We start from the raw sequence: 263,336 nt of genomic DNA on the forward strand, positions 1-263,336 counted from the left end.
TTTTTCTAAAAATTTCGACTTTTCTCTCAACATTTCGACTTTTCTCTCGACATTTCGACTTTTTTCTCGACATTTCGACTTTTTTCTTAAGATTGTACTTCAACATTAATCTCAACATTTCGACTTTTTTCTCAAAATTTCGACTTTTCTCTCCAAATTTTGACTTTTTTCTCGACATTTCGACTTTTTTTTTGAAGTGCATAATGAAAAAAAAAAATCTCCCCCAGTTATAACTAATAATGCAGCATGTGTTGCCTTCATTCTAAGGCTGATACAAGACTTTTCATTTTTTGTGGCTCCATACATATTTGTTTTTTGTGTTTTTGGTCCAAATGGCTCTTTCAACATTTTGGGTTGCCGACCCCTGATCTAGACCATATAACACAGCTGTTTTCACCACTGTAAATCTTCTCTTTCATTTTTACTGCTACCTATTCTCATGTCAAACATCCCTACTGACACTTTTATCTCCACCCTTCGTCCACTCTACACAAATTAATGAATTTGAATTCAGATTCACATTCACAAGTCAGTCTCATGTGTATTTATTTTCTGCACATTCTGAACGTTTTGGTCACATTTGTTAAAGTTATGTTCATAGTGCAGATTCAAGTACAGGCTGCATTAAAACTGAGTAACCACAAACAGACATCGGTGTGAAGACAAATGTGTTTAGACCTCTGCAGTTGAGTTCCGGTTTTTAACCTACATAAAAACTGTGGCCAGTGATCACATATTCAGTCTCTTTCAGGATGTTGCTGAGCATCTACTTCTGCCTGCTGGTCTTTGGTCTCAACTCTCATGTCACTGCGGGTGAGAACACATATGTTTGCTGTGATATATTTGTGACTTTGTAAGTTAGTTTGAAACACAATTTTGCAAACGACATGACGATGTTGTGATTTCTGTTTTGTGTCACTTTCAAAATCGTTGCCATCTGTGGATTATTTTACAATGTTTTGGATAAAGTGGTCGAATATAGTGAAATGGTTTGTTATGCTTTACAATCAGTCAAAAATTTTCAGAACAAAACAAAACAGGCAAGAAATGGTATTCATTAAAATTCCCTTTGAATGTATTTATTGAAACATACTTATACAATAACATACTGTATTACAACTGCATTGTGTCAGCTTGTGCTTACTTTTTAAAGGGTCAGTGTGAATCTGAACTCTGAGAACTAATTCTGCAAATATTTTTTTTTTCAGATGTAATTCGTCAAGCAGTTCATGAAAAAGGGCAGATCACTTTACGTTGTTCCTCTGTGAAAGGTGAAGTTACATGGAGCAGAGAGAAGGATGGAAGACAAGAGAAAATAGTGACAACTGATGGTGACAATGATATAAAACACATTAAACAGTCAAATTTTATTTATAGTACACAAGGAGACAAGTCATTGGTCATTTCCGGGATTACTGTCTCAGACTCTGGAAGATACTTCTGTAATTATGAAACAGCCGTGGAGCTGACAGTGATCCCATCAGGTAATATCACACTTTATCAAATACTATTTTCAAAAGAGTTCTTCTTTGGTAACAAGTTAATCTTCTTACACTGAAAAATAATTTCTTTAGTGAAATATTGAAATCTGAATTCTGTACGAGGATTGTTTTTTTGGGTGAAACTGGAGTCCAGCTTCTCTGTCTTTGCTGTTTGAGATAAACGGCTTCATTTACTTCTCTTCTGAGCCATCTGTCCTTTCTGTCTAAAACATTTACTTTACTGACCTAAAAAGAGTCCCTCATGTTTGAGATGCAGGTGAACCGCTCAATCTTGACTAGATGGGCTGCTCCTCCATGTGTCGTGTATTTTTGGAGTTGTTTTGGTTTGTAAAGGCCCGTTCACTCCTGCATTGGTCATTTCCGGGATTGTGTTTTTTTTCTTTCGTTGAACCAGTTTTTATCTGAGGCTGATGTTACGTTTGTAGTGCACCAGGATGTTGGGTTTATACAGTAGAAGATCCTTCCTAGTCTCTCAGACACTCCTGCTTCACATTGAACGACAACATTTTGGCATGTTTTCTCTCTCTGTTTAGTCCCGTGGTACATGTTTCTTGTGCTTGTTCTCCTTTTTCACTTTTTCTCTGTGTTAGTATGCATATTCTCAGCTCGATGATAGAAATTTCTGATAACCGTTTGCGTTCAGTGGGTGTTTTATTAGGACATCACAGGCTTAAGTGCAAGAATAATCAGAACACAGGATATGGGAAACACACACAGAAAGTCCCTGCAGCTTCAGTCTCCTCAGTAGCTGCTCTGCTGCTTGTCAGTGTGGCCTGATCTGTTCAGACTGCGTTACTGCCATTTCACCTTGGGCTGTCTCCCACTTTTAGATCAATTAAAATATCACAAAAATACCTAATTTTAGCAAGTTAATTCCCTCAGTAAACATAGAGCCGCCATAGACCTACGTTTGTATTCATTATAATCAGTACTCGAGTTGTAAAAAGAAATCAGGGGGGATGGAGGATTTTATCATATGGGGACAGATAATTTGTGCTGATTACAAATAATATAATATATTACAAATAATAGCACTGACCAAAACACCTGCAGAAATACTGCAGGAATGACATAGCAGCAGTTAAATGCAGCCTTCTGTAAGCTTTAAATATCCACTGGGCTTACATCAAATACATCAAAACACAACAATAAAAAACAGTTTTCTAAACTTATCAATGACTCTGTCCTTCACAGGATAAGTAAAATGGATCACTGCAAAAACTCACAATCTTAACAAGAATATTTGTCTTATTTCAAGTTAAAATGTCTCATTTTAGTAAAAAAAAATCTCATTACACTTAAAACAAGACTCATCACTGGAAAAAACAACAATTTTCACCTGTTTCAAGTAGATTTTCACTTGAAATAAGAAAAATCTGCCAGTGGAACAATATTTTTTTGCTTGTAATGAGAAGATAAATCTTAGAAAGATTTTTCTACTTATTTAAAGTGAAAATTTACTTGAAACAGGTGAAAATTGTCAAATAAGTTATTTTTCTGGTGATGACTCTAAATGTTGAAATAGCAGTAAAACCACATTCATTGATGAAATGACATAAGGGATGGAAAGGAGGGATGGCAGTTTTACAGGGGGGATGATTTTGACCGTTTTTATTTCAGGGGGGGATGCCGTCCCCCCTCATCCCCCCTCATCCCCCCTCATCCCCCCTCAACTCCAGTACTGATTATAGTTATTTTTCCCTAGGAACAATCATAGAGAATGTTACAGAGGGCAGCAGCATCTCTCTGAGATGTCCTCGTGATTATGGAGGATCACATGTTCCAGAAAGGAGAAGAGGACTGAACGCAGGAAGGTTTGATGTTTCTACTGAGGACAAGACCCTGACCATAAGAAATGTGAAGCCTAAAGACTCTGGACTGTACTACTGCGATGGAAAACCAGATCTATACGTGAATGTGAGCAAGAGATCTGACAGAGGTGAGCGATGAGACACCAGGACAAATGCAGCTCACATACATATAGAGACAGATTCTACTTTCATTTCTGTTTATCCAACATCAAACAACCACATCATTGTAAGAAAGGAAACAAAATAAAATGTATTATCTTTGCTGTCTAGAACGGAAGCAAAAACCACATACAAGCTGAAACATAATGCGCCTGAAACAAGACGTCTGATTTCATATCAGTGCAAATGCTGTTCCAGCTATTCATTCTCTCTGGGTGGACGTTGTTTAAACATCGTCTTTGTGACTTTATTTTCTTCACCAGCCCTCTGTGAACATCTGAACTAACATATCTTTTGACAAATTAAACACTGATTTTGCCAAAGGGGACTAAAATCAAAATGACAAGGTCAAAATTAGCACTTTAGATTTAAGAATCCCACTATAGGCTACTTACTATACTATAGTTGTTTTGCATCTCAGAACAGATGATCCCAAAAGTGCCTCTGTCTTCTTTGTATCTTTGTGTAACTTTAAATCAAATATCAAATGTAGAAACTCTTTTATATAAACTTGAATTTCTCATGTGAAACTAAAAACTCCAGAATCATTTGTCCTTCATCCCTGTGGACTTTAGGCCCAATATTTAAAGTCTAATTTCCCCGTCTGGTTCAGAAAAATATTCAGTTCAAGCAACTTTTAATTGTCATGTAAAAAGTCATGTAAAAAGTTTGCAATAGATTTAAATTCCATGTATTTTTGTTCATCACACAGGAAAAAAGAGCACTGTAGCAACAACTACAATGACAGTACCAAGTACAGTCCAGACCAAAGAAACAACCCTTTCAACCGTGACGACGGTTTCAACACCAAAGCCAAGCACAGGTATGACAACAAACAAAAGGATGTTCAAGTAATTTAACCAATTTACATGTGATATTATTATGTTTACTTCAAAGGTCACCAAGGTGGTTAAGAAAACAAATCTCCTGGAGTTTCTTAAAGGGATTGTGACATGAAAAACACATTTTTCTTGATTTTTTGTGTTTTGTTGGGTGTCTTGACATCAATTACACCCAAAAAACAACGAACTTTTAACATTCAGTGTATTGTGTGCTTTCTGGGATTTTCCGCATAACTATGCAAAAACGGCGCATGTGGTTTGGTGGCGGATCGTTACGTATAAACCCGCTAAATCACCGCCCCCTCCACCCAGCTCCCTGTCTCCTCTCCTCTCAAGCGCACCATAAAGACTGATTTATGGTTCCGCGTTACACCGACGCAGAGCCTACGGCGTAGGGTTACGTAGCGACGCGCACCGTACGCTGAACCCTACGGCGTAGGCTCTGCGTCGATTTAACGCGGAACCATAAATGAGGCTTAACACGGAGCTGTTTAGAGCCTGTTTTGTTCTAATCACCGGAGGAAAACTGCTAAGAAGACCCGCGGCCACTGACTGGACTTAAGATAAGGGGACAGTGCTGCTTGCATGCCTTTATTTTTATGATTGTTTGCTGTGGACTACTTCTCCGTGCTGCTTTTCCGTGCATGCTTCGCCTGTCGCTCCCGGCTTAACTCTCCAACGCCGCTGTGAGCGTATGGGTTGGTTGGAGGAGGTTTGGAGGAGGAGCGGGGCAATGATTGACAGGAAAGGGAGAAAAGGAAGCATTTTTCACAGCGCAAAAAAACACTGTAATAAAAAGCCAGGAATAGAGTACTAGAGTGAAGTTTTTCTTGTTACACTCTTTTAGACACATTTGAGGGATATTGGCCAAGACTTTTAATAGTGTTAAAAGCATGTTAAAAATTATGTCACAATACCTTTAAGGCTTTGGATGTTGTGGGGCTGTCTTGACACACGTGTACAACATCACAGAGATATCTGCAACAGTCCCTCTGTTGAACCTTGGATTCAATTGGAATCATGTGGTATTCATCCTGCTTGTATAACAGTGGATCAGCTCTACACCCTCAGTAGGGTCCTAAAGGGGCATGGGAGTTTGCCCAACCAGTCTACATGTACTTTGTGGACCTGGAGAGCACGTTTCCCCCTTTACCATGGGGAGTCCATAGTGCCGGTTGTAAGTCTGACTCATTTCCAGTGAGGGTTGGACTCCGCCATAGCTTCCCATTTGTCAGATTTTGTTCTTTACCTTCATGGGCAGAATGTCTAAGTTCGGCTGAGTGGAGAATGGAGGGGGTCTGATTGGTCCATATTTGATAGTTCCTACATTCTGCCATAACTTTTGAATGGTTTGACATAAAGAGTTGTGGGTGGCGTCATCTGACTCGGTTTTGAGTCCTTGACTTTTATTGGTGAAAATTGCATGCGTGAGGGCCCGTTCATCGCTGCTTGCAGCTTTAATATTGTTATTGTTATCTGGCTGGAAAACGACCTTTTCAATGATTTTCCCCAAAGATGGCAGATTTGATATTGGCCTATTACTAAGTGTTGTAGCATCCAGATTAGATTTTTTTAGAAGAGGTTTTAATACTGCAGTTTTCAAGGCCTGGGGAAACTGGCCTGTTTGAAGAGAAATATTTATTATCTGCAATACATCCGGAGCTATGCAGTTAAAAACTGTTTTAAAAAGGTTTGAAGGCAGAATATCAAGCATGTTGTGGGCTTGGGACTGAACAAAAACATATGAACATATTGTAACTAATAAGACAAACTTAACTGTCCTTTAAATGTAAACTGACTTTTCCCTGTTTTTCATAAGTAGCATAGAAATAATTAGTAGGATAAGTATGTATAAGTAGGAAATAAAACTGGAACACAATAGTGATGTAAACTTTGAAAACTACATACTGACAAGTATGTTGTCCTGTGCATCAAGTTAATGGTGTTGTTATTGTAATTATCTATTTTTCATGTTTGTCTCATCATCACTTTTTTAGGGCATCTTTACGATCTTGTTATTGGTGTGCGATCAGTAATAGTGTTAATGATGGGAATCACCCTGATGTTCATCATCTACTTCTCCTGCAGATACAAAAGTAAACTTCAAGGTGAGTACTGTAAATAAATCCCAGGCTGAACATCATATGTATCTCTTGAACAGTCTTTATATATTTATATAAATATTTATAAAGGAACTGAATTAAATTAGTTTTAATGATCCTAAAGGAAAGTTGTCTGATTGGACTAAATGGGGATGTTATCAGGAGAGTCTGTAAAGCCTGTAAACTGAAGTCTGTTTAATTTAGTTTAATGTACTGAAATATTTTATCTTATTTTTTTTTCAGAAAATGTCAGACAATGTCATGATTATGAAGAGACTGAGATGGCAGACCTGGCAGAACCTTAGCAGCAGGGCCGCCGCAAGGGGTGTACGAACCGTACGACCGCACGGGGCCTCGCGCCCCAAGGGGCCTCGCGCTATGGGCCGTTTTTTTTTTTTTTTTTTTTTTTTTCCCTTATAAATATCAACAGTCACGTTCCATTTCAGACCTAAATGTGTACTAATCTGTGCATATCAATAAATATATGTGCAATGATGCGCGTGTCTGTTGTTCAATACAACTGATCAGACCAAGCGCAGACACAAGGTGCTCTGATCCAGACGGGTGGAGTGTGGAACAAACTGTCACACAATGTCAAGAGAACGAGACGGATTCAGGAAATTTCCTTCAGGAGATGAAAAAAGAAAAAAACTAAAGAAAATGGAAGAGTTTAATGCCTCTCTGAAAGGCTTGTTTGATAAATTTGTTACAAAAGTCACCGATCCGACCGGGTGTCAAGCAGCCGTGGGGCCCCGTGTCGAGGCAAGAGATGATGATGAGGCAGGGGAAGGTATCCAGTATTTTGATAATTGGAGAGTTAAAATTGCGCATATAGACACCCGATCCGACCCGAAAAACCCCCAATTTTTTTTTTTCCTATGTGACGGTGTGAATTGTTCCAGGTTACTGAAGAATTCATGTTATATGACCCTGATGCTCATTTCTTTTTGCAGTTAAACACCTGAAGACACCGATTTGTAACACGGCCCTGTTGTGTTTACCTTTAAGGTTTTATTTATTTTTCGGTGTAATTTTGTATTATCAGGTGAGTTAGGTCCCATATGTTTGGGCTATTGCCAGAATCAGTACTGCAGTATCAGATACTAACTATTAGTATTAAGTCATTGATCTTTTCTTTTTTTTTTTTGCATCAGTTGATCTAAGCTTTATTAGCCTTCAGACAAATTAAGAGTGATTTATAAATGTCAACTACAATTTTCTCCAGATCAGGGAGACAACATGCGGTCAAAAGGAAACTGCATACTCTTCCCCGTATTCCCCACTTGTTTTCTTGGAGCATACGGGAGAAACAGTGCAGGTGTTTATAAAAAGCTTTTCTAGACACTTCCAACATGAGAAATATGTGGTTGTGTGCCATAGAAACGTTTATATGGGCACCAAATCGTACATTTTATTCACTTGTGATTATATTAGGCAACAGAATACCTTCATTTTCCTCCCTGACTCCCATCCATATCCTCATCAGCTGTTTTACTGCTCTCTTTTCTTAACGAACCAACTGCATTTTAATACTCTGCTTGATCAATTTAGCTCCCTCTAAATTTGTGGTGCACCCTCGTCACAATCAATAACACGATGGTCTCCCTCTGTGTGGCTGAAGCAGAGAAGGCCATGAAGGGAATATCTGACACAAAGTAATTACAGTTTGTTGCTACATTTATCATTTGGTGCCTTCTTTGAAATAAAAATTGCTAAAATATTCCAAAATATTCTGAAAATCACTAAATGTAAAGGGCAACGGAATAACCTGCTTATAACTGTGTGTTAGTAAGATGTGCTTGCATTAACACAGGAGGGGCTGCTGTGATGTCATGCGACGGAGAAAGGCGTTGAGGGCTGAAAATAATTCCTGCATGAAAAAAAATCCATCATGAATAATCCAAAATAAAATTGTTTAAGTGGTTCTCCAAATATTGTTGTGCCGACTGCTCAAGTATTAACACTTTGTGGGAACTGGTGTACTAGTGAAGTTAAAGATACGGGATCATAAGCCTGTACAGTATGTTTAGCGTTAATTAGCACCAGAAGCCATCAGTGTAGACAAAAATAGACAGAATTTGAATAACCAAGGCGGGCATGCAAAGGCTGCGTGGACGAGCATTAAGTCATTGATCTTACTGCAGCAAATCCGTAGTAGACCATTTATCCAAACTACAGTATGAAATCATATACAGGGTAGTTCTTGATCAGCTTGATCAGTAAAGCAACATGCAACTGCACCTTTACAAAGGGACATTCCTGTGTGGAGTTTGCATGGTCACCTTGTATTTCAGGTAGTCCAGTTTCCTCCCACAGTCCAAAAACATGTTTATTAGAAAAATAACACACATAATAAGAATGCAATAAGAAAAACAGGTAGATGTCTTCATTAAAAATATATAATTTGTTTTAAAATATTGTTACCTGTGGAGCAAATTTAAGCTCCATGTGCAGTTGATTCCAGCAGAGGGCAGCATAATTACTGAAAACCAATCTCACTGTCTGGTCTGAGCTCGTACCACCAGCTGACCAGTCTCTGCAGAAGTCCAGGTTCTTATTCAGTACACATATGTCTGCGTTCCTCATTCACACATATAAATTGTTTAAAAAATCCTGATATCCTCTCCACTAGGCCATACATGATGTCCTGTTGTTCCAGTTGTCCACTTCTCATCAGCATGTCATGATTCTGCAACATCTCATGCAGCTGCATTTTCATTGGCTTATATTTAAATAGCTACAAACTCAGAACAACAAGGAGTTAATCTACATGAAGAAATCCAACAATTCAGCAATCAGATGTGATGTGTGCATAGCAACTTGTGATGCTTGGTGACGGTTCATTAAAACGCCTGTTACCTGAAAGTGAAAGTGGGTAGAAATAAAAAGCATTAAATGAAGGTCATCTTCATAACCTCCCTTTGAGGATTAATAGAACGTTACATTTTTAATAAAGGAACTATACATTGAGGAATTGTTATATTTCACATGGATTACTAGGGCCTTTTCACCTAATCTTCAAGTTACACAGAATTAGTTTTTCACACCAGCATGAACACGCCTGCTCTCATTTCATGTTGTTTTAACCTTCATAAGTAAAGCTGCTTCCTCTTGGCTCAGTCTCAGTTTCTTCGACTTTATTTGGCAAAACAGAAAACCTGCTGAACTAGTACCAGCTTCTAGTCCAGATGAACTATTCTGCCTTTGACCTAGTTTGGATAGAAATCAGAGAAATAAAATATTTTTGCCTTAAAACAAATAACACTTCAAAACACTTGTCAATTTGAGTGAATGAGTTTAAACACAGCGTGTTCTTTTTATAACTTGTTTGTTAAAGGAAATACCGGAATATGTGACAGCAGTTCACAATTTATAATCTTGTTTTTGAGAGTTTTTTAGAGACAGATGATGTCTAGGAAGAAGCTTTAAAAGACGAGTCATATAAGAAGTTCAAAAGATAACTTTAGGCAACTTATTCTGGACTAAATATACAAAAAACTGTTGATACAATATCAAATGCTGGAAACAAAAATGCTCTTTTTGAAATAGAACAAGCAATCACATGAAGACAGATATATTTTAATAGTACAATTCAGACAAAAACGTATTTTTCTCTCTGAATATCATTTCATCAATATAAAGGATAAATACAGTACCTGTTCTCTTTGCTTTTTCAGATTATTCACAGGGATTTTTAAACTGATCTACAGTATAAGTAGTTTTGCTTCATACATTTTGGTGCAGTATTACATTTAAAATCATCTTGAAGTTTAATCAACACCAGTTCATTGAGTTTTTTACCCTTCTCCTTTTTTTCAATACCTGTTTTATTCCATCCTGGGTGACAGAGGCTTCCTGGAGCTGATCTCCGTTTTAGTGTCCGAGAGGTGCAGTTCCCTCTGGACAGGTGACCAGCGTATCTCATGGCCGTTCCTCTGATCAATAAATCTTATAAAAGCGACGATGATGATGACGATGGCAACAATAAGAACAGTAGTTACAGCTGTGATGATGACGGTGCTCATCTCAGAGAAGGTTCCTGCTCAGAAAAAAAAAAAGTAAGGAAACCAGGATAGCCCAGATTTTAATACACTGTTCAATTTCACATCCTTTAACTATGTTCAACAAAGTAAACCAGATATTATTGACTTTTAACTTTTTCTGCTCTCCTACCTTAGTTATCTACCTCAAATACACTGAAAAAAATACATCTAAGCCAGGGGTCGGCAACCCAAAATGTTGAAAGAGCCATATTGGAACAAAAACACAAAAAATAAATATGTCTGGAGCAAAAAAAGAAAAAGAAAAAAAGTCTTGTATGTATAAGCCTTAGAATGAAGGCAAATGGCGAAAGCCAAAATGTCAAGAAAAAAGTCGAAATGTCGAGAAAAAAGTCGAAATGTTGAGATTAAAAAGGAAAGGAAAAAGGAAGAAAAAAGGAAAAAAAGGGGAAAAAAGAAGAAAAAAAGAGAAAAAAAGGAAAAAAGAAAAAAAAGAAGAAAAAATAAAAAAAAGGTCAAACGTTTTTGAAAAAGCTCCAGGAGCCACTAGGGCGGCGCTAAAGAGCCGAATCCGGCTCTAGAGCCGCGGGTTGCCGACCCCTGATCTAAGCACATGTAAATATAACATATTCAAATCTGTGATATTAACAATTAAAAATGAAGTTAAATTATGTTAAAACCAAGGTATCAAAGAATATTTTTGTTTTGAACAAAGTGAAACATGTTTTAGATTACAAGACAATGCGAATTTTGTATTGCTCACTTATTTTGCCTTATTTTAGTTATTGTGTCGAAGTTTGGGAGAATACATACACAACAAATATCAAGCCTTTGTTTATTTTACAGAAGAGAGCAGTACGGATCATACATAAAAAGCAGGCAAGAGAACACACCAATGGACTTTTTATCAATGCAGGATTAATTAAACTTAAAGATATTATTGAGTTACAGACTTTATTGGTTATGTTCAAGGCAAAATATTGCCTGAAAATATACGTTTTTTTGTGTTTAGTTCAGAAGATAAGAACCATAGAAGGAAATTTGATTTTAAACATCCGTTTGCACGCACCACTTTAAAACAAATGTGTATTTCAGTATGTGGTGCAAAATTATGGAACTCCTTAACAACTGATTTCAAGGATTGCAAAAATATTCAACAGTTCAAGAAATTGTATAAAGACCACACAATTAGACAATATGAATTTAACGGGTAAAATATATTTTGTTGTTTTTGTTTTTATATTGTTGGTGAGTTAGTGTGTATGTTTTCTTATTTTTTTGTTTTGTTTTTTTTCATTATTTCTTTTTTTGGTATTATATAAGTAGTGACTGTTGAACAGACGGACAGACCATCTTCATATGAATTGTTTTATTTTTTTTTGAGAAAGGGGCTTGGTATATAAGGCTTTCTTCTTCTTGCCCCTTTTCCATCGTGGAATGGAACATATGTGAACTATTTCCATGATATGGAATAAATAAAAATGAAATGAAATGAAATGAAATGAAAGTTTGTTGCTTTACATGAATCAGTGGCGTAGCCAGAAAAGAGACTTTGGGTGTGCACCAGCAAAGCCTGGGTGTGCCAAATTTTTTTTCAACAAAACTAGACGTTACACCTCCACAAACATTCAAAAGCATGTATATCCAACATTATTAACAGTGCAAAACATATCCACATGTTGTGTGTGCTCTCAATATATAATACGTATAATAATATATATAATATAATAATAAGTAATATAATAACCACACTTTATGCATGTCCTAAAAAAAAACATCACAAAAACATAACCACACACACACATAGCTACCCAATGAAGCAAACATAGTGAAATATAACACTCATGCACTCAGAGCCATAACGTATCCACATTACGCATGATCAACAAAGCTACTTAACCAGAGGCAGAACACAACTATTTGGCTTAAGGTTGGCCTGATGGTTTTATTATAAAATAATAAAATAAAATAATATAATTTTCCCAAAAGGACAGGTTGGTCAGCAGAAATTCAAACCATACTGGGCATCTAGGTTTTTGTGCAACAAGCATTTTTAATAGCTTTGAATAAATTGCAAATCTTGCTTATGCAATCTTTCCATATAAATCATATTTAGATATTAATCACTTAGTAGCCTACCAAGTGGCTCTTCCTACACTTCCACTTAATATTAGACCAACCTGTTGGCTTCCCCTGCCTGTCCTGATTCTTTCTCTCTCTTCCTCTCTTCTTTTTTTCTACCTCTCCATAAAGTTACCGTCAATCCAAAACACTCGCGCTGCTGCGCGTGCTCGCGCGTGATCGACGTCGTCGATTTAACGCGGAACCATAATTTAGGTTTAACAGTCCAGCTGCCGCGACACATCGCCTGACGGGATGCAAAAATAAGATTTCTTTATTTTGAATTATTTTGAACATCATGATTACATACTAATAGCGTAGATTAGCCTAGATTTAGAATACTTAGAAGACTATACCAAAAAAAAAAAAAAATGCATCAAATTTTTTGGGTGTGCCAGCTGTCTCTTTGGGTGGCACTGGCACACCCTGGCACACCCGTGGCTACGCCACTGACATGAATACATCTAGTTTTGAACTTAATCTGCATTTGTTCAAAAAACAAGACATTGTGCATTTTTTCCTTAACAGCAGTATTTATGTAATCCCAGACAATCTTTTCCTTTACACACAAACAACAAGCAACGATCTTGTTCTATTTACTTTTCCTTTAACAATTTTAATCTATTGGGCAGATTGACCAACGTTTAGATGAAACATGCTTTATTTGTTTTAGTAGAAACCACAGTAAAAAATATCTTGCTTGATCTACTTTAAAAAAATTAAGGCAACTTTTTCGCATGAGATTTTTATGTAGATCAAGAAAGACTTTGTATAAACTACTTCATTTTTAGTATGTACAAAATTAATTTGCAAGTAAAGTCAACTTAATTTTGGCAAATGAAGTGAACTTAATTTTGAAAATAAAGTCAACGTAATTTTTGCAAGTAAAGTCAAGTCATAAGTCACTTAACACAATTAAGTTGACTGTACTTGCAAAATGTATTATTTACATACAAAAAATTAAGTAGTTTATACAAAGACTAGTCTTTCTTGATCGACATAATAATCTCATGCAAAAAGTTGACTTATTTTATGACTTTTTTTAAGTAGATCAAGCACAATATTTTTATCAGTGTAGGAGCATTTTTCATCTACCTTATAGAAACTGTACATGAGCAAGTCAAAACAAGCCATATTTACTTCTTAACTGGAGCTGTGCAAGCTGTTTCAATAGTATTAACATTAAACAGCCTGTTAGGGCCCTGGATAACTCAGTGGGCTGAGCTATCCATTTACATTTACAGAAGCTCGTGCCCTCATGCAGGCATGCAGGTTCCAGTCCTGGCCTGTCACTCTCCCCTATGTGTCCGTTTCTCCACTCTATACCCATTTCCTGTCAACCTACTTTTAAACAAAACCCAGCCTGTTAAAGGAAGGTTCCAAACTATGTTAACTTCAAATAATGGTGACTGTTTGAGATTCAAAAAAAATCTGTAAGTGTATTTTGGAGGAGTCCATGATGCTCTAAGCCTAAGGCATTGTCTCCCAACCTGGGGTCCGGGCCCCCCTGGGGGGACGCCAGAGATCTCTGGGGGTACGCAAAACTTTGTCTGCTTTGAAATTATGCAGTTGTAAAAATTATATTTGCGAATGAGTCATTCTTAAGACATTGTTAGGAATAATTTATGAATGTCTTGAATATGTTTTGTGTTTTTTATACACTGGTGACAAACACAGGACATTATTTCATTCCTTATTATTATATCATTACTCAACATTTAATTTACTCCGACAGGTTGTTAAAGGAAAAATGTTAAAAAAAATTTGGTCTCATATTAAAAGAGACATTTTTCAGAAATATTTTTATGTCCTTTTATGTCCTTTTGTGCGTATTTTATACATTGGTGACATTGGAGAAAAACAAAGTCATATGTATACATAGTAAACCAAAGAGAAATGTATAAAAAAAAAACATAATTAATGTTAATTTTTTCAATTAAAGACTCTTTTGGTGCTAGTACGTACGGGTCGCGGGGCCTGGCTGTTCTTAGACACAAGTAGGGGGGGAACAAGGAAAAAAGGTTGGGAACCACTGCTCTAAGGAAATGCACATATACATTTTATGGTGAAAAATGAAGGATAAAGTGTTTAGAAAACTTTTTTTCACATTACTCCGAATATTTCTGCTTATTTTGCTCTGTCTCTCTCTCTCTCAGTTCAGTCACCATCACTAAACTCCCAAACTTCTGGATGACAAAATGACATTCAGAAGTGAACCTTCTTTTCGTTGCTTTCATTACCTGTTAAAGCTTTCCTCCGGTTGCTCTTGATCACATCTTTGTCCAGTTTCATGATAATGACATTTGGGACACCAGACAGCTGGAACACACAGTCGTATCTCATCCAGTCTTCAGATGGGACTGATGAAACGTCCAGGTCAACAATCATCTGGAAGGATTCATCCTGGTTGGGAAGGATGTCTCCATGCTTCACACCTTCATGGATCTGCTCTCCATCTCTCCTCCAGAACATGTCAGCCCTGTCAGGGTAGAAACCTGTAGCGTGGCAGGTGACTGGGGAGGAAGAATTCTCCTGGAGAAGAGATGCAGACGGGAGATCTGGAGACGGGGAAATCAGCCCAAACTGACATTAACCCAGTCTCGAGGAAAACATTCTGGCATTTTACATTTTTTGGAGTTCAGACATACAGGACTGTCTCAGAAAATTAGAATATTGTGATTTTCTGTAATGCAATTACAAAAACGTCATACATTCTGGATTCATTACAAATCAACTGAAATATTGCAAGCCTTTTATTATTTTAATATTGCTGATCATGGTTACAGTTTAAGAAAACTCAAATATTCTATCTCAAAAAATGTGAATATTCTGGGAATCTTAATATTTAACTGTAAGCCATAATCAGCAATATTAAAATAATAAAAGGCTTGCAATATTTCAGTTGATTTGTAATGAATCCAGAATGTATGACATTTTTGTTTTTTTTAATTGCATTACAGAAAATAAAGAACTTTATCACAATATTCAAATTTTCTGAGACAGTCCTGTATGTGGATTGACTTTCATTCAAGAGATTTAAACAGGCTGCTTTGCAGCATCATGTTAAAAAACGTTGTAAAATAAAAAAGAAAAACAGCAGTTGAACTTTGATTTCGAAGGAAAAGATAGGTTGCAGTAGCTCCAAAGCTTCTCTGAGGAAGAAATCATACACCATACCAATCACTACCCACAATCACAAACATAAGACTATGTAAATACCTGACAATAACTGATCAATAATGATAATAATAATTCAGCAAATGAGTAAAAGAGATGAGAGGAGGTCAGACATGAACGGGCCCTCGCACTCACGCCCCCCCCCCCCCCCGGTTCCCCCCCCATTCCTAGGTCAATAATACTATAAAAAGTGCCTTTGCTGTTCACATAAAACTCAATTTATCATCATAAGTATATCAGAAATGACATCATCCATTACACACCACCGTTCAATTTACACCAATGAAGGTTAAGGACTCTAAACCGAGTCCGATGACACCACCCACAACTCTTTATGTCAAACCATTCAAAAGTTATGGCAGAAAGTAGGAACTATCAAATATGGACCAATCAGATGAAGGGGGGTCGCGCTTTTTGGTATCTATCGTCGCCACGGTAACGCTTTTGAAAGAGAAAAGTAATGCGCGTCGTCGCAGGATGGAGACGCACATTTTGATGTATAACACACCTGGGTACACGTTACAGTTTGGGCCGTATTAACGGCCGAAGAAATGGCATAAATTGCGCCAAAATGACACGATTAATTCAAAATGGCCGACTTCCTGTTCGGTTTCGGCCATGGCGCCAAGAGACTTTTCTTTAAGTTGCGACATGATACAGGTGTGTACCGATTTTCGTGCATGTAGGTCAACCGTATTGTGGAACTTGAGGCACAAAGTTTTCTAGGGGGAGCTGTTGAGCCATTAGGCCACGCCCATTAATGCAAACCATTAAATATCAAATTTTTCGACAGTCCTGGCTTGGTGCAAAATTTGGTGACTTTTGGGGCACGTTTAGGGGGAAAAAAGGCCCTTATTTCGTCAGAAGAAGGAAAATAACGGAAAAAAGAAAATCCCACAGATACATTATGGCCTTTGCACTGTCAGTGTTTGGGCCCTATTAAGTAACAGGAATTAGAGAAGATGACGCCAGCTGAAAAAGTTACCTTTTCTATTCAGATAGCTCTTCCCATAAGTCAAAGACTTATTCAACCACGTGGAGCAAAGTCCTGTGACGATGTTCTTCCAAAACTTGTTACGGACTTCGTTTCCATCCCACTCCTGTTTAACGGTTTCAGCCTCTGGTACCAAAGTGATCCACGTCTCCGTCTTCACGTCAAACGCAATGAAGTCTTCACCGTTGTTACCATACCGTACATAACCTTCAAACGTATTAGTTTCATCATCCTGTTCACAGTGGATGATCTGCTGGATGATGTGAGCACCTGGGAGGGACAGAAAGTCGGTTAGTAGAATAATAGGGCACATCTTGTGTGAGATGTAAACATCATCAATGGAGTTTTACTGATCTAAACAATTTTAATGAAAGGACTAAGAACTAAACCAAGAAAAAGCAGTTTGTCTATTTTAACATACCTTCTGTTTTGCTTGTGTGCTGATTATAACTCTCAGTTTCAGCCTTGAACATGTCCTTGCATTCCCTGCACTCCCAAATTAACCTATCCCAATCTTTTCTATTTTCTCCGATCATTTCTCTCATCCAGTTGTGTGTAACTTTTGCTGTTGTCATGTCATTGTTGAGGTAAAATGTTATAACTCCCTGAACGATTTCTGTCACGACATATTCATGCACATTTGGGAATCCAGAAGATATTAAACGATCAAACTCCAGGTAGTATTTCACTGCGGGACAAGCAGAATGTTCATGATTCAGACATGTTTTTACTTTAATAACATTCAGCGAATAATTCAAGAAAAACATAAAAATAAATACATGAAAAATATTTTCACTTGCCCCACCCTCATAGCGTGGCAGACTATTGTTTTTGTATTTTACTGTTTTCATTTGCTCTTCAATATCATCCTTCAGATCAACTTTTTCACAATTTCTGCCATTTCCTCTATATGATGAAAAGATCCTTGAAATTATTTGGTACATCAGCTGTTTCTAGCCAAAAGACTTGAGAGCTGAGGTTGAGAGCTGACGCAGGAACAAATACATGTGATCTTTTGATAAGCTTAAAAAATTAACCTCAGTAAAAATGATAAAGTAAATGAATGAGAGTTAGTAGAGAATCTTACCTGGACATGCAGGCTGACAGAAGAGCAGAATCATTACTGTCTTCATTGTGATCAGACAGATGGAGTGAAGTTGAAAAACTGAGCTGAAGAGTCTGTTTGACACGTTTGTTCAGGAAATAGATGTTTCCTGGTTAAATTCTTATTTTGTGAGCAATGGAGGCGTGTTCAAACTTGACCGACATCCAATGGATGCATCTTTAAAAATTCTGCTTGACCTGAATATATTTTCACTTCACAGATTAGATGAAGGATGAATTTCACTCAGACTAATAACATCATTGCTGAAAAAAGTATAATCCACTATAGTTTTCCAGGTGTAAATAATCCTGTTTGTGCTGCTCCTCCAAATCTCTACAGTCCATTTTAAACCTCATGCTGCAACATAGTATGTAAACTGCTGCTATGAATTCAGGTATAATCAGTACTCGAGTTGTAAAAAAGAATCAGGGGGGGTGGTGGATTTTATCATATGGGAACAGATAATTTGTGCTGATTACAAATAATATAATATATTACAAATAATAGCAGTGACCAAAACACCTGCAGAAATACTGCAGGAATGACATAGCAGCAGTTAAATGCAGCCTTCTGTAAGCTTTAAATATCCACTGGGCTTACATCAAATACATCAAAACACAACAATAAAAAACACTTTTCTGAACTTATCAATATGACTCTGTCCTTCACAGGATAAGTAAAATGGATCACTGCAAAAACTCAAAATATTAACAAGAATATTTGTCTTATGTCTAGTTAAAACTTCTCATTTTAGTAAAAAAATCTCATTACACTTAAAACAAGACTCATCACTGGAAAAAACAACAATTTTCACCTGTTTCCAGTAGATTTTCACTTGAAATAAGTAGAAAAATCTGCCAGTGGAACAAGATTTATTTGCTTGTAATGAGAAGATAAATCTTGTCCCACTGTCAGATTTCACATTTTTCTGGTGATGACTCTAAATGTTGAAATAGCAGTAAAACCACATTCATTGATGAAATGACATAAGGGATGGAAAGGGGGGATGATTTTGACCGTTTTTATTTCAACTCGACTACTGGGTATAATGCAAAACTGCAATTAATTATCCTGCTCTCTGTCTTCACATCAACCACATAAAGCTTAAATTGATGAACAGATACTTTATCAATCCCAAAGGAAACTTAGGAAATTCACATGCACCGCCCGGGAATCGAACCCGGGTCACAAGAATGGGAATCTTGCATGATACCACTACACCAGCGGTGCCTCACGTTCACAGTCCTTTACTGCTAAACAGCTTGATTTTAGACTTTTAAACACTATTCTGGGATGTGGGGCTGCAGCTTTTTCGTAAACCAGCCTCTAGTAAGATAGTAAGATGACCTCTGCCTTATTTAAAATAAAATCAGTGCTTGACACAACTACTGTGTCTTTTTTTTTCATTTTGCAAAAAAAAATAGAATAATCAGTAGAAAACGATATAGAGATCCAACAAATCCATTATTCCTTCACTTACAATTGGTGAAATTTCATGAATTAGTAGATTATAGTATTCTGCAAATTATGTTTAAATTCCATAAAAAAACTTTATCAATCAACATTCAGAAAAGATTTGAAAAAAGAGAAAGCAAGTATAACTTAAAAGAAGAAAGAAAACAAGATTCAGGACTAAATTGATGGAACGTTGTGTTTCTGTGAAAGGAATCAGTTTATGGAACAATCTGAATAAAGAAAACAAAGAATCCAAATCAAACATTACATTCAAAAGAACAATTAAAGCCTGTATGTTAAGTAAATATAATGAAATATGTTAGTTAAGTTTGATTGAAATACCCATAGCCGGCGGTAATTTTATTTTATTTTAGTTTTTTATTTACTTAGTTGTTGTTTTTTAAATTTTTAATTTATGTTATTTGTGAATTTATTTCTTGGAAAAAGATTCTTCTTCTTTCTGCTCCCTTTTCATTCACAATTTATGAACATTTGTGTTTGTATTTGTATTGAATTGTTTGTTTTATTTTTGGAATGAAATAAAGAATAAAATGAAAATGAAATGAAAATAACAAGATAACAGGCAACCGCGTACTAATGTATGGATGAACCTTAATAAGTGTCATATATTATACCAGCAAAAAGAGCTTTGCCTGTGAAGTCTAGGTGGTTTTACTCACTCTCCAACTATGTCTTGTTGTCTTGTCTCCTTCTCATTTCTCTTTTGAGGATGTTTTCATTTAATGTTTTACTGTAACTTGAGGTTATGGATTTCTTTTCTTTTCTTTTCCATTTTTTTCTTTTCATGCGCTATTGACCGCCGTCAGAGTTGGACTTTGTTGCGTGCATAGTTAGTTTCAGTTTCACGTATCAGTGAGTTAAGTTTGGATGACAGCTACCATCATTATGCATTCATGTGTCACAGTGCGGTCAAGGATTTGTTCAAATGTCTGGATCATTTTGTTCAAGCTGTTTAAGTTTATTCACGTCTCTTTCGACAAAAGCTAATTGGCTTTGCATTTAAGCAGCTGAAATCCAAAGCAAACCAACTCACTTGAAAAATAATTGGATAATTATTATTGATAACTACTGAAGATGAATAAATGTGATTGTTACTTTAAAAACAATGTGTGGATAAACACATAACTTCAAAAAGGCAATAGTAAGTGAAGGGCAGCACCAGTTCCCAGGGTATTCTGTGACAGCCGGCACAAACGTGCAAGTAAAAGATTAGTCGTTTCTGTCTCAATGTCCAAAAAAACATACTAGACTTGCTTTAATTTTCCATTCATATGCACAATATTTTTCAAGATATTAGGATTTTCACAAGAAATTAAAATCTCTTTTAGTTTGATGGGGACCGTCATGTCTAAAAATGCAGACATGGTCATCACAAGAATTATCTGTGACAATGTTACTTAGAGTCAAAGGCAGAATGATGTAAATTGTACAATTTCTTTTTAGGACTTTTGTTTAATCTTTTGTTCAGCTCTCACTCCAGTTTCTTTGGCAACTTTAATTTAACAAGAAAATATATCCCAACAATGTGGCATATGGATTTAAATAAGGTTATTCATGTGGTCAGAGTTTGAGTTGCATCTTTAAAATTCTAGAGTAGCTGATAATTAAAATATCTGAAAAAAAATATTTGGCTTTTCAGACTTGAGGATGCAAAGTTTTACTGTAACAAAAAGGTACAATTTAGCTTTGACCTTAGAATGAAAAGGCTTTTCTATATTTTATTTTCATATATTGTATGTCATGAACAGATCAGAATGGAGAATTGGCTTGATTTCAAGTCAATTTAAGTTTATTCAAATAGCATTTTTTTAAATAACTAATGTTCAGAGTTTTACAGCCAAATATCAACAACATTAGAATAAATGCACATAAGAACACAGCAAAGTAATAAAGTATTTACCAGATGTCATTGTTCAGTTTGAATTATAGATCAATAACAAGAGAGATGTCATGAGTAAAGACATTTGTAGTTTATTTTGTAGCGGTATTCTGCTCCAGAGAATAGGAGCAGCTATTGAAGGAACATGAATAACATCAAACGAATACAGCAGTGCCAAAAAAAACTTAAAAGCAATCAGTACAATCTTAAAATCTATCTTGAAAATGAAAATGAAGGCAGTGGAGAGATGCCAATAGTAACATGCTTACACTTTCTGGTCCCAACGGCCTTTGAGACTGCACACGCTAAACAAAAGAGCCATATCAATTGGTCTCATAAGGAAAATGTTTCTAAGCTTTCATAAACAGTTTCGGTTCACTAAAGGAGTATCTGTACCTGCAAATGCTCAACTCGCCTCCTGTAACAGCCTACAGAGCTACTCAGTGTAAATAGCTAAAAAGTATGTGTGAAATATACAGGACTGTCTCAGAAAATTAGAATATTGTGATAAAGTCCTTTATTTTCTGTAATGCAAAAATGTCATACATTCTGCATTCAGCTGTAAGCCATAATCAGCAATATTAAAATAATAAAATGCTTGCAATATTTCAGTTGATTTGTAATGAACCAGAATGTATGACATTTTTGTTTTTTTTAATTGCATTACAGAAAATAAAGAACTTTATCACAATATTCTAATTTTCTGAGACAGTCCTGTATATTTCTCTATATGTCAGAACGACTGCAGTTACTTCAGGTCTTGAGGGTGTTTCCAGGGGTCCGTTTCACAAGGCAGGTTTAGTGAAAACTCTGAGTCTGTTAACCCTGAAATGAGGGAAACTCTTTTTTTTTCCGTTTCACAAAGGGAGGTAACTCAAACCAGAGAAAGAGGAGTAACTCTAGCCCGTTTCACAAAGAGAGGTAACTTAAGCTCTCGGTCAGTTACCGTAGTAACAGACGCTCTGAATCTAACCTGGTCGGGACCAGGTTTATCTCAATGAACCTGGAGTTTTTCTGCGTCTCCGCCTCTTTCCACCCGATACCCACGTTGTCATTCCATTGAATAGGCGCATTATCAATGATATCATGCCATATCTTTAGGCCAGTAGGCCACCTACTGGCCTACCAGTATGTTCGGTAGATTGATATCACCCATTTTTAAGGCTGACATAATGTTATTGTATGTGCTGTCACGTGACCGGTCATAGGTCCAAACATGGCCGACATTATGATTGTATTCTTTATGATTTATTAATACTTTTAACAAAGTTTCGACAGTTAAACCTTTTTCGCGGAAATTAAATGCATTTTCTTAACATTTCCAGCAAGAATTTGACATTGTTTTTTCTATATAGAAGGCCTAAATATTTTATGTAGTTAATATGGACCTCAAGCCAATAAGCTTATATGGGCTTAAATCCTCTGAGCAGACCTTGAATTGAAAGATGTTATTTTATTTTATTTTATTTTATTTTTTGCAAACGGTTACAGTACAATTAAATAGATGAAAGAAGCAAATTATTCAACCCAGTCTCACAGGAAAACGTGGTACAGGCTACGTTGGTCCACATTGCAAAACGTGGCCAATGTTACGATTTGCCCTCCTAAAACGTGAGATGTGAACGCGTTCCGTGGCCCATTCATTTTAATAGGTTTCGTTAGGTTTCGTTTCTGTCACGTGACTTTCAAGTTTTCGGCTGTGGAGGAAAAATAAAATTGCTGTCATTTCTTTGATTCTCGGTCTAAATTGCAATATTTTAAGATAGTTTCGCCATGAAAAGCAGATTTTATCATATTCATAGCAAGAAATATATTTCGGTTATTTTACTCTCATTTAATGGATCTTATTGACGGAAATGTATGAACCATGTGCTTGTTTTACTTCCTTTGAGTAATAAAACCACCAATTATCTTGCATGGCCCCGTTATTAAAATATATGCCAGGCCCAGTGCTTAATTTGTAAAGTGGGAGGTCCCGGAGCGCAGACGATGAGTGGCTCCGGTGCGAGAGAAAAAAAACACACACACACACACTGTTGAACTGTCCGTTTTGACGTTAACGGCGATTTTCACAATGATATCTGCAACATTTCTTAAGGCAGAAGCACCGCTGTATCCTTGTTAATTACACAACATTAGTGGGTTAATTTCCTGCACACCAATTTTCATGTTTTTCCCTTCGATTGTGAGAAAAAAAAGAGTTGTTTTACGCTGAGAGCATCATGCCAGCCAATCAGAATCCTGGAAAAAACATCAACAAATGACACGTGTAACTTCCAGGCTGATTTATGGTTCCGCGTTACAACAACGCAGAGCCTACGGCGGAAGTGATACTAGTAGCTGATTGGCCAATATGTGATCATCATCATCATCATCATCATCATCATCATCATCATCCTTATCATCATCTTTATCATCACCTTCATCGCCTTCATCACCTTCATCATCATCATCACCACCATCATCATCATCATCATCATCATCACCTTCATCATCATCATCATCATCACCTCCATCACCTTCATCATCATCATCACCATCATCTTCATCATCATCACCACCATCACCTTCTTCATCATCATCATCACATTCATCCTCATCATCCTCATCATCATCACCATCATCATCATCACCATCACCATCATCATCATCATCATCAGTCAAGTCAAATTGCACGCGCGAGGTCCCGTTCATCGCTGCTTGCAGCTTTAATTTATATATAACTATTTTAACATTTCTAAACACAAAAACACAAAAGTGTCCTTGATAATTCAATAATACAATAGGTTCATGTTAAGGACATCCGTTTTAATTAGTTCTTCTTCGATTATGAGATGTTATTAATGCTCAGTAGACACAGGAGGTTTGTTATGTATTGTTATGAGGCCTATTTCGTGTCTATTTTTGAACAGTTCACCAACGCTTTGAGCTAGGAAGCTGAAATTCTAGACTCTGTATCAGGAGGTGACTCTCATCCACTGTGCGGATTTTCAGATCTGTGTGACCTTCGGAAGTGTCAAAGGTCACCGCGTCTGTTGCTTTTCGGCCTGCTAAGACTATTTCGTGTCTTTTTTTGCATAGTTCACTAACGCTTTGAGCTAGGAAGCTGAAATTCTAGACTCTGTATCAGGAGGTGACTCTCATCCACTGTGCGGATTTTCAGATCTGTGTGACCTTCGGAAGTGTCAAAGGTCACCGCGTCTGTTGCTTTTCGGCCTGCTAAGACCATTTCGTGTCTTTTTTTGCATAGTTCACTAACGCTTTGAGCTAGGAAGCTGAAATTCTAGACTCTGTATCAGGAGGTGACTCTCATCCACTGTGCCGAGGTCCAGACCCATGCGACCTTCGGAAGTGCCAAAGGTCACCGTGTGTGGTGCCTTTTTCGGGCCTTTTTTGTGTGTTTTTTGAATAATTCACGCTTTGAGCTGGGAAACTGATTTTTGACTATGTTGCAATGCAGAAGGCTCTTTGCTAGGATCTTTTGGTCCCGTGGCTGTACGACTTCCACAGAGCTAGCTGGCATTGCAGAGGGTTTACAGAGTTGAAACTTGGCAAGCCCAATTTAGGTCTTTAGCTAGGAGTCTGAATTTTGTATATGTTGTTTGGGGACATCCCATGATCAGACAGACATTAGTTTGGTGCAGATCAGACCTGTACTTTTCGATGGGCGGGGCTTTGAAAGGTCACCTTTTCCAACATTCGAACGGACACCGTTGCCACAATATTTGACCAAACCAAGTAAAACTTGACCTGTGGCCTCCATATGGGGCTTAAATTGGGCTTGCCAAGTCTCAACTCTGTAAACCCTCTGCAATGCCAACTAGCTCTGTGGAAGTCGTACAGCCACGAGACCAAAATATCCTAGCAAAGGGCCTTCTGCATTGCAACATACCGTATTTTCGCGACCATAAGGCGCACATTTTTTATTTATTTTTTTTTAAATGTCCCGGGCGCCTTAAGAAACAGTGCGCCGTGTCTATTACCTGAATTACGGTAATGTAAGGCCGCCCACAATGAGAACGGTAAAGGGAGAAGGGGGCGGGTGAAGCACCCGTGAGTTGCGACGTGAATGAGACCATCCACTGAGCTGTTTAATGCGAAAACAGATGATGAAGACTTTTAAGGATTTGCTTGATGTGTAAAGTGAAATAAAATACAACCAAACTAAGTTTTGCTCCCGCTCTATAAGCACACTTGTGTGTGTGTGTTCTGCAGCGCGTGTGTTTTGCATGTCGGAACCGAGGATGGACCTGCCGTGTGTTTGCGGGGTCCGATCGCCGCATCCCCGGGGCAAATCCGGCTGAAATGCCGGTGCTCTTTCCCCGGGAGCCCCTACTACCAGTGCAGGCGGGCTCCTCCGGTCCCGGCTGGTCGGAACCGGTCACTTTCCCCGGTTAAAGCCGCGGTGATGGGCGCTGCTGCAGCCCGACTTCCTGGTTCCCAAAGCGGTCCGATCGACCTGGTTCCTGGCCGCTTTGCGAGCAGAGATTTCTGGGGTACGTCTCAGGTCTGATCAGCTTCACTCTCCGAGATTTTGAGCCAAATCTGTCGGTTACAAACCCGGTACCGGATCCCGACATGCGCGTGTGTGTGTGTGTGTTCGCGGCGCGACACACACACATTCTTATTTATGTGGTGCTTGCCTGGCGCAGCTGAATTAGCGGAGCGGAGCTCCTGTCGGATACAACCCGGTACCAGCGGGGGGGGGGACGCGGGACGCGGGACCAGCGCGGGGGGGGCGGACCGGGACCCGGGACCCGGGACGCGGGACCCGGGACGCGGGACGCGGGACCCGGTCCAGCGCGGGGGGGGCGGAGCGGGACCCGGGATCCGGGACCCGGGACCCGGGTCCTGTCGGATACAACCCGGTACCAGCGGGGGGGGGGACGCGGGACGCGGGACCAGCGCGGGGGGGGCGGACCGGGACCCGGGACGCGGGACCCGGTCCAGCGCGGGGGGTGCGGAGCGGGACCCGGGACCCGGGACGCGGCCATGTTTGGACCTATGACCGGTCACTTTGACAGCACATACAATAACATTGTGATATCAATCTACCGAACATACTGGTAAAGATATGGCATGATATCATTGATAATGCGCCTATTCAATGGAATGACAACGTGGGTATCGGGTGCTCTTTCAGAGCCGCACGCACATTTGATTTCCTCATTCATTCAGTCAGCAGGCGAGTTTTGGTGAAGTTCTGCCGTCTGTCATTAAAAACAGAGTCAGTATTTATATTAGAAGTCCATTGTCACGAACACGGCATGTCCTTTTGATGAAGACACAATTGATGAAGGTGCAGAATTAATGCGCAGAGAATTAAATATTCGTCGGGAGATGTTATCAGACCACGTAATACATGTACATTATACATAGTCTCATTACAGGCAAAGCAATATATGTTAATCCTTTATTTGTTATAATTTTGATGATTGAATTGTTTAATGATTTCATAATATATTCTAATTTTTTTGAGATTTTTTATTTGGGGTTTTCATAAACTGTGAGCCATAATCATTAAAATTATAACAAATAAAGGCTTGAAATATCTCACTTTGCTTGTAGTGGGAAATAATATTTGTTTCACCTTAAGTTGAATTTACTACGAATGAAGTTTTGCAATATATTCAAATGTTCCGACCTCCACCTGTATATTATTACATGAATAAATAAGAGCATAATACAGGGGTCTCCAACTCCGGTCCTAGAGAGACCTATCCAGCATGTTTTAGGTGTCTCCCTGCATAAACACACCTGATTCTAATCAAGGGTCGTCATTAACTTGTCATCAAGGTCCGGACAGTTCTGTTGCTGACACAGCTCCTTGTATCATGGTGTGCTGAAGCAGGGAAAGATCTAAAACATGCTGGATAGGTGCTCTCCAGGACCAGGGTTGGAGAACCCTGGCATAATATGTGTCTGTATGGGTTCAATACGGAACGCAACTTTTAATTCCCAATTACGGAACAATTCCGTATTTCAAGGGACGGGTGGCAAGCCTATTATAATAAACCTGTCCAAGCCATCAAGGAGTTCCACAGGATTGCAGGTGAATGATGTAGAGATCTGTTAAATTAATTTTATATTATATTCTGTGCTGCGGTGTTACTCTTTTTTCGAAAAACATGTTCACCATATGCACGCATTAAAATCTCTAATTCCAATTCGGGTGAAAAAGGACACGGCGTGAAGTATGTGGATCTTCAGATGCAATTTTGTAAATTGAAATGTTAAATAAAAAAAAAAAAAAAAAAAAAAAGTAGGTGGATATTTTGTTGTCGCCGGTTGCCATGGTGGCTCGTCGAATCGGGGCTCAATTGATGCTGGCTTTTGATAGTTGTGGCGCATCCGCTTAACTCCAGGTGAAACTACTTAGAGTTGAGTAAATTAACTCAAATCCGCTGTTCTGGAACCGAAAACTCAGAGTTTCCGATCTCAGAGTAGATCAACTAAGAGTTCAGGATTAGACTCAGAGTTTGTTGAACCTGCTTTGTGAAACGGACCCCAGGTCGTAGTGGTTATCTGCAGTATACAAAGACAAATAAACAAACAATATATTAGTACACGCCTCACAATAAACACAGGGATCCACCGGTAGATCCAAAATCAAACAATTCCTCAAAATGGCCAAAAGATGGCGCTCCAGGCTGGATAATTACAACAGTGCCACTTCACAGTTTTTTACGATTGAATAAACACTAAAATCTAAAGTTTTGCCCAATTATCAAAACCTTACACTTAAGGAGCAAAACTCGGCCCCAGATTTGCACCACTGTAAGCACAATGAGTCCATTCACACTTTGTGCAAAACAATACAGTGATTTGAAACACTAACACACACGTCTATGCATTAGACACAGAAGTATATCAAGATGTCACTTCCTTGCACTTCTAAAGCACTAACTGCCAAATTACCACACCTATGAGCCAGTTGATTGAACACTGCCATCAGGTGTGCAAACACAAGATTGCTTAATTGTAGACACACCAATCAGGTTTAAGCACTATAAAAATGCAGCAGGTGATTTCACCAAACTTAACCAAAATGGAAGGAAGAGGAAGAGGAAGAGTGAGGATGAGAGGGGGAATCGGAGAAGGAGGAGAAGGAGGCAGAGGCCGTGCCAGAGGCCGAGGTAGAGGAAGAGGAAGAGGAAGATTTCAAGCAGGAAGAGGTGAAGCTGAAAGGAGAAGAGGTCCAACTTTAAGCAATGAAATTCGTGCAACTCTTGTGGACCATGTTGTGAACCATGGATTGACGCTGAGGGAGGCTGGACTGAGAGTCCAGCCAAATCTCAGCAGATTCACCGTGGCATCTGTCATAAGGGCATTCAGACTGGAAAACAGGTAAAAAAATTACCCGTTTACAGCTTCTTACTGTATGCACCCCATATCAGCACTTTTGATACCCCTTCCTGTGACATTTTACAGTAGGTTACATGTATTTAGTTTTTATATAGGATTGAGGGTTGAGTACAACGAGGAGGAAGGGCTCCCATTTTCACACCACTGCAGGAGAGGGAGATTGTGAATATGGTTTTGGCAAATAATGCCATCAGGCTTGATGAAATCCAGGCCAAAATTATTGAAGACCAAATTATCTTTCAGAATGTGAATCTGGTCTCTCTGTCCACCATAGCTCGTATCCTGAAGGCACATCAGGTACGAATGAAACAGATCTACCGAGTGCCTTTTGAGAGGAACTCAGAGAGGGTCAAACAGCTGCGCCATGAGTATGTGGAAGTATGTATTGTTCACTTTAGCACTCTGATGTTGCATACTGCACACATAACCTTTTTTTTACATGTAAATGTACTGTACACTAAATCTATGCTGAACTATACAATCTTGTCTTTCACTGTATTTTAGAGAGTTTTACAAATGGATGCTGAGGCCATTCAGCATGAGTTCATCTACATAGACGAGGCGGGGTTCAACCTCGCAAAGGTCAGAAGGAGGGGAAGAAATGTAATTGGCCAGAGGGCAATTATTAGTGTCCCGGGGCAACGTGGGGGTAACATCACCTTTTACGCAGCAATCACCCAGAATTGGGTCCTCCACCGCCATGCCAACATGGGTCCGTATAAAACACCTCACATCCTTACATTTTTGGACAGAGTATACAACCTCACAATCATAAATAACATGCAGATCCAATACATTGTCACCTGGGACAATGTTTCATTCCACCGCTCTGCACTGGTTCAGAACTGGTTTACGCAGCACCCACATTACACAGTCCTTTTCCTGCCACCATATTCTCCATTTCTTAACCCAATTGAAGAATTTTTCTCTGCATGGCGGTGGAAGGTTTACGATCTGCCCCCCTGGCTCGGGGAGCCCTCATTCAGGCCATGGAGGAGGCCTGTGACCAGATTGAGGCCACAGCCATACAGGGGTGGATACGGCATGCACGGCGATTCTTTCCCCGCTGTCTTGCGAATGAGGATATCGCCTGTGATGTGGATGAAATTTTCTGGCCAGATCCAGCAAGGAGAACGGACCAACAGTAGCAATTTATGTGCCGTGTTTTCTTTTTTTTTGTTTTTTTTTTGTACAGGATAAAATGTTATGTTCATGAAAACTGGGAAATGCTTTTTTTTTTTCGCCATGTTGGCTTGAGTATATGGAAAAAAAAAAATAACATTGTCAACAGCATTAGTCTCGTCTCCTGTGTGGTGTCTACAGTAATGCATACAAGTGTGTTTAGCGTTCACTGGGCCCGATTTACTAAGATCCTAAATAAAGAGTACTAAATTGCGTGTGCACTGAAAAAGTTTGCGCATGCTGTTGTTGTGTGTTTTGCGGGTGATCAACTAAGATTGCGTGCGCAATTGATAACAGGTGCAAACTGCAGTATTTAAATGAGGTGTTGCGTGTCTTACGGTTTGCGGCGCAAACTTTGTGCCATGGAGAGTCTGGATGGAAAGCACAGTCACAAGCTCAAAATGAAATTTGACGCGGTGGAGTTAGAAATATTAGTGGAAGAGGCAAATAAACACATTCATGAACCACAGCCAAGAAATTTAAACATTACCAAAAGAAATGCAATATCGGAGAAAATCTGCGATAGAATAAATGCAGTTATAAGACAAAAAGAACGGCAGATGAGGTTAAAACAGAGTCGGCGGCAGAACAGATCTAATTGGGGGGCACATAATAACCAGCGATGTAAATGCTTACAGTTTTTTTCGATTGCTTACACACTAAAATTAAAAGTAGTACACTGTTAGCAAAACCTTACACTCAAGAAGCAAAACATCACCCCATATTTGCACAACTATAAGCACGGTGTCAACCTCACACTTGTTGCAAAACTCTACACACAGTGATTTGCAAAACACTAAACACACTAAACGTACATTACACACAAAAATCTATCAAGAAGTCACTTCCTTGCAATACCAAAGCACTGACTGTCAAATTAGCACACCGTCCAACCAATTGGTTCAACACAGTCATCAGGTGTGTAAAAACTCGTTTGCTTAATTGTAGACACACCAATCAGGTGTGTCTTCACTATAAAAAGCATGCATCCTACAGTAAAAAAAAAACATATTCAAATGAAGCAAATTTATCGAGTGCCTTTCGAGCGCAATTCCGAAAGGGTGAAACAACTGTGGCATGATTATGCAGAAGTATTCACTTTAGCAGTGTGATCTTGCATACTGTCTCATCTTTTACTGTACTGTAATACGTATACTAGAGCTACACTGAACTACACAATCTTGCCACTGACACCGTTTTTCAGAGAATTTTATAAATGGATGGAGAGGAGATCTAGCATGAGTTCATTTATGTAGATGAGGCTGGGTTCAACCTGACGAGAACACGAAAGAGGGGAAGAAACATCATTGGCCACAGGGCTATAGTCAATGTCCCAGGGCAACGTGGGGGTAATATAAAACTCTGGAGGAAGAGGAGGAAGAGGAATCAACAGAGGAGGAGGCCATGCTGGAGGTAGAGGAAGAGGAAGACAAGAAGGTGCTCAAAGAGGACCGAATCTGTCAAATGAGATCCGAGCAACACTGGTTGACCACGTTGTCAACCACGGCCTGACGCTGAGGGAGGCTGGACTGCGAGTACAGCCAAATCTAAGCCGATATACAGTGGCAAGTGTGATAAGAACATTTCGACTGGAAAATAGGTATTGTAAAAATTACATCATATCAAAAACATCTGCACGGTTTCAGTAACTGCTTACAGTACTGTATTCTGCACTATCAGCATTTCTGTTACCTTTTACTGTACTACTGTATTGTATACTGTTTTGTTTTCTACACAGGATTGAGGGTCGGGAACGACAAGGGGGAAGGCCTCCCATGTTCACAGAACAGCAAGAGAGGGAGATAGTGAACATGGTTTTGGCCAACAATGCTATCACACTCAATCAGCTCCAAGCTAACATTGTCAATAATCACGGCAGTTTCAACGATATCCATCAGGTCTCAACATCAACACTGGCACGCATCCTAAAAAAAAACCATATTCAAATGAAGCAAATTTATCGAGTGCCTTTCGAGCGCAATTCCGAAAGGGTGAAACGACTGCGGCATGATTATGCAGAGGTATGTATTCACTTTAGCAGTGTAATCTTGCATACTGTCTCATCATCTTTTACTGTAATATGTATACTAGATCTACACTGAACTGTGACACTGTTTTTCAGAGAGTTTTACAAATGGATGGAGAGGAGACCCAGCATGAGTTCATTTATGTGGATGAGGCTGGTTTCAACCTGACGAAAACACGAAGGAGGGGAAGAAACATCATATAGCCACAGGGCTATAGTCAATGTCCCAGGGCAACGTGGGGGTAATATAACACTCTGTGCAGCCATTACACAGAATGGGGTCCTCCACCGCCATGCCCATATAGGCCCTTACTGTGGTATTATTGTATGTTGATTACCAATATGGTTTATTTCTATGGGAGTTCTTGAGACATGTTATCATGAGGGGGCGCTGTGGCGCCAGGCTGTATTTGTATTCACTGAGTTGGCTGCCGAAGAAGAGTTTAATAAACAGAGTTCTTACTGCACAGTTGGTCTGGAGATAATTACTGCTTCAATGCTGGTTTAAGAACACAACATGGTGTCAGAAGTGAACAAGTAACAAGCAGAGGTCCACCTGGAAGGGAAAAGAGGAGTTTGGTGAGCAAGGCAAATGAGTGACGGAGAAGACGAGCACAGTGGGGAAGGAGCTAGCAGGATGGCTAACACACCCAGCGCGACGTTCAGCATTCAGCCACCAGAGCCCTTCGACTTTTCCAAGCCGCACGAGTGGACAAAATGGATAAGGCGATTTGAAAGATTTCGTCAAGCAAGTAACTTATCTGCAAGTTCTGAAGAAAACCAAGTGAATAATTTGATTTACTGTATGGGAGACGAAGCAGATGATGTTCTGAGAGGCTTGAAGCTTAGTGATGCAGACCAGCACCAGTACACTAAAGTAAGAGATGGCTTCCAGTCATTCTTCATAGTGAAAAAGAACATTGTATATGAACGTGCGCGTTTTAATATGCGTAAGCAGGAACCAAATGAGACTGTCGATGCATTCGTCACTGCTCTGTATGCATTAGCAGAGCACTGCAATTATGGGACATTGCATGATGAGCTGATCAGAGACAGGATTGTGGTTGGACTGTCTGACACACGACTCTCAGAACGCATGCAGATGGAAAAAGACTTGGACTTGGAAAAAGCCATTTACATTGCAAGGCAATCAGAGGAAATCAAAAAGCAGCAAAACACACTGAGATGTGAAGCCAGTGGTGTAAAACAGATGGATGTGTGCTCTGTGGATAGAGTATTTAAAGGCAGACAGCAAAAGGAAAAGCTAAAATTCAACAAGTTTAAATATAATGAAGCAAAGACACGCAGCAGTCAGAGCAGAAACCAAAAAGGCTCCCAGTGCTACAAATGTGGTGGCACACCTCACCCAAAACACGAGTGCCCTGCCAATGAGGCTAAATGCCATTCCTGTGGGAAAAAGGGTCACTACCAGCGTGTGTGCCGTGCAGGAAAAGCTGTACACGGTATAGAGGAAGAGGAGGAAAGTTTCTTTCTGGGCTCTGTGACGTCAGATGTCAATACATGGACTGCTGACATAGACATAATGGACAAAAATATCACGTTTAAACTTGATACTGGAGCAGATGTCACCGCTGTGTCACAGACAGAATTTAACAACCTCTTTTCTAACACACAGCAGCCTGATCTCCAAAGGCCAGAAAAACCTTTGTTTGGCCCAGGATGGATTCCTCTGGATGTGTCGGGGTTCGCCAGACTGATGTTAAAGAAAGGAGCCAAGCAGACCATGGAGAAGGTCTATGTGGTCAAAAACCTGAGCATGCCTTTGCTTGGGTTGCCAGCCATTAAAGCCCTTAGCTTGCTCATCTGTGTCGACAGTATAGACATGGAAACTGTCAAGACAACGTACCCTAAGCTGTGCAGCGGGCTAGGCAGGCTGCAACAACCTTACACCATCAAGCTCAAGCCAGATGCTGTGCCGTATTCTGTAAAAACCCCCAGGAGGATTCCATTACCTCTGGTGGGCGAAGTTAAAAAAGAGCTCCAGCGCATGGAAGCTCTGGGCGTTATCAGCCGGGTAGAGGAGCCGACAGACTGGTGTGCCGGCATGGTGGTCGTGCCCAAAAAGGACAGTAAAAAGGTGCGGTTATGTGTGGATCTGACCGGCCTAAATGAGTATGTGTGCCGTGAAAAGTACATTCTGCCATCAGTGGAACAGAGCCTGGGAACGCTTACTGGAGCTCAAGTGTTCAGCAAATTGGATGCCAACATGGGGTTCTGGCAGATTCCACTAACAGAGGAATCAGCCAAATACACTACTTTCATAACACCCTTCGGGCGGTTCCACTTTAACCGTCTTCCATTTGGCATCGCCTCTGCGCCTGAACATTTCCAGTGCAGGATGGCGGAAATCACAGAGGGGCTCGAAGGTGTAGTCTGCCACATCGATGATCTGTTGGTGTGGGGGCGGGACCAGGAAGTGCATGACGCTCGACTTCATGCCGTGCTACAAAGACTGGAAAAAGCAGGCATCACACTGAATGTGGACAAGTGTGAACTCTCCAAGAGCGAGGTCGTCTTCCTGGGCCATATCATCACAACTGCAGGCATCCGCCCTGACCCAAGAAAGACAGAGGCCATCACAGACATGACAGAGCCCACAAATGTGAGTGAGTTAAGGAGTTTTCTCGGTATGGTCAACCAGCTGGGAAAGTTTATTCCCCAGTTGGCGGAAAAAGATAAACCACTCCGTGACCTCCTCTCTAAGAAAAACTGCTGGGTCTGGGATGTAGACCAGGCAGCAGCATTTGCAGCGCTAAAGAAAGCTCTATCCTCTCCACCTGTGCTAGCCATGTACGACCCAGGCAGAGACACCAAAGTATCTGCTGATGCATCATCATATGGCTTGGGGGGCGTTCTTCTCCAGAGGTGGGAGGAAGAATGGAAGCCCGTGGCTTATGCATCTCGGTCGCTCACTCCAACCGAGCAACGATACGCACAGGTAGCGAAGGAGGCCCTGGGCCTCACATGGGCCTGTGAACGGTTCCGGGATTTCCTCATAGGAAAGCATTTTTTACTGGAAACCGATCATAAACCCCTTCTCAGCCTGCTTGGAGCCCAAGCATTGGATCTCTTGCCACCGAGAATACAGCGTTTCAGGATGAGGCTGATGCGCTACTCATACTCCATCGAGCATGTACCAGGAAAGTCACTGTGGACAGCAGACACACTGTCACGCTCACCTGTGAAATCATGCATGTCCAATGATGAGCAGGAGCTGATGGAGAGCACCAACATTTATGTGGACTGTGTTATTGAAAGTCTACCCGTCAGCTCATCATACATAGAAATCCTGAAAGAGCAGCTAAAGGCCGACAGTGTCTGCGCACGCATCATGACACTGTGCACAGAAGGATGGCCAGCACATGCAACACGGGAACCAGTGCTGAAAAACTACTGGCCAGAGCGAGCTACACTCACGGTGAAGGACGGCTTACTGCTGAAAGACACACGGCTCGTTATACCTTCAGCAATGAGGAATGACATTCTCGCTAAGTTACATGAGGGACACCTTGGTGTAGTGAAGTGTAAAGCACGCGCACGTCAGTCGGTGTGGTGGCCGGGACTCAGCCAGCAAGTAAATGAAATGGTGCTCAACTGCAGGACATGCATACAGGAGCGACATAATCCCAAAGAGCCACTTATGCCGTCAGAGTGCCCTGAAAGACCATGGCAAAAGTTGGGGACAGACCTGTTTGTTCTGGGGAGTAAAACATACTTACTTGTTGTCGATTACTTTTCCAGATATGTGGAGATTGCATACTTATCTTGCACCAGGTCCACTGACATCATCGTTCATTTGAAGCCAATCTTCGCTCGCCATGGCATCCCAGAGGTCCTGATGTCGGATAACGGGCCGCAGTTTTCTGGGCAAGTTTTCACTTCTTTTGCAACTTTATATGGTTTCAGGCACATCACAAGCAGCCCGGGATTTCCGCAGAGTAATGGAGAAGCAGAACGGGCGGTCCAGACTGTGAAAAATCTCCTGAAGAAATCAGCAGACCCCTATCTGGCTCTACTCTCTTATAGGGCCACACCTCTCCAGAGTGGGTACAGTCCGGCTCAGCTCCTCATGGGCCGACGTCTTCGCACTACGGTGCCGACTCTTCCCTCTCAGCTGGATCCTGCACTGCCTGACAGTGTCACGTTCACCAGGAAAGAAAAGGAGAAAGAGTTGGCAGATGCTGGAAACTACAACAGGCGTCACCGTGCCCAAGCCCTTAGTGACTTGTCACCAGGACAGCAGGTATGGGTAACCAACGCGAAGTTATCTGGAACTGTACTCCAGCACCACACTACTCCGAGGTCATACTTGGTGGGTTTACCACAGGGGGTGGTGAGACGAAACCGTCAGCACCTAATACCTCTACACTCACCTACACAAAACAGAGGTTCATCACCGCCGCAGCAGATGCCAGAGTCATCTCCAACACAGGCATCCGGGTCACCTGCTATGTTACCCCAAGTCTCACCTGCAGGGACTCCTACTCCCAGAACTAGGTCTGGGAGAGCCATCGTTAAACCTAGTAGGCTTAATTTGTAAACTGACATGCACAGAAAATATAAAACCTGAAATAAGAATATATTGAGAAAAAAAGAAACCTCTATTTTATTGTATGTTATGGACATTTATGTTACTGTTATTTTGGGTAGTTTTGAGCACTTTAAGTTAATGCTGGAGAATGTAAGAAACAGTAATTGTTTGATTACATTAGATTGAATAACCACTACAAAGTCTATGTTTACAGGTTCTTCTGTTCAAGATTTAGACAGGAACAGACCTTTCTTCAAAAGAGGCAGAATAATCCTCTAAGGTCTGATGAGACAAAGGTAGTCTATCCTTTGTTCTCTAGAAAGGGGAGATGTGGTATTATTGTATGTTGATTACCAATATGGTTTATTTCTATGGGAGTTCTTGAGACATGTTACCATGAGGGGGCGCTGTGGCGCCAGGCTGTATTTGTATTCACGGAGTTGGCTGCCGAAGAAGAGTTTAATAAACAGAGTTCTTACTGCACAGTTGGTCTGGAGATAATTACTGCTTCAATGCTGGTTTAAGAACACAACACTTACAACACAGCACTCATACTTGCATTGTTGGACCAATTGCACAACATAACAGCAGCAAATCAAATCGATAACATGCAATACATTGTTGTCTGGGACAATGTGTCTTTCCACCGCTCTGCTCTGGTTCAGAACTGGTTTCAACAACATCCACATTTCACCGTCCTATATCTTCCACCATACTCTCCATTCCTCAACCCTATAGAAGAGTTTTTCTCGGCATGGCGGTGGAAAGTATATGATCTCCGTCTCCAGGCTGAAGTAGCCCTCATCCAAGCCATGGAGGAAGCCTGTGACCAGATGGAGGTACCAGCAATGCAAGGATGGATTCGTCATTCAAGATGTTTCTTTCCAAGGTGTCTTGCTAATGACAACATTGCCTGCGACGTTGATGAAATTCTCTGGCCAGATCCAGCTAGGAGAAGAGACAACATCTAGTGTTTTTTTTGTTTTTTTGTTTTTTTACACACTAACTTGCAATATGTAAAGTTGTTTTGGGCGTGTTGAGAAATAAATTATTTTCTTCAGTCTGCAACATTGGTCTTGTGTAGTGTTTGGTGAATTTACATTATATTTGTACTTTGTTGATAGTGGCCTACTCTAATCATAGGGAAGTAGAAGTGCTTAAAGTGTTTTAGGTTTATCACAGCAGAGTTTAACTCGTGCAAACAGAGTATAGTAATGTGAAACGTGTGTGTTTCATATGGTAACAAAGTGTGGTTTTTAAAAAGAAGTGTATAGTTTTTACAAGCGTGTTTAATTTTGCAAAGGATCTGTAGTGTTTTGCTAATTTGGTGTGTGGTTGTGCTAATTGTGTGTAGTGTTTTGAAAACACGGGCCCTGTTTTGAAAATCATGCTTAAGCAATCCGAAAAAACTGTAAATACAGACGCAATCACAATACGCGCAATTACTTTCAGGCTTGGTAAATCTCATTGCGTGTGGTAAATTACCCTATTTGCATTTTCCCCTCCCAGTATTTAGCGCGTTCTGGCAGGTACGCCACATATTGATTATTCATCAGGGCAAAAGTACTACAGTTTTTCACAATTGTTTAAACACATTTATTGGACATTACACAATGTGCACAACCTGAAACTCATGTTTCAGGTGGCTGAACCAGTCCTGCTGAACTCCAAGCACATTTACTGCTCTAGACTCAAATTCCCATTCCATACCACACATTTCTCACAACACTACACACAATTCCCAATATCCTGCACACTCTTCCTGAATTCCCTCTCTTGCTGATCACACAGAACACACAGTCAGTCACATTTCTAAACTCCAAAGGCTGTTGTGCAACATGCAATCAGCAATTTGCCATTGAATTCATATTCATTGATGAAGCGGGGTTCACCCTTGTAAAAAGAAGGCACCGAGGGAGGAATATCATCGGCCAGCGTGCCTTCACAGAGATCCCTGGCCAACAATGTGTGCTGCCATCAATTTGATTAATTTGATTTGATATGTTTACAGTATTTGGTCACGTTATAGAAGTCAGTAGTCAATACAAAGTATATATATATATATACATATATATATATATATATATATATATATATATATATATATATATATATATATATATATATATATATATATATATATATATATATATATATATATGTGTGTGTACATATACATACATATATATATATATGAGAGAAAGAAAGAAACAAAGTAAATAAATAAGAAAAATAAATAAATGTTGCTCAAACTGGCAATCTGGACTCAATCACCACGGCGTCCTCCATCACCATGCCACCCTTGGCCCCTACAACACTGCACTTCTTCTAGCTCCTACTCATACTGTAAAATATTACGTATTTGTTGTTACAGTAAAGAATTGTGTGCTGTTTTCTATTTGAGTAGCCTACACATAAGAATACTATATGGGGATATATTCCATCCAACAGCTGAAGGTGTAACACTGAACATACAAGTGCATGATTCTACTGAGGCATTCATTCATTCATATAGTGTTTTCCATTCATACTATAGTGTCTTCCATTTTGCACATCAGTGTTCAGTGGGTGCTTAGAAATGTCTACTCAAATGATGTATGTGTTTGGCATTTGAGAAGGAAGTACCATTTAGTGAAGAGTTAACACTGTTTTGAGGGTAGAGTGTGCTTTTGCAAGAGAAGTGTAGGATTTTGCATTTTGTGTGTGAGTTTTGTAATTTGTGTTTAGAGTTTTGAGAAAGTGAGGTAGTCTATCAGGAAATGTGTTTACAGTTTTTTTCGATTGCTTACGCACTAAAATTAAAAGTAGTACACTATTAGCAAAACCTTACACTCAAGAAGCAAAACATCAGCCCATATTTGCACAGCTATAAGCACATTGTCAACCTCACACTTGTTGCAAAACTCTACACACAGTGATTTTCAAAACACTAAACACACTAAACGTACATTAGACACAAAAATCTATCATAAAGTCACTTCTTTGCAATACCAAAGCACTGACTGTCAAATTAGCACACCGTCCAACCAGTTGGTTCAACACAGTCATCAGGTGTGCAAACACTTGTTTGCTTAAATGTAGACACACCAATCAGGTGTATCTACACTATAGAAAGCAGCAGGTGAGCTCATTGGTCTCCAAGCACAAGAGTCAGAGAAAGACTACAGTTTTTCTCGATTGCTTTGACACATTTTGCACATCATGGGTCAACTTTATCTAATGCTCACACCTTCTTTGCACAGCAAGAGTCCTCTCTGGCGAATCGGTTACTGTAACTATTTCTCATTTCTTTCACACAATTTTCTTTGACTTTTACTGTAATACACTTTTCAAAACAGTTACTGTAACACACTTCTCACAAAGAGACACAAAACATAACTGATTTACCATTGGCAACACATTGCAGACACCTCGTAGCAGCCAATTGGAACTGCTCTCTCAATTCTAAAAAAATATCAGCACCTGTGTGAACTTTCTTTGCAAAACAAAGCAAGTAGTCCTGAACCTATCAAAGAGGTCAATAGCTTGAAGTTGACACCAAGCATAGATCGAGGAGGACGTGGACGAGGACATGTGGCCTGATCGTCAGGCCCGTGTCGACAATGCGTAATTTTCCTGTATTTTTATTTTTTTCATATTTACAGGGTTTCATTTGATTGTGTTTCATTTACAGTACTTTCTTAGAGAATTGACCTTTGTTGTACTGCATATTGAACCCTGTCATTTTGATTGCTTACAGTATGTGCATATGACAAGTACTGCAATAAATATTTTTCTGTCAGAATCTTGACATTTTGTACACAGTAGAACAAATGTAAATCAATGGTGTTGACAGGAACTTCAGCAATACAAAAACAGATCTACAATATTTTACTGTATACACATTTTCTGATTTTACTGTAAATACTCTGTGACAGTATATTTCTAAGTTATATAACTAAGTTAGAGTGCTCAATACAAAACCCAAATTGTAGTATGTTGTCAGTTGTAAAATAGTCAATACTATGAGGGTGTTGAACAAAAGTTGATATTCATAGCTGTGGTTTCAATGTTGTTATCCATCGTTACAGTAAATAAATGAGAAAACACACATGTTCAATTGAGAAAAAATTCTAGGTTTTGATGGAAAAGTTTGGTTTTGATGGATGTGTGACAAGTTTTGAGAAAGTGGTGTCATTCTGCAAACATCATAAAGTGTTTTGGTTATTTCAGCTTCTGTTAAGGGCTTTGTGTGAGCTGTTTTGAAAAAGTAAACTGTGAATGGAAAAATGGGCCAAAACGATCAAGAAAAACTGTATATTTGTACTTTGTTGATAGTAGCCTACTCTAATCATAGGGACGTAGAAGTGCTAAAAGTGTTTTAGGTTTATCACAGCAGAGTGTTACTCGTGCAAACAGAGTATAGTAATGTGAAACGTGTTTGTTTCATATGGTAACAAAGTGTGGTTTTTAAAAAGAAGTGTACAGTTTTTACAAGCGTGTTTAATTTTGCAAAGGATCTGTAGTGTTTTGCTAATTTGGTGTGTTGTTGTGCTAATTGTGTGTAGTGTTTTGAAACCACGGGCCCTGTTTTGAAAATCATGCTTAGGCAATCAAGAAAAACTGTAAACAATTGTGAAAAACTGTAAATGAATTGCGTGTGCTATTTGGCGCATTTGAGAGGCGCAGTCCTCTTTGCACGCTGTTAGTAGATCAGCTGGCACTTTGGTTTGCGGGTGCTGTCAAGTTTGCACACGTTTTTACACACGCAAACGTTTAGTAAATCGGGCCCACTGTGTATTGTTTTGCAAAAAGTGTGAGCAGACATTGTGTTTACAGATGTGCAAATCCGAGCGATGTTTTGCAAATTCACTGTGTGCTTCACCCATACTACTCTATGCACTTAGAAGCAGAATTAGCCGAAAGTGTTTAAGGTTTTCAACAGCAGAGTGTAACTGGTGCAAACAGAGTTAAGTCATATGCAACGTGTGTGTTTCATATGGTAAAAAAATATGGTTTTGATAAGTTAGTGTATAGTTTTTACAAGAGTGGTTCATTTTGCAAAGGAGCTAAGGTGTTTTGCTAATTGGGTATGTGGTTGTGCTATTCGTGTGTTGGGTTTTGCTAAACAAAACAAAACAATCAAAATTGTGTTTATTCAATCCTAAAAAAAAGGTAAGAGGTTCTCTGAAGCTAAACTATGTTTCTCTACATTCTTGACAGAAACTGTTCCTGTGAGTTTGAAAAGTGTGTGTGTGTGTGTGTGTGTGTGTGTGTGTGTGTGTGTGTGTGTGTGTGTGTGTGTGTGTGTGTGTGTGTGTGTGTGTGTGTGTGTGTGTGTGTGTGTGTGTGTGTGTGTGTGTGTGTGTTCAGTGAAGTGTATCAGTCAGTTCAGTTTCAGTTCAGTCTGACTGAGGGAGGTTTTTGTACGACTGTTTTTCACTGTGTGAACGACCTCTGACTGTTGATCCTGTGATAACTCTGACAGTAATAAACTGCTGCATCTTCAGTCTGAACTCCACTGATGGTCAGAGTGAAGTCAGAGTTTGATCCACCATCTGTAAAACGACTTGGTGTTCCTGATACTCGACTACCAACATAATAAAAGAGCAGTTTAGGAATTCCTCCATTTCTCTGTTGGTACCAGGCTAACAAGTAGTCAGAGCCATCATAGTAAGCATCTTGACTGGTTTTACATGTGATGGTGACGGAGCCTCCCAGAGCAGAAGTCACTGATCCAGGCTGAGTCACTGTGACCTGACCTCTGGACTCTGAGGAAACAGAGACACAAACAGAAAACAGCTTCATGGTTTTGTCAGCTTCATTTCAGAGGGACAGATGTTCATAGAGGAGAGGAGTTGGATTCTCTGGACTTTACCTGTGAAGCAGCAGCAGAGGAGAGTCCAGATGAGGACGCAGATCAGAGTCATGTTTTTGATGAGGAGGATTTCTGTGTCTTCTGTTGTCATGAAGGACAGCTGTCAGTCATCCAGAGTTCAAGTGTCAGGACTATAAACTCTCCCAGATCACTGGAGCGTGGTGCTGCTGATGCAAAGTGCTTCTATGGAAATGTTCCCACTGACTCCAGCAGAGACTTCATAACTCTGATAATGATGTGGGGAGTGGTAGCCTAGTGGTTACAGAAGTGGACTGGAGTCTGGAGGACCAGGTTCAAGCCCCCAGAATGCAACCCACGTCAACCACCCTGGGCCCCTGAGCAAGGCCCTCAACCCCAACCGCTCCCCGGGCGCCGTTCATATGGCAGACCACTGCTCTCTAGTCTCTAGAGATGGGTTAAATGCAGAGACCAGTTTTGTGTGTGAGCGCCGCGTGAGTGGCAGCTCGTTACAGCAGCTCCTGCTCACCTTTGAGCTTTTTCTCCTTTTTTTCTCCTTTAATTTTGTAATCTTGTTATTTTTTGTAAGTGTGTATATATTATTTATTACTCTGCACCATGGAGACCAAAACAGCAGTCTTGATCTCAACTTCTTCACTACTTTTTTCGCCGTTTACGCCCGTGTCCGGGGGTCCCGCAAGCAGTCCTATTGTTTACAGCAGGGATCAGCTGCTGGCGCTCCGCAACACCGCGCTGCTGCCGCCACGGGAGAGACCCGACGTCCCCCCCGAGATCAAGAGGAGGAGACGGGGATGCCGTGCCGGAGCTCAGCGCCGCATCAGGAGGAGGAAGTACAGACCTGTTCTCCCGTCTGTTTTAATGGGGAATGTAAGATCTCTCCCTAACAAGATGGATGAGCTGGCGGCGCTGAGCCGGCATCAGCGGGAATACAGGGAATGCAGCGTAATGGTTTACTCAGAAACCTGGCTCACTGCGGCGATCCAGGACACGGTGGTGGAGCTGGACGGATTTAAGTTGGTGCGGGCGGATCGGACGAGAGAGAGCGGAAAGAGGAAAGGAGGGGGCTTGGCGGTGTTTGTGAATGAAAAGTGGTGCAAACCCGGGCACATCACCGTTAAAGAACAACACTGCGACAGGGACATTGAGCTGCTGGCCGTTAGTATGAGGCCGTACTATCTGCCGCGGGAATTTACGCATGTTATCATGATGGCTGCATATATTCCCCCTTCTGCTAATGGTGATGCAGCATGTGATGTCCTGAACTCAGTCACCAGCAGGCTGCAGACACAGCACCCGCAGGCTCTCTTTCTGATCTCTGGGGACTTTAATCACGTATCTCTGTCCTCCACTCTGCCAACTTTCACCCAATATGTAAAATGTTGCACCCGGGACAATAAAATTCTGGACCTTTTTTATGCCAACACCAAGGAGGCATACACCTCATCACCTTTCCCCCCGCTGGGCAGATCCGACCACAACTTGGTTAATCTCCAGCCTGTGTACAGACCCCTGGTGCACAGGGAACCAGCTGTCTCCCGCACAGTGACGAGATGGTCCAGCCAAGCTGAAGAAGCTTTGCAGGACTGCTTTAACACTACTGTGTGGGAGGAACTCTGTGACTCTCATGGGGACGACATTGATGGTCTCACTGACTGTATCACAGACTACATTAACTTCTGTGTGGAAAACACCGTACCCACCAGGACGGTAAGGTGTTTTTCCAACAACAAACCCTGGATTAATCCTGGCATAAAGGCCCTCCTGAAGGAGAAGAAGCGGGCCTTTAGATCAGGTAATAAAGAGGAGCTGAGGACTGCTCAGAAGGAACTAAGAAGGAGAATCAGGGAGGGGAAGAACTGCTACAGGAAAAAGATGGAGGAACAACTGCAGCAAAAGAACATCAAAGGAGTCTGGAAAGGCTTGAAAACCATCTCTGGTCACAAGAAGAAACCAGACTCCCAGGCTGGGGGGGATCAACAGTGGGTGAACGATCTAAATTTGTTTTTCAATAGATTTGATCAGTCTTCTCCCCCTCCCCCAACCCAGCTCACACTGCTGCAACCCCTTTCATCTGCTTCTACAGGACACCCCCCCTCCCCCTCCTCCTCCTCCTTCAGTTCAACAACAGCCCCCCCACTGTCATCGACACCTTCACCTTCACCTCCAGCTCCACCCCCACCCCCACCCCCACCTCCACTCCCAAAACAACAAAGCTCATCCCACAGCCGACCCCCCACTGTTCCTACTCTCTGCTCTACCCCCCCACCCCCCTCCACTACCTCTGATACACCCCCCCCCTGCTCCAGCTTGTCCCTCACAACCCTCCAGGTGAGAAATCAACTCAGGAAGATGAACGCGAGGAAGGCTGCGGGTCCAGACGGCATCAGCTCCAGGCTCCTGAAGTCCTGTGCAGACCAGCTGTGCGGGATTGTTGGACACATGTTCAACCTGAGCCTGAGGCTGGGGAGGGTACCACCACTATGGAAGACATCCTGTGTGGTACCTGTTCCCAAGAACCCGCACCCCAAGGACCTCAGCAGCTTCAGGCCGGTGGCTCTGACATCCCACCTGATGAAGGCCCTGGAGCGGCTGCTCCTCCGACATCTCCGCCCCATGGTGAGCCCAGCGATGGACCCACTACAGTTTGCTTACCAACCTGGCATTGGGGTGGATGATGCCGTCATCTTCATGTTACATCGTGCCCTGTCTCACCTGGAGAAACCTGGGAGCACTGTGAGGATCATGTTCTTTGATTTCTCCAGTGCGTTCAATACCATCCAGCCGGCACTTCTGGGAGACAAGCTGGAGAATGCAGGGGTTGACAGTCACCTCACATCCTGGATTCTGGACTACCTCACCAACCGTCCACAGTATGTGAGGACACGGGACCACACATCGGACCTGGTCGTCTGCAGTGTGGGGGCCCCGCAGGGAACGGTCCTGGCGCCGTTCCTCTTCACTCTCTACACTGCTGACTTCTCCTACAACTCCCCAACCTGTCACCTTCAAAAGTTCTCTGATGACTCTGCTATCGTCGGCCTCATCACTGATGAAGACGATAGCGAGTACAGAGAACTGTCCCAGGACTTTGTGGACTGGTGCCTGCAGAACCACCTCCAGATCAACGCGGGGAAAACCAAAGAACTGGTGGTGGATTTCCGCAGGTGTAATAAATCCCCCCCGACACCGGTGAACATCCAGGGAAAGGACATTGAGATGGTGACATCTTATAAGTACCTGGGTGTTCACCTCAACAATAAACTGGACTGGACTACTAATTCCTCTGCACTCCATAAAAAAGGCCAGAGCAGACTCTATCTGCTCAGGAGACTGAGGGCCTTTGGTGTGGAGGAAACACTCCTAAAAACATTCTACGACACTGTGGTGGCATCAGCCATTTTTTACGGAGTGGTCTGCTGGGGCAGCAACATCACAGCTGCAGACAGAAGGAGGCTGGACAAAACAATCAAAAGGGCCGGCTCTGTCGTGGGTTGCTCTCTGGATACAGTACAGGTGGTGGGAGAGAGGAGGATGATGGCTAAGCTGTCATCCATGATGGAGAAGGACTCCCACCCCATGAAGGACACCTTCAGAGCGCTGGAGAGCTCCTTCAGCGACAGGCTCCTTCACCCTAGGTGTGTGAAGGAGCGCTACAGAAGGTCCTTCCTCCCTGCAGCTGTGAGACTACACAACCAGCACTGCTCACAGTAGACCACAAACAAAAATGTGCAATACCATTCTCTGGTATTGTAAATATCCTGTAATATCATCTGTAAATATCCATCTGTTTTTCTTTTTGTATACTAGTATTTTTTATTTTATTACTATTTTATTCTCCTTCTTATTTTTATTATTATTATTATTGTATATACTGTTTATAGTGTTTTTCTATTATTATTACTATTGTATATACTGTTTATAGTGTTTTTCTATTATTATTATTATTGTGTGATATTGATGCCTCTTGTGTTTTGCACTATCCACTTTGCTGCTGTAATCTGGAAATTTCCCCTCTGGGGGACTATTAAAGGATTTCTTATCTTATCTTATCTTATCTTATGATGATGTTCATCAATAGATCAATAGGTTCACACTATCAAGAAGGTATCAAGTTTGAAAACATCATTATGAACAAATTTGATGCAGATAAACTCTTCAGGACATTTTTATTTTAATATCTGTTAATTTCTTGGAAGTAGAAAAGATTGGGAGTAGAGATCCATCCATCATCCATCCATCCATCCATCCATCCATCCATCTGGAGGGATCAGCTGAAGTCTACAGTATTCCAGTTCTGTTCAGGTCAAAGGTCGTACTCCCTGAATTGGTCACCAGTTCTTTGTCTACTTTGTCTCTAAAGTGTCCTGTGTGACATCTACTATAAACTTCATATAAATCACATGAAAGAAATCCAACTGATAGTTGAGTTTTAGTTTGTTGGACATAAGAATATGGAGTTTCTACAAGTCACAAACTTTGGGAAGTTTTTCAAGAAAGGTGTTTGTTTCTGTCAAAAGAAAGATTAGATTTCATTTAAAAAATGTTACATAGAAAAATAAAAATGAGCTTGGATATGTGCTACATGTCTAAATACATATTTGAGGTATTGGCTGTTGATTAGAAAAAAATGACATGATTTGTAGAGTTTGTTTGTTTCAGAATCAGAGAGCGTGTCTCTCTGCAGTCAGAGGTTTTTGTACGACGGTTTCATCAGTTTGTATCACTGTGGTTCCCGTTTGGTGGAGGAACCAGACTGGATGTTGGAAGTAAGTTCAAACTATATTTAAATATAAACGAATATTGTTACTTACCTTAAACATTTCTTCTATAGACTCTTGAAACCTTATGTTTATTTTTATTAACAGTAGTTTTAGTTTGAGGTATCTACAGTATTATTAATTTAATATCATGTAGTCTAAGTCAGAAGTCGAGTTAAGAAATTTAGTAAAATCTTCTTGTGGAATTACATTTTTAAACTATTTAATGTTCAGATGAAACAAATTTAATTGTTTCTCTAAAAGTTATCAGATGTCACACATAAAAGTTGTTCAGTGATAACTTAAAATTCAGAATTCATGCCCAGATTCAGGATAAAATTGACGATCAAAATGTTCAAATCCTGTGATCTCTTTTTCTTTCTGTTTTTTTTAATTTCATTTTCTCTTTGCTTTGTTTTCTGATAAAAACTTTTATGATAAGTTGGAGGTTGTAGACTGAGGTTTTGGTACTATTTTAATTTGTCATATTTCAGTTGAAACATGATCACGATTCTCTGTGCTGATCTGCATGAGAGGTTTCTGAAAGGAAGTGAAACAATGTGTTTCTGAGTGACTGATGGAGCAGAAAACATCTGACAGAAACTTGTTCCAGTTCCAAACTCACCTCTCAGTTACGGTGTCCCAGTGTGTGTTGTTGGCGGTTCCTGTCCTCTAACCTGAGTGGTGTCTCCTAGGTGATGTCCGCCCCTCCCTGACAGTCCTGTCCAGTGGGGAGCTGCAGCAGGGGACGGCCACACTCATGTGTCTGGCCAACAAGGGCTTCCCCTCCGACTGGAGTCTGTCCTGGAAGGTGGACGGCAGCAGCAGCAGCAGCAGCTGGGAGGAGAGCAGGAGCCCCGGGGTGCTGCAGGAGGACGGCCACTACAGCTGGAGCAGCACCCTGAGACTCCCTGCAGACCAGTGGACCAAGGTGCTCTCTGTGACCTGTGAGGCCACCCAGGGCTCCCAGACTCCAGTCTCAGAGACCCTGAGGAGAGACCAGTGCTCCCAGTCCTGACCTGACTCCCTGGGACTCTCAACCTGCTTTTACTCTTCTACTTCTCTCTCTCTCTGTTTCTTTTTCTCCTGAAATGTTTCAACAGTTATGTTTTCTTTCTTGTTGCATTGATGATGGCTTTAAACAATAAACTCATTATCAAGGTTATTTATGGTCATTGTGGTGATTTCAGTCCAGTACTTTAAATGAAATCCATAGTTATCACTTATGTGTTGGTAAATATATAAATACCCATAAAGTAATAAGATTTACATTGTATCATACCTGAAAAACTGTTAAAGAAAGAAATCCTGAGCTCAGACACTGCAGTTTATTAAATTAAAGGAGCCGTCTGTAAGAAATGGCCAAAACTGGTACTGCAGTCACTTTCAAAATATTGTTGAGCGGCGTGTACCCTCCCCCTCCTCCCCCCGACCAGAGGTTGCCAGGTAGGCTGCAGAATGCAGCAGGAACGTAGGCTGCCATGGCTGCCATAATTAGAGCCGAGCTGGCAACCCGGATGCCGAAACAATACTGACTTGGTGATTGGGAGATAGGTGGAGGGTGGAGCTTCAGAAACAATACTGACTTGGTGATTGGGAGATAGGTGGAGGGTGGAGCTTCAGAAACAATACTGACTTGGTGATTGGGAGATAGGTGGAGGGTGGAGCTTCAGAAACAATACTGACTTGGTGATTGGGAGATAGGTGGAGGGTGGAGCTTCAGGCCAAAACAAAAAATGACAACATAAACATCAGTTGAGGGCTGCAACTCCTCTTTTTAAACTGGAATATCCTGGCTTGAATGCTGTTGTCAGTGACATAAGTATTTGAAATGAACATGATTTTTAAATGTCTGTTGACATATCGGGGTCATTTTATGATTAGTTTTATTATTGCTCTTACATACAGCTCCTTTAAATCAAATTAATTGGAAAAACAAGATAATAATTTACATTCAGCCATGACGGAGGTAAGTTCATCCAATGTTCATTATAGATCAGATTAATTGTTTTTTTTATACATACACCTCTCTGATGTTGTGACATATTTCAAATAAAATCTGTTGTCCTTGAAAGTTGATCTTCTTGAGCATGAACCCCAAAATTGGAGATAATAGTCTGAATCAGTTGTGTTTTTGTCATAAGTGATGACAAATTCCGATGGAATGTTTTCATGGGAAACATAAGTTTCCTAAGTCTTCTCCAAAAAAGACTTTTATGACTCTGTGAGAAGGTGAACATGTCCACTTGTCCCTTTCATGAACTCCTGGACTTCTATTTTAGCAATGTGTGCTGGTCACTGTCACAATAAATATCAATATAAAAGGCTGCAGCCAAATCTGACCAAATTCACACGCTTCACAGACATAGCTGCTAAAATAATCAGTCTCCCCACAACCAACCTTACAGAACTAAATCACAAGTTTCTCACACCTAGCCATAGTCCAAGACATCAGTCAGCCACTGGACCAACGTATCAGCCCAGTACCCTCAGGGTGCAGGTTCAGACTCTTCAGTTCAGGAGGGCTGGGCTGGGAAGAGCCTGATCCCTGCAGCCACAACTGCCCTGAACAGCAGGCCCCGCTCATCTGTCTGCCCGCTTTTCTGCTCTCATTTAAGTTGTCTTTGATCTTATGTACCGTATTTTCACGACCATTCGGCGCACCGTGTGGAAAGGCGCACCCTCAGTTTTGTGTGTAATTTTTGGATTTAAAACACACATACGGTGCACCAACTGAAAAGGCGCCGTCTACAGGCACGGAGCGCGCACACACACGCGCCACAAAACACACACGCGCGTTGCAGAACACACACACACGCGCCGCAAAACACACACACGCGCCGCAAAACACACACACACGCGCCACAAAACACACACACACGCGCCGCAAAACACACACACACGCGCCGCAAAACACACACGCGCGCTGCAGAACACACACACACAAGCACACACGTGTGCTTATTTAAAAATAGAGCGGGAGCAAAACTTAGTTTGATTGTATTTTATTTCAGTTTTTACATTAATCAAACCCTTCAAAGTCCTCATCCTCTGTTTCAGCATTAAAGAGCTCTGCTAATTCATCTGTGCCAGTCCCAATTTCCTCGCTGTCAGAGTCACTTTCCGTGCCGCGCGGCGCCTCGGAAATGCTGGCTTTTGCAAATGCCCGAACAACAGTCCCAGCAGACACGTTAGCCCGCGCATGATGTGTGAAAAAAACCACCGGGTCGCCGCACATAGACCTGCCTCAGCCACTCGATCATCATGCCTTCATCCATCCAGCCCTTTAATTTGCCTTTATAATGACTCCGGCTGGAAAAGTCTCTTTAGGCAAAGTTTTTCTTTTAAAATCACCATACAGTTTCTGTCCATCAGCGTGGCAGCCAAGCACAACAGTAAATGACGACTTTTCATACCCCGTTGTGCGGATCCCCACCGCGCTGTTCCCATCTTCTCCGCCGCGCCGGACGGTCCCCGTCCTCTCCACCGCACTAGCGTACGGCGTAGGGTACGGCGGCGACACGCACCCCTGTCCTCTCCACCGTGTGATTCACCGGGATGTCGAACGTGAGCGGCACATCGTCCATGTTGGCGATGTGTCTGGGCTGGATGTGTTTGTCGGTGATGTGTTGGCTGCAGAATGAGCGGAAGCTCTCCATCTTTTCCATATAATCTGCCGGGCGCTGCTGCTGCACCGTGAAGCGAAAGCACCAAGACGGACCTCCATGAAAATGTTAAATTTTCATTTCTTCCGCCAGCGCTACTGCCTTCAGTCGAATGATGGCCGTTGAAAGGCTCCTTCCACCCGCTCTGTGCTTCACACCCCCCAAGGACCTCCATTAACTTTATAGCTTTTTATTGTAAAAAACAAGAATGTTGTTCTGAAGTTACTAAATGATGTCACTTTTATTGTAAAGGATTAATGTGTTTCCATAATGGCATTATCTGAATATCAACAGTTCAACATTTTTAATGTAATGTCTGTATATGTGTGTGTGTGTGTGTGTGTGTGTGTGTGTGTGTGTGTGTGTGTGTGTGTGTGTGTGTGTGTGTGTGTGTGTGTGTGTGTGTGTGTGTGTGTGTGTGTGTGTGTGTGTGTGTGTTCAGTGAAGTGTATCAGTCTGTTCAGTTTCTGTTCAGTCTGACTGAGGGAGGTTTTTGTACGACTGTTTTTCACTGTGTGAACGAAGACTGACTGTTGATGTAGTGATAACTCTGACAGTAATAAACTGCTGCATCTTCAGTCTGAACTCCACTGATGGTCAGAGTGAAGTCAGACTTTGATCCACTGCCTGTAAAACGACTTGGTGTTCCTGATTGTCTGGTGGTAGCATAATAAATGATCAGTTTAGGAGTTCCTCCATGTCTCTGTTGGTACCAGGCTAAACAGTGATTACCGTTCCAGTAAACATTCTGACTGGTTTTACATGTGATGGTGACGGAGCCTCCCAGAGCAGAAGTCACTGATCCAGGCTGAGTCACTGTGACCTGACCTCTGGACTCTGAGGAAACAGAGACACAAACAGAAAACAGCTTCATGGTTTTGTCAGCTTCATTTCAGAGGGACAGATGTTCATAGAGGAGAGGAGTTGGATTCTCTGGACTTTACCTGTGAAGCAGCAGCAGAGGAGAGTCCAGATGAGGACGCAGATCAGAGTCATGTTTTTGATGAGGAGGATTTCTGTGTCTTCTGTTGTCATGAAGGACAGCTGTCAGTCATCCAGAGTTCAAGTGTCAGGACTATAAACTCTCCCAGATCACTGGAGCGTGGTGCTGCTGATGCAAAGTGCTTCTATGGAAATGTTCCCACTGACTCCAGCAGAGACTTCATAACTCTGATGATGATGATGATGATGATGATGATGATGATGTTCATCAATAGATCAATAGGTTCACACTATCAAGAAGGTATCAAGTTTTACAACAATATTAGAAACTAATATGATGCAGATTAACTCTTCAGGACATTTTTATTTTAATATCTGTTAATTTCTTGGGAGTAGAAAAGATTGGGAGTAGAGATCCATCCATCCATCCATCCATCCATCCATCCATCCATCCATCCATCCATCCATCCATCCATCCATCCATCCATCCATCCATCCATCCATCCATCCATCCATCCATCCATCCATCTGGTCTCAGATCAGCTGAACTCTACAGTATTCCAGTTCTGTTCAGGTCAAAGGTCGTACTCCCTGAATTGGTCACCAGTTCTCAAAAGAAGTTACTTTTTTTTATATTTATGATTCTTTTCACCACCTCTGTGTCACAGTAAATAGATTTCTTCTCCTCATGCATAAATCCCTGAGAATATCATTGCAACTAAACATTTTCATTATGTAATTGTCAGTTTGTTTACTTTATCTCTAAAGTGTCCTGCGTGACATCTACTATAAACTTCATATAAATCACATGAATGAAATCCAACTGATATTTTAGTTTTACCTTGTTGCACATAAGAATATGGAGTTTTTACGAGTCACAAACTTTGGGGAGTTTTTCCCAAAAAAGTGTTTATTTCTGTCAAAAGAAAAAGGTTTGATTACGGTAAAGAAAATTGGACATAAAAAAATAAAATGAGTTTGGATCTGTGCTACATGTATAACTCCATATTTGTTATATTAGGTGTTGAATAGAAAAAAATGACATGTTTTGTAGAGTTTGTTTGTTTCAGAGTCAGAGAGCGTGTCTCTCTGCAGTCAGAGGTTTTTGTACGACGGTCTCATCAGTTTGTATCACTGTGGTGGACTTTTGGTGGAGGAACCAGACTGGAAGTTAACTGTAAGTATTTATGATTCATTTAATGACCTCAAGTCTTTTTCTTTTTCTATCTTATATTATAAAAATAGATTTTATTAAAACATTCAACAATACAGTTGTATTTGACAGGATTGCAGTAATTTTTGAAGAGGAGACATTTACATTTTGAGACACTTGAAAGACTTCTTCAGTTCATCATTTTGTTTGTAGGAAACACTTGAATTATTTTCTCTATCAAGTTTGAAAAAAATGTTTCTAAGAAAAAATTTGAATTTAATTTAGTCATATTAGCTCTATCTAGACTTCAGTGTTAAATCTGAACAGGACGTTTCTCAGTTTCATTGATTTGATGAGTTTGATATGTAGTTCATCGGTTAACAGTATTTATATTTAAGGGAGAAATGCTCTTAACACCATTTAAATAATTATTAACGTTAATTAGCTATCAGAGACACATTGAAATAGTGAGTCATGTTGTCGGTGTCACTGAGAACTTTGTAGGACTTTTCTAATGTGAACTCTGAGAACTCTTGATGAAAACAATTGAAAATGAACACAGAAGAACTTTGAATGAACAACATCCTTCATTTTCAAAACAACAAGGTTCCACATTACTTTATGTCGGGGTTGATTGTGTGTAATCTCTTGTTAGTGATGTTGTTCAGAAAATAAGACAAACCCTGTTTATTCAACTCAAAATATTTTTCATTCTACATTAGGCTTTTTAGTATATATATAATGAATATTGCTACGTTAAAAGTGCAAAGACGTTCTTGTTTTAATTATTCCTGCCACTGTAGAAATATATTTGATAAAATGAAAAACACATTGTCACATTTTGTACACAAAGTATTTTTTTAAATGAAGTATGGTAGTAGTAGAAGTATGTCGATATATTAGGTACATTTTGAGAAATGTACTAAAAAGAAACCACAAAAACATGAAAATATCTGAAGAATGAAATGTTCTTACAGTTTTATCTTTAGTTCTGAAACCTGTCTGTTGCTGTGGTTCAGCAGTGATGCTTGTCTGTTACCACGGTTACACACATAAGAGAGGGAAGTGAAACACTGAGGTGGATTTTTCATCTTAACTGTATCATTTCTTCTACTCTGCAGTGGGCCGAGTCCCCCCCTCCCTGACAGTCCTGTCCAGTGGGGAGCTGCAGCAGGGGACGGCCACACTCATGTGTCTGGCCAACAAGGGCTTCCCCTCAGACTGGAGTCTGTCCTGGAAGGTGGACGGCAGCAGCAGCAGCAGCAGCTGGGAGGAGAGCAGGAGCCCCGGGGTGCTGCAGGAGGACGGCCACTACAGCTGGAGCAGCACCCTGAGACTCCCTGCAGACCAGTGGACCAAGGTGCTCTCTGTGACCTGTGAGGCCACCCAGGGCTCCCAGACTCCAGTCTCAGAGACCCTGAGGAGAGACCAGTGCTCCCAGTCCTGACCTGACTCCCTGGGACTCTCAACCTGCTTTTAGTCTAACACTTCTCTCTTTCTCTGTTTCTTTTTCTCCTGAAATGTTTCAACAGTTATGTTTTCCTTCTTGTTGCATTGGTGATGGTTTTAAACAATAAACTCATTAACAAGGTTATTTATGGTCATTGTGGTGATTTCAGTCCAGAACTTTACATGAAATCCATAGTTATCACTTATATGTTGGTACAATAAATGTATAAATACCCATAAAGTAATAACATTTAGATTGTATCATACCTGAAAAACTGCTAAAGAAAGAAACTCTGAGCTCATATACTGCAGTTTATTATATCTTAATACAATTAATTGGAAAAACAAGATCGTAATTTACATTCAGCCATGACGGAGGTAAGTTCATCCAATGTTCATTTTAGATCAGATGAATAGTTTTTATATCCATACACCTCTCTGATGTCTTGACATATTTCAAGTAAAATCATTTGTCCTTGAAAGTTGATCTTCTTGAGCATAAACCCCAAAATTGGAGACAATAATCTGAATCAGTTGTGTCTTTGTCATAAATGAAGACAAATTCTGATGAAATGTTTTCATGGGAAAAAAAAGTTTCCTAATTCTTCTACAAAAAATACTTTTATGACTCTGTGAGAAGGTGAACATGTCCACTTCTCCCCTTCATGAACTCCTGGACTTCTATTTCATCAATGTGTGCTGGTCACTGTCATGGTTGGGATTCTGTTTTCAGTTTTGTCAACATGGTGTTGTATTAAAGACTTTTCATCCTCCATCTTTCATGTGTCATGTGTCCATAAACCGGTTTGTACAGTTAGTTACCTTGATACCTTCTCTGTGTTTGTCTCTTGTCCACGTCCCATTACGGATGTGTCTCCACAGTGGGACAGGGTTTTTATATTTTTCCCACTAGTGGAGGGGCCAAGACACGAGGTGGAACAGGGGAAGTTGTGGAGCTAATTCTTGCTAATTTAGTGTCATTTTTCATGTTGGGGATTCTCCTGGTTTGTATTATTTAGGTTTGGAGTAATCATAGGGAATTGTATTAGGTTGTCTTATTTTGCTGAAGCGCTTTATTTGGTTACGTCTGTTTGTTGGTAGAATATAAAGGAGAAAAGATGTTTTCTGAACTGCAAACCATCTTTCTGTCATTTATTTTTCCACCTGGAACTCAAAGTCCACGTTCCAGCTAGTGGACGGGGCAGCTTGGTATCTCACACACTCTTTCACCATTCAGGTAAAAAAATTAGAAAAAAGAAATGTTGAAATCATAAAATAAAGTAAGGTAAAGTAAAATAAACATAGTAAGAAGCCGTAATCATTAATATATTGATGGAAATGTATTATTTATCTGTGTGTGTGTGTGTGTGTGTGTGTGTGTGTGTGTGTGTGTGTGTGTGTGTGTGCGCGCGTGTGTGTGTGTGTGTGCGTGCGTGTGTGTGTGTGTGTGTGCGTGTGTGTGTTCAGTGAAGTGTATCAGTTCAGTTTCTGTTCAGTCTGACTGAGGGAGGTTTTTGTACGACTGTTTTTCACTGTGTGAACACGTCTTTGCTGTTGATGTGGTGATAACTCTGACAGTAATAAACTGCTGCATCTTCAGCCTGAACTCCACTGATGGTCAGAGTGAAGTCAGAGTTTGATCCACCATCTGTAAAACGACTTGGTGTTCCTGATACTCGACTACCAACATAATAAAAGAGCAGTTTAGGAGTTCCTCCATCTCTCTGTTGGTACCAGGCTAAACGGTTGGAGCTATAAACATCCTGACTGGTTTTACATCTGATGGTGACGGAGCCTCCCAGAGCAGAAGTCACTGATCCAGGCTGAGTCACTGTGACCTGACCTCTGGACTCTGAGGAAACAGAGACACAAACAGAAAACAGCTTCATGGTTTTGTCAGCTTCATTTCAGAGGGACAGATGTTCATAGAGGAGAGGAGTTGGATTCTCTGGACTTTACCTGTGAAGCAGCAGCAGAGGAGAGTCCAGATGAGGACGCAGATCAGAGTCATGTTTTTGATGAGGAGGATTTCTGTGTCTTCTGTTGTCATGAAGGACAGCTGTCAGTCATCCAGAGTTCAAGTGTCAGGACTATAAACTCTCCCAGATCACTGGAGCGTGGTGCTGCTGATGCAAAGTGCTTCTATGGAAATGTTCCCACTGACTCCAGCAGAGACTTAATAACTCTGATGATGATGATGATCATCAATAGATCAATAGGTTCACACTATCAAGAAGGTATAAAGTTTTACAACATATGTTTAAACAAATTTGATACAGATTAACTCTTCAGAATGTTTTCTTTTATTATCTGTTAATTTCTTGGGAGTAGGAAAGGTTGCTGACTCAGCATTTATACAATGAAGCCATTTTAGAAAATGGCTAAACTTTTTCTGCTGCAGGAGGTTATAATATTTGATGCATAGGTGTGAAATGTTCAGATTTCAATTTTACAGTTTTAAATCGACAAGAGTGTCATTATCATATTTCCCTCCTGGACAAACTAAGTAATTTGCTCTAAATTGTCGACCCGTAAACCTCCTAGCGGGATTTTTGCATTAACTCAAGCTCAGGTTAATGTACAGTTCATAAATTGCCTTTGTGTATTGTCACAAACCGGGCCAGTCAGTGACAAAAAGGGAGTCCACACAAGGAGTATCAATTCAAAAAAAAATTAATTTTATTAATAAATCATTCAAGTAAAAAATAAATCAAAGTAAACCAAAAAGTACCTGTAGGTTTAAATGTAGGGTGTCAGTCATGTATGCTGTGTGTGGGTGAATGAAGTATACTGAGTGCAAGTGTATACGCAGGAGGAAAGAATACTTAGTTCCCCATGGCAGGTGGAAACCCAGAACCAAGTCCAGGTCTGGGAGCAGCAAGAGACACAGCAGGACTAGAGAGTTAGTAATACACTGGCTCACAAAAACACAGGTGAGACCAATTGGGCTGAGGACCTGCCCACAACTTCCATCCAGGAAGCAGAATGGCCAATTAGTATGGATATATATATATATATATATATATATATATATATATATATATATATATATATATATATATATATATATATATATATATATATATATATATATATATATATATATATATATATATGTTGCTACCTTCCATCCATCCATTTGGTCTCAGCTGAAGTCTACAGTATTCCAGTTCTGTTCAGGTCAAAGGTCGTACTCCCTGAATAGTTCACAAGTTCTCAAAAGAAGTCATATTTTTTCATATTTATGATTCTTTTCACCATCTCTGTGTCACATTAAATAGATTTATTCTCCTCATGCATAAATTCCTGAGAATATCATTGCAACTAAACACTTTTATTACGTAACTGGACTGTTCAGTTTGTCTACTTTGTCTCTAAAGTGTCCTGCGTGACATCTACTATAGACTTCATATAAATGCCATTGATTATTTGAGTTCTACCTTGTTGCAAAAAAGAATATGGAGTTTTTACAAGTCACAAACTTTGGGAAGTTTTTCAATAAAAGTGTTATTTTCTGTCAAAAGTAAAAGGAAATTTAATTTAAAAAAATGTTGCATCGAAAAATAAAAATGAGTTTGGATCTGTGCTACATGTATAAATACATATTTGTGGTATTGGCTGTTGATTAGAAAAAAATGACATGTTTTGTAGAGTTTGTTTGTTTCAGAGTCAGAGAGCGTGTCTCTCTGCAGTCAGAGGTTTTTGTACGACGGTTTCATCAGTTTGTATCACTGTGGTACACGTTTGGTGGAGGAACCAGACTGGATGTTGGAAGTAAGTTCAAACTGTGTTTAAATTTAAAGAAATATTGTTACTTACCTTCAACATTTCTTCTTTACACTGTTGAAACCTTAAGTTTATCTATTTTAACAGTAGTTTTAGTTTCAGGTATCTACTGTATTGTTTATTTAATATCATGTAGTCTAAGTCAGAAGTCGAGTTGAGATATTCAGTAAAATATTGTTGTGGAATTACATTTTTCAAATATTTAGTGTTCAGAAAATATTTAATTGTTTCTCTAAAAGTTATCAGATGTCAAACATAAGAGTTGTTCAGTGATAACTTGAAATTCAGACTTCTTGCACAGATTCAGGATCAAATTGACTGATGAAAATGTTTAAAAACTGTGATCTCTTTTTCTTTCAGTTTTGTTTCACTTCATTTTATCGTTGCTTAGTTTTCTGATAAAAACCTTTATGATACGTTTGGAGGTTGTAGAGTGAGGTTTTTGTACTATTTTAATTTGTCACATTTCAGCTGAAACATGATCATGATTCTCTGTGCTGATCTGCATGAGAGGTTTCTGAAAGGAAGTGAAACAATGTGTTTCTGAGTGACTGATGGAGCAGAAAACATCTGACAGAAACTTCTTCCAGTTCCAAACTCACCTCTCAGTTACGGTGTCCCAGTGTGTGTTGTTGGTGGTTCCTGTCCTCTAACCTGAGTGGTGTCTCCTAGGTGATGTCCGTCCCTCCCTGACAGTCCTGTCCAGTGGGGAGCTGCAGCAGGGGGCGGCCACACTCATGTGTCTGGCCAACAAGGGCTTCCCCTCAGACTGGAGTCTGTCCTGGAAGGTGGACGGCAGCAGCAGCAGCAGCAGCTGGGAGGAGAGCAGGAGCCCCGGGGTGCTGCAGGAGGACGGCCACTACAGCTGGAGCAGCACCCTGAGACTCCCTGCAGACCAGTGGACCAAGGCGCTCTCTGTGACCTGTGAGGCCACCCAGGGCTCCCAGACTCCAGTCTCAGAGACCCTGAGGAGAGACCAGTGCTCCCAGTCCTGACCTGACTCCCTGGGACTCTCAACCTGCTTTTACTCTTCTACTTCTCTCTCTCTCTGTTTCTTTTTCTCCTGAAATGTTTCAACAGTTATGTGTTCCTTCTTGTTGCATTGATGATGGTTTTAAACAATAAACTCATTATCAAGGTTATTTATGGTCATTGTGGTGATTTCAGTCCAGAACTTTACATGAAATCCAGAGTTATCACTTATGTGTTGGTACAATAAATATAAAAATACCCATGAAGTAATAAGTTTTATATTGTATCATACCTGAAAAACTGCTTAATAAAGAAATCCTGAGCTCATATACTGGAGTTTATTAAATTAAATCCAATTAATTGGAAAAACAAGATTATAATTTACATTCAGCCATGACGGAGGTAAGTTCATCCAACGTTCATTTTAGATCAGATGAATAGTTTTTATATCCATACACCTCTCTGATGTCTTGACATATTTCAAATAAAATCTGTTGTCCTTGAAAGTTGATTTTCTTGAGCATGAACCCCAAATTTGGAGACAATAGTCTGAATCAGTTGTGTCTTTGTCATAAATAAAGACAAATTCTGATTAAATGTTTTCTTTAGGTTGTCTTATTTTGATGAAGCGCTTTATTTGGTTACGTCTGTTTGTTGGTAGAATATAAAGGAGAAAAGTTATTTTCTGAACTGCAAAACCATCTTTCTGTCATTTATTTTTCCACCTGGAACTCAAAGTCCACGTTCCAGCTAGTGGACGGGGCAGCTTGGTATCTCACACACTCTTTCACCATTCAGGTAAAAAAAAGAAGAAAAAAGAAATGTTGGAATCATAAAATAAAGTAAGGTAAAGTAAGAAGCCGTAATCAGTTAATATATTGATGGAAATTTATTATTTGTGTGTGTGTGTGTGTGTGTGTGTGTGTGTGTGTGTGTGTGTGTGTGTGTGTGTGTGTGTGTGTGTGTGTGTGTGTGTGCGTGCGTGCGTGCGTGGGTGTGTGTGTGCGTGTGTGTGTTCAGTGAAGTGTATCAGTTCAGTTTCTGTTCAGTCTGACTGAGGGAGGTTTTTGTACGACTGTTTTTCACTGTGTGAACACGTCTTTGCTGTTGATGTGGTGATAACTCTGACAGTAATAAACTGCTGCATCTTCAGCCAGAACTCCACTGATGGTCAAAGTGAAGTCAGACTTTGATCCACCATCTGTAAAACGACTTGGTGTTCCTGATACTCGACTACCAACATAATAAAAGAGCAGTTTAGGAGTTCCTCCATCTCTCTGTTGGTACCAGGCTAAATAGTTGGAGTTATAAACATTCTGACTGGTTTTACATCTGATGGTGACGGAGCCTCCCAGAGCAGGAGTCACTGATCCAGGCTGAGTCACTGTGACCTGACCTCTGGACTCTGAGGAAACAGAGACACAAACAGAAAACAGCTTCATGGTTTTGTCAGCTTCATTTCAGAGGGACAGATGTTCATAGAGGAGAGGAGTTGGATTCTCTGGACTTTACCTGTGAAGCAGCAGCAGAGGAGAGTCCAGATGAGGACGCAGATCAGAGTCATGTTTTTGATGAGGAGGATTTCTGTGTCTTCTGTTGTCATGAAGGACAGCTGTCAGTCATCCAGAGTTCAAGTGTCAGGACTATAAACTCTCCCAGATCACTGGAGCGTGGTGCTGCTGATGCAAAGTGCTTCTATGGAAATGTTCCCACTGACTCCAGCAGAGACTTCATAACTCTCATGATGATGATGATGATGATGATGATGATGATGATGATGATGATGATGATGATGATGATGATGATGATGATGATGATGTTCATCAATAGATCAATAGGTTCACACTATCAAGAAGGTATAAAGTTTTACAACATATGTTTAAATAAATTTGATACAGATTAACTCTTCAGAATGTTTTCTTTTATTATCTGTTAATTTCTTGGGAGTAGGAAAGATTGCTGACTCAGCATTTATACAATGAAGCCATTTTTGAAAAAGATGATTAAACTTTTCTCTGCTGCAGGAGGTTATAATATTTGATGCATAGTTCTAAGATTATTAAGGAAACGGTTCTGAATGAATTTGTAACCTTCTGTGCTGAAATGGTCAGATTTCAATTATCTGACATTTTTAAATCCACAATAGTCATTATCTTATTTCCCTCCTGGACAAACAGGAGTAATTTGCTCTAAATTTTGTCGACCTCTAAAAGTCATGAAATAAAATGATAAGAAAAGAGGTAAAATAATAGAAAGCACAAATTGTTAAAATGTAAGGGCAGTAAAGTACAGCAGGTAAACAGTGATTTGGGATGCCTCAATTCCCGGGCCTCTAACCCAGCTCTATCCGTACACCCGTCGATGCTACGGTGGAGTCGCCACACTCAGACTTTTCTGTTTCTTTTTTTTTTTTTTCCTTACCTTGTATGCACACATATTAATGGTTAATACCATGCTGGTAAGAACCTAAGGCATATATATATGTGCATTGTTACTATATTTAATATATGTACATATATATACGCATACATACGCATACACATACATATATATACACATACAAACCCCAATTTTTTTATTTCTTTTTGGGTGGGGGGGGGGGGGGGGGGTGACAACCGCTGCTAATCCAGGATGCGAGAACACACATGGAGGCGCACGTCGAGCACTGGAAATCTGCAACAAAACAAAAAAAAAAAACAGAACAGACACAAAACCGGCACGGAACCGGCAGAAACACGAACAGCAACCATCCCAAGTCTCGAGTCTCGAGATCCAATCACAATCTGAACCCGGAACCCAGGCCACCAGAAACCCCACAGAGGGCGAGAAGAGGGCGGGATGAAACCCACCCCCAGCAAGCCCCCCCCCCGCCTCTGGCGGTGGCCGAGGGGACCCGCGGGCGGGGCTCCCATGACTCCGGGAAGAGACAGCCAGGGATCCCACGGTGGCGGACCGCTACCCAGGCAAACCCCGGCCACCCGGTCCGGGCCGGACATGAGGCCAGGAGGCCCTCACCCCCCAGGCCAACGACCCCCACCGGGCGAGGGGCCAGCCTGCCCGGAGAGACAGAACCACCCCGGCCGCCGACGCAGGCAGGGGCACCCGCCCCCACGAAAGTGGCCCTCCAGGACCAGAGGGGCTGCAGAGGCAGCGGGGGGGACCGGAGACGAGCCGGAGAGAGGGAACCCCCCAACAGGGCGAGACCCGCGCGGGCCCGACAACGGAGAGCCCCAGACCCAGGCATCCCTTTCATCCATCCATTCACCCACCCTATTCCTATAATAGTTGTTTCTATACGGTCAAAACGTACAAAGACTGGGTCAAATACAGTATTAGAAAGTAAAGTAGTAGTAGTAGTACGTTTTAATATAGTGTATACTTTTGTTGTTTCCATCCATCCATCCATCCATCCATCCATCCATCCATCCATCCATCCATCCATCCATCCATCCATCCATCCATCCATCCATCCATCCATCCATCCATCCATCCATCCATCCATCCACCTGGTCTCAGGGATCAGCTGAAGTCTACAGTATTCCAGTTCTGTTCAGGTCAAAGGTCGTACTCCCTGAATAGGTCACCAGTTCTCAAAAGAAGTCATATTTTTTATATTTATGATTCTTTTCACCACCTCTGTGTCACAGTAAATAGATTTCTTCTCCTCATGCATAAATCCCTCACATGAAAATCACGTGAATGAAATCCAACTGATATTTGAGTTTTAGTTTGTTGCACAAATAGGAGTATGGAGTTTCTACAAGTGACAAACTTTGGGACGTTTTTCAAGAAAAGTGTTTGTTTCTGTCAAAAGAAAAATAAGTTTTCAATTAAAAAAATGTGACATAGAAAATAAGAATGAGCTTCGATATGTGCTTCATGTATAAATAGATATTTGTGGTATTAGCTGTTGAATAGAAAAAAATGACATGTTTCATAGAGTTTGTTTGTTTCAGAGTCAGAGAGCGTGTCTCTGCAGTCAGAGGTTTTTGTACGACGGTTTCATCAGTTTGTATCACTGTGGTGGACTTTTGGTGGAGGAACCAGACTGGGTGTTGGAAGTAAGTTTATATTAAAATAATGCTTTATTTCAGGACATAGTTTTATTCTCCTTTTGTCTCTTCTTTCAAGGAGCTGTTATGTGTCCTTCTGCTAGGTTTTGTTTTTGGAGACTTTTTTTACTTTATTAAGATATACAGATTTTATTCTATATAGGACTTTAGAAAGAAATCTCACATATCATGATGGTCTAAAGGGACTAAAGTGTTTGTTTCATTTGTTGTAATTTATTCAATATCATAGTTTGTAGCTTTAGTTGAGTGTAGCAGAGTCAGAGAGCGTGTCTCTCTGCAGTCAGAGGTTTTTGTACGACGGTTTCATCAGTTTGTATTACTGTGGTACACGTTTGGTGGAGGAACCAGACTGGATGTTGGAAGTAAGTTCAAACTGTGTTTAAATATAAAGGAATATTGTTACTTACCTTCAACATTTCTTCTTTAAACTGTTGAAACCTTATGTTTATCTATTTTAACAGTAGTTTTAGTATAAGGTATCTATTGTTTATTTGATATCATGTAGTCTAAGTTAGAAGTCGAGTTAAGATATTCAGTAAAATCTTCCTGTGGAATTACATTTTTAAACTATTTAATGTCGAGAAAAGATGAAATGTAATTGTTTCTCTAAAAGTTATCAGATGTCAAACATAAGAGTTGTTCAGTGATAACTTGAAATTCAGACTTCATGCACAGATTCAGGGTAAAATTGACAGATCAAAATGTTTAAAACTTGTGATCTCTTTTTCTGTCAGTTTTGTTTCACTTAATTTTATTGTTGCTTAGTTTTCTGATAAAAACTTTTATGGTAAGTTGGAGGTTGTAGACTGAGGTTTTTGTACTATTTTAATTTGTCATATTTCAGTTGAAACATGATCATGATTCTCTGTGCTGATCTGCATGAGAGGTTTCTGAAAGGAAGTGAAACAATGTGTTTCTGAGTGACTGATGGAGCAGAAAACATCTGACAGAAACTTCTTCCAGTTCCAAACTCACCTCTCAGTTACGGTGTCCCAGTGTGTGTTGTTGGTGGTTCCTGTCCTCTAACCTGAGTGGTGTCTCCTAGGTGATGTCCGTCCCTCCCTGACAGTCCTGTCCAGTGGGGAGCTGCAGCAGGGGACGGCCACACTCATGTGTCTGGCCAACAAGGGCTTCCCCTCAGACTGGAGTCTGTCCTGGAAGGTGGACGGCAGCAGCAGCAGCAGCAGCTGGGAGGAGAGCAGGAGCCCCGGGGTGCTGCAGGAGGACGGCCACTACAGCTGGAGCAGCACCCTGAGACTCCCTGCAGACCAGTGGACCAAGGTGCTCTCTGTGACCTGTGAGGCCACCCAGGGCTGCCAGACTCCAGTCTCAGAGACCCTGAGGAGAGACCAGTGCTCCCAGTCCTGACCTGACTCCCTGGGACTCTCAACCTGCTTTTACTCTTCTACTTCTCTCTCTCTCTGTTTCTTTTTCTCCTGAAATGTTTCAACAGTTATGTTTTCCTTCTTGTTGTATTGATGATGGCTTTAAACAATAAACTCATTCACAAGGTTATTTATGGTCATTGTGCTGATTTCAGTCCAGTACTTTACATGAAATCCATAGTTATCACTTATGTGATGTTACAATAAATATATAAATACCCTTAAAGTAACAACATTTAGATTGAATCATTCCTGAAAAACTGCTAAAGAAAGAAATCCTGAGTTCATATACTGCAGTTCATTATATCTTATACAATTAATTGGAAAAGCAAGATCATAATTTACATTCAGCCATGACGGAGGTAAGTTCATCCAACGTTCATTATAGATCAGATGAATCGTTTTTATATCCATACACCTCTCTGATGTCTTGACATATTTCAAGTAAAATCATTTGTCCTTGAAAGTTGATTTTCTTGAGCATAAACCCCAAAATTGGAGACAATAATCTGAATCAGTTGTGTCTTTGTCATAAATGATGTCACATTCTGATGAAATGTTTTCATGGGAATCATAAGTTTCCTAAGTCTTCTCCAAAAAAGACTTTTATGACTCTGTGAGAAGGTGAACATGTCCACTTCTCCCCTTCATGAACTCCTGGACTTCTATTTCATCAATGTGTGCTGGTCACTGTCATGGTTGGGATTCTGTTTTCAGTTTTGTCAACATGGTGTTGTATTAAAGACTTTTCATCCTCCATCTTTCATGTGTCATGTGTCCATAAACCGGTTTGTACAGTTAGTTACCTTGATACCTTCTCTGTGTTTGTCTCTTGTCCACGTCCCATTACGGATGTGTCTCCACAGTGGGACAGGGTTTTTATATTATTCCCACTAGTGGAGGGGCCAAGACACGAGGTGGAACAGGGGAAGTTGTGGAGCTAATTCTTGCTAATTTAGTGTCATTTTGCACGTTGGGGATTTTCCTGGTTTGTAATATTTAGGTTTGGAGTAATCATAGGGAATTGTATTAGGTTGTCTTATTTTGCTGAAGCGCTTTATTTGGTTACGTCTGTTTGTTGGTAGAATATAAAGGAGAAAATATGTTTTCTGAACTGCAAACCATCTTTCTGTCATTTATTTTTCCACCTGGAACTCAAAGGCCACGTTCCAGCTAGTGGACGGGGCAGCTTGGTATCTCACACACTCTTTCACCATTCAGGTAAAAAAAAGAAGAAAAAAGAAACGTTGGAATCATAAAATAAAGTATAGGTAAAGTAAGAAGCCGTAATCAGTTAATATATTGATGGAAATGTATTATTTATGTGTGTGTGTGTGTGTGTGTGTGTGTGTGCGTGTGTGTGTGTGTGTGTGTGTGTGTGTGTGTGTGTGTGTGTGTGTGTGTGTGTGTGTGTGTGTGTGTGTGTGTGTGTGTGTGTGTGTGTGTGTGTGTGTGTGTGTTCAGTGAAGTGTATCAGTTCAGTTTCTGTTCAGTCTGACTGAGGGAGGTTTTTGTACGACTGTTTTTCACTGTGTGAACACGTCTTTGCTGTTGATGTGGTGATAACTCTGACAGTAATAAACTGCTGCATCTTCAGCCTGAACTCCACTGATGGTCAGAGTGAAGTCAGAGTTTGATCCACCATCTGTAAAACGACTTGGTGTTCCTGATACTCGACTACCAACATAATAAAAGAGCAGTTTAGGAGTTCCTCCATCTCTCTGTTGGTACCAGGCTAAATAGTTGGAGTTATAAACATCCTGACTGGTTTTACAGCTGATGGTGACGGAGCCTCCCAGAGCAGAAGTCACTGATCCAGGCTGATTCACTGTGACCTGACCTCTGGACTCTGAGGATACAGAGACACAAACAGAAAACAGATTCATGGTTTTGTCAGCTTCATTTCAGAGGGACAGATGTTCATAGAGGAGAGGAGTTGGATTCTCTGGACTTTACCTGTGAAGCAGCAGCAGAGGAGAGTCCAGATGAGGACGCAGATCAGAGTCATGTTTTTGATGAGGAGGATTTCTGTGTCTTCTGTTGTCATAAAGGACAGCTGTCAGTCATCCAGAGTTCAAGTGTCAGGACTATAAACTCTCCCAGATCACTGGAGCGTGGTGCTGCTGATGCAAAGTGCTTCTATGGAAATGTTCCCACTGACTCCAGCAGAGACTTCATAACTCTGATGATGATGATGATCATCAATAGATCAATAGGTTCACAATATCAAGAAGGTGTAAAGTTTTACAACATGTGTTTAAACAAATTTGATACAGATGAACTCATCAGAATGTTTTCTTTTATTATCTGTTAATTTCTTGAGAGTAGGAAATATTGCTGACTCAGCATTTATACAATAAAAAATGATGATTAAACTTTTCTCTGCTGCAGGAGGTTATAATATTTGGAGCGTGGTGCTGCTGATGCAAAGTGCTTCTATGGAAATGTTCCCACTGACTCCAGCAGAGACTTGTTATATCTCTTTTTTGTTCATTATTTCTGATTTTGAGACTGAATCATCTATCAATTCTGTGAATTAGAATATGTCTGTAGTCAATAATTCAAGTTTGGGGATTTTCTTGTGTATAGAATTTGCCTAAAACCTTTTTTTAGTATTTAACTTGAACACAAATTCACAAATAACATGCGTTTATGTGTAATGGGGAGATGCTACTAGACTCTGAGATTACTTTGTGAATAAAATCCATTTAGCTGTCCTGGACAGCTATCATTAGTCACATTTTTAAGACTTTCAAGTCCTGCAGTGGCAGCTTAAAACTTCATTCTGCGCTTATAGAACTTTCCTTACATTTCAGACGTACAGATATTCAGATTTACAAAAGTAAAATGTTCTCTGATAAAGGATTGAGCAACCAGTCTCAGACAACAAATATCCATCCACCCAGCATTTTGAATTCCTTCTATCAGAACTCTCTCCCTCTTATCAGAGAGGTTACCACACCAGAGCAACACAGCCCACATCTGGATCTGGAAAATGCTGCAGTGTTTTTTTAAGTCGTGTAATTGTCAATCTGTAAACATACGGACACAAAGCCACACTGGTCATTCGTGTACAAGACATGTGTCTGTGCTGCCTGCTCACTGAGACCAGTGTGCTCACCAAGCACTAAACTCCACCTGGTGGTGACTGTTAGGAACTACAAACAATGGCCGGGTTTCCCAGATCCAACCTCTCTTAAGGATTTAAGAAGGTTCCAAAGAAGGTTTGAACTAAGAGACAACCCTAAGATACGGGTGTTTCCCAGATTACTTCTTAACACCGTCCTTTAGTTTCGCTCTTTCAGACGCTCTTTGGAGCAGCTGTCCGGTTCTGAAACCAAATCAATCGATGCCAGGCAAATCGATCACCGATCACTATCAGCGCATTTTCACATGCAGCACTGCTGCCTAACGCACTAATTCACTGCTGCCTGTGCGTTATAATAAAAAATTAAGATGATAAATATAATTCAATGACCCTTTTTCATCCAAACGGTGCGTTACTCCGTTATTTCTGGCTACAGTGAGGCTTTTTTTCCCCACACGCTGAAACCGGGAGGAAACGGGGTGGGCGTATGTGTGCGTTCAAAAACATGAGCCAAGAGAAGGCGAGTTTCGCAAATCGCAACGTGGAATTACAGCAATCCCTGGTTTTTCGCAGGGGTTATGTTCCAAAAAGAACCTGTGATAAGTGAAATTCTTTTTACAATTATAGAGGGCTTCTAATTGCGGAGATCATCCCCGCCACGCACGTATTCCACTGCTCTTCTGATGCTGCATCCCGACTCTGCAGCGTCTTTTTCTCCTAAAGCCGCGGTGTAGCTGTGTTTTTTCAAGAGAAGAAAATAGTTATGGGTCGTTGTCTTCGCTCTTTTTTCTTCTGGGCAAAAAGATTCTTTAATATAAACCGACACCATTGATTATATTTGAGACTGTAATGAACGATTCATCAAAGGCCGTTCTTCAGCTGCTGCTTCCCTGTCATCACATAGGTGCGCTTGGGCAGGAGGATCGGTGTGACGGCTGCCTGACAGCCCGGTCCGACAGCACATCCAGGGGACTGAAGTGCTGACGCACGAATGCGTTCATAAAAACAGTTCTGCTTCGCGCACGGTGACGCGGTTGATTTGCAGCGAGAATATGCTGTATAGCAGCCAAATTATCAAATAAATGATATTCATGATGATCGTTTTATTTGTGCGTAATGCTTAAAGTATATACAGGAACACACTTGTTATTCCTTATTTTTCTTTTTTTTCCCCCTTTGCTGTCACCAATAAATGCTAAACAATATAAATCTAAAGTATAAAATAGATAAAAATTTGTGCGGGGTGCATTGTTTTAATATCTCATTGCTTGGTGTGATATTGATTTGCCTGACGCGGCTGGATCTGTGAGTCTTTGTTCACTAAGATGGTTGTAAAGACTGGGTCAGCAGCATCTTTCATTTCCTTCTTAATGAAAGAGATACTTAAGCTAAGAGCGACTCTGGGAAACGCGATTTTCTTTCACAGGCTCCTTAAGAAGGTTTGAAAGAAGTCTTTCGCTGTTAAGAACTACTTAACTGATCTGGGAAACCCGGCCAATTACAGTTTCCCTGAAGCAATGCACTGAATCTGTGGAGAATAAATGCACATGACTGAGCAGCAATCCTAAGAGCACTGAGAAATAAATATACAGGAAGTGTTTTACAGTTTAAACTATTAGAACTGAAGATGTAACTTCTGTTCAAGCATTAATGACTCCTAAAGAATTATATTTCTTTTTTAGAAAACGGATCCGGTACTCGTTGTGAACTGAGGGATCCCTTTTACCACTGAAGTACATGAACAAGACTATTTCAACTGATACTGACAGTAATGATTATGACGTGTTGGTCACCTTTAGTTTGGTTACTTGATAGTCTGAACAACCCTGCAGCGGAAGGTCACACGCCTCATTTCACCACCTTACTGATGTATGAAAATAAGAGTCTGGGTTCTCTCCACGAAACCAATGAGGCAACAATATCGGTTTTACATAATTACATTAGGATTTCTTAAATCACCTACAGAAACCAAGCAGGAGCATCAATAATGTCCATGGGTCAGTTTGGCTGGGTAATTAATTCATTATTATTACAGTGTCAGAATCCAGAATAAACATTGTTTATATCTCATTTGCTCTGTTACCAACCATTTAAATCAATATTGAGTGCAATGGTGTTCTTTACATCTTACATATTGATTTATTGAGAATAATTCACACATTTTCTTAAAAAAAAATCAATGTTAAAACTTTTCTTTTATACATTAATTTTCCATTGGAGTTACCTGCATATAAAATACATTAGATCTACATGACATTAGTTTGGTTTCAAGCACAAACCCTGATTCTTCTCTGAGGCTCCTAAACCAGCTTTCCAGTATAAACCTGCATGTTCAGTTCAGAGGTGTTTCCATAACTTGCTCCCCAGATGTTTATTCAGTTTTTAGCTTGTTTAGAAGACATATACTACCCCCTGGGGGGCGGTGGGTGGGGCCGCGGGGCCCTGTCCCTAGCCGGTGGGGGCCTTGGGGGTCTATGGGGGGGGTTGCCTCATGGCGGTGGGGGGGGTGGCTGGGGAGGGCTCGGGCGGGGGGCTGTGGCTTGGGCGTCTCCGGGCCTCCCGGGGGGGGCTGGGCCGTGGACGTGGGGGTCCCACTCGGAGGGCCCGGCCCTGCCTGGGTGGGGGGTGGCTGTCTGCGCTGGGGGGGCATTGCTGCCTTGGTCCTCCGTCGCTGGGCGGGGGCCAAGTGCCCCTGCGGATGTGGGGACTCCGTGACCCTTGGGTTGTCCGCCGGCGTGGCCTCGGGAGGGGGTGGGGCCGGGTCCGGGGATCGGGCCTCCCCTGACCGGGGGGTGCACTGGCGGGCGCGGCGGCGGGGTGGCACCATTCCCAGGTGTCTATGTCTTATGTTGTCAGTATGAATGGGAGGATGTTGGACCGTTTCCCCCTCCGTCTGGGGGCTCCGGCGGCGCCGGGGGCGCCCGTGGAGGTACGGTGGGGCCCTGGCCCGGCTCAGAGGGCCGGCCCCCGTCTACTGGATGGCCGGTGGGGGGACGCGGGTGTCTTATCAGGGCCGGCTTTGCTGGTCCTGCTTCCTGGCTTCGGCCTCCGCTCCCCCTCCTTCCCCCCCTACACGATTCATACGCACATAGGCGAAGGGCGGGGGGTCCGGGTCGTGGGGGGCACTGTCCCGCGTGGCCCGGCACTCCCCGCCTCACGGTTTTAACAGCAAAATAGACACTGCACATTCAACACTTAATAAATACATTTGACAAGGACACGTAGTTCGGGAGGGGGGGGGTCGGTGTCAATCGATACTTGGCCCTCCCCCTCCCTGTTTTTATGGCATTAATCACATGCACTCAACACCAGGGGCGGGAGGGGGTCCCACATCACCCGCGTTCCCTCACCGGCCTGGGATAGGTGGGTCGGGTTACCCGGGCCTGGCGGGGCTCGCCGTGCAGCCTGGGGTGCCTTCTGGCGGTGCTGGACCCCCCCGGGGAGGGGGAAACGGTGCGTGATTGTGTGTCTGTGTCGGTGAGAATGCGGTATGGAAGGGTCCTGCCATGGAGGATTTGAGGCTCCATCGGCAGGACATCAAAACTTAATAATTTATCAATATTATATTATACAAAGATGGTTATTATTATTATTATTATTATTATTATTATTATTATTATTATTATTATTATTATTATTATTAGTATTATTATTATGTATAGTATATCATATTATTATTATTAGTATAGATATCGGATAGTTGAATGGATGAATGAATGGGATGCCTGGGTCTGGGGCCCTCCGTTGTCGGGCCTGCACGGGTGTCGCCTTGTTGGGGGGTTCCCTCTCTCCGGGCCCGTCTCCGGTCCCCCCCGCTGCCTCTGCGGCGGGGCACCCCTCTTGTCTTGGAGGGCCACTTTCGTGGGGGGCGGGTGCGCCTGCCCGCGTCGGCGGCCGGGGCGGCTCTGTCTCTCCGGGCAGGCTGGCCCCCTGCCGGGTGGGGGTCGTTGGCCTGAAGGGTGAGGGCCTCCTGGCCGCATGTCCGGCCCGGACCGGGTGGCCGGGGATTGCCTGGGTCGCGGTCCGCCGCCGCGGGATCCCTGGCTTCTTCTTCCCGCACCGTGGGGGCCCCTCGGCCGCCGGGGGGGGGGGCCTCGCAGGCGGTGGGTTGCCTCCCTCCTACTTCTCCCCTCTGTGGGGTTGCCGGTGGCCTGGGTTCCGGGCTCTTCCGTGTCGGCCTCTGGTCTCGCGGGTGGCGGGGTTGCTCCCCCCCCTCCCCCACTATAGATACACTTCAGGTGGAGCTTTGTTTGGTTTATTACACACACACACACACACACACACACACACACACACACACACACACACACACACACACACACACACACACACACACACACACACACACACACATATATAGTCACTTAGTCACACGCATACACACACACAAAAAAAAAAGAAGACATATGCCACCAGCCTTTCACATACTGGTACATTGTAAATGTAACCTGGGTGACAGAGTGGAAACTGTTCTATCTTCTTGTCCCACACTGTCCCGTTACCTTGTCTTCCTCCCATCTGATAACCTGATTATTAACTGGGATTACTTTGGAGAAAGTATATAAAGTCTCCCCAAACATTGTGGAAACAGGCTCTGTATCCCCCGACCTCGCTGCTGATTCACCCCTTAACTTCAGCCAGGTTCAGGACCCCCTTATGTGCATGTAAATGTATTTCATCCGGATCCAGAAACTTCTCCCCCAAAACTCTCCTGGGGCCTCATTTATAAAGCTTGCATGCGCACAAAACATGGCTTGAAAGACGCGCACACCACCTTCTACTCAAAGGTTGAGATCTAAAAAAAAAAAACGTACCGAAAAATGTGTGTATCCCTACGGCAACCCTGACCCTCCCGTAGGAACTGTCTTAAGATATGGGGAACTGGTGACGCAGGCGGTGAGGTGGTGAAATGAAGCCAGATTCATGTCATGCTGTTAATGTCATCACATATCAGACTTATAATATAATAGTGCTGATCGTGTCCTTCTGTGTTTGAAGCCCAGCGTCAGTCAGGACTCTGGTGCTCCTGCTGCTGCAGCCGCGGTGCAGGACACGCCGGGAACCTCCTCGTCACTCACCGCTTCCAACCGTAGAGTGACTGAGGACAGAACAAAATAGTGCCGGGCCACTCTACGGAGCCCCTAAAGGGACACAGATTTTTTTATATTTATAATGACTTTTACACACGCGTGAAACCTTTACGCGTACGCGTAAAGTCTAAATTATGGTTCCGCGTTAAAACGACGCAGAGCCTACGCCATAGGTACGCGGTGACGTGCACCTACGCCGTAGGCTCTGCGTTGGTGTAACACGGAACCATAATTCAGCCTTAAATGTTTCACGCATGCATGTAAAACTCATTATATATATAAAAAAAATCTGTGTCCCTTTAGGGGCTCCGTACCTCTTGGCCTCCACCTTCAAATCACACCACTTTGCGTTTAGCGCAGCAACAACGTGCTGCCACTCACTCGGTTTATTTTATACTATTTATATACTATTTATACTATAATATTTATACTGTGTCCACCAAATAATGTCGTTTTCCTGGCCTCCACCTCATCCACAACATCTTGATCTCAGTCTCCGTGAAATTTAGTGGCACGGTGGCTCGACACGTCTCATTCATCCTGACGCGCAGCAGAAACAGGCAGCAGGAAGCCGCTGCGCATGCTCAGCAGGCTCATTTATATGCAAATACAGTTATCATGTACTTTGCTTTGCCCATTCATGGTATGAAGTGGGCATGTACAGGCCTGGATATGAGGCGAATTCACATGCGCAACCTTCCAGCTGAACTGGGATTTATAAAGTGAACATTGCGTGCAAGTGTGCGTGCACACGGTTTTATAAATCCAGATTTTTTTGTGCGCACTACATTTTCGGCTTTTGGGCGCACGTACACTATTAGTATGAATCCTACGCACTCTTTTAAAAATGAGGCCCCTGGTCATTTGAAGAATGGTTTTCTGTATTGAGTTGGGCATGACTGACGAATCGGACTCAACGTGTGTCAAACAAGTCACTTCCATCGCAGTGGGTCCTGGCACGGTCTCTCTACTGATCTCTATTTGAGGATGAAAACCACTGTGATCCTGAATTTATTGATGTGAACGACTTGCTTAGAGGATTATAAACAGCAGTTTTATTAATTTGGTTCATAATCTAATGAATCCACAATGAATGTGTTTTGATAATGATTACACCTAAAATGTTTACATGAAGACATTTTAGAGTCTTCGTTTTGCAGTCAACACTTACTGTAAAACGATTGAGGTTTTTGTTTTTATAACACTTCTCGAGTACGTATGCGTGTGTGTGTGTGTGTGTGTGTGTGTGTGTGTGTGTGTGTGTGTGTGTGTGTGTGTGTGTGTGTGTGTGTGTGTGTGTGTGTGTGTTCAGTGAAGTGTATCAGTCAGTTCAGTTTCTGTTCAGTCTGACTGAGGGAGGTTTTTGTACGACTGTTTTTCACTGTGTGAACAACCACTGACTGTTGATGTTGAATTCACCCTGACAGTAATAAACTGCTGCATCTTCAGCCTGAACTCCACTGATGGTCAAAGTGAAGTCAGAGTTTGATCCACCATCTGTAAAACGACTTGGTGTTCCTGATACTCGACTACCAACATAATAAAAGAGCAGTTTAGGAGTTCCTCCATCTCTCTGTTGATACCAGGATAGATCAGTTCCACCATCTACTCTGTGACTGGTTTTACATGTGATGGTGACGGAGCCTCCCAGAGCAGAAGTCACTGATCCAGGCTGAGTCACTGTGACCTGACCTCTGGACTCTGAGGAAACAGAGACACAAACAGAAAACAGATTCATGGTTTTGTCAGCTTCATTTCAGAGGGACAGATGTTCATAGAGGAGAGGAGTTGGATTCTCTGGACTTTACCTGTGAAGCAGCAGCAGAGGAGAGTCCAGATGAAGACGCAGATCAGAGTCATGTTTTTGATGAGGAGGATTTCTGTGTCTTCTGTTGTCATGAAGGACAGCTGTCAGTCATCCAGAGTTCAAGTGTCAGGACTATAAACTCTCCCAGATCACTGGAGCGTGGTGCTGCTGATGCAAAGTGCTTCTATGGAAATGTTCCCACTGACTCCAGCAGAGACTTCATAACTCTGATGATGATGATGATGATCATCAATAGATCAATAGGTTCACACTATCAAGAAGGTATCAAGTTTTACAACATATCTTTAAACAAATTTGATACAGATTAACTCTTCAGAATGTTTTCTTTTATTATCTGTTAATTTCTTGGGAGTAGGAAAGGTTGCTGACTCAGCATTCATACAATGAAGCCATTTTAGAAAATGGCTAAACTTTTTCTGCTGCAGGAGGTTATAATATTTGATGCATAGGTGTGAAATGTTCAGATTTCATTTTTACAGTTTTAAATCAACAAGAGTGTCATTATTATATTTCTCTCCTGGACAAACAGAGTAATTTGCTCTAAATTGTCGACCCGTAAACCTCCTAGCCGGATTTTTGCATTAACTCAAGCTCATGTTAATGTACAGTTCATAAATTGCCTTTGTGTATTGTCACAAACCGGGCCAGTCGGTGACAAAAAGGGAGTCCACACATTGAGTATCAATTCAAAAAAAAATTAATTTTATTAATAAATCATTAAAGTAAAAAATTAAATCAAAGTAAACCAAAAAGTACCTGTAGGTTTAAATGTAGGGTGTCAGTCATGTATGCTGTGTGTGGGTGAATGAAGTAAACTGAGTGCAAGTGTTGTACGCAGGAGGAAAGAATACTTAGTTCCCCATGGCAGGTGGAAACCCAGAACCAAGTCCAGGTCTGGGAGCAGCAAGAGACACAGCAGGACTAGAGAGTTAGTAATACACTGGCTCACAAAAACACAGGTGAGACCAATTGGGCTGAGGACCTGCCCACAACTTCCACCCAGGAAGCAGAATGGCCAATTAGTAGGGAGATATATATATATATATATATATATATATATATATATATATATATATATATATATATATATATATATATATATATATATATATATATATATATATATGTTGCTACCTTCCATCCATCCATTTGGTCTCAGCTGAAGTCTACAGTATTCCAGTTCTGTTCAGGTCAAAGGTCGTACTCCCTGAATAGTTCACAAGTTCTCAAAAGAAGTCATATCTTTTCATATTTATGATTCTTTTCACCATCTCTGTGTCACAGTAAATAGATTTATTCTCCTCATGCATAAATTCCTGAGAATATCATTGCAACTAAACACTTTTATTACGTAACTGGACTGTTCAGTTTGTCTACTTTGTCTCTAAAGTGTCCTGCGTGACATCTACTATAAACTTCATATAAATGCCATTGATTATTTGAGTTTTACCTTGTTGCAAAAAAGAATCTGGAGTTTTTACAAGTCACAAACTTTGGGAAGTTTTTCAATAAAAGTGTTATTTTCTGTCAAAAGTAAAAGGAAATTTAATTTAAAAAAATGTTGCATCGAAAAATAAAAATGAGTTTGGATCTGTGCTACATGTATAAATACATATTTGTGGTATTGGCTGTTGATTAGAAAAAAATGACATGTTTTGTAGAGTTTGTTTGTTTCAGAGTCAGAGAGCGTGTCTCTCTGCAGTCAGAGGTTTTTGTACGACGGTTTCATGAGTTTGTATCACTGTGGTACACGTTTGGTGGAGGAACCAGACTGGATGTTGGAAGTAAGTTCAAACTGTGTTTAAATTTAAAGAAATATTGTTACTTACCTTCAACATTTCTTCTTTACACTGTTGAAACCTTATGTTTATCTATTTTAACAGTAGTTTTAGTTTCAGGTATCTACTGTATCGTTTATTTAATATCATGTAGTCTAAGTCAGAAGTCGAGTTGAGATATTCAGTAAAATATTGTTGTGGAATTACATTTTTCAAATATTTAGTGTTCAGAAAATATTTAATTGTTTCTCTAAAAGTTATCAGATGTCCAACATAAGAGTTGTTCAGTGATAACTTGAAATTCAGACTTCTTGCACAGATTCAGGATCAAATTGACTGATGAAAATGTTTAAAACCTGTGATCTCTTTTTCTTTCAGTTTTGTTTCACTTCATTTTATCGTTGCTTAGTTTTCTGATAAAAACTTTTATGATAAGTTTGGAGGTTGTAGAGTGAGGTTTTTGTACTATTTTAATTTGTCACATTTCAGCTGAAACATGATCATGATTCTCTGTGCTGATCTGCATGAGAGGTTTCTGAAAGGAAGTGAAACCATGTGTTTCTGAGTGACTGATGGAGCAGAAAACATCTGACAGAAACTTCTTCCAGTTCAAAACTCACCTCTCAGTTACGGTGTCCCAGTGTGTGTTGTTGGTGGTTCCTGTCCTCTAACCTGAGTGGTGTCTCCTAGGTGATGTCCGTCCCTCCCTGACAGTCCTGTCCAGTGGGGAGCTGCAGCAGGGGACGGCCACACTCATGTGTCTGGCCAACAAGGGCTTCCCCTCAGACTGGAGTCTGTCCTGGAAGGTGGACGGCAGCAGCAGCAGCAGCAGCTGGGAGGAGAGCAGGAGCCCCGGGGTGCTGCAGGAGGACGGCCACTACAGCTGGAGCAGCACCCTGAGACTCCCTGCAGACCAGTGGACCAAGGCGCTCTCTGTGACCTGTGAGGCCACCCAGGGCTCCCAGACTCCAGTCTCAGAGACCCTGAGGAGAGACCAGTGCTCCCAGTCCTGACCTGACTCCCTGGGACTCTCAACCTGCTTTTACTCTTCTACTTCTCTCTCTCTCTGTTTCTTTTTCTCCTGAAATGTTTCAACAGTTATGTGTTCCTTCTTGTTGTATTGATGATGGCTTTAAACAATAAACTCATTAACAAGGTTATTTATGGTCATTGTGGTGATTTCAGTCCAGTACTTTACATGAAATCCATAGTTATCACTTATGTGTTGATACAATAAATGTATAAATACCCATAAAGTAATGAGATTTAGATTGTATCATACCTGAAAAACTGCTAAAGAAAGAAATCCTGAACTCATGTACTGTAGTTTATTATATCTAATACAATTAATTAGAAAAACAAGATGTGACGGGCCAGACTAAGAGCGGTTCACAAAAGCCAATCATGAGGAAAAATAAATCGAGCACCGTAACGTCGCCCGGATCGGCGTCACCGGGGCCCCTCCCTGGAGCCAAGCCTGGGGTTGGGGCTCGTAGGCGAGCGCCTGGTGGCCGGGTCTTTGCCCGTGGGACCCGGCCAGGCTCAGCCCGAAACGGCGACGTGGGCCCGCCTTCCTGTAGGCCCACCACCCGCAGGAAGGACCGTGAGAGCCCGGTGCAATGTGGACTGGGTAGCAGTCATGGAGGGGTGCCTCGACGACCCAATCCCTGGACCAAAACCCTCGCAGTGGGGACATGGAATGTCACCTCGCTGGGAGGCAAGGAGCCGGACCTTGTGCGTGAGGTTGAGACATACCGACTAGAGATAGTCGGGCTCACCTCCACACATAGCTTGGGCTCTGGAACCCAGTTCCTTGAAAGGGGCTGGACCCTCCACTACTCTGGAGTTGCCGGTGTGGGCTTGGTTATAGAGACAGAGAGTGGGGACTTGGGGACGTGCTCATCCATCACCCAAGCCGAGGTCACTGAGGTGGTTCATAAGCTCATCAGTGGCAGGGCACCGGGGGTGGATGAGATTCGCCCTGAGTACCTCAAGTCTCTGGATGTCGTAGGGCTGTCTTGGTTGACACACCTCTGCGACATTGCATGGAGGAAGGGGACAGTACCGCTGGAGTGGCAAACCGGGGTGGTGGTCCCTCTTTTTAAAAAGGGGGACCGGAGAGTGTGTTCCAACTACAGGGGGATCACACTTCTCAGCCTCCCCGGGAAAGTCTACACCAGGGTACTGGAGAGGAGATTACGGCCGATAGTTGGACCTCGGATTCAGGAGGAACAATGCGGTTTTCGTCCCGGTCGCGGAACACTGGACCAGCTCTACACCCTCCGCAGGGTGCTCGAGGGTTTATGGGAATTTGCCCAACCAGTCTACATGTGTTTTGTGGATCTGGAGAAGGCATTTGACCGTGTCCCTCGTGACATTCTATGGGGGGTGCTCGGTGAGTATGGAGTCCGGGGCCCTCTATTAAGGGCTGTCCGGTCTCTGTATGATCGGAGCAGGAGTCTGGTTCCTATTGCCGGCAGTAGGTCAGACTTGTTCCCGGTGCATGTTGGACTCCGGCAGGGCTGCCCTTTGTCACCGGTCCTGTTCATAATTTTTATGGACAGGATTTCTAGGCGCAGTCAGGGGCCAGAGGGGATCCGGATTAGGAACCTCAGGATTTAATCTCTGCTTTTTGCGGATGATGTTGTCCTGTTGGTTTCATCGGACCGGGACCTTCAGCATGTGCAGTTATGCGGGAACGCCTCGGACTCCCCTCGGAAGAGCTGGAGGAAGTGTCTGGGGTGAAGGAAGTCTGGGCATCTCTGCTGAGGCTGCTGCCACCGCGACCCGGGAACGGATAAAGCGTCGGACGATGGATGGATGGATGGAAAAAAACAAGATCATAATTGACATTCAGCCATGACGGAGGTAAGTTAATCCAACGTTCATTTTAGATCAGATTAATTATTCTTATATCCACACACCTCTCTGATGTTTTGACATATTTCAGATAAAATCTGTTGTCCTTGAAAGTTGATTTTCTTGAGCATGAATAGTCTGAATCAATTGTGTCTTTGTCATAAATGATGACAAATTCTCATTAAATGTTTTCATGGGAATCATAAGTTTCCTAATTCTTCTCCAAAAAAGACTTTTATGACTCTGTGAAAAGGTGAAAATGTCCACTTCTCCCCTTCATGAACTCCTGGACTTCTATTTCATCAATGTGTGCTGGTCACTGTCATGGTTGGGATTCTGTTTTCAGTTTTGTCAACATGGTGTTGTATTAAAGACTTTTCATCCCCCATCTTGCATGCGTCATGTGTCCCTAAACCGGTTTGTACAGTTAGTTACCTTGATACCTTCTCTGTGTTTGTCTCTTGTCCACGTCCCATTACGGATGTGTCTCCACAGTGGGACAGGGTTTTTATATTATTCCCACTAGTGGAGGGGACAAGACACGAGGTGTAACAGGGGAAGTTGTGGAGCTAATTCGTACTAATTTAATGTCATTTTGAATGTTGGAGATTCTCCTGGTTTGTATTATTTAGGTTTGGAGTAATCATAGGGAATTGTATTAGGTTGTCTTATTTTGATGAGGCGCTATAATTGGTTATGTCTGTTTGTTGGTAGAATATAAACGAGAAAATATGTTTTTTGAACTGTAAACTATCTTTCTGTCATTTATTTTTCCACCTGGAACTCAAAGGCCACATTCCAGCTAGTGGGCGGGGCAGCTTGGTATCTCACAGACTCTTTCACCATTCAAGTAAAAAAAGAAATGTTGGAATCATAAAATAAAGTAAAGTAGAGTTATATAAAGATAGTAGAAGCTGTATTCATTCATATATTAATGAAAATATATTGTGTGTGTGTGTGTGTGTGTGTGTGTGTGTGTGTGTGTGTGTGTGTGTGTGTGTGTGTGTGTGTGTGTGTGTGTGTGTGTGTGTGTGTGTGTGTGTGTGTTGGTTAAGCGGTTTATGGGGTCATTTTATCGGACTGGGCACTCACATAGGAAGGACACCTGAGCATTATGAGGACACCCCCCATGTCCCCATAATTCAAACTATTTAGCAGCATCCAGGAAGCCGCAATTTACCTTCTCCCGCTTTTTCGAGACATGTCCCCACAACGCGAAAATCGGACTTTTTGGTGTGTGATACACAAAGTCATACACACAGGTTTTTTTTTGGCGCACTTGTGTAACTAAACACATTGATTGACACATGATACACAAAATCGCCACCATTCATTGGCTGAGGGCTTCTTGGGCCGTTCTGCTCTGTGATTGGCTGCTTCCGAAATCAATCTGGCGGGTTCTGCTAATGGGTTGTATATACTTGCCGTTCAGAATGCGTACGCGCGACGCAGGATACGTGTGACGTCACGTCACGCGTACCCTGCGTATCCTGCGTTCATTTGACGCGTCGACGTGCACGTTCTCAAAAAGACACTGAACGCGTGAGCGACCTGCAGTTCTCGCTCTGGCCGCTAGTATCGCTGTTCCCGGTCTGATCCCAGCTGGCACTGCTGCTCTCCCCTGGAGAAAGTTCCCCATGCAGGTTAACTTCCCCTCAGGGTTTCCGTTGTCCGGTAAAATATGCCGAAGTCCGGTATTTTAAAATCTCTCCGGTCAAAATGTCCAGTGAAAATACTCACTGGTGCTGCGGGACTAGAGTCCCCGGGAGTACCGCGGATGGCGAGCCCCGGCGGACCCCCGGAGGAGCTCCGGCGGACCCCCGGCGGAGCTCTGGCCGACCCCCGGCGGAGCTCCGGCGGACCCCCAGCGGAGCTCCGGCGGACCCCCGGCGGACCCCCGGCGGAGCTCCGGCGGACCCCCGGCGGAGCTCCGGCCGACCAGGGGTCGGCCGAGGTACGCGCCGAACCTCGGTGCCGGGAGGAAGCGGAGCCGGGAGCCAGGAGTCAATTGACGGGACTTATTTTATTTTAAATACTCTGTTTTTCAATAAAAATACTATTGAATGACTTGCAAATGAATGAATGAATGAATGAATGAATGAATGAATGACTTGGAATCATATTAGGAACAATAAACCAGATGGAATGTCTATTTGTAAGGAAAGATTGTAACTATTTCAGTTTCAAGACATCATTCATAATATTGAAATCGATCACATTCAACATCATCATAGTTTTTTACCATGTTAATCTTTCTTATATATTGACATCTACTTCTCCATATGAACTTAAAATTAACTGGATTTATTGTTTCGTCATTCTTGTTGAGATGGGTAAGGAGAATGCCGGATAAATTAGTCTGGAAAGACTATCCATTTTTGATAATAAGCAATAATAATAAGATTAGATAAAATAGTCCTTTATTACTCCCTCAACGGGGAAACTCACAGACACACACAGGGAAGGGGGTAAAAAAGTAATAATAAATAAGTAATAAAAATGAATAAAGAGTAATAATAATAATAATAATAATGCTGTGGTTTTATATAGCTCCTTCAAGGCACCCAGAGCTTTACAGAGATCATTATTCATTCATACACATCTGCTGCCATATCGCGCCAAACGGCCCCTCCGACCACCACCAACATTCATACACACTCAAACACATTCACACGATGTTATAATCTCCTACATCATCCAATATTGTCCTGTAAACTTGTTCGTTTTTCTAATCTCCTACCGCTGCTGCTGCTACTACTTCTGCTACTTAATATAAGTAGCTTTTCCAACTGTTGCTCTGCTTACTGCCCCCTATCGGTCACCATCGGTATGACGGGCTCTCGTCGTGTGGTACGCGAGGTACGCAGGGAGACGAACAGACACGTACGCAGGATACGCAGGCACCAACGTAGAGTATATTCCCGCCTTCGACGAGATGATTCCTGCACTTGTGAAGACGCACTTGGAGAGGTAGGTTTGAAGCCTGTTTGAAGCTTATTTACTGGGTTTTAAGTTATTTTATTGTAGATTTGCTGCTTTTACAAGTCTTGCTTTCCGTTTTCTTTCTCTTCTACCGTACTGACGACCTTAAACATCGACTGTAACGGCTCATCTTTTTGGTCAAATTGGCTCGTTAAGGTGCATGTGAAACGTGGCATTTAAATTACGTGGGCTTGGAATCGGGCCTGAAATGTAAAACCTTATTTTACTATAATCCCTGTAACCGAAAATCAATGACCTGCTCAGCCCTGACTAGCAGAGAGGACCACGCTAATTGGCTGGTTGCAGAAGCAGAGTATTATAATTAATTATTATATTTTATTATGAATTACGAGAGGCTTTAGCACCGTAGGGTTCGGCGTAGCCTACGGGGTAGGGTGCGCGTCGACGCAGAACCATAAATCAGCCTTTACGTGCCAGTTATCCACTAATACGCAGTCTTAGTTTTACTGAAGAGTTTAAAGCAGTGTTTCTCAACCCTGGTCCTCGTGGCCCCTGTCCTGCGTGTTTTAGATGTTTCCCTGTACCAACACACCTGATTCTAATTAAAGGTCCTAATTAGCTTGTCACCAAGGTCTGCACAGCTCTGTTGATGATGCAGGTACTTTTATCACGATGTGCTGAAGCACAGTAACATCTAAAACATGCAGGACAGTGGGCCTCGAGGACCAGGGTTGAGAAACACTGGAAAGGAAAGGGATATCTGACCTTGAAATATAGTTAAACTTAACATGAATGCCAAACTCGAGCTGTCATAATTATTACAGCTTATTTTAGATTGTATATTAATGCTTTGTCATTACTACAGAAGAGATGACTGAGAAGCAGAAAAGAAGAAGAAGGGCTCCTGAGCAATTAGCAGTAGACTTTGTTAATATGAGAGAGGATCAGTCCTTCCTAGAGGGGAGGTTCATTAACGAGTATAAAGGTATGTTCTTCATCCAGTGTACTAATGTTTGTGTCTATCTACTAGTTTTTCCTTTTGGCCCTCAGGGAACACTGTCCTGCATGATGTAGATGTTTGCCTGCTCCAACACACCTGATTCAAATTATCAGCTTGTTATCAGGCCACTTCAGAGCTTGATGAGGCTGATTCATTTGTTTGGAGCAGGGTAACATCTAAAACATGCAGGACAGGGCTACCTGAAGACCAGGTTTGGAAAACCACTGTTCTAGTGTAGTAGTTATTAAAGGTCAATGGTTGATTTTTTTTATTATGATTTTCCCCAAACATCAAAAATCTATGGCAACCAAAAAATTGTAAGACAGCCCCTAAAACCATAATTGCTTTCTTCATCCAAGTCTTCTGAAGCCACCACATGCAGTTGACTTGCTAATGTGTCACTAACACTTTGTTTTAAATCTAACTCCTCACTGTTGCAAGTTAAACTCGTGCAACAATCAGCAAATTATGTGGGGAAACTGCATGCATTTAGCTCTTCTTGCAATGTTCAGGAGTTGGATTAAGAACACAATGTGAGTTACGTCTTTCAAGTCAACCTCAAATGTGGCTTTAGGAGAGCTGGATGAAGTTACACAAATAATCTAGAGACATTTTAAGGTTAATTTATGGGCTGTTTTATTACTTTTTATGTCCGACTGCCACCTATCTGCTGCATTTTCCAGACACATTTGTTAATTTGATATCTCTTTCGAAAGACAGCCATAAATGAGGTGGGTTACTTAACACATAGTGGAACTAATGTTAATGTCTTTTTTTTTTGTCAGGGAGAGGTGTATTTACAAGTGAGCACATCCAGCCCGGAGGTTTTGTGGTGGAGTATCGTGGGATTTTGGCTCAGAGTCAAAATACAGATGACAAAGAAAACAAATATATATTTGATTTCATTTGGAATGGGAAGCGGTATTGGTAAGTAACCTGCTTGGACATTCACTAAAATTACCAAAAAGAGTGTTGCTTGTCTCAAGAGGTTGCATATTTGAACTTATAAAAGCCTGGGTTAAATTAATTAATCTTGAATTTTACTAAATTAAGGTTCACATGAAGTGTCTTGTGCATACATGAATCCATTATTTTGAATAATCTTAATTGTGACATGCCTGCTATATTGTGTCCCAGTGGTGCACAGACTTGGAAAAAATCTCACCATATGTCATGTGTTAAGAATTGGCCATATCACCTCCACACGCAACATGCCATCTAACTCTTTGTGGTTACCAAATCTGACCTGCTCTGTCTCGATAAGCTGCACTGCAATCTCCCAGTCAAGACCTGACTCTTTAATCCATAGCTCAGTGACTTTCAGTTGCAGTCTTTTGACTGCAGTATCACTTTTAAGAACATAACCTCAAACCAACTTTTCTTGTCTGTTTATCTCACAGCCTCAATGGCTCAAAAGAAGATGGCAGTCTGGGACGACTAGTCAATGAAGATCATGTACATCCGAACTGCAGAGCAAAAAGACTGATGGTGCAAGGGAGACCACACCTCTGCCTATTTGCTGTCAAAGCAATTTCTCCAGGAGAGGAGATAACGTACAGTTATGGGGAATCTGGTGATTGGCCATGGCGCTCAATGGTGAGTTAAAGAGGACATGTTTTCATTAATTAGCTAAAAAGCAGCCTCTCAGCTGCCGTGGCAAGTGGAGCCAGACTCCTCTGCCGATCTCCATCTCCAGGCTCTTTGGCTGTGTAGAGTCCAGTAGTCCAGTGCAGCTGGTACTATGCAGTGGACATGTGTCACTAGTGATAACGTTGTTGGACAAGAGATGAGACAACACTACATCTCCTCTGTGCAATTTCAGACTCCATGTGAAGCTCCATGTGACCTGCAGGCCAATGAAACTGATCCAGATTTAGAAAAGGTAAGTAGTGTTTTTTATCATCAATTACTTGTCACTACATTAGAAATGCTATTGATCAGTCACATCTTTATTCTGCTGAATACTGATGGACAGTTTGTGGAATGAAGGAGAATTGTTTCTCCATAATAGAGTCTCTGATTTGTTCCTGTCATTGACTCGTAAACAGGAATCATCAGGGGGAACTGATGAACAGCTGCCAGGAGTCAGTACCAGTCCTGCAGTACTAAAGGATGACACTGTAAGTTCACTGAGCTCTTGTGAAGTCATGCTCTTACATCCAATCATAATTCTGTTTTTGGATAATCATATCATCACACACTGTTGAATGTTGTTAATTGAGCAGAGGACTACGAGGACACAGTGTCCTGTGTGGACAGGAATAAATGTGTTGATCAGGCAGCAAACTGAGGTGTGTGTTTAGATGTTCACGTGACACATCTGAATTATGGGGACACCTTTTCTGACAAGTTCCCCTCCCCCACCTAGATTTTTTACACATAATGGGCTTTCATGTAGATCAAGCTGAAAACTGTTGTGTGTGTGTGTCCAATATTCAATGGATACACCTGTGAGGACACCTGAATTGTGAGGACCTGCCGTAGCCTCTACTACATTTCTTCACATATTAGGGTGTTCACATTGGTCATATGTTTTTATGAAAGACTAGGTTAGAGTTCCTATGATCATAGACAACCTGCAACAGACATGGAACATACAGTACTTTTCCTGCACCTTCAGAGCTATGACATATATTATAAATGGCCAGTGACAGTATAACCTATCAGTCTGATCTAAAATGTTTAATAAACAGGTCACTGTTGCTATGACGAGCAACTAACGCAAGAGCCGCACCATCATCAGACAGCTTTCAGAATAGTATTTGGTACCATAGACTGTCATGCTCTTACATCCAATCATAATTCTGTTTTTGGATCATATGACAGTGCTCAGAAGTCCACACACTGTTGAATGTTAATTATACAGCAAGTCGTCCCAACCAAGCAATCTGATTGGTCCACAAGATTGGTCCTCAAATCCATGATGACGGCACAACTTAGTCACCAGTTAAAATCACTCCACCTATTTATTTGATCCCTTCTTTTGCTAGGTCATTACTAGGATTTGGATTATTTGCTGGAGTGGTGAACTATGTTCAGTTACACATGTGGCTCTATGATGTGACTGATTTTTTCTATATTAGGATTCTGTGGTCACAGAAAACCTGAAACTAGAGTTTACACAATCAGGTTTTTTTGGGCTGATCACTGAATGTGACGGGGCTCCTACGTTACAGTGATGTAACTGTGATGTGATGTAAACAGGATTAATGTAAACAAGGCGTAACTCTCCCCGACACATGTACACACCAGCAACTGCTGAACATTTAAATACTGCGATGACATCATTGATCGGATTGGTTTAATAAGACATTACAACCAATAATACAAATTGCATTAAATGCCAAATATCAGCTGCTTCCGATCTGGCTGATCAGATCAGTGTAAACCCCACCTGCAATAGTAATTGAACATGAAATACTTTACTGCGCCACAAATTCAATGTAGTCTTCTGTTAAAGCCATGAAATTTTGTTGTCTATGTTGATATAACTCACCTTTTGAGGTGTAAATTATTCAATTCAAACATTTGAATTTTTTACATCAAGTATTACATTATGGACATGATCTTATCCATATATTCTTGTGCATATTTACAATCTTCTTAAAATTTGTAAAGTGTCTTCTTATTTGTAACTATTATTTACTATTGGTTTTTCAGTGTCAGCATAGACTTGTTAGTGCAGTTCTGAGTGCATTGGACAACTGTCCGGATTGCAGTGGACCTGTCTCCAGTTTGAGATGGCTGGGTTTCACATGCAAATGTTGGTATTTACCTTACTCAAATGCATTTTTAGTAGTCGTAACAAACATATCGGCACAACTTTCTAACTGTTATTTTCATTGCATTTAGTGTGTTCAAGAACATGGCACAAATCCTGCTTTCTCAGGGCGTATCCATCACAGGTATGGTCATTGTCTTTTATACTATTTTAACTGACTTATAATATTTCAGTGAACGATTATTTTGGTTTAACATGAAGCTTTTGTTTCCCCTGCACAGGATGTTGTTCCAGATGAACATGTCTCTGACTCTGAAATTAGTGATGCCTCCTCTGTCTACATACCTGAAAGCTGTGATGAATCCAACTCAACTCATGAATCCAACCAATCAAGATGATGATGATGATCCCATACCTGTTCAACCCTGCTCTGGTGATGAATCCAACTCAGAACAAGATGACGATGATCCCATACCTGTTCAACCCTGCTCTCGTGATGAATCCAACTCAGATCAAGATGATGACGATGATCCCATACCTGTTCAACCCTGCTCTCGTGATGAATCCAACTCAGATCAAGATGATGACGATGATCCCATACCTGTTCAACCCTGCTCTCGTGATGAATCCAACTACACTTCCACTACAAGCAATACCCAGACGCCTTCAACAGGAACAGCTGTATCTTCAGCAACTGAAATCTCAGCAGCCCAAGAAGTTGGGAGAAATTATTGCTACATTTGTCACATGCCACAGTCAAAAATAGCTCGTCACTTTAAAAAACACGAGAAAGAAGACCCTGACATTGCCGAGGCATTGTCACTCCCCAAGAATTCTAAACAAAGGAAAAGGTTGCTCGAGAAGCTGCGAAACAGAGGAAATTATGAACATAATCAAGAGGTCATGAAAAATCATGATGGACCACTGAAGGTAAAGAGAAGACCGAGAAAATCAAAAAGGTCTGTGAATACCAAAATGTATGTACATTGTGCATATTGCAAAGGACTTTTTTTCCGCAGAGAGCTGTGGCGACACGCACGAAGATGTCCATCAAAGACAGTCACAGAATCTGAAGCCAGTATCAATAGTAAAGTCTTGGCTTTGGCTGACGTCGCAGAGTCAACCAACTCCCAAGTAATTTCCACAGGTGTGTGGAAAGTCCTTGGAAAAATGAGAGAAGATAACATAGGCTCTGTTGTATGGAGTGATTTTCTCATACTGCAACTGGCAACTGTACAATAAGCATGGGAGTGATTCGACAAAATTCGAGTACATCAGAACGAAAGCTCGGGAAATGGGCAGACTTCTCTTGACCTTGAGAGAGAAGTATTCTTTATATAGCTTCGAAGATGCTATAAAACCCCACAATTTCTACAAAATCGTTGAAGCTGTTAAAAGAGTTGCTGGATATGACGACGACAAGCACTCGTATTCGACCCCAAGTCTTGCACTGAAATTAGGACATTCACTGAAGAAAATTGGAGACATTATTCTCTGCAGGGCCATCTCAGCAGAGGACAAATACAATCAAGGCAGCGGAGCGTTTCACAAAACTCTGCACAAAAGAATGGAGTGGACAAGTGTCCCACACGGCTCTTTCTACTCTGAGCAAGTCCAAGTTCAACAAACCAGCCACGATACCATTCACTGAGGACGTTCAACTTCTGCACAAGTACTTGGAGGGGAAATCTGTTGCTGCCATTGAAGACCTAAAAAAGCACCAGTCTCCTCAGGCATAGACAGAACTGGCTCGGGTGACACTCACTCAGATCATCCTGTTTAACAGACGCCGCGCAGGAGAAGTCTCCAAAATGATGCTCGAGTCGTTCCAGAAGAGAGATCAAACTGAACTTCACAGTGACCTAGCTGCCAGTCTGTCGCCCTTTGAGCAAAAGTTAGCTTGACATTTCAGCAGGGTCGAAATTATGGGAAAAAGAGGGAGGAAGGTTGCCATATTATTAAACCCTGAGGTTGTCAATGCAGCAATGCTTATTGCAGAAGAGAGAGAAACGTGTAAAGTTCACACGGACAACCCTTTCCTGTTCGGACGGCCACAGTGCCCCCCCACGAGCTACTACAGAGGACAGGACTGCATCAGAGCATATGCACTAATGTGTGGTGCCAAGAACCCTGAAAATTTGAGGTCCACACATCTCTGTAAACACATCGCCACATCGTCCCAAATCCTAAACCTGAAAAATAATGAGCTGGACCAACTTGCAAACTTTTTAGGCCATGACATACGGGTCCACAGAGACTTCTACCGTCTGCCAGAGGCTACCATAGAAGTGGCAAAAATAACAAAGCTGCTCCTAGCAATGGAGAAGGGAACTCTCGGACAATTTCAGGGAAAGACTCTTGATGAAATTGAGATTGAAGGTATGTGGTGGTAACACAATTAATACAAATAACTTATTTATTTCAGGAACAGGATAAACTTGGCAACGTTGCAATAGTTAGATGTAATATTTGATAGTTGGGAATATGTAAATACAGTGCAAAACTAAATATGGCACACTGTTTTAGTAAATTACACACCAACCAACTTGCAACAACAATATTGATTTCTTGCGTCAACCATGCTTTTCTTCAGATGAAATGGATGTAGATCTGGATGCTGACCAGGATAATGGAGATGATGGAGGCATTGGCGATGATGGAGACAACGAGACCACTCAAGGTGGGGATGATGAAAGCATTGGAGACAATGAAGGTGATGGAAAAGGTGAAGGTAATGGAGATGCAGAAGATGGGGACAGCGAGTCAGATTGTGCCCTTGAAGGTATGTGTTGAATATCCTCTGGTATATGTTGATGTATTCAATTCAATTTCAATTCAATTTTATTTATATAGCGTCTAATACAACAGATGTTGTCTCTAGACGCTTTCCAGAGATCCAGAACATAAACCCCCGAGCAATTATTACATAAACAATGGCAGGTAAAAACTCCCATAGTGGGAGAAAAGCCTTAAGCCAAACAGTGGCAAGAAAAACTCCCCTTTAGGAGGGAAGAAACCTTGAGCAGGACCAGGCTCATAAGGGGGGACCCTCCTGCCGAAGGCCAGACTGGGGGAGTCGGGTACGTCAGCAGCACACAGAAGTCATGTGGAAGCAGCAACGGGATGACCGGAGGGGGGGGTGCGTCAGCAGCACACAGCAGACATCCACATAGGCAGGTGGAAGCAGCAACGGGATGACCGGGGATGGGGGGGGGGGCCGGGACCGCAGGCCAGAATGCAGCTCCCGAGGCTCCGGCCAGTCTGATTACTTATCTTCAAGCTGAAGATGCCGAAGACTTTTATTCTTGGTCAGCCAGGAATATTTCTGTTTGCAAGCTCACTCATACCACTGGCCTATCATTATCGTCAGCACTGTTGAATAGAGACAAATTCCATCATTGTGATAAAACACTTATCATTTTACCTTATAAAATGCCAGCAATTTATCTGTCCTGCACTGAGCTACTTTTTATTAATAGTTTGTTTACGTAATACACAGACGAGTGTAGTGTTCATAAACAAGGGGTGTGTGTGTGTGTGTGCGTGTGTTCAGTGAAGTGTATCAGTCAGTTCAGTTTCTGTTCAGTCTGACTGAGGGAGGTTTTTGTACGACTGTTTTTCACTGTGTGAACACATCACCACCGTTAATGTTGTGAAGACTCTCACAGTAATAAACTGCTGCATCTTCAGCCTGAACTCCACTGATGGTCAGAGTGAAGTCAGAGTTTGATCCAGAATCTGTAAAACGACTTGGTGTTCCTGATACTCGACTGCCAACATAATAAAAGAGCAGTTTAGGAGTTCCTCCATCTCTCTGTTGGTACCAGGCTAAACGGTTGTAATTAGAAACATTCTGACTGGTTTTACAGCTGATGGTGACGGAGCCTCCCAGAGCAGAAGTCACTGATCCAGGCTGAGTCACTGTGACCTGACCTCTGGACTCTGAGGAAACAGAGACGAAAACAGCTTCATGGTTTTGTCAGCTTCATTTCAGAGGGACAGATGTTCATAGAGGAGAGGAGTTGGATTCTCTGGACTTTACCTGTGAAGCAGCAGCAGAGGAGAGTCCAGATGAGGACGCAGATCAGAGTCATGTTTTTGATGAGGAGGATTTCTGTGTCTTCTGTTGTCATGAAGGACAGCTATCAGTCATCCAGAGTTCAAGTGTCAGGACTATAAACTCTCCCAGATCACTGGAGCGTGGTGCTGCTGATGCAAAGTGCTTCTATGGAAATGTTCCCACTGACTCCAGCAGAGACTTCATAACTCTGATGATGATGATGATGATCATCAATAGATCCATATGTGTACTGGCTTGTTTGATAAATACATTTTCAAGACAGTTGCTTAAGGTTTTCTTTTAAAGACATATTTTTTTAAATATATGTTCTGTTAGGACCACAGGTCTCTGTCGGAGCTTATCACAGCTCCATTCAGGCAAAAGTCAGTAAACTTTCCACAATGGATCATTGACTCTCCAGTTTGTTCCTGTAATCGGACTTAGAAAATAAAGTAACACAGTTTATCGCGTCAATGTTTTCTCTATGACATCTGTTTTGAACTTCATACTGTACGTAAATCAAGTCAATCAAATTCAACTGCTATTTCATTCTTACTTTCTTATAAATTATAATACGGAGTTGCTAAAAGTAACAAACCTTGAAGTTATTCCCCTAAAATTCGGTAATTTTTTATGCATAGTGTTCTACTGTTTCTCCAGATTCCAAAGTCTAATATTTCTTTCAAAAGTAAAAGATGATTTAAGTTAAAAAATGTAAAATCAAAGTAAGCATAAATATGTGATACACCAACACTTTCAGGTTTTGTATTAGCTTATGAATGCAGAGTAAGATGACATGATTTGTAGTTTGTTTGTTTCAGAGTCAGAGAGCGTGTCTCTCTGCAGTCAGAGGTTTTTGTACGACGGTTTCATCAGTTTGTATCACTGTGGTGGACTTTTGGTGGAGGAACCAGACTGGAAGTTAACTGTAAGTATTTATGATTCATTTAATGACCTCAAGTCTTTTTCTGTTTCTATCTTACTATATAAAATAGATGTTACTAAAACATTCAACGATACAGTTGTATTTGACAGGATTGCAGTAATTTTTGAAGAGGAGACATTTACATTTTGAGACACTTGAAAGACTTCTTCAGTTCATCATTTTGTTTGTAGGAAATAAATGTATTTTCTTTATCAAGTTTGAAAAAAATGTTTATGTGACAAAATTTGAATCGAACTTAGTCATGTTAACTATATCTAAACTTCAGTGTTAAATCTGAACATGAAGTTTCTGAGTTTCATTGATTTGATGAGTTTGATATGTAGTTCAGTGGGTAACAGTATTTATATTTAATGGAGAAATGCTCTTAAGACAATTTAAATAATTATTAACATTAATTAGCTATCAGACAGACGTTTAAATAGTGAGACATGTTGTCTGTGTCACGGAGGATTTTGTAGGACTTTTCACATGTGAACTCTGAGTTTTGATGACAACGATTGAAAATGAACACAGAAGAACTTTGAATGAACAACATCCTTCATTTTCAGAACAACAAGGTTCCACATGACTTTATGTTGGGGTTGATTGTGTGTAATCTGTTGTTAGAGATGTTGCTCAGAAAATAAGACAAACCCTGTTTAAACAACTCAAAATATTTTTCATTCTACATTAGGCTTTTTAGTACATATGTAATGAATATTGCTACGTTAAAAGTGCAAAGACGTTCTTGTTTTAATTATTCCTGCCACTGTAGAAAGATATTTGATAAAATGAAAAACACATTGTCACATTTTGTACACAAAGTATTTTTTTAAATTCAGCTTTTAAAAGTATGTCGATATTTTAAGTACATTTTGAGAAATGTACTAAAAATAAACCACAAAAACGTGAAAATATTTGAAGAATGAAATGTTCTTACAGTTTTATCTTTAGTTCTGAAACCTGTCTGTTGCTGTGGTTCAGCAGTGATGCTTGTCTGTTACCACGGTTACTCACATAAGAGAAGGAAGTGAAACACTGAGGTGGATTTTTCATCTTAACTGTATCATTTCTTCTCCTCTGCAGTGGGCCGAGTCCCCCCCTCCCTGACAGTCCTGTCCAGTGGGGAGCTGCAGCAGGGGACGGCCACACTCATGTGTCTGGCCAACAAGGGCTTCCCCTCAGACTGGAGTCTGTCCTGGAAGGTGGACGGCAGCAGCAGCAGCAGCAGCAGCTGGGAGGAGAGCAGGAGCCCCGGGGTGCTGCAGGAGGACGGCCACTACAGCTGGAGCAGCACCCTGAGACTCCCTGCAGACCAGTGGACCAAGGTGCTCTCTGTGACCTGTGAGGCCACCCAGGGCTCCCAGACTCCAGTCTCAGAGACCCTGAGGAGAGACCAGTGCTCCCAGTCCTGACCTGACTCCCTGGACTCTCAACCTGCTTTTACTCTTCTACTTCTCTCTCTCTCTGTTTCTTTTTCTCCTGAAATGTTTCAACAGTTATGTTTTCCTTCTTGTTGCATTGATGATGGTTTTAAACAATAAACTCATTAACAAGGTTATTTATGGTCATTGTGGTGATTTCAGTCCAGTACTTTACATGAAATCCATAGTTATCACTTATGTGTTGGTAAATATATAAATACCCATAAAGTAATAAGATTTACATTGTATCATACCTGAAAAACTGCTAAAGAAAGAATCCTGAGCTCATATACTGCAGTTTATTATATCTTATAAAATTAATTGGAAAAACAAGATTATAATTTACATTCATCCATGACGGAGGTAAGTTCATCCATCGTTCATTTTAGATCAGATGAATAGTTTTTATCTCCAATAACCTCTCTGATGTCTTGACATATTTTAAATAAAATCTGTTGTCCTTGAAAGTTGATCTTCTTGAGCATGAACCCCAAAATTGGAGACAATAGTCTGAATCAGTTGTGTCTTTGTCATAAATGATGACAAATTCTGATGAAATGTTTTCATGGGAATCATAAGTTTCCTAATTCTTCTCCAAAAAAGACTTTTATGACTCTGTGAGAAGGTGAACATGTCCACTTCTCCCCTTCATGAACTCCTGGACTTCTATTTCATCAATGTGTGCTGGTCACTGTCATGGTTGGGATTCTGTTTTCAGTTTTGTCAACATGGTGTTGTATTAAAGACTTTTCATCCTCCATCTTTCATGTGTCATGTGTCCATAAACCGGTTTGTACAGTTAGTTACCTTGATACCTTCTCTGTGTTTGTCTCTTGTCCACGTCCCATTACGGATGTGTCTCCACAGTGGGACAGGGTTTTTATATTATTCCCACTAGTGGAGGGGCCAAGACACGAGGTGTAACAGGGGAAGTTGTGGAGCTAATTCTTGCTAATGTAGTGTCATTTTGCACGTTGGGGATTCTCCTGGTTTGTATTATTTAAGTTTGGAGTAATCATAGGGAATTGTATTAGGTTGTCTTATTTTGCTGAAGCGCTTTATTTGGTTACGTCTGTTTGTTGGTAGAATATAAAGGAGAAAAGATGTTTTCTGAACTGCAAACCATCTTTCTGTCATTTATTTTTCCACCTGGAACTCAAAGGCCACGTTCCAGCTAGTGGGCGGGGCAGCTTGGTATCTCACACACTCTTTCACCATTCAGGTAAAAAAATTAGAAAAAAGAAATGTTGGAATCATAAAATAAAGTAAGGTAAAGTAAAATAAAGATAGTAAGAAGCCGTAATCATTAATATATTGATGGAAATGTATTATTTATCTGTGTGTGTGTGTGTGTGTGTGTGTGTGTGTGTGTGTGTGTGTGTGTGTGTGTGTGTGTGTGTGCGTGCGTGCGTGCGTGGGTGTGTGTGTGTGTGTGTGTGTGTTCAGTGAAGTGTATCAGTTCAGTTTCAGTTCAGTCTGACTGAGGGAGGTTTTTGTACGACTGTTTTTCACTGTGTGAACACGTCTTTGCTGTTGATGTAGTGATAACCCTGACAGTAATAAACTGCTGCATCTTCAGCCTGAACTCCACTGATGGTCAGAGTGAAGTCAGAGTTTGATCCACCATCTGTAAAACGACTTGGTGTTCCTGATACTCGACTACCAACATAATAAAAGAGCAGTTTAGGAGTTCCTCCATCTCTCTGTTGGTACCAGGCTAAATAGTTGTTGTTATAAACATTCTGGCTGGTTTTGCAGCTGATGGTGACGGAGCCTCCCAGAGCAGAAGTCACTGATCCAGGCTGAGTCACTGTGACCTGACCTCTGGACTCTGAGGAAACAGAGACACAAACAGAAAACAGCTTCATGGTTTTGTCAGCTTCATTTCAGAGGGACAGATGTTCATAGAGGAGAGGAGTTGGATTCTCTGGACTTTACCTGTGAAGCAGCAGCAGAGGAGAGTCCAGATGAGGACGCAGATCAGAGACATGTTTTTGATGAGGAGGATTTCTGTGTCTTCTGTTGTCATAAAGGACAGCTGTCAGTCATCCAGAGTTCAAGTGTCAGGACTATAAACTCTCCCAGATCACTGGAGCGTGGTGCTGCTGATGCAAAGTGGAAATATGGAAATGTTCCCACTGACTCCAGCAGAGACTTGTTATCTCTCTATTTGTGAATTATTTCTGATTTTGAGACTGAATCATCTATCAATTCTTTGAATTAAAATATGTCTTTAGTCAATGATTAAATTTTGGGGATTTTCCTGCGTATAGAATATGCCTAAAACCTTTTTTTAGTATTTAAATTGAACACAAATTCACAAATAACACCCTGCTCTCTGTTCTTCCCAAAAAGAACATGTACAACCTACAATTATTACAGAATTCAGCCTCACGCGTGCTGACGAGGACCAGAGGGCGGGAGCACATTACACCTGTTTTAAAATCGCTGCATTGGCTCCCCGTGCGCTTCAGGATCGATTTTAAGGTTCTTTTACTAGTTTTTAAGTGTCTTAATGGTCTTGGGCCTTCTTATTTGTCTGCACTACTTTTACCCTATCAACCCTCACGGACCCTGAGGTCCTCCGGTGCTGGCCTTTTAACCGTACCAAAAGTTAGAACCAGGACACACAGGGGGGCGGCATTCAGTTATTATGGTCCCCGATTGTGGAACAACCTCCCGGAGAACTTCAGGGGAACCTCAGGAGAACCTCAGGGCCGCAGAGACTGTTGATGTTTTTAAAAAGAGGCTCAAGACCCATCTCTTTAATCAGGCTTTAAACTGACTCATTTAACTCTTTTAAATTTTTTATGCTCACCCCTATTTTTATTGGATCTTACTACTGTTTTATATTAATCATTAGTTTATCCTGTCTATGTGTGTAACTTGGTTGAATTGTGGTGTGCCTGTGTCTGTCTGTGTGTGTGCGGGAGGGGGCAGGGCATTAATATGTTTTATGTTTATTTGTTTTATGTAAAGCACTTTGTGTTGCATTTTATGTATGAAAGGTGCTTTATAAATAAAGTTTGACTTGATTTGATTTTAATAACCTGTGTTGATGTGTAATGAGGAGATGCTACTAGACTCTGAGATTACTTTGTGAATAAAATCCATTTAGCTGTCCTGGGAAGTTATCATTAGTCACATTTTTAATACTTTCAAGTCCTGCAGTGGCAGCTTAAAACTTCATTCTGCACTTAAATAACTTTCCTTACATTTCAGAAGTACAGATGTTAAGATTTACAAAAGTAAAATGTGCTATGAAAAAGGATTGAGCCACCAATCTCAGACAACAAATATCCATCCAACATTTTGAATTCCTGCTATCAGAAATCTCTCCCTCTTATCAGAGAGGTTTCCACACCAGAGCAACACAGCCCACATCTTGATCTGGAAAATGCTGTGTTTTTTTAAGTCGTGTAATTGTCAATCTGTAAACATACGGGCACAAAGCCACACTGGTCACTCGTGAACAGGACACGTGTCTGTGCTGCCTGCTCACTGAGACCAGTGTGCTCACCAAGCACTAAACTCCACCTGGTGGTGACTGTTAGGAACTACAAACAATTACAGTTTCCCTGAAGCAATGCACTGAATCTGTGGAGAATAAATGCACATGACTGAGCAGCAATCCTAAGAACACTGAGAAATAAATATACAGGAAGTGTTTTAAACTGTAAACAATTAGAACTGAAGATGCATTTTCTGTTCAAGCATGAATGACTCTAAAACAATTATATTTCTGTTTTAGAAAACAGAGCCGGTACTCGTTGGAAATGAGGGATCCCTTTTACTACTGAAGTACATGAACAAGACTATTTCAACTGATACTGATAGTAATGATTATGAAGTGTTGATCACCTTTAGTTTGGTTACTTGATAGTCTGAACAATCCTGCAGCGGAAGGTCACACGCCTCATTTCACCACCTTACTGATGTATGAAAATAAGAGTCTGGGTTCTCTCCACGAAACCAATGAGGCAACAATATCAGTTTTACATAATTACATTAGGATTTCTTAAATCACCTACAGAAACCAAGCAGGAGCGTTCAGCTGGAAACGAGTCAGATATAAAGTAAACACAGACCTAAAGTGGTTGAAGTTAGCACCCATGTTAACCTTTCTGTTATGTTTTTAGGATCATCAATAATGTCCATGGGTCAGTTTGGCTGGGTAATTAATTAATTATTATTAAAGTGTCAGAAACCAAAAAAAAAAATCCAAATAAATATTGTTTCTATCTCATTTACTCCATTACCAACCATTTAAATCAATATTTAGTGTAATGGTGTTCTTTACATCTTACAGATTGACTTATTGAGAATAATTCACAAATTAAAAAAAAAAAATCCATGTTAAAACTTTTTTTTTCTTATACATTCATTTTCCATTGGAGTTACCTGCATATAAAATACATTAGATCTACATGAAATTAGTTTTCTTTCAAGCACGAACCTCGTACCCTGATTCTTCTCTGAGGCTCCTAAACCAGTTGTCCAGTATAAACCTGCATGTTCAGTTCAGTTGCGTTTCCATAACTTGCTCCCCAGATGTTTATTCAGTTTTTAGCTGGTTTAGAAGACATATACTACCTACAGGGGGGGTGGCCTCTGAATGCCACCAGCCTTTCACATACTGGTACATTGTAAATGTAACCTGGGTGACAGAGTAGTGGAAACTGCTCTATCTTCTTGTCCCACTCTGTCCCGTTACCTTGTCTTCCTCCCATCTGATAACCTGATCATTAACTGGGATTACTTTGGAGAAAGTATAAAAAGTCTCCCCAAAGAAACAAACAAGTCACTTCCATCCCAGTGGGTCCTGGCACGGTCTCTCTACTGATCTCTATTTGGGGATGAAAACCACTGGGATTCTGAATCTATTGATGTGAACGACTTGCTTAGAGGATTATAAACAGCAGTTTCTTCATTTGGTTCATAATCTAATTAATCCACAATGAATATGTTTTGATAATGATTACAGCTAAAATGTTTACATAAAGACATTTTAGAGTCTTAGTTTTGCAGTCGAGGAAATTCTGGAGGACCGTTCGGCGCCTCAGAAGGGGGAAGCAGTACTCTGCCGGCACCATTTATGGTGCTGGTGGGGAGCTGTTGACCTCGACTGGGGACATTGTCGGACGGTGGAAGGAATACTTTGAGGATCTCCTTAACCCGACTGACATGCCTTCCACTGAGGAAGCAGAGGGTTGGGGCTCGGAGGCGTGCTCATCCATCACCCAAGCCGAGGTCACCGAGGTGGTTCGTAAGCTCCTCGGTGGCCGGGCACCGGGGGTGGATGAGATTCGCCCTGAGTACCTCAAGTCTCTGGATGTCGTAGGGCTGTCTTGGCTGACACGCCTCTGCGACATTGCATGGAGGAAGGGGACAGTACCGCTGGGGTGGCAAACCGGGGTGGTGGTCCCTCTGTTTAAAAAGGGGGACCGGAGAGTGTGTTCCAACTACAGGGGGATCACACTTCTCAGCCTCCCGGGGAAAGTCTACGCCAGGGTACTGGAGAGGAGAATACGGCCGATAGTCGAACCTCGGATTCAGGAGGAACAATGCGGTTTTCGTCCCGGTCGTGGAACACTGGACCAGCTCTATACCCTCCGCAGGGTGCTCGAGGGTTCATGGGAATTTGCCCAACCAGTCTACATGTGTTTTGTGGATCTGGAGAAGGCATTTGACCGTGTCCCTCGTGCCATTCTGTGGGGGGTGCTGAGTGAGTATGGAGTCCGGGGCCCTCTACTAAGGGCTGTCCGGTCTCTGTATGATCGAAGCAGGAGTCTGGTTCGCATTGCCGGCAGTAAGTCAGACTTGTTCCCGGTGCATGTTGGACTCCAGCAGGGCTGCCCTTTGTCACCGGTCCTGTTCATAATTTTTATGGACAGGATTTCTAGGCGTAGCCAGGGGCCGGAGGGGATCCGGTTTGGGAACCTCAGGATTTCATCTCTGCTTTTTGCAGATGATGTTGTCCTGTTGGCTTCATCAGACCGGGACCTCCAGCATGTGCTGGGGCGGTTTGCGGCCGAGTGCGACGCGGCAGGGATGAGAATCAGCACCTCCAAGACCGAGGCCATGGTTCTCGACCGGAAAAGGGTGGCATGCCTTCTCCGGGTGGGTGGAGAAGTCCTGCCTCAGGTGGAGGAGTTCAAGTATCTCGGGATCTTGTTCACGAGTGAGGGAACAATGGAGCGTGAGATTGACAGGCGGATCGGTGCAGCGTCCGCAGTAATGCGGTCGATGTACTGGACCGTCGTGGTGAAGAGGGAGCTGAGTCGAAAGGCGAAGCTCTCGATTTACCGGTCAATCTACGCCCCTACCCTCACCTATGGTCATGAACTTTGGGTAGTGACAGAAAGGACAAGATCGCGGATACAAGCGGCCGAGATGAGTTTCCTCCGCAGGATGGCTGGACGCTCCCTTAGAGATAGGGTGAGGAGTTCGGTCACCCGGGAGGAGCTCGGAGTCGAGCCGCTACTCCTCCACATTGAGAGGAGTCAGCTGAGGTGGCTTGGGCATCTGTACCGGATCCTCCTGGATCCTCCCTAGGGAGGTGTTCCAGGCATGTCCCACCGGGAGGAGACCCCGGGGAAGACCCAGGACACGCTGGAGAGACTATGTCTCTCGGCTGGCCTGGGAACGCCTCGGACTCCCCCCGGAAGAGCTGGAGGAAGTGTCTGGGGTGAGGGAAGTCTGGGCATCCCTGCTGAGGCTGCTGCCCCCGCGACCCGGGAACGGATAAAGCGGGAGAAGATGAGTGAGTGAGTGAGTTTTGCAGTCAACACTTAAGACCATTATTTGTTTGTTTTTTATAACTCTTCTCAAGTGCGCGTGTGTGTGTGTGTGTGTGTGTGTGTGTGTGTGTGTGTGTGTGTGTGTGTGTGTGTGTGTGTGTGTGTGTGTGTGTGTGTGTGTGTGTGTGTGTGTGTGTGTTCAGTGAAGTGTATCAGTCAGTTCAGTTTCTGTTCAGTCTGACTGAGGGAGGTTTTTGTACGACTGTTTTTCACTGTGTGAACACATTCTGACTGTTGATGACATGAAGACTCTGACAGTAATAAACTGCTGCATCTTCAGCCTGAACTCCACTGATGGTCAGACTGAAGTCAGAGTTTGATCCACTGCCTGTAAAACGACTTGGTGTTCCTGATTGTCTGGTGCTAGTATAATAAATGAGCAGTTTAGGAGTTCCTCCATCTCTCTGTTGGTACCAGGCTAAACAGTTGGAGTAAATATTGTGACTGGTTTTACAGCTGATGGTGACGGAGCCTCCCAGAGCAGAAGTCACTGATCCAGGCTGAGTCACTGTGACCTGACCTCTGGACTCTGAGGAAACAGAGACACAAACAGAAAACAGCTTCATGCTTTTGTCAGCTTCATTTCAGAGGGACAGATGTTCATAGAGGAGAGGAGTTGGATTCTCTGGACTTTACCTGTGAAGCAGCAGCAGAGGAGAGTCCAGATGAGGACGCAGATCAGAGTCATGTTTTTGATGAGGAGGATTTCTGTCTTCTGTTGTCATGAAGGACAGCTGTCAGTCATCCAGAGTTCAAGTGTCAGGACTATAAACTCTCCCAGATCACTGGAGCGTGGTGCTTCTGATGCAAAGTGCTTCTATGGAAATGTTCCCACTGACTCCAGCAGAGACTTCATAACTCTGATGATGATGATGTTCATCAATAGATCAATAGGTTCACAATATCAAGAAGGTATCAAGTTTTACAATATATTTTTAAATAAATTTGATACAGATTAACTCTTCAGAATGTTTTCTTTTATCTGTTAATTTCTTGGGAGTAGGAAAGATTGCTGACTCAGCATTTATACAATGAAGCTATTTTTGAAAAAGATGAGTAAACTTGTCTCTGCTGCAGGAGGTTATAATATTTGGGGGGGGTGACAACCGCTGCTAATCCAGGACGCGAGAACACACATGGAGGCGCACGTCGAGCACTGGAAATCTGCAACAAAAAAAAAAAAAAAACAGAACAGACACAAAACCGGCACGGAACCGGCAGAAACACGAACAGCAACCATCCCAAGTCTCGAGTCTCGAGATCCAATCACAATCTGAACCCGGAACCCAGGCCACCAGAAACCCCACAGAGGGCGAGAAGAGGGCGGGATGAAAGCCACCCCCAGCGAGCCCCCCCCCGCCTGCGGCGGTGGCCGAGGGGACCCGCGGGCGGGGCTCCCATGACTCCGGGAAGAGACAGCCAGGGATCCCACGGCGGCGGACCGCTACCCAGGCAAACCCCGGCCACGCGGTCCGGGCCGGACATGAGGCCAGGAGGCCCTCACCCCCCAGGCCAACGACCCCCACCGGGGGTGGGGCCAGCCTGCCCGGAGAGACAGAGCCACCCCGGCCGCCGACGCAGGCAGGGGCACCCGCCCCCACGAAAGTGGCCCTCCAGGACCAGAGGGGCTGCAGAGGCAGCGGGGGGGACCGGAGACGGGCCGGAGAGAGGGAACCCCCCAACAGGGCGAGACCTGCGCGGGCCCGACAACGGAGAGCCCCAGACCCAGGCATCCCTTTCATCCATCCATTCACCCACCCGATTCCTATAATAGTTGTTTCTATACGGTCAAAACGTACAAAGACCGGGTCAAATACAGTATTAGAAAGTAAAGTAGTAGTAGTAGTACGTTTTAATATACTTTTGTTGTTTCCATCCATCCATCCATCCATCCATCCATCCATCCATCCATCCATCCATCCATCCATCCATCCATCCATCCATCCATCCATCCATCTGGTCTCAGGGATCAGCTAAAGTCTACAGTATTCCAGTTCTGTTCAGGTCAAAGGTCGTACTCCCTGAATAGGTCACCAGTTCTCAAAAGAAGTCATATTTTTTATATTTATGATTCTTTTCACCACCTCTGTGTCACAGTAAATAGATTTCTTCTCCTCATGCATAAATCCCTCACATGAAAATCACGTGAATGAAATCCAACTGATATTTGAGTTTTAGTTTGTTGCACACATAGGAGTATGGAGTTTCTACAAGTCACAAACTTTGGGACGGTTTTCAAGAAAAGTGTTTGTTTCTGTCAAAAGAAAAATAAGTTTTCAATTAAAAAAAAGTGACATAGAAAATAAGAATGAGCTTCGATATGTGCTACATGTATAAATACATATTTGTGGTATTAGCTGTTGAATAGAAAAAAATGACATGTTTTATAGAGTTTGTTTGTTTCAGAGTCAGAGAGCGTGTCTCTCTGCAGTCAGAGGTTTTTGTACGACGGTTTCATCAGTTTGTATCACTGTGGTGGACTTTTGGTGGAGGAACCAGACTGGATGTTGGAAGTAAGTTCATATTAAAATAATGCTTTATTTCAGGACATAGTTTTATTCTCCTTTTGTCTCTTCTTTCAAGGAGCTGTTATGTGTCCTTCTGCTAGGTTTTGTTTTTGAAGACTTTTTTACTTTATTAAGATATACAGATTTTATTCTATATAGGACTTTAGAAAGAAATCTCACATATCATGATGGTCTAAAGGGACTAAAGTGTTTGTTTCATTTGTTGTAATTTATTCAATATCAGAGTTTGTAGCTTTAGTTGAGTGTAGCAGAGTCAGAGAGCGTGTCTCTCTGCAGTCAGAGGTTTTTGTACGACGGTTTCATCAGTTTGTATCACTGTGGTACACGTTTGGTGGAGGAACCAGACTGGATGTTGGAAGTAAGTTCAAACTGTGTTTAAATATAAAGGAATATTGTTACTTATCTTCAACATTTCTTCTTTAAACTGTTGAAACCTTATGTTCATCTATTTTAACAGTAGTTTTAGTATAAGGTATCTATTGTTTATTTGATATCATGTAGTCTAAGTCAGAAGTCGACTTAAGATATTCAGTAAAATCTTCCTGTGGAATTACATTTTTAAACTATTTAATGTCGAGAAAAGATGAAATGTAATTGTTTCTCTAAAAGTTATCAGATGTCAAACATAAGAGTTGTTCAGTGATAACTTGAATTTCAGATTTCATGCACAAATACAGGGTAAAATTGACAGATCAAAATGTTTAAAAACTGTGATCTCTTTTTCTGTCAGTTTTGTTTCACTTCATTTTATTGTTGCTTAGTTTTCTGATAAAAACTTTTATGGTAAGTTGGAGGTTGTAGACTGAGGTTTTGGTACTACTTTAATTTGTCATATTTCAGTTGAAACATGATCATGATTCTCTGTGCTGATCTGCATGAGAGGTTTCTGAAAGGAAGTGAAACAATGTGTTTCTGAGTGACTGATGGAGCAGAAAACATCTGACAGAAACTTCTTCCAGTTCAAAACTCAGCTCTCAGTTACGGTGTCCCAGTGTGTGTTGTTGGTGGTTCCTGTCCTCTAACCTGAGTGGTGTCTCCTAGGTGATGTCCGTCCCTCCCTGACAGTCCTGTCCAGTGGGGAGCTGCAGCAGGGGACGGCCACACTCATGTGTCTGGCCAACAAGGGCTTCCCCTCAGACTGGAGTCTGTCCTGGAAGGTGGACGGCAGCAGCAGCAGCAGCAGCTGGGAGGAGAGCAGGAGCCCCGGGGTGCTGCAGGAGGACGGCCACTACAGCTGGAGCAGCACCCTGAGACTCCCTGCAGACCAGTGGACCAAGGTGCTCTCTGTGACCTGTGAGGCCACCCAGGGCTCCCAGACTCCAGTCTCAGAGACCCTGAGGAGAGACCAGTTCTCCCAGTCCTGACCTGACTCCCTGGGACTCTCAACCTGCTTTTAGTCTAACACTTCTCTCTTTCTCTGTTTCTTTTTCTCCTGAAATGTTTCAACAGTTATGTGTTCCTTCTTGTTGCGTTGATGATGGCTTAAACAATAAATTCATTAACAAGGTTATTTATGGTCATTGTGGTGATTTCAGTCCAGAACTTTACATTAGATCCATAGTTATCACTTATGTATTGGTACAATAAATACAAAAATACCCATAAAGTAATAACATTTAGATTGAATCATACCTGAAAAACTGCTAAATAAAGAAATCCTGAGTTCATAGACTGCAGTTTATTATATCTAATACAATTAATTGGAAAAGCAAAATCAAAATTTACATTCAGCCATGACAGAGGTAAGTTCAGCCAACGTTCATTATAGATCAGATTAATAGTTTTTATATCCATACACCTCTTTGATGTCTTGACATATTTCAAGTAAAATCATTTGTCCTTGAAAGTTGATCTTCTTGAGCATAAACCCCAAAATTGGAGACAATAGTCTGAATCAGTTGTGTCTTTGTCATAAATGATGTCACATTTTGATGAAATGTTTTCATGGGAATCATAAGTTTCCTAATTCTTCTCCAAAAAAGACTTTCATGACTCTGTGAGAAGGTGAACATGTCCACTTCTCCCCTTCATGAACTCCTGGACTTCTATTTCATCAATGTGTGCTGGTCACTGTCATGGTTGGGATTCTGTTTTCAGTTTTGTCAACATGGTGTTGTATTAAAGACTTTTCATCCTCCATCTTTCATGTGTCATGTGTCCATAAACCGGTTTGTACAGTTAGTTACCTTGATACCTTCTCTGTGTTTGTCTCTTGTCCACGTCCCATTACGGATGTGTCTCCACAGTGGGACAGGGTTTTTATATTATTCCCACTAGTGGAGGGGCCAAGACACGAGGTGGAACAGGGGAAGTTGTGGAGCTAATTCGTACTAATTTATTGTCATTTTTCATGTTGGGGATTCTCCTGGTTTGTATTATTTAGGTTTGGAGTAATCATAGGGAATTGTATTAGGTTGTCTTATTTTGATGAAGCGCTTTATTTGGTTATGTCTGTTTGTTGGTAGAATATAAAGGAGAAAAGTTATTTTCTGAACTGCAAAACCATCTTTCTGTCATTTATTTTTCCACCTGGAACTCAAAGTCCACGTTCCAGCTAGTGGGCGGGGCAGCTTGGTATCTCACACACTCTTTCACCATCAGGTAAAAAAATAAGAAAAAAGAAATGTTGGAATCATAAAATAAAGTATAGGTAAAGTAAGAAGCCGTAATCAGTTAATATATTGATGGAAATTTATTATTTATGTGTGTGTGTGTGTGTGTGTGTGTGTGTGTGTGTGTGTGTGTGTGTGTGTGTGTGTGTGTGTGTGTGTGTTCAGTGAAGTGTATCAGTTCAGTTTCTGTTCAGTCTGACTGAGGGAGGTTTTTGTACGACTGTTTTTCACTGTGTGAACACGTCTTTGCTGTTGATGTGGTGATAACTCTGACAGTGATAAACTGCTGCATCTTCAGCCTGAACTCCACTGATGGTCAGAGTGAAGTCAGAGTTTGATCCACCATCTGTAAAACGACTTGGTGTTCCTGATGCTCGACTACCAACATAATAAAAGAGCAGTTTAGGAGTTCCTCCATCTCTCTGTTGGTACCAGGATAAATATTTGGACCCATAAACATCCTGACTGGTTTTACAGGTGATGGTGACGGAGCCTCCCAGAGCAGAAGTCACTGATCCAGGCTGAGTCACTGTGACCTGACCTCTGGACTCTGAGGAAACAGAGACACAAACAGAAAACAGCTTCATGGTTTTGTCAGCTTCATTTCAGAGGGACAGATGTTCATTGAGGAGAGGAGTTGGATTCTCTGGACTTTACCTGTGAAGCAGCAGCAGAGGAGAGTCCAGATGAGGACGCAGATCAGAGTCATGTTTTTGATGAGGAGGATTTCTGTGTCTTCTGTTGTCATGAAGGACAGCTGTCAGTCATCCAGAGTTCAAGTGTCAGGACTATAAACTCTCCCAGATCACTGGAGCGTGGTGCTGCTGATGCAAAGTGCTTCTATGGAAATGTTCCCACTGACTCCAGCAGAGACTTCATAACTCTGGTGATGATGATGTTCATCAATAGATCAATAGGTTCACACTATCAAGAAGGTATAAAGTTTTACAACATATGTTTAAATAAATTTGATACAGATTAACTCTTCAGAATGTTTTCTTTTATTATCTGTTAATTTCTTTGGAGTAGGAAAGATTGCTGACTCAGCATTTATACAATGAAGCCATTTTTGAAAAAGATGATTAAACTTTTCTCTGCTGCAGGAGGTTATAATATTTGATGCATAGTTCTAAGATTATTAAGGAAACGGTTCTGAATGAATTTGTAACCTTCTGTGCTGAAATGGTCAGATTTCAATTATCTGACATTTTTAAATCCACAATAGTCATTATCTTATTTCCCTCCTGGACAAACAGGAGTAATTTGCTCTAAATTTTGTTGACCTCTAAAAGTCATGAAATAAAATGATAAGAAAAGAGGTAAAATAATAGAAAGCACAAATTGTTAAAATGTAAGGGCAGTAGAGTACAGCAGGTAAACAGTGATTTGGGATGCCTCAATTCCCGGGCCTCTAACCCAGCTTTATCCGTACACCCGTGGATGCTACGGTGGAGTTGCCACACTCAGACTTTTCTGTTTTTTCCCTTTGTTAATTTCTTATTTTCTTATGCTACTTGAGCCGGTCTGGAGATATGGCACGCTATGTCCCGAGTACCAGACCCTGCCAACCTAGGGCATAATCCTTTGGCTGGAGACACTCAAGTTATAGATCTGTGATCAGGGTGCAGATTGATTACTTCACTTTCTCACCTAGCTAGTGCCGGAAAACTTTTCTTCCACCTGCGCTCCGTGCATTCATTCCCCATGTGTCAGTGATTTTGGATGCCTCAATTCCCAGGCCTCTAACCCAGCTTTATCCGTACACCTGTCGATGCGACGGTGGAGTCGCCACACTCAGACTTTTCTGTTTCTTTTTTTTTTTTTTTCCTTACCTTGTCTGCACACATATTAATGGTTAATACCATGCTGGTAAGAACCTAAGGCATATATATGTGCATTGTTACTATATTTAATATATGTACATATATATATACGCATACATACACACACATACATATATATACACATACAAACCCCAATTTTTTTATTTCTTTTTGGGTGGGGGGGGGGGTGACAACCGCTGCTAATCCAGGATGCGAGAACACACATGGAGGCGCACGTCGAGCACTGGAAATCTGCAACAAAACAAAAAAAAAAAACAGAACAGACACAAAACCGGCACGGAACCGGCAGAAACACGAACAGCAACCATCCCAAGTCTCGAGTCTCGAGATCCAATCACATTCTGAACCCGGAACCCAGGCCACCAGAAACCCCACAGAGGGCGAGAAGAGGGCGGGATGAAACCCACCCCCAGTGAGCACCCCCCCGCCTCTGGCGGTGGCCGAGGGGACCCGCGGGCGGGGCTCCCATGACTCCGGGAAGAGACAGCCAGGGATCCCACGGTGGCGGACCGCTACCCAGGCAAACCCCGGCCACCCGGTCCGGGCCGGACATGAGGCCAGGAGGCCCTCACCCCCCAGGCCAACGACCCCCACCGGGCGAGGGGCCAGCTTGCCCGGAGAGACAGAGCCACCCCGGCCGCCGACGCAGGCAGGTGCACCCGCCCCCACGAAAGTGGCCCTCCAGGACCAGAGGGGCTGCAGAGGCAGCGGGGGGGACCGGAGACGAGCCGGAGAGAGGGAACCCCCCAACAGGGCGAGACCCGCGCGGGCCCGACAACGGAGAGCCCCAGACCCAGGCATCCCTTTCATCCATCCATTCACCCACCCTATTCCTATAATAGTTGTTTCTATACGGTCAAAACGTACAAAGACCGGGTCAAATACAGTATTAGAAAGTAAAGTAGTAGTAGTAGTACGTTTTAATATAGTGTATACTTTTGTTGTTTCCATCCATCCATCCATCCATCCATCCATCCATCCATCCATCCATCCACCTGGTCTCAGGGATCAGCTAAAGTCTACAGTATTCCAGTTCTGTTCAGGTCAAAGGTCGTACTCCCTGAATAGGTCACCAGTTCTCAAAAGAAGTCATATTTTTTATATTTATGATTCTTTTCACCACCTCTGTGTCACAGTAAATAGATTTCTTCTCCTCATGCATAAATCCCTCACATGAAAATCACGTGAATGAAATCCAACTGATATTTGAGTTTTAGTTTGTTGCACAAATAGGAGTATGGAGTTTCTACAAGTGACAAACTTTGGGACGTTTTTCAAGAAAAGTGTTTGTTTCTGTCAAAAGAAAAATAAGTTTTCAATTAAAAAAATGTGACATAGAAAATAAGAATGAGCTTCGATATGTGCTACATGTATAAATAGATATTTGTGGTATTAGCTGTTGAATAGAAAAAAATGACATGTTTCATAGAGTTTGTTTGTTTCAGAGTCAGAGAGCGTGTCTCTCTGCAGTCAGAGGTTTTTGTACGACGGTTTCATCCGTTTGTATCACTGTGGTGGACTTTTGGTGGAGGAACCAGACTGGATGTTGGAAGTAAGTTCATTTTGTTACAAACCTGGCTCACAGTTTGCAACAAAAGAGTCTCCACACACAATTCAAGGTACAAAAAAGATGATTTATTTAACTAAATATACTCCCAAATGAAAGTAAAGTATGTTGTCATGTTGTGAGTGTATGCAGTGAGTGTGTGTAGGTGTACATGTGTGTAAAACAGAATAAACAACCAAAGCAAACCCAAATTACACCATGTTGGCCATGTGGCTGTCAGCTGCTCAATCAAGGAGAGAGTGAGCAGGCTGACAACTGAGCCTTTTATAATAGTGAGACCACACCCTCAGGTGTGGCCAATAAGGTTGGACGGCCGCCCTCTTCAGCCACAAGGACAGGAACTGCTGTGAAGATACACAAATTAGTAAGGCCGTCACACCCCCACCCATATAAATGAGGCCCCAAGGTGGTCTCAAAACAAAATAATACAAACAATACACAGGAACATTTCAATAGTTCTCTCATCCACTTCCAAACTGCTCACCCAACCCACACCCACTCAGCAACTCTGGTACCTGGAGAAGCAAATTAAGAGCAGGAAGGAGAGAAGAACAGTGCAGAGCAAAAAGGGACAACTGGTAAAATGCATTATGCAGGCAACGCACGAGACAATGCATCAGCCACAACATTTTCGGAACCTTTAATGTGGCGTATGTCAAGGTTGAATGGCTGCAAGAACAAACACCAGCGCATCAGTCGTTGATTTGGGTTTTGTAGGGAATGCAAGAATGTCAAGGGATTGTGGTCTGTATAAACTACTAGAGTTTTGCCTCCACCCACATAAACCTCAAAGTGCTGTAGAGCCCAAATGAGAGCCAGTGCCTCCTTTTCTACAATAGAGTAGTTCAACTGATGAGAATTGAATTTCCTTGAGAAAAAGCTTACTGGATGGTCAATGCTATCAGAACCTGTCTGTAAAAGTGCAGCTCCAGCACCCACATTGCTAGCATCCACCTGCAGCGTAAAAGGTTCATCCAGGCGGGGAGCTGCCAAGACAGGGGCAGAGGAGATCAGATTTTTGACATGTTCAAAAGCACACTGACATTGATGGGTCCAATCAAACTTGACCTTTGAACTCAAAAGATTAGTCAAAGGTGCAACCACTGTGGAGAAGTTTCTACAAAACCCTCTGTAGTAACCTACCATGCCAAGAAAGCGCATCAGCTCCTTCTTGGTGGAGGGAGTAGGAAACTGGTCGATGGCAAGGACTTTTGCTCTAAGAGGTCGGACCTGCCCCTGACCAACCACCTTCCCCAAATAGGTGATTGTACCTCGAGCAAACTCACATTTGGCCAGATTTATTGTAAGATTGGCCCATACCAGGCGGTCAAAGAAAGCTCTGATGCGTTCTACATGCTCACTCCATGTGTCACTATAGATCACTACATCATCTAAATATACTGCACATCCCTCCAACCCGGCTACAACTTTATTCATTAACCGTTGAAAAGTTGCTGGGGCGTTCCGCAACCCAAATGGCATGACGGTATAAGAATAAAGTCCTGAGGGAGTTATAAATGCAGCAATGTCTTGAGCACGCTTTGACAGTGGCACTTGCCAGTAGCCCTTTAAGAGATCAAACTTACTGACAAATTTTGCTGTGCCCACTTGATCGACACAATCCTCCATGCGAGGAAGTGGGTAGGAGTCTGGCTTGGTAATTTTATTGACTTTTCGAAAATCTGTGCATGGTCTAAATGTTTGATCTGGCTTACTAACCAGCACACATGGGGAAGCCCAACTAGAAGAAGATGGCTCTGCAATGTTATTCTCCATCATATACTTCACCTCCACCTCCAGCTGAGCACGTTTTTCTTGAGAAACCCGGTAAAACCTCTGGCGAATCGGCTCAGCATCCCCCAAGTCAATATCATGCTCTATGAGGTTAGTTCGGGAAGGATTGTCTGAGAATAAAGATGGAAATGACAAAATGAGGTTAGACAACTCTTTCACTTGAAAGTCAGGCAAATGTCCCATCAACTTATTCAAGTTACTCAAGGACTCTGAATTCTTGAGCCTGCCTTGCATCACACAGTCATCTGGATCATTGATTGCTTCTTCCTCTCCCAAGAAAGAAGAGTTCACAGAACCTACTGAGGCCGCCCATGCCACTGGCCTCATTTCCCCCCCACTGGAACGAGGAAAATAGGGTTTAAGCATGTTAACATGGCACAACTGTGTAGTCTTTCGCCTGTCAGGAGTAGATATCAAGTAATTCAAGTCTGAAACCTGCCTCACCACAGAATAAGGACCTGAAAACCTTGCCTGGAAAGGAGAACCCACTACTGGGAGATTTGCCAGAACCTGATCTCCTGGACAAAACACATGCACCTCGGCCCGGCGATCATACAAACTCTTCATTTTTCCTTGAGCCTTTTCCAGATTCGTTTTTGCCATTTTTCCAGCTTCATACAAACGTCTTTTAAACCCATCCACATACTCCACCATAGTTGGAGGAGGGGGAGGCGTTCTCCAATCATCCTGCAAGACCGCTAAAGGGCCACGAACAGAATGACCGAACACAAGATCATTTGGGCTAAAACCCGTACTCTCCTGAGTAACATCACGAGCAGCTAGCATTAACCATGGTAGCCCTTCCTCCCAGTCCCGACCAAGCTCAGTGCAATAAGAGCGCAAAAGTGATTTGAGTGTTTGGTGAAAGCGCTCAATAGCTCCCTGGCTTTCTGGGTGATAGGCAGTGGACTGGGCATGTTTAACACCAAGCTTGCTTAACATGTCTGCAAACAGTCCTGATGTAAAATTTGTCCCCTGATCACTTTGAACCACTTTGGGAATGCCAAACACAGAAATGAACTGAGTCAGAGCCTTTATTATGGACCTCGCCGTTATGTTGCGCAATGGAAAAGCAGCTGGATATCTGGTTGTCTGACACATTACCGTGAACAGATATAAGCTACCAGATTTAGACTTAGGCAGTGGGCCCACACAGTCGATCAACAAATGCTCAAAAGGCTGACTAGCTACTGTTATAGGTTTCAAAGGAGCGGGTTTTATGGACTGATTTGGTTTTCCTGTGAGCTGACATGTATGACAAGTTTTAATGTAGGTCGAAATATCTTTCTTCAACCTAGGCCAATAAAAGTACCTGAAAACTTTGTCATAAGTCTTTTTAACCCCAACATGCCCAGCTAACATGTCATGAGCAGTTCTCAAAATACCATCCCTCAGCTTAGTGGGAACCACAATCTGAAAAATAGCATCACCAACAAACTTCTCACCCTGGGGCAACCATTTTCTCACCAACATGCCCTCATCAAGGAAGTATCCATGAGCCACACTCCCCATCTCTTCCGCTGGACGCACCTGCTGAAACAGCTCTGATAAAACAGGATCCCCCTGCTGCTCCTGTATTAAATTAGCACGGGACACAGAAAAAGGGAAGGCAGGTAAAGGAAACTGAACATTTTTAGCAATTTTATGCACTCCGACTTCCTTCTGTGCTTGAGCCCTAGTGACAGCACATGCTGAGAAAACATGCTGCAGGTCTCTGCACTCAACCTGGTCCACCAAAGGAGAGCAAGTTACCACTGGTGAGGGAGAGGCCCCTGGGAATGGACCGTCAACCAGATCGTTACCCAGAATCACCTGCACACCCTGAACTGGCAGGGCAGGACGCACTGCCAAAGCTACTTCCCCCTTAACCTGATCTGAAAAGAGCACTACCTTATGCAATGGTGCAGGGAACACAGACAACCCCATATCCCTGACCAAAATCGAATCACCAGTGTCAGTGGCTGATGTAAAAGACAACACAGATGCCACTATGAAGGAGTCTAAAGCACCAGAGTCTCGCAAAATTTTGACAGGAACTTTTTTATCACTCCCTACCAAAGAGACAAACCCATCACTGACGTGCTTGTGATAACCAGGATCAATTTCATCACTGTTAGCCTGACCAGAGTCTTCTGTAGAAGAAGCAACAGATTCCTCAAGAGGAAACAGAGTCTCGGACAAAGAATGAGCAGCTAATGTTGACGGCTTGGTAAACTGCTGAACAGCAGCGATAGCCGCAGCCCTCTCCCTCAATATGTTTTCTGTCAACCGTACCGGAACGGCTAAGGCTGCAGGTTTAACCTGGCGATTTCCTGGCTGGGACTTTTTCTTAGCCTTCAGGACAGGACAGTCAGCTTTCCAATGACCTTTTCCTAAACAGTAGTTACAAGTTTGACCTGAATCCAACTTGCTACCAGCATTTCCCGTCTTGAAAGGAAGAGAATCACTCCCGGTACCTTTTTGATGACCAACAACATTATCCCTCCGTCCATAGTCCCAACGTACTTTATGAATCAGGGCATATTCATCAGCTATGACAGCAGCTTTAGCCAAAGTCTTAGCCTTCTTCTCACTCAAATAAATAGCCAGGCGCTCAGGAAGCGTTTCTTTAAACTGTTCTAGCAACAGTAGTTCACTCAACTGTTCAAAATTCTGAGCATCAGAGGCCAGTCTCCAACGACCAAAAAGGGTAGACAATTCACGTGCAAACTCTACATAAGTCTCTCTCTCATGCTTTCTTGCACTCCTAAATTTCTGTCGATAAGCCTCAGGCACCAATTCATATGCTTTTAAGACTGCCATTTTAACCTTGAGATAGTTAACACTGTCTGATAAAGGTAAAGCAGAATAAGCCTCCTGGGCTTTACCAGTCAATACACACTGTAACAGGAGGGTCTGCTCAGAATCACTCCACTTCCTGTTCTTGGCCAACCTCTCAAAGAGCAAGAAGAATGTATCTGGATCCTTCTCTGAAAATTTGGGCACCAACCGCAAAGAACCAGAGACATCAAAGGTCAGAGAGGTACCTGCCACAGGTTCTCCCTTCCCAACTGCTATGGGATCAAGAATCTTCCCCTCCTTGATTAAGTCCAGCTTGTAACGCTCAAACTCCTGACGCTCTCTCGCCTGCTGCAGCTCAGCTTCACGTAACCTCATAGTATATTTGAACTTCTCCATCTCTACAGCCTGAGTATCCTTCTCTAATTTATGCTGCAAAGTCAACAGTTCTTTTTTCTGTTCAAAAGTTAAAGGCACCCCAATCCCAGCTATAGGCCTCACAAACTTTTGCGACAGCTCTGGCTCAACCTCAGGAGAAATGTCCCCGGCCAACTGGGTGTCACTACCTTCAATTTCAGAAGACAAAACCCCAAACTGAACCAAACCATCCTTTAGTGCACACAAAATGTTAGCTTTACGCCCCTGACTGGGGATTTCAACACCAAAATGCTCTGCCACCTTTAACAAACGATCCTTGGTGTAAGTCTCCAGCAGACTTTCACTAGGATTCTGCAAAAAATCCTCGATCGCAGACATAATTGGAACAACAGCTGACCCACAAAAACCAAGTACTTACACCTGACACTCTAGGCTAACCTGACAAACTGACTACAAATGTTTACTACCAACCCGATATGACAGTCAAAATGTGGAACAACCTTCCCCCTGGCTACCTACCTAACCCGAAAACTAACTATCTGTCTCAACCCTAGTCTTCATGCAAATAGCGCTGGTGGGAGATTTAAACACTTAGCCCAATGACCCGGCCAGGTAACCATTAAAATGGCGACCTACCTAGTCAGTCATGGATGTGTACCCGAAGCACAAGGCTGTGGCCATACTAATGCACAAAAACAACAAACTAAAATAACAAACTAAAACAAAAAAACAACGAATCCACGAATGGATATCGTTCTGATACCTATCGGGGAAGTAGTTCCACTGACAAGGCTGTTTTATTCACACCGGATCAGAAGCAAACAACAAAAATGAGGCAGGTTAACTATTATCTACAGGTGTAACCAACTGAGCCTGAAATCCAATTCACACTAAATCACCACATATGTACCCTTTAAATATGTGAGACTCCTCCAAAACCAATGCTTCAATTTAAGCAACTGCTACAAAATTCAATCAGCAATCACTGTCTCTTACTCACCAAAGTGGACGAGCCCCCATTTGTTACAAACCTGGCTCACAGTTTGCAACAAAAGAGTCTCCACACACAATTCAAGGTACAAAAAAGATGATTTATTTAACTAAATATACTCCCAAATGAAAGTAAAGTATGTTGTCATGTTGTGAGTGTATGCAGTGAGTGTGTGTAGGTGTACATGTGTGTAAAACAGAATAAACAACCAAAGCAAACCCAAATTACACCATGTTGGCCATGTGGCTGTCAGCTGCTCAATCAAGGAGAGAGTGAGCAGGCTGACAACTGAGCCTTTTATAATAGTGAGACCACACCCTCAGGTGTGGCCAATAAGGTTGGACGGCCGCCCTCTTCAGCCACAAGGACAGGAACTGCTGTGAAGATACACAAATTAGTAAGGCCGTCACAATATTAAAATAATGCTTTATTTCAGGACATAGTTTTATTCTCCTTTTGTCTCTTCTTTCAAGGAGCTGTTATGTGTCCTTCTGCTAGGTTTTGTTTTTGGAGACTTTTTTACTTTATTAAGATATACAGATTTTATTCTATATAGGACTTTAGAAAGAAATCTCACATATCATGATGGTCTAAAGGGACTAAAGTGTTTGTTTCATTTGTTGTAATTTATTCAATATCAGAGTTTGTAGCTTTAGTTGAGTGTAGCAGAGTCAGAGAGCGTGTCTCTCTGCAGTCAGAGGTTTTTGTACGACGGTCTCATCAGTTTGTATCACTGTGGTACACGTTTGGTGGAGGAACCAGACTGGATGTTGGAAGTAAGTTCAAACTGTGTTTAAATATAAAGAAATATTGTTACTTACCTTCAACATTTCTTCTGTAGACTGTTGAAACCTTATGTTTATCTATTTTAAAAGTAGTTTTAGTATAAGGTATCTATTGTTTATTTGATATCATGTAGTCTAAGTTAGAAGTCGAGTTAAGATATTCAGTAAAATATTCTTTTGGAATTACATTTTTCAAATATTTAGTGTTCAAAAAATATTTAATTGTTTCTCTAAAAGTTATCAGATGTCAAACATAAGAGTTGTTCAGTGATAACTTGATATTCAGAATTCATGCACAGATTCAGGATAAAATTGACAGATCAAAATGTTTAAAACCTGTGATCTCTTTTTCTTTCAGTTTTGTTTCACTTCATTTAATTGTTTCTTAGTTTTCTGATTAAAACTTTTCTGATAAGTTTGGAGGTTGTAGGCTGAGGTTTTGGTTTTGGTTAATTTGTCACATTTCAGCTGAAACATGATCATGATTCTCTGTGCTGATCTGCATGAGAGATTTCTGAAAGGAAGTGAAACGATGTGTTTCTGAGTGACTGATGGAGCAGAAAACATCTGACAGAAACTTGTTCCAGTTCAAAACTCACCTCTCAGTTACGGTGTCCCAGTGTGTGTTGTTGGTGGTTCCTGTCCTCTAACCTGAGTGGTGTCTCCTAGGTGATGTCCGTCCCTCCCTGACAGTCCTGTCCAGTGGGGAGCTGCAGCAGGGGACGGCCACACTCATGTGTCTGGCCAACAAGGGCTTCCCCTCAGACTGGAGTCTGTCCTGGAAGGTGGACGGCAGCAGCAGCAGCAGCAGCTGGGAGGAGAGCAGGAGCCCCGGGGTGCTGCAGGAGGACGGCCACTACAGCTGGAGCAGCACCCTGAGACTCCCTGCAGACCAGTGGACCAAGGTGCTCTCTGTGACCTGTGAGGCCACCCAGGGCTCCCAGACTCCAGTCTCAGAGACCCTGAGGAGAGACCAGTGCTCCCAGTCCTGACCTGACTCCCTGGGACTCTCAACCTGCTTTTACTCTTCTACTTCTCTCTCTCTCTGTTTCTTTTTCTCCTGAAATGTTTCAACAGTTAAGTTTTCCTTCTTGTTGCATTGGTGATGGTTTTAAACAATAAACTCATTAACAAGGTTATTTATGGTCATTGTGATGATTTCAGTCCAGTACTTTACATGTAATCCATAGTTTTTACTTATGTGTTGGTACAATAATTATAAAAATACCCATAAAGTAATAACATTTACATTGTATCATACCTGAAAAACTGCTAAAGAAAGTAATACTTAGCTCATATACTGCAGTTTATTAAATTAAATCCAATTATTGGGAAAAACAAGATTATAATTTACATTCAGCCATGATGGAGGTAAATTAATCCAACGTTCATTTCAGATCAGATGAATAGTTTTTATATCCATACACCTCTCTGATGTCTTGACATATTTCAAATAAAATCTGTTGTCCTTGAAAGTTGATTTTCTTGAGCATGAACCCCAAAATTGGAGACAATAGTCTGAATCAGTTGTGTCTTTTTCATAAATAAAGACAAATTATGATTAAATGTTTTCATGGGAATCATAAGTTTCCTAATTCTTCTCCAAAAAAGACTTTTATGACTCTGTGAGAAGGTGAACATGTCCACTTCTCCCCTTCATGAACTCCTGGACTTCTATTTCATCAATGTGTGCTTGTCACTGTCATGGTTGGGATTCTGTTTTCAGTTTTGTCAACATGGTGTTGTATTAAAGACTTTTCATCCTCCATCTTTCATGTGTCATGTGTCCATAAACCGGTTTGTACAGTTAGTTATCTTGATACCTTCTCTGTGTTTGTCTCTTGTCCACGTCCCATTACGGATGTGTCTCCACAGTGGGACAGGGTTTTTATATTATTCCCACTAGTGGAGGGGCCAAGACACGAGGTGGAACAGGGGACGTTGTGGAGCTAATTCAGACTAATTTATTGTTATTTTTCACGTTGGGGATTCTCCTGGTTTGTATTACAGTTTTTTCTGAAAGCTTAGGCGCTAATTATGTTCTTGTAGCACAATTTCTAAAACAATTAACACACATAGCAAAACCACTCACTGAGTTAGCCAAACTAAAAGCACAAATACTGCTTTGCACTCAGTTTGTAATTTTGTAACACACACTTTACAAAACTGTAGGCACAATTCACTGCTTACACTCAATTGCCAAATTTCCAAAACACTCCTAGCAAAATTATACACATGTATGGCTATTATTTACACTATTTTGCCAACTGTCTGGCACACTTTCATATGTGAAAACAATTTTAGAGAATTAGTTCACTTTGCAATCAGCGTAAGCACTATGAATAAGCCACAGGTAAGCGGTCTGTGTGGAGTACAATGGAAGGAGCAAGAAGAGTAAGAATCAGAGGAGTTGGAGGAAGAGGACGTGGAGGTGAAGGAGTTGGAGGAAGAGGACGTGGAGGTGAAGAAGCGAGAGGTTTAGAGGAAGCTAGAGGAAGAGGACAAGGAGCAGCAAGAGGAGGACGAGGAGGGGGAAGAGGAAGGGCCAGAGCAGACCTGATATGTCATCATATGGGACAATGTTAGTTTCCATAGGGCTGCTTTGGTCCGCAACTGGTTTACTGATCACCCACTCTTCATGGCACTCAACCTCCCCCCATACTCTCCATTCTTACTGTAAATCCGATTGAAGAGTTCTTTTCTGCCCGGCGCTGGAAAGCCCACGACCACCTTCCCCATCAACATGCAGTCCTTTTACAAGCAATGGAGGAGGCATGTGGAGATATTGAGCAGGCATCATGTCAGGCCTGGATACGGCATGCAAGGAGGTATTTTCCCCGGTGCCTTGGACTGGAGGACATCGCATGCCATGTGGATGAGATTTTGTAGCCGGACCCAGAGAGACGGCATGATGTAGGCTGATTGTCTTTTTTTTGTGAATGTATTATTTTGTGTTCTGTGCTGTGTCTTTGTTTGACGAGTGTGAATAAACACCAATACTTGAAGTTTGGATCCCTGTGTGTTTACAGAACTATGACAAAAGTATGACCTCAAACTGACCTAGCCACCTTGTGCACAGAAAAAGAAAAAAGCCAGATGTGTTTTGTATTCATACCATCAGTGTGTAGTTGGCACATTATGTGCTTAGTAAATGATGCCATGTGTTTACTGTCTGATATGAAAACACCATTTTTACTAAGGTGTGTAGAGTTAATCAAACTGTGTTTGCTTTTGCAAGAGAACTATAAAGTTTTGATAATTTGGTGAAAGGTTTTCTCATTTGTGAGTAGAGTTTAGCAAAAATAGCCAATGTTGCAAAAAATGTACTTAAGGATTCAGAAAAAACTGTATTTAGGTTTGGAGTAATCATAGGGAATTGTCTTAGGTTGGGTTAGGGTTAGGGTTGTCTTATTTTGCAGAAGCGCTATATTTAGTTACATCTGTTTGTTTGTAGAATATAAATGAGAAAAGCTTTTTTCTGAACTGAAAACCATCTTTCTGTCATTTATTTTTCAACCTGGAACTCAAAGGCCACGTTCCAGCTAGTGGGCGGGGCAGCTTGGTATCTCACACTCTTTCACCATTCAGGTAAAAAAAAGAAGAAAGAAACGTTGGAATCATAAAATAGTAAAGTAAAGTAAAATAAAGATTGTAAGAAGCTGTAATCATTAATATATTGATGAAAATGTATTATTTGTGTGTGTGTGTGTGTGTGTGTGTGTGTGTGTGTGTGTGTGTGTGTGTGTGTGTGTGTGTGTGTGTGTGTGTGTGTGTGTGTGTGTGTGTGTGTGTGTGTGTGTGTGTGTGTGTGTGTGTGTGTGTGTGTGTTCAGTGAAGTGTATCAGTCAGTTCAGTTTCAGTTCAGTCTGACTGAGGGAGGTTTTTGTACGACTGTTTTTCACTGTGTGAACACATTACCACTGTGATAACTCTGACAGTAATAAACTGCTGCATCTTCAGCCTGAACTCCACTGATGGTCAGACTGAAGTCAGAATATGATCCACTGCCTGTAAAACGACTTGGTGTTCCTGATTGTCTGGTGCTAGTATAATAAATGAGCAGTTTAGGAGTTCCTCCATCTCTCTGTTGGTACCAGGCTAAAAGGTTGGAGTAAATATTCTGACTGGTTTTACAGCTGATGGTGACGGAGCCTCCCAGAGCAGAAGTCACTGATCCAGGCTGAGTCACTGTGTACTGACCTCTGGACTCTGAGGAAACAGAGACACAAACAGAAAACAGCTTCATGGTTTTGTCAGCTTCATTTCAGAGGGACAGATGTTCATAGAGGAGAGGAGTTGGATTCTCTGGACTTTACCTGTGAAGCAGCAGCAGAGGAGAGTCCAGATGAGGACGCAGATCAGAGTCATGTTTTTGATGAGGAGGATTTCTGTGTCTTCTGTTGTCATGAAGGACAGCTGTCAGTCATCCAGAGTTCAAGTGTCAGGACTATAAACTCTCCCAGATCACTGGAGCGTGGTGCTGCTGATGCAAAGTGCTTCTATGGAAATGTTCCCACTGACTCCAACAGAGACTTGTTATCTCTCTTTTTGTGAATTATTTCTGATTTTGAGACTGGATCATCTATCAATTCTTTGAATTAAAATATGTCTTTAGTCAATAATTAAATTTTGGGGATTTTCCTGTGTATAGAATATGCCTAAAACCTTTTTTTAGTATTTAAATTGAACACAAATTCACAAATAACACCCTGCTCTCTGTTCTTCCCAAAAAGAACATGTATAACCTACAACTATCACAGAATTCAGCCTCACGCGTGCTGACGAGGACCAGAGGGCGGGAGCACATTACACCTGTTTTAAAATCGCTGCATTGGCTCCCCGTGTGCTTCAGGATCGATTTTAAGGTTCTTTTACTAGTTTTTAAGTGTCTTAATGGTCTTGGGCCTTCTTATTTGTCTGCACTACTTTTACCCTATCGACCCTCACGGACCCTGAGGTCCTCCGGTGCTGGCCTTTTAACCATACCAAAAGTTAGAACTAGGACACACGGGGAGGCGGCATTCAGTTTTTATGGTCCCCGATTGTGGAACAACCTCCCGGAGAACTTCAGGGGAACCTCAGGAGAACCTCAGGGCCGCAGAGACTGTTGATGTTTTTAAAAAGAGGCTCAAGACCCATCTCTTTACAGTTTTTTCTGAATCCTTAAGTACATTTTTTGCAACATTGGCTATTTTTGCTAAACTCTACACACAAATGAGAAAACCTTTCACCAAATTATCAAAACTTTATAGTTCTCTTGCAAAATCAAACACAGTTTGATTAACTCTACACACCTTAGTAAAAATGGTGTTTTCATATCAGACAGTAAACACATGCCATCATTTACTAAGCACATAATGTGCCAACTACACACTGATGGTATGAATACAAAACACATCTGGCTTTTTTCTTTTTCTGTGCACAAGGTAGGCTAGGTCAGTTTGAGGTCATACTTTTGTCATAGTTCTGTAAACACACAGGGATCCAAACTTCAAGTATTGGTGTTTATTCACACTCGTCAAAACAAAGACACAGCACAGAACACAAAATAATAAATTCACAAAAAAAAGACAATCAGCCTACATCATGTCGTCTCTCTGGGTCCGGCTACAAAATCTCATCCACATGGCATGCGATGTCCTCCAGTCCAAGGCACCGGGGAAAATACCTCCTTGCATGCCGTATCCAGGCCTGACATGATGCCTGCTCAATATCTCCACATGCCTCCTCCATTGCTTGTAAAAGGGCTGCGTGTTGATGGGGAAGGCGGTCGTGGACTTTCCAGCGCCAGGCAGAAAAGAACTCTTCAATCGGATTTACAGTAAGAATGGAGAGTATGGGGGGAGGTTGAGTGCCATGAAGAGTGGGTGATCAGTAAACCAGTTGCGGACCAAAGCAGCCCTATGGAAACTAACATTGTCCCATATGATGACATATCGGGTCTGCTCTGGCCCTTCCTCTTCCCCCTCCTCGTCCTCCTCTTGCTGCTCCTTGTCCTCTTCCTCTAACTTCCTCTAAACCTCTTGCTTCTTCACCTCCACGTCCTCTTCCTCGGCCTCCTCTGATTCTTACTCTTCTTGCTCCTTCCATTGTACTCCACACAGACAGCTTACCTGTGGCTTATTTATAGTGCTTAGGCTGATTGCAAAGTGAACTAATTCTCTAAAATTGTTTTCACATGTGAAAGTGTGCCAGACAGTTGGCAAAATAGTGTAAATAATAGCCATACATGTGTATAATTTTGCTAGGAGTGTTTTGGAAATTTGGCAATTGAGTGTAAGCAGTGAATTGTGCCTACAGTTTTGAAAAGTGTGTGTTACAAAATTACAAACTGAGTGCAAAGCAGTATTTGTGCTTTTAATTTCGCTAACTCAGTGAGTGGTTTTGCTATGTGTGTTAATAGTTTTAGAAATTGTGCTACAAGAACATAATTAGCGCCTAAGCTTTCAGAAAAAACTGTAATCAGGCTTTAAACTGACTCATTTAACTCTTTTAAATTTTTTATGCTCACCCCTATTTTTATTGGATCTTACTACTGTTTTATATTAATCATTAGTTTATCCTGTTTTATCATATTTTATTTTCATTGTCTAATCTCAATGTTTTATCTAAATGTTTTAGTCGTTATTTATGGTCTATTTTATACATTCTACTGTCTTATTCTTTTAGACATAATTTAAGGATTTTATGTTATGTTATACTTTTTTACACTCTTTTAGTGTATTTTATCTTGCTTTCTTGTAGCTTTTATCTCCAGTGTTTCCTCATGGGGAGCCTCCATGCTGGGAGTGACTCTGGCCTGCAGGGGGTCGTCCTGGGGGTGGTTCTGGCCTGGATGGTTGTGGAGCTCTGCACCACGGCTTCACCGCTGTGGTGCGGACTCCTCTATCCATCCGGGCCGGGATGGGGACGGCTCCCTGTTACCGTTTCCTCACCTGGATCCCCTGTGCTTAACCATGTCTACACAGTGTGTCTGTGTGTGTAACTTGGTTGAATTGTGGTGTGCCTGTGTCTGTCTGTGTGTGTGCGGGAGGGGGCAGGGCATTAATATGTTTTATGTTTATTTGTTTTATGTAAAGCACTTTGTGTTGCATTTTATGTATGAAAGGTGCTTTATAAATAAAGTTTGACTTGATTTGATTTTAATAACCTGTGTTGATGTGTAATGAGGAGATGCTACTAGACTCTGAGATTACTTTGTGAATAAAATCCATTTAGCTGTCCTGGGAAGTTATCATTAGTCACATTTTTAATACTTTCAAGTCCTGCAGTGGCAGCTTAAAACTTAATTCTGCACTTAAATAACTTTCCTTACATTTCAGAAGTACAGATGTTAAGATTTACAAAAGTAAAATGTGCTATGAAAAAGGATTGAGCCACCAATCTCAGACAACAAATATCCATCCAACATTTTGAATTCCTGCTATCAGAAATCTCTCCCTCTTATCAGAGAGGTTTCCACACCAGAGCAACACAGCCCACATCTTGATCTGGAAAATGCTGTGTTTTTTTAAGTCGTGTAATTGTCAATCTGTAAACATACGGGCACAAAGCCACACTGGTCACTCGTGAACAGGACACGTGTCTGTGCTGCCTGCTCACTGAGACCAGTGTGCTCACCAAGCACTAAACTCTACCTGGTGGTGACTGTTAGGAACTACAAACAATTACAGTTTCCCTGAAGCAATGCACTGAATCTGTGGAGAATAAATGCACATGACTGAGCAGCAATCCTAAGAACACTGAGAAATAAATATACAGGAAGTGTTTTAAACTGTAAACAATTAGAACTGAAGATGCATTTTCTGTTCAAGCATGAATGACTCTAAAACAATTATATTTCTGTTTTAGAAAACAGAGCCGGTACTCGTTGGAAATGAGGGATCCCTTTTACTACTGAAGTACATGAACAAGACTATTTCAACTGATACTGATAGTAATGATTATGAAGTGTTGATCACCTTTAGTTTGGTTACTTGATAGTCTGAACAATCCTGCAGCGGAAGGTCACGCGCTTCATTTCACCACCTTACTGATGTATGAAAATAAGAGTCTGGGTTCTCTCCACGAAACCAATGAGGCAACAATATCAGTTTTACATAATTACATTAGGATTTCTTAAATCACCTACAGAAACCAAGCAGGAGCGTTCAGCTGGAAACGAGTCAGATATAAAGTAAACACAGACCTAAAGTGGTTGAAGTTAGCACCCATGTTAACCTTTCTGTTATGTTTTTAGGATCATCAATAATGTCCATGGGTCAGTTTGGCTGGGTAATTAATTAATTATTATTAAAGTGTCAGAAACCAAAAAAAAAAATCCAAATAAATATTGTTTCTATCTCATTTACTCCATTACCAACCATTTAAATCAATATTTAGTGTAATGGTGTTCTTTACATCTTACAGATTGACTTATTGAGAATAATTCACCAATTAAAAAAAAAAAATCCATGTTAAAACTTTTTTTTTCTTATACATTCATTTTCCATTGGAGTTACCTGCATATAAAATACATTAGATCTACATGAAATTAGTTTTCTTTCAAGCACGAACCTCGTACCCTGATTCTTCTCTGAGGCTCCTAAACCAGTTGTCCAGTATAAACCTGCATGTTCAGTTCAGTTGCGTTTCCATAACTTGCTCCCCAGATGTTTATTCAGTTTTTAGCTGGTTTAGAAGACATATACTACCTACAGGGGGGGTGGCCTCTGAATGCCACCAGCCTTTCACATACTGGTACATTGTAAATGTAACCTGGGTGACAGAGTAGTGGAAACTGCTCTATCTTCTTGTCCCACTCTGTCCCGTTACCTTGTCTTCCTCCCATCTGATAACCTGATCATTAACTGGGATTACTTTGGAGAAAGTATAAAAAGTCTCCCCAAAGAAACAAACAAGTCACTTCCATCCCAGTGGGTCCTGGCACGGTCTCTCTACTGATCTCTATTTGGGGATGAAAACCACTGGGATTCTGAATCTATTGATGTGAACGACTTGCTTAGAGGATTATAAACAGCAGTTTCTTCATTTGGTTCATAATCTAATTAATCCACAATGAATATGTTTTGATAATGATTACAGCTAAAATGTTTACATAAAGACATTTTAGAGTCTTAGTTTTGCAGTCGAGGAAATTCTGGAGGACCGTTCGGCGCCTCAGAAGGGGGAAGCAGTACTCTGCCGGCACCATTTATGGTGCTGGTGGGGAGCTGTTGACCTCGACTGGGGACATTGTCGGACGGTGGAAGGAATACTTTGAGGATCTCCTTAACCCGACTGACATGCCTTCCACTGAGGAAGCAGAGGGTTGGGGCTCGGAGGCGTGCTCATCCATCACCCAAGCCGAGGTCACCGAGGTGGTTCGTAAGCTCCTCGGTGGCCGGGCACCGGGGGTGGATGAGATTCGCCCTGAGTACCTCAAGTCTCTGGATGTCGTAGGGCTGTCTTGGCTGACACGCCTCTGCGACATTGCATGGAGGAAGGGGACAGTACCGCTGGGGTGGCAAACCGGGGTGGTGGTCCCTCTGTTTAAAAAGGGGGACCGGAGAGTGTGTTCCAACTACAGGGGGATCACACTTCTCAGCCTCCCGGGGAAAGTCTACGCCAGGGTACTGGAGAGGAGAATACGGCCGATAGTCGAACCTCGGATTCAGGAGGAACAATGCGGTTTTCGTCCCGGTCGTGGAACACTGGACCAGCTCTATACCCTCCGCAGGGTGCTCGAGGGTTCATGGGAATTTGCCCAACCAGTCTACATGTGTTTTGTGGATCTGGAGAAGGCATTTGACCGTGTCCCTCGTGCCATTCTGTGGGGGGTGCTGAGTGAGTATGGAGTCCGGGGCCCTCTACTAAGGGCTGTCCGGTCTCTGTATGATCGAAGCAGGAGTCTGGTTCGCATTGCCGGCAGTAAGTCAGACTTGTTCCCGGTGCATGTTGGACTCCGGCAGGGCTGCCCTTTGTCACCGGTCCTGTTCATAATTTTTATGGACAGGATTTCTAGGCGTAGCCAGGGGCCGGAGGGGATCCGGTTTGGGAACCTCAGGATTTCATCTCTGCTTTTTGCAGATGATGTTGTCCTGTTGGCTTCATCAGACCGGGACCTCCAGCATGTGCTGGGGCGGTTTGCGGCCGAGTGCGACGCGGCAGGGATGAGAATCAGCACCTCCAAGACCGAGGCCATGGTTCTCGACCGGAAAAGGGTGGCATGCCTTCTCCGGGTGGGTGGAGAAGTCCTGCCTCAGGTGGAGGAGTTCAAGTATCTCGGGATCTTGTTCACGAGTGAGGGAACAATGGAGCGTGAGATTGACAGGCGGATCGGTGCAGCGTCCGCAGTAATGCGGTCGATGTACTGGACCGTCGTGGTGAAGAGGGAGCTGAGTCGAAAGGCGAAGCTCTCGATTTACCGGTCAATCTACGCCCCTACCCTCACCTATGGTCATGAACTTTGGGTAGTGACCGAAAGGACAAGATCGCGGATACAAGCGGCCGAGATGAGTTTCCTCCGCAGGGTGGCTGGACGCTCCCTTAGAGATAGGGTGAGGAGTTCGGTCACCCGGGAGGAGCTCGGAGTCGAGCCGCTACTCCTCCACATTGAGAGGAGTGAGCTGAGGTGGCTTGGGCATCTGTACCGGATCCTCCTGGATCCTCCCTAGGGAGGTGTTCCAGGCATGTCCCACCGGGAGGAGACCCCGGGGAAGACCCAGGACACGCTGGAGAGACTATGTCTCTCGGCTGGCCTGGGAACGCCTCGGACTCCCCCCGGAAGAGCTGGAGGAAGTGTCTGGGGTGAGGGAAGTCTGGGCATCCCTGCTGAGGCTGCTGCCCCCGCGACCCGGTAACGGATAAAGCGGGAGAAGATGAGTGAGTGAGTGAGTTTTGCAGTCAACACTTAAGACCATTATTTGTTTGTTTTTTATAACTCTTCTCAAGTGCGTGTGTGTGTGTGTGTGTGTGTGTGTGTGTGTGTGTGTGTGTGTGTGTGTGTGTGTGTGTGTGTGTGTGTTCAGTGAAGTGTATCAGTCAGTTCAGTTTCTGTTCAGTCTGACTGAGGGAGGTTTTTGGACTGTTTTTCACTGTGTGAACACATTCTGACTGTTGATGACATGAAGACTCTGACAGTAATAAACTGCTGCATCTTCAGCCTGAACTCCACTGATGGTCAGACTGAAGTCAGAGTTTGATCCACTGCCTGTAAAACGACTTGGTGTTCCTGATTGTCTGGTGCTAGTATAATAAATGAGCAGTTTAGGAGTTCCTCCATCTCTCTGTTGGTACCAGGCTAAACAGTTGGAGTAAATATTGTGACTGGTTTTACAGCTGATGGTGACGGAGCCTCCCAGAGCAGAAGTCACTGATCCAGGCTGAGTCACTGTGACCTGACCTCTGGACTCTGAGGAAACAGAGACACAAACAGAAAACAGCTTCATGGTTTTGTCAGCTTCATTTCAGAGGGACAGATGTTCATAGAGGAGAGGAGTTGGATTCTCTGGACTTTACCTGTGAAGCAGCAGCAGAGGAGAGTCCAGATGAGGACGCAGATCAGAGTCATGTTTTTGATGAGGAGGATTTCTGTGTCTTCTGTTGTCATGAAGGACAGCTGTCAGTCATCCAGAGTTCAAGTGTCAGGACTATAAACTCTCCCAGATCACTGGAGCGTGGTGCTGCTGATGCAAAGTGCTTCTATGGAAATGTTCCCACTGACTCCAGCAGAGACTTCATAACTCTGATGATGATGATGTTCATCAATAGATCAATAGGTTCACAATATCAAGAAGGTATCAAGTTTTACAATATATTTTTAAATAAATTTGATACAGATTAACTCTTCAGAATGTTTTCTTTTATCTGTTAATTTCTTGGGAGTAGGAAAGATTGCTGACTCAGCATTTATACAATTAAGCTATTTTTGAAAAAGATGAGTAAACTTGTCTCTGCTGCAGGAGGTTATAATATTTGATGCATAGTTCTAAGATGATTAAGGAAACGGTTCTGAATTAATTTGAAACCTTCCGTGCTGAAATTTTCAGATTTCAATTATCTGACATTTTTAAATCCACAATAGTGTCATTATCTTATTTCCCTCCTGGACAAACAGGAGTAATTTGCTCTAAATTATGTCGCCCCATAAAAGTCCTGAAATAAAATGATAAGAAAAGAGGTAAAATAATAGAAAGCACAAATTGTTAAAAAGTAAGGGCAGTAAAGTCCAGCAGGTAAACAGTGATTTTGGATGCCTCAATTCCCGGGCCTCTAACCCAGCTTTATCCGTCCACCCGTCGATGCTACGGTGGAGTTGCCACACTCAGACTTTTCTGTTTTTTCCCTTTGTTAATTTCTTATTTTCTTATGCTACTTGAGCCGGTCTGGAGATATGGCACGCTATGTCCCGAGTACCAGACCCTGCCAACCTAGGGCGTAATCCTTTGGCTGGAGACACTCAAGTTATAGATCTGTGATCAGGGTGCAGATTGATTACTTCACTTTCTCACCTAGCTAGTGCCGGAAAACTTTTCTTCCACCTGCGCTCCGTGCATTCATTCCCCATGTGTCAGTGATTTTGGATGCCTCAATTCCCAGGCCTCTAACCCAGCTTTATCCGTACACCCGTCGATGCTACGGTGGAGTCGCCACACTCAGACTTTTCTGTTTCTTTTTTTTTTTTTTCCTTACCTTGTCTGCACACATATTAATGGTTAATACCATGCTGGTAAGAACCTAAGGCATATATATGTGCATTGTTACTATATTTAATACATGTACATATATATACGCATACATACGCATACACATACATACAGTATATATACACATACAAACCCCAATTTTTTTATTTCTTTTTGGGTGGGGGGCAGAAACACGAACAGCAACCATCCCAAGTCTCGAGTCTCGAGATCCAATCACAATCTGAACCCGGAACCCAGGCCACCAGAAACCCCACAGAGGGCGAGAAGAGGGCGGGATGAAAGCCACCCCCAGCGAGCCCCCCCCGCCTGCGGCGGTGGCCGAGGGGACCCGCGGGCGGGGCTCCCATGACTCCGGGAAGAGACAGCCAGGGATCCCACGGTGGCGGACCGCTACCCAGGCAAACCCCGGCCACCCGGTCCGGGCCGGACATGAGGCCAGGAGGCCCTCACCCCCCAGGCCAACGACCCCCACCGGGGGTGGGGCCAGCCTGCCCGGAGAGACAGAGCCACCCCGGCCGCCGACGCAGGCAGGGGCACCCGCCCCCACGAAAGTGGCCCTCCAGGACCAGAGGGGCTGCAGAGGCAGCGGGGGGGACCGGAGACGGGCCGGAGAGAGGGAACCCCCCAACAGGGCGAGACCTGCGCGGGCCCGACAACGGAGAGCCCCAGACCCAGGCATCCCTTTCATCCATCCATTCACCCACCCGATTCCTATAATAGTTGTTTCTATACGGTCAAAACGTACAAAGACCGGGTCAAATACAGTATTAGAAAGTAAAGTAGTAGTAGTAGTACGTTTTAATATACTTTTGTTGTTTCCATCCATCCATCCATCCATCCATCCATCCATCCATCCATCCATCCATCCATCCATCCATCCATCCATCCATCCATCCATCCATCCATCCATCCATCCATCCATCCATCCATCCATCCATCTGGTCTCAGGGATCAGCTAAAGTCTACAGTATTCCAGTTCTGTTCAGGTCAAAGGTCGTACTCCCTGAATAGGTCACCAGTTCTCAAAAGAAGTCATATTTTTTATATTTATGATTCTTTTCACCACCTCTGTGTCACAGTAAATAGATTTCTTCTCCTCATGCATAAATCCCTCACATGAAAATCACGTGAATGAAATCCAACTGATATTTGAGTTTTAGTTTGTTGCACACATAGGAGTATGGAGTTTCTACAAGTCACAAACTTTGGGACGGTTTTCAAGAAAAGTGTTTGTTTCTGTCAAAAGAAAAATAAGTTTTCAATTAAAAAAAAGTGACATAGAAAATAAGAATGAGCTTCGATATGTGCTACATGTATAAATACATATTTGTTATATTAGCTGTTGAATAGAAAAAAATGACATGTTTTATAGAGTTTGTTTGTTTCAGAGTCAGAGAGCGTGTCTCTCTGCAGTCAGAGGTTTTTGTACGACGGTTTCATCAGTTTGTATCACTGTGGTGGACTTTTGGTGGAGGAACCAGACTGGATGTTGGAAGTAAGTTCATATTAAAATAATGCTTTATTTCAGGACATAGTTTTATTCTCCTTTTGTCTCTTCTTTCAAGGAGCTGTTATGTGTCCTGCTAGGTTTTGTTTTTGAAGACTTTTTTACTTTATTAAGATATACAGATTTTATTCTATATAGGACTTTAGAAAGAAATCTCACATATCATGTTGGTCTAAAGGGACTAAAGTGTTTGTTTCATTTGTTGTAATTTATTCAATATCAGAGTTTGTAGCTTTAGTTGAGTGTAGCAGAGTCAGAGAGCGTGTCTCTCTGCAGTCAGAGGTTTTTGTACGACGGTTTCATCAGTTTGTATCACTGTGGTTCACGTTTGGTGGAGGAACCAGACTGGATGTTGGAAGTAAGTTCAAACTGTGTTTAAATATAAAGGAATATTCTTACTTATCTTCAACATTTCTTCTTTAAACTGTTGAAACCTTATGTTCATCTATTTTAACAGTAGTTTTAGTATAAGGTATCTATTGTTTATTTGATATCATGTAGTCTAAGTCAGAAGTCGACTTAAGATATTCAGTAAAATCTTCCTGTGGAATTACATTTTTAAACTATTTAATGTCGAGAAAAGATGAAATGTAATTGTTTCTCTAAAAGTTATCAGATGTCAAACATAAGAGTTGTTCAGTGATAACTTGAATTTCAGATTTCATGCACAAATACAGGGTAAAATTGACAGATCAAAATGTTTAAAAACTGTGATCTCTTTTTCTGTCAGTTTTGTTTCACTTCATTTTATTGTTGCTTAGTTTTCTGATAAAAACCTTTATGATAAGTTGGAGGTTGTAGACTGAGGTTTTTGTACTATTTTAATTTGTCACATTTCAGCTGAAACATGATCATGATTCTCTGTGCTGATCTGCATGAGAGGTTTCTGAAAGGAAGTGAAACAATGTGTTTCTGAGTGACTGATGGAGCAGAAAACATCTGACAGAAACTTCTTCCAGTTCCAAACTCACCTCTCAGTTACGGTGTCCCAGTGTGTGTTGTTGGTGGTTCCTGTCCTCTAACCTGAGTGGTGTCTCCTAGGTGATGTCCGTCCCTCCCTGACAGTCCTGTCCAGTGGGGAGCTGCAGCAGGGGACGGCCACACTCATGTGTCTGGCCAACAAGGGCTTCCCCTCAGACTGGAGTCTGTCCTGGAAGGTGGACGGCAGCAGCAGCAGCAGCAGCTGGGAGGAGAGCAGGAGCCCCGGGGTGCTGCAGGAGGACGGCCACTACAGCTGGAGCAGCACCCTGAGACTCCCTGCAGACCAGTGGACCAAGGTGCTCTCTGTGACCTGTGAGGCCACCCAGGGCTCCCAGACTCCAGTCTCAGAGACCCTGAGGAGAGACCAGTGCTCCCAGTCCTGACCTGACTCCCTGGGACTCTCAACCTGCTTTTACTCTTCTACTTCTCTCTCTCTCTGTTTCTTTTTCTCCTGAAATGTTTCAACAGTTATGTTTTCCTTCTTGTTGCATTGATGATGGCTTTAAACAATAAACTCATTAACAAGGTTATGTATGGTCATTGTGGTGATTTCAGTCCAGTACTTTACATGAAATCCATAGTTTTCACTTATGTGTTGGTACAATAAATATAAAAATATCCATAAAGTAATAAGATTTACATTGTATCATACCTAAAAAACTGCTAAAGAAAGTAATACTTAGCTCATATACTGCAGTTTATTAAATTAAATCCAATTATTGGGAAAAACAAGATTATAATTTACATTCAGCCATGATGGAGGTAAGTTAATCCAACGTTCATTATGGATCAGATGAATAGTTTTTATATCCATACACCTCTCTGATGTCTTGACATATTTCAAATAAAATCTGTTGTTCTTGAAAGTTGATTTTCTTGAGCATAAACCCCAAAATTGGAGACAATAGTCTGAATCAGTTGTGTCTTTGTCATAAATGAAGACAAATTATGATTAAATGTTTTCATGGGAATCATAAGTTTCCTAAATCTTCTCCAAAAAAGACTTTTATGACTCTGTGAGAAGGTGAACATGTCCACTTCTCCCCTTCATGAACTCCTGGACTTCTATTTCATCAATGTGTGCTGGTCACTGTCATGGTTGGGATTCTGTTTTCAGTTTTGTCAACATGGTGTTGTATTAAAGACTTTTCATCCTCCATCTTTCATGTGTCATGTCCATAAACCGGTTTGTACAGTTAGTTACCTTGATACCTTCTCTGTGTTTGTCTCTTGTCCACGTCCCATTACGGATGTGTCTCCACAGTGGGACAGGGTTTTTATATTATTCCCACTAGTGGAGGGGCCAAGACACGAGGTGGAACAGGGGAAGTTGTGGAGCTAATTTGTACTAATTTATTGTCATTTTTCATGTTGGGGATTCTCCTGGTTTGTATTATTTAGGTTTGGAGTAATCATAGTGTGGCAGGTCGGGTGTTGCTCTGCTCCACCCCCTCCCACTCAATCAGCATCACAGGTGCTTGATTGTTAATCAGCATCACCTGTTAAGTACTGCGCTCCTGCAGGTCTCATCCTCTCTCTGGCATTGACCTGGAAAGGACCTGTGTCGGCTTGCTCCAGTTTGGCGTGCTCTGTTAGCTTGGTCTTGGCATGATTAGTGTGTGGTTGTTCACAAGGTAAGTGTAGGTGTCAACGTTATGCAACGTGTGGCACATTCTGGTGTAACAACCGCCGTGATTATGTTCTCAGTGTTGGCCGTGTCAGTTGGGTTGCAGCTGGAGGAAGTGTGGTGTCCCCTCTCTCTGCTGTTTTGCAGACTGGGACTGGATCTAGAGTGTTAAAGCTCTCTTTATCGGTACGCATGCTCTTTTTTTATTCATCTCTGTTGGCTAGTAGCCCTGTGCTAACAGCTTTTGCCCTCTGCTCTGTCCTGCTGTAGCTGTGGAATCTGCAGAAGTTTTCTCTCCTCCTGCGCTCCTAGGATCCACTGCACAGCTTATTGCTGACCATCACAGCCATCCAAGTCAAACCTCCGCGGCCTCCAGCCTTGGTGCGGCCGCTCCGTTTTCGCTCCGTTTTCGCTCCGTTTTCACTCAGTTTTCACTCTGACTTCCACGCTATTTTAATTCTGGTTGCGGCTCTCCACGCATCAGACGGAAGCCCCACCGCAATTGTTGTGTTTCTTTGTTTGTTGGTTTATTTCTTTTTGTTTATTTTTGGCTAATTATTAATTTGCTTTCTGGTTCCTCCTTGGGCCAGCTGTTTAGAGCATTTTTCTTTGTTTATTTATTTTCTTTTTTTTTGAGTCACATCTGGTTATGTTTAGTTTTTGGTTACATGTCTGATTTTGTTATTTAGCTATGGGTTGCCACCCATAGCTGAGTTACTATTTAAGTATTTCTGTTTACCTTAAAACAATTACTTTGTATTCTTTATGTTGGTCTGCATGTGGGTGTGAATGTTGTGAGAGTGTTTTAGAATAGTCCATTTTAAACATTTGTATAATCCAACCCTTGAGTGTCACTTCCCCTAATTTTGTTTCTTTTCCCCCTGGACAGGAGCTGGGTAGTGCGTGGCAGACTCCCTGGTGGTGGTCCCCATCTCACATCCTTTAAGTTGCTGTGGCACGTGGTGGTTTGGTTTGTAGTGTTGTGTGTTTTAAGTTTCTTTAATCTGTCCGCCTCCCTGAGTTTGGCCCTGCTCCCCTTTTTTTGTTTATTTTCCCCTTAAACTACTGGTTTTAGCAGACACTCGGGTTGAAAAGAACATGTTCATTTTAAACTATTGTTAAATAAAAGTAATTTATATATCTTTGGAAGTCCGTCTCATGTACTCTTTTAACTTAGTGTAACGAATCTGTGTGACCTCATAGTAGACCGAGTCGAGTTTAATTCCTGGGGTGCAATTCCCCAGGTGGCGTTGTTGGACAACTTCCCCCTCTGCACTACGTCTCGCCACAAATTGGCATTGTTGGCAGGATACACTGTTAGAGGACAGAGACGTGACTTCCATTTTTTTTTTTTTTGTTTATTAGGGTGAAATTGTTTTTTTTGGTGTGTGCGGGCAGCAGTGAAGACGGAGCGGCAGCATCTTTCTTTTTCCTTCTTCCTTTTTGTTTTTGCCAGTGGTAACACAGGTCTCCATTTTGAAAGTAGTGGGTGTGGTCTCCGCGGTTTGCCATGGAGGAGGAACTTCAGGAGCTTAGGGAGCTGGTGGCACAGCTTAAAGCAGACAATGAGCAGCTGTCTCGAGCGAGGGATGCTTCTCAGGCCAGTTCCAGCAGAACGGATCCCGCTTCTGTCACTTCAGGTGCTCCTCCAGCTGCAAGTACTAGCGCCACAGCCACTGAACGGTTGGTTGTTATACCTAGAGATCGCAGGTGTCCCATGTTTAACGGCAGAACGGGTATAGGCATAGTTGAGTGGAAGGAAGAAGTACAGGCATGTACACGGGCACGCCACTTCTCTGTTCGTGATCGGGCCTTTTTCATTCTTGACCATCTAGAAGGGGAAGCCAGAGAGGAGATCAAATATCGGCCCCGTGTGGAGAGGGAAGACCCAGACCAGGTTTTAGCTATCTTGACTGAGCTTTTTGGCTGTGTTCAGTCATACGTAACCCTGCAGCAATCTTTCTTCTCTCGAAAGCAGCAGGAAGGGGAGACGCTGTTGGAGTTTTCCCTGGCTCTGATGGCCCTGATGGAGCGTGTCAAACATTCTGCACCAGATGATTTGCCAAATGCTGAAATTCTTCTTCGCGACCAGTTCGTAGAGCATGTGCTAGATGGTGCCCTTCGCAGGGAATTGAAGCAGTACGTTCGCCGCCATCCCACTGCTTCTTTGCTTGAGACACGTGGAGAGGCCATTAGATGGGAGAGGGAAGGGTCTCCAAGGGAGGCTAGGGAACGTAGCCACTCTCTTCCTTCGGCCTATGGTCTTCAGTATGGGGTCCAGGGTAGCTCTCGCCCCGCCCCACTTGTCTCACCCCATGATTCAGAGTTGAGTGAAGTGAAGATGCTCTTGAAGCGTCAGCAGGAACAGCTTGACCAGTTGACTCGGACCATGGCTTCGTTTCAGGCTCGTCCCTTTCCAGCACGGCCTCCTCGCAACGGTCCTGTGATCTGCCGAAGGTGTCAACAGCCAGGTCACTATGCCAGCGATTGTGATGGGGAGCGGGTCCCCCCCCATCCCCGTACTGGTTCTGCCACTGGTCGGTCTCTTACTGTGGCTGGGTTTTCGCGCTTTGCACCCCAGTCGGAAAACTGAAGCCCGCTGAGCTGAGGAGCCAAAGCTCAGATGGGGAGGTTGGAGGCTCGCAACAAGACCTCATCGGTCGAATAATGGCGCCCTGCCCACATATCGATGTTCTGATGGGTGGGACCACTGTCTCGTGCTTGTTGGACAGCGGGTCCATGGTGTCCACGATTCCTGAAAGTTTCTTTGTTGAACATTTTGCACCATGGGGCCAAGAGCGCCTTCAGTCTTGTAATTGGCTGCAGCTGCGAGCAGCCAACGGTCTTTGTATTCCTTACATTGGCTATTTAGAGCTGGATGTCACTTTGTGTGGGAAGGTGGTCCCTGGTTGTGGGGTCTTAGTGGTAAAAGACCCTCCCGGGGCTGCATCTGTTGCCCCTGGGATTTTGGGGAGCAACATCATCCGTCGATGTTATCGGGAACTCTTTGAGGTGTATGGTCCTGCTCTTTTCGATGCTCCCTCAGTGGTTCAAGCTCCAGTGCCTGTCCTTGAAGCTTTACAACGGTGCCATCAGGCCACCACAGAACCCCAGAGGAACCTCAAGGGTTTCGCCAGGGTCCGCGGTAGATGGGCGGTACGCATACCTGGTGGGGTAATGAAGCTTGTGGCCGCCACTTGTCCAGAACAGCTGGCTGGTCAGGCTGTGCTGTTTGAACCAACAGAGTCCCGCCTACCTGCAGGGTTATTGTTGTCTCCTTGCCTTGTCCAAGTCATTCGTGGTACAGCTTATGTCCCAGTGGTCAATGTGGGAACAACTGATGTCCGCCTTCACCCACGTACTGGTCTTGGTTCCCTGAGTAGGGCCCAGGTTGTCAGCTTACCTGCTGGTGTGACTGAGGTGAAGCCCACTATAGCCTCAATCTCATCGCAGGCAGCTTCTGGTGTGGCACCGGGCGTCCAAGCCATGGACCTGTCTGCTTTGACAGAACAAGAACAGATGGGTGTACATGCTTTGTTGCAGAGGTATCAGTCAGTTTTCTCGAACCATGAAGGGGACTTGGGTTGTACTAACCTCATTTTGCACGAAATCCCCTTGCTTGACGAGGCTCCAGTGAGACAGCGGTACCGAAGAATCCCCCCCTCGGAGTATGAGGAGGTGAAGGCTCACATTGATCAGTTGCTTGAAGCCAAAGTGATCCGGGAAAGCAACAGCCCCTTTGCTTCTCCCATTGTCCTTGTCCGTAAAAAGGATCGTAGTCTCCGCATGTGCGTTGACTACCGCCTACTTAATAGAAAAACACGGAAGGACGCATTCCCTCTACCTCGCATTGAGGAGAGCCTTGATTCACTTGCCGGAGCTTGCTGGTTTACCACTCTTGACTTGGCGAGTGGCTATAATCAGGTCCCTGTTGCTGAGCAAGACAAGCCGAAGACCGCCTTTTGTACACCTTTCGGGCTCTTTGAATGGAACAGGATGCCATTTGGCTTGTGCAATGCGCCAAGCACCTTTCAAAGGCTCATGCAGAGGATGTTTGGAGATCAACAGTGCCAGTCCCTGCTCTTGTACTTAGATGATATTGTTGTCTTTTCTTCTTCTGTTTCACAACACTTGCAGCGACTGGAAGTGGTCCTCAGTCGGCTGCAGAGAGAGGGTTTGAAGGTGAAACTTGAGAAATGTGCCTTTTTTCAAAAAGAGGTTCGCTACCTGGGGCATATCATCTCCAATCAAGGAGTTTCCACAGACCCTGCCAAGATTGAGGCTGTGGCGAAATGGCAGAGGCCCCGCCATGTGTCAGAGCTGCGCTCGTTCTTGGGGTTCGCTAGCTATTACAGGCGGTTTGTGGAGGGGTTCGCTAAGCTGGCGGGCCCTTTGCATCAGTTGGTGGCAAAACTCGCAGGTACCAAGTCAAAGCAAGGATCTGGGCAGGATCTGAGCTCTGCATGGACACCCCAGTGCGAGCAAAGTTTTGAAGCCTTAAAGGCAAAGTTGGTTTCAGCCCCAGTATTGGCTTATGCCGATTTTTCACGTCCATTCATTTTGGAAACGGATGCAAGTTATAGTGGCCTTGGCGCCGTCCTTTCACAGGAGACTGATGATGGTATTCGACCGGTTGCTTACGCAAGTAGAGGGCTTCGACCCACAGAACGCAACATGGAAAATTACAGTTCGATGAAGCTGGAGTTCCTTGCACTTAAATGGGCAATGGGAGAAAAGTTTCGGGAGTATTTGTTGGGACACAAATGTGTGGTTTTCACAGACAACAATCCGTTGAGCTACCTCAATTCAGCTAAGTTGGGAGCCACAGAGCAGAGGTGGGCCTCCCAACTTGCTGTCTTTGATTTTGAAATCAGGTATCGCTCCGGACGCATCAACAGGAATGCTGATGCGCTCTCCCGCCAGTATTTATCGGGGTCTAGCTTGGCTGAACATGTCTTACCGGGCACTTCGGTTCCATCATTCTCTCAGCCAGCTGCAGTCTCCGCCCCAGTGGTACCTGCTGCCCAGGCGATGGTGTCTGTCTTCCGGAGTCATTCTCCAGCGGACCTTCGTTCTTTGCAAGAGATGGATCCTCTGTTGTGTGATCACGTTCTGCCCTTTTGGAAGAGGCGGGCTAAGCCTACTTGTGAAGAGAGGAAACAACTTCCCGCTTCCGCTTTGACGATCCTAAAACAGTGGGACCGCTTGGTCGAACAGGAGGGCGTGCTGTACCGCCGGACCTTCCGTTCGGACGGAGGTGAAGAATGCTTCCAGCTTGTTTTACCTGCTGTCCTTAAAAAGGAGATCCTTACCCAGTTGCACCAAGACCATGGCCATCAGGGTATTGAGCGTACCACGGAATTGGTGCGGCAACGCTGTTACTGGCCGGGGATGTCCGTTGACATCAAACAGTGGGTCCAGACATGTGAGCGTTGCCAAGTTGCTAAAGATTCAGGGTCAGTGCCCCATAGTTTTATGGGCCATGTTCTGGCGTCTCGGCCGAACGAGATTGTCGCCATCGACTTCACGTTGTTGGAACCTTCACGGAACGGGTTGGAAAATGTCTTGGTAATGACCGATGTGTTCAGTAAATACACAGTGGCAATTCCAACACGAGATCAGCAGGCAGCGACTGTGGCTCGAGTCCTGCTGACCGAATGGTTTTTTCGGTTTGGTGTGCCAAATCGCATTCATTCCGATCAGGGTCGGAACTTTGAGAGTTCCCTGATCCAACAACTGTGTCGCTTGTACGAGGTCAATAAATCACGAACCACTCCTTACCATCCGGCCGGCAACGGGCAGTGTGAACGTTTTAACAGAACTCTCCATGACCTCTTGCGGACTCTACCAGTCTCCCGGAAGCGGGATTGGGTTTCTTGTCTCCCACAAGTATTGTTTTGTTATAACACTACGCCACATCAAAGTACAGGTGAGTCTCCTTTCTTTTTGATGTTCGGTCGGGAACCTAGGCTCCCTGTGGACTTCCTTTTGGGCCGAGTTCAGGATGCTGAGCCAGGGGAAGTACAGGACTGGATGACCGAACATCAGGCGAGGCTCAAGGTTGCATTTGAGAATGCTCGTGGTAGGCTGTTGGCGGCTGCAGGTCGACGAAAAGAGCGACACGACCAGCATGTTCGAGAGGCTCCTTTGCAGGTGGGCCAGCACGTCTACCTCCGAGATCTTGGTGTTAGGGGTCGACACAAGCTTCATGACAAATGGAGCTCCGTCCCCTACCAGGTGCTGAAAGCCCCACCCAGAGATGGGGCAGTTTACACCATTGCCCCTGTGGAAGAGTTGCATAGGGCTCGGCAGGTGCACCGAGACATGCTGAAGCCCCTGGTCGTGTCTGGTACCCATCTTCCTAGGGCGCCGCTTCCACCAGCTTTGGCAGCGCCTGCAGCCTCCCCAGGTTCACCTGAAGGTGGTGAACTATGGTTTTTGGTCCGTGACACTGTTTCACCCTCTGCCACCGAGGCGCCAGCCCATCCCTGTCATACAGGGCCAGCTGTGATGACATCAAGTATTGAGCCTAATCCTGGCACCACTGCAGAACCAGAACATCTTCGCTCTGTGTCCCTTCCCTCTACTGGTCAGTCCAGTCTGCCTCAGTCAGTCTTGCGTCGGACCGGCCGTTCCACCGCCGGTCAACACCCCAATGTTCATCGCCTTCCCCAGTCTGTTGGCACTAGGGGTAACGCAGTGCCTGAACCTTCACAGCCAGTGGTAAATTCGCAGTCTGTTCTGTTTAGGCCTTGGTCCTAGTTTGGTGTATTTCCTGGTGTAGTCCGTCGTCGGGGCGACGACGAAGAAAGCGGGGGTGGAATGTGGCAGGTCGGGTGTTGCTCTGCTCCACCCCCTCCCACTCAATCAGCATCACAGGTGCTTGATTGTTAATCAGCATCACCTGTTAAGTACTGCGCTCCTGCAGGTCTCATCCTCTCTCTGGCATTGACCTGGAAAGGACCTGTGTCGGCTTGCTCCAGTTTGGCGTGCTCTGTTAGCTTGGTCTTGGCATGATTAGTGTGTGGTTGTTCACAAGGTAAGTGTAGGTGTCAACGTTATGCAACGTGTGGCACATTCTGGTGTAACAACCGCCGTGATTATGTTCTCAGTGTTGGCCGTGTCAGTTGGGTTGCAGCTGGAGGAAGTGTGGTGTCCCCTCTCTCTGCTGTTTTGCAGACTGGGACTGGATCTAGAGTGTTAAAGCTCTCTTTATCGGTACGCATGCTCTTTTTTTATTCATCTCTGTTGGCTAGTAGCCCTGTGCTAACAGCTTTTGCCCTCTGCTCTGTCCTGCTGTAGCTGTGGAATCTGCAGAAGTTTTCTCTCCTCCTGCGCTCCTAGGATCCACTGCACAGCTTATTGCTGACCATCACAGCCATCCAAGTCAAACCTCCGCGGCCTCCAGCCTTGGTGCGGCCGCTCCGTTTTCGCTCCGTTTTCGCTCCGTTTTCACTCAGTTTTCACTCTGACTTCCACGCTATTTTAATTCTGGTTGCGGCTCTCCACGCATCAGACGGAAGCCCCACCGCAATTGTTGTGTTTCTTTGTTTGTTGGTTTATTTCTTTTTGTTTATTTTTGGCTAATTATTAATTTGCTTTCTGGTTCCTCCTTGGGCCAGCTGTTTAGAGCATTTTTCTTTGTTTATTTATTTTCTTTTTTTTTGAGTCACATCTGGTTATGTTTAGTTTTTGGTTACATGTCTGATTTTGTTATTTAGCTATGGGTTGCCACCCATAGCTGAGTTACTATTTAAGTATTTCTGTTTACCTTAAAACAATTACTTTGTATTCTTTATGTTGGTCTGCATGTGGGTGTGAATGTTGTGAGAGTGTTTTAGAATAGTCCATTTTAAACATTTGTATAATCCAACCCTTGAGTGTCACTTCCCCTAATTTTGTTTCTTTTCCCCCTGGACAGGAGCTGGGTAGTGCGTGGCAGACTCCCTGGTGGTGGTCCCCATCTCACATCCTTTAAGTTGCTGTGGCACGTGGTGGTTTGGTTTGTAGTGTTGTGTGTTTTAAGTTTCTTTAATCTGTCCGCCTCCCTGAGTTTGGCCCTGCTCCCCTTTTTTTGTTTATTTTCCCCTTAAACTACTGGTTTTAGCAGACACTCGGGTTGAAAAGAACATGTTCATTTTAAACTATTGTTAAATAAAAGTAATTTATATATCTTTGGAAGTCCGTCTCATGTACTCTTTTAACTTAGTGTAACGAATCTGTGTGACCTCATAGTAGACCGAGTCGAGTTTAATTCCTGGGGTGCAATTCCCCAGGTGGCGTTGTTGGACAACTTCCCCCTCTGCACTACGTCTCGCCACAATAGGGAATTGTATTGTTGTCTTATTTTGATGAGGCGCTTTATTCGGTTACGTCTGTTTGTTGGTAGAATATAAAGGAGAAAAGATGTTTTCTGAACTACAAACCATCTTTCTGTCATTTATTTTTCCACCTGGAACTCAAAGGCCACGTTCCAGCTAGTGGGCGGGGAAGCTTGGTATCTCACACACTCTTTCACCATTCAGGTAAAAAAAAGAAGAAAGAAACGTTCGAATCATAAAATAAAGTAAAGTAAAATAAAGATAGTAAGAGCTGTAATCAGTAATATATTGATGAGAATGTATTATTTGTGTGTGTGTGTGTGTGTGTGTGTGTGTGTGTGTGTGTGTGTGTGTGTGTGTGTGTGTGTGTGTGTGTGTGTGTGTGTGTGTGTGTGTGTGTGTGTGTGTGTGTGTGTGTGTGTGTGTGTGTGTGTGTGTGTGTGTGTGTGTGTGTGTGTGTGTGTGTGTGTGTGTGTGTGTGTGTGTGTGTGTGTGTGTGTGTGTGTGTGTGTGTGTGTGTGTGTGTGTGTGTGTGTGTGTGTGTGTGTGTGTGTGTGTGTGTGTGTGTGTGTGTGTGTGTGTGTGTGTGTGTTCAGTGAAGTGTATCAGTCAGTTCAGTTTCTGTTCAGTCTGACTGAGGGAGGTTTTTGTACGACTGTTTTTCACTGTGTGAACACATACAGACTGTTGATGTTGTGAACACTCTGACAGTAATAAACTGCTGCATCTTCAGTCTGAATTCCACTGATGGTCAGACTGAAGTCAGAGTTTGATCCAGTGCCTGTAAAACGACTTGGTGTCCCTGATTGTCTGGTGGTAGCCCAATAAATGAGCAGTTTAGGAGTTCCTCCATCTCTCTGTTGGTACCAGGATAAGCGTTGGCCCGAGCTGTCAGCATACCGGTAAACATTCTGACTGGTTTTACAGCGGATGGTGACGGAGCCTCCCAGAGCAGAAGTCACTGATCCAGGCTGAGTCACTGTGATCTGACCTCTGGACTCTGAGGATACAGAGACACAAACAGAAAAAACAGCTTCATGGTTTTGTCAGCTTCATTCCAGAGGGACAGATGTTCATAGAGGAGAGGAGTTGGATTCTCTGGACTTTACCTGTGAAGCAGCAGCAGAGGAGAGTCCAGATGAGGATGCAGATCAGAGTCATGTTTTTGATGAGGAGGATTTCTGTGTCTTCTGTTGTCATGAAGGACAGCTGTCAGTCATCCAGAGTTCAAGTGTCAGGACTATAAACTCTCCCAGATCACTGGAGCGTGGTGCTGCTGATGCAAAGTGCTTCTATGGAAATGTTCCCACTGACTCCAGCAGAGACTTCATATCTCTGATGATGATGATGATGATCATCAATAGATCAATAGGTTCACAATATCAAGAAGGTGTAAAGTTTTACAACATATGTTTAAACAAGTTTATACAGATTAACTCTTCAGAATATGTATTTTATTATCTGTTAATTTCTTGGGAGTAGGAACGATTGCTGACTCAGCATTTATACAATGAAGCCATTTTTGAAAAATTATGAGTAAACTTTTCTCTGCTGCAGGAGGTTATAATATTTGGTGCATAGGTCTGAGATGATTAAAGAATGGATCTGAATGAATTTGAAACCTTCCGTGCTGAAATGTTCAGATTTCAATTATCTGACAGTATTAAATCGACAAGAGTGTCATTATCATATTTCCCTCCTGGACAAACAGAGTAATTTGCTCTAAATTGTCGACCCGTAAACCTCCTAGCCGGATTTTTGCATTAACTCAAGCTCATGTTAATGTACAGTTCATAAATTGCCTTTGTGTATTGTCACAAACCGGGCCAGTAAGTGACAAAAAGGGAGTCCACACAAGGAGTATCAATTCAAAAAAAATGTAATTGTATTAATAAATCATTAAAGTAAAAATTAAATCAAAGTAAACCAAAAAGTACCTGTAGGTTTAAATGTAGGGTGTCAGTCATGTATGCTGTGTGTGGGTGAATGAAGTAAACTGAGTGCAAGTGTTGTACGCAGGAGGAAAGAATACTTAGTTCCCCATGGCAGGTGGAAACCCAAGCCCAGGTCTGGGAGCAGCAAGAGACACTGCAGGACTAGAGAGTTAGTAATACACTGACTCACAAAAACACACAGGTGAGGCCAATTGGGCTGACGACCTGCCCACAACTTCCATCCAGGAAGCAGAATGGCCAATTAGTATGGATATATATATATATATATATATATATATATATATATATATATATATATATAGATACAGTAATAAATGTTTCAGGCGGTCCCTTTAAATACAAATGAGGCAGAGGAAGAAGGTGTTACCAGCCTGTTACCAGTGTCTTGTTCACCAGCCCAGTGCAGTGAGGTCTCCGATTGCGGCCGGAAAACCTCTTCCACAGCTGGAGAGGGGATAATGGCTCCTAGATGGACTCCGCTAACTCACTTCTAGCCCTGCTTGCGCAGCAGCCTTGCCCTACAGCCCCACTGATTGTCTTCGCCGCCGGCAGCCCTAACCAGCTGCGATCGGCACCCTCCCCGCAGGATTAATTGAGCCAAAAACAGTTCGCTTGGCTGGGCTAAGCCCAATAGCAATCACCAAGCTCCTCTCCAGTCACACTGTTCCACACTGACTGAGCTCTTTTAAAGGCTCACCTCTTGCCGCTCACCTCTTGCCACACAGGTGCTGCCACTCAGGCAATCAGTGCTCTACAGCAGCACTACTGCTCCTCTCCTCCCCATAAACCCACCAAACTTCACTACACTCTCCCCTCCCTTAAAGTTGACTCGTCCCTGAGTCAGGAAATCTCATAATCCCGCGCCCACACTGGGGGTCTTCTCTTTCGCTGAGGGCACGGGTCCTGGGATCTCTGCTCCAAACTGCCACTTTGTGCTCCCTCCTGGTTTGGCAGAGGCCCCTCTGCTGATGCTGGTTCTGGAGGCTGGTGGCCACTTGACACCCCCTCCTCTGCAGCTGCTTGCCCTCCCTCCTCGGGGTCGTTGGCTGGCATCCGTGGGGGTGATGGTCTCTCTGACGGATCCCTCTCCCGTCCCAATGTGGCCATCGGCTCTGGTACACGCCATGGAACCCACGTGGAATGGCTACTCGCCTCTGGCTGACAGACTGGCCTTTTCCCCCTTGGTGCTGCTTTCCCCACGGGCCTGGCCATCTCTGGTACGGGAGAAAGACAGGGTTTAAGTCTATTGAAATGCACCGTCATCTCAGCCCCACCATCCACTAGCTTCAGCCGATACAAGACATCTGTCAGTCTTTCCACCACTCTGTAGGGACCTTTGAACCGCCTCTGCAACTTAGGACAGATACCCTTACGCCTGGCCTTAGAACGGACCCACACCAGCTCCCCCTCAGCATAATACTGGCATTGAGCCCTAACATTGAATGCCTCTTTCTGCCTCTCTGATGCCTTGGTCTGGTGTTTTCTTACTGCCCCCAACACTGTCGACAACGTGTCCCTTAACCGAGACACATAGTCTGTCACGTTTACAGCACTTCCCCTTTCCCCTACATCTAACATGATGTCCAGGGGAAGCACCATCTCCTGCCCAAACACCACTTTAAAAGGTGTAAATCCAGTACTGGAGTGAACACTGCTCCTATATGCCAACATCACATAGGGCAAGAGTGCATCCCAGTTCATTTGATTTTCTTCCACAAATAGGGAAAGCATAGAAAGCAAGGTGCGATTAAACCTTTCAACCATCCCATCAGACTGCGGGTGGTAAGGCGATGTTCGGGTCTTTTGAATATTTAACAACTGGCACATTTCCTTGAACAAGATAGACTCAAAATTTCGCCCTTGATCCGTATGCACGGTGCGAGGGGCTCCCAGTCGACAGACTCAACCCTCTACCAAAACCTTAGCCACAGTCTGTGCCTCCTGATTTGGGATGGCCTCTGTCCACTTAGAGAAATAATCCCCAATAACTAAGATGTACTTATTACGACTTGCCGTCTCTGGCAATGGCCCCAAAATGTCCATTGCCACTCGTTCAAAGGGCCTTGAAACTGTTGTTAACTGAAGGGGAGCACACGGCAGTGGACCACTCAACTTACGGGAGCCGCAATCCTTACACTCTCTACACCAACGTCTCACATCGTTAAACCAGCCGGGCCAATAGAAGCGGTCCTTGACTTTGGGCTGCATCTTCTGTATACCCAAATGACCCGCCGTCACAGAGTTGTGTAGCTGTTTCAACACCTAAGGGACTAAAGAACTTGGGAGCACTACCTGCACCTGTTTAGCTGCATCAGAATTAGCTAGCGGTATTCTAACCAGCCTGCCCTCTTGCATCTGCATCTGACTCCACACTGGTGCAAACTTTTTAAGTTAATTTGGGAGCTCTCTGTGCTGCACCTGCGTCTTTTCCCCCATTAGAGAAATTATTTTTGTTATTTCACCATCTTCTTTTTGAGCATCTCTCAGCTCATCTAATTCCTCCAAGCCACATTGATTCTGGGACTCTCTAGGTAGCACAGCACATATAGGATGGGTTACTGGAGAGGATGCCACTTCCACTTGCTCCGGAGGCACCAGTTCATTTGAAAGAAATGCTGGAAGCCTAGAAAGTGCATCCGCATTTGAATGGACTCGGCCTGGGCGGTGCACGATCTTATACTGGAAGTTGGCCAGCTGCTCTAACCATCTGGCCAACGGCCCCTCCAATTCTTGGAAATTATGCAGCCATCTCAAGGACCCATGGTCTGTCCTCAACACAAACTCTTTGCCCAACAAATAATGTTTAAAGTGTTTCGTGAAGGCAACCATGCTCAGCAGTTCTTTTTTTGTAGTGGCATATTTTCTCTGCTGTTTTGTCAGAGCCCGGCTGGCATAGGCTATGACTCGCTCATATCCTGCCTCTTCCTGTGACAACACTGCGCCAAGGCCAGCATCACTGGCATCTGTGTCCAGAATAAATGTCTTGTGTGGATCTGGATATGCCAGAATGGGGGCCGACATCAAACTTGCCTTAAACTTCTCAAAGGCTGCCTGACATTCATCTGTCCATTTGAATCGCCTCCCTTTTTCAGTCAACTGATGTAGAGGACAAGCAATCTCAGAAAACCCCTTCACAAATATCCTATAATAAGAGGCCAGTCCCACAAAACTTTTCACCTCTGTCTGGTTCTTAGGGACAGGCCATTGACGGACTGCTTCCACTTTTGCTGGATCTGCTTCTACACCCTGGGCTGAAATAACATGTCCCAAGTACTGCACCTGTGGTGAAAATAAATTGCACTTTGCAGGTTTCACCTTTAAGTTGGCCTGTTGCAATTTGTTTAGTACCTCATCCAACCGAGACAAATGTTCATGAAACGTGCGTCCAAAGACAATGATGTCATCTAGATAAACTAAACAAGTAGTCCACTGCAGGTCTGCCAACACCAGATCCATTAACCTCTGGAATGTGCCAGGGCTATTGCACAACCCGAAACTCAACACATTAAACTCGAAAAGGCCTTGCTGTGTTATAAAGGCGGTCTTCTGTTTATCTTTCGGGTCTACCTCAACCTGCCAGTAACCACTTGCAAGATCAAGTGTAGAAAACCAGCATACTTTACTTAGGCAGTCCAGAGCATCATCTATACGAGGAAGAGGGTAGGCATCTTTTTGGGTCACTTCATTTAACTTGCGATAATCAATGCAAAAACGCAGACCCCCATCCCGCTTACGGGCCAGGACAACTGGAGCTGCCCAAGGGCTATGAGATGGCCGCACAATGTCATGGTCTAACATCTCTTTAAGATACTCTGCCACTTCCTGCTGTAAATGGAGAGGAATTCGCCGAGGGGGTAACTTAATAGGTTTAGCATTACCCGTATCAATCTGATGCAACGTCAGGTGAGTTCCCAAATCATGATCACCTGTGCTAAAAACTGACAAGCTCCGTCGCAACAAGTCCCGAACAGCAGCCAACTCCTGCACATCAAAACCTTTCTGATGGAGCCCGAGGTGACTTAATAAGGAATCCACCGACCAGGACCCAGATGGAACCCCGGCATTGTCAGTCCCGCCCAAGTGTTCAGCCCTATTTGCAACTTCAATATCTGTATGCAACCTACCTAACTTCATACCTTCCTTTAAGGTCAGGGCCTCATTGGTCACATTAATCACACGGACCGGCACAGAGTCCTGATTGATTGTACAAACGACTCTGGCCACCATGACATTACAGTGATTTGCCACAGAGTCTGAGGGCTCAAGCATCCCAACTCTACCAGGTGCACAAACAGACTCCATTTTCCCCGAAATGATAGTTTCACTTCGGGGGGGAAATCACTGTATCAATGGAAACGATCACTGTTTTAGGTGCATCCATGTCTGCTGGTACCAAGAGGGGGAGCAATTTGCCCATTACCCGGCATTCCTTTCTACCAAAATCCAGCAATGCCCCATATTTGGTCAAAAAGTCAAACCCAAGGAGGATTTCCTGAGCGGGCACATCTGCAACCAAAAATGCTGCAACCAAAGCCAAGGAATCCAGCTGACAGACTGTCTGCCACTTCCCCAGAATTACCCCCCCCCCCCCATTTGCAGCAGCCACATCTCCTATGTACCCCATCAGCTCTGACCCCCATTGTCATGTCAAGCCATAAACTTTTTGGGATAATGGAGAGGTTTGCACCACTGTCGACCAATAGCAAGGTTTCCACTCCCCCTACTTTCCCTTTGATATATCCTGCACCACCCAATCTACCAGCAGAGGCCACAGATGTAATTGCATGAGTGGGGGCAGGCAGTTGGCCTGCTATACCTGCCCCCTCTAGTTTTTCCTGTACATAAGGGCAATCACGTTTCCGATGTCTGGTGCAGCCTCACTCCCAACAACCCCCAGCGGCATCTTGTAGCCTATTCCCATTAGGACCACGAGACTGCCCCCCTTGGTTATTCCTTGGGTTCTCAAATTTTGGTGGGGCTATGGGTGCTTGGGTCAACTGTAAGCTTTTAACAGTAGACTGCAGGCAGCGAACTTCCTGCCTCAGTTCCTCCATCATCCCCAGCCCCATTTCCATCTGCACCTCACTGCTAGATTTAGTCACAGACACTCCCATCACTCTAGACTCAGGAGCCAAATGGGTTTTCTCCAAACTCCTTAACAACTCCATTTCTGAAGACAAATTAATGGCCTCTTCTAGAGTTTTTGGTTTGGCAGCTCTCAAATTTACCCGAAAATCTCCTGTAGCAAAGTGTAAAATAAACTGTTCCCTGTCCAGCATATCACGGGTCCTCTCGTCAGCAGTAGGGTATGGCCGAGCTACCAACCTTCTCAGAGAATTACCAAATCCCTGGCACTTTCATTGGGCTGTCGTCGCCTTGATGTAAAACTAGCTCTGCTCCAATCATCACTATCCGAAGGCTCAAAACAACGAGTCAAAGCAGATTTTAGCAGTGCATAGTTGCTTTTTGCTACTACTGGCAAGCCACTGTACATATCTCTCGCCCAACCGGCCAACAAGAGAGACATAAACTTCAGTTGAAGTCGCTCTTCCCACTGATTAACCTCTGCAGCCAATTCAAATTGCTCTGACCAATCGGACCATTCACGCCCCACTCCTGTGAATGTCTCTGGCATAAACACAGGCCGAGCTGGCCGCAATACAGAAGGCTGCATATCAGCACCGGTACCATGCTCGCTAGTGGATGGGGTAGACATTTCTCCCCGACCTGCTACTGCTGACTGACTTCCTTCTGCCTCCATACTAACGCCTTACTCCAGAAGAAACAGGGATCCCACCACTGCCACCAGTGTAATAAATGTTTCAGGCGGTCCCTTTACATACAAATGAGGCAGAGGAAGAAGGTGTTACCAATAACAATCTTTATTTAGAACATTTCATTAAGCAGCCTGCTTCAGAACCTGTAAAGGAGCCAGGATAAGTCAGCGGAGTCTCCAAGGGCAGGACTACCCCACTGATTACTGTTCATGCACGTGAATTGGGGAAGAACCAAACACTGGCAACCACTACACACCACTGAGGCACAGCAACAACACACCACTTAAAGTCTTAAGACCAGCTCTCACAACAAGCTAGGACACTGCAAACCCCCCAGGTATCACAAGGGTAAGCAGAGGGCAGCACCCAACCTTCAAACTCCTCCTGTTCTCCCTGATTCCCCCCAAACAGGATTCCCCACTGGCTGTAGCTAAAAACGGTTAAGATCACTCAACCATTCACTACTCAGACACACACAATCAGAAAAAGGAATTTAAAAGACTTAGCTTCCCAAAGGCTCGAGACCCTCCCCCAGGGTCTGAGCTTAGCGCTGGTCTGGCACCAAGAAGTCTCTGTCTCGTTCACCAGCCCAGTGCAGCGAGGTCTCCGATTGCGGCCGGAAAACCTCTTCCACAGCTGGAGAGGGGATAATGGCTCCTAGATGGACCCCGCTAACTCACTTCTAGCCCTGCCTGCGCAGCAGCCTTGCCCTACAGCCCCACTGACTGTCTTCGCCGTCGGCAGCCCCTGGCTGGGCTAAGCCCAATAGCAATCACCAAGCTCCTCTCCAGTCACACTGTTCCACACTGACTGAGCTCTTTTAAAGGCTCACCTCTTGCAGCTCACCTCTTGCCACACAGGTGCTTCCACTCAGGCAATCAGTGCTCTACAGCAGCACTACTGCTCCTCTCCTCCCCATAAACCCACCAAACTTCACTACAATATATATATATACAGTAGGGGTGGGGAAAAAAAATCGATATTTCAATATATTGTTGTGCTCTCTGTTTCAATAAATAATCGATATACTGACGGCTAATATCGATATTTTATTACAACACACATAATGGTTTATGCGGTTGTCACCGCACTATTGTTCAAGCTCTGCCCCGCCCGCCCCCGCTGCCCTCGTGAACAAAACATACGTCGAAGCGGCCGCCTGAGAAACCGGCTCAGAAAATACAGAACGACCGGTTTACTCCGTACAGACAGCGGGCTGAGCAGCACTGTTAATGCTGGAAATTACTTGCTGTTTGAGCCGGTGTTTAAGCTGCCATGTGCGTTAATGTCCGCTCGCACAGACAACCAGCTGCGTTAAGAAACGGACCCTGCTTGCGCTCCACGTGAGGAGAGCGCGTCGTACTGTAATACAAAATTATTCCACTTATTACAGACGCCGTTAAAGTAAATGATCGTCAGTCTTTTTGTGTTATGACGTTTATGCTTTTCACTCTGTAAGTGATCCTCGCTCGTATCCTTCCGTGTCCAGTCAACCGTGTGCTGGGAAAACTTGCAGATCATTGAATCACCAGACACGTTAAGCTTGATTTATGGTTCCGCGTTACACCAACGCAGAGCCTACGCCGTAGGGTACGCAGCTGCGTTGGTGTAACGCGGAACCATAAATCAGCCTTTACACACGGACACGGACACACTCAGACACACGCCCACCCGTGCAAAACCAGTGTTCAGTGCTTTGGATATTTCAGCTTAAATTTCAAAATGTTATGTTAGTTCAATGAAGTTCATATTATTTATATTTATTATAGCTTGTTTGGTTTCTTCTGTTATCGGATACAGTTTGTCATGACATAAGTGAAACATGCCTGATGCTTCATGGCAATATGTGTGTGTGGTGACAGAATAAATTAGACAGGCTAAAAGGATATTGGAAAAGAAGGGATATTGAAAAGCCTATTTGAGTTATTTATTTCACAATAATTATTTGTGAAATTATTATTTGACTAGTTATTTTACAGTCATATAATTCAGGCAACAGCGCAAACATTTTTTTTTAATAACACTAATCCACATCAATATCGGATCAAATCGAATCAAATGGTGATAATAGATTCTGAATCTTAAGAATCGGATCAATTCTTGACATTTTAATAGATACCCAGCCCTAGGAGGCAGTGAGGTACTGTGGAAAATTAAGTTGCTTACTGACTTTTCAGTATTAGAAACAAAGCAGTGCACTGTCCTGGTTTATATAAAACATGTTATCAATGTTCATGCACTTTAATTTGTCCAGCTGTACAGTGTTTACATTTACAAGCCTAGGAGACAGTGAGGAAATATACAAATGCACTTTCTTGTATGAAGGTTTGGCATTGAATAAATGCATAACTACAGACTTTTTCCTTTTTATAGGTATTTTTTCTTTTTCAGTCCCATATATCGTGATATATATCGCTCTTACCGATATATCGATATATCGAATATCGAAAATATCGTGATATTATCGATATCCTGGGCCACATATCGCCAAAGTATCGAATCGGGACTTACCCGTATCGTCCCACCCCTAATATACAGTATATAGTTCTTTTTAATGTAGTGTGTACTTTTGTTGCTACCTTCCATCCATCCATTTGGTCTCAGCTGAAGTCTACAGTATTCCAGTTCTGTTCAGGTCAAAGGTCGTACTCCCTGAATAGTTCACAAGTTCTCAAAAGAAGTCATATTTTTTCATATTTATGATTCTTTTCACCATCTCTGTGTCACAGTAAATAGATTTCTTCTCCTCATGCATAAATTCCTGAGAATATCATTGCAACTAAACACTTTTATTACGTAACTGGACTGTTCAGTTTGTCTACTTTGTCTCTAAAGTGTCCTGCGTGACATCTACTATAAACTTCATATAAATGCCATTGATTATTTGAGTTTTACCTTGTTGCAAAAAATAATCTGGAGTTTTTACAAGTCACAAACTTTGGGAAGTTTTTCAATAAAAGTGTTATTTTCTGTCAAAAGTAAAAGGAAATTTAATTTAAAAAAATGTTGCATCGAAAAATAAAAATGAGTTTGGATCTGTGCTACATGTATAAATACATATTTGTGGTATTGGCTGTTGATTAGAAAAAAATGACATGTTTTGTAGAGTTTGTTTGTTTCAGAGTCAGAGAGCGTGTCTCTCTGCAGTCAGAGGTTTTTGTACGACGGTTTCATCAGTTTGTATCACTGTGGTACACGTTTGGTGGAGGAACCAGACTGGATGTTGGAAGTAAGTTCAAACTGTGTTTAAATTTAAAGAAATATTGTTACTTACCTTCAACATTTCTTCTTTACACTGTTGAAACCTTATGTTTATCTATTTTAACAGTAGTTTTAGTTTCAGGTATCTACTGTATTGTTTATTTAATATCATGTAGTCTAAGTCAGAAGTCGAGTTGAGATATTCAGTAAAATATTGTTGTGTAATTACATTTTTCAAATATTTAGTGTTCAGAAAATATTTAATTGTTTCTCTAAAAGTTATCAGATGTCCAACATAAGAGTTGTTCAGTGATAACTTGAAATTCAGACTTCTTGCACAGATTCAGGATCAAATTGACTGATGAAAATGTTTAAAACCTGTGATCTCTTTTTCTTTCAGTTTTGTTTCACTTCATTTTATCGTTGCTTAGTTTTCTGATTAAAACTTTTATGATAAGTTTGGAGGTTTTAGACTGAGGTTTTGGTACTATTTTAATTTGTCACATTTCAGCTGAAACATGATCATGATTCTCTGTGCTGATCTGCATGAGAGGTTTCTGAAAGGAAGTGAAACAATGTGTTTCTGAGTGACTGATGGAGCAGAAAACATCTGACAGAAACTTCTTCCAGTTCAAAACTCACCTCTCAGTTACGGTGTCCCAGTGTGTGTTGTTGGTGGTTCCTGTCCTCTAACCTGAGTGGTGTCTCCTAGGTGATGTCCGTCCCTCCCTGACAGTCCTGTCCAGTGGGGAGCTGCAGCAGGGGACGGCCACACTCATGTGTCTGGCCAACAAGGGCTTCCCCTCAGACTGGAGTCTGTCCTGGAAGGTGGACGGCAGCAGCAGCAGCAGCAGCTGGGAGGAGAGCAGGAGCCCCGGGGTGCTGCAGGAGGACGGCCACTACAGCTGGAGCAGCACCCTGAGACTCCCTGCAGACCAGTGGACCAAGGTGCTCTCTGTGACCTGTGAGGCCACCCAGGGCTCCCAGACTCCAGTCTCAGAGACCCTGAGGAGAGACCAGTGCTCCCAGTCCTGACCTGACTCCCTGGGACTCTCAACCTGCTTTTACTCTAACACTTCTCTCTTTCTCTGTTTCTTTTTCTCCTGAAATGTTTCAACAGTTATGTTTTCCTTCTTGTTGCATTGATGATGGCTTTAAACAATAAACTCATTCACAAGGTTATTTATGGTCATTGTGCTGATTTCAGTCCAGTACTTTACATGAAATCCATAGTTATCACTTATGTGATGTTACAATAAATATATAAATACCCTTAAAGTAACAACATTTAGATTGAATCATTCCTGAAAAACTGCTAAAGAAAGAAATCCTGAGCTCATATACTGCAGTTTATTATATCTTATACAATTAATTGGAAAAGCAAGATCATAATTTACATTCAGCCATGACGGAGGTAAGTTCATCCAACGTTCATTATAGATCAGATGAATCGTTTTTATATCCATACACCTCTCTGATGTCTTGACATATTTCAAATAAAATCTGTTGTCCTTGAAAGTTGATCCTGAGTTTCCTAAGTCTTCTCCAAAAAAGAATTTCATGACTCTGTGAGAAGGTGAAACTCATTAACAAGGTTATTCATGGTCATTGTGCTGATTTCAGTCCAGTACTTTACATGAAATCTATAGTTATCACTTATGTGTTTGTACAATAAATATCTATATAAGAGGTTACAGCCAAATCTGACCAAACTCACACGCATCACAGACACAGCTGCTAAAATAATCGGTCTCCCCACACCCAACCTCACAGAACTAAATAACAAGTTTCTCACGCCTAGCCATAGTCCAAGACATCAGTCAGCCACTGGACCATCATATCCCCCACTCCCCTCAGGGTGCAGGTTCAGACTCTTCAGTTCAGGAGGGCTGGGCTGGGAAAAGCCTGATCCCTGCAGCCACAGCTGCCCTGAACAGCAGGCCCCGCTCATCTGTCTGCCCGCTTTCTGCTCTCATTTAAGTAGTCTTTGTTGTTATGTCTTTTATTTAGTGTTGGTGTTGATGAAATGCACTGCAAGTGAAGACAAATCTCCCTACGGGACAAATAAAATAAACCTGATCTAATGTTCAGTATCTTTGATTGTGCTGATTGGAGTACAGCTGCTTCAGTGAGGAGTGCAGGTGGAGCGAACTAAGTAAAACCTTTCTTTCTGGGAATTGAAAAGGGGATGTTGCTGATCAATACTGCTAAAATGACATTGATAAAAACATTTCAAATATGATTCATTTGTTAAAAGAGGGGAGGACCCTGCTTAAAAGTACCATGATGGTTAAAGTTGTTAAGACCTGTAATGGTTTATTCCGGAGTGGTTGGAGTCCCGGAGAAGAATGAGGGTTTAAAAGAAGGTGAAAACCCCTACAGTTTTTTTGCCCTGCTGCTGCTGTGTCACTGTGAGGAGCTGTTTTGTCTTCACCACAGGCATGTTGGGACCGCCGCAATTTAATTTAACCTTTATGCTTGTAGGAAATAAACCTCCCTGAGCCTTGGCCTGTAGTGTCTGTCTGCCATCCCTTCCTTATGCTGAGAGAGTCTGGTCTAGTGCTGAGGTGGAAACTACCTTCACCTGAGCCAGGTGTGACACACTTCACCCACTCTGGTGATGCTGCTGTTTCTCAAAACATCAAGAGGTTTACTGCTGAATTAAGTAGCTATCAAGTTTGACAACATGATTTTTTAACAAATATGATACAGATTAACTCTTCAGGACACTTTTCTTTGAATATCTGTTAATTTCTTGGGAGTAGAAAAGATTGGGAGTAGAGATCCATCCATCCATCCATCCATCCATCCATCCATCCATCCATCCATCCATCCATCCATCCATCCATCCATCCATCCATCCATCCATCCATCCATCCATCCATCCATCCATCCATCCATCCATCTGGTCTCAGGGATCAGCTGAACTCTACAGTATTCCAGTTCTGTTCAGGTCAAAGGTCGTACTCCCTGAATTGGTCACCAGATCTCAAAAGAAATCACATTTTAATGTTAAAACTAAGGAAGTGGGTTTCTAAAATCACTCTTAACATTTTGTAAGTTAATACAATTCTTTAAATGTCAAATTTTCAACTATAGAGGGTTATTGGAGAATATTAAAGGACCTTTATTAACTTCATACCTTTTTATTGTAAAAACCAAGAATGAAGTTACTAAATGATGTCACTTGTCACGTAAAGGATTAATGTGTTTTCATTATGACTTAATCTGAATGTCAACAGTTCAACATTGTTAATGTATTGTGTGTGTGTGTGTGTGTGTGTGTGTGTGTGTGTGTGTGTGTGTGTGTGTGTGTGTGTGTGTGTGTGTGTGTGTGTGTGTGTGTGTGTGTGTGTGTGTGTGTGTGTGTGTGCGTGTGTGTTCAGTGAAGTGTATCAGTCAGTTCAGTTTCTGTTCAGTCTGACTGAGGGAGGTTTTTGTACGACTGTTTTTCACTGTGTGAACACATCTTTCCTGTTGATGACATGAAAACTCTGACAGTAATAAACTGCTGCATCTTTAGTCTGAACTCCACTGATGGTCAGAGTGAAGTCAGAGTTTGATCCAGTGCCTGTAAAACGACTTGGTGTTCCTGATACTCGACTGCCATCATTATTAAAGAGCAGTTTAGGAGTTCCTCCATCTCTCCGTTGGTACCAGGCTAACAAGTAGTCGGAGCCATCATAGTAAGCATCTTGACTGGTTTTACATGTGATGGTGACGGAGCCTCCCAGAGCAGAAGTCACTGATCCAGGCTGAGTCACTGTGTACTGACCTCTGGACTCTGAGGAAACAGAGACACAAACAGAAAACAGCTTCATGGTTTTGTCAGCTTCATTTCAGAGGGACAGATGTTCATAGAGGAGAGGAGTTGGATTCTCTGGACTTTACCTGTGAAGCAGCAGCAGAGGAGAGTCCAGATGAGGACGCAGATCAGAGTCATGTTTTTGATGAGGAGGATTTCTGTATCTTCTGTTGTCATAAAGGACAGCTGTCAGTCATCCAGAGTTCAAGTGTCAGGACTATAAACTCTCCCAGATCACTGGAGCGTGGTGCTGCTGATGCAAAGTGCTTCTATGGAAATGTTCCCACTGACTCCAGCAGAGACTTCATAACTCTGATGATGATGATGATGATGATGATGATGATGATGATGATGATGATGATGATGATGATGATGATGATGATGATGATCATCAATAGATCAATAGGTTCACACTATCAAGAAGGTATCAAGTTTGAAAACATCATTATAAACTAATATGATACAGATTAACTCTTCAGGACATTTTTAATTTAATATCTGTTAATTTCTTGGGAGTAGGAAAGATTGAGTGTTGAGATCCATCCATCCATCCATCCATCCATCCATCCATCCATCCATCCATCCATCCATCCATCCATCTGGTCTCAGATCAGCTGAACTCTACGGTATTCCAGTTCTGTTCAGGTCAAAGGTCGTACTTCCTGAATTGGTCACCAGTTCTCTAAAGAAGTTACTTTTTTTTATATTTATGATTCTTTTCACCACCTCTGTGTCACAGTAAATAGATTTATTCTCCTCATGCATACATTCCTGAGAACATCATTGCAACTAAACACTTTTATTATGCAATTGGACTTGTCAGTTTGTCTACTTTGTCTCTGTCCTGCGTGACATCTACTATAAACTTAATATAAATCCCATGAATGAAATCCAACTGATATTTTAGTTTTACCTTGTTGCACATAAGAATATGGAGTTTTTACGAGTCACAAACTTTGGGGAGTTTTTCCCAAAAAAGTGTTTATTTCTGTCAAAAGAAAAAGGTTTGATTACGGTAAAAAAAATGTGACATAGAAAATAAAATGAGTTTGGATCTGTGCTACATGTATAACTCCATATTTGTTATATTAGCTGTTGACTAGAAAAAAATGACATGTTTTGTAGAGTTTGTTTGTTTCAGAGTCAGAGAGCGTGTCTCTCTGCAGTCAGAGGTTTTTGTACGACGGTTTCATCAGTTTGTATCACTGTGGTACACGTTTGGTGGAGGAACCAGACTGGATGTTAACTGTAAGTATTTATGATTCATTTAATGACCTCAAGTCTTTTTCTTTTTCTATCTTATATTATAAAAATAGATTTTATTAAAGCATTCAACAATACAGTTGTATTTGACAGGATTGCAGTAATTTTTGAAGAGGAGACATTTACATTTTGAGACACTTGAAAGACTTCTTCAGTTCAACATTTTGTTTGTAGGAAATAAATGTATTATTTTCTTTATCAAGTTTGAAAAAAATGTTTGTGACAAAATTTGAATCGAACTTAGTCATGTTAACTATATCTAAACTTCAGTGTTAAATCTGAACATGAAGTTTCTGAGTTTCATTGATTTGATGAGTTTGATATGTAGTTCAGTGGTTAACAGTATTTATATTTAATGGAGAAATGCTCTTAAGACAATTTAAATAATTATTAACATTAATTAGCTATCAGACAGACGTTTAAATAGTGAGTCATGTTGTCGGTGTCACTGATAACTTTGTAGGACTTTTCTAATGTGAACTCTGAGTTTTGATGACAACGATTGAAAATGAACACAGAAGAACTTTGAATGAACAACATCCTTCATTTTCAGAACAACAAGGTTCCACATGACTTTATGTTGGGGTTGATTGTGTGTAATCTGTTGTTAGAGATGTTGTTCAGAAAATAAGACAAACCCTGTTTAAACAACTCAAAATATTTTTCATTCTACATTAGGCTTTTTAGTACATATGTAATGAATATTGCTACGTTAAAAGTGCAAAGACGTTCTTGTTTTAATTATTCCTGCCACTGTAGAAAGATATTTGATAAAATGAAAAACACATTGTCACATTTTGTACACAAAGTATTTTTTTAAATTCAGCTTTTAAAAGTATGTCGATATTTTAAGTACATTTTGAGAAATGTACTAAAAATAAACCACAAAAACGTGAAATATTTGAAGAATGAAATGTTCTTACAGTTTTATCTTTAGTTCTGAAACCTGTCTGTTGCTGTGGTTCAGCAGTGATGCTTGTCTGTTACCACGGTTACACACATAAGAGAGGGAAGTGAAACACTGAGGTGGATTTTTCGTCTTAACTGTATCATTTCTTCTCCTCTGCAGTGGGCCGAGTCCCCCCCTCCCTGACAGTCCTGTCCAGTGGGGAGCTGCAGCAGGGGACGGCCACACTCATGTGTCTGGCCAACAAGGGCTTCCCCTCAGACTGGAGTCTGTCCTGGAAGGTGGACGGCAGCAGCAGCAGCAGCAGCAGCTGGGAGGAGAGCAGGAGCCCCGGGGTGCTGCATGAGGACGGCCACTACAGCTGGAGCAGCACCCTGAGACTCCCTGCAGACCAGTGGACCAAGGTGCTCTCTGTGACCTGTGAGGCCACCCAGGGCTCCCAGACTCCAGTCTCAGAGACCCTGAGGAGAGACCAGTGCTCCCAGTCCTGACCTGACTCCCTGGGACTCTCAACCTGCTTTTACTCTTCTACTTCTCTCTCTCTCTGTTTCTTTTTCTCCTGAAATGTTTCAACAGTTATGTTTTCCTTCTTGTTGCATTGATGATGGCTTTAAACAATAAACTCATTACTGTAGTACAAAAGTCCATCACTATGATATGTTGAGAACACAAATAAACATAAATAAACATATTTATCCAGTATATTTAAATATATTAACCCTTACTTGACATTGAATGAATGAATGAATGAAGTTTATTCAATCACCAAAAAACATTGTGCACAGCATTAAAATTTCACACAAATCCAATAATCATGTGTTGAACAATGACTGAAAAGAGCAAAGGCAGAAGCAAACTGCTTATAAAAGCCTATCCTTTATTATCAACTTTCTTTTTTTGGTTACCGACCTCCAGAAAACCAAAAAGACAATAGAAAAGCAAAGAAACATTTACAGATAGTCAATCTCACTTATAAGCTTCAAAAATAGTTTTACAAACCATTTTCTTAAAAACCAAAAGAGAATAACGTGTTTTTAAATTTATGTTGGCATAATTCAGAATGTAACTCCAGTAATGGAGACGCGTCTCCTTTTCATACCTTTTTTAGTTTTTTGTACTGTAAAATTGCAGACACCTCTAAGATTATACGGAGTCTCCTGAATTGAAAAGAACCTCTGTATTGAGTCATGGAGCATTTTTGATTTTGCTCTGAACATAATTTGCATGATCTTATAATAAAACAAATCATAAAATTTAATAACATGAGAATTTAGAAAAAGTGGCTCTGTGTGAGCGTAGTAATCAGCCTTATTGATGATACGTATTCATTCACAACAGACACAGGGAGACGACTTGAAGAGGGTTGTTACTCTGCTAACTTCTACGATAACGTTCGTGAGGCGTGTGATTCTGTCTTACAGAGGTTCTCTGAAGCTAAACTATGTTTCTCTACATTCCTGACAGAAACTGTTCCTGTGAGTTTGAAAAGTGTGTGTGTGTGTGTGTGTGTGTGTGTGTGTGTGTGTGTGTGTGTGTGTGTGTGTGTGTGTGTGTGTGTGTGTGTGTGTGTGTGTGTGTGTGTGTGTGTGTGTGTGTGTGTGTGTGTGTGTGTTCAGTGAAGTGTATCAGTCAGTTCAGTTTCAGTTCAGTCTGACTGAGGGAGGTTTTTGTACGACGGTTTTTCACTGTGTGAACGACCACAGATTGTTGATGTAATGAGCACTCTGACAGTAATAAACTGCTGCATCTTCAGCCTGAACTCCACTGATGGTCAGACTGAAGTCAGAGTTTAATCCACTGCCTGTAAAACGACTTGGTGTTCCTGATTGTCTGGTGCTAGTCCGATAAATGAGCAGTTTAGGAGTTCCTCCATCTCTCTGTTGATACCAGGCTAAATAGTTGGAGTAAGCAACATTCTGACTGGTTTTACATGTGATGGTGACGGAGCCTCCCAGAGCAGAAGTCACTGATCCAGGCTGAGTCACTGTGACCTGACCTCTGGACTCTGAGGAAACAGAGACACAAACAGAAAACAGCTTCATGGTTTTGCCAGCTTCATTTCAGAGGGACAGATGTTCATAGAGGAGAGGAGTTGGATTCTCTGGACTTTACCTGTGAAGCAGCAGCAGAGGAGAGTCCAGATGAGGACGCAGATCAGAGTCATGTTTTTGATGAGGAGGATTTCTGTATCTTCTGTTGTCATAAAGGACAGCTGTCAGTCATCCAGAGTTCAAGTGTCAGGACTATAAACTCTCCCAGATCACTGGAGCGTGGTGCTGCTGATGCAAAGTGCTTCTATGGAAATGTTCCCACTGACTCCAGCAGAGACTTCATAACTCTGATGATGATGATGATCATCAATAGATCAATAGGTTCACACTATCAAGAAGGTATCAAGTTTTACAACAATATTAGAAACTAATATGATGCAGATTAACTCTTCAGGACATTTTTATTTTAATATCTGTTAATTTCTTGGGAGTAGAAAAGATTGGGAGTAGAGATCCGTCCATCCATCCATCCATCCGTCCGTCCATCCATCCATCCATCCATCCATCCATCCATCCATCCATCCATCCATCCATCCATCCATCCATCCATCCATCCATCCATCCATCCATCCATCCATCCATCTGGTCTCAGATCAGCTGAAGTCTACAGTATTCCAGTTCTGTTCAGGTCAAAGGTCGTACTCCCTGAATTGGTCACCAGTTCTCAAAAGAAGTTACTTTTTTTTATATTTATGATTCTTTTCACCACCTCTGTGTCACAGTAAATAGATTTCTTCTCCTCATGCATAAATCCCTGAGAATATCATTGCAACTAAACATTTTCATTATGTAATTGTCAGTTTGTTTACTTTATCTCTAAAGTGTCCTGCGTGACATCTACTATAAACTTCATATAAATCACATGAATGAAATTCAACTGATATTTTAGTTTTACCTTGTTGCACATAAGAATATGGAGTTTTTACGAGTCACAAACTTTGGGAAGTTTTTCACAAAAAAGTTTTTATTTCTGTCAAAAGAAAAAGGTTTGATTACGGTAATAAAATTGTGACATAGAAAATAAAATGAGTTTGGATCTGTGCTACATGTATAACTCCATATTTGTTATATTAGCTGTTGACTAGAAAAAAATGACATGTTTTGTAGAGTTTGTTTGTTTCAGAGTCAGAGAGCGTGTCTCTCTGCAGTCAGAGGTTTTTGTACGACGGTCTCATCAGTTTGTATCACTGTGGTACACGTTTGGTGGAGGAACCAGACTGGATGTTAACTGTAAGTATTTATGATTCATTTAATGACCTCAAGTCTTTTTCTTTTTCTATCTTATATTATAAAAATAGATTTTATTAAAACATTCAACAATACAGTATTTGACAGGATTGCAGTAATTTTTGAAGAGGAGACATTTACATTTTGAGACACTTGAAAGACTTCTTCAGTTCAATATTTTGTTTGTAGGAAACACTTGAATTATTTTCTCTATCAAGTTTGAAAAAAATGTTTCTAAGAAAAAATTTGAATTTAATTTAGTCATATTAGCTCTATCTAGACTTCAGTGTTAAATCTGAACAGGACGTTTCTCAGTTTCATTGATTTGATGAGTTTGATATGTAGTTCAGTGGTTAACAGTATTTATATTTAAGGGAGAAATGCTCTTAACACCTTTTAAAGGATTATTAAAGTTAATTAGCTATCAGAGAAACATTTAAATAGTGAGACATGTTGTCGGTGTCACTGATAACTTTGTAGGACTTTTCTAATGTGAACTCTGAGTTTTGATGACGATTGAAAATGAACACAGAAGAACTTTGAATGAACAACATCCTTAATTTTCAAAACAACAAGGTTCCACATGACTTTATGTTGGGGTTGATTGTGTGTAATCTGTTGTTAGAGACGTTTGCTCAGAAAATAAGACAAACCCTGTTTAAACAACTCAAAATATTTTTTATTCTACATTAGGCTTTTTAGTATATGTATATATATATATATATATATATATATATATATATATATATATATATATATATATATATATATATATATATATATATATATATATATATATATTAGGGGTGTAACGGTATTAATATTCGTCCCGTCCCGTCACGGTACGGGGGTCACGGTTCGGTTCACGCAGTCATACGGCGAATACGTCTGACTGAGTTGAGAAAAAAAAATAAATAAATAAAATAAAAAAATCAATCATCGTTTTTTTTCCCCTTATAAATATCAACAGTCACGTTCCATTACAGACCTAAATGTGTGCTAGTCTGTGCATATCAATAAATATATGTGCAATTCATATATCATCATAAATTGTAGGCTATAATAACGATAAAATGTTCTAATTCTTAATTTACAACTGTCCTGAATCCGGCCGCGAGCCAAAGCGGGTTGGCTGTAAAGCCTGATTTATGGTTCTGCGTTAAATCGACGCAGAGCATACGCCGTAGGGTACGGCGCAGTCTACGGCGAGGTTATGCGGCGACGCGCACCTTCGCCGTAGGCGCTGCGTTGGTGTAACGCGGTACCATAAATCAGCCTTAACAGTCACAGCAAATTTGCCGTGAAGGAGATTAGCGCTAAAGTTTAAAACCTACAAAGTTTTGAATGTTACCCCGTTTTCCACGTTACCTGGATTATTTTGGGTTATGGAAGAGTCAACTGTCATTGGTGAGTCAGTGTAACCTCCATAAATAATTTATTTATCAGAATGTTGTGGTATTCTTGACCACCTGCTTATTTGAATGAGTTTGTGTTGTTGTCAACTAGACCGCCGAGTCTATTCTCTGTTCTAGAGCTCAGAAATGTTATAGACCGCTGTGTCTATCTATCTAAATAGATTGTGTAATTTAGACCAGTTATGTTTTTTTTTTGTGTTTAAGCTGTATCAAAGATGGAACTGAGTCTGTGTGTGTGTGTGTGTGTGTGTGTGTGTGTGTGTGTGTGTGTGTGTGTGAGACTTTACTCTGCTTTCTGCAGCATAGGCCTATAGGCTTGGCTCAATAAAAGTGAGAATAAATGTAGTTTGATGGGCAGGATGATGTTGTTGAACGTTAAAATGACTATCATAAGGCCCATGGAGAATACTCCGCCCCCAGACGGCTCTGCCCATTATTCTATTTATTTTACACTTTAATAAGAGATGCTTTTTAGTTTTGTAGCCAATTGAACAAACTTTAACTTTCAAATGCTATGATCAAAATAAAGGAAGAAAAAACTCGTCTTATACATTTGGGACTTTTTGTATTTTTTTTCCCGTTGTACCGAACCCGTACCGAACCCGTACCAAACCCGTACCGAACCGTGACCCCTGTACCGAGGTACGTACCGAACCGTGACTTGTGTGTACCGTGACACCCCTAATATATATATATATATATATATATATATATATATATATATATATATATATATATATATATATATATATAAATAATGAATATTGCTACGTTTAAAGTGCAAAGACATTCTTGTTTTAGTTATTCCTGCCACTGTAGAAAGATATTTGATAAAATTAAAGACACATTGTTACATTTTGTACAAAAAGTATTTTTTTAAAAGGAGCTTTTAGAAGTATGTCGATATTTAAAGTACATTTTGAGAACTGTACTAAAAAGAAACCACAAAAACATGAAAATATATGAAGAATGAAATGTTATCACAGTTTTATCTTTAGTTCTGAAACCTGTCTGTTGCTGTGGTTCAGCAGTGATGCTTGTCTGTTACCACGGTTACACACATAAGAGAGGGAAGTGAAACACTGAGGTGGATTTTTCATCTTAACTGTATCATTTATTCTACTCTGCAGTGGGCCGAGTCCCCCCCTCCCTGACAGTCCTGTCCAGTGGGGAGCTGCAGCAGGGGACGGCCACACTCATGTGTCTGGCCAACAAGGGCTTCCCCTCAGACTGGAGTCTGTCCTGGAAGGTGGACGGCAGCAGCAGCAGCAGCAGCTGGGAGGAGAGCAGGAGCCCCGGGGTGCTGCAGGAGGACGGCCACTACAGCTGGAGCAGCACCCTGAGACTCCCTGCAGACCAGTGGACCAAGGCGCTCTCTGTGACCTGTGAGGCCACCCAGGGCTCCCAGACTCCAGTCTCAGAGACCCTGAGGAGAGACCAGTGCTCCCAGTCCTGACCTGACTCCCTGGGACTCTCAACCTGCTTTTACTCTTCTACTTCTCTCTCTCTCTCTTTCTTTTTTCCCTGAAATGTTTCAACAGTTATGTTTTCCTTCTTGTTGCATTGATGATGGCTTTAAACAATAAACTCATTCACAAGGTTATTTATGGTCATTGTGCTGATTTCAGTCCAGTACTGTACATGAAATCCATAGTTATCACTTATGTGATGTTACAATAAATATATAAATACCCTTAAAGTAACAACATTTAGATTGAATCATTCCTGAAAAACTGCTAAAGAAAGAAATCCTGAGCTCATATACTGCAGTTCATTATATCTTATACAATTAATTGGAAAAGCAAGATCATAATTTACATTCAGCCATGACGGAGGTAAGTTCATCCAACGTTCATTATAGATCAGATGAATCGTTTTTATATCCATACACCTCTCTGATGTCTTGACATATTTCAAATAAAATCTGTTGTCCTTGAAAGTTGATCCTGAGTTTCCTAAGTCTTCTCCAAAAAAGAATTTCATGACTCTGTGAGAAGGTGAAACTCATTAACAAGGTTATTCATGGTCATTGTGCTGATTTCAGTCCAGTACTTTACATGAAATCTATAGTTATCACTTATGTGTTTGTACAATAAATATCTATATAAGAGGTTACAGCCAAATCTGACCAAACTCACACGCATCACAGACACAGCTGCTAAAATAATCGGTCTCCCCACACCCAACCTCACAGAACTAAATAACAAGTTTCTCACGCCTAGCCATAGTCCAAGACATCAGTCAGCCACTGGACCATCATATCCCCCACTCCCCTCAGGGTGCAGGTTCAGACTCTTCAGTTCAGGAGGGCTGGGCTGGGAAAAGCCTGATCCCTGCAGCCACAGCTGCCCTGAACAGCAGGCCCCGCTCATCTGTCTGCCCGCTTTCTGCTCTCATTTAAGTTGTCTTTGTTGTTATGTCTTTTATTTAGTGTTGGTGTTGATGAAATGTACTGCAAGTGAAGACAAATCTCCCTACGGGACAAATAAAATAAACCTGATCTAATGTTCAGTATCTTTGATTGTGCTGATTGGAGTACAGCTGCTTCAGTGAGGAGTGCAGGTGGAGAGAACCAAGTAAAACCTTTCTTTCTGGGAATTGAAAAGGGGATGTTGCTGATCAATACTGCTAAAATGACATTGATAAAAACATTTCAAATATGATTCATTTGTTAAAAGAGGGGAGGACCCTGCTTAAAAGTACCATGATGGTTAAAGTTGTTAAGACCTGTAATGGTTTATTCCGGAGTGGTTGGAGTCCCGGAGAAGAATGAGGGTTTAAAAGAAGGTGAAAACCCCTACAGTTTTTTTGCCCTGCTGCTGCTGTGTCACTGTGAGGAGCTGTTTTGTCTTCACCACAGGCATGTTGGGACCGCCGCAATTTAATTTAACCTTTATGCTTGTAGGAAATAAACCTCCCTGAGCCTTGGCCTGTAGTGTCTGTCTGCCATCCCTTCCTTATGCTGAGAGAGTCTGGTCTAGTGCTGAGGTGGAAACTACCTTCACCTGAGCCAGGTGTGACACACTTCACCCACTCTGGTGATGCTGCTGTTTCTCAAAACATCAAGAGGTTTACTGCTGAATTAAGTAGCTATCAAGTTTGACAACATGATTTTTTAACAAATTTGATACAGATCAACTCTTCAGGACACTTTTCTTTGAATATCTGTTAATTTCTTGGGAGTAGAAAAGATTGGGAGTAGAGATCCATCCATCCATCCATCCATCCATCCATCCATCCATCCATCCATCCATCCATCCATCCATCCATCCATCCATCCATCCATCCATCCATCCATCCATCCATCCATCCATCCATGCATCCATCCATCCATCCATCTGGTCTCAGGGATCAGCTGAACTCTACAGTATTCCAGTTCTGTTCAGGTCAAAGGTCGTACTCCCTGAATTGGTCACCAGATCTCAAAAGAAATCACATTTTAATGTTAAAACTAAGGAAGTGGGTTTCTAAAATCACTCTTAACATTTTGTAAGTTAATACAATTCTTTAAATGTCAAATTTTCAACTATAGAGGGTTATTGGAGAATATTACAGTTTTTGCCCGTTGCTTGAACACATTTAGCAAAATTTTGCTCACTGTGCCAAAACTCTACACACAAGAAAGCATGACACAACACTGGGAAATATACCATTCACATCTGTGTCAAATTGAAACTCCACTATCACTGCCTAGACTCTGCTATCAAAACCTAAAAATACTTGGTCAAAATGTAACTCTGATGACAAAATGACACACACTTGTATCATATGCATACACTTTCAGATCAGGGAGAACACACTAGTCTACTTTATATAAAACACTGCAGTCTTTGATTTATTTTTTTTATTTTTGTTTTTTCAGCAGGCACATTTTCAAGCAACCAAAACCAAACCAAACCAAATAGGCCTACTCAATGTTGTACATAGTAATGTGAACTAAAAAAAATAATTAGAAAAAACACTATACTGTAAACAAATAATTGTGCATACTGCACGTGGGCTCATGTTGTGTGCTGTTGTGTGAACAGGCGTTGGCGTCCTCCCCCAGAGGGTTTTTTTAGTCATTCTAGAGAAATACAAACACAAATTGTCATCATTTTGATTCTTTTTCTTACAGTACTTCACTGTATATAATGTATCATCCACTGTACTGAACCCTGCAATACCCTGTACATGTGATGTGGTAATGTGATATACTGTAGAGTGCTGTAAATACCATCTGAGTAGAAGGTAGAGAGGGGAAAACATACCTGTTTTCCAGTCTGAATGTTCTTACAGTATTATAGATGCCACTGTGAAGCGGCTGAGCTGCGGGTGGACTCTCTGCCCAGCTTCCCTCATTGTCAGGCCATGATCTATAACATGATCCACCAAAGTTGCCCTTATATCGTCAGATATGGAGGTCCGTGCATTGCCTCTTTGACCTTGTCCTTGCCCTCCTCTTCCTCGTCCTCTAGCTCTCCCTCTGCCTCTTGCTCTCCCTCCATCCATGCTTGCAAAGTTCTTGAAATGGCTAAACTGAGGCCTTTTTGTAGCTGGCTGATTGGTGTTACGTTTAGCAAGCAGGTGCCTTCAGGTGTGTATTTGAATGGTTGCAATTAACCGATGTGTTTTGTATTTTGGAAACATGTGTTTTCCAAATGGCACCCTGAGATTTCATTTGTGAACGAAGTGTCTTAAGTATGAAATAGAGTCTAGTATGCAGGACCAAGTGTGTTGCATAAAGGACTAAGTGTGTTGCAGAATTGCAACTAGAGTGCAAAGCAGCGCTTTGGTTTAAGGTATGGGTACATGTGTTTGAGGTATGGTAACAAAAGTTTCAAGTTGTGTTACTTTAGTTTAAGCATAGGTCTATATAGTGGAGCAGATTAAGGCCAAAAATAGCAAGGATCGTTCAGTTGCGGATACAAGCATGAAAATTGGTACACATACTCTTCGAACCCCACTCTATTCAAAAGTGCCGCGTGCCACGCAAAATTCAAAGGGGACGGCCTCCAAAATCCAAGATGTCCGCCCAGAAATGTGGTTTTTCCTTTATAACTCGAAATGAATCGATTTTAAGCCCCATAAATATATTGAGTGCGACTATAAATTTGGGCATTGCGGACATTTTGGTACCAAATACATGTCTGTATCTACTACGGTTCTCGTAATACAGCATATAGCATATAGGTACTTTTACAGACTCGCGGGAGAAATAGACATTTGAACATTGATTGTTGTTCAGTGAATATTAAGGCTAATATGAAAATGTTTTTTTCCTAACCTTTTTAAGTAGGGTTATTAAAGTTGGGTTTTAAGTAGGATTATAAAATTCTAAGTCCAGTGTTCAAGATGGCTGCCATGAACTTGAAATAATCATTTTAGCAACTACGAAACATTTTTTTGGCATGCATGTTTTTGTTCTATGCAGCAGAAATTCCAGAACTTCAGACTCATAAAAAGGGAAGAGATGTGTTTCTTGCTTTCAATAAAGATGTGAGTACAGCACTTACACAGTCTTCTGAATATTCAGAAGCAGTACTTATTTCCAAAGCAGCAAGGATTTTAAGGAAAAACATACTAGATCATCCTTGTAGTTTTGATGGCACATTTCCAGAGGGTGCTATTAAAAATGCCACGCCTAACCTTCTTCTTCAGTTCATCAGCATGGTTGAACATGGAGGAGATATCAAATCACAGCTGAGATTTGGAGCTTCAAAGTCAGACCAGGCCATTGCCCAACTCCTACAGTACAACTGCTACTCACAATATAAAGAAGCTACAACACACAGGCATTCAAAAGCTAGAGAAACCCCATTTCCCATCTACATGGGACTATCTGTCTTTGCAAAAACAAGAAAGAGAAGTCTTGTAGAAATGATGTATGAGCATGGTCTCAGCATCTCGTATGACAGGGTGCTGGAGATTTCAGCCCAGTTGGGGGGTGCTGCAGTCAGTAGGTATGTAGAAGACGGTGTGGTCTGTCCACCAATTTTGCGTAAGGGGTTGTTTACCACTGCAGTGATGGACAACCTGCCCTGTTGAGGCTGCATCACCGAACATGACAAGGTACTTGTCTTCTCCATATTGTTCAGGCCATTGCCACTGCACCTGCTTTGCCAGGGCATAGATTGGCTGGTCAGCTGTGATAACAGGAACCTGGCCAGGGTTGAGATGTGCTACAACATCCCGCACTTTCTCCATTACATGCTTCACAGTAGCAACGGAATGAGCTTGGTCACGGAGCAGAGGAAGTAATGCAGTAATGCTCACTTGAAACTCTGGACTTCTCTTCATTGATGCATGGTGTGACGACCATGTCAGGTTCACGGCACCATCTATTTTTTCTGTCACCATGACCTTCTCTAGCCACTGGTACTCAAGTGCGATTTGGGGCCCAATGCCACCTGTACCTGTCTTTGGTATTTGGCATTTTGGTGGTAGGGGATTCTTTGTTTTAAAGGAGGCAGGAAGAATATTTGTGAATGTGTCAGGCAGTTCTGGAACTGACCTGACTTTATCAGGTCCAAATCGGATTTTCTGTCTCTCCTGTCCCCCATTTTCCTGAGTGGGATGCTGGAAGACGGAGATGCTGGTCCCATGGAAGGATGTTGTGGCAGTTGTTGCGGATGGGTTGTGATCAATGTATCCTATTTGTGCCGGTCCCAAGCCCGGGTAAATGCAGAGGGTAGTGTCAGGTAGGGCATCCAACATATAAAACCAATAAGAAATATAAAATATGGATATAAGATGAAATGATGACAGCATAGAGCATCTTTTTCTATGCATTTTGGGGACTTGGGGACCTAGTCAGCCAGGCTAAATCCGGCCCTGCTCCCGAGTCTGTAAAAGTACCTATATGCTATATGCTGTATTACAAGAACCGTAATAGATACAGACATGTACTTGGTACCAAAATTTCCGCAATGCCCACATTTATAATCACATTCAATATATTCATGGGGCTTAAAATCGATGGATCTCGAGTTATAAAGGAAAAACCACATTTATGGGCGGACATCTTGGATTTTAGGGGCCGTCCCCTTAAAATTTTGCGTGGCACGCGGTACTTTTGAATAGAGTGGGGTTTGATGAGTATGTGTACCAATTTCCATGCTTGTATCCGCAACTGAACGATCCGGGTCATAATCTGCTCCACTAATAGTGTTCAAGCAATGGGCAAAAACTGTAAAGGACCTTTATTAACTTCATACCTTTTTATTGTAAAAACCAAGAATGTAGTTCTGAAGTTACTAAATGATGTCACTTGTCACGTAAAGGATTAATGTGTTTTCATTATGACTTAATCTGAATGTCAACAGTTCAACATTGTTAATGTATTGTGTGTGTGTGTGTGTGTGTGTGTGTGTGTGTGTGTGTGTGTGTGTGTGTGTGTGTGTGTGTGTGTGTGTGTGTGTGTGTGTGTGTGTGTGTGTGTGTGTGTGTGTGTGTGTGTTCAGAGAAGTGTATCAGTCAGTTCAGTTTCTGTTCAGTCTGACTGAGGGAGGTTTTTGTACGACTGTTTTTCATTGTGTGAACACATCTTTCCTGTTGATGACATGAAAACTCTGACAGTAATAAACTGCTGCATCTTTAGTCTGAACTCCACTGATCGTCAGAGTGAAGTCAGAGTTTGATCCACCATCTGTAAAACGACTTGGTGTTCCTGATACTCGACTGCCATCATTATTAAAGAGCAGTTTAGGAGTTCCTCCATCTCTCTGTTGGTACCAGGCTAAATAGTAGTAGCGATCATAGTAAACATTGTGACTGGTTTTACATGTGATGGGGACGGAGCCTCCCAGAGCAGAAGTCACTGATCCAGGCTGAGTCACTGTGACCTGACCTCTGGACTCTGAGGAAACAGAGACACAAACAGAAAACAGCTTCATGGTTTTGTCAGATTCATTTCAGAGGGACAGATGTTCATAGAGGAGAGGAGTTGGATTCTCTGGACTTTACCTGTGAAGCAGCAGCAGAGGAGAGTCCAGATGAGGACGCAGATCAGAGTCATGTTTTTGATGAGGAGGATTTCTGGGTCTTCTGTTGTCATGAAGGACAGCTGTCAGTCATCCAGAGTTCAAGTGTCAGGACTATAAACTCTCCCAGATCACTGGAGCGTGGTGCTGCTGATGCAAAGTGCTTCTATGGAAATGTTCCCACTGACTCCAGCAGAGACTAGTTATGTCTCTTTTTTATGAATTAGTTCTGATTTTGAGACTGAATCATCTATCAATTCCGTGACTTAGAATATGTCTGTCGTCAATAATTCAAGTTTGGGGATTTTCCTGTGTATAGAGTTAGCATAAAATGTTGAGTGTTTAAATTGAACACAAATTCACAAAAAACATGCGTTGATGTGTAATGAGGAGGTGCTACTAGACTCTGAGATTACTTTGTGAATCAAATCCATTTAGCTGTCCTGGGCAGATATCATTAGTCACGTTTCTAAGACTTCCAAGTTCTGCGGTGGCAGCTTAAAACTTAATTCTGGACTTAAAGAACGTTCCTTACATTTCATAAGTACAGATGTTCAGATTTACAAAAGTAAAATGTGCTCTAAAAAAGGATTGAGCCACCAATCTCAGACAACAAATATCCATCCATCCAACATTTTGAATTCCTGCTATCAGAACTCTCTCCCTCTTATCAGAGAGGTTACCACACCAGAGCAACACAGCCCACATCTGGATCTGGAAAATGCTTCTGTCAGGCACACGAAGAATGGACACAATTGCAGACACAAAGGGAAAACTGTTCAAAAGAGTTATTGAAAAAATCAAGGCAGGCAAGGATCAGGCAAAATCCGAAGAGGGGCAGGCAAAAATCCGAAGAGGGGCAGGCAAGGGTCAAAATTCAAAAAAGCTGTCAGCGAAGGCAGAGGTACCGCCGGCAAGGGCTTAGGCAAAAACGTGGTCTGGGGGATGAAAAAGGTCGAAAAGGTCAAAAACTTGAAAAACTCACTTGGTTTGATAAACGGCTGAAGGCTTGGAGAACACAAGACAATCTGGCATGGACTGAAGAGAGACTGAGGCTTAAATACTGTGGGCATGATTGCACTAGTTATTGCAGGTGTTGTCAGGTAGGGGGGGAGGAGCCAGACACACCCACTTCAACCTCAGACTGTGACAGCTGCAGTGTTTTTTTAAATCCTGTATTTGTCAATCTGTTAATTTAGAGGGTTAGAAAAGGCGCCTCAAATTATACTTTTATAAAAGCAGACACCCCTACTTTTTTGGAAATTCAGCTATTCAACCAATTTAAAAATAGAGAACACATTTCATTTATTATTCTAATCTACTCTCATTCTTCTGTTCTAATAAATATTGTGTCAGTCTCTGTCCACTAGAGGGAGGATGTAGGATGGGTAATGGGGGGAGGGATCAAGCTCAAGTGCGGGGCATGGCAGACCATATAAGTCTGCATTTGAGCAACTGACAACAGCTACCTGTTTCCTGCATTCCTTCCAGTACCATTCAGGAGAGTGTTTGCTGCCAGACACCCCTAGACCTGAGGCCGGTAACATCTGCAGGCTTTTTCTTCCTGCTGAACTTGATCACCATTTCTCTGGTCTTGCAGACATTTAGCTTCAGGTGATTCAGTTCAGTCCAATCCAGGAATCTGTCCACCAGTTACCTGTACTCCCCCTCTTATACGCCCGACAACAGCCAAGTCATCCCAGAGTTTCTGTAGGTGGCATGACTCAGTGTTGGACTGAAAATCATTGGTGTACAAGGTGAAGAGAAACGGAGAAAGCACAGTCCCCTGAGGAGCTCCAGCATCACTAACCACCACATCAGACAGAACACTGCCCAGACGGACAAATTGTGTGCTGCCTGTCAGGTATTCAGTCATGCAGGATGCTGTTAAAAGCACTGCAGAAATCAAAGAAGGAGATTATCACAGTGATTCCTCCTCCATGAAGGTGCAAATGAGCTCGTTGCTGCAGGTACATGACAGTCTTCAACTCCTAGATCAGAGGTCGGCAACCCAAAATGTTGAAAGAGTCTGTGGCAGGGTGGAGAGGTGGATAGGACACGCGCACCTGTGTCCCATCCGCCTGAGTGGATTTCTCCACCCTGCCAGCCTTATAAGGCGAAGCTGGACAACAGAAAAGGGGTCGGAGGAGCTGTGTCCTGGGTGATGCTTATGCACATGTGGGTGTTGTGAAATAAAAAAAAAAAAAAAAGGGTCTGCACGAAACTCTGTGTCTCTCCGTCCTTCGGTCGGGCCCCCCATGGCACGCACCCTGCCACAGAGTCATATTGGACCAAAAACACAAAAAACAAATATGTCTGGAGCCGCAAAAAATGAAAAGTCTTGTATGTATAAGCCTTAGAATGCTGCATGTATCTCTAGCTTCGGACCGGTGGCCCTGAGTCCATGGCCACCTGGCACTGCTCACAGGTTTGACACCAACGCTTCACATCGGAGGTCATACCCGGCCAGTAGCAACGCTGCCTTAGCAATTCCAAGGTCCTCTCCACACCTTGGTGGCCATGGTTTTGGTGAACCTCGGTGAGGACCTTCTCCTTTAACGCAGCCGGTAACAGTACCTGGAGAACTGCTTCTCCACCATCGGGCCAGGCAACCTTTCTGTAGATCATTCCCGCTTGTTCAGTCAGCCTATCCCACTGTTTGAGAAGCACCACCGCTAGCTGGGACAGCCGCCTGCGTTCTCCATGGTTGGGATATTGTTGCTGCTGCCAAAACGTCAACATCTCTGAGAGCACCGGATCACCCTGCTGAAGTGCGCCAATGTCAGCAGGAAGGTGCTGAGGCAGAGCTTGGACAGCAGCCTGACAAGCTTCGGGCCCTCAAGCTCGTAGAGCTCGCTTCAAGGGTGGTGGAAGTGACGTACCAGGGACTACAGTTTCCAGGTTCACTACAACAGGGGGTGTTACGTGCCACAGAGGTAGGATTTTCTGTGGCTCTGCATTTCTCTTCCACCTTCTCCTCCCCTCCCTACCACTCATTCTCTGCAGGTGAGGTCTATAACCAGCAGCCATTCACCACCCATCTCCCATTGGCCAGCCTCTGGTTCCCTGTCTCTGCCCTCCTCCAATCATCTCCACCTGTGCCCTCCTCCAATCAACTCCACCTGTGCCCTCCTCCAATCAACTCCACCTGTGCCCTGTTTGCCAGTTCCTGCTGGCTCTCTCTCATAGCAAGTTGATGGTTGCTTGCTAGCTAGAGTCCAGAAGCACATCCTGCTGTTATTGCTATTATTCTGCTTCATAGTCTGGTGTACATGCCCTGCCTTGGGACAGGTAAGACGGGGGCCCCTATACACAGGCATCACGTAGTAGAATCTATGTTTAGTCACATTAGGTAAGGGATGGTTGCCACTATTGTATTTTTGTCCCACTGGTTAGTGTAGTTAGGCAGACAGGCTTTTGGTTTCCTTATTAGACAGTTAGATAGAACTGTGTTCATCCTTAGCTGCTTATTTGTTATTTTGGCAACATCCACGTCCCCTGGCAGTGGCATACTTTTGTTTGGTCATTTTGTACACTTGTAAATATTGTAAATATCTTGCTGGGGTGTAAGTAAAATCAAGCACACCAGTTTAAAACCCTGTGTTGTCTCTGTTATTTGCACCTTTTTATGCTTGGGTTCCCTACTGGTTTAAATGTCATGCTATGTGACCCTTGGTCTCAACACCTGTACATGGCCTGACCAGGGGTTTCGTAACATGAAAGTGGGGGCTCGTCCGGGAAATTTCTGAGCATTTGGGGGTGCAAATACTTGGTTCTCTAGACTTGAGGTGATAGTTGGTTTTTGTGCGTTTTTTGTTGTACCATGGCATCCGGTTTTGATTTAAACCAGTTCATTGCAAACCCTTCCCGTGAGTCATTTGAGAAGTGTCGCAAGGCTGACCTGATTTCGGTGGCCAAACATTATAGTATTGTGACTGACAGTGGTGCCCTTAAAAGGGAGTTAAAACCAGTGGTGCTGGAGGGGTTAGTGGACAGAGGTGTTCTGGGTGGCCCTCTGGAGGCTGGGCTGGTTGGTGCAGCCTCCCCGGAAACAGTGGTGAGGGTAAGGTCGACGCCGACCTTGCCAAAGGGGGACCCTAACGCTTACTCACCGTCCCCAACGGGGTCCCTGGATGGCGCTAAGCTCAAGTTGCGTCTGGCTCGCCTCGACAGAGAGCGGGAGCAGAAAAGGGAACTCCGAGAAGCTGCGGAAAGAGCTCAGAGAGCTGAACTTGACCAGCAGCTTGCCATCCGCAGGCTAGAGCTGGAATTCCAACTGGAGACAGCCATAAGGCTGCGTAAGTTGGAGCTGGAGTCCTCTCCCCAACCTGTGGCACCGTCCACCTTCTCCGCCTTCGTCTCTCCATCCACTGTGGCGGCTCCTGCCGCTTCAATTGGCACCCATGGTCCACTCACCTCCACTGCCTCGCCAACACCACCTGGTAGATATGATTTATTTCGGCACATAGAACTTCCTCCCTTCCGAGAAACGGAAGTGGATTCTTTTTTTCATACTTTTGAACGCCTTGCGACTGTTCTTAATTGGCCAAAAGAGAACTGGTCCACTGCTGCAGTGCAAGCTAACCGGTAAAGCACAACACGTAATAGCCTCATTGCCTCTTGCCGATAGTCTTGATTATGATGTGTGTAAGTCTGCTGTACTCAGAGCCTACGAGCTCGTACCCGAAGCCTACAGGCAGCAATTTCGAAACTTCAAGAAAAGTCCCACTCAAACTTTTGTAGAGTTTGCTAGAGAGAAGGGCGAACGGTTTGATAAGTGGTGTGCTGCTAGCAAAGTCACTGATTTTGCTGGACTTCGAGAGCTAATACTCTTAGAGGAGTTTAAGAAGTGTGCTTCAGAGCGTTGTGTTGTTTATTTGAATGAGAAGAAGGTCTCTCAGCTTCATGAAGCCGCTATTTTTGCTGATGAGTATATGTTGACCCATAAGGAGGTGTTTGTGGCGCCTCGAGGTAAGGGTTTTGGTGTGGCTAACTCTGCCCCTCCTGCCGGTGCTAAGGAGGAGAGGGAATGCTATTATTGCCACACTAAGGGTCATGTCCAGAAGGATTGTTTTCAGTTGAGGAGAAAGAATTCTGGTTCCTCTAAACCTGCTAATGCTAAACCGATGGGTTTTGTTAGGACAGTGTCTGAGCAGACTCCAACCAGTGCGGTTCCTACATGCTGTGACGGCTTCAAGCCATTTGAGGGAATGGTGTCCTTGGTTGGTGACCCCGGTCGTAAGAAACCGATTCATATTTTGAGAGACACTGGGGCGGCTCAGTCCTTCCTGCTAAATGAGGTGCTGCCTCTGTCGGATGCTACATTTTCTGGTGCACACAGCATTGCTCAAGGAATTGATATGAGTTTCATTAAAGTTCCACTACACAATGTGTTTCTTGACACAAAACTGGTTTCTGGCTGCTTTAAGGTAGCTGTGTGCCCTGCTTTGCCTGTTCCTGGTATAGACCTCATTATGGGGAACGACATTGCAGGTGACAAGGTTTGCCCGGTGCTGGAGATTGTTGAACACCCCAATGTCATGGCTATGCCAAGTGGCTCAGATGTCCACCCAGGTACATTTCCAGCCTGTGTGCTTACACGAGCTCAGGCACGTAAGGAGAGTGGGGCGGTTCACTTGTCAGACTCCATTTTGGCCACACCACTTGCGACTGACGTTTTCCCCCAGCATTCAACTGGCCAAGCGAAGGTAAAATCAAAGCCAGTCCATATGCCTTCCATTACACTTCCAGTTACTCGCAACGAGATAATTGCTGCCCAGAAAACTGACCCCTCTTTAGCTCATTGCTTTGCATTGGCTGTTTCCCCTGTGGCTGCAAGGGGCAAACCAATAGCCTATTTTGTGGAAAATGACTTGCTAATGAGGAAATGGTCATTGCCTGCTGCAGCTGGCATGGACTGGGGTGTGATGACCCAGGTGGTTATGCCTACCCCCTTTCGCCACCAGGTTCTGCTGTTGGCTCACGAGACTCCTTGGTCTGGTCATTTGGGGATAACTAAAACTTATAACAGGGTACTGAAGCATTTCTTTTGGCCTAAGTTGCGGTCTTCTGTTGCGCAGTTTTGCAAAACCTGTCATCACTGTCAGATCACCGGAAAACCTAACCAGACCATTCCTGCAGCTCCTCTCCATCCTATCCCGGTGATGGGTGAACCGTTCAGTCATGTCATCATTGATTGTGTTGGACCACTGCCCAAGACCCGAAATGGTAACCAGTATCTTCTTACTCTAATGTGTACTGCCACTCGGTTTCCGGAGGCTATACCTCTTCGAGTTATTACTGCAAAGGCAGTGGTGAAAGCCATGACAAAGTTTTTCTCTACCTTTGGATTTGCCAAGGTGGTTCAAACAGATCAAGGTACTAACTTTCTGTCTCGTGTGTTTGAACAGGTCCTGGGGTCTCTAGGAATTGAGCACAGAGTATCTTCGGCCTATCACCCTGAGTCACAAGGAGCCCTCGAACGTTGGCATCAGACACTCAAGTCGGTATTGAGAAAATACTGTTTGGTAGAGGGAAATAGCTGGGATGATGGACTGCCTTTTGCCTTGTTTGCACTGAGAGAAGCTGTTCAGGAGTCACTGGGATTCAGTCCCTCGGAGCTGGTTTTTGGTCACACGTTGAGAGGACCACTCCAGGTCCTGAAAGAGCAAATTGTGACTCCTGGCAGATTCTCAAAGTCCACAAACATATTGAAATATGTAAGCCAGTTTAGAGAGCGCTTACACAAGGCTTGCTCACTGGCTAAAGAAGCGCTTGTCACCTCCCAGAGTGCCATGAAAAAGCACTATGACAAGAGAGCTGTGGCACGATCCTTTTGTGTAGGAGATCAAGTGCTGGTATTACTGCCTGTTCCAGGTTCTGCATTGTCTGCTCGCTTCTCAGGTCCTTATTCGGTGGTGGAGAAGCTAAGTGACACAGACTATGTTATTATCACTCCTAACCGTAGACGTAACAACCGTGTTTGTCACATTAACATGCTCAAGCTGTATCATGCTCGTACCCCAGATCCATCTGAGCGCAGTGTTGCACCTGTGTCAGCAGTAGCTTCAGTGTCTACTGTGTTTAACACTGCTCCGGATGAGGATGGTCTGAAACTGAGGTATGCCCCACAGCAGGGAGCCAGGCTGGCTAACTCTGAAATACTGGCAGACTTGTCTTCTCACCTGGCCCACTTGTCTGTGGAACAACGTGCTGATATTAGCCAGTTGATTTCAGAGTATCCAATGCTCTTCAATGACACTCCCACCTGTACTTCAGTGATTGAGCATGATATAGTTCTGTGTAATCCTACACCCATCCGGCAGCATCCATACCGTGCCAACGCGGCTAAGCGGGCAGCGATGAAGAAAGAAGTACAGTATCTGTTGGATAATAACTTGGCTAGACCAAGCTCCAGCCCTTGGTGTTCACCCTGCTTATTGGTGCCAAAATCGGATGGTACTCCAAGGTTTTGTACTGATTTTCGAAAGGTCAATGCAGTTACAGTACCTGACTCCTTTCCACTTCCACGGATGGAAGATTGCATTGATAATGTTGGCTCAGCTCAGTTTGTGAGCAAGCTTGACTTATTAAAAGGTTACTGGCAGGTCCCCCTTACGTCCCGTGCTTCTGAGATCTCTGCGTTCGCCACTCCTGATGATTTTCTGCAGTATAATGTGTTAGCTTTTGGGATGCGAAATGCTCCAGCTACCTTTCAAAGGTTAGTTAACACGGTGTTGTCTGGTGTTCCTAACTGTAATGCATATTTGGATGATTTGGTCATTTTTACAGACACGTTCCCAGAACACATCCACATACTCAGAATGGTGTTTGACAGGTTGACAGCAGCTACGCTCACTATAAACCTGGCCAAATGTGAATTTGGAAAAGCAACAATTACTTACTTGGGCAAGGAAGTTGGATTGGGAAAGGTACGGCCTGTGCATGCTAAGGTTATGGCTATTGTTAATTATCCAGCCCCAACGAACAAACGTGAGCTGCGACGTTTTATTGGGATGGCTGGCTACTATCGCTCGTTCTGCCGTAACTTTTCCTCTGTAATAGCTCCTTTAACTAGTTTGCTCAGTGATGCTAAACAGTTTGCTTGGACTTCAGATTGTCAGCAGGCCTTTGAGAAGGCCAAGGCTTTGCTTTGCAGTGCCCCGGTGCTTGCTGCTCCAGACTTTACTCTGCCCTTCAAGTTAGAGGTAGACGCAAGTGCTTTGGGAGCTGGGGCTGTATTGCTTCAAGAGGATGCTGATGGAATTGATCACCCCGTCTGTTTCTTCTCCCGAAAATTTACTAAGCCACAGCTTAATTATTCCACCATTGAGAAGGAAGCACTGGCCTTGATGCTGGCTTTGCAACATTTTGAAGTTTATGTTGGCTCGAGCTCTGTACCTGTCGTCGTCTTCACCGATCATAACCCACTAACATTCTTGTCCAGAATGTATAACCAGAACCAGCGCTTAATGCGATGGGCTCTCATCGTCCAGAACTACAACCTGGACATACGACATAAGAACGGTTTAGACAACGTGATGGCTGATGCGTTGTCCCGCATCTAAGTGTCACAATAGTTTTTGTTTTGCTTGTGAGCAAACTTAGAGTAAGTTTGTTCTTGTCGGTGGGCGTGTTACGTGCCACAGAGGTAGGATTTTCTGTGGCTCTGCATTTCTCTTCCACCTTCTCCTCCCCTCCCTACCACTCATTCTCTGCAGGTGAGGTCTATAACCAGCAGCCATTCACCACCCATCTCCCATTGGCCAGCCTCTGGTTCCCTGTCTCTGCCCTCCTCCAATCATCTCCACCTGTGCCCTCCTCCAATCAACTCCACCTGTGCCCTCCTCCAATCAACTCCACCTGTGCCCTGTTTGCCAGTTCCTGCTGGCTCTCTCTCATAGCAAGTTGATGGTTGCTTGCTAGCTAGAGTCCAGAAGCACATCCTGCTGGTATTGCTATTATTCTGCTTCATAGTCTGGTGTACATGCCCTGCCTTGGGACAGGTAAGACGGGGGCCCCTATACACAGGCATCACGTAGTAGAATCTATGTTTAGTCACATTAGGTAAGGGATGGTTGCCACTATTGTATTTTTGTCCCACTGGTTAGTGTAGTTAGGCAGACAGGCTTTTGGTTTCCTTATTAGACAGTTAGATAGAACTGTGTTCATCCTTAGCTGCTTATTTGTTATTTTGGCAACATCCACGTCCCCTGGCAGTGGCATACTTTTGTTTGGTCATTTTGTACACTTGTAAATATTGTAAATATCTTGCTGGGGTGTAAGTAAAATCAAGCACACCAGTTTAAAACCCTGTGTTGTCTCTGTTATTTGCACCTTTTTATGCTTGGGTTCCCTACTGGTTTAAATGTCATGCTATGTGACCCTTGGTCTCAACACCTGTACATGGCCTGACCAGGGGTTTCGTAACATGAAAGTGTTTACAATATTTACAAGTGTACAAAATGACCAAACAAAAGTATGCCACTGCCAGGGGACGTGGATGTTGCCAAAATAACAAATAAGCAGCTAAGGATGAACACAGTTCTATCTAACTGTCTAATAAGGAAACCAAAAGCCTGTCTGCCTAACTACACTAACCAGTGGGACAAAAATACAATAGTGGCAACCATCCCTTACCTAATGTGACTAAACATAGATTCTACTACGTGATGCCTGTGTATAGGGGCCCCCGTCTTACCTGTCCCAAGGCAGGGCATGTACACCAGACTATGAAGCAGAATAATAGCAATAACAGCAGGATGTGCTTCTGGACTCTAGCTAGCAAGCAACCATCAACTTGCTATGAGAGAGAGCCAGCAGGAACTGGCAAACAGGGCACAGGTGGAGTTGATTGGAGGAGGGCACAGGTGGAGTTGATTGGAGGAGGGCACAGGTGGAGATGATTGGAGGAGGGCAGAGACAGGGAACCAGAGGCTGGCCAATGGGAGATGGGTGGTGAATGGCTGCTGGTTATGGACCTCACCTGCAGAGAATGAGTGGTAGGGAGGGGAGGAGAAGGTGGAAGAGAAATGCAGAGCCACAGAAAATTCTACCTCTGTGGCACGTAACAGGGGGGTACAAGCGGGACAGGGCATCCACATTTGCATTGTTCTTACCAGGGCGGTAGCGAACGTCGAAATCGAAAGCTGCAAGCTGAGCTGCCCAGCGTTGCTCCAGTGCACCAAGTTTAGCTGTTGACAAGTAGCTGAGGGGATTATTGTCCGTGAAAACCAGACACTTGTGCCCAAGCAAGTACTCACGGAATTTTTCCGCCATTGCCCACTTTAAAGCTAAAAACTCTAGCTTCATGGAGCTATAATTAACTGGGTTGCTCTCTGTCGGCCTCAAACCTCGGCTGGCAAATGCTATAGGCCGCACCTTTCCCTCCTGCTCCTGTGAGAGTACCGCTCCCAAGCCTCCATGACTGGCGTCTATCTCCAGGATGAAGGGGAGGGTAAAGTCGGCAAAGGCAAGCACGGGGGCATTGGTAAGCTTAAACTTTAAGGCATCAAAGCTCTGCTGATGTTCTGATGTCCACTTGTCTGAAACCGGGCTAGGTGACCTCTTGGACTTAGAGCACCCAAGCTCTGCCACAAGACGGTGTAGAGGGGCAGCCAACTTGGCGAACCCCTCCTCGAAGCGACGATAGTAGCTTGCAAAACCGAGAAAGGACCGCAGCTCCAAGATGGTGGTGGGGGGCTGCCAGTTGGCTACCACCTCCACTTTGCCCGGATCAGTGGAAACACAACTGGCAGAGATGACATGCCTCAAATAACTGACCTCTCGCTGGAAAAAGGAGCACTTTGACAGCTTAGCCTTCAGGCCCTTCTGTTGTAACCGCTGCAGCACCACCTCCAGACGCTCCAGATGTTGTTGACAGGTAGAGGATAAAACCACAATGTCGTCTAGATATAAGAGCAGGGACTGACATTGCTGGTCTCCGAAAATCCTCTGCATGAGCCGCTGGAAGGTGCTAGGCGCGTTTCACAGCCCAAAGGGCATGCGGTTCCACTCGAACAGCCCGAACGGGGTACAAAAACCGGTCTTGGGTCAATCGGCCTCCGCAACTTGAACCTGATTATAGCCGCTGGCTAAATCCATAGTGGAGAACCAGTGAGCTCCGGTTAACGCATCAAGTGACTCCTCAATACGAGGAAGAGGGAAGGCGTCCTTCCTTGTCCGGCTGTTCAGCTGTCGGTAGTCTACGCACAACCGCAGGCTGCCATCTTTTTTCTTAACCAGCACAATCGGTGAGGCAAAAGGACTGCTCCTTTCACGGATGACCTGTGCACCCAGCAGCTGGTTGATATGCTCTTTAACTACTTTGTATTCTGACGGTGGAATACGACGGTACGACGGTGTCTCATTCCCCTCACCTGTGCTTCTCCGTCCATCTCCACACCTGGTTTCCATGGTCATCAGTTCCCCTTTATATACCGGCCCAATTCCACATGCCGGCTGCCAGATTGTCCAGTGTTCATGCCTAGCTCTCCAGCGTTCCTGAGTCTGTCTGTTTCTGCATGCCTGCCTGCCTGCTACTTTGCCTGATTCCCAGTTTGGATTTTTGCCTGCCCCCTTTGGATTTGTCTGCCTGATCTGCCTGTCTGCCCGTTTTTTGACTCCTGCCCACGTTTGACCTGATGAAAGCCTTTTAGACTCTGATACTCTGTTTAGTGTTGTGCTTTTGGGTTCTCTGCCTTTTCAGCTGTGACAGAAGCAGCTTCATTTTATTAATATTTTTATTGTATTATAGTATTTCTTTATCTTTTAACATCCACAAGTCTGGTTGTGTGATGTTTAAGACGACTGAGATGGACACAGTTTGTTTATACTAATAATACTACTACTGTCCACTAGCAGACGCTTTTATCCAAAGCAACTTACATCTGAGAGAACAACACAAGCAAGAAGACACACAGGAAGGTCCAGCTGGACAAATGTAACTCAATATGATGAGCATAGAAGTTAACTAAATGTTAAGTTCTGCTCGGGGAGGAGTTCTGCTCGGGGAGTTCTGAGTTCTCGTGAGTTCTCGAGTTATCGCGAGATGTGGTAGGAGCACGAGGAAGCACCAGGCAGCAGCATTCAATGTCGAGCTAAAAAATACATTTCGGTTATCAAACAAATAGCAAGAATACATTAGCAAAAACTTATTTGACAGAGAGGTTATATAAGTATAAATAATCTGGATCATGAAGAACCCTTAGATTCTCTGGAGGAATATATGGAAGAAAATTATAACAGGATTGTCATGGGTATAAAAGACAGAGCTACTGGGAACTCTTCATCGTCCAAGAGATCCTGAGATGAAAAATCACCTGGAGCAATCTCACCCCCAGGTAATACCACCACAGACGCCCTGCTGTCCATCAATGCCCGTTTGAATAGCTTTGAGTCCCGTCTGTCCCTCCTTGAGGTTATGTACAGGGAGATACAAGCACTCCAAAACTCTCTGGAATTCAGCCAACGGCAGGTTGAATCGCTCGCGGCTGAAAACCGGGATTTAAAAGAGTCGGTAAAAACTCTGACAGAGGGGATGAGCCAGCTTAAAAGGGAAAATAAATCTATGAAAGAGGCCGTTTTAGATCTACAGGCCCACAGCATGAGGGACAACCTAGTGTTTTCTGGGATTCCGGAGAAGCCTGATGAAGATCCTGAGCAAACCGTCCAGGATTTCATCAAAAGACACCTGAAACTTCCAGAAGACATGGCAAACTCCATCACGTTTCACCGCGTCCATCGCCTAGGAGGAAGAAGATCCGAAGCCCAGAGACCTAGACCCATTGTTGCTAAATTTGAACACTTTAAGCAGAAGGAACAGGTGAGAAGCCGTGGACCCTAGCTACGCGGACTGCCGTTCTCCGTAAATAAACAGTTCCCCCAGGATATCCTGGATCATCGCAGAGTCCTCTTCCCGATCCAGAAGAAGCTCATGACGGAGGGAGCTCGTGCTGTCATCACCGTGGACAAGCTGTACGTGAACGGATAACTGTACCGCGACCCCAACATCTAGGCCCTCCAGAAAAACGCAATTACGCGATCGCATAATTCATTGCATAATCAGCCAAATGGCGCAGATTACGCCAGATTACGCGCAGATTTATTCCTAAAAGGGCGCATATTTCCCGCGATGATCGCATATGTCCGCGCTTAGTATGCAAATTATGCGGGGCTCGCTTGATTTCACAATAGCCGCACATTTTCGCATAAAGTTTGGAAAAAGGGGGAAGTGTTGTGAGTGACATGTCGGGACGCCCGGTCGCGACGTGCGGGACCCGCCCGGGGACCTCCGCACCCCTCGCAGAAACCGCCACACCCCAAACAGCAGCTCTCACCCGCGGGGGTGAGAGGAAAAAGGGAGTGCCGTCTCCGTCGAGCCCCCCGCTTGCGTGGTGGATACCACTGCGCCCGCGAAGACCGGCAGAGGCGGACGCACGCTCCCATCCACTTGGGGGATCTTGGCGGCGGACGCGTGGGGTGACGGAGCTCTGGCTCGTCCTCTCGCCGCTCCGGCACGCCCGGCAATCACCCGAGCACTGAGCCGCGGGCTGGAGGGAGAGAGACGGCTGGCCTCCGGGCCGCCACCGCCCCTCTCCTCTCCACCCGCGCTCTCCTTTTTTTTCCGCCTACGACCTCAGATCAGACGAGACAGCCTGCTGAATTTAATCATATTACTAAGCGGAGGAAAATAAACTAACAAGGATTCCCTCAGTAGCGGCGAGCGAAGAGGGAAGAGCTCAGCGCCGAATCCGCAACTTCCTGCATATTTCGCATATTTTGCAACTTTCCGCATATTCCACGACTTAAAACAAAAGCACATAAAAAACCTGCACATTTAATCGCATAATCAATGATTTTAGCCCGCAAAATCAAGGATTTTAGCCCGCAGAATCAAGGATTTTTGCCCGCGTTTTTCTGGAGGGTCTAAACATCACTCCCTGGCTCTGCTAAAAGATGAGTACAAATTTACCTTTTTCTTTTCTCTTTCTTTCTCACTAATTAGTGATTAGATTAGATATAGCTTCATAAACACTTTCGGCACATATTAATGTATTAATAATTCTTGCTCTGCTAGTCTCAGTAAGTCATAGGCACACATTGGTGACCGTTTCTTTTTTTTCCTCTATTTTTTTATTATGATTATAATTATTTCCCTCCCCCCACCTCAACCCCAATTTCCCATTCCTTTTATGAATTTTCCCTTTTTTCTTTTTTCCCTCTATGTCCCACTCTGCTGCACTTTCTGTTTGGTAAATTGGTACAAATACACATATTTTACATTTAGGATAACATGGCACACACATATGCAACAGTCCCTCATGCAACATTACCATTTACATATAATGTTACTTTCAATGATTGGATTATGGATAAATTAAAGTTTGTAACTTGGAATGTAGATGGAGCCGGGAACAGAACAAAGAGATTAAAACTTCTTAATCAGATAAAAACCCTACAGGAAGACATTGTCCTACTACAAGACACCACTTAGTTAAAGCTTCAGCAGATACATTGGCCACGGCACAGTTTCCACATGTTTTCTCAGCCTATTACAACTCCAGACAACCAGACAAAGAGGGGTAGCAATTCTAATTAATAAAAGAGTACATTTCACTGTAAAGGACACATACATTGACTCAGAGGGTAGATATTTAATATTAGTTTGGAAAATTCAAAGCCTGAATTTATGTACAGTATTTCTAATGTATATGGTCCAAATGTACTATTGTAATTTATTATGTATATTTTATGTATATTTACCATTGTGTCCTTCTCCTGTCGCGAAACTAATCGCCCCCTTGGGGACAAATAAAGTAATTGATTGATTGATGTTGATGACTCCTCGTTTTTTCACTCTTTTTTCACCTCACTTTCTGCTCACCTAGACAACACAGTCATCATCGGAGGAGACCTCAACCTGGCATTGGACCCTGGAGTGGACAGGCTCAGTAATGCAGGCGGACACAGGAGTTGCCAGTCAGCAAGTATTGTCAAGCAATATATAATTGATCTGGGTCTTTGCGATATATGGCGTTCTTTTCACCAAACTCTAAGGGACTACACTTTTTTCTCATTTGTGCATCACTCACATTCTAGGTTAGATTATTTTTTAGTCAGTAGCTCTCTTATGAGAGATATCTCGGAATCCCAAATCCACCCAATTATTATCAGCGATCACGCACCAGTTACTTTCACTCTGGGGAAGAGGGGGAGCGTACCATCCTTTAAAAATTGGAGATTTAACACATCTTTGCTTAAAGACCCTGAATTTATTAATTTTTTTAAGAAAGAATGGGACATATTTTTGCAAACTATCGATCAGCCAGAAACATCAGCAAGTGTCCTATGGGAAGCAGGAAAAACAGTAATGCGAGGTAAAATAATCTCCTTTTTCTCAAATAAAAAAAGGAAAGATAACTTAAAAACAAAAGAATTAGAATGCGAAATTAAAACGTTAGAGGAGGCCTTCCCGGACATCTGCAGACGAACATATCCTGAATAGAATAAGGAAAACTAAAATAGAATTAAATAAAATAATTGATGCAAAAACACAGTTTTTAGTACAAAGGCTTCGCCTGGAAAACTTTGCACACGCCAACAGATCAGGGAAATATTTAGCCAATCAATTAAAAATAAATAGGGAAAAAGCAACCATATCATCTATTAAGGACCAATCAGGGGATTTTACACATGATCCCTGTTTAATAAACTCAGTTTTCAGAGACTTTTACTATAAACTACATTTATCGCAAATTGAGCCATCCGACCAATCCATCGACAAGTTTTTTGGAAAAATTAATCTGCCGAAGTTACATCAGGAGTAGGTTACGAATTTAGACTCACAGCTCTCAATAGGAGAACTTCATGAAGCTCTCCAAAATATGCCTAATAATAAAGCTCCGGGCCCAGATGGTTTTCCAGCTGAATTCTATAAGGAATTCTGGAGCATATTAGCACCAACATTTTATAAAATGATCCTAAATGTTAGGGAGAATAAAAGCTTACCATTAAATATGAATTTTGCTAATATTAGTCTTTTATTAAAACCGGATAAGGATCTCTTGCTCCCATCGAGCTATCGCCCAATATCATTGATAAATGTAGACCTTAAAATAATCAGCAAGGCTCTTACCGATCGTCTGAAAAGAGTCACCCCTTCTATTATACATGCGGATCAAACAGGTTTCATTAAAGGTAGACATTCTTCTACTAATACTCGTAGATTACTTAATATTATAGATTATTCGAATATCAACAAATTGGAAACTACTATTATATCTTTAGATGCTGAAAAAGCATTTGATCGGGTGAATTGAAAGTTTCTATTGGCAACTTTACATAAATTTGGATTTGGCAAATCTTTTATTGACTGGATAAAAATATTATATAGCTCGCCCAAGGCACGGGTAAGGACAAATGATCAAATCTCCTCAAGCTTTAACTTGGAAAGAGGCACTAGGCAAGGTTGCCCTCTCTCTCTCTCACTATTTGCAATATTTATTGAACCTTTAGCTGCAGCTATTAGACAAAATCAAAATATTAAAGGTATACAATGCAAAACATTAGAGCACAAAATAAGTCTTTATGCGGATGACGTACTTCTCCTCCTCCAGAATTCACAAACTTCACTATCACAGACAATTGCACTTATAGAGGGATTTTCATCTTTGTCTGACTATTCTATTAATTGGTCTAAATCCACTGTTTTGCGTGTTAACTGCAATTTTAGGAATATAGCCAATACGTAGCCCTTGGGGTTGGGGGGTCGGCTTGGGGGGTCTGGGGCGCCGGCCTCTGGTGGCCCCTGGGGGGCGGTGGGGGGGGCGGTGGGGCCCTGTCCCTGGCCGGTGGGGGCCTGTGGGGGGGGTTGCCTCATGGCGGTGGGGGAGGGTGGCTGGGGGGGGCTCGGGCGGGGGGCTGTGGCTTGGGCGTCTCCGGGTCTCCTGGGGGGGGCTGGGCCGTGGACGTGGGGGCCCCACTCAGAGGGCCCGGCCCTGCCTGGGTGGGGGGTGGCTGTCTGCGCTGGGGGGGCATTGCTGCCTTGGTCCTCCGTCGCTGGGCGGGGGCCGAGTGCCCCTGCGGATGTGGGGACTCCGTGACCCTTGGGGTGTCCGCCGGGGTGGCCTCGGGGGGGGGTGGGGCCGGGTCCGGGGATCGGGCCTCCCCTGACCGGGGGGTGCACGGGCGGGCGCGGCGGCGGGGTGGCACCATTCCCAGGTGTCTATGTCTTATGTTGTCAGTATGAATGGGAGGATGTTGGACCGTTTCCCCCTCCGTCTGGGGGCTCCGGCGGCGCCGGGGGCGCCCGTGGAGGTACGGCGGGGCCCTCGCCCGGCTCGGAGGGCCGGCCCCCGTCTACTGGATGGCCGGTGGGGGGGCGCGGGTGTCTTATCAGGGCCGGCTTTGCTGGTCCTGCTTCCTGGCTTCGGCCTCCGCTCCCCCTCCTTCCCCCCCTATACGATTCATACGCACATAGGCAAAGGGCGGGGGGTCCGGGTCTTGGGGGGCACTGTCCCGCGTGGCCCGGCACTCCCCGCCTCACGGTTTTAACAGCACTGTAGACACTGCACATTCAACACTTAATAAATACATTTGACGAGGACACGTAGTTCGGGAGGGGGCGGGTCGGTGTCAAATCGATACTTGGCCCTCACCCTCCCTGTTTTTATGGCATTAATCACATGCACTCAACACCAGGGGCGGGAAGGGGTCCCACATCACCCGCGTTCCCTCACCGGCCTGGGATAGGTGGGTCGGGGTACCCGGGCCCGGCGGGGCTCGCCGTGCAGCCTGGGGTGCCTTCTGGCGGTGCTGCCCCCCCCCCGGGGAGGGGGAAATGGTGCGTGATTGTGTGTCTGTGTCGGTGAGAATGCGGTGTGGAAGGGTCCTGCCATGGAGGATTTGGGTAACAAAAAAAAAAGAAGTTAACTAAATGCAGAAATGCTCCTGAAGGAGCTGAGTCTTTAGCTTGCTCTGTAAAGTAGGTACGGACCCTGCAATAAAAGAATGAAACACAAGATGAAGACAGAATGAAGCCTGGAGAGGAGTGTATGTGAACGTAAAACCTCTCTGTTATAAACCAGTCACTACTAACTAGGGAGTCATGTCACTATCATAAATCACCCATAAATCTGGGTGCACGGGTGTCACAATGGGTGTCCCCCAGGGGTCAGTATTGGGTCCACTTCTCTTCACCATCTACCTCCTATCCCTAGGTTCAATTCTCCGTCACCATGGGGTCCATTTTCACACCTACGCTGATGACACTCAGATATATATCTCCTCCAACCCCACCGCTGCCATTCCTCCCACTTCCCTCACCACCTGCCAACACGACATCAATACCTGGATGAGCAATAACTTCTTAAAACTCAACTGCAATAAAACTGAGGCTCTTCTCATCGGCTCCAAATCCACCCTCACCAAGTCACAACCCTCTCCCGCCCTTCCCATCATCATCGACGGCTTCCCGGTACCCTTTTCCCCCCCGGCGTCATTTTGGACAGCACACTCTCATTTGCACCTCACATTCACAACATCACCCGGACTGCATTCTTCCACCTCCGCAACATCTCCAGACTCCGTCCAGCATTGTCCCAATCCAGCACAGAAATCCTGGTCCACTCATTCATCACATCCCGTATTGATTACTGCAACGCCCTCCTCACTGGCCTCCCAACCAAACTCACCGACAAACTGCAACTCATACAGAACTCGGCCGCCCGGATCATCACCCGCACCAAGTGATCTGACCACATCACCCCCGTTCTTATCCAACTCCACTGGCTCCCAGTCCAATACTGCATCATCTACAAAAACCTCCTCCTCACCCACAAAGCCCTTCACAACCTAGCCCCCACTTACCTCTGTGACCTATTGCAAGATTACACTCCCTCCCGCACCCTCCGCTCAACCTCTACTGGACTTCTTTACACTCCCACCTCACACCTTAGCACCATGGGTGCCCGAGCTTTCAGTTGCTCAGCACCCAGACTCTGGAACTCCCTCCCCCCACACATAAAACAAATACACTCCATCACCACATTCAAAACACAACTCAAAACCCACCTGTTCAAACTAGCCCATTCACTATGACCGGACATCACGCACTACTTCCCACCAGTTTGTTTGTCTACTGTTATATTATTTGTATTGTTGCTTTTATGGATGTTTTATTGTATTTTAAATTGTATTTCTTGTTTTTACTCTGTAAGGTGACCTTGGGTGACGTGAAAGGCGCCTCCAAATAAAATGAATTATTATTATTATTATCAAGACGTTCTGAAGCTGAGGTCAAAGGTCATTACTAAGATTTACTGATCTAACCGTCCCAGAAGGACTCATCTTCATTCTGTTGGAAAATCTGGTAGAAACAAGAATGGAGTGTTGGAATACATTTTAAATACATAAATACATAATGTATGTGTATGTGTGTGTGTGTGTGTGTGTGTGTGTGTGTGTGTGTGTGTGTGTGTGTGTGTGTGTGTGTGTGTGTGTGTGTGTGTGTGTGTGTGTTCAGTGAAGTGTATCAGTCAGTTCAGTTTCTGTTCAGTCTGACTGAAGGAGGTTTTTGTACGACTGTTTTTCACTGTGTGAACGAATACAGACTGTTGATGTAATGAGCACCCTGACAGTGATAAACTGCTGCATCTTCAGCCTGAACTCCACTGATGGTCAGAGTGAAGTCAGAGTTTGATCCACTGCCTGTAAAACGACTTGTTGTTCCTGATTGTCTGGTGGTAGCTAAATAAATGAGCAGTTTAGGAGTTCCTCCATCTCTCTGTTGATACCAGGCTAAATAGTTGGAGCCACGAACATCGTGACTGGTTTTACATCTGATGGTGACGGAGCCTCCCAGAGCAGAAGTCACTGATCCAGGCTGAGTCACTGTGACCTGACCTCTGGACTCTGAGGAAACAGAGACACAAACAGAAAACAGCTTCATGGTTTTGTCAGCTTCATTTCAGAGGGACAGATGTTCATAGAGGAGAGGAGTTGGATTCTCTGGACTTTACCTGTTGTCATGAAGGACAGCTGTCAGTCATCCAGAGTTCAAGTGTCAGGACTATAAACTCTCCCAGATCACTGGAGCGTGGTGCTGCTGATGCAAAGTACTTCTATGGAAATGTTCCCACTGACTCCAGCAGAGACTTCATAACTCTGATGATGATGATGATGATGATGATGATGATGATGATGATGATGATGATGATGATGATGATGATTATCATCAATAGATCAATAGGTTAACGCTATCAAGAAGGTATCACGTTTGAAAACATCATTATAAACTAATATGATGCAGATTAACTCTTCAGGACATTTTTGTTTTAATATCTGTTAATTTCTTGGGAGTAGAAAAGATTGGGAGTAGAGATCCATCCATCCATCCATCCATCCATCCATCCATCCATCCATCCATCGATTCATCCATCCATCCATCCATCCATCCATCCATCCATCCATCCATCCATCCATCCATCCATCCATCCATCCGGTCTCAGGGATCAGCTGAACTCTACAGTATTCCAGTTCTGTTCAGGTCAAAGGTCGTACTCCCTGAATAGGTCACCAGTTCTCAAAAGAAGTCACTTTTTTATATTTATGATTCTTTTCACCATCTCTGTGTCACGGAAAATAGATTTCTTCTCCTCATGCATAAATCCCTGACAATATAATTGCAACTAAACACTTTCATTATGTAATTGGACTTTGTCTACTTTGTCTCTAAAGTGTCCTGCGTGACATCTACTATAAACTTATAAACATGTAAATCACTTGAATGAAATCCAACTGATATTTGAGTTTTAGTTTGTTGCACATAAGAATATGGAGTTTCTACAAGTCACAAACTTTGGGAAGTTTTTCAAGAAAAGTGTTTGTTTCTGTCAAAAGAAAAAGAAGATTTAATTTAAAAAATGTTGCATAGAAAAATAAAAATGAGCTTGGATATGTGCTACATGTATAAATACATATTTGAGGTATTGGCTGTTGAATAGAAAAAAATTACATGTTTTGTAGAGTTTGTTTGTTTCCGAGTCAGAGAGCGTGTCTCTCTGCAGTCAGAGGTTTTTGTACGACGGTTTCATCAGTTTGTATCACTGTGGTGGACTTTTGGTGGAGGAACCAGACTGGATGTTGGAAGTAAGTTCAAACTGTGTTTAAATTTAAAGGTATATTGTTACTTACCTTCAACAATTCTTCTTTAGACACTTGAAACCTTACGTTTATTTATTTTCACAGTAGTTTTAGTTTCAGGTATCTATTTTTTACTGTATTTAATATCATGTCGTCCAAGTCAGAAGTCGAGTTAAGATATTCAGTAAAATATTCTTGTGGAATTAGATTTTTAAACTATTTAGTGTTCAGAAAAGATTGAATTGTTTATTTAAAAGTTATCAGATGTCAAACATAAGAGTTGTGCAGTGATAACTTGAAAGTCCGACTTCATGCACAGATTCAGGATAAAATTGACAGATCAAAATGTTCAAAAACTGTGATCTCTTTTTTTTTAGTTTTGTTTCACTTCATTTTATCGTTGCTTAGTTTTCCGATAAAAACTTTTATGATAAGTTGGAGGTTGTAGACTGAGGTCTTGATACTATTTTAATTTGTCATATTTCAGCTGAAACATGATCATGATTGTCTGTGCTGATCTGCATGAGAGGTTTCTGAAAGGAAGTGAAACAATGTGTTTCTGAGTGACTGATGGAGCAGAAAACATCTGACAGAAACTTGTTCCAGTTCAAAACTCACCTCTCAGTTACGGTGTCCCAGTGTGTGTTGTTGGTGGTTCCTGTCCTCTAACCTGAGTGGTGTCTCCTAGGTGATGTCCGTCCCTCCCTGACAGTCCTGTCCAGTGGGGAGCTGCAGCAGGGGACGGCCACACTCATGTGTCTGGCCAACAAGGGCTTCCCCTCAGACTGGAGTCTGTCCTGGAAGGTGGACGGCAGCAGCAGCAGCAGCAGCTGGGAGGAGAGCAGGAGCCCCGGGGTGCTGCAGGAGGACGGCCACTACAGCTGGAGCAGCACCCTGAGACTCCCTGCAGACCAGTGGACCAAGGCGCTCTCTGTGACCTGTGAGGCCACCCAGGGCTCCCAGACTCCAGTCTCAGAGACCCTGAGGAGAGACCAGTGCTCCCAGTCCTGACCTGACTCCCTGGGACTCTCAACCTGCTTTTACTCTTCTACTTCTCTCTCTCTCTCTTTCTTTTTCTCCTGAAATGTTTCAACAGTTATGTGTTCCTTCTTGTTGTATTGATGATGGCTTTAAACAATAAACTCATTAACAAGGTTATTTATGGTCATTGTGGTGATTTCAGTCCAGTACTTTACATGAAATCCATAGTTATCACTTATGTGTTGATACAATAAATGTATAAATACCCATAAAGTAATGAGATTTAGATTGTATCATACCTGAAAAACTGCTAAAGAAAGAAATCCTGAACTCATGTACTGTAGTTTATTATATCTAATACAATTAATTAGAAAAACAAGATGTGACGGGCCAGACTAAGAGCGGTTCACAAAAGCCAATCATGAGGAAAAATAAATCGAGCACCGTAACGTCGCCCGGATCGGCGTCACCGGGGCCCCTCCCTGGAGCCAAGCCTGGGGTTGGGGCTCGTAGGCGAGCGCCTGGTGGCCGGGTCTTTGCCCGTGGGACCCGGCCAGGCTCAGCCCGAAACGGCGACGTGGGCCCGCCTTCCTGTAGGCCCACCACCCGCAGGAAGGACCGTGAGAGCCCGGTGCAATGTGGACTGGGTAGCAGTCATGGAGGGGTGCCTCGACGACCCAATCCCTGGACCAAAACCCTCGCAGTGGGGACATGGAATGTCACCTCGCTGGGAGGCAAGGAGCCGGACCTTGTGCGTGAGGTTGAGACATACCGACTAGAGATAGTCGGGCTCACCTCCACACATAGCTTGGGCTCTGGAACCCAGTTCCTTGAAAGGGGCTGGACCCTCCACTACTCTGGAGTTGCCCAGGGTGAGAGGTGGTGGGCTGGTGTGGGCTTGGTTATAGCCCCCCAGCTCAGCCGCCATGTGTTGGAGTTCACCCCGGTGAACGAGAGGGTCGCTTCCCTGCGCCTTCGGGTCGGGAAAAGGTCTCTCACTGTTGTTTGTGCCTACGGGCCGAACAGCAGTGCCGAGTACCCGGCCTTCTTGGGTTCCCTGGAAGGAGTACTGGATAGTGCTCCAACTGGGGACTCCATTGTTCTACTGGGGGACTTCAACGCTCACGTGGGCAATGACAGTGATACCTGGAGAGGCGTGATTGGGAGGAACTGCCTCCCCGATCTGAACCCGAGCAGTGTTTTGTCGTTGGACTTCTGTGCTAGTCATGGTTTGTCCATAACGAACACCATGTTCAAACATAAGGGTGTCCATCAGTGCACGTGGCACCAGGAGAGCCTAGGCCGGAGGTCAATGATCGTCTTTGTTGTCGTTTCATCTGACCTTCGGCCGCATGTCTTGGACACTCTGGTGAAGAGAGGGGCTGAGCTGTCAACTGATCACCACCTGGTGGTGAGTTGGATGAGCTGGCAGGGGAAGAGGCTGGACAGTCGGGCAGACCCAAACGGATTGTGAGGGTCTGTTGGGAACGTCTGGCTGAGCCCTCTGTCAGGGACATCTTCAACTCCCACCTCCGAGAGAACTTCTCTCAGATCCCGGGGGAGGCGGAGGACATTAAGTCCGAGTGGACCATGTTCTCTGCCTCCATTGTCGACGCGGCGGCTTGAAGTTGTGGTCGCAGGGTCTCTGGTGCCTGTCGTGGTGGCAATCCTAGAACCCGGTGGTGGACACCGGAAGTACAGGATGCCGTCAGACTGAAGAAGGAAATCTACCGGGCTATGTTAGCCTGTGAGACTCCTGACGCAGTAGATGGGTACCGGCAGGCCAAGTGAGCCGCGGCTCGGGCGGTCCTGGAGGCAAAAACCCGGGTCTGGGATGAGTTCGGGGAGGGCATGGAGGAAGACTTTCGGTCGGCCTCGAGGAAATTCTGGCGGACCGTTCGGCGCCTGAGAAGGGGGAAGCAGTACTCTGCCGGCACCGTTTACGGTGTGGGTGGGGAGCTGTTGACCTCGACTGGGGACATTGTCGGACGGTGGAAGGAATACTTCGAGGATCTCCTCAACCCGACTGACATGCCTTCCACTGAGGAAGCAGAGAGTGGGGACTTGGGGACGTGCTCATCCATCACCCAAGCCGAGGTCACTGAGGTGGTTCATAAGCTCATCAGTGGCAGGGCACCGGGGGTGGATGAGATTCGCCCTGAGTACCTCAAGTCTCTGGATGTCGTAGGGCTGTCTTGGTTGACACACCTCTGCGACATTGCATGGAGGAAGGGGACAGTACCGCTGGAGTGGCAAACCGGGGTGGTGGTCCCTCTTTTTAAAAAGGGGGACCGGAGAGTGTGTTCCAACTATAGGGGGATCACACTTCTCAGCCTCCCCGGGAAAGTCTACGCCAGGGTACTGGAGAGGAGATTACGGCCGATAGTTGGACCTCGGATTCAGGAGGAACAATGCGGTTTTCGTCCCGGTCGCGGAACACTGGACCAGCTCTACACCCTCCGCAGGGTGCTCGAGGGTTTATGGGAATTTGCCCAACCAGTCTACATGTGTTTTGTGGATCTGGAGAAGGCATTTGACCGTGTCCCTCGTGCCATTCTGTGGGGGGTGCTGAGTGAGTATGGAGTCCGGGGCCCTCTATTAAGGGCTGTCCGGTCTCTGTATGATCGGAGCAGGAGTCTGGTTCCTATTGCCGGCAGTAGGTCAGACTTGTTCCCGGTGCATGTTGGACTCCGGCAGGGCTGCCCTTTGTCACCGGTCCTGTTCATAATTTTTATGGACAGGATTTCTAGGCGCAGTCAGGGGCCAGAGGGGATCCGGATTAGGAACCTCAGGATTTAATCTCTGCTTTTTGCGGATGATGTTGTCCTGTTGGTTTCATCGGACCGGGACCTCCAGCATGTGCTGGGGCGGTTTGAGGCCGAGTGCGACGCGGCAGGGATGAGAATCAGCACCTCCAAAACCAAGGCCATGGTTCTCCACCGGGAAAGGGTGGCGTGCCTTCTCCGGGTGGGTGGAGAAGGCCTGCCTCAGGTGGAGGAGTTCACGTATCTCGGGGTCTTGTTCACGAGTGAGGGAACGATGGAGCGGGAGATTGACAGACGGATCGGTGCAGCGTCCGCAGTTATGCGGGAACGCCTCGGACTCCCCTCGGAAGAGCTGGAGGAAATGTCTGGGGTGAAGGAAGTCTGGGCATCTCTGCTGAGGCTGCTGCCACCGCGACCCGGGAACGGATAAAGCGTCGGACGATGGATGGATGGATGGAAAAAAACAAGATCATAATTGACATTCAGCCATGACGGAGGTAAGTTAATCCAACGTTCATTTTAGATCAGATTAATTATTCTTATATCCACACACCTCTCTGATGTTTTGACATATTTCAGATAAAATCTGTTGTCCTTGAAAGTTGATTTTCTTGAGCATGAATAGTCTGAATCAATTGTGTCTTTGTCATAAATGATGACAAATTCTCATTAAATGTTTTTGTAGAGGGTTCAGAAATAGCCTCTATTTATAGTTTAGCATTAAACATGCACCCCCCATTTTTTTAGATTTATTTTGAACTAATGTAACAAAATTGCACTTATGTATGTGGTATCACATGCTATTAGACGTCCAAGTCTATAGATGGCGCCCACGCGCTCCTGTGAATCACAGAGAAACAGCGAGATAGTCACAGTCCCACGCATGCGCAGTCAATAATAAACCGCTGCTGACCGTGCAAGCAAAAGTTTAACAGTGTGCTGTTCCTCGTATTTTCACAGGTAAATAAGTATTATCTAGACATTCCGAAGGATGTTAAAACCTTATGTGAACTGTCAGTGACATGTTTGGTAACGTTTTGAGAGTATATAAAGAGAGTTTTGACCGGTAGTTTTATTGTTTTGATGAAGTTTCATCATGGCTGCGGCCAGAGAAAGTTTCTCCATTGTGTTCCCACACAGAAAACACACGTGGTGTGCGTGCACGTGCGTGCGTGCGTCGTGTGCCTGAAAAAACGTTTGAAGCGTATTTTTCATTTGTTTACAATATGGTTGAGTCATAAACACCACTGAATGTAAACTGTATGAGGTTTAGGAAATATATTTTTGATGTATATGTTAGGTTATTGTTCTTACTACAGTTCTATGTGTGGAATGAGACTACAGATTATTTATTTTTGCACTTTATTTTTTGTTTAAAGGAAAATACTGTGAATTTTTGGTATTATTTGGTTTATTTGTATTTTGTATGTTATTGTGAACTCAAAAGAAAGCTATTGTTGAACAGTATTTTGATACTGATGTTATAAATGAGTATTTTGATTATTGAAGCAGTCAATAATAAACCGCTGCTGACCGTGCAAGCAAAAGTTTAACAGTGTGCTGTTCCTCGTATTTTCACAGTGCTTCCTGCCCTGTGAACACCTTGTGCCGACCCAGATAACCCCTAGGTCTGAGGCCGGTAACAATTGGGGGCTCGTCCGGGATAACAGCGCCACCTAGGAGGGAAAGAGTGAACTGCCACGGAGAGAACCTGTGTCTAAAGCTTCAGGGAAGGCTGCATTGCTGTGCGTCATCCAGAGAGTAGAGGCCACGGGTGCTGAAGATGGCTCCCACCCCAACCCCACGACGGCTGCTGATATTCACCATACAGAAGAGACTCCTAGCTTTGAGTTCTAGTCAACTACAGACTGTCGCCAGTGCAGTTGATGACGACAGAGATGCGGAGGACCTGGCGGCACTCAGTGAACCAGAACTGTTTGATTTGATTGTCGACTACCTGAGAAGTGAAAAGTTGAAAGGAATGGAGGACGAAGGAATGTCTCAAATCCTTCCCCTCAACGACATGATTGATGACATGCTACGTGCCCCGGATGGAGGAGACGTTGTGGGAGGAGCTGACCGTGGAGACGCTGACGTGGGAGAAGAAGCCACAGCTGCATCTCTCCAGATGGATGACACCGCGACTCATCAACAGACCAGCCCCTCTACAGCAACCATGGACAGTAACCTGCTGTCCCCATCCAGAGAGAGAGACACTCACACACCTCAACCGACCATGGGCAGAGACAACAACGCACCAACCAGGAACCTCGTCATCACATCGCCAGCCAGATCCATCACCAACAATGCAGGTGGTGTCCCTCCTGGCCGTGCCAGTACGTCCTCCAGTATTGGTGAGCAGGTGGTGAGAATTACCGATGTAGCCGCTCTGTTTCCCCGTAGAGAATTTAAACTTTATGGTGGTCAGATTTCTGACACAGGGTCTGACATGTCATACAGTAGCCTTTGTAAACAGATGGATGAAGGGTTACGAGAAGGGTTTAGTGAGTCAGAGGTTATCCGCACTGTGCTAAAGATAACTAAGCCTGGTACATTCAGGGATATGCTAACTAACAAAGAAGACCTTACCATGAGTGAGTTAAAACGCTTTCTCCGTTCTCATATCAGAGACAAAAACAGCACTGAGCTTTTTCAGGAGCTTAGTACTGCTAGACAGCAAGACAAAGAGGGCCCACAGCAATTTTTGTACAGAATTATGGGTCTAAAACAGAGAGTTGTTTTTGAGTCACAACAGCCAGGTGCAGGTTTTTGTTATGACAGAAAGCTTGTTCAGGGTACATTCCTTCACACACTCTACCAAGGGTTAAATGAAAAAAATAACCATGTCCGGTGTGATCTCAAACCTTTCCTCGCCGACTTACAGGTTAGTGACGACCTTCTCCTCGAACAGATCACTAAGTCCACAAGTGAGGAGGCAGATCGGTTAAAACGCCTTGGTACTGTGACTAAACACCGACCAGTGACTGTAAGTACAGCTCAGACTGACGAGACTGACCAGACTAAAAAGACTGACCAGGCCAAACAGACCAACGTTGACTCTGAATTACAGGCTAACCGTGCTGCTATTCTAGAGCTGACCGCACAAGTGACCTCACTGACCAAACACTTTGCCCAGGTTGTCAAACCCGCAGAGACTGTGACTTCCATTAGCCACTGTCCAACCCCGACTCGACCCTCAACGCGACCCCAGACATCGTCTGAGACCAGGGGCAGATGTCAAGACTGTGTGCAGAAGAACATAAAGAGCTGCCCTCACTGCTTCGCCTGTGGTCAGGAAGGACATAGAAAAGTTGGCTGTCTACAAAGGAAGGCATCGGGAAACGGGAGGAGGTCACTGGAATGAGGCTGCCAGTGACCGTCGCCATTAACAAGCCTCCAGTACAGGTGAACTCAGTCGAAACTATAAACCCAGTAAAACCAACTACACAGGTCCAGCCAACACCCAGAAAACGTGTAGCACAACTTATTGGCAAGCGATGTATGGTCTCATGTGCAATCAATGGGGTCCCCCTCCAAATGCTGCTTGACTCAGGGGCCCAGGTGACCATGGTGGGGAGGGCGTGGGTAGAAGAAGTGTTGCCCAGTGTGAAAATACAGCCACTCTCATCCCTATTCACAGATCAACCACTCCAAATATCTGCAGCAAATGGCACGGCTGTCCCCTTTGATGGATGGGCTAATGTTGACTTACAGATACGCAGTGAGAGTCATGGACATGCTGACATACAAGTGCCCATCTTAATCAGCCAGAACTGTGTTAACTGTCCCCTTCTAGGTAGTAATGTCATTGCAGAGCTGATCAAAGAGAACAAAGAACAGGTGGATATTACAGCCATACTGAAAGAAGCCATGAGTGTCAGTGAAAGCACAGTGGAAACCCTGATTTCTGTTCTCCAGGTACTGACCCCTGACGAAACACCTTCCCAGTACACTGTGCGAGTTGGAAAGAAAGGACTAACTGTTCCTGCTGGTCAGATCTGTGAGGTGAAGTGCAGAGTCAGAGCGTGGCCCCGGGGTGGAACGATGCTATTTGAGCCCAGTCAAGGAAACAATTGCCCCGAGGGTTTAGACCCCTTTCCCACTTTAATTGATGTCCCCAATGGCTCATCAAAAATCACCAAAATCCCTATCCAGAATTTCACTAAACACGACATCTATCTGTCACAGAGAACCATTTTGGGCACATTGGAGGAAATTATTGAGGCCAAACCCCTTAACCATTCCCCCAGCAACCCGAAACCCCAAATCCGTCCCACAGTTCAAACCTGCTCCGCTCTGACTCAAGATAAATGGCACCCACCTATTGAATTGTCACACCTCGAAGAGGAGGAACAAGCAATAGCCAGAGACATGTTATACGACGAGTCAGATGTCTTTGCCAAGGATGATGCTGACATAGGTTGCATCCCAAGCCTGCAACTCAAAATTCAGCTAAATGATGAAACCCCAGTCCAAAAACGCTACAATGCCATTCCAAAACCCCTGTACAGAGAAGTAAAAGACTATGTGCAGAACCTGCTTGACCATGGCTGGATAAGGAAGTCCACGTCACCGTACTCATCCCCCGTGGTCTGTGTAAGAAAAAAAGATAAGAGTTTACGTCTATGCGTTGATTTCAGGGAGTTAAACCGCAAAACTGTCCCAGACCGTCATCCGCTCCCACGCATTCAAGACCTGCTGGATAACCTGGGGGGCTACTCCTGGTTCTCAATACTCGACCAAGGCAGCGCATACCACCAGGGCTTTGTCGACGAGAGTTCCAGGTACCTGACCGCTTTTAATACCCCTTGGGGATTATATGAGTGGCTTCGACTCCCCTTTGGCCTTACCAACGCCCCAGCAGCCTTTCAAAGATGTATGGAGGGTGTCTTTGATGGCATGAGAGACGAGTACTGCACTCCATACTTGGACGACGTCTTGTGCTTTTCAAAATCATTCCATGACCACGTAGAGGACCTGAGGCGTGTGCTCCGCCGCCTGCGGGAGCATGGTATCAAGTTACGTCCAAAGAAATGTGAGCTGTTCAGACGACAAGTGAGGTACATTGGGCGCCTAGTGACAAGTGAAGGTGTCCAAATAGACCCTAAAGCCCTGGAAGCAGTGTTGCAGCTGAAAGAGAGAGAGCCAAAGAATGTCGGAGAAGTCAGAGGTCTATTAGGCTTCTTAGGCTATTACAGATCCTTCATACAGGACTTCTCCAGAATTGCACGGCCGCTGTTCAAGCTTGCAGAGGGTCCCAGTGAGCCCAACCAGAGGCCCACTAAAGGTAACAACGCTGCACCCAAAAGAAAAGTCACAAAGTCTGGCCAGCTCCCCTCTCATACACCCGTCCAGTGGACCCCCGAACACAGTGCTGTGGTTTCTCGCCTGGTAGACATGTTGACCAATCCACCCATTTTAGCCTACCCAGATTTTAATTTGCCTTTTGTATTAAATACTGACGCATCCAATGAAGGTCTGGGGGCTGTGCTCTATCAACAGCAGGGAGGAAAGCTCCGTGTCATCGCTTATGGATCCAGAACACTCACGCCCGCAGAAAAGAATTACCATCTCCATTCTGGTAAGCTCGAGTTTCTGGCACTGAAGTGGGCCATTTGCGATAAATTCAGGGATTATCTCTACTATGCACCCACCTTCACCGTGTATACAGACAATAACCCCCTGACTTATGTGTTAAGCACAGCCAAACTCAACGCTGTTGGACATCGCTGGGTGGGTGAGTTGGCAGACTTCTATTTCACCATAAAGTACAGGCCAGGCAAGGCAAATGCTGACGCTGACACACTCTCAAGGTATCCCGTTAAGCTTCAGGGTCACACAGGGGAGTACACTGAAACTCTACCCCCAGATGTTGTTTCTACCATATGGCAGGGGAACAAAGCAGTGGCCGAGAATGATGTGTCATGGATGGCAGCACTGCAATTCTCCTCTGGTGGTGACGAAGATCCCCCTACGACAATTCCAACCATCACCCCAGATGACATCAAAGCTGCTCAAAAGGAGGATGCGTCAATCAATGAGGTGATGACATTGAAGAGGAGAGGATGGAATCCTAATGACAACGACAAAAGACAAATGACACGAGAGACAAGGAGACTCGTACATGAATGGAACAGACTCAAACTCGACAAAGGAATTCTATACAGGCAAGCAGGAAAATGGAAACAGCTCGTTCTCCCCAGTAAGCTGAAGTCGACCGTGCTCAAACACCTGCATGACGACATGGGTCATGTCGGGGCTGCCAAAGTGATCCATCTGGCAAGACAAAGGTTCTATTGGCCATTCATGCAGCGTGAAATAGACGACTATGTCATCCGCCAGTGTTCCTGTATTAAGCAGAAACGACCCACCATCCCAGAAAAAGCACCCATGGGCTCAATAACAACCAGTGCCCCATTTGAGCTTATTTCTATTGATTACCTTCACTTAGAGCCAAGTAAAGGAGGTTTTGAGTACATTTTAGTTCTGGTAGATCACTTCACGCGCTTCGCACAAGCCTACCCGACTAAAAACAAGTCAGGCAAAACCGCAGCAGAGAAAATCTTCAATGATTTTATTCCACGTTTCTCGTATCCAGAAAAGCTACACCATGATCAGGGTCGGGAGTTCGAGAACCATCTATTCCAGCGACTCCAGCAGTTGTCAGGCATTTCCCATTCTCGAACCACCCCATACCACCCGCAGGGAAACCCGGTGGAACGCCTGAATAGAACACTGTTACAGATGCTCCGCACTCTCCAAGAGGAAAGAAAAGCTGAGTGGAAAGACCATTTGCCTCACATAGTCCACGCGTACAACTGTACGAGACATGAAGCAACGGGCTATTCGCCATTCTTTCTCCTCTATGGAAGAGCCCCACGTTTGCCTATTGACTTAGTATTCGATCTAAGACCTGGGGAAGACGTGTCCAGTCGACAGGAATTCGCACAGAAATGGGCTTCTCGGATGCAAGACGCATACAGAATCGCCTCAGAGAATAGCCAAAAGTCCTCAGCAAAAGGAAAAAAATACTACGACCGTGGTGTTAAAGGGATGGCTCTTCAGCCAGGAGATCGAGTGCTTGTCAGGAACCTGTCCGAGAGAGGTGGACCTGGCAAACTCCGTGCTTACTGGGAGGAGAAAGTTCACAGAGTCATTGAAAGAGTGGGAGACGGACCCGTGTACAAAGTACAGGCAGAAAAGGGAGACAGAAATATCCGTGTACTGCACCGTAACCTCCTTCTACCTGTAAATGACTTGCCATTTGAACAAGATGACCAGCCCTGTCAGACACAAAAGAAACAGACAAAACAGAGAAACAGACAGACTAACAACAGAGAAGCAGCAGAGCAGGAGACTGATGATTCTGATGAAGAGGAAGGGTATTCCTACAGCCTCCGACCGTTACCTGTGTATACAAGGAGGATAGTCAGACATCAAACACCTCAACCTGAACCACACCGTCATCTCAGAGCTATAGCACCAGAGTTCCAACCTATGAGACAGACAACAGAACCAGGTGAGGTGCATCAGCAAGAGGAAGCTGTGGTTAGACCACAAGCACCACCAGCAGACACACTGCCTGCAGAGGATGTCCAGGAACGACAAGTGATGACTGAGGACGAGGGTGATACAGGCCCAGTAGTTCCAGAAGAAACGGTTGAACCTGACGCAGAGCCACGAGTTGGAGAGGAACCGATGAGGAGATCTACCCGTACTGTAAAACCCAGAGAAAGATTCACATATGAACATTTCGGTCAACCATCATACCAGCCCTGGAGACCTGGAGCAAACGCCATGTTCACATGTGTGCCTTACCCCATGACCCCTTACCCTGTCCTGCCCGAAACCTGTTACTAGAGAGTGTAGAGGGTTCAGAAATAGCCTCTATTTATAGTTTAGCATTAAACATGCACCCCCCATTTTTTTAGATTTATTTTGAACTAATGTAACAAAATTGCACTTATGTATGTGGTATCACATGCTATTAGACGTCCAAGTCTATAGATGGCGCCCACGCGCTCCTGTGAATCACAGAGAAACAGCGAGATAGTCACAGTCCCACGCATGCGCAGTCAATAATAAACCGCTGCTGACCGTGCAAGCAAAAGTTTAACAGTGTGCTGTTCCTCGTATTTTCACAGGTAAATAAGTATTATCTAGACATTCCGAAGGATGTTAAAACCTTATGTGAACTGTCAGTGACATGTTTGGTAACGTTTTGAGAGTATATAAAGAGAGTTTTGACCGGTAGTTTTATTGTTTTGATGAAGTTTCATCATGGCTGCGGCCAGAGAAAGTTTCTCCATTGTGTTCCCACACAGAAAACACACGTGGTGCGCGTGCACGTGCGTGCGTGCGTCGTGTGCCTGAAAAAACGTTTGAAGCGTATTTTTCATTTGTTTACAATATGGTTGAGTCATAAACACCACTGAATGTAAACTGTATGAGGTTTAGGAAATATATTTTTGATGTATATGTTAGGTTATTGTTCTTACTACAGTTCTATGTGTGGAATGAGACTACAGATTATTTATTTTTGCACTTTATTTTTTGTTTAAAGGAAAATACTGTGAATTTTTGGTATTATTTGGTTTATTTGTATTTTGTATGTTATTGTGAACTCAAAAGAAAGCTATTGTTGAACAGTATTTTGATACTGATGTTATAAATGAGTATTTTGATTATTGAAGCAGTCAATAATAAACCGCTGCTGACCGTGCAAGCAAAAGTTTAACAGTGTGCTGTTCCTCGTATTTTCACAGTGCTTCCTGCCCTGTGAACACCTTGTGCCGACCCAGATAACCCCTAGGTCTGAGGCCGGTAACATTTTCATGGGAATCATAAGTTTCCTAATTCTTCTCCAAAAAAGACTTTTATGACTCTGTGAAAAGGTGAACATGTCCACTTCTCCCCTTCATGAACTCCTGGACTTCTATTTCATCAATGTGTGCTTGTCACTGTCATGGTTGGGATTCTGTTTTCAGTTTTGTCAACATGGTGTTGTATTAAAGACTTTTCATCCCCCATCTTGCATGCGTCATGTGTCCCTAAACCGGTTTGTACAGTTAGTTACCTTGATACCTTCTCTGTGTTTGTCTCTTGTCCACGTCCCATTACGGATGTGTCTCCACAGTGGGACAGGGTTTTTATATTATTCCCACTAGTGGAGGGGACAAGACACGAGGTGTAACAGGGGAAGTTGTGGAGCTAATTCGTACTAATTTATTGTCATTTTGAATGTTGGAGATTCTCCTGGTTTGTATTATTTAGGTTTGGAGTAATCATAGGGAATTGTATTAGGTTGTCTTATTTTGATGAGGCGCTATAATTGGTTATGTCTGTTTGTTGGTAGAATATAAACGAGAAAATATGTTTTCTGAACTGTAAACTATCTTTCTGTCATTTATTTTTCCACCTGGAACTCAAAGGCCACATTCCAGCTAGTGGGCGGGGCAGCTTGGTATCTCACAGACTCTTTCACCATTCAAGTAAAAAAAGAAATGTTGGAATCATAAAATAAAGTAAAGTAGAGTTATATAAAGATAGTAGAAGCTGTATTCATTCATATATTAATGAAAATATATTGTGTGTGTGTGTGTGTGTGTGTGTGTGTGTGTGTGTGTGTGTGTGTGTGTGTGTGTGTGTGTGTGTGTGTGTGTGTGTGTGTGTGTGTGTGTGTGTGTGTGTGTGTGTGTGTGTGTGTGTGTGTGTTGGTTTAGCGGTTTATGGGGTCATTTTATCGGACTGGGCACTCACATAGGAAGGACACCTGAGCATTATGAGGACACCCCCCATGTCCCCATAATTCAAACTATTTAGCAGCATCCAGGAAGCCGCAATTTACCTTCTCCCGCTTTTTCGAGACATGTCCCCACAACGCGAAAATCTGACTTTTTTGTGTGTGATACACAAAGTCATACACACGGGGTTTTTTTTGGCGCACTTGTGTAACTAAACACATTGATTGACACATGATACACAAAATCGCCACCATTCATTGGCTGAGGGCTTCTTGGGCCGTTCTGCTCCGTGATTGGCTGCTTCCGAAATCAATCTGGCGGGTTCTGCTAATGGGCTGTATATACTTGCCGTTCAGAATGCGTACGCGCGACGCAGGATACGTGTGACGTCACGTCACGCGTACCCTGCGTATCCTGCGTTCATTTGACGCGTCGACGTGCACGTTCTCAAAAAGACACTGAACGCGTGAGCGACCTGCAGTTCTCGCTCTGGCCGCTAGTATCGCTGTTCCCGGTCTGATCCCAGCTGGCACTGCTGCTCTCCCCTGGAGAAAGTTCCCCATGCAGGTTAACTTCCCCTCAGGGTTTCCGTTGTCCGGTAAAATATGCCGAAGTCCGGTATTTTATAATCTCTCCGGTCAAAATGTCCAGATAAAATACTCACTGGTGCTGCGGGACTAGAGTCCCAGGGAGCACCGCGGATGGCGAGCCCCGGCCGACCCCCGGCCGAGCCCCGGCGGACCCCCGGAGGAGCTCCGGCGGACCCCCGGCGGAGCTCTGGCCGACCCCCGGCGGAGCTCCGGCGGACCCCCAGCGGAGCTCCGGCGGACCCCCGGCGGACCCCCGGCGGACCCCCGGCGGACCCCCGGCGGAGCTCCGGCCGACCGGGGGTCGGCCGAGGTACGCGCCGAACCTCGGTGCCGGGAGGAAGCGGAGCCGGGAGCCAGGAGTCAATTGACGGGACTTATTTTATTTTAAATACTCTGTTTTTCAATAAAAATACTATTGAATGACTTGCAAATGAATGAATGAATGAATGAATGAATGAATGAATGAATGAATGAATGAATGAATGAATGAATGAATGACTTGGAATCATATTAGGAACAATAAACCAGATGGAATGTCTATTTGTAAGGAAAGATTGTAACTATTTCAGTTTCAAGACATCATTCATAATATTGAAATCGATCACATTCAACATCATCATAGTTTTTTACCATGTTAATCTTTCTTATATATTGACATCTACTTCTCCATATGAACTTAAAATTAACTGGATTTATTGTTTCGTCATTCTTGTTGAGATGGGTAAGGAGAATGCCGGATAAATTAGTCTGGAAAGACTATCCATTTTTGATAATAAGCAATAATAATAAGATTAGATAAAATAGTCCTTTATTACTCCCTCAACGGGGAAACTCACGTAGCAGAAGTACACAGACACACACAGGGAAGGGGGTAAAAAAGTAATAATAAATAAGTAATAAAAATGAATAAAGAGTAATAATAATAATAATAATAATGCTGTGGTTTTATATAGCTCCTTCAAGGCACCCAGAGCTTTACAGAGATCATTATTCATTCATACACATCTGCTGCTATATCGCGCCAAACGGCCCCTCCGACCACCACCAACATTCATACACACTCATACACATTCACACGATGTTATAATCTCCTACATCATCCAATATTGTCCTGTAAACTTGTCCGTTGTTCTAATCTGCTACCGCTGCTGCTGCTACTACTTCTGCTACTTAATATAAGTAGCTTTTCCAACTGTTGCTCTGCTTACTGCCCCCTATCGGTCACCATCGGTATGACGGGCTCTCGTCGTGTGGTACGCGAGGTACGCAGGGAGACGAACAGACACGTAAGCAGGATACGCAGGCACCAACGTAGAGTATATTCCCGCCTTCGACGAGATGATTCTGCACTTGTGAAGACGCACTTGGAGAGGTAGGTTTGAAGCCTGTTTGAAGCTTATTTACTGGGTTTTAAGTTATTTTATTGTAGATTTGCTGCTTTTACAAGTCTTGCTTTCCGTTTTCTTTCTCTTCTACCGTACTGACGACCTTAAACATCGACTGTAACGGCTCATCTTTTTGGTCAAATTGGCTCGTTAAGGTGCATGTGAAACGTGGCATTTAAATTACGTGGGCTTGGAATCGGGCCTGAAATGTAAAACCTGCTCAGCCCTGACTAGCAGAGAGGACCACGCTAATTGGCTGGTTGCAGAAGCAGAGTATTATAATTAATTATTATATTTTATTATGAATTACGAGAGGCTTTAGCACCGTAGGGTTCGGCGTAGCCTACGGCGTAGGGTGCGCGTCGACGCAGAACCATAAATCAGCCTTTACGTGCCAGTTATCCACTAATACGCAGTCTTAGTTTTACTGAAGAGTTTAAAGCAGTGTTTCTCAACCCTGGTCCTCGTGGCCCCTGTCCTGCGTGTTTTAGATGTTTCCCTGCACCAACACACCTGATTCTAATTAAAGGTCCTAATTAGCTTGTCACCAAGGTCTGCACAGCTCTGTTGATGATGCAGGTACTTTTATCACGATGTGCTGAAGCACAGTAACATCTAAAACATGCAGGACAGTGGGCCTCGAGGACCAGGGTTGAGAAACACTGGAAAGGAAAGGGATATCTGACCTTGAAATATAGTTAAACTTAACATGAATGCCAAACTCGAGCTGTCATAATTATTACAGCTTATTTTAGATTGTATATTAATGCTTTGTCATTACTACAGAAGAGATGACTGAGAAGCAGAAAAGAAGAAGAAGGGCTCCTGAGCAATTAGCAGTAGACTTTGTTAATATGAGAGAGGATCAGTCCTTCCTAGAGGGGAGGTTCATTAACGAGTATAAAGGTATGTTCTTCATCCAGTGTACTAATGTTTGTGTCTATCTACTAGTTTTTCCTTTTGGCCCTCAGGGAACACTGTCCTGCATGATGTAGATGTTTGCCTGCTCCAACACACCTGATTCAAATTATCAGCTTGTTATCAGGCCACTTCAGAGCTTGATGAGGCTGATTCATTTGTTTGGAGCAGGGTAACATCTAAAACATGCAGGACAGGGCTACCTGAAGACCAGGTTTGGAAAACCACTGTTCTAGTGTAGTAGTTATTAAAGGTCAATGGTTGATTTTTTTTTATTATGATTTTCCCCAAACATCAAAAATCTATGGCAACCAAAAAATTGTAAGACAGCCCCTAAAAACCATAATTGCTTTCTTCATCCAAGTCTTCTGAAGCCACCACATGCAGTTGACTTGCTAATGTGTCACTAACACTTTGTTTTAAATCTAACTCCTCACTGTTGCAAGTTAAACTCGTACAACAATCAGCAAATTATGTGGGGAAACTGCATGCATTTAGCTCTTCTTGCAATGTTCAGGAGTTGGATTAAGAACACAATGTGAGTTACGTCTTTCAAGTCAACCTCAAATGTGGCTTTAGGAGAGCTGGATGAAGTTACACAAATAATCTAGAGCCATTTTAAGGTTAATTTATGGGCTGTTTTATTACTTTTTATGTCCGACTGCCACCTATCTGCTGCATTTTCCAGACACATTTGTTAATTTGATATCTCTTTCGAAAGACAGCCATAAATGAGGTGGGTTACTTAACACATAGTGGAACTAATGTTAATGTCTTTTTTTTTGTCAGGGAGAGGTGTATTTACAAGTGAGCACATCCAGCCCGGAGGTTTTGTGGTGGAGTATCGTGGGATTTTGGCTCAGAGTCAAAATACAGATGACAAAGAAAACAAATATATATTTGATTTCATTTGGAATGGGAAGCGGTATTGGTAAGTAACCTGCTTGGACATTCACTAAAATTACCAAAAAGAGTGTTGCTTGTCTCAAGAGGTTGCATATTTGAACTTATAAAAGCCTGGGTTAAATTAATTAATCTTGAATTTTACTAAATTAAGGTTCACATGAAGTGTCTTGTGCATACATGAATCCATTATTTTGAATAATCTTAATTGTGACATGCCTGCTATATTGTGTCCCAGTGGTGCACAGACTTGGAAAAAATCTCACCATATGTCATGTGTTAAGAATTGGCCATATCACCTCCACACGCAACATGCCATCTAACTCTTTGTGGTTACCAAATCTGACCTGCTCTGTCTCGATAAGCTGCACTGCAATCTCCCAGTCAAGACCTGACTCTTTAATCCATAGCTCAGTGACTTTCAGTTGCAGTCTTTTGACTGCAGTATCACTTTTAAGAACATAACCTCAAACCAACTTTTCTTGTCTGTTTATCTCACAGCCTCGATGGCTCAAAAGAAGATGGCAGTCTGGGACGACTAGTCAATGAAGATCATGTACATCCGAACTGCAGAGCAAAAAGACTGATGGTGCAAGGGAGACCACACCTCTGCCTATTTGCTGTCAAAGCAATTTCTCCAGGAGAGGAGATAACGTACAGTTATGGGGAATCTGGTGATTGGCCATGGCGCTCAATGGTGAGTTAAAGAGGACATGTTTTCATTAATTAGCTAAAAAGCAGCCTCTCAGCTGCCGTGGCAAGTGGAGCCAGACTCCTCTGCCGATCTCCATCTCCAGGCTCTTTGGCTGTGTAGAGTCCAGTAGTCCAGTGCAGCTGGTACTATGCAGTGGACATGTGTCACTAGTGATAACGTTGTTGGACAAGAGATGAGACAACACTACATCTCCTCTGTGCAATTTCAGACTCCATGTGAAGCTCCATGTGACCTGCAGGCCAATGAAACTGATCCAGATTTAGAAAAGGTAAGTAGTGTTTTTTATCATCAATTACTTGTCACTACATTAGAAATGCTATTGATCAGTCACATCTTTATTCTGCTGAATACTGATGGACAGTTTGTGGAATGAAGGAGAATTGTTTCTCCATAATAGAGTCTCTGATTTGTTCCTGTCATTGACTCGTAAACAGGAATCATCAGGGGGAACTGATGAACAGCTGCCAGGAGTCAGTACCAGTCCTGCAGTACTAAAGGATGACACTGTAAGTTCACTGAGCTCTTGTGAAGTCATGCTCTTACATCCAATCATAATTCTGTTTTTGGATAATCATATCATCACACACTGTTGAATGTTGTTAATTGAGCAGAGGACTACGAGGACACAGTTTCCTGTGTGGACAGGAATAAATGTGTTGATCAGGCAGCAAACTGAGGTGTGTGTTTAGATGTTCACGTGACACATCTGAATTATGGGGACACCTTTTCTGACAAGTTCCCCTCCCCCACCTAGATTTTTTACACATAATGGGCTTTCATGTAGATCAAGCTGAAAACTGTTGTGTGTGTGTGTGTGTGTGTGTGTGTGTGTCCAATATTCAATGGACACACCTGTGAGGACACCTGAATTGTGAGGACCTGCCGTAGCCTCTACTACATTTCTTCACATATTAGGGTGTTCACATTGGTCATATGTTTTTATGAAAGACTAGGTTAGAGTTCCTATGATCATAGACAACCTGCAACAGACATGGAACATACAGTACTTTTCCTGCACCTTCAGAGCTATGACATATATTATAAATGGCCAGTGACAGTATAACCTATCAGTCTGATCTAAAATGTTTAATAAACAGGTCACTGTTGCTATGACGAGCAACTAACGCAAGAGCCGCACCATCATCAGACAGCTTTCAGAATAGTATTTGGTACCATAGACTGTCATGCTCTTACATCCAATCATAATTCTGTTTTTGGATCATATGACAGTGCTCAGAAGTCCACACACTGTTGAATGTTAATTATACAGCAAGTCGTCCCAACCAAGCAATCTGATTGGTCCACAAGATTGGTCCTCAAATCCATGATGACGGCACAACTTAGTCACCACTTAAAATCACTCCACCTATTTATTTGATCCCTTCTTTTGCTAGGTCATTACTAGGATTTGGATTATTTGCTGGAGTGGTGAACTATGTTCAGTTACACATGTGGCTCTATGATGTGACTGATTTTTTCTATATTAGGATTCTGTGGTCACAGAAAACCTGAAACTAGAGTTTACACAATCAGGTTTTTTTGGGCTGATCACTGAATGTGACGGGGCTCCTACGTTACAGTGATGTAACTGTGATGTGATGTAAACAGGATTAATGTAAACAAGGCGTAACTCTCCCCGACACATGTACACACCAGCAACTGCTGAACATTTAAATACTGCAATGACATCATTGATCGGATTGGTTTAATAAGACATTACAGCCAATCATACAAATTGCATTAAATGCCAAATATCAGCTGCTTCCGATCTGGCTGATCAGATCAGTGTAAACCCCACCTGCAATAGTAATTGAACATGAAATACTTTACTGCGCCACAAATTCAATGTAGTCTTCTGTTAAAGCCATGAAATTTTGTTGTCTATGTTGATATAACTCACCTTTTGAGGTGTAAATTATTCAATTCAAACATTTGAATTTTTTACATCAAGTATTACATTATGGACATGATCTTATCCATATATTCTTGTGCATATTTACAATCTTCTTAAAATTTGTAAAGTGTCTTCTTATTTGTAACTATTATTTACTATTGGTTTTTCAGTGTCAGCATAGACTTGTTAGTGCAGTTCTGAGTGCATTGGACAACTGTCCGGATTGCAGTGGACCTGTCTCCAGTTTGAGATGGCTGGGTTTCACATGCAAATGTTGGTATTTACCTTACTCAAATGCATTTTTAGTAGTCGTAACAAACATATCGGCACAACTTTCTAACTGTTATTTTCATTGCATTTAGTGTGTTCAAGAACATGGCACAAATCCTGCTTTCTCAGGGCGTATCCATCACAGGTATGGTCATTGTCTTTTATACTATTTTAACTGACTTATAATATTTCAGTGAACGATTATTTTGGTTTAACATGAAGCTTTTGTTTCCCCTGCACAGGATGTTGTTCCAGATGAACATGTCTCTGACTCTGAAATTAGTGATGCCTCCTCTGTCTACATACCTGAAAGCTGTGATGAATCCAACTCGGATCAAGATGATGATGATGATCCCATACCTGTTCAACCCTGCTTTCGTGATGAATCCAACTCAGATCAAGATGATGATGATGATCCCATACCTGTTCAACCCTGCTCTCGTGATGAATCCAACTCAGATCAAGATGATGACGATGATCCCATACCTGTTCAACCCTGCTCTCGTGATGAATCCAACTACACTTCCACTACAAGCAATACCCAGACGCCTTCAACAGGAACAGCTGTATCTTCAGCAACTGAAATCTCAGCAGCCCAAGAAGTTGGGAGAAATTATTGCTACATTTGTCACATGCCACAGTCAAAAATAGCTCGTCACTTTAAAAAACACGAGAAAGAAGACCCTGACATTGCCGAGGCATTGTCACTCCCCAAGAATTCTAAACAAAGGAAAAGGTTGCTCGAGAAGCTGCGAAACAGAGGAAATTATGAACATAATCAAGAGGTCATGAAAAATCATGATGGACCACTGAAGGTAAAGAGAAGACCGAGAAAATCAAAAAGGTCTGTGAATACCAAAATGTATGTACATTGTGCATATTGCAAAGGACTTTTTTTCCGCAGAGAGCTGTGGCGACACGCACGAAGATGTCCATCAAAGACAGTCACAGAATCTGAAGCCAGTATCAATAGTAAAGTCTTGGCTTTGGCTGACGTCGCAGAGTCAACCAACTCCCAAGTAATTTCCACAGGTGTGTGGAAAGTCCTTGGAAAAATGAGAGAAGATAACATAGGCTCTGTTGTACGGAGTGATTTTCTCATACTGCAACTGGCAACTGTACAATAAGCATGGGAGTGATTCGACAAAATTCGAGTACATCAGAACGAAAGCTCGGGAAATGAGCAGACTTCTCTTGACCTTGAGAGAGAAGTATTCTTTATATAGCTTCGAAGATGCTATAAAACCCCACAATTTCTACAAAATCGTTGAAGCTGTTAAAAGAGTTGCTGGATATGACGACGACAAGCACTCGAATTCGACCCCAAGTCTTGCACTGAAATTAGGACATTCACTGAAGAAAATTGGAGACATTATTCTCTGCAGGGCCATCTCAGCAGAGGACGAAAATACAATCAAGGCAGCGGAGCGTTTCACAAAACTCTGCACAAAAGAATGGAGTGGACAAGTGTCCCACACGGCTCTTTCTACTCTGAGCAAGTCCAAGTTCAACAAACCAGCCACGATACCATTCACTGAGGACGTTCAACTTCTGCACAAGTACTTGGAGGGGAAATCTGTTGCTGCCATTGAAGACTTAAAAAAGCACCAGTCTCCTCAGGCATAGACAGAACTGGCTCGGGTGACACTCACTCAGATCATCCTGTTTAACAGACGCCGCGCAGGAGAAGTCTCCAAAATGATGCTCGAGTCGTTCCAGAAGAGAGATCAAACTGAACTTCACAGTGACCTAGCTGCCAGTCTGTCGCCCTTTGAGCAAAAGTTAGCTTGACATTTCAGCAGGGTCGAAATTATGGGAAAAAGAGGGAGGAAGGTTGCCATATTATTAAACCCTGAGGTTGTCAATGCAGCAATGCTTATTGCAGAAGAGAGAGAAACGTGTAAAGTTCACACGGACAACCCTTTCCTGTTCGGACGGCCACAGTGCCCCCCCACGAGCTACTACAGAGGACAGGACTGCATCAGAGCATATGCACTAATGTGTGGTGCCAAGAACCCTGAAAATTTGAGGTCCACACATCTCCGTAAACACATCGCCACATCGTCCCAAATCCTAAACCTGAAAAATAATGAGCTGGACCAACTTGCAAACTTTTTAGGCCATGACATACGGGTCCACAGAGACTTCTACCGTCTGCCAGAGGCTACCATAGAAGTGGCAAAAATAACAAAGCTGCTCCTAGCAATGGAGAAGGGAACTCTCGGACAATTTCAGGGAAAGACTCTTGATGAAATTGAGATTGAAGGTATGTGGTGGTAACACAATTAATACAAATAACTTATTTATTTCAGGAACAGGATAAACTTGGCAACGTTGCAATAGTTAGATGTAATATTTGATAGTTGGGAATATGTAAATACAGTGCAAAACTAAATATGGCACACTGTTTTAGTAAATTACACACCAACCAACTTGCAACAACAATATTGATTTCTTGCGTCAACCATGCTTTTCTTCAGATGAAATGGATGTAGATCTGGATGCTGACCAGGATAATGGAGATGATGGAGGCATTGGCGATGATGGAGACAACGAGACCACTCAAGGTGGGGATGATGAAAGCATTGGAGACAATGAAGGTGATGGAAAAGGTGAAGGTAATGGAGATGCAGAAGATGGGGACAGCGAGTCAGATTGTGCCCTTGAAGGTATGTGTTGAATATCCTCTGGTATATGTTGATGTATTCAATTCAATTTCAATTCAATTTTATTTATATAGAGTCTAATACAACAGAAGTTGTCTCTAGACGCTTTCCAGAGATCCAGAACATAAACCCCCGAGCAATTATTACATAAACAATGGCAGGTAAAAACTCCAATAGTGGGAGAAAAGCCTTAAGCCAAACAGTGGCAAGAAAAACTCCCCTTTAGGAGGGAAGAAACCTTGAGCAGGACCAGGCTCATAAGGGGGACCCTCCTGCCGAAGGCCAGACTGGGGGAGTCGGGTACGTCAGCAGCACACAGAAGTCATGTGGAAGCAGCAACGGGATGACCAGAGGGGGGGGGGGGGGGCGCAAGCAGGCGGAAGCAGCAACGGGATGACCGGAGGGGGGGATGCGTCAGCAGCACACAGCAGACATCCACATAGGCAGGTGGAAGCAGCAACGGGATGACCGGGGATGGGGGGGGGGGCCGGGACCGCAGGCCAGAATGCAGCTCCCGAGGCTCCGGCCAGTCTGATTACTTATCTTCAAGCTGAAGATGCTGAAGACTTTTATTCTTGGTCAGCCAGGAATATTTCTGTTTGCAAGCTCACTCATACCACTGGCCTATCATTATCGTCAGCACTGTTGAATAGAGACAAATTCCATCATTGTGATAAAACACTTATCATTTTACCTTATAAAATGCCAGCAATTTATCTGTCCTGCACTGAGCTACTTATTATTAATAGTTTGTTTACGTAATACACAGACGAGTGTAGTGTTCATAAACAAGGGGTGTGTGTGTGTGTGTGCGTGTGTTCAGTGAAGTGTATCAGTCAGTTCAGTTTCTGTTCAGTCTTACTGAGGGAGGTTTTTGTACGACTGCTTTTCACTGTGTGAACACATCACCACCGTTAATGTTGTGAAGACTCTGACAGTAATAAACTGCTGCATCTTCAGCCTGAACTCCACTGATGGTCAGAGTGAAGTCAGAGTTTGATCCAGAATCTGTAAAACGACTTGATGTTCCTGATACTCGACTGCCAACATAATAAAAGAGCAGTTTAGGAGTTCCTCCATCTCTCTGTTGGTACCAGGCTAAACGGTTGTAATTAGAAACACTCTGACTGGTTTTACAGTGGATGGTGACGGAGCCTCCCAGAGCAGAAGTCACTGATCCAGGCTGAGTCACTGTGACCTGACCTCTGGACTCTGAGGAAACAGAGACACAAACAGAAAACAGCTTCATGGTTTTGTCAGCTTCATTTCAGAGGGACAGATGTTCATAGAGGAGAGGAGTTGGATTCTCTGGACTTTACCTGTGAAGCAGCAGCAGAGGAGAGTCCAGATGAGGACGCAGATCAGAGTCATGTTTTTGATGAGGAGGATTTCTGTGTCTTCTGTTGTCATGAAGGACAGCTGTCAGTCATCCAGAGTTCAAGTGTCAGGACTATAAACTCTCCCAGATCACTGGAGCGTGGTGCTGCTGATGCAAAGTGCTTCTATGGAAATGTTCCCACTGACTCCAGCAGAGACTTCATAACTCTGATGATGATGATGATGATGATGATCATCAATAGATCCATATGTGTACTGGCTTGTTTGATAAATACATTTTCAAGACAGTTGCTTAAGGTTTTCTTTTAAAGACATATTTTTTTAAATATATGTTCTGTTAGGACCACAGGTCTCTGTCGGAGCTTATCACAGCTCCATTCAGGCAAAAGTCAGTAAACTTTCCACAATGGATCATTGACTCTCCAGTTTGTTCCTGTAATCGGACTTAGAAAATAAAGTAACACAGTTTATCGCGTCAATGTTTTCTCTATGACATCTGTTTTGAACTTCATACTGTACGTAAATCAAGTCAATCAAATTCAACTGCTATTTCATTCTTACTTTCTTATAAATTATAATACGGAGTTGCTAAAAGTAACAAACCTTGAAGTTATTCCCCTAAAATTCGGTAATTTTTTATGCATAGTGTTCTACTGTTTCTCCAGATTCCAAAGTCTAATATTTCTTTCAAAAGTAAAAGATGATTTAAGTTAAAAAATGTAAAATCAAAGTAAGCATAAATATGTGATACACCAACACTTTCAGGTTTTGTATTAGCTTATGAATGCAGAGTAAGATGACATGATTTGTAGTTTGTTTGTTTCAGAGTCAGAGAGCGTGTCTCTCTGCAGTCAGAGGTTTTTGTACGACGGTTTCATCAGTTTGTATCACTGTGGTGGACTTTTGGTGGAGGAACCAGACTGGAAGTTAACTGTAAGTATTTATGATTCATTTAATGACCTCAAGTCTTTTTCTGTTTCTATCTTACTATATAAAATAGATGTTACTAAAACATTCAACGATACAGTTGTATTTGACAGGATTGCAGTAATTTTTGAAGAGGAGACATTTACATTTTGAGACACTTGAAAGACTTCTTCAGTTCATCATTTTGTTTGTAGGAAATAAATGTATTTTCTTTATCAAGTTTGAAAAAAATGTTTATGTGACAAAATTTGAATCGAACTTAGTCATGTTAACTATATCTAAACTTCAGTGTTAAATCTGAACATGAAGTTTCTGAGTTTCATTGATTTGATGAGTTTGATATGTAGTTCAGTGGGTAACAGTATTTATATTTAATGGAGAAATGCTCTTAAGACAATTTAAATAATTATTAACATTAATTAGCTATCAGACACACGTTTAAATAGTGAGACATGTTGTCGGTGTCACTGAGGACTTTGTAGGACTTTTCACATGTGAACTCTGAGTTTTGATGACAACGATTGAAAATGAACACAGAAGAACTTTGAATGAACAACATCCTTCATTTTCAGAACAACAAGGTTCCACATGACTTTATGTTGGGGTTGATTGTGTGTAATCTGTTGTTAGAGATGTTGTTCAGAAAATAAGACAAACCCTGTTTAAACAACTCAAAATATTTTTCATTCTACATTAGGCTTTTTAGTACATATGTAATGAATATTGCTACGTTAAAAGTGCAAAGACGTTCTTGTTTTAATTATTCCTGCCACTGTAGAAAGATATTTGATAAAATGAAAAACACATTGTCACATTTTGTACACAAAGTATTTTTTTAAATTCAGCTTTTAAAAGTATGTCGATATTTTAAGTACATTTTGAGAAATGTACTAAAAATAAACCACAAAAACGTGAAAATATTTGAAGAATGAAATGTTCTTACAGTTTTATCTTTAGTTCTGAAACCTGTCTGTTGCTGTGGTTCAGCAGTGATGCTTGTCTGTTACCACGGTTACGCACATAAGAGAGGGAAGTGAAACACTGAGGTGGATTTTTCATCTTAACTGTATCATTTCTTCTCCTCTGCAGTGGGCCGAGTCCCCCCCTCCCTGACAGTCCTGTCCAGTGGGGAGCTGCAGCAGGGGACGGCCACACTCATGTGTCTGGCCAACAAGGGCTTCCCCTCAGACTGGAGTCTGTCCTGGAAGGTGGACGGCAGCAGCAGCAGCAGCAGCTGGGAGGAGAGCAGGAGCCCCGGGGTGCTGCAGGAGGACGGCCACTACAGCTGGAGCAGCACCCTGAGACTCCCTGCAGACCAGTGGACCAAGGCGCTCTCTGTGACCTGTGAGGCCACCCAGGGCTCCCAGACTCCAGTCTCAGAGACCCTGAGGAGAGACCAGTGCTCCCAGTCCTGACCTGACTCCCTGGGACTCTCAACCTGTTTTAGTCTAACACTTCTCTCTCTCTCTGTTTCTTTTTCTCCTGAAATGTTTCAACAGTGATGTTTTCCTTCTTGTTGCATTGATGATGGTTTTAAACAATAAACTCATTAACAAGGTTATTTATGGTCATTGTGGTGATTTCAGTCCAGAACTTTACATGAGATCCATAGTTATCACTTATGTATTGGTACAATAAATACAAAAATACCCATAAAGTAATAACATTTAGATTGAATCATACCTGAAAAACTGCTAAATAAAGAAATCCTGAGTTCATAGACTGCAGTTTATTATATCTTATACAATTAATTGGAAAAGCAAAATCAAAATTTACATTCAGCCATGACGGAGCTAAGTTCATCCAACATTCATTATAGATCAGATTAATAGTTTTTAAATCCATACACCTCTCTGATGTCTTGACATATTTCAAGTAAAATCATTTGTCCTTGAAAGTTGATTTTCTTGAGCATGAACCCCAAAATTGGAGACAATAATCTGAATCAGTTGTGTCTTTGTCATAAATGATGTCACATTCTGATGAAATGTTTTCATGGGAAGCATAAGTTTCCTAAGTCTTCTCCAAAAAAGACTTTCATGACTCTGAGAAGGTGAACATGTCCACTTCTCCCCTTCATGAACTCCTGGACTTCTATTTCATCAATGTGTGCTGGTCACTGTCATGGTTGGGATTCTGTTTTCAGTTTTGTCAACATGGTGTTGTATTAAAGACTTTTCATCCTCCATCTTGCATGTGTCATGTGTCCATAAACCGGTTTGTACAGTTAGTTACCTTGATACCTTCTCTGTGTTTGTCTCTTGTCCACGTCCCATTACGGATGTGTCTCCACAGTGGGACAGGGTTTTTATATTATTCCCACTAGTGGAGGAGCCAAGACACGAGGTGTAACAGGGGAAGTTGTGGAGCTAATTCTTGCTAATTTATTGTCATTTTTCATGTTGGGGATTTTCCTGGTTTGTATTATTTAGGTTTGGAGTAATCATAGGGAATTGTATTAGGTTGTCTTATTTTGATGAAGCGCTTTATTTGGTTACGTCTGTTTGTTAGTAGAATATAAAGGAGAAAAGTTATTTTCTGAACTGCAAAACCATCTTTCTGTCATTTATTTTTCCACCTGGAACTCAAAGTCCACGTTCCAGCTAGTGGGCAGGGCAGCTTGGTTTCTCACACACTCTTTCACCATCAGGTAAAAAAATAAGAAAAAAGAAATGTTGGAATCATAAAATAAAGTATAGGTAAAGTAAGAAGCCGTAATCAGTTAATATATTGATGGAAATGTATTATTTGTGTGTGTGTGTGTGTGTGTGTGTGTGTGTGTGTGTGTGTGTGTGTGTGTGTGTGTGCGTGTGTGTGTTCAGTGAAGTGTATCAGTTCAGTTTCTGTTCAGTCTGACTGAGGGAGGTTTTTGTACGACTGTTTTTCACTGTGTGAACACGTCTTTGCTGTTGATGTGGTGATAACTCTGACAGTAATAAACTGCTGCATCTTCAGCCTGAACTCCACTGATGGTCAGAGTGAAGTCAGAGTTTGATCCACCATCTGTAAAACGACTTGGTGTTCCTGATACTCGACTACCAACATAATAAAAGAGCAGTTTAGGAGTTCCTCCATCTCTCTGTTGGTACCAGGCTAAATTGTTGGAGTTATAAACATTCTGACTGGTTTTACATGTGATGGTGACGGAGCCTCCCAGAGCAGAAGTCACTGATCCAGGCTGAGTCACTGTGACCTGACCTCTGGACTCTGAGGAAACAGAGACACAAACAGAAAACAGCTTCATGCTTTTGTCAGCTTCATTTCAGAGGGACAGATGTTCATAGAGGAGAGGAGTTGGATTCTCTGGACTTTACCTGTGAAGCAGCAGCAGAGGAGAGTCCAGATGAGGACGCAGATCAGAGTCATGTTTTTGATGAGGAGGATTTCTGTGTCTTCTGTTGTCATGAAGGACAGCTGTCAGTCATCCAGAGTTCAAGTGTCAGGACTATAAACTCTCCCAGATCACTGGAGCGTGGTGCTTCTGATGCAAAGTGCTTCTATGGAAATGTTCCCACTGACTCCAGCAGAGACTTCATAACTCTGATGATGATGATGATGATGTTCATCAATAGATCAATAGGTTCACACTATCAAGAAGGTATAAAGTTTTACAACATATGTTTAAATAAATTTGATACAGATTAACTCTTCAGAATGTTTTATTTTATTGTCTGTTAATTTCTTTGGAGTAGGAAAGATTGCTGACTCAGCATTTATACAATGAAGCCATTTTTGAAAAAGATGATTAAACTTTTCTCTGCTGCAGGAGGTTATAATATTTGATGCATATTTCTAAGATTATTAAGGAAACGGTTCTGAATGAATTTGTAACCTTCTGTGCTGAAATGGTCAGATTTCAATTATCTGACATTTTTAAATCCACAATAGTGTCATTATCTTATTTCCCTCCTGGACAAACAGGAGTAATTTGCTCTAAATTTTGTCGACCTCTAAAAGTCATGAAATAAAATGATAAGAAAAGAGGTAAAATAATAGAAAGCACAAATTGTTAAAATGTAAGGGCAGTAGAGTACAGCAGGTAAACAGTAATTTGGGATGCCTCAATTCCCGGGCCTCTAACCCAGCTCTATCCGTACACCCGTCGATGCTACGGTGGAGTCGCCACACTCAGACTTTTCTGTTTTTTCCCTTTGTTAATTTCTTATTTTCTTATGCTACTTGAGCCGGTCTGGAGATATGGCACGCTATGTCCCGAGTACCAGACCCTGCCAACCTAGGGCATAATCCTTTGGCTGGAGACACTCAAGTTATAGATCTGTGATCAGGGTGCAGATTGATTACTTCACTTTCTCACCTAGCTAGTGCCGGAAAACTTTTCTTCCACCTGCGCTCCATGCATTCATTCCCCATGTGTCAGTGATTTTGGATGCCTCAATTCCCGGGCCTCTAACCCAGCTTTATCCGTACACCCGTTGATGCTACGGTGGAGTCGCCACAGTCACACTTTTCTGTTTCTTTTTTTTTTTTTTTTTTTTCCTTACCTTGTTTGCACACATATTAATGGTTAATACCATGCTGGTAAGAACCTAAGGCATATATATGTGCATTGTTACTATATTTAATATATGTACATATATATACGCATACATACGCATACACAAACATATATATACACATACAAACCCCAATTTTTTTATTTTTTTGGGGGGGGGGGGTGACAACCTGCTAATCCAGGACGCGAGAACAAACATGGAGGCGCACGTCGAGCACTGGAAATCTGCAAAAAAACAAAAAAAAACAAAAAAAAAAAACAGAACAGACACAAAACCGGCACGGAACCGGAAGAAACACGAGCAGCAACCATCCCAAGTCTCGAGTCTTGAGATCCAGTCACAATCTGAACCCGGAACCCAGGCCACCAGAAACCCCACAGAGGGCGAGAAGAGGCCGGGAGGAAACCCACTGCCAGCGAGGCCCGCCCCCTCCGAGCAGCAGCCAAGGGGACCCGCGGGCGGGGCTCCCAATGACTCCGGGAAGAGGCAGCCAGGGATCCCACGGTGGCGGACCGCTACCCAGGCGAACCCCGGCCACTCGGTCTGGGCCGGACATGTGGCCAGGAGGCCCTCACCCCCCAGGCCAACGACCCCCACCGGGCGAGGGGCCAGCCTGCCCGGAGAGACAGAGCCGCCCCGGCCGCCGACGCGGGCAGGTGCACCCGCCCCCACACAAGCGGCCCCCCAGGACCAGAGGGGCTGCAGAGGCAGAGGGGGGGACCGGAGATGGGCCGGAGAGAGGGAACCCCCCAACAGTGCGACACCCACGCGGGCCCGACAACGGAGGGCCCCAGACCCAGAAGTTGCTTTTTTTTATATTTATGATCCTTTTCACCACCTCTGTGTCAAAGTAAATAGATTTATTCTCCTCATGCATAAATCCCTCACATGAAAATCACATGAATGAAATCCAACTGATATTTGAGTTTTAGTTTGTTGCACATAGGAGTATGGAGTTTCTACAAGTCACAAACTTTGGGACGGTTTTCAAGAAAAGTGTTTGTTTCTGTCAAAAGAAAAATAAGTTTTCAATTAAAAAAATGTGACATAGAAAATAAAAATGAGCTTCAATATGTGCTACATGTATAAATACATATTTGTGGTATTAGCTGTTGAATAGAAAAAAATTACATGTTTTATAGAGTTTGTTTGTTTCAGAGTCAGAGAGCGTGTCTCTCTGCAGTCAGAGATTTTTGTACGACGGTTTCATCAGTTTGTATCACTGTGGTGGACTTTTGGTGGAGGAACCAGACTGGATGTTGGAAGTAAGTTCATATTAAAACAATGCTTTATTTCAGCACATAGTTTTATTCTCCTTTTGTCTCTTCTTTCAAGGAGCTGTTATGTGTAATTCTGCTTGTTTGTTGTTTTTGGAGACTTTTTTACTTCATTAAATATACAGTTTTTTTCCGAAGACTTTAGAAAGAAATCTAACATATCCAGTTGGTCTAAATGGACTAAAATGTTTGTTTCATTTGTTGTAATTTGTTCAACATGCAGAGTTTGTAGCTTTAGTTGAGTGTAGCAGAGTCAGAGAGCGTGTCTCTCTGCAGTCAGAGGTTTTTGTACGACGGTTTCATCAGTTTGTATCACTGTGGTACACGTTTGGTGGAGGAACCAGACTGGATGTTGGAAGTAAGTTCAAACTGTGTTTAAATTTAAAGAAATATTGTTACTTACCTTCAACATTTCTTCTGTAGACTGTTGAAACCTTATGTTTATCTATTTTAACAGTAGTTTTAGTTTCAGGTATCTATTGTTAATTTAATATCATGTAGTCTAAGTCAGAAGTCGAGTTAAGATATTGAGTAACATCTTCCTGTGGAATTACAATTTTAAACAATTTAATGTCCAGGAAAGATGGAATTTAATTGTTTCTCTAAAAGTCATAAGATGTCAAACATAAAAGTTGTTCAGTGATAACTTGAAATTCCGACTTCATGCACAGATTCAGGATAAAATTGACAGATCAAAATGTTTAAAACCTGTGATCTCTTTTTCTTTCAGTTTTGTTTCACTTCATTTTATCGTTGCTTAGTTTTCTGATTAAAACTTTTATGATAAGTTGGAGGTTGTAGACTGAGGTTTTGGTACTATTTTAATTCCTCATATTTCAGTTGAAACATGATCATGATTCTCTGTGCTGATCTGCATGAGAGGTTTCTGAAAGGAAGTGAAACAATGTGTTTCTGAGTGACTGATGGAGCAGAAAACATCTGACAGAAACTTCTTCCAGTTCAAAAGTCACCTCTCAGTTACGGTGTCCCAGTGTGTGTTGTTGGTGGTTCCTGTCCTCTAACCTGAGTGGTGTCTCCTAGGTGATGTCCGTCCCTCCCTGACAGTCCTGTCCAGTGGGGAGCTGCAGCAGGGGACGGCCACACTCATGTGTCTGGCCAACAAGGGCTTCCCCTCAGACTGGAGTCTGTCCTGGAAGGTGGACGGCAGCAGCAGCAGCTGGGAGGAGAGCAGGAGCCCCGGGGTGCTGCAGGAGGACGGCCACTACAGCTGGAGCAGCACCCTGAGACTCCCTGCAGACCAGTGGACCAAGGCGCTCTCTGTGACCTGTGAGGCCACCCAGGGCTGCCAGACTCCAGTTTCAGAGACCCTGAGGAGAGACCAGTTCTCCCAGTCCTGACCTGACTCCCTGGGACTCTCAACCTGCTTTTACTCTTCTACTTCTCTCGCTCTGTTTCTTTTTCTCCTGAAATGTTTCAGCAGTTATGTTTTCCTTCTTGTTGCATTGATGATGGCTTTAAACAATAAACTCATTAACAAGGTTATTTATGGTCATTGTGGTGATTTCAGTCCAGTACTTTACATGAAATCCATAGTTATCACTTATGTGTTGGTTCAGTAAATATCCATATTAACGCTGCGAGCAGCGATGAACGGGCCCTCGCACCCTTGTGCACGTTCAGGCGTGCTGCAGTGGAAGCTGCTGCATTTTGGATCAGCTGGAGCAATGGATACAAACGCATCAACTAGTTTTTCTGCATCACTCTGCGAGAGGATTTTCCTAATCTTTGCAATATTACGGAGACGGAAAAATGCTATTTTACAAACCTGATTGACATATGGTTTAAAGGAGCTTGCGGCTGCTTTTAAGAAATGAGACTCTCTATCGCCACCCTTCACCACGACGGCCGTTGGGGGTACTGCAGCCAACAGTGAAGTCGGCACAGGAGAACGGGGAGAACGTGCATGCAGCGTCATGTGACGTCACATCCGCAGCGCAGCGCGGGAAAATCGGGACCGACTTGCATTACATTTTGCAAATAAAAAAAACAGCCTCAAGCTCCTTTAAATGACAAATCCTGATCGAAAATAACACCAAGGTTTCTCACAGTTGCACTGGAAATCATTGCAACACCATCTAATCCCTTCCTAAGATGCTCTGGACCAAGAATGATAACCTCTGTTTTATCTGAATTTAGAAGCAAGACATTTCTGGACATCCAGTCCTTGATGTCCCACAGACATGCCTGAAGTTTAACTAACGGTTCTGTTTCATCCAGCTTCATAGACAAATAGTCAAAGTCAAAGTAGCTTTATTATCGAGTCATCAAATGTCAGACATACAAGGAATCGAGAGGACATTTCCCACTTCCCTCGGTGAAACATATAAAGTGCGCAGGCACAGGCACAACGGATAAAGATCTAAAAAAGAGTTCACATGAATAAATACAACACAACACAGACTTACTGGAACTGACCTGAGTGCAAAAGGCATTTTTTTTAAATATATGTATATCGCTGCGCATCATCAGCATAACAATGAAAGTGTATGCCGTGATTCTGGATTATACTTCCCAATGGCTGCATGTATAAACTGAACAAGATTGGCCCTAGCACTGAACCCTGCGGAACACCATAACAGACCCTTGACTGTTCTGAAGAAACTTCATGTACATGAACAAACTGGAACCTGTCAGATAGATATGATTTAAACCAACGTAGAGCTGTCCCTTTAATCCCAACAACATGCTCTAACATGTGCAGTAAACTGCCATGATCTACAGTGTCAAAAGCAGCACTGACGTCCACTAGAACCAGTATGGAAACTAATCCCTTATCTGAGGCCATAAGAAGATCATTCGTGACTCGAACCAGTGCTGTCTCTGTGCTATGATGCATTCTAAACCCTGACTGAAAGACTTCAAACAGATCATTTCTATACAAATAGTCACATAACTGGCTTGAAACTGCCTTTTCCAGAATTTTAGATACAAGTGGAAGGTTGGAAATTGGTCTATAATTAGCTAAGGTGTCTAGGTCAAGAGAAGGTTTTTTAAGTAAAGGTTTAAATACTGCAACTTTGAAAACCTGTGGTACATATCCTAAACTTAGGGATAGGTTAATTTGGTCCAGTATTGTCGTACCAATAAGAGAAAAAATATGTTTGAATAGTCGAGTCGGGATGGGGTCTAACATACATGTGGTTGACTTAGCTCTATTGACGAGTGAGGTCAGCTCAGGGAGGTCTATAGGATCAAAACAGTCTAGAGTCAAGTCAGAGCCTAGGGAAGTCACTAAAGCTGAAGAAACACCTACAACCGGCTGGTTGATTTCTTCTCTAATTCTCGTGATTTTACTGTTTAAGAAGCTCATAAAGTCCTCACTACTGAGAGCTGCAGGGATGCACGGCTCAACAGAGTTGTGACTCTTTGTCAGCCTGGCTACAGTGCTGAACAGAAAACGTGGGTTACTTTTGTTATCTTCTATCAACGTTGAATAATAAGCTGTTCTGGCTTTGCGAATGGCTTTTTTATATACTATTAGAATATCTTTCCATTCACGATAAGAGTCTACAGACTTACAAGAGTACCACTTCCTTTCCATTTTACGCACGTTTTGTTTCAACATGCGGATATCTGAATTATACCAGGGAGTTAAACTCCTATGGTTGGAAACCCTCCTTTTGGAAGGAGCAACTTCATCTAAAGCTGAATGCAACAAATCAGCAGTGTTACTAGCAAGGAAATCAACGTCTGCAGAGGTAGAACCCAAGTCACTGGCCTCGACTACATCACTATCACTATTTCGCACTGTTGTAAGATGAGCAATAGCCTCCCTAAATTTCGCAATAACTTCATCATACAAACATCTGCTAAAATAATACCTCCTATTTTGCACTTCAACATCAACAAAATTAAATTCAAACGTTATTTAGTAATGGTCGGATAAAAGGGAGTTTACAGGTGACACCAACAGATCATCAGTTTCAACACCGTAGGTGAGAACGAGATCGAGAGTATGATTAAAACAGTGCGTCGGTTTATCCACTTTTTGTGAGATACCCATTGATTCTAGAAGAGAATTGGAAGCTAATTTAAGATTATCGCTTTCAACATCCATATGAATATTAAAATCACCCACTATGATGAATGTATCTGTACTGATCAATAATCCAGAAAGGAAATCTGAAAATTCAGAGAGAAACTCTAGACAAGCACCAGCAGGGGGCCGATACACTACCACTAACACAACTGGCTTCTCTGATTTCCAGCTCGGAAATTTCAGACTAAGCGTGAGGCTTTCAAATGTATTATAATTGCACTTAGGTTAAATTTTTTGTTTGGAGACTGGAGTTATAAATTGCTGCGACTCCTTCGCCTCGGCCCGTGCTTCTAGGAATGTGATGCTTAAAGTAGCCGGGCGGAGTCGATTCATTCAAACTAACATACTCTTCCTCCTGTAACCATGTTTCTGTTAAGCAGAAAATATCACTCCTGCTCTCTGTAATTATATAATTTACTAACAGAGACTTAGAGCTTAACGATCGTATATTTAGTAATCCGCATCTAATTTTTCGGTCTGTAATTGGTACCAAATGTGCATTGGTTTTAATTTTTACAAGATTATCTTGGTTAACGCCTCTATAACGCAGCACCTGGTGAACTTTTGGAGGACGGGGAACTGCAACCACTTCTATTTTACTAGGCACCTGGTTAGAGTCGCCAATATCATGTAATCCTACAGTTTTAGAGTCGCTAATTACATAATGCAATCCTACAGTTTTATTGGCAGGCGTTGGTCCTCGGGAAGCAGCAGAGAAGCGTGTAAGACTGCAGCTCTGCATCCTGGCCTGGACCCTGGATTGTCAGGGGGAGTGTCTAATAACACTTGCCAGATTTATAGAAATAAGAGCTGCACGATCCCGGGTGGGATGAATGCCGTCTCTTCTAATTAGACCGGGCTTTCCCCAAAACGTCTCCCAATTGTCAATAAAGGCCACGTCGTTTTCTGAACACCACCGATACAACCAGCGACGGAGCGAGAGCATGCGGCTAAACATGTCATCGCTGGTCAGATTTGGGAGGGGACCAGAGAAACCTACGGAGTCCGACATACTTTTGGCGTAGTTACACACCGAGACAATATTCATTTTAGTGACTTCTGACTGGCGAAGACGGGAGTCATTAGCTCCGACATGGATGATAACTTTACCAAATTTACGATTACCCTTTGCCAGTAGCTTCAAATTTGCGTATTTTAGGAATACGCTTCCTCCGAACCGTCACCCAGCCACCCTGCCTGGCCGGCTGCTCGGGAGCTGCAGGGGAGCGGCTAACAGCAGCTGCTACAGGCCGGTCCGCCGCTAGCTTAGCCTGGTTAGCTGACGAGTCTATCGGACTATGGTCAAGTTGGCGGAACCGGACCTCTAACTGACTGAGCCTCGCCTCCAGTCCTGCAAATAAACTACACTTTAAGCACTTACCGTCTACACTAAAGGAGGCACAGGGATAGCTAAACATTTTACACACTGAGCAGAAAAGAGGAGAAACGGTGGGAGACGGAGAGGCCATGCTCAGATGCTAATCAGAGGCTAATGGACAGAAAATGTATCGGTGATTGGTGACAGTGAAAGTTACGGAAGAGAAAATGAGCGAGTGTTGAAATAAAGACAGAACTGTACCAGATATAGTGCTTTTTTTTACCAGAAAACAATCTAAGTTTTAGACAAAAAAGTCGGGAGAGATCAAAGCCTGCAAACACCATGCGACGGCAGCAGACCGCAACACCAGGAAGTGACGCGATGCGTGACGCAATACGTTACCCAATCACGATCACCCAGTCCCACTAGCAACCAGTTCAAACACTGTGGGGTAGTTGCACTGTCGCTACCTCTGCTGCATCACGCTGCTGGCTCTGTGTCCACAACAGATGCTCTGTGTGGTTGGTCAGGGGGAGTGGTTTACAACGGTGGACCTACAGGACGCTTACTTTCACGTGCCGATCGCGGCACGGCACCAGCGATTCCTGAGGTTCGCCTACCAGGGCCGCCATTACCAGTTCAGGGTGCTCTCGTTCGGCTTTCCCTGTCCCCGAGAGTTTTCACTAGGTGCGTGGCGGCAGCCCTTGCTCCCCTGCAGGCACAGGGTATGAAGGTTCTGCCGTACCTGGACGACTGGCTGGTATGCGCGCCGTCCCGAGAACAGGTGGTAGAGGACACGGCCCTCCTTTTGTCAGATGTGGCCAAGCTAGGGCTCACAGTGAACAGAGGAAAGAGCTGTCTGGTTCCCTCCCAGCGAGTCGCCTACCTGGGATTGGTGCTCGACTCGGTGACCATGAGGGCCTGTCTTTCACCACGGCGCGTGAGCAACATTCTGCGGCTCCTTCTCCGATTCAGGAGGGGCAGACAGCTGCCTTATCCAGTTCCTGCAGCTTTTGGGCAAACTGACAGCCGCCTCGGGTGTTGTGCCTTTGGGCCTGCTGTCGCTACGCCCCCTGCAAATGTGGCTGAACGGCCTTCCCCTGGATGCCGAAAGGCACAGGCTGGTCAGGGTGTCGCGGGTGTGTGTCCATGCCCTGGCACCCTGGGAAGACAGGGCATTCCTGCTGGGGGGTGTGCCCTTGGGCACTATCCCCTCCTTCCGGGAGACTGTCACCGCGGACACCTCCCTCTATGGGTGGGGTGCTGTTTGGCGCAGCAGGCCTGCCCAAGGGCAGTGGTCTGCCCAGGACTGCACACGCCACATCAATGTGCTGGAGCTCTGTGCTGTACACCTCGCACTCGAGCAGTTTTCACCTCACCTGTGGGGGAGGCACGTGCTGGTTCGGTCGGACAATATGTCCACTGTCTCCCAGATCAACGACCAGGGGGGCACCAGGTCTGCACAGCTGCTGCAGGTGTCCCGGGGCCTTCTGACGTGGGCCGTTCCTCACCTGCTCAGCCTGCAGGCGATGTACCTGCCAGGAGACAGGAATCAGGTGGCGGACTTCCTGTCCCGGCACAAGCCTCCCCGGGAGAGTGGTGGCTTCATCCGGAGGTAGTGGGGACAATTTGGGTCCTCTTCGGCAGAGCAGTGGTGGACCTCTTCGCCTCGGGCGACTCGGCTCACTGCCCCCTCTGGTTCTCTTGGACAGAGGAGACCAGTCCTCTGGGTCAGGATGCCCTAGGGCATGAGTGGCCCGACGGGCTCCTATACGCGTTCCATCTTTCCTGTAGTTTCTTGTGCTGGCCCCCCTTTTTTCTCTTTTGTGCATGTTTGCAGGCTGGAACCTTGGGAGCTGCGTTCTGGCCTGTGGTACCATCTCTTATTTGATTCTTTCTTTGTTATGAATTATAATACAGAGTTGCTAAAACTAACGAGCCTTGAAGTCATTCCCCTAAAATTCGGGTATTTTCTTATGTAAAATGTTCTACTGTTTCTGCAGATTCCAAAGTCTAATATTTCTTTCAAAAGTAAAAGATGATTTAAGCTTAAAAATGTAAAATCAAAGTTAGCATAAATATGTGATACACCTACACTTTCAGGTTTTGTATTAGCTTATAAATGCAGAGTAAAATGACATGATTTGTAGAGTTTGTTTGTTTCAGAGTCAGAGAGCGTGTCTCTGCAGTCAGAGGTTTTTCTACGACGGTTTCATCAGTTTGTATCACTGTGGTGGACTTTTGGTGGAGGAACCAGACTGGAAGTTAACTGTAAGTATTTATGATTCATTTAATGACCTCAAGTCTTTTTCTGTTTCTATCTTACTCTATAAAATAGATGTTACTAAAACATTCAAGGATACAGTTGTATTTGACAGGATTGCAGTAATTTTGAATTTACATTTTGAGACACGTGAAAGACTTCTTCAGTTCAACATTTTGTTTGTAGGAAATAAATGTATTATTTTATTTATCAAGTTTGAAAAAATATTTATACGACAACATTTGAATTTAAATTAGTCATGCTAACTCTATCTATTGTTAAATCTGTGTTAAATCTGAACATGACGTTTCTGAGTTTCATTGATTTGATGAGTTTGATATGTAGTTCAGTGGTTAACAGTTTTTATATTTAAGGGAGAAATGCTCTTAAGACAATTTAAATAATTAGTAAAGTTAATTAGCTATCAGACACACGTTTAAATAGTGAGTCATGTTGTCGGTGTCACTGAGAACTTTGTAGGATTTTTCTAATGTGAACTCTGAGTTTTGATGACGATTGAAAATGAACACAGAAGAACTTTGAATACAACAATTCAAACAACATCCTTCATTTTCAAAACAACAAGGTTCCACATTACTTTATGTTGGGGTTGATTGCGAGTAATCTGTTGTTAGAGATGTTGTTCAGAAAATAAGACAAACCCTGTTTAAACAACTCAAAATATTTTTTATTCTACATTAGTCTACATCTACTTTTTAGTGTATTTAGTGAGTCATGTTGTCGGTGTCACTGAGAACTTTGTAGGATTTTTCTAATGTGAACTCTGAGTTTTGATGACGATTGAAAATGAACACAGAAGAACTTTGAATACAACAATTTGAACAACATCCTTCATTTTCAAAACAACAAGGTTCCACATTACTTTATGTTGGGGTTGATTGCGAGTAATCTGTTGTTAGAGATGTTGTTCAGAAAATAAGACAAACCCTGTTTAAACAACTCAAAATATTTTTTATTCTACATTAGTCTACATCTACTTTTTAGTGTATTTAGTGTACATATATATATATATATATATATATATATATATATATATATATATATATATATATATATATATATATATATATATATATATATATTCCTGCCACTGTAGAAAGATATTTGATAAAATTAAAGACACATTGTCACATTTTGTACAAAAAGTATTTTTTTAAAAGGAGCTTTTCGAAGTATGTCGATATTTAAAGTACATTTTGAGAACTGTACTAAAAAGAAACCACAAAAACATGAAAATGTATGAAGAATGAAATGTTCTTACAGTTTTATCTTTAGTTCTGAAACCTGTCTGTTGCTGTGGTTCAGCAGTGATGCTTGTCTGTTACCACGGTTACGCACATAAGAGAGGGAAGTGAAAAACTGAGGTGGATTTTTCATCTTAACTGTATCATTTATTCTACTCTGCAGTGGGCCGAGTCCGTCCCTCCCTGACAGTCCTGTCCAGTGGGGAGCTGCAGCAGGGGACGGCCACACTCATGTGTCTGGCCAACAAGGGCTTCCCCTCAGACTGGAGTCTGTCCTGGAAGGTGGACGGCAGCAGCAGCAGCAGCAGCTGGGAGGAGAGCAGGAGCCCCGGGGTGCTGCAGGAGGACGGCCACTACAGCTGGAGCAGCACCCTGAGACTCCCTGCAGACCAGTGGACCAAGGCGCTCTCTGTGACCTGTGAGGCCACCCAGGGCTCCCAGACTCCAGTCTCAGAGACCCTGAGGAGAGACCAGTGCTCCCAGTCCTGACCTGACTCCCTGGGACTCTCAACCTGCTTTTACTCTTCTACTTCTCTCTCTCTCTCTCTCTCTTTCTTTTTTCCCTGAAATGTTTCAACAGTTATGTTTTCCTTCTTGTTGCATTGATGATGGCTTTAAACAATAAACTCATTCACAAGGTTATTTATGGTCATTGTGGTGATTTCAGTCCAGTACTGTACATGAAATCCATAGTTATCACTTATGTGATGTTACAATAAATATATAAATACCCTTAAAGTAACAACATTTAGATTGAATCATTCCTGAAAAACTGCTAAAGAAAGAAATCCTGAGCTCATATACTGCAGTTCATTATATCTTATACAATTAATTGGAAAAGCAAGATCATAATTTACATTCAGCCATGACGGTGGTAAGTTCATCCAACGTTCATTATAGATCAGATGAATCGTTTTTATATCCATACACCTCTCTGATGTCTTGACATATTTCAAATAAAATCTGTTGTCCTTTAAAGTTGATCCTGAGTTTCCTAAGTCTTCTCCAAAAAAGAATTTCATGACTCTGTGAGAAGGTGAAACTCATTAACAAGGTTATTCATGGTCATTGCGCTGATTTCAGTCCAGTACTTTACATGAAATCTATAGTTATCACTTATGTGTTTGTACAATAAATATCTATATAAGAGGTTACAGCCAAATCTGACCAAACTCACACGCATCACAGACACAGCTGCTAAAATAATCGGTCTCCCCACACCCAACCTCACAGAACTAAATAACAAGTTTCTCACGCCTAGCCATAGTCCAAGACATCAGTCAGCCACTGGACCATCATATCCCCCACTCCCCTCAGGGTGCAGGTTCAGACTCTTCAGTTCAGGAGGGCTGGGCTGGGAAAAGCCTGATCCCTGCAGCCACAGCTGCCCTGAACAGCAGGCCCCGCTCATCTGTCTGCCCGCTTTCTGCTCTCATTTAAGTTGTCTTTGTTGTTATGTCTTTTATTTAGTGTTGGTGTTGATGAAATGTACTGCAAGTGAAGACAAATCTCCCTACGGGACAAATAAAATAAACCTGATCTAATGTTCAGTATCTTTGATTGTGCTGATTGGAGTACAGCTGCTTCAGTGAGGAGTGCAGGTGGAGAGAACCAAGTAAAACCTTTCTTTCTGGGAATTGAAAAGGGGATGTTGCTGATCAATACTGCTAAAATGACATTGATAAAAACATTTCAAATATGATTCATTTGTTAAAAGAGGGGAGGACCCTGCTTAAAAGTACCATGATGGTTAAAGTTGTTAAGACCTGTAATGGTTTATTCCGGAGTGGTTGGAGTCCCGGAGAAGAATGAGGGTTTAAAAGAAGGTGAAAACCCCTACAGTTTTTTTGCCCTGCTGCTGCTGTGTCACTGTGAGGAGCTGTTTTGTCTTCACCACAGGCATGTTGGGACCGCCGCAATTTAATTTAACCTTTATGCTTGTAGGAAATAAACCTCCCTGAGCCTTGGCCTGTAGTGTCTGTCTGCCATCCCTTCCTTATGCTGAGAGAGTCTGGTCTAGTGCTGAGGTGGAAACTACCTTCACCTGAGCCAGGTGTGACACACTTCACCCACTCTGGTGATGCTGCTGTTTCTCAAAACATCAAGAGGTTTACTGCTGAATTAAGTAGCTATCAAGTTTGACAACATGATTTTTTAACAAATTTGATACAGATCAACTCTTCAGGACACTTTTCTTTGAATATCTGTTAATTTCTTGGGAGTAGAAAAGATTGGGAGTAGAGATCCATCCATCCATCCATCCATCCATCCATCCATCCATCCATCCATCCATGCATCCATCCATCCATCCATCTGGTCTCAGGGATCAGCTGAACTCTACAGTATTCCAGTTCTGTTCAGGTCAAAGGTCGCACTCCCTGAATTGGTCACCAGATCTCAAAAGAAATCACATTTTAATGTTAAAACTAAGGAAGTGGGTTTCTAAAATCACTCTTAACATTTTGTAAGTTAATACAATTCTTTAAATGTCAAATTTTCAACTATAGAGGGTTATTGGAGAATATTAAAGGACCTTTATTAACTTCATACCTTTTTATTGTAAAAACCAAGAATGTAGTTCTGAAGTTACTAAATGATGTCACTTGTCACGTAAAGGATTAATGTGTTTTCATTATGACTTAATCTGAATGTCAACAGTTCAACATTGTTAATGTATTGTGTGTGTGTGTGTGTGTGTGTGTGTGTGTGTGTGTGTGTGTGTGTGTGTGTGTGTGTGTGTGTGTGTGTGTGTGTGTGTGTGTGTGTGTGTGTGTGTGTGTGTGTGTGTGTTCAGAGAAGTGTATCAGTCAGTTCAGTTTCTGTTCAGTCTGACTGAGGAGGTTTTTGTACGACTGTTTTTCATTGTGTGAACACATCTTTCCTGTTGATGACATGAAAACTCTGACAGTAATAAACTGCTGCATCTTTAGTCTGAACTCCACTGATGGTCAGAGTGAAGTCAGAGTTTGATCCACCATCTGTAAAACGACTTGGTGTTCCTGATACTCGACTGCCATCATTATTAAAGAGCAGTTTAGGAGTTCCTCCATCTCTCTGTTGGTACCAGGCTAAATAGTAGTAGCGATCATAGTAAACATTGTGACTGGTTTTACAGCTGATGGGGACGGAGCCTCCCAGAGCAGAAGTCACTGATCCAGGCTGAGTCACTGTGACCTGACCTCTGGACTCTGAGGAAACAGAGACACAAACAGAAAACAGCTTCATGGTTTTGTCAGCTTCATTTCAGAGGGACAGATGTTCATAGAGGAGAGGAGTTGGATTCTCTGGACTTTACCTGTGAAGCAGCAGCAGAGGAGAGTCCAGATGAGGACGCAGATCAGAGTCATGTTTTTGATGAGGAGGATTTCTGTGTCTTCTGTTGTCATGAAGGACAGCTGTCAGTCATCCAGAGTTCAAGTGTCAGGACTATAAACTCTCCCAGATCACTGGAGCGTGGTGCTGCTGATGCAAAGTGCTTCTATGGAAATGTTCCCACTGACTCCAGCAGAGACTAGTTATGTCTCTTTTTTATGAATTAGTTCTGATTTTGAGACTGAATCATCTATCAATTCCGTGACTTAGAATATGTCTGTCGTCAATAATTCAAGTTTGGGGATTTTCCTGTGTATAGAGTTAGCATAAAATGTTGAGTGTTTGAACACAAATTCACAAATAACATGCGTTGATGTGTAATGAGGAGGTGCTACTAGACTCTGAGATTACTTTGTGAATCAAATCCATTTAGCTGTCCTGGGCAGATATCATTAGTCACGTTTCTAAGACTTCCAAGTGCTGCGGTGGCAGCTTAAAACTTAATTCTGGACTTAAAGAACGTTCCTTACATTTCATAAGTACAGATGTTCAGATTTACAAAAGTAAAATGTGTTCTAAAAAAGGATTGAGCCACCAATCTCAGACAACAAATATCCATCCATCCAACATTTTGAATTCCTGCTATCAGAACTCTCTCCCTCTTATCAGAGAGGTTACCACACCAGAGCAACACAGCCCACATCTGGATCTGGAAAATGCTTCTGTCAGGCACACGAAGAATGGACACAATTGCAGACACAAAGGGAAAACTGTTCAAAAGAGTTATTGAAAAAATCAAGGCAGGCAAGGATCAGGCAAAATCCGAAGAGGGGCAGGCAAGGGTCAAAATTCAAAAAAGCTGTCAGCGAAGGCAGAGGTACCGCCGGCAAGGGCTTAGGCAAAAACATGGTCTGGGGGATGAAAAAGGTCGAAAAGGTCAAAAACTTGAAAAACTCACTTGGTTTGATAAACGGCTGAAGGCTTGGAGAACACAAGACAATCTGGCATGGACTGAAGAGAGACTGAGGTTTAAATACTGTGGGCATGATTGCACTAGTTATTGCAGGTGTTGTCAGGTAGGGGGGGAGGAGCCAGACACACCCACTTCAACCTCAGACTGTGACAGCTGCAGTGTTTTTTTTAAATCCTGTATTTGTCAATCTGTTAATTTAGAGGGTTAGAAAAGGCGCCTCAAATTATACTTTTATAAAAGCAGACACCCCTACTTTTTTGGAAATTCAGCTATTCAACCAATTTAAAAATAGAGAACACATTTCATTTATTATTCTAATCTACTCTCATTCTTCTGTTCTAATAAATATTGTGTCAGTCTGTGTCCACTAGAGGGAGGATGTAGGATGGGTAATGGGGGGAGGGATCAAGCTCAAGTGCGGGGCATGGCAGACCATATAAGTCTGCATTTGAGCAACTGACAACAGCTACCTGTTTCCTGCATTCATTCCAGTACCATTCAGGAGAGTGTTTGCTGCCAGACACCCCTAGACCTGAGGCCGGTAACATCTGCAGGCTTTTTCTTCCTGCTGAACTTGATCACCATTTCTCTGGTCTTGCAGACATTTAGCTTCAGGTGATTCAGTTCAGTCCAATCCAGGAATCTGTCCACCAGTTACCTGTACTCCCCCTCTTATACGCCCGACAACAGCCGAGTCATCCCAGAGTTTCTGTAGGTGGCATGACTCAGTGTTGGACTGAAAATCATTGGTGTAAAAGGTGAAGAGAAACGGAGAAAGCACAGTCCCCTGAGGAGCTCCAGCATCACTAACCACCACATCAGACAGAACACTGCCCAGACGGACAAATTGTGTGCTGCCTGTCAGGTATTCAGTCATGCAGGATGCTGTTAAAAGCACTGTAGAAATCAAAGAAGGAGATTATCACAGTGATTCCTCCTCCATGAAGGTGCAAATGAGCTCGTTGCTGCAGGTACATGACAGTCTTCAACTCCTAGATCAGAGGTCGGCAACCCAAAATGTTGAAAGAGTCTTTGGCAGGGTGGAGAGGTGGATAGGACACGCGCACCTGTGTCCCATCCGCCTGAGTGGATTTCTCCACCCTGCCTGCCTTATAAGGCGAAGCTGGACAACAGAAAAGGGGTCGGAGGAGCTGTGTCCTGGGTGATGCTTATGCACATGTGGGTGTTGTGAAATAAAAAAAAAAAGAAAAAGGGTCTGCACGAAACTCTGTGTCTCTCCGTCCTTCGGTCGGGCCCCCCGTGGCACGCACCCTGCCACAGAGTCATATTGGACCAAAAACACAAAAAACAAATATGTCTGGAGCCGCAAAAAATGAAAAGTCTTGTATGTATAAGCCTTAGAATGCTGCATGTATCTCTAGCTTCGGACCGGTGGCCCTGAGTCCATGGCCACCTGGCACTGCTCACAGGTTTGACACCAACGCTTCACATCGGAGGTCATACCCGGCCAGTAGCAACGCTGCCTTAGCAATTCCAAGGTCCTCTCCACACCTTGGTGGCCATGGTTTTGGTGAACCTCGGTGAGGACCTTCTCCTTTAACGCAGCCGGTAACAGTACCTGGAGAACTGCTTCTCCACCATCGGGCCGTGCAACCTTTCTGTAGATCATTCCCGCTTGTTCAGTCAGCCTATCCCACTGTTTGAGAAGCACCACCGCTAGCTGGGACAGCCGCCTGCGTTCTCCATGGTTGGGATATTGTTGCTGCTGCCAAAACGTCAACACCTCTGAGAGCACCGGATCACCCTGCTGAAGTGCGCCAATGTCAGCAGGAAGGTGCTGAGGCAGAGCTTGGACAGCAGCCTGACAAGCTTCGGGCCCTCAAGCTTGTAGAGCTCGCTTCAAGGGTGGTGGAAGTGATGTACCAGGGACTACAGTTTCCAGGTTCACTACAACAGGGGGGTACAAGCGGGACAGGGCATCCACATTTGCATTGTTCTTACCAGGGCGGTAGCGAACGTCGAAATCGAAAGCTGCAAGCTGAGCTGCCCAGCGTTGCTCCAGTGCACCAAGTTTAGCTGTTGACAAGTAGCTGAGGGGATTATTGTCCGTGAAAACCAGACACTTGTGCCCAAGCAAGTACTCACGGAATTTTTCCGCCATTGCCCACTTTAAAGCTAAAAACTCTAGCTTCATGGAGCTATAATTAACTGGGTTGCTCTCTGTCGGCCTCAAACCTCGGCTGGCAAATGCTATAGGCCGCACCTTTCCCTCCTGCTCCTGTGAGAGTACCGCTCCCAAGCCTCCATGACTGGCGTCTATCTCCGGGATGAAGGGGAGGGTAAAGTCGGCAAAGGCAAGCACGGGGGCATTGGTAAGCTTAAACTTTAAGGCATCAAAGCTCTGCTGATGTTCTGATGTCCACTTGTCTGAAACCGGGCTAGGTGACCTCTTGGACTTAGAGCACCCAAGCTCTGCCACAAGACGGTGTAGAGGGGCAGCCAACTTGGCGAACCCCTCCTCGAAGCGACGATAGTAGCTTGCAAAACCGAGAAAGGACCGCAGCTCCAAGATGGTGGTGGGGGGCTGCCAGTTGGCTACCACCTCCACTTTGCCCGGATCAGTGGAAACACAACTGGCAGAGATGACATGCCTCAAATAACTGACCTCTCGCTGGAAAAAGGAGCACTTTGACAGCTTAGCCTTCAGGCCCTTCTGTTGTAACCGCTGCAGCACCACCTCCAGACGCTCCAGATGTTGTTGAAAGGTAGAGGATAAAACCACAATGTCGTCTAGATATAAGAGCAGGGACTGACATTGCTGGTCTCCGAAAATCCTCTGCATGAGCCGCTGGAAGGTGCTAGGCGCGTTTCACAGCCCAAAGGGCATGCGGTTCCACTCGAACAGCCCGAACGGGGTACAAAAACCAGTCTTGGGTCAATCGGCCTCCACAACTTGAACCTGATTATAGCCGCTGGCTAAATCCATAGTGGAGAACCAGCGAGCTCCGGTTAACGCATCAAGTGACTCCTCAATACGAGGAAGAGGGAAGGCGTCCTTCCTTGTCCGGCTGTTCAGCTGTCGGTAGTCTACGCACAACCGCAGGCTGCCATCTTTTTTCTTAACCAGCACAATCGGTGAGGCAAAAGGACTGCTCCTTTCACGGATGACCTGTGCGCCCAGCAGCCGGTTGATATGCTCTTTAACTACTTTGTATTCTGACGGTGGAATACGACGGTACGACGGTGTCTCATTCCCCTCACCTGTGCTTCTCCGTCCATCTCCACACCTGGTTTCCATGGTCATCAGTTCCCCTTTATATACCGGCCCACTTCCACATGCCGGCTGCCAGATTGTCCAGTGTTCATGCCTAGCTCTCCAGCGTTCCTGAGTCTGTCTGTTTCTGCATGCCTGCCTGCCTGCTACTTTGCCTGATTCCCAGTTTGGATTTTTGCCTGCCCCCTTTGGATTTGTCTGCCTGATCTGCCTGTCTGCCCGTTTTTTGACTCCTGCCTACGTTTGACCTGATGAAAGCCTTTTAGACTCTGATACTCTGTTTAGTGTTGTGCTTTTGGGTTCTCTGCCTTTTCAGCTGTGACAGAAGCAGCTTCATTTTATTAATATTTTTATTGTATTATAGTATTTCTTTATCTTTTAACATCCACAAGTCTGGTTGTGTGATGTTTAAGACGACTGAGATGGACACAGTTTGTTTATACTAATAATACTACTACTGTCCACTAGCAGACGCTTTTATCCAAAGCAACTTACATCTGAGAGAACAACACAAGCAAGAAGACACACAGGAAGGTCCAGCTGGACAAATGTAACTCAATATGATGAGCATAGAAGTTAACTAAATGTTAAGTTCTGCTCGGGGAGGAGTTCTGCTCGGGGAGTTCTGAGTTCTCGTGAGTTCTCGAGTTATCGCGAGATGTGGTAGGAGCACGAGGAAGCACCAGGCAGCAGCATTCAATGTCGAGCTAAAAAATACATTTTGGTTATCAAACAAATAGCAAGAATACATTAGCAAAAACTTATTTGACAGAGAGGTTATATAAGTATAAATAATCTGGATCATGAAGAACCCTTAGATTCTCTGGAGGAATATATGGAAGAAAATTATAACAGGATTGTCATGGGTATAAAAGACAGAGCTACTGGGAACTCTTCATCGTCCAAGAGATCCTGAGATGAAAAATCACCTGGAGCAATCTCACCCCCAGGTAATACCACCACAGACGCCCTGCTGTCCATCAATGCCCGTTTGAATAGCTTTGAGTCCCGTCTGTCCCTCCTTGAGGTTATGTACAGGGAGATACAAGCACTCCAAAACTCTCTGGAATTCAGCCAACGGCAGGTTGAATCGCTCGCGGCTGAAAACCGGGATTTAAAAGAGTCGGTAAAAACTCTGACAGAGGGGATGAGCCAGCTTAAAAGGGAAAATAAATCTATGAAAGAGGCCGTTTTAGATCTACAGGCCCACAGCATGAGGGACAACCTAGTGTTTTCTGGGATTCCGGAGAAGCCTGATGAAGATCCTGAGCAAACCGTCCAGGATTTCATCAAAAGACACCTGAAACTTCCAGAAGACATGGCAAACTCCATCACGTTTCACCGCGTCCATCGCCTAGGAGGAAGAAGATCCGAAGCCCAGAGACCTAGACCCATTGTTGCTAAATTTGAACACTTTAAGCAGAAGGAACAGGTGAGAAGCCGTGGACCCTAGCTACGCGGACTGCCGTTCTCCGTAAATAAACAGTTCCCCCAGGATATCCTGGATCATCGCAGAGTCCTCTTCCCGATCCAGAAGAAGCTCATGACGGAGGGAGCTCGTGCTGTCATCACCGTGGACAAGCTGTACGTGAACGGATAACTGTACCGCGACCCCAACATCTAGGCCCTCCAGAAAAACGCAATTACGCGATCGCATAATTCATTGCATAATCAGCCAAATGGCGCAGATTACGCCAGATTACGCGCAGATTTATTCCTAAAAGGGCGCATATTTCCCGCGATGATCGCATATGTCCGCGCTTAGTATGCAAATTATGCGGGGCTCGCTTGATTTCACAATAGCCGCACATTTTCGCATAAAGTTTGGAAAAAGGGGGAAGTGTTGTGAGTGACATGTCGGGACGCCCGGTCGCGACGTGCGGGACCCACCCGGGGACCTCCGCACCCCTCGCAGAAACCGCCACACCCCAAACAGCAGCTCTCACCCGCGGGGGTGAGAGGAAAAAGGGAGTGCCGTCTCCGTCGAGCCCCCCGCTTGCGTGGTGGATACCACTGCGCCCGCGAAGACCGGCAGAGGCGGACGCACGCTCCCATCCACTTGGGGGATCTTGGCGGCGGACGCGTGGGGTGACGGAGCTCTGGCTCGTCCTCTCGCCGCTCCGGCACGCCCGGCAATCACCCGAGCACTGAGCCGCGGGCTGGAGGGAGAGAGACGGCTGGCCTCCGGGCCGCCACCGCCCCTCTCCTCTCCACCCGCGCTCTCCTTTTTTTTCCGCCTACGACCTCAGATCAGACGAGACAGCCTGCTGAATTTAATCATATTACTAAGCGGAGGAAAATAAACTAACAAGGATTCCCTCAGTAGCGGCGAGCGAAGAGGGAAGAGCTCAGCGCCGAATCCGCAACTTCCTGCATATTTCGCATATTTTGCAACTTTCCGCATATTCCACGACTTAAAACAAAAGCACATAAAAAACCTGCACATTTAATCGCATAATCAATGATTTTAGCCCGCAAAATCAAGGATTTTAGCCCGCAGAATCAAGGATTTTTGCCCGCGTTTTTCTGGAGGGTCTAAACATCACTCCCTGGCTCTGCTAAAAGATGAGTACAAATTTACCTTTTTCTTTTCTCTTTCTTTCTCACTAATTAGTGATTAGATTAGATATAGCTTCATAAACACTTTCAGCACATATTAATGTATTAATAATTCTTGCTCTGCTAGTCTCAGTAAGTCATAGGCACACATTGGTGACCGTTTCTTTTTTTTCCTCTATTTTTTTATTATGATTATAATTATTTCCCTCCCCCCACCTCAACCCCAATTTCCCATTCCTTTTATGAATTTTCCCTTTTTTCTTTTTTCCCTCTATGTCCCACTCTGCTGCACTTTCTGTTTGGTAAATTGGTACAAATACACATATTTTACATTTAGGATAACATGGCACACACATATGCAACAGTCCCTCATGCAACATTACCATTTACATATAATGTTACTTTCAATGATTGGATTATGGATAAATTAAAGTTTGTAACTTGGAATGTAGATGGAGCCGGGAACAGAACAAAGAGATTAAAACTTCTTAATCAGATAAAAACCCTACAGGAAGACATTGTCCTACTACAAGACACCACTTAGTTAAAGCTTCAGCAGATACATTGGCCACGGCACAGTTTCCACATGTTTTCTCAGCCTATTACAACTCCAGACAACCAGACAAAGAGGGGTAGCAATTCTAATTAATAAAAGAGTAAATTTCACTGTAAAGGACACATACATTGACTCAGAGGGTAGATATTTAATATTAGTTTTGAAAATTCAAAGCCTGAATTTATGTACAGTATTTCTAATGTATATGGTCCAAATGTACTATTGTAATTTATTATGTATATTTTATGTATATTTACCATTGTTTGCTTCTCCTGTCGCGAAACTAATCGCCCCCTTGGGGACAAATAAAGTAATTGATTGATTGATGTTGATGACTCCTCGTTTTTTCACTCTTTTTTCACCTCACTTTCTGCTCACCTAGACAACACAGTCATCATCGGAGGAGACCTCAACCTGGCATTGGACCCTGGAGTGGACAGGCTCAGTAATGCAGGCGGACACAGGAGTTGCCAGTCAGCAAGTATTGTCAAGCAATATATAATTGATCTGGGTCTTTGCGATATATGGCGTTCTTTTCACCAAACTCTAAGGGACTACACTTTTTTCTCATTTGTGCATCACTCACATTCTAGGTTAGATTATTTTTTAGTCAGTAGCTCTCTTATGAGAGATATCTCGGAATCCCAAATCCACCCAATTATTATCAGCGATCACGCACCAGTTACTTTCACTCTGGGGAAGAGGGGGAGCGTACCATCCTTTAAAAATTGGAGATTTAACACATCTTTGCTTAAAGACCCTGAATTTATTAATTTTTTTAAGAAAGAATGGGACATATTTTTGCAAACTATCGATCAGCCAGAAACATCAGCAAGTGTCCTATGGGAAGCAGGAAAAACAGTAATGCGAGGTAAAATAATCTCCTTTTTCTCAAATAAAAAAAGGAAAGATAACTTAAAAACAAAAGAATTAGAATGCGAAATTAAAACGTTAGAGGAGGCCTTCCCGGACATCTGCAGACGAACATATCCTGAATAGAATAAGGAAAACTAAAATAGAATTAAATAAAATAATTGATGCAAAAACACAGTTTTTAGTACAAAGGCTTCGCCTGGAAAACTTTGCACACGCCAACAGATCAGGGAAATATTTAGCCAATCAATTAAAAATAAATAGGGAAAAAGCAACCATATCATCTATTAAGGACCAATCAGGGGATTTTACACATGATCCCTGTTTAATAAACTCAGTTTTCAGAGACTTTTACTATAAACTACATTTATCGCAAATTGAGCCATCCGACCAATCCATCGACAAGTTTTTTGGAAAAATTAATCTGCCGAAGTTACATCAGGAGTAGGTTACGAATTTAGACTCACAGCTCTCAATAGGAGAACTTCATGAAGCTCTCCAAAATATGCCTAATAATAAAGCTCCGGGCCCAGATGGTTTTCCAGCTGAATTCTATAAGGAATTCTGGAGCATATTAGCACCAACATTTTATAAAATGATCCTAAATGTTAGGGAGAATAAAAGCTTACCATTAAATATGAATTTTGCTAATATTAGTCTTTTATTAAAACCGGATAAGGATCTCTTGCTCCCATCGAGCTATCGCCCAATATCATTGATAAATGTAGACCTTAAAATAATCAGCAAGGCTCTTACCGATCGTCTGAAAAGAGTCACCCCTTCTATTATACATCCGGATCAAACAGGTTTCATTAAAGGTAGACATTCTTCTACTAATACTCGTAGATTACTTAATATTATAGATTATTCGAATATCAACAAATTGGAAACTACTATTATATCTTTAGATGCTGAAAAAGCATTTGATCGGGTGAATTGAAAGTTTCTATTGGCAACTTTACATAAATTTGGATTTGGCAAATCTTTTATTGACTGGATAAAAATATTATATAGCTCGCCCAAGGCACGGGTAAGGACAAATGATCAAATCTCCTCAAGCTTTAACTTGGAAAGAGGCACTAGGCAAGGTTGCCCTCTCTCTCTCTCACTATTTGCAATATTTATTGAACCTTTAGCTGCAGCTATTAGACAAAATCAAAATATTAAAGGTATACAATGCAAAACATTAGAGCACAAAATAAGTCTTTATGCGGATGACGTACTTCTCCTCCTCCAGAATTCACAAACTTCACTATCACAGACAATTGCACTTATAGAGGGATTTTCATCTTTGTCTGACTATTCTATTAATTGGTCTAAATCCACTGTTTTGCGTGTTAACTGCAATTTTAGGAATATAGCCAATACGTAGCCCTTGGGGTTGGGGGGTCGGCTTGGGGGGTCTGGGGCGCCGGCCTCTGGTGGCCCCTGAGGGGCGGTGGGGGGGGCGGTGGGGCCCTGTCCCTGGCCGGTGGGGGCCTGTGGGGGGGGTTGCCTCATGGCGGTGGGGGAGGGTGGCTGGGGGGGGCTCGGGCGGGGGGCTGTGGCTTGGGCGTCTCCGGGTCTCCCGGGGGGGGCTGGGCCGTGGACGTGGGGGCCCCACTCAGAGGGCCCGGCCCTGCCTGGGTGGGGGGTGGCTGTCTGCGCTGGGGGGGCATTGCTGCCTTGGTCCTCTGTCGCTGGGCGGGGGCCGAGTGCCCCTGCGGATGTGGGGACTCCGTGACCCTTGGGGTGTCCGCCGGGGTGGTCTCGGGGGGGGGTGGGGCCGGGTCCGGGGATCGGGCCTCCCCTGACCGGGGGGTGCACGGGCGGGCGCGGCGGCGGGGTGGCACCATTCCCAGGTGTCTATGTCTTATGTTGTCAGTATGAATGGGAGGATGTTGGACCGTTTCCCCCTCCGTCTGGGGGCTCCGGCGGCGCCGGGGGCGCCCGTGGAGGTACGGCGGGGCCCTCGCCCGGCTCGGAGGGCCGGCCCCCGTCTACTGGATGGCCGGTGGGGGGGCGCGGGTGTCTTATCAGGGCCGGCTTTGCTGGTCCTGCTTCCTGGCTTCGGCCTCCGCTCCCCCTCCTTCCCCCCCTATACGATTCATACGCACATAGGCAAAGGGCGGGGGGTCCGGGTCTTGGGGGGCACTGTCCCGCGTGGCCCGGCACTCCCCGCCTCACGGTTTTAACAGCACTGTAGACACTGCACATTCAACACTTAATAAATACATTTGACGAGGACACGTAGTTCGGGAGGGGGCGGGTCGGTGTCAAATCGATACTTGGCCCTCACCCTCCCTGTTTTTATGGCATTAATCACATGCACTCAACACCAGGGGCGGGAGGGGGTCCCACATCACCCGCGTTCCCTCACCGGCCTGGGATAGGTGGGTCGGGGTACCCGGGCCCGGCGGGGCTCGCCGTGCAGCCTGGGGTGCCTTCTGGCGGTGCTGCCCCCCCCCCCGGGGAGGGGGAAATGGTGCGTGATTGTGTGTCTGTGTCGGTGAGAATGCGGTGTGGAAGGGTCCTGCCATGGAGGATTTGGGTAACAAAAAAAAAAAGAAGTTAACTAAATGCAGAAATGCTCCTGAAGGAGCTGAGTCTTTAGCTTGCTCTGTAAAGTAGGTACGGACCCTGCAATAAAAGAATGAAACACAAGATGAAGACAGAATGAAGCCTGGAGAGGAGTGTATGTGAACGTAAAACCTCTCTGTTATAAACCAGTCACTACTAACTAGGGAGTCATGTCACTATCATAAATCACCCATAAATCTGGGTGCACGGGTGTCACAATGGGTGTCCCCCAGGGGTCAGTATTGGGTCCACTTCTCTTCACCATCTACCTCCTATCCCTAGGTTCAATTCTCCGTCACCATGGGGTCCATTTTCACACCTACGCTGATGACACTCAGATATATATCTCCTCCAACCCCACCGCTGCCATTCCTCCCACTTCCCTCACCACCTGCCTACACGACATCAATACCTGGATGAGCAATAACTTCTTAAAACTCAACTGCAATAAAACTGAGGCTCTTCTCATCGGCTCCAAATCCACCCTCACCAAGTCACAACCCTCTCCCGCCCTTCCCATCATCATCGACGGCTTCCCGGTACCCTTTTCCCCCCACGTCAAGAGCCTCGGCGTCATTTTGGACAGCACACTCTCATTTGCACCTCACATTCACAACATCACCCGGACTGCATTCTTCCACCTCCGCAACATCTCCAGACTCCGTCCAGCATTGTCCCAATCCAGCACAGAAATCCTGGTCCACTCATTCATCACATCCCGTATTGATTACTGCAACGCCCTCCTCACTGGCCTCCCAACCAAACTCACCGACAAACTGCAACTCATACAGAACTCGGCCGCCCGGATCATCACCCGCACCAAGTGATCTGACCACATCACCCCCGTTCTTATCCAACTCCACTGGCTCCCAGTCCAATACCGCATCATCTACAAAAACCTCCTCCTCACCCACAAAGCCCTTCACAACCTAGCCCCCACTTACCTCTGTGACCTATTGCAAGATTACACTCCCTCCCGCACCCTCCGCTCAACCTCTACTGGACTTCTTTACACTCCCACCTCACACCTTAGCACCATGGGTGCCCGAGCTTTCAGTTGCTCAGCACCCAGACTCTGGAACTCCCTCCCCCCACACATAAAACAAATACACTCCATCACCACATTCAAAACACAACTCAAAACCCACCTGTTCAAACTAGCCCATTCACTATGACCGGACATCACGCACTACTTCCCACCAGTTTGTTTGTCTACTGTTATATTATTTGTATTGTTGCTTTTATGGATGTTTTATTGTATTTTAAATTGTATTTCTTGTCTTTACTCTGTAAGGTGACCTTGGGTGACGTGAAAGGCGCCTCCAAATAAAATGAATTATTATTATTATTATCAAGACGTTCTGAAGCTGAGGTCAAAGGTCATTACTAAGATTTACTGATCTAACCGTCCCAGAAGGACTCATCTTCATTCTGTTGGAAAATCTGGTAGAAACAAGAATGGAGTGTTGGAATACATTTTAAATACATAAATACATAATGTATGTGTATGTGTGTGTGTGTGTGTGTGTGTGTGTGTGTGTGTGTGTGTGTGTGTGTGTGTGTGTGTGTGTGTGTGTGTGTGTGTGTGTGTGTGTGTGTGTGTGTGTGTGTGTGTGTGTGTGTTCAGTGAAGTGTATCAGTCAGTTCAGTTTCTGTTCAGTCTGACTGAAGGAGGTTTTTGTACGACTGTTTTTCACTGTGTGAACGAATACAGACTGTTGATGTAATGAGCACCCTGACAGTGATAAACTGCTGCATCTTCAGCCTGAACTCCACTGATGGTCAGAGTGAAGTCAGAGTTTGATCCACTGCCTGTAAAACGACTTGTTGTTCCTGATTGTCTGGTGGTAGCTAAATAAATGAGCAGTTTAGGAGTTCCTCCATCTCTCTGTTGATACCAGGCTAAATAGTTGGAGCCACGAACATCGTGACTGGTTTTACATCTGATGGTGACGGAGCCTCCCAGAGCAGAAGTCACTGATCCAGGCTGAGTCACTGTGACCTGACCTCTGGACTATGAGGAAACAGAGACACAAACAGAAAACAGCTTCATGGTTTTGTCAGCTTCATTTCAGAGGGACAGATGTTCATAGAGGAGAGGAGTTGGATTCTCTGGACTTTACCTGTGAAGCAGCAGCAGAGGAGAGTCCAGATGAGGACGCAGATCAGAGTCATGTTTTTGATGAGGAGGATTTCTGTGTGTTCTGTTGTCATGAAGGACAGCTGTCAGTCATCCAGAGTTCAAGTGTCAGGACTATAAACTCTCCCAGATCACTGGAGCGTGGTGCTGCTGATGCAAAGTACTTCTATGGAAATGTTCCCACTGACTCCAGCAGAGACTTCATAACTCTGATGATGATGATGATGATGATGATGATGATGATGATGATGATGATGATGATGATGATGATGATGATGATGATGATTATCATCAATAGATCAATAGGTTAACGCTATCAAGAAGGTATCACGTTTGAAAACATCATTATAAACTAATATGATGCAGATTAACTCTTCAGGACATTTTTGTTTTAATATCTGTTAATTTCTTGGGAGTAGAAAAGATTGGGAGTAGAGATCCATCCATCCATCCATCCATCCATCCATCCATCCATCCATCCATCCATCCATCCATCCATCCATCCATCCATTGATTCATCCATCCATCCATCCATCCATCCATCCATCCATCCATCCATCCATCCATCCATCCATCCATCCATCCATCCATCCGGTCTCAGGGATCAGCTGAACTCTACAGTATTCCAGTTCTGTTCAGGTCAAAGGTCGTACTCCCTGAATTGGTCACCAGTTCTCAAAAGAAGTCACTTTTTTATATTTATGATTCTTTTCACCATCTCTGTGTCACGGAAAATAGATTTCTTCTCCTCATGCATAAATCCCTGACAATATAATTGCAACTAAACACTTTCATTATGTAATTGGACTTTGTCTACTTTGTCTCTAAAGTGTCCTGCGTGACATCTACTATAAACTTATAAACATGTAAATCACTTGAATGAAATCCAACTGATATTTGAGTTTTAGTTTGTTGCACATAAGAATATGGAGTTTCTACAAGTCACAAACTTTGGGAAGTTTTTCAAGAAAAGTGTTTGTTTCTGTCAAAAGAAAAAGAAGATTTAATTTAAAAAATGTTGCATAGAAAAATAAAAATGAGCTTGGATATGTGCTACATGTATAAATACATATTTGAGGTATTGGCTGTTGAATAGAAAAAAATTACATGTTTTGTAGAGTTTGTTTGTTTCCGAGTCAGAGAGCGTGTCTCTCTGCAGTCAGAGGTTTTTGTACGACGGTTTCATCAGTTTGTATCACTGTGGTGGACTTTTGGTGGAGGAACCAGACTGGATGTTGGAAGTAAGTTCAAACTGTGTTTAAATTTAAAGGTATATTGTTACTTACCTTCAACAATTCTTCTTTAGACACTTGAAACCTTACGTTTATTTATTTTCACAGTAGTTTTAGTTTCAGGTATCTATTTTTTACTGTATTTAATATCATGTCGTCCAAGTCAGAAGTCGAGTTAAGATATTCAGTAAAATATTCTTGTGGAATTAGATTTTTAAACTATTTAGTGTTCAGAAAAGATTGAATTGTTTATTTAAAAGTTATCAGATGTCAAACATAAGAGTTGTGCAGTGATAACTTGAAAGTCCGACTTCATGCACAGATTCAGGATAAAATTGACAGATCAAAATGTTCAAAAACTGTGATCTCTTTTTTTTTAGTTTTGTTTCACTTCATTTTATCGTTGCTTAGTTTTCCGATAAAAACTTTTATGATAAGTTGGAGGTTGTAGACTGAGGTCTTGATACTATTTTAATTTGTCATATTTCAGCTGAAACATGATCATGATTGTCTGTGCTGATCTGCATGAGGAGGATATTTCCTGATAATATGAAAACAGCAAAAGTAATTCCACTCTATAAAAATGGAGATAAACATGTTTTTTCCAACTACAGACCAGTATCCTTGCTTCCACAATTTTCAAAAATATTAGAGAAATTATTTGTAGTTAGGTTAGATACATTTATAGACAGATACAATATTTTAAACAATGGTCAGTATGGATTTAGAACCAATCACTCCACATCAATGGCACTTATGGAATTAACTGAAGAAATTTGCACTGCAATTGATAAGAGACATTTTTTTGTAAGTATTTTTGTTGACCTCAAAAAAGCCTTTGATACCATAAATCATACCATACTTCTAAAAAAATTGAGCAAATACGGTATCAGAGGGGTGGCACATCAATGGGTCTCAAGCTACTTAGAGAATAGAAAGCAGTATGTGCAGATAAATAATGTCAAATCTGAATCACAATTTATTAAGTGTGGCGTACCTCAGGGGTCGGTTCTTGGGCCAAAACTGTTTATTTTGTATATTAATGATTTTGTTTATGTTTCCAAACTGCTCAAATGTATTTTGTTTGCAGATGACACTACTTTATGTTATTCTGGGGAAGATTTAACATATGTGTTGAATGTGGTTAAAAAGGAATTTAAAAAAATAAAAACATGGTTTGAGGTAAATAAATTATCAGTGAATCTTGAAAAAACAAACTTCATGATATTTAGTAACAGAAAGAGAGAAACGGACTCTTCAATTAATATAGATGGTATTGAAATTAATAGAGTAAGAGAAACCAAGTTTTTGGGTGTCATGCTGGATGAGAATTTGAATTGGAAATCACATATCAATTATACAAAGATAAAAATATCAAAAAAACAATTGCTCTGTTACACAAAGTTAAGGATTTATTGGACAACAAAGCAATGTACATTTTATATAACACTCTGATTGTTCCATATCTGACCTACTGTGTTGAAGTTTGGGGAAATGCCTGTAAAACATATATTCAATCAATTTTCATTCTGCAAAAAAGAGCCATAAGGATAATTAGTAGAAAACGATATAGAGATCCAACAAATCCATTATTCCTTCAGTTAAATTTGTTGAAATTTCATGAATTAGTAGACTATAGTATTCTGCAAATTATGTTTAAAGCTCATAAAAAAACTTTACCAATCAACATTCAGAAAAGATTTGAAAAAAGAAAAAGCAAGTATAACTTAAAAGGAACAGAGATTTTTATAAAACCAAGATGCAGGACAAAATTGATGGAACGTTGTGTTTCTGTGAAAGGAATCAATTTATGGAACAATCTGAATAAAGAAAACAAAGAATCCAAATCAAACATTACATTTAAAAGAACAATTAAAACCTGTATGTTAAGGAAATATAACGAAAAATGTTGAGTTTGATTGACATACCCGTAGGCGGTGGTAATTTTATTTTAATGTTATTTTAATTTTATTTTAGTTGTTTTTATTCACTTAGTTTTTTGTTTTTTTAATTATTGTTAATTTATGTTATTTGTGAAAAGGGCAGATCAGATAAGATTCTTCTTCTTTCTGCTCCTTTTCATTCATAAGTTAGGAACATTTGTATTTGTGTTTGTATTAAATTGTATTGTTTTTTTTGAATGAAATAAAGAATAAAATGAAATGAAATGAAAATGAGAGGTTTCTGAAAGGAAGTGAAACAATGTGTTTCTGAGTGACTGATGGAGCAGAAAACATCTGACAGAAACTTCTTCCAGTTCAAAACTCACCTCTCAGTTACGGTGTCCCAGTGTGTGTTGTTGGTGGTTCCTGTCCTCTAACCTGAGTGGTGTCTCCTAGGTGATGTCCGTCCCTCCCTGACAGTCCTGTCCAGTGGGGAGCTGCAGCAGGGGACGGCCACACTCATGTGTCTGGCCAACAAGGGCTTCCCCTCAGACTGGAGTCTGTCCTGGAAGGTGGACGGCAGCAGCAGCAGCAGCAGCTGGGAGGAGAGCAGGAGCCCCGGGGTGCTGCAGGAGGACGGCCACTACAGCTGGAGCAGCACCCTGAGACTCCCTGCAGACCAGTGGACCAAGGCGCTCTCTGTGACCTGTGAGGCCACCCAGGGCTCCCAGACTCCAGTCTCAGAGACCCTGAGGAGAGACCAGTGCTCCCAGTCCTGACCTGACTCCCTGGGACTCTCAACCTGCTTTTACTCTTCTACTTCTCTCTCTCTCTCTTTCTTTTTCTCCTGAAATGTTTCAACAGTTATGTGTTCCTTCTTGTTGTATTGATGATGGCTTTAAACAATAAACTCATTAACAAGGTTATTTATGGTCATTGTGGTGATTTCAGTCCAGTACTTTACATGAAATCCATAGTTATCACTTATGTGTTGATACAATAAATGTATAAATACCCATAAAGTAATGAGATTTAGATTGTATCATACCTGAAAAACTGCTAAAGAAAGAAATCCTGAACTCATGTACTGTAGTTTATTATATCTAATACAATTAATTAGAAAAACAAGATGTGACGGGCCAGACTAAGAGCGGTTCACAAAAGCCAATCATGAGGAAAAATAAATCGAGCACCGTAACGTTGCCCGGATCGGCGTCACCGGGGCCCCTCCCTGGAGCCAAGCCTGGGGTTGGGGCTCGTAGGCGAGCGCCTGGTGGCCGGGTCTTTGCCCGTGGGACCCGGCCAGGCTCAGCCCGAAACGGCGACGTGGGCCCGCCTTCCTGTAGGCCCACCACCCGCAGGAAGGACCGTGAGAGCCCGGTGCAATGTGGACTGGGTAGCAGTCATGGAGGGGTGCCTCGACGACCCAATCCCTGGACCAAAACCCTCGCAGTGGGGACATGGAATGTCACCTCGCTGGGAGGCAAGGAGCCGGACCTTGTGCGTGAGGTTGAGACATACCGACTAGAGATAGTCGGGGTCACCTCCACACATAGCTTGGGCTCTGGAACCCAGTTCCTTGAAAGGGGCTGGACCCTCCACTACTCTGGAGTTGCCCAGGGTGAGAGGTGGCGGGCTGGTGTGGGCTTGGTTATAGCCCCCCAGCTCAGCCGCCATGTGTTGGAGTTCACCCCGGTGAACGAGAGGGTCGCTTCCCTGCGCCTTCGGGTCGGGAAAAGGTCTCTCACTGTTGTTTGTGCCTACGGGCCGAACAGCAGTGCCGAGTACCCGGCCTTCTTGGGTTCCCTGGAAGGAGTACTGGATAGTGCTCCAACTGGGGACTCCATTGTTCTACTGGGGGACTTCAACGCTCACGTGGGCAATGACAGTGATACCTGGAGAGGCGTGATTGGGAGGAACTGCCTCCCCGATCTGAACCCGAGCAGTGTTTTGTCGTTGGACTTCTGTGCTAGTCATGGTTTGTCCATAACGAACACCATGTTCAAACATAAGGGTGTCCATCAGTGCACGTGGCACCAGGAGAGCCTAGGCCGGAGGTCAATGATCGTCTTTGTTGTCGTTTCATCTGACCTTCGGCCGCATGTCTTGGACACTCTGGTGAAGAGAGGGGCTGAGCTGTCAACTGATCACCACCTGGTGGTGAGTTGGATGAGCTGGCAGGGGAAGAGGCTGGACAGTCGGGCAGACCCAAACGGATTGTGAGGGTCTGTTGGGAACGTCTGGCTGAGCCCTCTGTCAGGGACATCTTCAACTCCCACCTCCGAGAGAACTTCTCTCAGATCCCGGGGGAGGCGGAGGACATTAAGTCCGAGTGGACCATGTTCTCTGCCTCCATTGTCGACGCGGCGGCTTGAAGTTGTGGTCGCAGGGTCTCTGGTGCCTGTCGTGGCGGCAATCCTAGAACCCGGTGGTGGACACCGGAAGTACAGGATGCCGTCAGACTGAAGAAGGAAATCTACCGGGCTATGTTAGCCTGTGAGACTCCTGACGCAGTAGATGGGTACCGGCAGGCCAAGTGAGCCGCGGCTCGGGCGGTCCTGGAGGCAAAAACCCGGGTCTGGGATGAGTCCGGGGAGGGCATGGAGGAAGACTTTCGGTCGGCCTCGAGGAAATTCTGGCGGACCGTTCGGCGCCTGAGAAGGGGGAAGCAGTACTCTGCCGGCACCGTTTACGGTGTGGGTGGGGAGCTGTTGACCTCGACTGGGGACATTGTCGGACGGTGGAAGGAATACTTCGAGGATCTCCTCAACCCGACTGACATGCCTTCCACTGAGGAAGCAGAGAGTGGGGACTTGGGGACGTGCTCATCCATCACCCAAGCCGAGGTCACTGAGGTGGTTCATAAGCTCATCAGTGGCAGGGCACCGGGGGTGGATGAGATTCGCCCTGAGTACCTCAAGTCTCTGGATGTCGTAGGGCTGTCTTGGTTGACACACCTCTGCAACATTGCATGGAGGAAGGGGACAGTACCGCTGGAGTGGCAAACCGGGGTGGTGGTCCCTCTTTTTAAAAAGGGGGACTGGAGAGTGTGTTCCAACTATAGGGGGATCACACTTCTCAGCCTCCCCGGGAAAGTCTACGCCAGGGTACTGGAGAGGAGATTACGGCCGATAGTTGGACCTCGGATTCAGGAGGAACAATGCGGTTTTCGTCCCGGTCGCGGAACACTGGACCAGCTCTACACCCTCCGCAGGGTGCTCGAGGGTTTATGGGAATTTGCCCAACCAGTCTACATGTGTTTTGTGGATCTGGAGAAGGCATTTGACCGTGTCCCTCGTGCCATTCTGTGGGGGGTGCTGAGTGAGTATGGAGTCCGGGGCCCTCTATTAAGGGCTGTCCGGTCTCTGTATGATCGGAGCAGGAGTCTGGTTCCTATTGCCGGCAGTAGGTCAGACTTGTTCCCGGTGCATGTTGGACTCCGGCAGGGCTGCCCTTTGTCACCGGTCCTGTTCATAATTTTTATGGACAGGATTTCTAGGCGCAGTCAGGGGCCAGAGGGGATCCGGATTAGGAACCTCAGGATTTAATCTCTGCTTTTTGCGGATGATGTTGTCCTGTTGGTTTCATCGGACCGGGACCTCCAGCATGTGCTGGGGCGGTTTGAGGCCGAGTGCGACGCGGCAGGGATGAGAATCAGCACCTCCAAAACCAAGGCCATGGTTCTCCACCGGGAAAGGGTGGCGTGCCTTCTCCGGGTGGGTGGAGAAGGCCTGCCTCAGGTGGAGGAGTTCACGTATCTCGGGGTCTTGTTCACGAGTGAGGGAACGATGGAGCGGGAGATTGACAGACGGATCGGTGCAGCGTCCGCAGTTATGCGGGAACGCCTCGGACTCCCCTCGGAAGAGCTGGAGGAAATGTCTGGGGTGAAGGAAGTCTGGGCATCTCTGCTGAGGCTGCTGCCACCGCGACCCGGGAACGGATAAAGCGTCGGACGATGGATGGATGGATGGAAAAAAACAAGATCATAATTGACATTCAGCCATGACGGAGGTAAGTTAATCCAACGTTCATTTTAGATCAGATTAATTATTCTTATATCCACACACCTCTCTGATGTTTTGACATATTTCAGATAAAATCTGTTGTCCTTGAAAGTTGATTTTCTTGAGCATGAATAGTCTGAATCAATTGTGTCTTTGTCATAAATGATGACAAATTCTCATTAAATGTTTTCATGGGAATCATAAGTTTCCTAATTCTTCTCCAAAAAAGACTTTTATGACTCTGTGAAAAGGTGAACATGTCCACTTCTCCCCTTCATGAACTCCTGGACTTCTATTTCATCAATGTGTGCTTGTCACTGTCATGGTTGGGATTCTGTTTTCAGTTTTGTCAACATGGTGTTGTATTAAAGACTTTTCATCCCCCATCTTGCATGCGTCATGTGTCCCTAAACCGGTTTGTACAGTTAGTTACCTTGATACCTTCTCTGTGTTTGTCTCTTGTCCACGTCCCATTACGGATGTGTCTCCACAGTGGGACAGGGTTTTTATATTATTCCCACTAGTGGAGGGGACAAGACACAAGGTGTAACAGGGGAAGTTGTGGAGCTAATTCGTACTAATTTATTGTCATTTTGAATGTTGGAGATTCTCCTGGTTTGTATTATTTAGGTTTGGAGTAATCATAGGGAATTGTATTAGGTTGTCTTATTTTGATGAGGCGCTATAATTGGTTATGTCTGTTTGTTGGTAGAATATAAACGAGAAAATATGTTTTCTGAACTGTAAACTATCTTTCTGTCATTTATTTTTCCACCTGGAACTCAAAGGCCACATTCCAGCTAGTGGGCGGGGCAGCTTGGTATCTCACAGACTCTTTCACCATTCAAGTAAAAAAAGAAATGTTGGAATCATAAAATAAAGTAAAGTAGAGTTATATAAAGATAGTAGAAGCTGTATTCATTCATATATTAATGAAAATATATTGTGTGTGTGTGTGTGTGTGTGTGTGTGTGTGTGTGTGTGTGTGTGTGTGTGTGTGTGTGTGTGTGTGTGTGTGTGTGTGTGTGTGTGTGTGTGTGTGTGTGTGTTGGTTAAGCGGTTTATGGGGTCATTTTATCGGACTGGGCACTCACATAGGAAGGACACCTGAGCATTATGAGGACACCCCCCATGTCCCCATAATTCAAACTATTTAGCAGCATCCAGGAAGCCGCAATTTACCTTCTCCCGCTTTTTCGAGACATGTCCCCACAACGCGAAAATCTGACTTTTTTGTGTGTGATACACAAAGTCATACACACGGGTTTTTTTTTGGCGCACTTGTGTAACTAAACACATTGATTGACACATGATACACAAAATCGCCACCATTCATTGGCTGAGGGCTTCTTGGGCCGTTCTGCTCCGTGATTGGCTGCTTCCGAAATCAATCTGGCGGGTTCTGCTAATGGGCTGTATATACTTGCCGTTCAGAATGCGTACGCGCGACGCAGGATACGTGTGACGTCACGTCACGCGTACCCTGCGTATCCTGCGTTCATTTGACGCGTCGACGTGCACGTTCTCAAAAACACACTGAACGCGTGAGCGACCTGCAGTTCTCGCTCTGGCCGCTAGTATCGCTGTTCCCGGTCTGATCCCAGCTGGCACTGCTGCTCTCCCCTGGAGAAAGTTCCCCATGCAGGTTAACTTCCCCTCAGGGTTTCCGTTGTCCGGTAAAATATGCCGAAGTCCGGTATTTTATAATCTCTCCGGTCAAAATGTCCAGTTAAAATACTCACTGGTGCTGCGGGACTAGAGTCCCCGGGAGTACCGCGGATGGCGAGCCCCGGCCGACCCCCGGCCGAGCCCCGGCGGACCCCCGGAGGAGCTCCGGCGGACCCCCGGCGGACCCCCGGCGGACCCCCGGCGGACCCCCGGCGGACCCCCGGCGGACCCCCGGCGGAGCTCCGGCCGACCGGGGGTCGGCCGAGGTACGCGCCGAACCTCGGTGCCGGGAGGAAGCGGAGCCGGGAGCCAGGAGTCAATTGACGGGACTTATTTTATTTTAAATACTCTGTTTTTCAATAAAAATACTATTGAATGACTTGCAAATGAATGAATGAATGAATGAATGAATGAATGAATGAATGAATGAATGACTTGGAATCATATTAGGAACAATAAACCAGATGGAATGTCTATTTGTAAGGAAAGATTGTAACTATTTCAGTTTCAAGACATCATTCATAATATTGAAATCGATCACATTCAACATCATCATAGTTTTTTACCATGTTAATCTTTCTTATATATTGACATCTACTTCTCCATATGAACTTAAAATTAACTGGATTTATTGTTTCGTCATTCTTGTTGAGATGGGTAAGGAGAATGCCGGATAAATTAGTCTGGAAAGACTATCCATTTTTGATAATAAGCAATAATAATAAGATTAGATAAAATAGTCCTTTATTACTCCCTCAACGGGGAAACTCACGTAGCAGAAGTACACAGACACACACAGGGAAGGGGGTAAAAAAGTAATAATAAATAAGTAATAAAAATGAATAAAGAGCAATAATAATAATAATTAAAGCTGCAAGCAGCGATGAACGGGCCCTCGCACTCACGGCCACCGCCCCCCATAAGCATATCAGAAATGACACCACCCACGACTCTCTATGTCAAACCATTCCAAAGTTATAGCAGAAAATCGGGACAACCAATCAGAAGAAGGGGCGGGGCTAATTAAGGCCAACGAAGCTCAAAGACTCCATACAGAGTCCCATGACACCACCCACAACTTCCTATGTCAAACCATTCAAAAGTTATGGCAGAGAAAAGTATTCTAGGGGGCGCTGTTGAGCCGTTAGGCCACGCCCATTAATGCAAACCATGAAATATCAAATTTATCGCCAAGTCTGTCTTGCATGCCAAATTTGGTGACTTTTGGAGAACTATCAAATATGGACCAATCAGATTTCAAAATGGCCGACTTCCTGTTCGGTTTCGGCCATGGCTCCAAGAGACTTTTCTTTAAGTTGTGCCATGATACAGGTGTGTAGCGATTTTCGTGCATGTACGTCAAACCGTATTGTAGGGCTTGAGGCACAAAGTTTTCCGGGGGGCGCTGTTGAGCCATTTTGCCACGCCCATTAATGCAAACCATGAAATATCAAATTTATCGCCAGGCCTGGCTTGCGTGCCAATTTTGGTGCCTTTTGGGAAACTATCAAATATGGACCAATCAGATGAAGGGGAGGCGTGCTTTTTGCCGTCTAGCGTCGCCACGGTAACACTTTTGAAAGAGAAAAGTAATGCGTGTAGTCGCAGGATGGAGACGCACATTTTGATGTATAACACATCTGGGTTCACGATACGGTTCGGGCCGTATTAATTCTCGAAGGAATGGCATATATTGCTCCAAAATTACGTGATTAATTCAGAATGTTCAAAATGGCCGACTTCCTGTACGGTTTCGGCCATGGCGCCAAGAGACTTTTCTTTAAGTTGCGACATGATACAGGTGTGTACCGATTTTCGTTCATGTACGTCACACCGTATTCTGGGGCTTGAGGCGCAAAGTTTTTTCGGTCTGAACCAACCAGATGAAGGGTGGGCGCGCTTTTTGGCGTCTAGCGTCGCCACGGTAACGCTTTTGAAAGAGAAAAGTAATGCGTGTTGTCGCAGGATGAAGACGCACATTTTGATGTATAACACACTTGGGGGCACGTTATGGTTTGGGCCGTATTAACTGCCGAAGGAATGGCATAAATTGCGCCAAAGTGACACGATTAATTCAAAATGGCCGACTTCCTGTTCGGTTTCTCGACATGACGCCCAGAGACTTTTCTTTAAGTTGTCCCATGATACAGGTGTGTACCGATTTTCGTGCATGTACGACAAACCGCATTGTGGGGCTTGAGGCACAAAGTTTTCAAGGGGGCGCTGTTGAGCCATTTTACCACGCCCATTAATGCAAACCCTTAAATATCAAATTTTTCGCCAGGCCTGACTTGCATACAAAATTTGGTGACTTTTTGGGCACGTTTAGGGGGGCAAAAAGGCCTTCCTTTTGTCAGAACAATAATAATAAGAAGAAGAAGAATTCCTGCAATTACAATAGGGCCTTCGCACTGCAAGTGCTCGGGCCCTAATAATAATGCTGTGGTTTTATATAGCTCCTTCAAGGCACCCAGAGCTTTACAGAGATCATTATTCATTCATACACATCTGCTGCCATATCGCGCCAAACGGCCCCTCCGACCACCACCAACATTCATACACACTCATACACATTCACACGATGTTATAATCTCCTACATCATCCAATATTGTCCTGTAAACTTGTCCGTTGTTCTAATCTGCTACAGCTGCTGCTGCTACTACTTCTGCTACTTAATATAAGTAGCTTTTCCAACTGTTGCTCTGCTTACTGCCCCCTATCGGTCACAGGCACCAACGTAGAGTATATTCCCGCCTTCGACGAGATGATTCTGCACTTGTGAAGACGCACTTGGAGAGGTAGGTTTGAAGCCTGTTTGAAGCTTATTTACTGGGTTTTAAGTTATTTTATTGTAGATTTGCTGCTTTTACAAGTCTTGCTTTCCGTTTTCTTTCTCTTCTACCGTACTGACGACCTTAAACATCGACTGTAACGGCTCATCTTTTTGGTCAAATTGGCTCGTTAAGGTGCATGTGAAACGTGGCATTTAAATTACGTGGGCTTGGAATCGGGCCTGAAATGTAAAACCTTATTTTACTATAATCCCTGTAACCGAAAATCAATGACCTGCTCAGCCCTGACTAGCAGAGAGGACCACGCTAATTGGCTGGTTGCAGAAGCAGAGTATTATAATTAATTATTATATTTTATTATGAATTACGAGAGGCTTTAGCACCGTAGGGTTCGGCGTAGCCTACGGCGTAGGGTGCGCGTCGACGCAGAACCATAAATCAGCCTTTACGTGCCAGTTATCCACTAATACGCAGTCTTAGTTTTACTGAAGAGTTTAAAGCAGTGTTTCTCAACCCTGGTCCTCGTGGCCCCTGTCCTGCGTGTTTTAGATGTTTCCCTGCACCAACACACCTGATTCTAATTAAAGGTCCTAATTAGCTTGTCACCAAGGTCTGCACAGCTCTGTTGATGATGCAGGTACTTTTATCACGATGTGCTGAAGCACAGTAACATCTAAAACATGCAGGACAGTGGGCCTCGAGGACCAGGGTTGAGAAACACTGGAAAGGAAAGGGATATCTGACCTTGAAATATAGTTAAACTTAACATGAATGCCAAACTCGAGCTGTCATAATTATTACAGCTTATTTTAGATTGTATATTAATGCTTTGTCATTACTACAGAAGAGATGACTGAGAAGCAGAAAAGAAGAAGGGCTCCTGAGCAATTAGCAGTAGACTTTGTTAATATATGAGAGGATCAGTCCTTCCTAGAGGGGAGGTTCATTAACGAGTATAAAGGTATGTTCTTCATCCAGTGTACTAATGTTTGTGTCTATCTACTAGTTTTTCCTTTTGGCCCTCAGGGAACACTGTCCTGCATGATGTAGATGTTTGCCTGCTCCAACACACCTGATTCAAATTATCAGCTTGTTATCAGGCCACTTCAGAGCTTGATGAGGCTGATTCATTTGTTTGGAGCAGGGTAACATCTAAAACATGCAGGACAGGGCTACCTGAAGACCAGGTTTGGAAAACCACTGTTCTAGTGTAGTAGTTATTAAAGGTCAATGGTTGATTTTTTTTATTATGATTTTCCCCAAACATCAAAAATCTATGGCAACCAAAAAATTGTAAGACAGCCCCTAAAAACCATAATTGCTTTCTTCATCCAAGTCTTCTGAAGCCACCACATGCAGTTGACTTGCTAATGTGTCACTAACACTTTGTTTTAAATCTAACTCCTCACTGTTGCAAGTTAAACTCGTGCAACAATCAGCAAATTATGTGGGGAAACTGCATGCATTTAGCTCTTCTTGCAATGTTCAGGAGTTGGATTAAGAACACAATGTGAGTTACGTCTTTCAAGTCAACCTCAAATGTGGCTTTAGGAGAGCTGGATGAAGTTACACAAATAATCTAGAGCCATTTTAAGGTTAATTTATGGGCTGTTTTAATACTTTTTATGTCCGACTGCCACCTATCTGCTGCATTTTCCAGACACATTTGTTAATTTGATATCTCTTTCGAAAGACAGCCATAAATGAGGTGGGTTACTTAACACATAGTGGAACTAATGTTAATGTCTTTTTTTTTGTCAGGGAGAGGTGTATTTACAAGTGAGCACATCCAGCCCGGAGGTTTTGTGGTGGAGTATCGTGGGATTTTGGCTCAGAGTCAAAATACAGATGACAAAGAAAACAAATATATATTTGATTTCATTTGGAATGGGAAGCGGTATTGGTAAGTAACCTGCTTGGACATTCACTAAAATTACCAAAAAGAGTGTTGCTTGTCTCAAGAGGTTGCATATTTGAACTTATAAAAGCCTGGGTTAAATTAATTAATCTTGAATTTTACTAAATTAAGGTTCACATGAAGTGTCTTGTGCATACATGAATCCATTATTTTGAATAATCTTAATTGTGACATGCCTGCTATATTGTGTCCCAGTGGCGCACAGACTTGGAAAAAATCTCACCATATGTCATGTGTTAAGAATTGGCCATATCACCTCCACACGCAACATGCCATCTAACTCTTTGTGGTTACCAAATCTGACCTGCTCTGTCTCGATAAGCTGCACTGCAATCTCCCAGTCAAGACCTGACTCTTTAATCCATAGCTCAGTGACTTTCAGTTGCAGTCTTTTGACTGCAGTATCACTTTTAAGAACATAACCTCAAACCAACTTTTCTTGTCTGTTTATCTCACAGCCTCGATGGCTCAAAAGAAGATGGCAGTCTGGGACGACTAGTCAATGATGATCATGTACATCCGAACTGCAGAGCAAAAAGACTGATGGTGCAAGGGAGACCACACCTCTGCCTATTTGCTGTCAAAGCAATTTCTCCAGGAGAGGAGATAACGTACAGTTATGGGGAATCTGGTGATTGGCCATGGCGCTCAATGGTGAGTTAAAGAGGACATGTTTTCATTAATTAGCTAAAAAGCAGCCTCTCAGCTGCCGTGGCAAGTGGAGCCAGACTCCTCTGCCGATCTCCATCTCCAGGCTCTTTGGCTGTGTAGAGTCCAGTAGTCCAGTGCAGCTGGTACTATGCAGTGGACATGTGTCACTAGTGATAACGTTGTTGGACAAGAGATGAGACAACACTACATCTCCTCTGTGCAATTTCAGACTCCATGTGAAGCTCCATGTGACCTGCAGGCCAATGAAACTGATCCAGATTTAGAAAAGGTAAGTAGTGTTTTTTATCATCAATTACTTGTCACTACATTAGAAATGCTATTGATCAGTCACATCTTTATTCTGCTGAATACTGATGGACAGTTTGTGGAATGAAGGAGAATTGTTTCTCCATAATAGAGTCTCTGATTTGTTCCTGTCATTGACTCGTAAACAGGAATCATCAGGGGGAACTGATGAACAGCTGCCAGGAGTCAGTACCAGTCCTGCAGTACTAAAGGATGACACTGTAAGTTCACTGAGCTCTTGTGAAGTCATGCTCTTACATCCAATCATAATTCTGTTTTTGGATAATCATATCATCACACACTGTTGAATGTTGTTAATTGAGCAGAGGACTACGAGGACACAGTGTCCTGTGTGGACAGGAATAAATGTGTTGATCAGGCAGCAAACTGAGGTGTGTGTTTAGATGTTCACGTGACACATCTGAATTATGGGGACACCTTTTCTGACAAGTTCCCCTCCCCCACCTAGATTTTTTACACATAATGGGCTTTCATGTAGTTTAAGCTGAAAACTGTTGTGTGTGTGTGTGTGTCCAATATTCAATGGACACACCTGATTGTGAGGACACCTGAATTGTGAGGACCTGCCGTAGCCTCTACTACATTTCTTCACATATTAGGGTGTTCACATTGGTCATATGTTTTTATGAAAGACTAGGTTAGAGTTCCTATGATCATAGACAACCTGCAACAGACATGGAACATACAGTACTTTTCCTGCACCTTCAGAGCTATGACATATATTATAAATGGCCAGTGACAGTATAACCTATCAGTCTGATCTAAAATGTTTAATAAACAGGTCACTGTTGCTATGACGAGCAACTAACGCAAGAGCCGCACCATCATCAGACAGCTTTCAGAATAGTATTTGGTACCATAGACTGTCATGCTCTTACATCCAATCATAATTCTGTTTTTGGATCATATGACAGTGCTCAGAAGTCCACACACTGTTGAATGTTAATTATACAGCAAGTCGTCCCAACCAAGCAATCTGATTGGTCCACAAGATTGGTCCTCAAATCCATGATGACGGCACAACTTAGTCACCACTTAAAATCACTCCACCTATTTATTTGATCCCTTCTTTTGCTAGGTCATTACTAGGATTTGGATTATTTGCTGGAGTGGTGAACTATGTTCAGTTACACATGTGGCTCTATGATGTGACTGATTTTTTCTATATTAGGATTCTGTGGTCACAGAAAACCTGAAACTAGAGTTTACACAATCAGGTTTTTTTGGGCTGATCACTGAATGTGACGGGGCTCCTACGTTACAGTGATGTAACTGTGATGTGATGTAAACAGGATTAATGTAAACAAGGCGTAACTCTCCCCGACACATGTACACACCAGCAACTGCTGAACATTTAAATACTGCGATGACATCATTGATCGGATTGGTTTAATAAGACATTACAGCCAATCATACAAATTGCATTAAATGCCAAATATCAGCTGCTTCCGATCTGGCTGATCAGATCAGTGTAAACCCCACCTGCAATAGTAATTGAACATGAAATACTTTACTGCGCCACAAATTCAATGTAGTCTTCTGTTAAAGCCATGAAATTTTGTTGTCTATGTTGATATAACTCACCTTTTGAGGTGTAAATTATTCAATTCAAACATTTGAATTTTTTACATCAAGTATTACATTATGGACATGATCTTATCCATATATTCTTGTGCATATTTACAATCTTCTTAAAATTTGTAAAGTGTCTTCTTATTTGTAACTATTATTTACTATTGGTTTTTCAGTGTCAGCATAGACTTGTTAGTGCAGTTCTGAGTGCATTGGACAACTGTCCGGATTGCAGTGGACCTGTCTCCAGTTTGAGATGGCTGGGTTTCACATGCAAATGTTGGTATTTACCTTACTCAAATGCATTTTTAGTAGTCGTAACAAACATATCGGCACAACTTTCTAACTGTTATTTTCAT

The 263,336-nt window shown here is 43.3% G+C and overlaps 3 protein-coding genes, 1 non-coding gene, 1 pseudogene and 32 gene segments (V, D, J or C); 16 read left to right on the forward strand and 21 right to left on the reverse strand.

Annotated features, from left to right (window-relative positions):
• The first annotated feature begins 752 nt into the window (after positions 1–752).
• On the forward strand, positions 753–4,327 carry LOC133460873 (hemicentin-1-like). The gene is made up of 4 exons (XM_061741618.1): positions 753–813; positions 1,272–1,484; positions 3,208–3,441; positions 4,185–4,327. The coding sequence occupies exons 1-4, from the start codon at positions 753–755 to the stop codon at positions 4,325–4,327; spliced, it is 651 nt and encodes a 216-aa protein (XP_061597602.1).
• A 10,416-nt stretch (positions 4,328–14,743) lies between these two features.
• LOC133460874 (major histocompatibility complex class I-related gene protein-like) lies at positions 14,744–17,245 on the reverse strand. The gene is made up of 3 exons (XM_061741619.1): positions 17,131–17,245; positions 16,701–16,979; positions 14,744–15,096 (listed from the first exon to the last, which is right to left on the reverse strand). Exons 1-3 carry the CDS (start codon positions 17,243–17,245, stop codon positions 14,744–14,746), a joined length of 747 nt encoding a protein of 248 aa, XP_061597603.1.
• A 1,728-nt stretch (positions 17,246–18,973) lies between these two features.
• Positions 18,974–19,044, reverse strand: trnag-ccc (transfer RNA glycine (anticodon CCC)). Its single transcript has one exon. It is a non-coding gene; the product is annotated as a tRNA-Gly (tRNA).
• Positions 19,045–41,712: 22,668 nt separating this feature from the next.
• LOC133460875 (Ig kappa chain V region 3374-like) lies at positions 41,713–42,203 on the reverse strand. The segment is given in 2 exon segments: positions 41,713–42,044; positions 42,152–42,203. Coding segments are annotated over 2 exon segments (384 nt in total).
• Positions 42,204–51,060: 8,857 nt separating this feature from the next.
• On the reverse strand, positions 51,061–51,548 carry LOC133460876 (Ig kappa chain V region 3381-like). The segment is given in 2 exon segments: positions 51,061–51,389; positions 51,497–51,548. Coding segments are annotated over 2 exon segments (381 nt in total).
• Positions 51,549–52,532: 984 nt separating this feature from the next.
• LOC133460877 (Ig kappa-b4 chain C region-like) lies at positions 52,533–54,205 on the forward strand. The segment is given in 2 exon segments: positions 52,533–52,671; positions 53,769–54,205. Coding segments are annotated over 2 exon segments (465 nt in total).
• Positions 54,206–55,625: 1,420 nt separating this feature from the next.
• Positions 55,626–56,107, reverse strand: LOC133460878 (Ig kappa chain V region 3381-like). The segment is given in 2 exon segments: positions 55,626–55,948; positions 56,056–56,107. Coding segments are annotated over 2 exon segments (375 nt in total).
• A 1,579-nt stretch (positions 56,108–57,686) lies between these two features.
• Positions 57,687–58,928, forward strand: LOC133460879 (Ig kappa-b4 chain C region-like). The segment is given in 3 exon segments: positions 57,687–57,707; positions 57,789–57,870; positions 58,555–58,928. Coding segments are annotated over 3 exon segments (426 nt in total).
• A 1,008-nt stretch (positions 58,929–59,936) lies between these two features.
• LOC133460880 (Ig kappa chain V region 3381-like) lies at positions 59,937–60,418 on the reverse strand. The segment is given in 2 exon segments: positions 59,937–60,259; positions 60,367–60,418. Coding segments are annotated over 2 exon segments (375 nt in total).
• Positions 60,419–62,602: 2,184 nt separating this feature from the next.
• On the forward strand, positions 62,603–64,295 carry LOC133460881 (Ig kappa-b4 chain C region-like). The segment is given in 3 exon segments: positions 62,603–62,617; positions 63,208–63,289; positions 63,973–64,295. Coding segments are annotated over 3 exon segments (420 nt in total).
• Positions 64,296–65,838: 1,543 nt separating this feature from the next.
• Positions 65,839–66,320, reverse strand: LOC133460882 (Ig kappa chain V region 2717-like). The segment is given in 2 exon segments: positions 65,839–66,161; positions 66,269–66,320. Coding segments are annotated over 2 exon segments (375 nt in total).
• A 7,548-nt stretch (positions 66,321–73,868) lies between these two features.
• On the reverse strand, positions 73,869–74,350 carry LOC133460883 (Ig kappa chain V region 3368-like). The segment is given in 2 exon segments: positions 73,869–74,191; positions 74,299–74,350. Coding segments are annotated over 2 exon segments (375 nt in total).
• A 1,568-nt stretch (positions 74,351–75,918) lies between these two features.
• On the forward strand, positions 75,919–77,160 carry LOC133460884 (Ig kappa-b4 chain C region-like). The segment is given in 3 exon segments: positions 75,919–75,939; positions 76,021–76,102; positions 76,787–77,160. Coding segments are annotated over 3 exon segments (426 nt in total).
• Positions 77,161–90,238: 13,078 nt separating this feature from the next.
• Positions 90,239–90,713, reverse strand: LOC133460885 (Ig kappa chain V region 3381-like). The segment is given in 2 exon segments: positions 90,239–90,561; positions 90,662–90,713. Coding segments are annotated over 2 exon segments (375 nt in total).
• Positions 90,714–90,750: 37 nt separating this feature from the next.
• Positions 90,751–93,019, forward strand: LOC133460887 (Ig kappa-b4 chain C region-like). The segment is given in 3 exon segments: positions 90,751–90,785; positions 91,501–91,607; positions 92,691–93,019. Coding segments are annotated over 3 exon segments (471 nt in total).
• A 1,517-nt stretch (positions 93,020–94,536) lies between these two features.
• Positions 94,537–95,018, reverse strand: LOC133461307 (Ig kappa chain V region 2717-like). The segment is given in 2 exon segments: positions 94,537–94,859; positions 94,967–95,018. Coding segments are annotated over 2 exon segments (375 nt in total).
• Positions 95,019–100,037: 5,019 nt separating this feature from the next.
• On the reverse strand, positions 100,038–100,516 carry LOC133460888 (Ig kappa chain V region 3381-like). The segment is given in 2 exon segments: positions 100,038–100,357; positions 100,465–100,516. Coding segments are annotated over 2 exon segments (372 nt in total).
• Positions 100,517–102,332: 1,816 nt separating this feature from the next.
• Positions 102,333–103,720, forward strand: LOC133460889 (Ig kappa-b4 chain C region-like). The segment is given in 3 exon segments: positions 102,333–102,341; positions 102,633–102,714; positions 103,398–103,720. Coding segments are annotated over 3 exon segments (414 nt in total).
• Positions 103,721–105,195: 1,475 nt separating this feature from the next.
• LOC133460890 (Ig kappa chain V region 3381-like) lies at positions 105,196–105,677 on the reverse strand. The segment is given in 2 exon segments: positions 105,196–105,518; positions 105,626–105,677. Coding segments are annotated over 2 exon segments (375 nt in total).
• An 8,251-nt stretch (positions 105,678–113,928) lies between these two features.
• LOC133460891 (Ig kappa-b4 chain C region-like) lies at positions 113,929–116,097 on the forward strand. The segment is given in 4 exon segments: positions 113,929–113,941; positions 114,644–114,717; positions 115,045–115,096; positions 115,775–116,097. Coding segments are annotated over 4 exon segments (462 nt in total).
• A 2,906-nt stretch (positions 116,098–119,003) lies between these two features.
• Positions 119,004–119,473, reverse strand: LOC133460892 (Ig kappa chain V region K16-167-like). The segment is given in 2 exon segments: positions 119,004–119,314; positions 119,422–119,473. Coding segments are annotated over 2 exon segments (363 nt in total).
• Positions 119,474–126,177: 6,704 nt separating this feature from the next.
• LOC133460893 (Ig kappa chain V region 3381-like) lies at positions 126,178–126,656 on the reverse strand. The segment is given in 2 exon segments: positions 126,178–126,497; positions 126,605–126,656. Coding segments are annotated over 2 exon segments (372 nt in total).
• Positions 126,657–128,066: 1,410 nt separating this feature from the next.
• LOC133460894 (Ig kappa-b4 chain C region-like) lies at positions 128,067–130,662 on the forward strand. The segment is given in 3 exon segments: positions 128,067–128,207; positions 129,575–129,656; positions 130,340–130,662. Coding segments are annotated over 3 exon segments (546 nt in total).
• A 10,227-nt stretch (positions 130,663–140,889) lies between these two features.
• On the reverse strand, positions 140,890–141,388 carry LOC133460895 (Ig kappa chain V region 3381-like). The segment is given in 2 exon segments: positions 140,890–141,227; positions 141,337–141,388. Coding segments are annotated over 2 exon segments (390 nt in total).
• A 1,634-nt stretch (positions 141,389–143,022) lies between these two features.
• On the reverse strand, positions 143,023–147,296 carry LOC133460896 (uncharacterized; annotated as a pseudogene).
• A 3,708-nt stretch (positions 147,297–151,004) lies between these two features.
• LOC133460897 (Ig kappa-b4 chain C region-like) lies at positions 151,005–152,195 on the forward strand. The segment is given in 3 exon segments: positions 151,005–151,025; positions 151,107–151,188; positions 151,873–152,195. Coding segments are annotated over 3 exon segments (426 nt in total).
• Positions 152,196–154,612: 2,417 nt separating this feature from the next.
• On the reverse strand, positions 154,613–155,103 carry LOC133460898 (Ig kappa chain V region 3547-like). The segment is given in 2 exon segments: positions 154,613–154,944; positions 155,052–155,103. Coding segments are annotated over 2 exon segments (384 nt in total).
• A 971-nt stretch (positions 155,104–156,074) lies between these two features.
• Positions 156,075–157,626, forward strand: LOC133460899 (Ig kappa-b4 chain C region-like). The segment is given in 2 exon segments: positions 156,075–156,213; positions 157,298–157,626. Coding segments are annotated over 2 exon segments (468 nt in total).
• Positions 157,627–158,817: 1,191 nt separating this feature from the next.
• On the reverse strand, positions 158,818–159,299 carry LOC133460900 (Ig kappa chain V region 3381-like). The segment is given in 2 exon segments: positions 158,818–159,140; positions 159,248–159,299. Coding segments are annotated over 2 exon segments (375 nt in total).
• Positions 159,300–160,277: 978 nt separating this feature from the next.
• LOC133460901 (Ig kappa-b4 chain C region-like) lies at positions 160,278–163,333 on the forward strand. The segment is given in 2 exon segments: positions 160,278–160,416; positions 162,959–163,333. Coding segments are annotated over 2 exon segments (465 nt in total).
• Positions 163,334–189,377: 26,044 nt separating this feature from the next.
• LOC133460902 (Ig kappa chain V region 3381-like) lies at positions 189,378–215,131 on the reverse strand. The segment is given in 2 exon segments: positions 189,378–189,700; positions 215,080–215,131. Coding segments are annotated over 2 exon segments (375 nt in total).
• Positions 190,753–191,987, forward strand: LOC133461367 (Ig kappa-b4 chain C region-like). The segment is given in 3 exon segments: positions 190,753–190,773; positions 190,855–190,936; positions 191,619–191,987. Coding segments are annotated over 3 exon segments (426 nt in total).
• A 37-nt stretch (positions 215,132–215,168) lies between the features above and the next one.
• LOC133460903 (Ig kappa-b4 chain C region-like) lies at positions 215,169–217,440 on the forward strand. The segment is given in 3 exon segments: positions 215,169–215,203; positions 215,925–216,031; positions 217,115–217,440. Coding segments are annotated over 3 exon segments (468 nt in total).
• A 1,469-nt stretch (positions 217,441–218,909) lies between these two features.
• LOC133460905 (Ig kappa chain V region 3381-like) lies at positions 218,910–219,391 on the reverse strand. The segment is given in 2 exon segments: positions 218,910–219,232; positions 219,340–219,391. Coding segments are annotated over 2 exon segments (375 nt in total).
• A 2,404-nt stretch (positions 219,392–221,795) lies between these two features.
• Positions 221,796–223,218, forward strand: LOC133460906 (Ig kappa-b4 chain C region-like). The segment is given in 3 exon segments: positions 221,796–221,804; positions 222,093–222,174; positions 222,858–223,218. Coding segments are annotated over 3 exon segments (408 nt in total).
• A 10,363-nt stretch (positions 223,219–233,581) lies between these two features.
• Positions 233,582–236,609, reverse strand: LOC133460907 (Ig kappa chain V region K-25-like). The segment is given in 4 exon segments: positions 233,582–233,910; positions 234,018–234,098; positions 234,713–234,756; positions 236,587–236,609. Coding segments are annotated over 4 exon segments (477 nt in total).
• Positions 236,610–239,455: 2,846 nt separating this feature from the next.
• On the forward strand, positions 239,456–250,869 carry LOC133460908 (immunoglobulin kappa light chain-like). Its single transcript, XM_061741624.1, has 4 exons — positions 239,456–239,674; positions 239,729–239,830; positions 248,089–248,170; positions 250,501–250,869. The coding sequence occupies exons 1-4, from the start codon at positions 239,456–239,458 to the stop codon at positions 250,821–250,823; spliced, it is 726 nt and encodes a 241-aa protein (XP_061597608.1). The 3' UTR covers positions 250,824–250,869.
• The last annotated feature ends 12,467 nt before the right edge of the window (positions 250,870–263,336 follow it).

This window comes from Cololabis saira, chromosome 15 (genome assembly GCF_033807715.1).
Source record: "Cololabis saira isolate AMF1-May2022 chromosome 15, fColSai1.1, whole genome shotgun sequence".
Lineage (NCBI taxonomy): Eukaryota > Metazoa > Chordata > Actinopteri > Beloniformes > Belonidae > Cololabis > Cololabis saira.

Coding starts and splice junctions, on each gene's coding strand:
- LOC133460873 (XM_061741618.1), top strand. CDS start 753: ATGTTGCTGAGCATCTACTTCTGCCTGCTGGTCTTTGGTCTCAACTCT. Junction 814..1,271: donor CAACTCTCATGTCACTGCGG/GTGAGAACACAT, acceptor CCTCTGTGAAAG/GTGAAGTTACATGGAGCAGA. Junction 3,442..4,184: donor GAGCAAGAGATCTGACAGAG/GTGAGCGATGAG, acceptor TTCATCACACAG/GAAAAAAGAGCACTGTAGCA.
- LOC133460874 (XM_061741619.1), bottom strand. CDS start 17,245: ATGATCGGAGAAAATAGAAAAGATTGGGATAGGTTAATTTGGGAGTGC. Junction 16,980..17,130: donor GCACACAAGCAAAACAGAAG/GTATGTTAAAAT, acceptor TGTCCCTCCCAG/GTGCTCACATCATCCAGCAG. Junction 15,097..16,700: donor GAGCTATCTGAATAGAAAAG/GTAACTTTTTCA, acceptor CCCCGTCTCCAG/ATCTCCCGTCTGCATCTCTT.
- LOC133460908 (XM_061741624.1), top strand. CDS start 239,456: ATGAGGGACAACCTAGTGTTTTCTGGGATTCCGGAGAAGCCTGATGAA. Junction 239,675..239,728: donor ACTTTAAGCAGAAGGAACAG/GTGAGAAGCCGT, acceptor GTAAATAAACAG/TTCCCCCAGGATATCCTGGA. Junction 239,831..248,088: donor TCACCGTGGACAAGCTGTAC/GTGAACGGATAA, acceptor GTCTCTCTGCAG/TCAGAGGTTTTTGTACGACG.